The 268,662-nt window shown below is 41.5% G+C and overlaps 6 protein-coding genes and 3 pseudogenes across 38 annotated transcripts in view; 4 read left to right on the top strand and 5 right to left on the bottom strand.

Annotated features, from left to right (window-relative positions):
• The first annotated feature begins 47,853 nt into the window (after nucleotides 1–47,853).
• Nucleotides 47,854–48,627, top strand: LOC100423801 (tRNA (guanine-N(7)-)-methyltransferase non-catalytic subunit WDR4 pseudogene; annotated as a pseudogene).
• A 29,561-nt stretch (nucleotides 48,628–78,188) lies between these two features.
• On the bottom strand, nucleotides 78,189–83,981 carry LOC711470 (rootletin pseudogene; annotated as a pseudogene).
• A 4,749-nt stretch (nucleotides 83,982–88,730) lies between these two features.
• On the top strand, nucleotides 88,731–88,848 carry LOC114675159 (5S ribosomal RNA; annotated as a pseudogene).
• Nucleotides 88,849–91,252: 2,404 nt separating this feature from the next.
• SMIM10L2A (small integral membrane protein 10 like 2A) lies at nucleotides 91,253–94,978 on the bottom strand. Of its 2 annotated transcripts, none has more exons than XM_077989348.1 (2): nucleotides 94,277–94,978; nucleotides 91,253–93,512 (listed from the first exon to the last, which is right to left on the bottom strand). In XM_077989348.1, the coding sequence occupies exon 1, from the start codon at nucleotides 94,897–94,899 to the stop codon at nucleotides 94,663–94,665; it is 237 nt and encodes a 78-aa protein (XP_077845474.1). In that variant the 5' UTR covers nucleotides 94,900–94,978; the 3' UTR covers nucleotides 91,253–93,512; nucleotides 94,277–94,662. The 2 variants fall into 2 exon arrangements, with proteins under 2 accessions (XP_077845474.1, XP_014983716.1); XM_015128230.3 differs by having other exon boundaries at nucleotides 91,253–93,394; nucleotides 94,311–94,978.
• A 24,806-nt stretch (nucleotides 94,979–119,784) lies between these two features.
• On the bottom strand, nucleotides 119,785–121,320 carry LOC114674735 (uncharacterized). Its single transcript, XM_077989347.1, has 2 exons — nucleotides 121,065–121,320; nucleotides 119,785–120,140 (listed from the first exon to the last, which is right to left on the bottom strand). Exons 1-2 carry the CDS (start codon nucleotides 121,196–121,198, stop codon nucleotides 119,912–119,914), a joined length of 363 nt encoding a protein of 120 aa, XP_077845473.1. The 5' UTR covers nucleotides 121,199–121,320; the 3' UTR covers nucleotides 119,785–119,911.
• Nucleotides 121,321–143,854: 22,534 nt separating this feature from the next.
• ZNF449 (zinc finger protein 449) lies at nucleotides 143,855–162,861 on the bottom strand. Of its 3 annotated transcripts, XM_077989316.1 has the most exons (7): nucleotides 162,822–162,861; nucleotides 160,176–160,629; nucleotides 158,342–158,546; nucleotides 147,176–147,289; nucleotides 146,366–146,983; nucleotides 145,576–145,675; nucleotides 143,855–145,412 (listed from the first exon to the last, which is right to left on the bottom strand). In XM_077989316.1, the coding sequence occupies exons 2-6, from the start codon at nucleotides 160,527–160,529 to the stop codon at nucleotides 145,620–145,622; spliced, it is 1,347 nt and encodes a 448-aa protein (XP_077845442.1). In that variant the 5' UTR covers nucleotides 160,530–160,629; nucleotides 162,822–162,861; the 3' UTR covers nucleotides 143,855–145,412; nucleotides 145,576–145,619. The 3 variants fall into 3 exon arrangements, with proteins under 3 accessions (XP_077845442.1, XP_077845441.1, XP_001099897.1); XM_077989315.1 differs by having other exon boundaries at nucleotides 143,855–145,675; XM_001099897.5 differs by lacking the exon at nucleotides 143,855–145,412 and having other exon boundaries at nucleotides 145,601–146,983.
• Nucleotides 162,862–163,037: 176 nt separating this feature from the next.
• ZNF75D (zinc finger protein 75D) lies at nucleotides 163,038–207,018 on the top strand. Of its 30 annotated transcripts, XM_077989324.1 has the most exons (10): nucleotides 163,543–165,872; nucleotides 181,539–181,589; nucleotides 183,469–183,663; nucleotides 184,511–184,675; nucleotides 186,718–186,857; nucleotides 196,801–197,051; nucleotides 198,586–199,115; nucleotides 200,368–200,560; nucleotides 201,701–201,827; nucleotides 204,959–207,018. In XM_077989324.1, exons 7-10 carry the CDS (start codon nucleotides 199,051–199,053, stop codon nucleotides 205,666–205,668), a joined length of 1,095 nt encoding a protein of 364 aa, XP_077845450.1. In that variant the 5' UTR covers nucleotides 163,543–165,872; nucleotides 181,539–181,589; nucleotides 183,469–183,663; nucleotides 184,511–184,675; nucleotides 186,718–186,857; nucleotides 196,801–197,051; nucleotides 198,586–199,050; the 3' UTR covers nucleotides 205,669–207,018. The 30 variants fall into 30 exon arrangements, with proteins under 30 accessions (XP_077845468.1, XP_077845463.1, XP_077845467.1 ...); XM_077989320.1 differs by lacking the exons at nucleotides 183,469–183,663; nucleotides 184,511–184,675; nucleotides 200,368–200,560 and adding an exon at nucleotides 185,436–185,557 and having other exon boundaries at nucleotides 163,534–164,385; nucleotides 165,713–165,872; XM_077989329.1 differs by lacking the exons at nucleotides 183,469–183,663; nucleotides 184,511–184,675 and having other exon boundaries at nucleotides 163,541–164,385; nucleotides 165,713–165,872.
• Nucleotides 207,019–233,976: 26,958 nt separating this feature from the next.
• On the bottom strand, nucleotides 233,977–246,761 carry CXHXorf48 (chromosome X open reading frame 48). Its single transcript, NM_001194153.1, has 6 exons — nucleotides 246,555–246,761; nucleotides 245,091–245,275; nucleotides 237,738–237,882; nucleotides 235,539–235,651; nucleotides 234,334–234,521; nucleotides 233,977–234,046 (listed from the first exon to the last, which is right to left on the bottom strand). Exons 1-6 carry the CDS (start codon nucleotides 246,646–246,648, stop codon nucleotides 233,977–233,979), a joined length of 795 nt encoding a protein of 264 aa, NP_001181082.1. The 5' UTR covers nucleotides 246,649–246,761.
• Nucleotides 246,762–253,170: 6,409 nt separating this feature from the next.
• LOC100423608 (cancer/testis antigen 55-like) overlaps nucleotides 253,171–268,662 on the top strand; it is a 21,041-nt gene continuing 5,549 nt past the window's right edge. The window contains exons 1-2 of the mRNA XM_077988422.1: nucleotides 253,171–256,797; nucleotides 258,324–258,508. Coding sequence (XP_077844548.1) covers nucleotides 256,701–256,797; nucleotides 258,324–258,508 — 282 coding nt within the window. The 5' untranslated portion in view covers nucleotides 253,171–256,700. The remainder of the gene's footprint in view (nucleotides 256,798–258,323; nucleotides 258,509–268,662) is intronic.

Here is a 268,662-nt window from a genome sequence, read left to right as displayed (position 1 = left end):
TTATCTCAAGGCACCAATCTTGTGAGGTAGGGCCTACTATTTTTCCCAGGTGAACGTGAGGAAACTGGGGTTCCTCCGCTGGTCAGCTGCCTGACCTCCGAGCTCAAGCTCTTTTTCTCCTCTCTGCAGGAACAATACCAGAACGAGAAGGTATGTGCTGGGTGTCTAAGAGCCCAGACACACATTAGAAGAAGCCCAGCATGGAACCAGCTCACTGGCAGAGAAGCACAGGAAACCTGGGCACTGCCCTGCAGTGCAGCAGGATGCAGAGGGGCCAGAGAGAGTGAGTCATCCAGGCATGAAGACTGCCCTCCCTCAGCCCACAAAAGACTGGCCTTGGATAACCCATCTTGGAGGACTGTATGGGACCTGATTTTGCTGTGATCTGCCTATGGACAGTTGTTGTACCCATGCTCAGGAAATCCTCTTTCTGAAACCTGATGGGAGAAGGGCTGGTGAGGGGTGAGGAGTGGTGGCAGTGTTGGGGTTCCCAGAGAGCTGAGGTGAGATCCAGACATCTGTTGATCAAGGGCAGCCAAATGCGTAGCACAATCTTAGTGCTCCCTTCTGCCCAGGGCTTAGTGGCTCCGTTCTGCCCAGGGCTCAGGCACAGCAAGTTATATGGACATTTATAGACTTGGTTACTCTGAGAGGTGGTGTAGGCTAAAAATAAAAATAGCTGGTGATGAAAGTTGACCCAGGGCAGCCCGCACAAAGCTCCCCAGCGAGTCTTGCCACTTGGGTAACTTCCTCTCACAAGTCAGGGCGTTGGAGCCTCTGGGCTGAGGCCCTGGAATCTTGGTCTTTCCCCTTCACATTTTCTGTGGTGTTCTCCTCATACCTCACCACCCTGAAGCCACTGCCCATGCCCCCTGTGGAACTCACAGGCAAGAGGGTCATTATTCTGTGTATGGAACACCATGGATGTACGCAGTGCACAGAGAGTGAATTCTAAGCATTCAGGTGGGGAGGACCTTGCCACAGCCAGCCTCAGCCTCTCTTGCCTCCAGAAACCTAAATGCTTCTCTCTCTTCTCCTCCTCCACGTCCACCAGACCAGCAAGTACTATTGAATTTCTACCTTCTATATTACTTAAATTCATCCCCTCACTGCTTTTCTCCTGGCTGGGTTCTTTGCAACTTATTTAGTCCATAGTACTTACATGCCTTTAGTTTCCCTTTTAACTTCTGGGGAGGATTAGTATTGTGAAAAATCCTTAAACAGCTTCTATACCAAGACATTTCCACTAACAAAAAAGAAACATTTTGATTCTTGCTAAAGCATAAGTTTCATCATTCTTCCCTCTTCTCCTTAAGGCTATGTTTTCTAAATGACAACATTTAAACTATGTTTGAACATGTCCTTTATTTTATTTTAACTTTTATTTTAGGTTTGGGAGCACATGTGAAGATTTGTTATATAGCAAACTCATGTCACGGGAATTTGTTGAACTAAGCCTAGGATCCAATGGTTATTTTTTCTGCTCGTCTCCCTCCTCCCACCCTCCACCTTCAAGTAGGCCCCACTGTCTGTTGTTACCTTTTTTGTAAATATGTCCTTTAAAATGTAACAATAGTAGGATCATATTTTTACTTAGGTGTAGTAAGAACCCCTATACCTAGCTTATTTGTCATAAATGACTTAATTTTCCCAGTTTTGCCTGTTTCCCTTCTACCAAATGGAGAACGAAGAACTATTGATAGCAGAGCTGGCTGGCCTTGTACAGCCACAGAAATCATTTACTTAGTGTTCAGTTCATCAGATATTTACTTAGACCTGCTCTACTTGACACTTTGCTAAATGCCTAGGGTGAAAAGATAAACAGGACATGGCTTCTGCCTTGATGAGCTTCTATTCCACTGGGGAAGGCCAGAATAGAAACAAATATTTTCAATAGAGTGTGGGAAATGCTCTGAGAGAGAGAGAGAGAGAGAGAGAGAGGAGAGAGAGAGAGAAATGCACAAGGTTCTATGTGATCACAGAAGGGTAGGACTTAGCCAGTCATCAGGGAAAGACTCCTGGAGGAGGTGGTATCTGAACTTGTCCTGAAAGGAAGAATTCATGATGAAAAAGAGGCAGTTGAGGCCGAGTGTGGTGGCTCACGCCTGTAATCCCAACACTTGGAGAGGCCGAGGTGGGCAGATCACTTGAGGTCAGGAGTTCAAGACCAGCCTGGTCAACATGGCGAAACCTTGTCTGTACGAAAAATACAAAAATTAGCCGGGTGTGGAGGCAGGAGAATCACTTGAACCTGGGAGGCAGAGGCTGCAGTGAGTTGAGATCATGCCACTGGCCTCCAGCCTGGGTGACAGAGCGAGACTTGGTCTCAAAAAAAATGAAAAGAAAAATAGAAGCAGTTGTCTCCCAAAATAAAGGGATTAGTAGGAGCCAGGGTCTGAAGCCTTGAAACAGATTAATGTGTGTGTAGCCCCAGCTAGTGGTCTGCTCAGGTGCTCTTTATTGGCCACTGCACCCATCCCACAGCTGCTGTGAATGTCGGCTGCCCCCTCCCCTTCTTGAGGACAACTTTAAAAGTTGTCCTCAAGAATGGGAGCCTCTTTGGCACCAAGTCACATCCCCCCCGCCATCCCCCACAACCTGCACCCAATGACTGCCTAACAAAGATGGGATCATCTTTGTGGTGTCATTCGTGATTCCCAGATTTGGGGAAGCAGCCAAACCCTCTCTCCAAGTGAGTTCACATTCTTGCTTAGGTTCCTCCCCTGCCCTATCCTGCTTCCCTCACCCCCTTCTTCCGGAAACTCTCCTGTAGTAAATTACGAGGACCTGAACCCCTGCTTCTAGAGAACCTGACCTCAAATAGTATGTTCAAAGAACTTCTAGACATTTGGCATACCTTGTACTTAAGGCATGAGTTAAGGAATAGTTGGAAGATGAAATCCAAGAATTAGACAAAAAGCCAGATCATAGAGGACTTTGTATGCCATATTAAAGACTTTTTGAGTCTTTTTAATTTTTATATTGGGCCTTTTAAAGATTAAAGCACCCTTCCTCAAATCATGGTCCTTTAACAGTGTAGCTTCCCCACCTTTAGTGAGTTGTTCATTTAGGTTAAGGCATTGGGGGATCCTGGGTTCCTTAGCCAAATGCCCATCTTTCTCAAAGTGATAATTCATTAAGCCATGAATAGTCGAATTCACCTTAAAGTACAATGCAGTGCGACAGATTCATTTTTAAAAGATAGCCATACCTATACATTTATCCCACCCCGCATGCCCTTACAATGTAATGTGACTAACACTCTTCCCACTGGGAGGTGGGGTCTGTGTTTCCCACTCTTAAATATGGGGAAGGGGGCTTATAACCACACTGGTCAATGTTGTACAGCAGTGGCAATGCTGCGTGATGTCCAAGACAAGCTTCTAAAAGTAAATATGGCTTCCACCTGGATCTCTCTCTCTCTCTGTCAGGATATTCTCCTTTGGAACCCAACCACCATGTTGTGAGGGAGCCAGACCACCTGAAGAGGCTCCATGTTGATGTTCTGGCTGACAGTCCCAGCTAGGCCCCCAGCTGACACCAGTCACCAGCCTGACATCAATTGTGAGACAATGTGAGTGAAAGAACCATCAGATGATTTCCAGCTCTCAGCTTTTGGATCTTCCAGCTGAGGACACAGACATCGTGAGACAGAAACAACTTTTCCTTGCTGAGCCTAAGTCTGAATTCCTGATCTACAGAAGCCATATAAATAATAGATGATTATTAGTGTTTTAAGCCACTAAGTTTGAGGGTATTTTGTAACAGTAGGCAACTAATACATCTTTCTAGGCTCTGAAGTCATGATTTCCCCTTTAAAATCAGCTCCTCTGGCTTCCCTACTCAGGTTAATGCTATCTCCAAAGTTCTTTCAGTGACTGAGCTTTTTTTAACTCACCCTTATCTCTGCACTTACATAGAATTAGTTGTCAGGTCCTATGGTTTTTCCTTTCTATAGTGTCTCTGCCATCTATCCTTGTCCTTGGTACATGCCTTTCTCCAGATTAAACTAAGGCTCAGCTCTAATTGTTTACATACTCCTGCTCTAAAACTGTCAACTTTCACAAAAACACAACTTCCACATGGAATTTCATAAATCTATTCCAAATTTATATATTCTAAACATATATATTCTGAATATATATATATATAGCTACAGAAAACATACTTTGCTTGTTCATTGTAACAAATTCAGATTTGCGATAATATAGATGTGTACCCAAAAAAATAGATGTCTCATTCGTCAGAGGTAATTACTGTTAACATTTGATATGTTGCATTCCAGGCATTCTTCTAGGTGTGAGTATGTGTGTATTCTAGGTATGTAGGTATATGCCTATATACATACATGTCACAAACATTTTTACAATAATAGGACCATAGCTCACATACTGTTCTGCAATTTAGTTTAGGGTTTTCTTTTAACCTAATACTACTTCCTGGATGTCTTTTTATGGCAGCACATGCAGATCTACTTCATTCATCCAAGAAGTGGTATAGTATTGTACCATCATTTAAGTCTTTCAAAAGGATACTGGTTACATAAGTTTTAATATACAATTGGCTATCCATTTCCATGGATTCCACATCCACTGATTCAACCAACCACAAATGGAAAATATTTTTAAAATAAGAATACAATAATAAAAATAATTCAAATTTTAAAACAATACAGTATAGCAATTATTTATATAGCATTTACATTGTTTTCATTATTGTAAATAATCTAGACATCTCTAGATTATTTAAATCATCTTTAAAGTATATGGGAGGATGAGTGTAGATGATATGCAAATACTGCCATTTTATATAAGGGACTTGAGCATCCTCCAACTTTGTTACCTGAGGGGGTCCTGGAACCAGTCCCCTGTGGTGGGGAGACACCAAGGGACAGTTGTATACATACAACATAATACTATGCAATCATTAAGGTAGACAAGGTAAATATTTAAAGCATTGACACAAAAAGATGTCCAACATATTAACTAAAAAAGACAGAAGGTATAGTATGATTCCATTTTTGTATATATGCATAAAATATCTGGAAGTATATATACCACAGTGTTAACAGAAGTTATTTCTGGGAAGTGCACGAGTCTGTGAATAACTTTAATTTTTTTCTTTGTTGTTTGAATTTTTTAAAAAGCTGTCAGAAGGGAGATTTTCCATTTTGCAAAACATTGGATAAATGATGTAAATGTTAGAAATGTGCTACACATAGATAAAATGACGAAGGAACAACATGGGAGAAACGATGAGAAAGCAGTTAGAAATCTGCAGTTGACACAAATTCACATCTGTTAACTGTGGGAACTAATTACAGATACATAATTAGACTTAAAATCGAATGGACTTTACAAATAAACAGACCATTTCCCAATGTTTAACACAATAGAAATACACTTAATTGCTCCTTGACAAACATGTGTGGTAAATTAAAATTCTGGATAAATTAACTCTAGTCTAATAAACTACCAAAACAATGAGATATTTGAGAAAATAACAATTTTCAATTAAAAGAGAAAAAGCTTTCATTGGCTTCTCATCACTTAAGGCTGTTACCCAAATTTGCTTGAACATCAAAATCACTCCAGAAAATAGAATGGAGATTTCTCAAAGACTGAAAGTAGATCTACCATGCATTTAATCTGGCAATCCCACTACTGGGTATCTATCTAAAGGAAAAGAAGTCATTATATGAAAAAGATACCTGCACACATGTATTTATTGCAGCACAATTCACAATTGCAAACATGTGGAACCAACTTAAGTGCCCATCAACCAATGAGTGGATTAATGAAATACGGTATATATTGTGTATTTATGGAATACTACTCAGCCATAAAAATAATGAAATAATGTCTTTTGTAGCAACTTGGATGGAATTGGAGGCCATTATTCTAAGCGAAGTAACTCAGGAATGAAAAGCCAAAATACAAGTGGGAGCTAAGTTATGAGTACACAAAGGCATACAGAGTGGTATAATGGACATTGGTGACTCAGAAGCAGGGAGGGTAAAAGGGGGATGAGGGATAAAAACTACATATTGAGTACAGTGTACACTACTCGGGTGACAGGTGCGCTAAAATTTCAGACCTCACCACTGTACAAGTCATTCATGTAACCAAAAACCACATGTAGCCCTAAATCTATTGAAATTCACTCTAGGCATTTTTAAACACACACACACACACACACACACACACACACACACACACACACACACATATTACAGGTATCACTCTTAACCTAAATCTGATCACAATCCGAGATCTAAATCCTCACTGGAGGGGTCTGGAACGCTATATTTTTAGCAAGTTCTCAGGTGATTCTTCTGCTCAGAAAAGTTTAAAAAACATTAACTTAAAGAAATAATTACAAATCCTTTACCTGGACTTTAAAAAGTCTCAATCATTCCTGTCATCATTGCAACTTCTTGTGAGGCATAACGTTGTTTCAGTTTCTGGAATATATTGGATATCACCCGAGAGGGATTTTTTTTTAAATCACAACAAAATTCACATACCATAAAATTCATCTTGTTAAACAATACAATTCAATGGTGTCTAGTATGTTCACAAGGTCATATAACCATCACAACTCTAAGTCCAGGACATTTCTTCACCTCCAAAAGGAAACCACTCCATGGCCACTAGCAGTCACTTTCTATTTCCCTCGTCTTAGTCAGTTTTCTGTTGCTTATAACAGAATACCTGAAACTAGGCAATTTATTTTAAAAAGAAATTCATTTCTTGCAGTTACGGAGGCTGAGAAGTCCAAGGTTGAGGGACTGCATCTGGTGAGAGCCTTCTTGCTGGTGGGCACTTTCTAGAGTCCCAACATGGCAAGGTGACTGAGCATGCTAGCTCGAGTCTCTCTTCCTCTTCTTATAAAGTCTTGGCTGAGCATAGTGTCTCACACCTGTAATCCAAACACTTTGGGAGACTGAGGTGGGATGATCACTTGAGGCCAGGAGTTTGAGATCAGCCTGGGCAACATAGTGAGACCCCATCACTACAAAACATAAAAACTGATCCAGGCATGGTGACATGCACCTGTAGTCCTGGCTACTTGGAAGGCTGAAGTGGAAGGATTACTTGAGTCCAGGAATTGGTGGCTGCAGTGAGCTCTGATCCCATCACTGCATTCCAGCCTGGGTGACAGAGTGAGATCCTTCGTCTACAAGTAAATAAATAGATAGATGATAGATAGATAGATAGATAGATAGATAGATAGAGTAAGCCACTAGTCTCACTCCCATGATAACCCATTAATCCATTAACCATTTAATCCATTATTGTATTAATCTATGCATGTCAGGAGGGCCCTCATGATCCAATCGCCTTTGAAAGGCCCCATTTCTCAATACTGCCACTTTGAGGTTAAGTTTCAACATGAGTTTTAGAGAAGACATTCAAACCATAGCACCCCCCCCCAACACATACAACACTACCAACCCTGACAACCACAAGTCTAAGTTTGGGCTCTGTGGATTTGCCTATTCTAGACATTTCATGTAAATGGAATCACATACTATGTGACCTTTCATGATTGACTCCTTTCACTTTACATATGTTGTCAAGGTTCATCCATGTTGTAGCATGTATAATATTTCATTTCTTTTTATGGTTAAATATCCCATTGTATAAATATAACACATTTTTATTATCTATTCATTAATTGATGGATATTTAGGTTATTTCCACATTTTAGCTATTATAAATAACTCTGCTATGAACATTCATGTCTGGGAAACTTTTAAAACTACAGAATTCCCAGGTCTCACTCTGCACCAACAGAATCAAAATATCTGGGGGATAGGGAATAGGTAGTGCTTGGACATTCTTTTTTTTTAAAAAAAGTAAGCTCACTAAATGATTCTAATAAGTAGTCAAAGTTGAGAATCATTGAGCTAAATATCTTAAGGCAGTAGTCTTAAAATGTGATCCTTAAACAGCAGTATTGGATAGGATTTGTTAGAAATACAAATTCCCAACCCCCACCCACATTTACTCAATCAGAATATCTGGGACATGAGCCCAGAAATCTGTTTAAACAAGCCCTCCAGGAAATTCTGATGCACACTTATTTGAGAACCATTGTGCATCACATTAACATCTTAAAATCCCCCAAATTCTGAATTTCAAAATAAATTTGGAGACTTCCATTTACAGAAAGATAGAGTAGATATTCCTCCCCCCCCCCACCACTACTCTTCCCACTAAGTACAGCTAAAAACTTTGGACTTTAAAAAATAGAACAAGCCAGGCACGGTGGCTCACCCCTGTAATCCCAGCACTTTCGGAGGCCAAGGTGAGAGGATAACTTGAGTCCAGGAGTTTGAGACCAGCCTGGGCAACACAGTGAGATCCCATCTTTACAAAAAAAAAAAAAATAGCTGGTTGTGGTGGCACATGTCTGTAGTCCTAGGTATGTGGGAGACTGAGGTGGGAGGGTCGCTTGGGTCTCAGAGGTTGAGACTGCAGTGAGCCATGATCATGCCAATGCACTCCAGCCTGAGTGACAGAGTGAGACCCTGTCTCAAAAAATAAATAAATAAAACAAACATAAGACACTGAAAAGTGGAGAGAAGGTGGCAAATAAGGTAGGGACCTTGGTGGTAAGTTTCCTTTTTGCTTCATATATCCCAGACTGAGTACTAGGGAAACTGGCAACCCCAAGTGCCAAAAGATGTAGGCAAAAAAGCCCCAAGGAAAGCCTGGTCTCTTTAGCTAGATGATAAGGAAAGGGGCAATCTAGCAAGAGTGGAAACTTTTGGGTAATAATTGCTCTACTCCAACCAAACCCCATAGAAAATACTGTGGCATCAATGAACACAAGCAAATAAATTCCTAGTGGGGTGTCTAGACTTCTATCCTTAACAGGCTGTAACAAGGTGCTCCAGTGCACCTTCTAGGATGTTGGCAGAGGAGGCCTAGTGGAGAGTCAGGACTTCGTCACTACCCAGTGGAAAATAATCCACTGCACACTCCTATACCTGCCCTGTGTCAGTGACTCCAGATGAAGAGCTGTACTAAGGCATTCTAACCCCTCTCAGACAGTTGGGTATAAAGGAGACCATATGAGAACCCAGAAGTACCAACGTTTCACAGCAGTAATGACCCCACTGCCCCCCACAGGTATCAATGGAGGCCAACTGGTAAGCCTGGATTTCTTCCATCTTTCAGTAAGAAGGCAGTGTCTCCCCTTTCCCTGCTAAAACAGTGTCATAGGAAACCAGCTAAAACCAAAGGTTTAAGTAACAGCCAAAGTCTCTGACATAATATAAGAATGTCCAAGATTCAATAAAAACTCACTTGTTACACAAAGAACCAGGAAGGTCTCTAACAATGAAGAAAGACAATCAGTAGATGCCAACTACTATTGATGACAGAGATGTTAGAATTAGCCAAAAAACATTTTAAAGGGGTTATTATAAAAATACTTCTAGAAGGGCCAGGCATAGTGACTCATGCCTGTAATCCCAGCACTTTGGGAGGCTAAGGTGGGAGAATCGCTTGAGCCCAGGAGTTCAAGACCAGCCTGGGCAATATAGCAAGACTCTGTCTCTACAAAAATTTTTATTGAAAAATTAGCTGGTTGTGATGGTATAAGCCTGTTGTCCAAGATACTTGGGAGGCTGAAGCAGGAGGATTTCCTGAGCCCAGGAGTTCAAGGCTGCAGTGAGCCATGATCACATCGCTGCACTCCAGCCTGGGTAACAGAGCAAGATCCTGTCTCTAAAATACATACATACATACTTACAACATGGAATACTATGCAGCCATAAAAAAGAAGAAGACCATGTCCTTCATAGCAACAAGGATGGAGATAGAGGCTATTATCTTAAGCCAACTACCACAGGAACAGAAAACCAAATAAGGTATGTTCTTATTTATAAGTAAGTGGGGGCTAAACATTGAGAACATATGAACACAAAGAAGAAAACAACAGACACTGTGGCCTACATGAGAGTGGAGGGTGGTAGGAGGGAGAGGATCAAAAAACTACCTATTGGGTGCTATGCTTATTACCTGGGTGACAAAATAATCTGTACACCAAACTCCTGTGATATGCAATTTACCTATATAACAGGCCTGCACATGTACCCCTGAACCTAAACTAAAAATTAAAATAATAGAAAATATCAGAAAAAAAGATGTAAAGAGGAAACAAAATTGAAATTTTAGAGTTGAGAAATACAAAAATTAATCTAAAATATTTAATGGGTGGCCTAACAACAGAATGGACAAGACAGAGGAAATAAATCATTGAAGTTGAAAATAGAGCAATAAAACCTTCCCAATTTGTATAACAGAGAGCACATAGATAGGGAAAATTGAACACAACCTCAGAGACATGTGAGACTGTAACAAAAGATCTAGCATTCATGTCAACTCCCCCTGAGTCTCAAACGAAGAGCTGAAAAAAGTATTCAAAAAATAATGGGTAAAATTTCCAAAATTGGACAAAAGAAATAAACATACAAAATCAAGAATTTGAGCTAACCCAAATGGGATAAACCAAAAGATATCCAGGCCTAGACAAATCACCCTAGAAATTCTGAAAACTAAATAGAAAACGGAAAGTTTGAAATCATGAAGGGAGAAATGGCATTTTACAGATAGGGAAGACAATTCAAATAATTATGATTTTCTTATTAGAAACCATAGAGGACAGAAAAAAGTGACCTAAGTGCTGAAAGAAAAGAACTATCAATCCAAAGTTGTATATCAAGCAAAAATATCCTCCAAGAATGAAGGTGAATTCAAGACATGAATCTTCACATGAAGATTAAGGGAATATGATGCCAGTGAGGAAAAATGGTTCATGAACGTCTATAAACAGACAGGAAATAATAACTAAAAGAGTCTCAGATTATCAGGAAGAAAGAAAGATTAAAATAATGAATAAAAATAAAAGTGAATACTATAGATTTTTGGTCTCCTCTTGAACTTTCTGAATTATTGTTGATGGTTGAAACAAAAACAATAACACTACCCTGAACTCATTGTCAATATAGGCAAGGGGACTATTCAAGACAATTATATTATAAATGAGGGAAGGTAAAGGAATACAAAGAGAGATCAAGTTTCTATTATTTCCCCAGGCTGGTAAAATAATGACATTAGTAGACTGTGATAAGTTATGTATATATAATGTAATACCTAGAACAACCACTTAAAAGTTGTACAAAGAGATAAACTAAGAACTAATGTAGAAAAATCAAAATTGAATTCTAAAACAATGTTCAAATAATCTACAGAAAGGCAGGAACAGAGAGGACCATTATATAATGATAAAAGAGCCAATCCACTAAGAATCCTAAATGTGTATGTATTGAACTGCAGAGCTGAAAAATTTGTGAACCGAAAACTGATAGAACTGAAAGGAAAAACAGGTCCACAGTTGTAGTTGAGACTTCAACACCCCTGTCAACAAGCGATAGAATGACCATGCAGAACATCAGCAAAGACACAAAAGAGCCCAACAACACCGTCAACCAAAAGGATCTTATCAACATTTATAGAATACTCTATCCAACAACAGCAGAATGCACGTTCTTTTCAAGCACCCATGGAACATACTACCAAAATACACTATACTCTGGGCCATGAAACAAACCTCAACAAATTTAAAAGAATTAAAAGTGCTCAGAGTTTATTCCCTGGTACAATGAGATCTAACTAGAAATTAGTAAGAGAAAGATAACAGGAAAATGTCCAAACGTTTGGAAACTATAGAACACATTTCCAAATAATCCATGGATCAAAGCAGAAGTCTCAGGGAAATAAAAAATGCATTGAACTAAGTTAAAATGAAAATACAACATACTATAATTTATGGCACCCCACTGAAGTAGAGTTAAAGAGAAAATGTATTGTACTAAATGCTTACATTAGAAAAAAGGATCAAATCGATAATCTAAGCTTCCACCTTAAGGATCTAGAAAAAGAAGGGCAAAACAAAGCCAGCAAGGAGAAGGATAGAAAAAGCAAAGAGCAGAAATCAATGAAATTGAAAATAGAAAAAAAGTACAGAAGATCAATGAAAAAAAAACTTGCTTCTTTGAAAAGGCATATAAAATTAACAAATCTCTAGCAATACTGAAAAAGAAAAAAAAAAAAAAAAGAGGTGACACAAATTACTAAAACCAGGAATGAAACAAGGTATCACTACTGACTCTACAGCCATTAAAAGAACATAAAAGAATACTATAAACAACTGTACATGCATATATTTGAGAACTTAGATAAAATGTATCAATTCTTTGAAAAGCACAAACTGCCAAAACTTACTAAATGTAAGATAGAGAATTTGAATAGTACTATAATTATGAAGGAGATTGAATTTGTAATTTTAAATCTCCTTAAAAATACATCTCCTGGTCCAGTGGTCTCACTGGAGAATTTTACCAAGTGTTTAATGAACCATTCACACTAATTATCCACATATCTTCCAGAAAAGGGGAGGGGAATGCTTTTTCAACTCTGTTTATGAGAGCAATTTTACCCTGATACCAAAGCCAGACAAAGTGCAAAAACAAAAAAAATTCACGTAACTATAAACCAGTATCCCTTATAACTTAGATGCAAAAATATTTTTAAAATTAGCAAATAGAATTCAGCACTATGTAACAATTCTACACCATAACCAAACGGAGTGTATTCCAGAGATGCAAGGCTGGTTCGGTGTTTAAAAATCAATCAATGTAACCAACCATATTAACGGGCTAAAGGAGAAAAACAACATGATTCTATTAATCAATGCAAAAAAAAATTTTTTTACTAAATCCAACATCTTTTCATGATTTTTTTTTAAAAAAACCCTCAAAAATAGGAAGAGAGGGTAACTTCAGAAAATGAAAAAAAAAAAAAAACAACCTTTCACGTTAGCTGTATGTTGTTCAGCTAACATCATACTTAACGGGGAAAGAACTAATGATTTGTTTTACAAAGATGCAAAAACAATTCAATGGAGGAATGATAGTTTTTTCAACAAATGGCAATAGTGTAATTAGATATCCATAGGGAAAACATTAATGTTGATCTAAATCTTATAGCATATGCATAAATTAACTCATGACCCCAAAAACATGATTCATAAAAGAAAAAAATTGATAAATTGGACCTCGTCAAATTGAAAAACTTCTGCTTTGTGGAAGAACCTGTGAAAAAGATGAAAAAACTAGCTACAGACTGGAAGAAAATATTTGCAAATCACATGTTTAACACAGTACTAAGTGTCTAGAATATATAAAGCATTTTTAAAACTCAACAGTAGCAAAGCAAATAATTCAGTTAGAAAATGAGAAAACAAAATGAGCAGACATTTCACTGGAGGCAATATACAAATGGAAAATAAGCCAATAAAAAGATACTTGTCTTGGTCTGTTTTGTGCTGTTATAGCAGATTAGCTGAGATTGGGCGGTTTATAAAGAGCAGATATTTATTTCTTTTGATTTTATTTATTTTTAATTGATACATAATGATTTACAAATTTCTGGGGTACATTTCTGGAGTCTTGGAAGTCAAAGTTTGAGGACCCTGTGTCTTGTGAGGGCTTTGTTGCTGCATCATCCCATGGTGGAAGGTGGAAGGGCAAGAAAGCATATTTGTGAGAGAGAGGAGGGAAGGGGACCCAAACTCATCCTTTTATCATGAATCCACTCCCATAATAACTAATCTACTTTCATGATAACTGCATTAATCCATTCATGAGGGCAGAGCTAGCATGGGCCTCATCACTTCTTAAAGCTCCCACCTCTCAATACTGTTGCATTGAGGATGAGCTTTTCAACACATGAACTATAGAGGACACATGCAAGCCGTAGCATTATTCAACATCATTAGTCAGTAGGAAAATGAAATTAAAACAATAATGAAATATCATTACAGTACACTTTTCAGAATGGCTAAAATTAAAAGAAAGTAGTAAAACACCACCAAATGCTGGTGAAGATGTAGAGAAACTAGATCATTCATACATTGCTGGTGGGAATGTAAAATGGTATAGCCCCTGAAAAACAGTTTGGAAATTTATTTAAAATGAAACAGATACTAATTATATGACCCATGATAAGTGCCATCACTGGGCATTCATGCCAGAGAAATAAAAATGATCACACTAAAACCTGGCACTATCAGCCAGGCATGGTGACTCACGCCTGTAATCTCAGAACTTTGGGAGACCAAGGTGGGTGGATTACTGGAGGCCAGAAGTTTGAGACCAGCCTGGCCAACATGGTGAAACCTCGTTTCTACTAAAGAAGAAAAAAATACCAAAATTAGCCAGGCGTGGTGGCACATAATCCCATAATCCCGTGGTGGCCTGTAATCCCAACTACTCAGGAGGCCGAGGCAGCAGAATTGCTTGAACCTGGGAGGCAGAGGTTGCAGTGAGCCAAGATCATACCACTGCACTCCAGCCTGGGCAACAGATGAGACCCCATCTCAAAAACAAAACAAACAAGCAAATGAACAAACACATACAATAATAAAACATGGCAATATTAAGATGGAGTGCTCCAGACTAGGAAATGAGAATGGTGGTACAGGCCTGACCCTTTCTAACCCAATTTCCACCTATTAAAGTTTTACCAATCCTTAAAATAATGTTTAAATATCAGAAATTTCGTATTTTCTACCTAAATACCTCTGCCATGGCACCCTCTTTACTGTACCATGACTTTCAGTTATTCATGCACAGCTTTTCTCTCCCCTACTAGGCTGTGAGATCCTTGATTTACTTTTTCTTTACGTACCTCACCACATCATCTAGAACAGGGCTTTGTATCCCCAGTTAGTGGGAGTGGCCAATTTCTAGGACCCAAGGTTCTGCGGCTGTAGTGTGCCTCAGAGCCATGGAGGATGCTTGTTTCAATGCAGAATCATGGGCCTCATCCCAGATGTAAAGAATCAAAACTTCCATGTGTAGAATCCAGAAGTCTGCATTTAACAAGCTCCCCAGCAGATTCAGGCAATCAGAGGATCACACAGTGAGAGCCTCTGGCTAAGGTTGAAGCTTTCAGCTGAGAGTAAGGTCTTGTTAAAAGTTACACATGTCCAAGTCTTATTGTATCTTGCAGTATTCTTTCTTATACAGCATCTCAACCTTGGCTACACATAAGAATCACCTTGTGAACTTTAAAACATTTGCATGCCCAAACCACACCACATGCCAGAGCAACTAAATCAGAATCTCTGGGGGAGGGCAGCCCAGCGTATCAGTACTCTTTAAACCTCCTCAAACAATTCTATTGTACAGCTTTGGTTGGGAACTACGGTGAAGGTAGAAAGGGTAGTAACATGATCAGAATTCACTCTAAAATAGCAAGAAGGCAGAGAGAAGCAAAGTGATCAGGCTGGAATGATACATTTTGGTACTTGCTAGGCCTTTAAGTGTGGAGGTGGAGATGGAGTAGGTAGAGCTACTGCTACAGATTGAGCCCTAGATTATCACTACAGTCTGGACATTATATTATGTGGCACTTAGCTTATTTTGTTTATTTTCTGTTGCCCTCCACTAAAATATGAACTCCATGAAGGCAGGAATTACCTTGTTCCCCGCTGTCTCCCCAACACACAGTGCTAATCAAGTATGTGTGGCATGAATCAAAAAGAATGAGTTACATTTGGGAATCATCTGCCTCAAAATTGCCTGGGGCACTCATTAAAACAACAGATGCCCTTCACTGTTGCACTATTGCTCTTCTTTCTGCTCTTTCCAGTAGAAATAACATTCTCCACTAATGTTCCCTTTTCTTACTCATTAGGCCAGCCTTCATAATTATCCCAAATAAAACCTTTTCAAGCTAGTTAGTAGGATGAGTGCATTCATTCATTCATTCATCAAATATTTATTGGTGAATAAGTGCTAGACTCTGGAGAAACAGCATTCTAGTAGGGAACACCTACAATAAACAAATGAACACACTAATGCATATATAACTATAAATGAGGATATGTTCTGCGAAAGAGAAGAATACAGTGTACTATAAGAATGAATAACAGGAGAACCGAACAGACTGGAGAATCGGGGATGGCCTCTCTGAAAAAATAACATTTCAGCAGGTTTGCAGAATGTGGGACAGTTAATCAGTTGAAGAGGGTCAGGGAAGAGCTTTCTGGGCAGAAGAAACAGGATGGGTGAGTGTCTAGGGTCAGGAAAGAGCTTGGTGCTTTTGAACTGAAAGATGGGCAGAGTAGCTACAACACAGTAATAAGTGGCAGAGTAGCTGGTGAGAAAGGCAGGACCCGTTCATGTAGGACTTTGTAGGACAGGAAGGAGCTTGGATCTCTTCCTAAATGTGAAGGGACACCTTTGGAAGGTGTAAGTATGGGAATGATATGCTCTGATTGGTATTGCTGCTGTTTAGAGAGAAGACTGTAGCAGGGCAGGATTGTAAGCAAGGAGTCCATACGGGAGGCTCCTAGTGTGCTTGAGTGGAGTAGTGGAGTAGTGGAGGTGGGGAGTAGTGGACAGATTCAGTAGTGGATGGATTTTTGCTGGAGAAATGTGTCTTTTTCACCACAGCTGGTGACAGTCTCACTTCAATCATTTCAATTGAAAAGAAACAAGTATCTTAGGTTAAATCAGTGGCACACGGATTCTTTCAAAGCATGATCTATCTATACATTGGTTTGTTAACTTACTTTTTTGAGGTACAATTTAATTCATTTAAAGGCACAGATCTTAAGTGTACAGTTTTATGGTCTTTAAAAAATGTATACATCCATGTTACTATTATCCAAACAACTCCAGAAATTTCCCTTATGTCTTCTTCCTAACAATCCCTTAATAGACATCCCTGTTCTGAATAACCATTGGTTATTTTTGCCTGTTCTTGAACTTTACATAAATGGAATCATATTTTATACATTATTTTGTGTCTGGCCTTTTAAACTCACCATAATGTTGAGATTCATTCAAAACTGTATATAACAGGAGTGTATTTCTTTTTATTGCTAAACAACATTCCATTGTATGAATAATCATAATTTGTTTATCAGTCTTTCTGTTAATGGACATTTGAATGGTTTCCCATCGGTTAACTTCCAGTTTGAATTGTTTCATTAGTAGACTAGGATACAGTTTCAATTCACTTTTTTTCTTTTTCTTTTCTTTTTTTTTTTTTTTTTTGAGGCAGATTCTCACTCTGTCGCCTAAGCTGGAGTGCAGTGGCATGATCTCGGGTCACTGCAACCTCCACCTCTCGGGTTCATGTGATTCTCCTGCCTCAGCTTCCTGAGTAGTTGGGATTACAGGCAGGTGCCACCATGCCCAGCTAAGTTTTTTTATTTTTAGTAAAGACGGGTTTTTTCCATGTTGGCCAGGCTGGACTTGAACTCCTGATCTCAGGTGATTGACTCGCCTCGGCCTCCCAAAGTGGTGGAATTACAGGTGTGAGCCACCATGCCCAGGCTGAATTCACTTTTTAGCCATATCCTATCATTGTCTACTTCAAATTTCCACCCATTCTTACATATTTCCCCTTTTATTCATCAATTCCCTTCTTTAAAAAATTTTAACATTTTCTATGGGAATTCTCTTTTTATCCCAAACCAATTCTAGTTAACAACACATTTTCTGGAAGTCCTCATAGTCTTGCTCTATTTGTGTCCATCTCTAGAAAACAGATGATAAAAGTCAGTTAGATTATTACTAGAAAATGCATAATATGTTTTCTTTCGGAATGATGATTCTTAGATATGATGGTAATCCAGGTAAGTGATGAGGGCTGCGTCCCATTTGTAATTTTAATTTCATATTGAATTTAGGTATTTCTCAAAACTGGTAAAATAAGTGTTAAAACCCTACATTATGCAAAACAAAAAAGTTAATGAGAAAAGTGGCATTGTTTTACATTTTTTTGCAAATTTCTTCAATATCTAGAATAATAAAAAAACAGCTGGATTCTCATATCTGCTTCCGTGTTCAATTAATTGCCAAATGTTGTTTTGGTTGCAGTATGTGAAAGAGAATCAGGACTCACATAGATAGAGAGTTGGGACAAAGAGGAATACTTCATAACTTTTGAAGATAATTGTGGATATTCTTTGTTGATATGCACCAAAACTCAACAAATGGTAGTTTCTTTTCCTTGTTACAATTTTATTGAAGTATGATGGACATATAATAAACTACTAATACATATGTTTAAAGAGTATAATTTGATGTTTTGATATATATGCATATATATGCAATACATGCATGCATGCAAAAAAATATATATATATATATAGTGGCTGTGTAACAAAGTACTCCAAAGTTACTGACTTAAAACAATAAACATTTATTATATCACAGTTTCTGTGGGTCAGTAATCCAGCGATGGCTTAATTGTGTGAGTGGTTTGGGTTCATGGTCTCATGAAGTTTCAGTCACAACCACAGCTGGGGCTGCATCCAAAGGCATGACTGAGGATGGAGGATTTGCTTTAAAGATGGCTCTCTTGCACGGCTATGAGCAGAAAGCCTTAGTTTTTTTGCTGCCTATTGGGAGTAGGTCTCAGTTTTTTGTCACATGGGCTTCTCCATTGCACTGTTTGAGTGTTCTCATATGTGACAGCTGGATTCCAGAATAAGTGATCCAACACAGAATGCACTCAATATGCTGCAGTGCTCTTTAGAACTTAATCTTGGATGTGACATACTGTAAATTCTGTCATATTTTATTAATTAGAAGTGAGTCACTGATACCAGCCTGTACTCAGCAGGAGAAGTAGACTATGTCTCTTGAAAGGAGGTGTATCAAAAGAATTTGTGTGTTTTTTTTTTTTTTTTTTTTTTTTAACGGAGTCTCACTCTGTCGCCCAAGCTGGAGTGCAGTGGCATGATCTCGGCTCACTGCAACCTCTGCCACCCAGGTTCAAGCAATTCTCCTGCCTCAGCCTCCCGAGTAGCTGGAATTACAGGCGCCTGCCACCATGCCCGGCTAATTTCTGTATTTTTAGTAGAGACGGGGGTTTCACCATGTTGGCCAGGCTGGTCTCGAACTCCTGCCTTCAAATGATCCACCCACCTTGGCCTCCCAAAGTGCTGGAATTATAGGCATGAGCCACCGCGTGTGGCTGGTCTTGAACTCCTGACTTCCTGATCCACCCGCCTCGGCCTTCCATTGCCACAATCAAGATAATGAATATATCCAGCATTTGCCAAAGTTTCCTTATGACCCTTTATAACTTTACGACCCTTTATCCTTATGACCCTTTATGATCCTTTATAACCCTTATGACTCCGTTCTGACCCTCTCAGCTCCTCAACTCATCCAGGAAACCACTGATACACTTTCTGTAACTATAGATTCATTTGCACTTCCTTGAATTTTGTACAAAATGAATCAATAGATAAACTCTTTCTTGTTTGTCTTCTTTCACTCAGCATAATTATTTTGAGATTCATCTATGCTGTTGCCTGTATTAATAGTTAATTCTTTTCTATTGCCAAGTAGTATTCAATTTTAAGAACATACAACAACTTAATTATCCAATCACCTGTTGATGGACATTTGGGTGGTTTCCAGTTTGGAAATATTACAAAGAAAGTTGCAAATAAATAAAGACTTCATGGACAAGTCTTTATATGGACATATGTTTTCATTTCTCTTGAGTAAATACTTAGGAGTGAATGATTAGGTCATATGGTAGGTATACGTCTAAGTTTTTAAGAAACTGTAAAACTGTTTTCCAAAGTAGTTATGCCATTTAAATTCCCACCAACAGTGTATAAGAGTTCCAGTTGCCCTAAATCCTCACCAACATTTAGAATGATACATTTTTAAAATTTTAGCCATTCTAAGGAATGTGTTGTAGTATTCATTATTTTAATTTAAAGTTAATGATTATTTTAGTTAATGAGTAATGACATTGAGGAATTTTTATGTATTTATTTGTTATCCATATATATTCTTTGGTAAAGTGTCTGTTAAAATATTCTGCCCTTTAAGAAATTGAACTGGGGGCTTCAAGATAGCTGACTAGAGGCACCTGGCAATCGCCTCCTCCGCAAAGAAAAACTAAAACAGCAGTAGATAACCACGTGTTAAATAGAGCTTCTAAGAGAGAACACTGGAATTCCACAGGGAAGGGAAAGGGACCATCTGAGAAAGAGAGGGAGGCAAAGCAGCTGGCTCAACCAAGATAGGCTCAGAACCAGGAAAAATTCCCTATTGTGGGTAAAAGGTAAGGAAGATATCCTCAGGGGTACACATTACCACCATAAATTCCTGCAATCCTAGCCATGGGAGACCCCCTTGGCGTTCGTGGGCCTTGAGCTTAGCATAGGGAGCTGCCTAGAGTGGCAGGTGGTGCAGGTGTGCCCACAGGAATCTCAATCATGTATGCAAGTGCCAGCTGTGGTGAGTGGGGCCAGGTGATCCCCAGGCCCCAGATGACATGCAAAAGCACTGGTGGTGACAGAGGTGGGGCATGCCTGTCCTCAGGCTCCAGGATGATGTAGGGTCAGGCCGGTCTGTAGTGTAGTTCTTCCAGCTTTGTTTTTCTTTTCAAAATTTTTTGGTTACTTTGAGTCCTTTGCATTTCCATATAAATTTTAGAACAAGCTTGTTAATTTCTATAAAAATGCATGTTAAGATTTTGTCTAGAGTTGCATTGAATAAGCAGATCAATTTGGGGAAGACTGACATCTTAACAGTATTGATTATTCCAAGCAGTGAACACTCTTCCTCTCTTTAATTAAGTCTTTTAAAATTAATCTCAGCAATGTTTTGTAGTTTTTGGTGTACAGCTTTTGCGGTTTTTTTTTTTTTTTGACAAATTTATCCCTAAGTGCTTCATACTTTTGATGCTACTATAAATAGTATTTTAAATTTCAGATTGTTCATTCCTAGTATAGAAAAACATTGTATAATAATCTTATATCCTGCAACTAAGTTAAAGTCACTTCTTAGTTTTAGTAGCTTCTTTGTAGGTTACACTGGATTTTCTCCATCATTTCTTCTGAAAAGAAAGATAGTTTAATTTCTTCCTTTCTGATCTGGATGCTTTTTCTTTTCTTGCCTTAGTGCACTGGTTTGAATGTCCAGTACATTGTTGGATAGAAGTGGTAAGAGCACACATCCTTGCTTTGTTCTTGATCTTAAGAGGAAAAACTGTAATTTTTCCTAATTAAATATAATGGTATATGTAGGTTTTTGTGTAAGTGCCCTTTATGTTCGGAAAGTTCCTTTTTATTCCTAGTTTGCTGAGAGGTTTGTTTTTAATTGGGATTAAATGTAGTATTTCCTTAAGTCTATTGAGAAAATAATATGTTTTAAATTTTTTAATCCATTAATATGGTGAACTGAATTAATTTCCGAATGTTAAACCAACTTTGCCTCCCTGGCATAAACCACACTTGATAGCAATGTATTCACTTTTTAAATATATCTTGTTGAATTTGGTTTTCTGAGATTTTGAGAAGAATTTTTGCATCGAAGTTTATAAAGGATATTAGTTTGTAACCACAGACCTTTTCTTTTCTTGTAATTTCTTTTTATAGCTTTGGTGTCAGATAAATGTAGGCCTCAAAGAATGAGTTGAGAGGTATTGTCTCCAATTTTTTGGAAGAGTTTATGTAGTTTTACTATTATTTATATTTAAATGAGTAGTAGAATTCACCAGTAAACTAATTTGGCTTGGTAGTTCCTCTTAAAGTTTAGTTGTAACGTGGAATGTGAAGTCATATCAATGAATGTTTTACATTTATCTTTCAACTCAAACAACTGGACAAGTGAAACAACCACTATACTTCAGTGCAAAATGGAACTACTTTATGCATACTTCTCATTTCGTTACTTTGCAATATAAAAGATTTAATAAAAATGATAATTTTTCCTCTTTCTCCAAAGGCATTCTTAAATGAAACTGCTTTTTTTTTCTCTGAGTATGTGGTATTGAAGACTACAATAAAATGTGTTCTTGAAGACTACAAAAGCCACTACAAGTTAGTGGTTTAGTTCCACTGCCTTGATTCATTCTAAGAGGCTGGCAGTTTTACTCACCATTGCTTTTGCACTGTCTGTGCAAACTTCAACATAGTGAAAAAAACGAATAATATTTTGATATTATATTAGTTTTGACCTTGTGGACCCCCTAAGACTGTCTCAAGGAATTGTATGGGTCCACAGACCACACTTTGAGAAGCACTGCATTATAATATGGGGATAAGTATTCAAATGTTCAGCTTGGATTTAATATCCCAGTTACATTCCATGGTGCCTGTACTGATGGTTCCCCAGTGAATATATAAAAAATCAAAATAATGAGAAATTCAATAAGAAGAGTTTCTCTCTACTTAAAATAAGATCTTAAAGCAAGTAAATCACAAGTGAAGAAATACAGGCCTTTAAAAGTATAATAAGCCAGTTGAATCTGTTTCTCCCAATTGACTTACACCATACTGCAATTATTTATCTTTGGTTAACAAAAAAAAAACTCTCAAGTTTCAAGAAACTAACCTCAATTACTTGCGTGTCACCTTACCTCTTCCACCTCCAGTTTCCTTATCTGTAAAACTGTGTGGGAGGTGGTAGTGATCATAATAGAATCTACCTTATAATGCTATAAGAACCAAATGAGATCCTGAATGTAAAGCACGTAAATGCTGAATTAATATTAGTTATTATGCTAATGTTCTATCTCATTCCTTTTATGACTGCATTGTATTCTGTAGTATGAATGGATCAAAATTTGCCCTGGTCGTGCCATATAGTCTGATAGCTCTCGGAACTTTGGAAGATAGGAGTCATGGGGTTGGAGTAATATAATTTTGGAGGTGTTGAATTTTCTACCAGTTTCATTTCATGTAATCACTCAGTAATTTAAAGTAGGTTAAAAGGTAGATTAATAGAGATTCCTGTAGGATTTCCATTGTATGGATGGATAAAATTCATTTGTAATTTATTCCTGGAGTACTTAAAATTGCTTAATTCTTTCAAGGAAGTACTTCTCACCATCACCCCTCACCACTATACTAATATACACACATAGGCACACATACACACACACACATATCTTGTTTATTAATTATTTGCCTAAAAATTTCATGATGACAAATTTAGGCCAGGTCTGACTGAATTATCACAAAATCTGAAATCTAACTGTTCAAAATCAGAAAAAAAAAAAAAAAAAAGCAATTTTGGAGGTGGTGAAGGAGCTATGTACTTTCTAATAGATGCTGGTCCAGGCTTCAACCAAGGCAGAGTTTCTCAGCCTTGGCTCTTTTGACATTTTGGATTGTATAATTCTTTGTTGTGTGTGTATCTGGGGTAAGGGGTGCTGTGCACTGTAGGATGTTTGACAGCATCCCTGGTCTCTTCCCACTTGATGCTAGTGGAACCCTTCACCCCGTGTCATGACAACCAAAACATCTCTAGACGTTGTCAAATATCACCCAGTGGGCAAAGTCGCCTCCAGTTGAGAATCACTGAACCAGGCACTCAAGAAAGACCCTTCTGGCTGGGCAGAACAGTACAGAAACAGAATTGTATAAGGAAGGTGTTTTTTAGATAATTTTACTTAAATATCTCTGTTGGAAAAGACAACAGCAATAATGGCAGCTATTATTTACTAAGTGCTATTAGGCACTTTGCAACATTAATCCTTACAGCAACACTATAGATATGAATATTCCCATTTTACAGATGAGTAAAACAATACTCAGAAAGGTTAAGTTACATGCCCAAGAGAGGGACAGAGCTAGGATTAGTATCTGATCTAATTGACTTCTAAGCTCATGCTCTGAACCATTGCAGTATTAATTTTGTTAGAAATGCAGCTTCCTCTGTGGGATATTAATATTTAGCGCACCTTGTATAATCCTGTCTGGTGACCCTATTGGGATAACTGAGTTGCGCATAATTTTAGATAAGAAATTGAGTAGGGGGTGACTTCCTGACCCAGTACGTGGGATAGCTTTGGGATAAACTTAATTGAAGTATTACTTTGATGGGTTACAGAGATGTCTGAGGTAAGATCAAAGAGACATTTGTATAAGGCCTTGAGGGACCAAATTAGCCATCTCATTGGTTCTAGCAGCCATGACAATAATTAGTCAAGCAGCCTTTCGAAGGTGCTGGTAGGACTTTCCTGATACCTCTGATTATCTCCCTCAAGGGGAAATGAAATCACCTTTGATTGACCCCAGACCTGGCTGCTAAGCACTTTGGTTTAGTTGAAGAGAAAATATTTGGGGAAATGTTAACCATGCACTCTAACCTCTAGGGCAGGGTTCTGCCAACTGCCTGTCACAACCCATTAGGGGTCATGAAATCAATTGAGTGGATCATGAGCAACACTTTTTTTAACCCAGTTTACATGACTCCTTTTATTTCATACACTCATGGACTAGACCATTGTAAAGTAATATGGATTACTAAAGATAGCATTATTTTTATGACATCATTAATTATTATTTCTTGTGTTCTTCGCATATTTACATGTGTTATAGTTTTTTCATTTCTTTTTTTTTTTTTTTTTTTTTTTTGAGACAGGGTCTTGGTCTGTTGTCTAGTCTAGAGTTCAGTGGCATGATCACAGCTCACTGCAGCCTTGACTTCACAGGTTCAAGCAATCCTCCCACCTCAGCCTTCCAAGTAGCTGGGACCATAGGTGTGCTCCTGGTTAATTTTTGTATTTTTTGTAGAGATGGGATTTCACCATGTTGCCCAGGCTGGTCTGTAACTCCCAGGCTCAAGAGATCCACCTGCCTTGGCCTCCCAATGTGCTGGGACTACAGGCGTGAGCCACCACGCTTGGCCTTTTTCTTTTACTGATACACAATGTGTTACATATTTATAGGGTACATGTGAGTGTTTGCCACAGGCATAGAATGTGTAATGATCAAGCCAGGGTATTTGGGGTATCCATCACCATAAGTATTTATCATTTCTATGTGTTGGTATCCATGAGTAACATTTAAAAACAGAGAAGACCAGAATAGAAAGTATTATGGATCTCATACCTTATAGGCAGGACCAGCTAAATAATTTGTTGGGCCCACTACAAAATAGAAATATGGAGTTTCTCGATTAAAAGACAGAAAATACTGTTCCTAGAGGGACTCAAATATAAAGCTCTTTTCTTTTTTTTGCAGTCTCTGTCTTGACTGGCTGGCCATATTGGAGATTTTTTTTTTTTTTTTTTTTTTTTGAGACAAGGTCTCACTCTGTTGCCCAAGCTGGAATGCAGTGGGACAATCACGGCTCACTGCAGCCTCAAACTCCTGACCTTCAGCGATCCTGCCACCTCAGCCTCCTGAGTAGTTGGAACTACAGGTGCACACCATGCCCAGCTAATTTTTAAATTTTTGTAGAGACATGTTTCACCATGGTGCCCAGGCAGTTCTTGAACTTCAAAACTCAAGGAATCTGCCCACCTCGGTCTCCCCAAGTGCTGGGATTACAAGCGAGACCCACCGCGCCTGGCTGCCACAGTGTTTTTTTATTTGCTATTTATTCCAACCCTAAGTTTAAAAAATAATTTAAATTATTAACGTAAAATTTACCATTAATCTTTATTAGGCAAGGCCAGTTTAAAGACATAAATATAAAAGCACTTAACTTATATGCAGAATCACCAAAACTACACAATTTATATTTTGTAGCTTTTACCAGAACAGTGGAAACGCTGCACAAAATGAATTGAAGTGTTTTTATTTCACTTCCGATACATGCACATACTAAAAATAGTCTCTGCCTTTGGCTTACTGGTGAGTAAGGCATGATGAAAGAGAAAGGGTTGATGTATCTTTTCCCTTTTTTTCTATGTCATCATTTTCAGTATAACTGGTTGACTAATACAGGAAAATAACACCATACGATATAATAGGGTTCCTTGGTTTTCATATTTCTTTCTTTCTTTTCTTTTTCTTTTTTCTTTTCTCTTTTTTTTTTTTTTTTTTTTTTTTTTTGAGACAGAATCTTGCTCTGTCGCCCAGGCTGGAGTGCAGTGGCGCGATCACAGCTCACTGCAAGCTCCACCTCCTGGATTCACCCCATTCTCCTGCCTCAGCCTCCCAAGTAGCTGGGACTACAGGCCACCACGCCTGGCTAATTTTTTGTATTTTTAGTAGAGACGGGTTTCACCATGTTAGCCAGGATGGTCTTGATCTCCTGACCTCGTGATCCACCCACCTCGGCCTCCCAAAGTGTTGGAATTACAGGGGTGAGCCACCGCGCCCGGCCGGTTTTCATATTTCTTAGACTTCCATTGCATTGAATTCTTTCTGTCTGTGAAATAAGATCTCGTTCAAAAGGTAAGCAGACTTCTTTGGTCTGTCACTACCCTACTCCACACCGCTTTAGTTGTGAGGTAACACACCTTCTCCTTTTGAAACTTGCTGAACTCGCAAGCATTGCCAGTTCACTGCAGTTGTTTTCTCCGGGGGAATCACAAACACTATATGTAAATGAGGGAACAAGAAACACAAATTTTCCGCATCTACTTCCCTCACGTGCATGCTCCACTGTTGCATTTGACTTCCTTTACAACACACAAGTTCAAAAATAAAATTATTAAAGATTCCTAGACAGTGGTAGCAGAACATTAAACCAACTATGGGGCTCTTCTGAGCACGGGGCCCTGTGCTACTATAAAGGGTCACACGCTTAGGAAGCCAGCCCCGAGGATAACATACTGTTTGTGAAAGTTTTACGTCAAGTGTGTGTGTGGGAGTGTGTGGTATGTATGTACTGGGGTCATCGTCAAAGTCTGGGAATCCTGCTTTAGGAGAAGGCCAGGCTTCTCCCGTTTCCTCCCCTACTAGGGGTTAGAGCTTCCTCTGGGAAGAGTCAAGTGATTTTAGTTAGAACAGGACTAGGGCTAATCTCTTCAGTGCAGTGCATGTTCTCTCTGTTCTGTGTTCTCCCCTGCCCCTGCATCTCATGTGGCTGGTATGACAAGACAGGCCAGGATGGTCTCCTCTTTATAAGCAGGCTGCCTTGACCTTACTCAAAAAGGAAACCAGGGTGGGCCAAGGAGAAAAAAAGCAGAACTGTCTTGTACCTGCTTAGGCTTTACTTCTTGTCTAAGCTCATTTAAGCTCAAGAGGCAAAAAGAGTCCTTTCACCTCACACACAGCGGGCCAGTTTACCAGGGGTAAGTAACTATTAGGTTGGTGCAAAAGTGATTTTGCCATTACTTTTAATGGCAAAAACCATGATCACTTTTGCACCAGCCTAATACTTTAGCAATTCAGCAATAAGTAGGCTCTCTCCTGGGGCATCTTTGTGATTATATCCTACCCTTGGGAATCTGTTGGAGTATGGGTGGCAAGATGGGCTTCAAGGATCCAGAGAACCTTAGCCATACCTGCCTTTTTCACTATTAACATAATAGGTCTTGACATCAGTTTTACTTTTTACATTGTAAACATTCCATCAGTTCCACAGAGAATTCAAAAGATAAAGAAAATTATGTGGAAGAAAAGTAAAATTGCCTGTTATGTAAAATTCCATCATAAACACTGTGAACATATTTTGTATGTTTTTTTCCACTTATTTTTCTATGTGTATACGTTACAATTAAACACAATGGATCATATTGTCTATAGAAGTTTAATCTGGTTTATTTCACTTAGCATTATATTACGAGATTGTTTCTTTCCCCTAGACAGTGCTGCACATGCACAGAAAAATTTCTCTCTCTCATGCACACTTAAGATGCATTGATATCATTGGTTAAGGTAAAGTTAAGTCGGTTGTTTCTTGTAACTAGAAAACATTTTTATTTCCCTATTAGTTTCCCTCTCGGAGGAGACCTTATTCCAAATTTACTCTTTGTTCTAGTAATTTGCACTCTCTGCCCCGAGATAATAAGAAAAGAGTGAAGATATTTTCTTGTAGCTAGAATCAGACTTCTACACCAAGTTCAACTCTTTATCAAAATAATATTTACCTTTCTTACATCTTTCTAAGTAACAAAACTTTGAATGTGATATCCATTATATCTGTTAACCAAATATAAAACCTCAGTTATGTGCATCTTTTTTTTTTTTTTCTAAATAACGTGGCAGCCCTTTGTCCTTCTTGCCTTTAAAACCCGACCTACACAGGAAGACTTTCTCTCTCCTGATGCTTACCTGAAGTTACCCTGGGCTCTAAAATGTGTGCCATTTTGCTCCAGTGTCTGGCTTCCTGCTTCCTATCCTTTATAGGGAGCCTTCTTTCCTTTTCTATGTGTGTACGTTACAATTAAACACAATGGATCATATTGTCTATAGAAGTTTAATCTGGTTTATTTCACTTAGCATTATGTTACGAGAGCTGTCCACTCTCCAATAGTGTTTTAGGGACAGTATTTTATTGATGAAGATAGAACTGTGGTTTAAAAACATTAAATAGTTAAATTATCATAGTAATTATAAACAGTAATTATTCATTTTCCCCAGAATATAATTTTAAAAACACATTCATGCAGAATCAAAGCAGAGGTTTTGAAACAGATACAGTAGAGGTCCTTCTGGGAATCAAATCAGCGGATTCCCAGCCTTCCCACATTGGCTGATCCCATGGTTCTTGAACTGAACCTCCTCCCCTAATCCTCCTCTTCCTTCGCTTCTAAGAATCACTACCCGTTTTCTTCATAAGAGTTAACACTAGCCAGAGAGGGATGGTTAGACCCTGGTGATCTTCCATTACATCCAAACAAGGAAAGAGCATTTAGAGAGAATTTCTAAGGAAATACCTCTGTCCATGTCCTTATCTTAAGTACATCCTACAAGAGATAAAAAATGACAATGGCAACAAGCCAAGAATCTCATAGCTCTCGTTATCTTGAGTTTGCAGGGTATGAAAATCACAGAATGTCAAACTCTGGAAATCATCCCATCCTTCATTTTGCAGATGCAGAAAAAGATCCAGAAAGTAAAGGACTGATTTGGAAGTCACATATCTAGTCGGTGGCAGATCTGGGACTAAAAGCTCAAATTTCCAGATTCTGATTTCAGCACTTTCAGCTCTGCCAAACTATCTAAAACTGGGAATTGCATTACTTGTAGAATGATTTTAGGCTCTAATGAGCAGCAGCTTGCTGAATGCTAGAACGGCCAAAGGAGACTACTGCCACTTGCTGGTAGCATATGTAAATTGTTGAGAGTGTTGCTAAAAGGGAAATGCATTCATTCATTTATTCATTTAATTCCACAAATATTTACTATCAGCCTGGCATGTGCAAGCAATATGCTGGGTGCTATGGGGATGGCGGTGGAGTCCCATTCTCATGGGCCTGACATTTTAGTACGGAAGTCACAAAAAACAAACAACAAATTATTTAGTAAAAAAGTGCAAGTGCCTTGAGAGCAGTATAGACACAACCATGTGGGAGTTCAGGGAAAGGACAGTTTCATGCTTTCTCACAGGGATCTGGGAAGAAGAGGATATGGAGAAAAGATTGGTGAATTTGGCTTCAAAGGACAAATAGTTTAAGATTTGTTGAAATGGTGATAAGGCAGAGCACTCAATCCTAGATCTGGTTAAGCATTTAAAGCCTGAACTCTTAATTTAAAAAAAATAGGTGTGTATCCATGGCACATGTTTTCCTATGTAACAAGCCTGTGCATCCTGTACATGTATCCTGGAACATAAAATAAAATAAAATAAAATAAAACAAAACAAAATAAAATAATAATTTAAAGATAAGGCCAGGCACAGTGGCTCATGCCTGTAATCCCAGCACTTTGGGAGGCCGAGGCAGGTGGATCACCTGAGGTCAGGAGTTCAAGACCAGCTTGGTCAACATGGCAAAACTCCATCTCTACTAAAAATATGAAAATTAGCTGAGTATGGTGGTGCCTATAATCCCCGCTACTTGGGAGGTTGAGGCAGGAGAATCGCTTGAACCCAGGAGGTAGAGGTTGCAGTGAGCCGAGATTGCGCCATTGCATGCCAGCCTGGGCAACAAGAGTGAAACTCTGTCTCCAAAACAAACAAACAAACAAACAAACAACAAAAAAAGATAAAAAAAGAAGTAAAATCTTCTACTGAGAAAAAAAGTTGTGTATATTTATAGGATACATGTGATGTTTTGATACAGGCATACAGTGCGTACTAATCACATCAGAGTAATTGGGGCATCCATCACGTCAAGGATTTATCATTTCTTTGTGTTAGAAACATTCCAATTCCACTATTAGTTATTTAAAAATATACAGTAAATTATTGTTGACTGTAGTCACTCTGCTGTGCTATCAAATGCTAGATCTTATTCATTATATCTGTGTTTTTGGACCCATTAACCATCCCCACTCTAAAACCTGAACTCTTAAACGTTATGCTGTATAGGCCTTTTGATTGGGTTGAGATTTACAGTTGGAAAATAGCATAAGGCCCTGAATGCCACGCTAAATGATTTGAATTTATTCTGGAGGTAGCCAAGGATGGTTTTAAAGAGGGTCATCTGATCATAACTGTACTCTTGTCCCAAAAGCACTGAGCATTTGGATTAGGGCTTGAGAGCAGATCAAAGATGACAGTACAGAGGAGTAGGTTCCATCAGAAGCTCTGATGGCTGGTAATTATTCTGCAGCTTTTTTCTTCATGGGGTCTCACTATGTTGCCCAGGCTGGTCTCGAACTCCTGGGCTCAAGCAATACTCCTTCCTCGGCCTCCCAAAGTGCTGGGATTACAGGCATGAGCCACCGCCCCTGACCAATTATTCTGCAGCTTTAATTGCTCAGAGCCTTTTGCTAAGCTCCACTCTGCTACACTTGGCTGCTCACATTGAGAGCTGCCAAATCTATTCCCTGAGTTACAGAGTAGATCAGGACTTTGTCAGAAGTCAGCTTTATTCAAATAATTTTATTATATGTAAAAATATTTATACATATATAAAAATAGATATATAAAATATATATGTATTTTATATATGTATATATGTACAAATATAAAGTACATCTATAAAAATGCATATTTTTTGGAGGAAAGGTTTACTTTTTTTCTAGTTTAATATCATTTACTGATTCCAAAATTTTCTAACATTACAGAACTATTTTTTTAAACAAACGATTCATACTGTTTTTAGTTTGCTTTATTAAATGGCTTATACAGCACAAATTGTCTTTGCATATCAGTACATGTAGATCCACCTAATTTTTAAAAATGCACCTTTCTGTATTTTTCTGAGTTCCTCTATGGATAGACATTTGAGTTCTTTTCATTTTTTTTCTATTACAAGCAATGATGCAATAAATATATTTATACATAAATCTTTGCACATTTGTGGAGACGTTTCTACAGGAAAAATTTCTAGCACTATAAATGTTGCATCACTGGGTCTTATGAGTTTTCTTTTACCAGATACTACCAAATTGACAGATACTACCAAATTGCCCTTTGAAAATATCATACCAATTTATACTTTCAGCCAGGATGTGCTGGCTTGTTCATACCCTCTTTAATACTATCAAACTTTTACACTTTTCATACTGGGATAGACAAAAAAGGATATCTTATATTTCCAGTAATCAATATACATTAAGCATTCATATTTGGGGGGAATTAGGAAGCTAATGCTAACTGGCCTCTCTCATTCTTCCATATAACTTGCATATATTCTCAAAAGGTTGTTGGGGTCATTTTTCAGGGCCTGGCATGTTAGACACTCATTCTGGGAACACACACCATATGTATGTTTGGTATATAACTTTATAGAGTTTGTATATAGGAAATATAGATAGAGCTGGATAATGGAAGTGACTTAAGTTGCACGATAACCTAATTCAAGGAAATAGCTGAATCGCCCATCAAAGGACACAAATGAAGAAAATCTTCATCTGATAAGGAAGACCTACAGAGCATAGTAGCTCTGTCCTGGATCTGTCACTTGGCTGTTTGTCTTGTTTCATTCGCATCATATACAAACCACATTTTCCAAATGGTGACATCATTGATAATACAGTGGCTCAAAGTAATGTAATTGTTTCGCCAGATGACAGTATTGTTGGCTCAATACCCCAAACATGTAATGGCATAGTTTCCAGTTATGGAAAACAACTGTAACAAAAGCATCTAAGCCCAAATATTTGAGTAGTTGCCTCTCTCAACACAATAGCTAACAGACCGACTTAGCACAAATAATCATGAATTGTCTTAGTCTGTTTGGGCTGCTATAATAAAATATTAGGTTGGTGCAAATGTAATTGTGGTTTTTGCATTGTCAGAAATTGTGGTTTGATATTGGAATACATTCTTAAATAATGTGATTATGTTAGACATCATTTTAATGGGTCCTCGCTATTTATTTATTTATTTATTTTTGCTAACGACTTATTACTTGCTGTTTATTTTAGGCTATGGAAATGATGTTACACAAAAAGCAAATTTGATAAATTTTCTTATTCGAGTTCAAAATGGGTTGTAAAGCAACAGAGGCAACTCACAACATCAACAATACATTTGGCCCAGGAACTGTTAACGAACGTGCAGTGTAGTGGTGGTCCAAGGAGACGGAGAGCCTTGAAGATGAGGAGCTTAGTGGCCAGCCATCAGAAGTTGGCAACAACCAATTGAGAGCAATCATAGAAGCTGATCTGCTTACAACTACACGAGAAGTTGCTGAAGAACTCAGTGTCGACCATTCTATAGTCGTTTGGCATTTGAGGCAAATTGGAAAGGTGAAAAAGCTCGGTAAGTGGGTGCCTCATGAGCTGACCGAAAATTTAAAAATCATCGTTTTGAAGTATTGTCTTCTTTTATTTTACATAACAACAACAATAAACCATTCCTCAATTGGATTGTGACATGTGACGAAAAGTGGATTTTTTACGACAGCCAGCGATGACCAGCTCAGTGGTTGGTTGGAGAAGAAGCTCCACAGCACTTCACAAAGCCAAATTTGCACCATGAAAAGGTCCTGGTCACTGTTCGGTGGTCTGCTGCCTGTCTGATTCACTACAGCTTTCTGAATCCCAGCGAAACCATTACATCTGAGAAGTATGCTCAGCAAATTGATGAGATGCACCCAAAACTGCAACGATGGCAGCCAGCATTGGTCAACAGCAAGGGCCCAATTCTTCTCCATGACAATACCTGACTACAGGTCGCACAACCAACACTTCAAAAGTTGAACAAATTGGGCTACAAAGTTTTGTCTCATCCACCATATTCATCTGACCTCTTGCCAACTGACTACCACTTCTTTAAGCATCTTGACAACTTTTTGCAGGGAAAATGCTTCCACAACCAGCAGGATGCAGAAAATACTTTCCAAGAGTTCATCGAATCCCAAAGCATGGATTTTTATGCTACAGGAATAGACAAACTTATTTCTCGTTGGCAAAAATGTGTTGCTTGTGAAACAGCTCCATTGTCTGGGGTATATACCCCAGCTCTTGATCTCAGTTGAGAAGGAATTCAGGACACAGACACACAAGAGGAGTGGGTTTTGGAGCAGAAAGTTTAATGGAAAAAGAAGAAAAGAGAGAAAAAGCTTCCTCATGTTGAGAAAGCCCAAAAGAGGGTCTCCAAGAGGGGAAAAAAAAAGGACTGCTGGCGTGAATGCACCAAGTTTTATAGTCCAGGTTGAGGAGGCAGTGTCTGATTTACACAGGGCTCCTAGATTGGTTCGATCAGTCATGACGTCTACATAGTGCGTGGGAGAAGGGTCGTCCCACTCTAATCTTATTATACAAATGGGTATTCTAGTTGATCGGTGCCATCTTGTCTGCTTCTTACTGTACATATGTGGTTGACAAAGAGAAGGGGAGATGGAGCTGCCATCTTGAACATGATTGACACAACTGCTGGTATATATGTCTGCAGCTTAATTTTACAGGCTGCTGTTCATTAGAAAGGAAAATAATTTGGGGCTGCTTTTCATTAAAAAGAAAAGCCTTATTGGGGACTCCCATACCCTTACTATCTACCTAAGTAATTTCTTCTTAATTCTTATGTCAATTGTAATGGTTACTATTTTGATTAATAAAGATGTGTTTGAGCCTAGTTATAATGATTCAAAATTCATGGTCCAAAACTGCAATTACTTTTGCACCAACCTAAAGTATTTTGCACCAACCAAATAATTTTGTGTAATTTATAAAGAATAGAAATTTATTGCTCACAGTCCTGGGGGCTGGGAGGTTCAAGATCAAGGCACCAGCAAATTTGCTTTCTGGTAAGAGCCTGTTCCTCATAGATAGTGCCTTCTATACGTCTTCACACATGGTACAAGCAGCACGGCAGCTCTCTGGGGCCTCATTTATAAGGATTGTAATGCTAGTCAGGAGGCCAGATCCTTCATGACCTAATCAACCCCAAGGACCTTTTAATATAATCACCTTGGTGATTAGATTTCAATATATGAATTTTGGGAGTAACACAAACATTCAGTCCATAGTGTAAATAAATCTGTTTAGGTGAAATTTAGCATTCACTTAGCAAATGTTAGTCTAGTTGGTTCTCCTCCTTCTGAGCACACTGAAGGATTCCACTTTCCCATTCTCTTTTGCTACTGAGACAGACCATGTGACTTATTCTGGCCAATGAATTGTGAGATGAAGTGATACGTTTTATGATTATTTAATTGTCTGCGTGAGACCCTCCACTCTTTCTTCCCATGCCTGAAGTGATTATGGAAGCATGTATAGAGATTTCTGGTGCCACAAAATCAAAACAGCTGGTACCACTGAGTCACCACATGAGGGAAAGCTGCCTCAGAGTGTTACCTGGACTTGCAATGGATTTTGTGAGAGCCAGAAATTAAATTTTGTTGTAGTCAGACAGTGAGATTTTTGGTGTTGCTACCACAGCATAACTAATGCAACATTCCTTGGCCAAAATGAATCTGTTAAATGGCCTAGCTGATGAAGAGACAGAATGGTGAATTAACAATCAACTGCTGGGTGCTTTCCATGTGCCCAGGAGAGTGCTAGGTGCACGCACAATACAAAGATGTCTGCAACACAATCAAACTCTCACTGTCTCTATTTCCTTTGATTCTCTCCTTTCCAATAGGTAGGACTAAATGTTTCCTTTTCAGTGCTCTCCTAACACTTTTCCCTCCCCTCTCCCCATCAACACTTCAGCATGGTGACTACAGTCAATAATAATAAGTTGTAATCTGGATGTGGTGACACATGCCTGTAGTCCCAGCTACTTGGGAAGCTGAGATGGAAGGATCACTTGAGCCCAGGAATTCAAGTCCAGTTTGAGCAACATAGTAAGACTTCATTTCTACAACAAGAAATGTATTGTATACTTAAAATTTGCTAAGAGAATAAATCTTAAATGTTCTCACCACATACAAAAGAAGGGGTCAATATGTGAGGTGATAAGTATGTTAATGAGCTTGATTGTGGTCATCACTTCACAATGTATACATATATCAAATAATCCCATTGTACATCTAAATATATATAATTTTTATACAATTTTTATTTTTCAAAAAAGAAACATGGTCAAGATTGCCAATTCCATAGTAGTAAAGACTTGAGTTTGTTTAAATACTACAGAGAAGTATTAATTGTGGAAGGAGAGGTTGAGAATAGAGGGAAAGAGGGGAGAATGAAAGAAAGGGCTTAGGAAGTGATTCATTCAGTCATTCAACATATGCTTAAGGAAGGACCACCATATTCCTTACACTATACAGGTTCTGAAAATGTGGTGATATTAAAACCCAGAGTGCAGATGGGGAGACTGGGCTTATGAATTACTTCCTCTGTGCCAGGAAGAGAGGAGGCAAGGATCACGGCTGGGGTGGGTGGGTTTTTAATGGCATGAAGGCAGAAAGCTGAGGGACTTCCTGACTGAAAATGGCCATTTTCCCTAAAGAGTAGGAAGCAAAGGCCTTTTACTATGACTGAAGGTTAAGAAGAGTAGAGAAGTTTTCAAATAGTTCTTGTGGAGCATGAGGGCATATGATGATTAATTTTATGTATCAACTTGTCTCAACTCTTCTCTGGGTCTCCAGCCCATTGGCCTGTCCAACAGAATTTAGATTTTCCAACCTCCACAGATTTTTAGACAATTCTTTAAAAGAGCTCACACACACACACACACACACACACACACCCACCCACCCCTCCTAGTGGTTCTGTTTCTCTGGAGGACCCTGGACAGCATCCAAGGACTGAGTTGGAATTGGAGATCATGAATGTGTAGTTGCTGGCACCCATCCACATGGTGGCAGGATTTCCTCTTGCAGCACTCAGCAACTCTAACATAAGAAGGCGCAAAGAAGGCAGGTGCAGTTGAATTGACCCAGGGTTAGAGTTTTTCTGGAAAGTGAAATGGAAGTATAATGGGAATAGAGAGTCATTGAATAATGTACCACAGGTCTAGTCTATATCAGGAAAGAATTAAAGACAGAAAAGGGTTAATTGACTAGAACAACATGGAAGGGCCAGGGAACTGAAATCTGGTGAATTCTAAAAAACAAACCAAAACGACAACAAGCAGGTATTTTATGGGTTGAGTTGTGTTCTCCTCCACCTGCCCCCACATAAAAAGATATATTAAAGTCCTAATTCCCGGGCATGTTCTCAGAATGTGACCTTATTTGAAAATAGGGTTTTTACAGAGATAATCCATAAAGAGGTCATTAGTATGGGCCCTAATCCAATATGATTTTATAATATATGTCCTTATAAAAAGGGGCAATTTGGACACAGACAGACATGCAACAGAGAAAAGATGATGCGACTGACACACAGGGAGAATACTATGTGAAGACAAAGGATTGGAGTGATGCATCTACAAGCCATGGAATGCCAAAATTGCCAGCCAACCGCCAAAAGCTAAAAGAGAGGCAAGGAAGAATTTCCCTTAGGGGTTTCAGAGGAAACACAATCCTGCTGACACTTTCAGACTTCTAGCCTCCTGAATTGTGAGACAATACATTTCTGTTATTTGAAGCCACCTAGTTTGTGGTATTTTGTAACAGTAGCCCTAGAAAACTAATCCAAGGTATATGGAGAGTAAGGCTGTCAAAGAGCCTGAAGGATACGAGTTAATAAGAGAGTAGACTCTAATTGAGTCCAGACCCCTGAAGCCAGTTAGGAAATCTTGAAAGGGTATGCAGGATCATCAGTTCCCCCTGGAGTTTCTGAAAAACCCAGATTTGTAGAGAGTGATGCTAAGTAACTAAGCAGTTTTATTGGAGTCACTGGACCCTTTCTTATCTCAACCCAAATCTTTACAGTGGTCCTAGGGCACCCCAGAGCAAACCAGGGAATCAGAATATAGAATCATCCCAACGTAACCATTTTGGGATCAAATGAGCGCTGTGTTGCTTTTGCTAAACATTGTTACAAAGCCACTTTGTGTGAAACCAAAATGGCAAACAGACTTGTGGTTCACCATAGGGTGACTTCCTTTGGCCATCACTAGGCAACAAATCAGGATGGATCCAACTGTAGCCAATTACATGCTCTCCGGAAAAAAAGACTCTTTAGAAAGCAAGCTTAAAAGTCCCATACAATACCATAGCTACAGCAGAAATCCTTCACTTTGCTAAAATCACTTTCACCTTTTGGAATTTCTTCAAAATAAAGGCAAAAACTTTATGCTGCACATTGGATTATAAGTGTAGTTAAGACACCCATTATTGTATGAGAACTGTCTGGTTTTGCTTTATAAAGCTACAGTGGCAGATGACCCATTTCACTGACCTACTTTTAGTCTAAATAGAAAATGTCAACTAAAACCACCTTGTGTTAGTCTTTGAAAATCTATGTATTAAAGAAAAATATTACTTTAAGTTTCCTTATACTCAACAGCATATGTCCATGGACATTGACTCCAAAGATAAATAGGGCACAGTTCCTTCTGTCAATGGCATGTGCTACAATCTAGTTAGGAAAACAGTACGTGTACATAAAAACACAATAATACATGGTAGCAGAGGGATTATCTCATTTAATTCTCACAACAATCCTATGAGGGAAGTGCTATTTTTATGGTCATTTTACAGATGTGGAAACCAAGAAACAGAGGGGTTAAGTAAATCTCCTAAGACAACAAAACTATCAAGCAGTACAGCAAGTATTTGAGTCCAGGTAGTCTGGTTCTAGAGACAATGCTCTTAAGACTGCAATAGAGTAGAAAAGAATGACTCCTTGAATAGCAGCCTCCCAGGTGTCCAAAATCTTGAACTATGACCAGAAGAGGGACGTTTGAGAGAGAAAAGCCTTTTGAACATAATTTCACATTCAGTTCCATAGTAACTATATAATATGGATAGCTTTTTGAAAGTATACTATGTTATTATAAAAGACCAGCCAGTACCAATCAATTATTATAAAATTCTTCAGACATACATTAGCATGATGAAGACTCTATTTGACCTATACCTCAGTGGAGACTCTTCTCCTCTCTGGCTTCTTAATAATCTCCATCATCATCCTCTGATTCCACTGTGGTGGTCTTCCATCTAGCCAGTTGAGAAAACATTACTAATAAGGGACATAAACCCTTACATTTGCATTTAAAGGACAATAGCTATTATGTATTTAGCACTATCATGTATTAGCCTCTTGTATCTATTTTCTGAATCTTCACCAAAAACATGGAATTAGTATTATATGTACCTCCATTTGACATCTGAGGAAACCGAGTTGTAGACAGGCCAAAGTACCCAAGATCACATAACTAGCAAGTGGTGGCTAGGACTTGAGCCAAGTCTGACTGACTGCAGAACCAGCTCTCTTAAACATCTCACTCTAATGAGTTCCATATAATATCAAATGAAGAAATTAATTCTACATATCAGTTGACTATGCTGGTTTATATTCCTAATAACCTTTGTATGCCCATTCTGGATATATCTTCCTAGCTTATTTTGACTGGCATTGCTTTGGGACTCACTGGCATTAATCTATGCAGAGAAACTAGAGTTCTATTTCTATGCTGTATGGCAAATTCTTCTAATTTAGACTCTCTCATTCAATTCATTCATTTTTTCTATTTAGAATGTGTATGTGCATACATGTGTGCACATTCATGTGTGTGCACATGAATGTATGTGTGTGTATTAAGCAACTCTTCAGCTCAAGATATTCATCAAATAAAGGACCTTATCTATAATAGCTTTGTGTTTCTAGATGCTATTGCTCTGAAAGAACAGTTGAACACACACACACACACACACACATGCATGCACACACACACACACACACACAAACTTGTATCAAGTCAGCAGAATCAGCAGAATTACACATAAAAAAAAAACTTGTATCAAGTCAGCAGAATTATTCCTAACTTAAGGCCAGTTGGGGAGGTGATTTTAGGAGTCCTTCCATGTTGGAACTCATGGAATGGGAGTGCAGAGGCTTGGAAAGGGAATAAGTCCCTCACACCAAAAATAAAAATTACCTGTGGTTCATGAAGTGAGGCTGTAAAGTGGTGAGACCGGCTTCCCTAGCAGCCACATTCAATTACTCTGATCTGTGACTATTTTCTTTTTAAGACTTGATCTAAATTTTAACTTGATTTTATCTGGATTTGAAAAATAGACTGCAATAATCAGTTTACTATAAATGTATTCTGAGGTAATTTTCCAAGGCTTCTGTTGGTGATTATCTAACATTTACTATCACTGTCTAGTCTTTGCCAGCTCCACCACCTCCAACCTAGCCCAGGCCCGTATTCCTCCTGCCCAAATGATCACTAGCTGGCCTGGATAACCACAGTGATACCCACCTTCTATCCATCCTACATACTGATACCAGAATAATGATCCTTCAACATCACACACACTACTCACTCCCCTGTACTAAGCTTTTCAGTGACTCCATGGATTTCCAGTAGCAGAAAGTATAAACTCATCTGCTAGCCTATCAAGACCCTCCCTTCAGGCCTCATCCTGGCACCCACCCATCCTTAATTCCCACAACTCCTAGCATGCTTCTGCATCTTCTATTCTAGTAGGGGCTATTCAATCTCTGTCCCTTGAACACAGCATGCTCATTTATTTACGTATTATCGTATTATAACAAGGTGCTGTAATGATTTCATTTGAAAACATACTGTAGGTAAAAGATCCTACTCTATGCCGTGATCTTGGTGAGATGCTAGACCACAAAGGTGAAAAAGGCAGTCCATACCCGTCTGGTGAAGGTGACAGGAAGCTTAACAGGCAATCATTTTGCAGCATGATAAGTGGCATATGAGGGAGGTCCAGAGAGCTGTGGGAGCTCAGAGGAAAGGAACTTAACCCAGACTTTAGAGAGCAGGGAAGGACTTAAGAAGAAGTGATGTTGTAATTTTAATGCATAAAACATGAGTGAGAGTTGGTGAGACAAGGAGTTTGAGACGGGAAGTGACATTCCAAGCAGAAAAGAGCAGCATTGACAAAGGCCTGGAAGAGATCCTGATACGTTCATGGAACGGATCCCCAGATTCATGGCCCTGATTCCCCAGAACCTATTCATCTTGTAACTTGGTACTCTTTGAGCAACATCTCCCCATTTCTCCTACCTGGCAGTCCCTGATAATTACTGTTCTATTCTGTTTTTATGTTTTTGACTTTTTTAGATTCTGCACATAAGTAAGATCATGCAGTATTTGCCTTTCTGTGTTTGGCTTATTTAGCTTAGCATAATGTTCTCCAGATCTACCTATGTTGTTTCAAATCCAAGATTTCTCTCCTTTTTAAAGCTGAATAGTTTTCCATTGTATATGTGCACCACATTTTCTTTATCCATTCATCCACCGATGGGCACTTAAGTTGATTCCATATCTTGGCTATTGTGAATAGTGCTGCAATGAACATGAATGTGCAGATATCTCTTTGAGATAATGACTTAATTTTCTTTGGATATACACCTGGAAGTGGGATTGCTGGATCAAGGTCCAAAGTGGTGTTGCTAATTGCTAATCTCAAGAGAGGACTCCCATTATGTAAAGAATAGTAAAGATCATCACGATGTCAACCACCAGAAGCAAAAGTCCATATACTTATGCCTACTATGAGATTCTGCATTCAGAAATGAACAAGAAGAAGGCCAATCACTCAGAGGTATTGCACTTGAAGCTTGATGAAAAACAACGGTGAGACTTTGGGTTGTATCCTTCAGAAAGGGAGTAAGTGCCTTTAGCGTAATGCATGGAAGATAGTCATATTAGATCAGGGAACATGCAAGTAAGTAAATGGAAAGAAGGATGCACGTGGATGCTGGGCATTTGGTGAGGGCTAAGGAGGTGGGAAGCAGTTAGACTATGAACGTCAGTGGTTTTGCATACCTTGTGTTTCATTTTCCCATATTCAGGTAAGATAAATGGCACTGTGATGACAATCTGTGCACAACGAATTTTCAATCATTTGGATTTCATTAGGATAGAGTCCTCAAAATTAGAATTGCTAAGTCAGAGCACACAAACTATTTCATTTATTTTGTGGCTCTAAATAAATATATGAAAACTGCTTCTTAAAAGGGTTGGACCAATTGACATTCTTACCAGTGACATAGGCGACTGTTCCTATATATTTCATCAACTATTTCTGAAGTTCAATGCTTCAAAAACATATATTTCAGCTTAGAGCATGTGGGCCAGCCTGTATGGTGATCCCCTGCATAGATTAAGAATCTTTCCTGAAAGGTTTTCTTGATCCATGTGATATAGTTGCACCCCCAAACAGGATCCTTCCCAAATTTCCCTCTGATCAGTTCTGCCACCTCCATCAGAGGGATTAATGCATTTATTTCTCTTCTTATGACAGTAATTTTCCAGCTGCAGTTCTGAGCATAATTTCACTTCTAGAGCTTTCCTATCTAGCATTTCATTCAATTCTGAACACCCTGAGATAGCAATTAACACATCCAAATCTACTGCACTACAAATGTGAGGCATCTCTGGATCCCAGTTAATAACATTGTGTTGTATACCTGAAAATTGCTAAGAAGTACTTTTTAAGAATCTTGACCACAGAAAGTAATGTGAGGTAATACATACGCTAATTGGCTTGATTTAGCCATTCCACAGTGCATACATATTTTAAAACATCATGCTGCATATCATAAATATGTGCAGTTTTGTCAGTTTAAGTAAGTAAATCATGAATAAATCAATAACATCTTACTCGGCTCTAATTATCTCCTAAATTAGAATGTTTTGAGTTTTAGAAACATAAACAAAGGTTTTGCACCTGAAACACTCAATGATATATGCTTATGCATGTCATTAGTCTAAAGCTCACAATCTGCAGAGAAGGAAATGGTATCCCAAAAGCTTAAGGGTCTTGCTCAAGTGTACACAGCTAGCTAGCCTAGGAGCTGAGACTAAAACTGAGATTTCTGGACTTGCGATGCCACTTGGTTCTCCCTATATATTATGTTACTGCCTCGCTTTGGCCTGCTTTACTCTAGGCTAAGCAGATTAACTCCCTCAGACCTGGCTCTTGGTCTTATCTTGACTAGGCATCAGGGACAATTTCCTTGAATCCAACTAGAAACTGGATCTTTGGTGGCTCCTAACTCAGCAGTTGCTCATTATCTGGTCCTAACATCCAGAAACATCCAGCTTTCTGCTTCTTTCTTTAGGCATCACAGCCTGGTTAAAACTAGTTACTCTCAAAACACAGACAGATCTTTCTCCCTGAAGACCCTTCAGGTCAGGATCTTGGAAACACCCTTCTGTTTTGTTCTGTTTTCCTACCTCCAGCTTGCCCTTCGGTGCTTCCATCCTCTGCCTGAGTATAGTGTCAAAAAACTGCAGGTCCAGGGATGAATCCAGACTTAGAGCTGCCATTGAAGAATCTGGCAGGGAGGAGAGGGACATCTTTTACCAGTCTATTACTTCCTAGTCTGATACTGGAAACCCTAAGATCAGTGCCTCTTAGATTTCTTTTGGCCACAAGCAACCATGGGAAACTGATGAAAGTAATAGTCTCTCTCCCAAATTCACAGATGCACAAAAATTAGAGCTACAATTTCAGGACCTTCAAAGGCCATCTGAATCCTAGCCGTGATCTGTAGAAAATTGTCAAGAATTTGATTACAGTGGTTACTCCCTAGTCTTAAGCAGATATGCTTTCCAATAATTATGGGGAGAATTTGAATGTTGCAGGTTACTTCCTTGTTTCAGACAAAATGTGTAATTGTTGTGTCTGGAGTGGGAGGTGGGGGGACCTTTTTTCATAGCAGGTTTCTTCCTAGGCTCATTCACACTTCCTAGGCTTCCTGAATAATTGGGGAGATGTTATCACAGTAGGCAGCTACATATAGTATCTACTGTATCTACTGCTACTGTATCTCTCAGGCACAGGATGCATTGTTCTATGCTGTCAAAAATAGTTGCAGGCTCCAGGACAGACTATAACATTGTGAGCAAAAAGCTGCTTATAATGACTTCCAGTTAGCTTTTAATATTACAGCTGGAGTTAACTCACAGTTACGTTTGCCAAGGGTAGCAAAGCAAGCTTGCCAGCAAAGTCGTACACTGTAGCCTTTCCCCCTTGTTATGGCTAAATCCCTGAAAATCGCTGTGGTAAAATAATTTATATTTGAAGGACTTAGTGGGTAAAGTAGAATCAGAAACCAAAGGACAAGCTGTGAGCCTATAAAAGTTCTTAGAAACTGTTTTTGACTTTCACTAAAATGAAAGTTAAAGACAGAACGCTACATTTAAAAAGTCAATATTTTACATACTTTTAAAATTAGAAATAGTCATAAACAATTCTGTATAATTTCCATCTACCATCATTCACTCATTAGAGCATTTTCAGGAATGATTTCTTCCTGTTTTATCTTTATTGTGTTATCTTTATTTTTAAAATTACACTCATAATAATTTAATTGTATAGAAGTGTTATAAAGTAAAAAGCAAAAGTCTCAAATCTCACTCCACACTCAGAGATAACCATTATTAATGGAAGAACATTTGGACTTTTTACATTTTGGCTTTTTTGTGTGTGGAGGAGGAATCATTTTCCAGCTTGATGGTTTTCACAGCTATGATTTTGAGGCTGCTGGATTTTAAGGCTCCTGTGAAGCTGGGGAGAAGGGAATGGGGATAGTTCAAGTTAAAAAGTCATAAGCCTTGCTACTCTTACAGAGACTCAGCAGCTTTTGTTTAATAAAAACTTCTCAGATTCTTGCAAACCTTTGGTTAATTTCCAGACTTCTAAAATAGTTGATTGTGACAATTTTTGCCAGTATTTGCATTTTTTTTAAGGAGGAACAAGTTTATGAAGGGTTTCACCCTGCCGTTCCAGACTTTACACCACTATCCAAGTTTTTTGTATTTCTCTCTTTCAAAAAATATGTTTGCCTTCATCGTCTGCCAATTTCTGGCCCCTCTGCCATGAAAAGAAAGGGAAAGTTTGCAAAACTGAGATACAAGGAAGTTATAGCTTTGGAGTCAAATTGACCCAGATGTGGATCCTATCTCCACCACTCAGTCGGATTGTGATCATGGGCGGGTAGTTGATATTCCCAAGTCTCCAGCTCCTAACTGGTAGAGAGTAGTAATAATACTCACCACAACCTGTCTGTGAAAATCAAAGTAAAGCTTTTGGTACAAGTCCTAGCAGATAGCAAATGTCTAACATATGGTTTAAGTGTCTTAGTTGCATGTACCCAGAATCTTTTGGGATTGAATTGCAATATATGTATATATTATCTATGTGTTATATATACTATTATGTATATTATATATATATACACTTTACATGTCAGTGTCAGCTTTGAGCACCCAAACTTTTAATACTTCTTTCATGGGAATTTAAAGAATTACACATGACCTCTGCTTCTTAAACTAAGTACCCTGAAAATAATGTACCCTTTCCTTGATGACTGAAGATCATCTTTATAAATATTAATTATTCATACTAGTACTATTGCTAATTTATATGAATTCAATATGTAATATTGTTATCAATTATTACTTTTATGTTATTAATTTCAACTTACTATGTTTTTAGAGTAACGAATGTGATGGTCTCAGTTCATTCCTTCACTGTATGGTCCCAGCCTACGTTTTTGATAACTTTTCTGCTCCCTTATTTTATCTACAGTCATTCTGGGAAGGATTTCAGTTGTTCATATTATTTCCTTGCCTCACTGCCAGTGTCTGCCTGACACTAATGACTAGCTCATTTCCTGAGTTTGCTTAGTATGCCCTTCTTCATCTGCCTTTGTGACCATATCTACAACCCAGCCAAGTTGTAGGCATAGCAAACACTAACATTAGAGGGATAAAGGAGTTTGAACTTTGTCCTGAAGACAGGAGGTGAAATAAGGATATGTTTATGGTGGGAAGAAGGATTGAAAGAGGAAGGATAAGGTTAGACTGTGTGAGAGTACATCACTCTGTCAACAGTAGAGGATATATCAGGTTGTGAGATCCTCAGGTGGAAGAGAGGGAGAACAAGTGGTGTAAGGGCAGCAATTACCTTTTTTTTTTTTTTTTTTTTTTTTTTTTTTTTTTTTTTTTTGTGAAACGGAGTCTCGCTCTGTCGCCCAGGCTGGAGTGCAGTGGTGAGATCTCCCGGGTTCACGCCATTCTCCTGCCTCAGCCTCCTGAGTAGCTGGGACTACAGGCGCCCACCACCACGCCCGGCTAATTTTTTGTATTTTTAGTAGAGACGGGGTTTCACCGTGTTAACCAGGATGGTCTCGATCTCCTGACCTCGTGATCCACCCGCCTCAGCCTCCCAAAGTGCTCGGATTACAGGCGTGAGCCACCGCACCTGGCCAGCACTTAGCTTTTAATGGATCTTATAATTCAAACTTTATCATTAGTTGATATTCTTTGTTGAAATATATTGGAGAGGGGAGTGGCGTGGTCATATTTATGTTTTCTATGGAATACCTTAACTGGGATGAGGAGGATGAATTTAGCATTGGTGGGGACGGGGGTGAAAACCTGCCAACAGGGACAGTAACAAAAAACTTGCAGTGACATAGGGGAACATAACGTGTATCCAAACCAAGTTAAGGCTGATGAGGATGAAGTGTGGGATGGATTTTTGAAACTGTAAGAAGTGAAGTCTGTCTTAACTACTTTTCCTGGGAGAGTGGGATGCAGCTGACTCAGAGATGTCTTCTGACTTTCTAGGTAGATGGTGGTGACACCACTCAAGAGAGGGAACCAAGAAAGAAGAGAGGGAATTTTTTTTTTTTCTTTTTTTTGAGAAAAGACAAGTTCAACTTGGGACATTTTGATTTTTTATATTTGAGTGTGCCATAGGCAGTTTAGAGATATGATCAGAATCTGCTTGGTTACCATGTCTAAGGGCTGGTCTTCAGCTTTTCAGAGTCATGAACACATTTTGCAAGAGCCAAGAGTTAAGCCAAACTTACCAAGGATTGATTTTCAAAGTAGAATGCCAATCAACTTTCAATGAGAACTATAATGGTCAGGTTAAGTTAGCAACCTGGATTAGAAAGCAGAAAGTATTGTTAAAGGAAAGGGATCCAAGGACAGGTCTATTTTAATAGTAGTTGGGACATAAAGGCCTCAGGAGCCCCAACTGAGGCACAATTGATTTAATGTCTTTGTCTAGTAAGTAGCATATTCAGACTTCCTCAGGGACAGTATCTGTTCTTTTTCTTCCTGTGCTTGAGCCATAGTTTTTAATTTCTTTGCATGCATCACATATTTTTGGTGAAAATTGAACGTTTAAAACATTATAATGCGGTAACTCAGGGAATCAGATTCTCTCTTGCTCCGGGACTTGTTGTTACTGCTTATCGTGGGTTGTAGGTTTGTTTGTTCTTTTGTTTGGTGACTTTTAGAAACATTTTTAAAGACTCTATTCTTTGTTGTGTGTGTTCACTAAAGTCTTTGTTCTGTTAGCTTAGTGGTCCACTAATAATAGGACCGAGATTTCCTTGCACGCTAGGAGACAAAAATAAAAATAGCAGATTGTCTTGTGTTACAGTTCTGACCTAGCCTACACTATATGCTTGTGCAGAGCTTAAACGTCAGCCATAGGTGAAAGATCAAGGTCTTCTCGGGTCTTCTTTGAGTATCCATCCATTCCTGGGCCAGTGCATGGGCTTATAGAGTCCTTAATGTACTCAGAAGCTTTACAAAGCCTTCAGTCTCCTTTCTATCTTTTCCCCTAGCCTCTTATTTCCCAGGCTTTTTTGATTTGTCTACTGCTTGCCCCGTCTGTTATCCCTTACACTAGATAGCTAAGAGTAATACATTTGTTTTGAAATTAATTCATCAAACTCTTCTCAGAAGGCTGCTGCAGCCCTGAAAAGTTTCCAAGGCAGATAAAACAGAGGCATGCCTCTGCACTGATCCCTTAGGGGGCCATGCTGGGGTTTTCTTACCTATAGTTAAATGATGCATTTAGTCTATTCTGCAACTGGCTATGGCTTTAAACAAGTCTTTAACGTAGGCTGGTTGCCATTCCAGTATAATTCACTTGAAAAGCAGTAGCAGTCAGGAATTGGAGCATCCTGGATGGGAGACAAGGAATCCAGAGCCTGGATTGGTGTGAACTTTTTATGCTCTTCACTGAATCCCCCCAAGACATCTGTAGAAGCTTGTTTGACTGTTCACCGAATGAGAGTGGTTAGCTATGCCTAACAGGGCCATCAAGGAAGGGCTCTTGGAGGGAGGACCCTTAAGTTCAGCCTTTAAACATGATGGAGAATTTTCTAGTTGGGTCTGAAAAGGTTGAGGCCAGATGTGGGAATGTCTTTCTACCATATAGAAGGAACAACCAGAAAAGACATGGAAGCCTGAAATACCTTATGTGCTTTATGAAATGTAAGTAGTTGGCTGATTCTTTTCCATACAAAACCATGGCAATGTCTGAGTGTCAGGACCATGGTAAGGAGGTGTATGGCCCTGACCTTACAGCCTCTGAAGAGAAGGTCTTGGTGGCCGACAAATCTGGAGATGTGCACTCCTTTTTGGTTTCAGAGCCACACAGATGTGGCAGACTTGACCTGCCACACCTGTCAATGTTGTTAGAGGTGACTGTGAGTCCTGATAACTGATTCATCCTCACTGCCAACCGGGATGAGAAGATCCAGGTCAGCTAGGCCACAGCGCCTCACAGTATCGAGTCCTTCTGCCTCGGGCACACAGAGTTTGTGAGCCACATCTCTGTGGTGCCCACTTAGCCCGAACTGTTTCTTGTCCTCCTCCAGGGACTGCATTCTTAGGCTCTGGGAGTACAGAAGTGGTCCATCAACTGCACTGCTGTCACCTGGCCAGTCTGCAAGAGCTGATGGGCCCCTGGGGCCCCAGAGGTTTGTCACATCCTGGATCACGTTCTGGTGCTAGGAGAACTGCATGGCACTTCTGTGCAACTGTATTCCTGTAATCCACATCTTCCAGCTTGATGCTCTCAGACAGCTAACTTAGTGTACAGGCAGCATCTGTCATTCTAACACCAAGTGTGAGATGTGGCTTTTGAGGAGACCCAGGGGCTGTGGGTGCTGCCAGACTGCCATGAAATCCCCCTGGTGGTCTGCAGGCCTGTGGGTGGCCAGTGGCATTCTGTTCCTGAATGCACTGTGTTAAAAAAAAAAAAAAAAAGTCTCCAGTGTTATTCGTGGGAACTGGGCCATGCTGGAAGGCTCTAACTAGTCACAGATGCCAACTTCAGCAGTCTCTATAAGGCCATCTTCGATAACATGATCTTCTATCTGAAGAAGAAAGAGGAGAGACTGCAGTAGCAGCTAGAGAAGTCCCCCACCTGGGCCCCAAACCAAAAAGTTGAGGCCGAGTGAGGTGGCTTTGAGTTGCTGACCTTAGTGGTTGGTAGTACCTCTCACAACTCTGAAACAGCAAAAGCAGTTTTTATTTGTTCCCTCCTCATCCTGACATCTCCCTTTAAGAAGGAAAAGATGACATTAATTAGGTCTGACCAGCTCAGCTCAGTGGATGGAATGGTCTCCTGGGCTCTAGAATATTCTGTATCACTGATCATAGGCTCTTGCCTGGTGTCTGTGCCCCTTCTGGTTGAAGAGAAGCTGTCCAGGGCATTAGCTCAACTAAGAGACTATGGGGCAGAGTGGAAGTGCTGAAGGCATTTTATCTTCATGTTGAAGGCAATCTGCTAACCTGTAGCAGTGGCAGTTTTTGATTTTTCTACCACACTCGTGATGATGTTCATGCTGGACATATCTTCCTCTAAGATGTATAGGCAGACATTTTTGTAGTGGCATGGAGGATGTTTTCATGTTGTTCTTGCCATCTCAGGTGGTATGCTGCTCTCCAAGTAGCCACTTGCCACACGGGGCTATTGAAACTCAAATAGAACTAACTCTTCAGCCATCCCCAGCTCCAGTCACACTTCATGTGCTCAGGAGCCGCATATGGTGAGTGGCTTCTGCGTGGGAAGTACAGAAACATGATTCCCGTGTCACAGGGAGCTCTCTCTGGCAGCACTGGTGCAAAAGGTGAACTTGTTTCAGCAAGTGTGAAGACATGTGCCCTGGCTAGAAACCCAGTTTTAGAGGGAAATGATCAAGAATATCGTATTTATTACTTTGATTTGACCTTTGCACACACTACAGAGCAGCAGCGGTGTCACTGAATTCCAATCACCTATCAATAAGGATGAACTTTTGCGACTTTCTGGAAATCTTTAGCAGCAATATATGGAACTAGACTCAAAACATATTGAGCAAAACATTTGGGCGCATGCACTGTTTGTGACTGAAGTGTTCAGTTACAAACTGAACACTTTTGGGAGGTGATTTGGGAAGAAAGATTCTGTGATAGTTTGGCTTCTAGATACATCAGGTAATTTGTTCATTTGAGCTTCTACCCACTCTCCAGTGATGAAGTTTCAAACACAGGAATGACTGTACATGTTGGTGATAACTTGGGTGTGGGGTTTTGCTGGGGCCTTAGAAACAAAAGCTGTATCAAAAGCTGGAGTGCTTCAAGTTTTTCATAAGTGCCTTGTTTTCCTAAAAAAAAAAGTCATTGTTATTTTATTTTATTTTGATTTTTTCCATAAGTTATCGCGGTACAGGTGGTATTTGGTTACATGAGTAAGTTCTTTAGTGGTAATTTGTGAGATTTTGGTACACCCATCACTCGAGCAGTATATACTCTGACATGTCCAGCATGAACAGCATTACGAGTATGGTAGAAAAATCTATAGCTGCCATAGCTACTGTTAGTCTTTTATCCCTCGCCCCCCTCCCACCCTTCCCTCCAAGTCCCCAAAGTCCATTGCATCCTTCTTATGCCTTTGTGTCCTCATGGCTTAGCTCCCACATATCAGTGATAACATACAATGTTTGCTTTTCCATTCCTGAGTTACTTCACTTAGAATAATAGTCTCCAATCTCATCCATATCGCTACGAATGCCTTTAATTCATTCTTTTCTATGAATGGCTGAGTAGTATTCCATTGTATATATATACCACAGTTTCCTTATCCACTCGTTGATTGATGGGCATTTGGGTTGGTTCCACGAACTTGCAATTGCAAATTGTGCTGCTATAAACATACGTGTGCAAATATCTTTTTTATAAAATGACTTCTTTTCCTCTGGGTAGATACCCAGTAGTGGGATTGCTGGATCAAATGGTAGTTCTACTTTTAGTTCTTTAAGAAATATCCGCAGTGTTTTCCATAGAGGCTGTACTAGTTTACATTCCCACCAGCAGTGTAGAAGTGTTCCCTGATCACCACATCCATGCCAGCATCTACTGTTTTTCGATTTTTTTATTATGGCCTTTATTTCACGAGTAAGGTGGTATCACATTGTGGTTTTGATTTGCATTTCCCTGATCATTAGTCATGTTGAGCATGTTTTCATATGTTTGTTAGCCATTTGTATATCTTCTTTTGAGAATTGTCTATTCATGTCCTTAGCCCACTTTTTGATGGGATTGTTTTTTCCTTACTGACTTGTTTGAATTTGATGTAGATTCTTGATATTAGATTCCTTTGTCAGATGTATAGATTGTGAGGATTTTCTATAAAAATTCTAGAAGATAACACTGGAAAAATCCTTCTAGACATTGGCTTAGGCAAGAATTTCATGACCAAGGACCCCAAAGCAAATGCAATAAAAACAAAGATAAATAGTTGGGACTTAGTGAAACTAAAGAGCTTTTGCATCACAAAAGGAACAGTCAGTAGAGTAAATGGACAACCCACAGAGTGAGGAAAAAAGGCATTCATGATGGTGCCTCAAAGACCTTCACAGCCTGTGAGAAGTAAATCTGTTTCCCAAGGCACCTTTCTGGTAGTTTGGCAGCTGAGCAGATGTGGAAAGAAACATGACTTCCTTAAAATATTTCAATTCAATCAGGCTCCTAAAATGTAACCTGTGGATGTAGTTTGAATATATGTCCCCATCAAATCTCATGTTGAATTGTAATCCCCAATGTTGGAGGTAGAGCCTGGAGGGAGGTGTTTGGGTCATGGGGTAGATCCCTCATGGCTTGGTGCTGTCTTTGCAATAATGAATGAGTTCTCATGAAGTCTGGCTGTTTACAAGTGTGTGGCACCTACCCCTCCCCACAAATCTCTCTCTTGCTCCTGCCCTGACCTTGTGACATGCCTGCTCCCACTTTGCCTTCTACCGTGGAAAAGCTCTCTAAGGCCTTCCCAGAAGCAGATGCCAGCACCATGCTTCCTGTATAGCTTGCAGAACTGTGAGCCAATTAAACTGCTTTATAAATTACCCAGTCTCAGATATTTCTTTATAGCAATGCAAGAACCACCTAGTATACCTGTGTTCCTCAGGACACCAGCATAGAGATAAAAATAGGGTCATAGTAATGATGAACTCAAATCAGTACTTTTCTGACTGAACCTGCTTTGATGAAGCCCCAGATCCCCTCCCTAATGCCTTCTAAGTACTTTTTGGTGTATCTCACGGATTTCTCATGTGTGCTCTGAAGAACAGTTCTCTTCAGCTCCAGCTTCCCCTCACTGTGGTCATCCATATCTCTTGGTGCTGACAACAACTGCTGCTGTACCAAAGACTGTGTCAAGGGCACACTCTCCCATGACTACAGTGGTCATTAGCACCTTGCCCCATAACCGAAGAAACAAATAGAAATATGTCATTGATACCATACTTTTAAGTACAAACATAGAAGATGGGTATTTAGGATTGAAAGGTTTTGTTGCCTGTACTTTCTAAATGTGTTAGGAATTTGCTGGTCTAGGGCAGAAGTGGAGAAGACAGTTCTGGGCAGGCACAGCCAGCAAAGCCAAGGTGAACATTTTCAGGCAGTCACAGTATTCACAGATGAGTTATAGAGCTATAAAATCCTCCAAAGCCAATGGAATGACAACAGGAACAATTCTGAAGGCCAGGGAAGATCAAGAACTTAATGTTTAGGCCTGAGAAAGCGTGTGAATGTGAAATGGATTCAAGTTTATTATTTTAAGAAATTCAGTCATGAAAAAGTGGTAACACAGAATTCGGTAGTTTGGAAAGAAGTACTAATATGCTGGGACTCAAGAATTTAGTTCTGACTTTGCCTAAGTTCTGTGCCTGAAATTTTACATAGTGTCTGTTCCAAGACTCCCCAGTACCAGACTTGATAGCAATGCTTCTCCACAAACTACCCGTGGCTTTTCGATTTTCAATCCAGTATAAACAAATAGTTTTGTAAAGTACTTCAAAAATGAATTACGAGAGTAACAACCATTTAGATGACGACTTTTTTTTTTGGCAGAACCAGTGCCTCAGCCTCTTAAGAAGCTGGGATTACAGACATGCGCCACCATGCCATGGCTAATTTTTGTAATTTTAGTAGAGACGGGGTTTCAACATGTTGCCCTGGCTGATCTGATCTCCTGGCCTCTAGTGATCTGCCTGTCAGCCTCCCGGAGTGCTGGGATTACAGGCATGAGCCACCGTGCTTGGCCTAGATGGCTACTATTTTTTAAAACCCAGAAAATAACAGGTGTTGATAAAGAGAAATTTGAACGCTGTGCTCTGTTGGTGGGATTGAAAAATGGGAAAACTGCTGTAGAAAACAGTATGAAGTTTTCTCAAAAAATTAAAAATAGAATGACTGTGTCATCCAGCAATCCCAATTCTGGATATATAGCCAAAAGAATTGAAAGCAGGATGTCTTAGTCTATTTGCACTGCTGTAACAAAATGCCTCAGACTGGGTAATCTATAAATAACAGAACTTTATTTCTCACAGTTCTGGAGGCTAAGTTCAAGAGCTAGGTATCAGGATTTGATGTCTGGTACAAAGGGCCTACTCTCCACTTCTACCATGGCACCTTACTGGTGCATCCTCTGGAAGGACAAATGTGGTGTCCTCACATGGCAGAAGAAATGGTAGACAGTGAATCAACTCTCCAAGCTCTTTTACAAGGGCCCTAATCTCATTCATGAGGGTTCTACCCTTATGACTTAATCACCTCTTAAAGTCCCCACCTCTTAATACTATCACATTGGTGATTAAGTTTTAACATACAAATTGGGAGGAGGCTCATTCAGACCATAGCACAGGGTCTTCAAGAAATATTTACATGCCCATGTTCATAGCAGCACTAGTCACTGGAGCCAAGAGGTGTAAGCAACCCACATTTGTATGGACAGATGAATAGATAAACAAAATGCAGTGTATACATAACAATGTATTATTATGCAGCCTTAAAAAGGAAGAAACTCTTTTTGTATGATACATTATGGATAAACCTTAAGGATATTATGCTAAGTAAAATAAGCCAGTCACAAAAATACAAATACTGTATGATTCTACATATATGAAGTATCTAAAGTAGTTAAATTCATAGAAACAGAAAGTAGAATGGTGACTATCAGGGGCTTGAGAGGGGGGAAAAGGAGAGTTATTGTTTAATGGGTATGAAGTTTCAGATATTCAAAATGAAAAAGTTCTGGAGATCTGCTTCACAGTAATGTGAATATACTTAACATTACTGAATTACACACTTAAAATTATTAGATGGTAAATTTCGTTATGTTTCTTTTCTACAAAAATATTTAAATATAGCAGCTCTCTATTTAAAGATATGTTTAACCTGCTAGTACAAAATAAAAAATTGAAAGACAAAAAAGTGAATTATAAGATGATAGAAAGGAATTAACTCAAAATAATAAAGGACATTCATGAAAAACACAAAGCTAAAATAATATTCAATTGTGAAAATCTGAAAGCTTTCCCCCTAAGATCAGGAAGAAGACAAAAATGCCCACTTTCACCACTTCTATTCAACATAGTACTGAAAGTTTTACCCAGAGCAATTAGGCGACAAAAGGAAATAAAAGGCACACAAGTTGGAAAGGAGAACGGGAAACTATGTGCAGAGATAGGATCTTTTATATAGAAAATCCTAAGAAATTCTCAAAAAAAGTAGAACTAATAAAAAATTCAGCAGAGTTGCAGAATACAAGATCAATATGCAAAAATCAGTTGTATTTTTATACACTAACAATGCACAGTCTGAAATGGAAGTTTTAAAAAATTTCTATTTACAATGCTGTGAAGATAAATTAAATATATGGGAATAAATTTACACTTGATATGCAGCTTACACTTGTATACTGTGTAACCTTTTACTTATACAGTGAAAACTATAAAACATTGCTGAAAGAAATTAAAGATGACCTAAATAAATAGAAAGATATCCTGTTTGCACGGATTGGGAGACGATGTTAAGGCGGCAATACTGCCCAAAATGATCGACAGAATCAAAATGCCAATGGCCCTTTTTCTTGTAGAAATTGAAAAGCTGATCCTAAATTTTTAAAGGAATTGCAAGAGACTCTCCAAATAGCCAAAACAACCTTGACAAAGAACAAATTTTGGGTACTCACGCTTCCAGATTTCAGAACTTATTACAAAGTCATAATAATCAAAACAGTGTGGCATTCATGTAAGGATAGACACATAGACTAATAGAATAGAATAGAGAATCCAGAAGTAAATCCATACACCTATGGTCAGTTGCTTCTCAACAAGAATGCCAAGATAATTCAATAGGGTAAAGAGTAGTCTTTTCAAAACATGGTGCTGGGATAGCTGGATGTACACATGCAAAACAATAAAGTTGGAACTCTGCCTTAAAAACCATACAACACAAAAATCAAAATTCATCAAAGACCTAAGTACTAAAGCTAAAACCATAAAACTCTTAGAAGAAAACATAAGGGTAAATCTTCATGATCTTGGATTGGCAATGGTTTCTTAGATAGGATAAAAAAGCACAGGCAACAAAAGAAAAAAATAGATAAACTGGACTTCATCAAAATTTTAAGACTTTTGTGCATCAAAAGATATTGTCAAAAACTAAAAAGACAATCCACAGAATAGGAGAAAATATTTACAAAGTGTGTATCTGAGAAGGGTCTAGTATCCAGAATATATAAAATAGTCTTACCACTCAACAATACAAAAGACAAACAACGAATTAGAAAATGGGTGAAGGACTTGAATAGACATTTCTCCAAAGAAAATACACAAATGGCAAACAATATATGGAAAGATGCACAATGTCATTAGTTATTATGGAAACAAAAATAAAAACTCCGGGGGGATACCACTTCACATTTACTAGGATTGACAGAAAAGAAGGAAAACACTGTTGGAAAAGATGTGGAGAAATAAGAACATTCATATATTGCTGGGGAGAGGTAAAATGTTGTAGCTGTTAAGGAAAACTAGTGTTTCCTCAAGAAGTTAAACATAGAATTACCATATGACCCAGGAATTCCACTCTTAAGTATAGACTCTAAAGAACTGGAAATAGGTGTCAAACAAAAAATTGTACCTGAGTGTTCATAGCAGCACTATTCATTCACTACAGCCAAAAGGTGGAAACAAGACAAATGCTTATCAACAGATGAATGGATAAATACAATGTGGTATATCCATACAACAGAATATTATTCTGCCATAAAAGGTAATGGAGTACTGATAGATGTTACCACATGGGTGATCCTTGAAAACATTATCCTAAGCGAAAGAAGGCAGGCACAAAATATAACATATTGATGATTCTATTTTTATTAAATATACAGAATGAACAAATCCACAGAGATGGAAAGCAGATTAGTTTTTGCCAGGGACGGGTGGGAGAATGGGAAGTGACAGCTTAATGGATACAGGGTTTTTTTCAGGTTGATGAAAATATTGTGGAATTAGTGATGTTTGCACAACATTGTGAAGGTACTTCATGCCATCACATAGTATGCTTTAAAATGGTTAAAATGATAAATTTTATGTTATATGTATTTTGCCACAATAAAAAATAAGATTCCAGGGCTCTCCACTCCTGTAAAGAACAAAAGTCTTTCTGTACAGTTTCTTTAAAAGATCACTGAGGATGCCATGGCAACAGTGTAGAAGTGTGCAGTACCCATAGTTGTTCATGCTTGAATGTTTACGGAAGGACAGGATCCAGGCTTGTTTACTCTAGTTAATGTTAGGGTAGAGAAACTGCTGTGTGCCCTTTTTAATGGCGGAGCTGCTACCAGGCACCACAGGATAAGAATTTTCCTCATTTTGAGAGTTGTCCCTCCAGGTCCTTAGAGGTGACCCCTACTAGAAGCATTGGAATTATTATGCAAACGATAACCTTACCGACAGGTCATGAGCCATTTATATTCCCTGAGGTGGAAGGAACAATCAGTCCTTATCTAACTCTTAGAACTTTCCAAATTTGGGATGTATCAGTGGGGTTGTCAGAATTCTGAAACAATGCACAAGATTCCTGCCCTGCTCCTGGTATACATACCTTGTATAATGTCCTCCTTTTGGGTGTGGACAGAAACCTGTGAATGTATGAGATGTCATTCCAGTGATTAGGCCACTAATCAGTTGACTTTGAGTTAATTAAAAGGAGATTATCCTAGGTGGGCTTGACCTAACCAGAGTAGTCTTTAAAAGAAAATGAAGCTCAAAGAGACTTGTTCCTGATGACCTAGAAGGAAGAAGACAGTCCTGCTGTGAATGTCTATGGAGGTGATGTGGCAAGGAACTGTGGGTGACCTCTAGGAGCTGAAAGTGACCCCTGGCTGCCAGACAGCAAGAAAACAGGGACCTCAGTCCTAAACCACAAGGAAATGAATTTTGTCAACAATCAGTGAGTTTTGTAGAGGACACTGAGCCTCATATGAAAATTGCAGCCTTGACCAAAAACTTGGCTTCAGCCTAGGTTAGACCCAGAGCACAGGACCTGGCTAACCTGTTCTCAGACTCCTGACACTTGTCCTTCTTATCCTTGGTATACCCCTTTCCCTACCAAGGCCCTAGTTCAGAACTGATACTCCTAATCAAACACATTTATGGGGCTTTGCAATAATTCAGTCAATTTTCATAAATCTCTTCTAGGATCTATGGAAACCAGAAGAAGATTTTCACTCCTAGTAGTTGTTGCAAAATGGTCACGGGGTAAGGAAATAATTTCCCCTGCTGGAGTAGCACTTACTTCCCTACCCCACCCTTGGGATATTAGTGGTCCCACATAATTTACAGAAGCCTGGAGAAATTATTCTTGTTCAGAAATCATTGTTCTTCAGCTTCATCCAGGGGCTACAGAGATTTCAGCAGCCACTTCCATGTTATTCTAATAACTTCATACAGACATCAAAGGACACAAACAACTCTAAGCTGTTCATGTCCCAAATCACACTCTGCCTTGTATGTGGAAATCTAGCAGGAACACCCAAGAGCACCTTGGACCTATCTCAAATTCTTAAAACTTCACCAGAGAGATGAAGGCTTTTTCTTCTGCTGATCAGCAGCAATAGGTAGCTAGTGAAAACGTACTCTAGCTAATCTCACCACCCTAAGAACCACAGCCTTCTTTCCAGCAAAGTAATGCATCTTGTATTCGTAAATTCTGTATTGTTTGGGCCATTAGATGTATATATATTGAAGGCCCATAAACATTCAAATTTTGTCAGACTTCTTTTTTTACTTTCACAATTGAAGAAATGCATGAACTTGAGCTTTGGAAATGCCTCATAGCAGTTCCTTAACATAAATCACTGGTTTCCACCAAATCATGCCTATAAAAGCTTCAAGTTATTTTATGATGTAGGGTGCTCCTCTCCTGATACACACTCACATCCCATTTATGCTGGGAAAAATATCTGGTAGTAGCCAGAGGTTCCTCCCAGCCTCTCCTGCTCAGTGGATGCTGAGAGTCCTGAGGCAAGGTTATCATCACTTAGATGTTGAGATTTCACAGAATGACACCTAGGGGGACATAAGAAGTTCTGGGATTGTTTCCTTCCTTCCTTACCCCCATCTGCTGATAGATGCACTTCAGATCACTTCAGATGTGCATGGAGCCCAATTAAATATTTAGTACCAGTCTGCTGCTGGCCACAGGGTGCCAGGAATTTATAGAGGCATCCTCCTGCAGTCCTGTGGGCCACACCATACCTACCATGACCCTCTGCTTCTTTTCTCACCCAAGTCAGTGTGACCCAACACAACATTCCTGGCCTCAGCTGGGGGTCAGGAGTTAAGAAAATAAGGCTTTCTATTTTAAAGTATTCTATTTTCTATTATGTTTTAAAATGGTCTTTAGAAGGAACAAGTTTGAAATGTCTATTGTTGCTGGTAGCTGCTCTGCCTCACAGTTTTGGCAGAAGCAGAAGCTGGTGATTACATGTCCAAAGAGTACTCTAATCAAGAAGCAGGAAAAATGGACAGCAGTCTCTACATTGCTCATCCTAGTCCTTGCCAGATACTGGAATCCCAACCTTGAACTCCAACCAGTCTTGAGACTTCCTGATGCCAAGTGCCTATCCTCCTAGACCTTTTTCCTTTAGGATGTCAGGCTCATCAAAAATAGTTTCTAGCAAGGACAGGAGTGAGGAATGTGTTGAGGGTAGGGAAATAGGGAGTGGAGACAAGGTTTGACCACAGTTCTAGTGGAACTTGGTGTTAGGTAGGTTTTACAGTCTGAATATTTGTGTCCCTCCAAATTCATATGTTGAAATCCTAACCCCCAGCGTGATGGTATGAAGAGGTGGGCCCCTTGGGAGGTGATTGGGTTGGGTCATGAGAGTGGAGCCCCCATGAATGGTATTAGAGTCTGTATAAGAAGAGACATGAAAAAGCTTTCTTTTTTTTCTCTCTCTCTCAACCATGTGGAGAGAGAATACAGCAAGAAGGTGAAGGTAGCCATCTATGAACAAGGAGGAGGGCTCTCACCAGAGGACGACCATGCTGGTACTCTAATCTGGGACTTCCAGCCTCCAAAGCTGTGAGAAATGACTGTTTGTTGTTTAAACAAACAGTCTATAGTAATTTGTTATAGCAGCCTCAGCTGACTAAGACAATAAGGAAGTAAGTCATGGATTTACCTGCAGGAACATGAGAGAGGGGCCCTGTTGTGGGCACCAGGAATAAACCTGGGGCTTTGTCCTAGAAACAAATCATGATCCCAACCTCTGGAACTAGAAGACGATCTGCCACAGGGTGCAATCAGCAAGAATAGGGCAGAAATCCATGCAGTGAAAGCCAGGCAACTTGGCTATTAGCCTTGGCTCTCCCACTCAAAAGTTGTATGACTTTATGCACAACATTATGAATCTCACTTAGTTCTCTTGTAAAATAAAGAAATTCACTTATGTCAGTGGGTTTCAGCCTCTGGAGCCCCAACCTACTACAGGGCCATGCCTCTCAAACTTTAATATATACATAAATCAATGGGAGATCTTGTCAAAATCCAGGTCCCGGTTCAGCAGGTCTGTGGTGGGGACCTCAGAATCTGCATTTCTCACATGCTCCTAGATGACTATGTTCTGCTGGTCTCTGGACAACACTTTGAGTAGCAGGCAAGCATAGAGGACCACAGAAGTGTCTCAGTTACCTATCTGCTGGTAGGGATTGAAGATTAGAAGTCATCACCCCCTCCCCGGTTTTAGTAGGAGTAGCTTGTCTTTGGTTTGTTTTACATTTTAGGGCTTCACCTAAGATTCTATTTGAAAAATAAAAAGAGCTTAAAAGCAATGGATTATAGCCCTTTCTCAGGGGGAGGGGGGGGTAATATTTTAAATTTTATTATGGAAAATTTCAAATATACACCAAATTCAAAAGTCTAAGAAATTCCCATATAGGCACTACCCAACGTCAATAAGTACATGTACATTTCCCTTTATATCCATCTGATAAGAACTTAAATAACAGAAAGAGAAGCAAACAGATTATCTTTGGGCTGGGATTCAAAATTCTTCCCAGTACAAAGACAGCCTGGCTCCGGAGCCTCACTGGCAGGGCTGCACTTCCAAGTGGGGAGTAAATGGGCCTGGTTTAGGGAGTTATCAGGAAGCAGGGACAGGAAACAGCACAAAGCATTCCAAGGCCTTCTCTCTGGCAGGGGAAAAGGCAAAGTCACAGGAAGGAATGGAGCCGGGGCAGGAATGTGGCCAAGCTCTTCTCCTTAAGTTTTCCTCCTGGAGGAACTCGTGAGGAGAGACAGCAGCAAGACGCTTGCTTCAATGGCTGCAGGAAGCCAAGGGTTCAGGCACACACAGACAGAGCTGGGGACTAGCAGAGGAAGGCTGTGAGCTTCAGGAAGGCTCACTGTTGATTTCAGCTGGAGTACAACCATCAAAGTCAGAGAATGGCTATCTTTTCCAAAACCAGAAACAATGCTGATGGGTAGAATGCCCCCTATTTTCTGCCTTCTTTTTTCTCTTCTTTTTCTTAAGCCTTCTGTGTCCACTACCCCTTCTCTGCAACTGAGGGCTGGCAGGTAACAAATAGATGAACAAGGTGCAGACGAGGCTGGATAAATATCAGTTGTTTTCACGCGCAGGAGTGCTCACAGTGGTGCTTCTGTTTTGCATATGACTACAGCCAATTCCATGTATGCAGCCCTCCCTGCGTACCAGACACTTGTATAAGCACGGCTGTACTTGGTTTCCATGGCAGCCTGCAGGGTGGATGCCTATTTGATGTCCCCAAGACACAGCTACAAGTAAAGCTAAAAGCTAATAAAGACAAAAAAAGACTAGTACTTCCATGTGGCAAGCACTGCTCTGGGCTGAATACTGTGACCCCAAAGTCAATGTCCACCTGCAACCTCTGAATATGACCTTACTTGAAAACAGGGTCTTTAAAAATGTAATTAGTCATACTGGATTAGGGCGGGCCCTGAATCTAATGAGACTGCTGTTCTCATAAGAACAAAGACACGGAGACACACAGGAGAGAAAGCCATGTGATGATGGAAGCAGCAATTAGAGTGATGCCTATAAGCCAAGGATCATTAACGATTGCTGGCAGCCACCAGAAGCCAGGAAGAGAGAGTGTGAGTGACCTGCCCAATGTCACCCAGCTCATAACCTGAAAAGCCAGGATTTAAGCCCAGCTGGTTTCTCCCTCCAAAGCCTGCTTGAACCACAGGGTGCCTAGTTTAAAGCATGGAACTGACTGTCTCTCAGTGTTTACTGGTGTCCTGAGAAGGCCCTTGTGACTTATCTGGGTTTCTGGGTCTCCAGTCCTGTTTGCACATCTCTGCTGTAGTGTTTGTAGGAATCAAAAGCACGTAACAACCTCATGGGTGCTTATTTGCTTAAGATCAGGCACCTCGTATAACTTTTGAAAACCCATTTATCTCATTCTTATGGTTTGTTCAACTACAGAAGGCTAATTTTGTCAAAGCTGTTTGGTGAAATGCTCTTTTTCCCAGCTCATCTGGCTTGCACTAACAAGAATAGCGTCATCTCTTGGTCACTCCCTTGAACTACATCCGAAGGCCCTTGGGAGGGTATTGCTAAAGCTTTCAGCAAGAGACACAGCCACCACTGCACCTCAGGCTTTGATAAGCGAAAGAGAAGAAAGGCCATGAGGTCATGGGACACAGGAAGGGAGTAAGGGAAGCAGGTGTCAGTGTGAGGCTGCAGAGCCTCAGCTTTAACCATTTTGCTGTGATTCCCAGGATAATATGATCTGACAATTTACTACATTTGACAATGGACCTGCAGTGATTCCCAGGTGGCATGAATGTGGCTAGTTGCTGTCACCTGAAAATGTCATAGAAAGTGAGAAACTAGGAAGTGGAAGAGAGATGAGCCTGCCAGTTTCAAATGTTGACAGGCACTGTGAACGTTGTTTCCCCTTTATGTACTGCTGCGCCCATGGGGCAGAGAGGGAGGCAGGTGCAGAGGGATACAGTGACATGCCCATGTTCCCAGAGCTGGTGAACCAGGAGCTGAACCCCCATGCCAGCCTTTGAGCTCCCAGGCTGGCCTTTGCCTTCTGCACTCCCATAAGCAAAAGCCTATGGAAGAAGGAAGTGGGAAAAAGAGTATGAGAGACACAACAGAGGGTCTGGGGTGAGGCTTTGCATCACATCTGAGCAAAAACTGCTTTAACCAGCACTCAGATTTGCCATGGTGTTCACATGGAAAGCCCTTTAGAAAAGACATTCCAGGACAATTGCATTGAGTGCACTTCTAGAGTATAAGTGGAATCACTTTCCAGCCATGGTGTCTGGTATGTACATTGGGGTTCTTGCTGCATGTGCCCTGACATTTATTTTTAACGTTCGTAATTTGAAAAAAGAAATCTTTGGGTGCCCATCTCTGAGAACTGGGAAGGCCATCTTGTAGCTCCGCAGGACTGGGCGGTCTATTTTTTTTCTGAGTTAACTTTTGCCCTGGAGGTAATGACGACACCCATACCCCATACTATTTCTTTGGTAGGGGGAGTTGCAATCCTGTTGGCAGAGCCTGCATGCACACCTTGGCTCCTACTCAGCACTCACCTGTTCCTGTAAGCTCCTCCTCTAATTGCCCACAGGGAATCTGTGCCTGCGGCCCACCACAGTGTCAGATGTAGAAAGGGATCAGGGAACAGGCCAGGAGTCCCTTGTCAGGGTGTCCTGAAAGCCTTCCCTGGAGCACAGAGCGTGGCATGAATTGGTGTATATTTGTGTGGGTAGGGAAAGAAGAAAGATTTGGTTAATGAGAGGACCCCTGATATCTATGGGAAGGGGTGTTGTCAGTGGAAAAACAGCTGCAGTTGTTACAGATGGACTCTGGTGGCCAGGGAGAGGGAGTGTGCTGTCATGACAGCCACAGAGGGAACCTGCTGAGAAAGGGCCAGTGGCAGGGCTTGGGTCAATCCAGCCTCAGGGGACCTGGAGGACTGCTCTGCAGAACTGGGAGAGGGCTCGAGGTTCAGCCTGATCTCTAGGTGGCTGAGTGGAGCAGATGGCAATAGTGACTTGTGTGTGCCACCAGCAGCATGGCAATGGAAGGAAAGCTCATGGGGTACAGCCTGCATCAAGACTGTCTATCTCTGCAAGTCTGGTCACCCTGCTTGTAAGACTCAATGTCTGTTCTCCATGAGGTCATATTTGGAATGTTGTGGCAAGTGACCAAGCCCCCTTGGCTGCTGTCTGGGATCCTGTTTGCCCCTCTGATCCTCTTCCTGGGAGGAACTGAGAATGTGAGATGATGTAGGGTTAGGTCCGGGGGCAGGCAGTCATGTGTTTGTGGCATCCAATGTACCCACAAGGCCAGGACATCTGTGTCCAAGGAGAAGACCTCAGGGTCAGAGCCAAGAGCCCAGCCCAAACGCAATGCAGGTGAGCCTGCTGGGGTGGGAGAGGAATGCTCTGATCATTTTCTAAAGCATGAGGCCAGGTGAGTCTGGAGTGTTGGGCCATCAGGGTCTTTCTGGCACTACCTTCTACTGAGGGCAGACCCAGTGTTAAGGTCCAAGGCAAAGTCCAGTGCTCACTTTACTCTCCTTCCTCCAAGCAGAGAGTATCTCTCTCCATGCTGTGCTGTCTGAGGCTTGGGGAGGAGTGATGTGAGTAAAATGAAACTGTGCTTCCTACCCTCTTTTAATGAGGGCTTCTTGTTTTTGAGCTAAATTCAGGTGCCATAATCTCTCACCTAGTTTCCTTAGCTATTGTGAAGGCATTTTTGTGCATGGATAGTTGTTCAAATGGATGTTTCTGTGGGGAGATGAGTGCTGGAGAGCCCTATTCCACCATCTTCCTGAAGTCATCATTGGTTTTTATAAACAGCTTTGTTAATTATGTACAATTTTGTTTTTTATGTACAATAAACTACATGTATTTGAAGTCAGTTTTGACATCCATATACACAATGAGTCAAGATAACGGATATTCCTATTACCACCAAAAGTTTCCTCTTGCTCCTTTGTAATTCATCCCTTTTTCCATTTCCATCCCCAGGCAATGGTTACATTCTGTCATCACAGAATAGTTTGAGATTTTTTAGAATTTTATATAATGGAATCATACAGTATGTACTTCTTTTTCACCAGTGTTCTTCCACTCCCCCTAAAGATTTTGAGGTTCACTTGATTTGTTGTATTTATCAATAATTCTTTCTATATATATTACTGAAGAGTATTCTATTGTATGGGTATACGATAATTTGTCAATCCATTCACCTGTTCATAGACATTTTTGTGGTTTTCAATTTTTGACGATTACAAAGAAAGCTGCCTTGAACATTCATTCATGTACAAGCCTTTCTGTAGATTTTTTTCCTTTTCTTTTTCAGCAAATATCTAAGAGTGGAATGACTGGGTAGCATGGGAAGTGTATGTTTAGCTTTTTGAGTAACTGAAATACTGGTTTCCATGGTGATTGTATAATTTTTGTATTCCCCGCAGCAAGGTATGAGAGTTTCAATTGCTCTACATCTTACTCAATACTTGGTATAGTGGGTTTTTAAATTTTTAGACAATTTTATCCGTGTATAGTGAGTGGTATCTCCTCACGGTTCGAACTTTTATTTCCCTAATGACTAATGGTGGTTGAGCATGTTTTTATATTCTCATTTGTAATTCATGTTTTTTTTTTTTTTTTTTTTTTTTTTTTTTTTGAGACAGTCTCGCTCTGTCACCCAGGCTGGAGTACAGTGGCCGGATCTCAGCTCACTACAAGCTCTGTCTCCCAGGTTTATGCCATTCTCCTGCCTCAGCCTCCTGAGTAGCTGGGACTACAGGCGCCCGCCACCTCGCCCGGCTAGTTTTTTTGTATTTTTAGTAGAGACAGGGTTTCACCATGTTAGCCAGGATGGTCTCGATCTCCTGACCTCGTGATCCGCCCGTCTCGGCCTCCCAAAGTGCTGGGATTACAGGCTTGAGCCACCGCGCCCGGCCTGTAATTCATGTATTTTCTTCAGTGAAGTGCCTGCTCAAATCTGTTGCACATTTTTATTGGATTGTCTTCTTATTGCATTGTAACATATATATATGTATATTTATGTGTGTATGTATATATGTACCTTTAAAGAGCATACTCTGTTCTAACCATGTCTCCAAAGCTCAGAGCAGTGGAGCTTCACACTTTTATTCTGGGGGGCTGGGATGCAGGTGGGATTTCCATGTCTTTGAAAATCTGATGAAGGAGTGGACCCTCTCCTCAGAAGATGCCCACACCCACATGTCTGATGCAATCCACAGATCCCCAGAAGTGCAGTCATGATGCCCTAGTTAAGGATCCCATCACCTCCTTCTGTGAGGAGCTAATGCCTCCACCATGTCTTTGGATGGCCACGGTCACACACCTGACCTCATCCTGATCTGTTAACCACCCCCTCTCTCTGGGGTCTTTACCTCTCCCTGGAGAGTGTTTCTTGAATGAAGGGAGGAAGAAGGGAGTAGAATGATGGGTGTCTGCACTAAGCAGTTAACTCCACTCAGGCTGCTGAATATGACACTGTGCTTATGGGCTGTAGTGACACAGTCAGGCTACTCGCACCAAATCCCATTTCTCCCTCACTTGGGACCCTCGGGCAAGTTGTTCAACTTCCTTTGGCATCAGGTTCCTCATCTACACAAAGGCAATGATAATTATCCCTGCCTTGCAAAGCTTTAAGAATTAAATCAGTTGTCACACCTAATGGACTTAGAACAGTGCCCAGCAGAGAGTATACTCTATAAGTCTTAGCTATTACGAATGCCACAAGGAAGGACCCTGTCTTCATCCTTCTTCCCTTGTCTCATTTATTTCAGGCAGATGCTTGTTGAAAGGACAGACCACACTCTATGCTCTCTTCATGACCTATAGCTTCCCTAATCCATTCCCACGCGCCCCTCCCCACAATAATCCCTGAAGTCCAAGGAACACTTCCAGCCCACTTCTCGGGGCACTGTTGTCCCCCTCCTTGTAAGCCTCCCCTTATGCCCCAGCACTGCTCCGACCTGGTACTTGAGTCCTTCCTTACCCATCTCTTCCATCAGCTGATCATCTTTTGAAGCTGTCTTGCCTGTTTTCTCTGCAGAAGAGGAAGGACAATCAAGTTTCATCCATGGCAACCATGGATTACAGCTGGACCTGCTAACTGTTCTTCCTGCTTCCTGCTTTGGCCCCTTCCAGCGTGCTCATAAGCAAGCAGCTGGAGGTATCCCTGGAAGGCTCCAAACCCTTCAGAGACTTCACACATCATGGACAGTAAAAGACAAAGAACTTTCACTGCCCTACAAGACCCCACAAGTCTCTTACCTGAATGTCTATTACCTCTCTGATTACATTTCCTGTTCTAGCTTTCACTTCCTCTGCTCCAATCACTAAGTTTTCCCTTAAACACATCAGGCATACTCTTGCCACACAATCTTTACACAGGCCGCTCCCTTTGCCTGGATAACTCCTTCTGAAATAGCTGCCTCACTAACTCCAACATCTTCCTCAATATTTGCTCAACTATTGCTCTCCAATGAAGCCTACTCTGACCATCCTATTCTAAAATGCGAGCCAATCCCCCTCCCCAGCACTGTGGATCCCCCTCGCCTTGCTAAATTTTTCTGTAGCATTTGTTGCCTCCTAACGTATCATGTATTTTATTACTTTTTAGTTTTGTTTTCTCCCTTACTCTCCTTTTGTGAGAAAATTACCTCCACAGGGCCAAGATACTTGCATCTTTTATTCAGCGATTAATTCAAGTGCCAAGAACAGTATCTGGCTCATAGTCAGTGCTGAACAAATATTCATTAAATGAATGAATAAATGTAATATGTATAGCAGAATGATTGGCATCACTAGGTAAGCAATGAATAACTGGTAGCAATGATTTTCAAAAAACTCTATGATAAATTATAATATGAACCATCATTGTGAACATTTTAGGGATGGCAAGTCCTTCTCTTTTATATCATAATCTAATAATTTATAATATAATGTTTTATATCATAACATAAAAGAGAAGAACTTGTCATCCCTAAAATGTTACATACCTACATGAACACATGAACACACACACACACATACGTACGTATACACACGATCCCTGCTGAGGAGTAACTATTGACCACCTACTATGAGATTAGTCTTTATGCTAAGCACCATGAATACAAGGACAAGAGCTGGATTTTTTGGTTGCACACCCTGTGTTTCAGGCACGCGTCCTCCTCGGGAACGCCATAGAAGAGCCCCAGTACCCTCTGAGTACACACAGAATCCAAGCTCCCAAGCCTTTTTCCCCAGGCCATCCTAATGGCGCCCTCAGCCTTGATGGGAGAAGCCACGATGTTCCTGCTCACCACCTCTTAGTGGCCACAGGAACCTGCCCTCCCACCTACTGCATGCCCATCTGTTGGATAGTGGTCGAGGCGGGCCCTGAGGAGCACATGCTGAGAGAGAAGAGCTCTGGCTCTCATGAGGGCTGCTCACTAATAATTGGATCCCCTCCCATAGAGGCTGAGGAGGTGAGTCCCTGAGGAGACGCTGTGACCTAAGGGTTCTTGACCAAAAAGACCTCGTGCTTCATCTATCACAAGTGGTACCCAGGCCAGTGGTAACAACAGGACCATGCTCAGGCTTCTGAGACAGGCTTTAGCCTTCTTCTAGAGGAGGAAAGACCCTGCAGAGCAGCAGGGCCCACAGCAGCAGGGGCTCCCAAAAGGTATTCCTCTATGTGTCCTCTTGTCCTCCATCCCAGAAACCTCCCAATAGGGGCTCTCCTCACCCCTAGAATGGAGCTGTGGAGACTTAAGCAGGCACTGACCATGGAGGTGGCTCCATCTTATGTCTGTGTGCATGGGGCAGGGGGATGTGTCCCGAGTCCCCAACAAGCCCCTGAGAGCTAGGCTTGCATCAACCCAAGCCCCAAACTCTCTTGTCGGTCCAAAGCGGGAAGTTATTGACAGAGGGCTATGGGGGCTGTACCTCCCGCTCCACCCTCCCACTCACCTGCATCTCCCTAACCCTGAGTTTTCCCATGTGCTTCCTGCAGCAGATTTCTTCTGATATTTACAGTAGGCATGAAACCCCCTAATTTGAGGGTGAATTTGGCCATGTATCCAAAAGGGCATGTATTTGAAGCCAAATGGATTAGTCATATATCTGTTGCCCATAGGAAGTCATGAGTCACATTTAACTTATTCTCCTTTGCATCCTAAAATCCCAGCACTGAGTGGACACTCAGGGGAGAAGTGTGAAGGCATTTGCATTTGTCAGGTGTGAATCCATAACATGTGAGAAGGTTTGCTGGAGTGGATCGCATCCCTGCTCTGAATTATATTAATTCTACTTTTTGTTGAATGCTTGCATGTGCCAGGCCCCAAGTTAACGGCTTTACCGTCATTCATTTCATTTAATTCTCACAAAAATTCCAGTGAGGGAAGTCCTATTGTTGTGATGCCCATTTTATAGCGGAGTCAGGGAGACACATATAGGAAAGATGGACATTCAGGTCCAGCAGTCATTTGTTATCCTCTAAGCTCCTCACCTCCTTCCACAAGAGTAGAATCACGATGTCTTCAAGAGGGTGGCATATATCACCATCCTCTTTGGTCAGTAGTATTCTGTCAGCAGGGACCTGCCTTCCTGGTGCTGAAATCTCCCTGTAGCATCTCTGCTAGCTGAGTTTGAATCCCTGTTGAGGTGGCTAAGTCTTAGCAAAGTTTGTTCAGAGAACACTGTTTCTTAGCTTTTGAGTGAAATTTCTCATTGCAGCATTCATTCACTATTAGTTCTATTTGTGCCAACAGGGACACATGGAAGAGTCTTCCACAAGTCTTCGTGTGTCTGAGTGGTGGTTGCTTCCATTGCCCTCCCTCTTTCTTCTGTGATATGATGTAACAAACAAATTTGATCCACTAAAAAAATCGTTGGATTTTCTTGGTTTCTGTTTTTGTAATCTTGTATAATCACATTTCCCAGTCATTCTGTCAATTTACCCAAGTTGTGGGATAGACAGTTATGGCATTATAGTTCAGAGCTCAGATTCTGCAGGCAGACTGCCTGGGGTTAGATCCCCAAATATCACCTATTAGCTATGCTTGCTCCAGAAAAAAAACAAAAAAAAACAAAAAAAAACAAAAAAAATAAACACAGTTGTTGGTGATTCAGATGCACTTTGGGGCTAGGCTTAAATTCCTGATATCTTTTAGTGCTCTGGTGAGATGTTTAAGAATCTGCAGATGCTACTGCTCATTGTGTTGATGATAATGATGAAGTTACATAATAACAGTGGTCATTTAAGGACTCTTCATATGCAGATATGATGATAGCAACAACATTTACATTCTAACCTATGCAAGGCACTCACAGTTCTAAGCAGTTAATCTGTATGTGTCCATTAACTTTCACTGCAGAAATCATGCATAAATTGTTAACTGTCTTTGTTTGACAGAGGAAAACAAAGTCAGAGAGGTTAAGAGATGTATGCAGGTTTACACAGATGGTACACGTAGGAATTGAAACCCAAGCAATCTGGCTCCAGACTCAGCATTCTTAACCATGGCCCCCCGGTGCCTGGGATGAGGCCACTGTACCATACAGAGAAGTCGTGGTGCCAGGCAGGATGTGAACCTAGGCACTCTGCCTCCTGAATCCTGCGTGGGTGATCATTACGCTTTTTGTAATCTGTATCTCAAATCCAGGTCATTCTGTTTCTAGAAGTAGATGATTGTCTACCATATCTTCCTCCGGTAGGACTTATTTGTAATGGGTGTTTGCTTTCGAGATTAATGTAAACTGTCGTTTGCTAATCCCATAGGTGACACCACATTGAAAACTGTGCGGGGAGTTGTGACAAGTTTCTCTAGTGATTACGGCTTGATTAATCAATTGATCTACTTCAGTAGTGATGTTGTCACTGACAATGTGGCTCTGAAAGTTGGACAAAAATTACTGCAGTTGCGGAAGAATATAAAACATTTCATGGTTTGAAAGCTATCAAAGTAAGTTTTGCATGAGTTTGGGGATAGTCTCATCCTTGTGGGCTTTCAATTTTGCTTTCTTGTGTTAATCCAGCCTCTCTAATGTGATCTGTAGAGTAGATGTAGAGTGAAAATTGAAGTCCCACTCTCCTGACTGTGCAGGTTCTCTTGTTCTAATATCAATAGTGATTTATGTTGCTAAGAGTAAAAATTGTTGAGGTCAGGAGTTCGAGGCCAGCTTGGCCAACATGGCAAAACCCCATGTCTACTAAAAATACAAAAATTAGCCAGGCATGGTGGTGGGCACATGTAATCCCAGATGCTTGGGAGGCTGAGGCAGGAGAATTGCTTGAACCCAGGAGGCGGAGGTTGCAGTGAGCCAAGATGGCACCATGGCACTCCAGCCTGGGCGACAAGAGTGAAACTATGTCTCAAAAACAAAACAAAACAAAACAAAAAGAGTAAAAATTGGCCGGGCGCGGTGGCTCAAGCCTGTAATCCCAGCACTTTGGGAGGCCGAGACAGGCAGATCACGAGGTCAGGAGATCGAGACCATCCTGGCTAACATGGTGAAACCCCGTCTCTACTAAAAAATACAAAAAACTAGCCAGGCGAGGTGGCGGGCACCTGTAGTCCCAGCTACTCGGGAGGCTGAGGCAGGAGAATGGCGTGAACCCGGGAGGCGGAGCTTGCAGTGAGCTGAGATCCGGCCACTGCACTCCAGCCTGGGTGACAGAGCAAGACTCCGTCTCAAAAAAAAAAAAAAAAAAAAAGAGTAAAAATTATATATTTGTTCTTCTACTGTTTAAATAATATGGTTAACATTGATAATTACTGGACTCTATATAATTCTGTAACTTCCTTTTTCAGGTTAAAAAAACCCCACCGTTTTCCAGTATTATGCATTCATAGAAGTAGAATTGCTATCTCAAGTGATGTGCATTTTAAACTTAAAAAAAAAAAGCTTTATTGAGGTGTAATTTACATACTATAAATTTTCTCATTTTAAGGGTATAATTCATTGACTTTTTGGTAGATTTACGGAGTCATGTAACCATAATCACAGTCCAGATATCTACCATTTCCATGGATATTATCAAATTATCCTTTAGCTGTATTGTACTATTTGATACTCTTAGCAACAGACTGCAAGACTGCCTGTTTGCCAGCATTAGCAAGGATAGGAATATGATCAATCTGAAATCTTTGCCAATGTTAGAAATGAAAAGCAGTCTCATAATTTTATTTGGAATTTCTTTAAGTCTTAATGAGATCACTGCAACTTTTATTTTCTCAGAACTATTTATACGTTAGTGGCATTACAGCTACTTTTATGTTAGGAAAATTAAGACTTTATTAGGAAAATTAGTATATAAATATTTTGCAGTTATTTCCACAGGACAGTCTTTTAGCTTTGTTTCATGCTGTTCAATTTTTTGTATTAAATATGCCAATCTTGTCCATGTGGTTTTTGGGTTCAGTAAGAACTCATTCTAATTCATAATTCACATGAGTATTCACTTAGCTTTTCCTATGGACATTATTACTTATTTATATCTAAACTTCCAGTCTGCCTATAATTGATTGAGGTGCACAAACTGAGAGAGGGATCTATATCTAGTTTCAATAATGGCTACCTACTTGTTCCTTACCATTAATTGTATAATCCACTCTGCCCCTATTGTATCGAAATGCCTTCTGTCATACAATACAAGCATTTCAATCTGTCTGCACTGTTGTGTTGAATACTATTTGAAGGGGAAAATAAACAGAATTGGGAGAGTAGGAATTTGACATGGAATGTGGGGTAAGGTTTAGTAAGTGTGTGGTTGTACACTAGTTTGGAGTCAGGGTAGAGAGAGGTCAGAGGGCGCTATGGATCACTACTTGAATACTGACAGAAGTGATGTTGGATAGACAGATGGGAGCCTGGTGCTTCATTCCTCAATGAAAGTGAATGAGGGGGAAGTAACCATGAGAGTGGTACAGGTATTGACAGTTGGAAGATGCCAATTGAGAAATGAATACCAATGAAGTAGGTATTTTAAAAAAACATGAAAGCTGATTTATAGCTCGATGGCTTATTCCCATAAAAAATCTTTGAACAAGAAATTTCACTCCTACAAGTTTATCCTACAGAAATAAAATCAGGCAAATAGGCAATGTATTTGGATAAAAGCTAAATGCCCAACAATGTGGAATTAGGTCAATAAATTATGGCACATCCAATACTTTAGATGATGTATTTCCCTTTCAGTAGTCTTTTGCTCTATAAAAATGTTTGTGATCACCATGTGTTATTTGAATACTATATACAATGTTAAATTTTGCTTTTGGAACAAGGCGTATATACTTTTGCACAGAAAAAAAACACCTGGAGCAGGGTAAATATGAAAATGTGGTCAATGGTTGTCTTCAGATTATGCATTGTGCTTATTTTTTTTCTACTTTTTCTATAACGAGCATGTATTATTTTTGTAATTATAAATGATCAAATAAGGACTATTGCACTTCCAATAAGCAAAAATGTTTGTATGCCTCCCTATCATAGATAAATTAAAGTCCTAATTTGACTTGATATTTTTAGACCCTTTTCCCAGTTGAGGTTATTTTTACAACTTTATTTCATGCTTGTTCCCCAGGCCTGGAGATTGAATGTTATGGCTTTGCTTCTTCTTCCCCTCACTCGTGTTGTTTTTCCTTTCTCTCTGCTCTTGCCTAAACCCCACATTTGCCAGGTTAAATCTTTGTCTTCTTTCACAACCCAGCTCAAATCTGACTTCCTCCAAGAAATGCCCTTCTTTTCTCTAAGTCTGAAATTTTCTCCCTTCAGGGAATCCAATTTTTTAACTAAGCTTAGCTTAGTAAACCAAAACATTATTTTACATATGACTTTTCTGGTAAATTCAATTAAGATACTGGCTGGTTCACTTGGACCATGAGCCCACTTTAGTGAAGTGCCTTATCAATTAAAAAGCATGCTAAAGCTGGCAAATTACTGTAGGTAGGGAGTTCCTGGAAATGACACAACAATTCACCTTAAATTCCAGCATGGCACCTCCTCACTCTCTGTTCCTTTCCCTCACCATGTGACACACTGGCTCCCCTTCACCTTCTTCCATGATTGTAAGCTTTCTGAGGCCTTCACCAAAAGCAGATGTCAGCACCATGCTTCCTGTATAGCTGCAGAACTATGAGCCAAATAAAACCTCTTTTCTTTATAAATTACCTAGCTTCAATTATTTCTTCATAAATTAGAAATTATTAATTTATTATTCATAAATTATTTCTTCATAAATTATTTATTTACCCAGCTTCAATTATTTCTGTATAAATTACCCAGCTCAATTATTTCTTTATAACAATGTGAGAATGGACTGACACAGGATTACATGCAATGAAGAAAAGGAAATAAGACAATGATCTTGAGCAGGGGTGGAAAGCTAAGGCCGTTGTGTCAAATCTGTCCTGATGGCTGAAATGATTCTTAAAAATTGAAGTTCTATTAAAGTACCTGGAATTTAATTAGGACCTAGTATATTGTACTTACTATTGTCATCATGATTATGGATGTTATTAATTGACTTGCTTTGAAGTCTTCATCATAATTGTGGTTTCATCTATTACTACTTATATAGTGGTAATATACTACTTGGTCTGTTATTTCACTGCTGTTGTTATGAGATGCATAAAAGTTTGACTATATATCTGCCTTATGGATATGTTTTATGAGTATAAACAACCCTCTCTCATGTTTAGTGGGTGGTTTTAAAATTTATTTTGTCAGAATTTAAAAATGCCACTTTATCAGTGATTTCTCCAAGAATCCCTGGTACTTTTTTTTTCAATTGTTTTTACTGTGGTAAAACATGCATAACATAAAATTTATCACCTTAACCATTTTAAGTGTATAGTTCATTGGAATTAAATACAATCATAAATACATTCATCAATGGAGACTTGAATTGCTTCCACTGTTTAGATATTGTGAATAAAGCTATGACATGGGCGTACAAATATCTCTTTGAGACTGTGAGACAGTGTTTTTAATTCTTTTGGGTGCATATACTGGAAATGGAAATGCTGGATCATATGGTCATTTTCCTTTTAATTTTTTGATGAACTGCTACACTGTTTTCCACAGTAGCTATACCATTTTACATTCCCACCAATAGTGCACAAAAGTTTTAATTTCTCTACATCCTTGCCAACATTTGTGGTTTTCTGTTTGTTTGATAGTAGCCATCTTACTGGGTCTCCTTGTAATTTTAATTTGCATTTTCCTAATGATTTTGGGCATCTTTTCATGTGCTTATTGGCCATTTGTATATCTTCTTTGGAGAATTGGCTATTTTAGTCCTTTGTCCATTTTGGAATCAGGTTGTTTGTTGTTGTTGCTGAGTTGTATGTATTCTCTATATATTCTTCATATTAATCTCTTATCAGATATGTGATTTACAAATATTTTCTCCCATTCTGTACGTTGCATTTTTACTCTGCTCATAGTGTATTTTGATGCACACATTTTTTAATTTTTATGGGTACCTAGTAGGTATATATATTTATGGGGTATATGAGATATTTTGATAGAGGTATACAATGTGTAATAATCATGTCAGGATAAATGGGGTATCCATCACCTCAAGCATTTATTATTTATTAGTGTTATAAACATTCCAAGTGTACTATTTTAGTTATTTTAAAATGTACGATAAATTATTGTTGACTGTAGTCGCCCTGTTGTGGTACCAAATACTAGAACTTATGCATTCTATCTATCTATGTTTTTGTACCCATTAATCATCCCCACTTTTCCTCCCTGCTCCCCATTACCCTTCCCAGCCTCTGGTAACCATCCTTCTGTTCTTGATCTTCGTGAGTTCAGTTGTTTTTGTTTTTAACCCCCACAAATGAGTAAGAACACATGAAGTCTGTCCTTCTGTGCTTGGTTTATTTCACTTAACATAATTACCTCCAGTTCCATCCATGTTGTTGCAAATGGCAGGATCTCTGAAGCCCAGTTTGTCTATTTTTTCTTTTGTTGTCTGTGCCTTTGGTTTCATGTCCATCAAATAATTGGCAAATCCAATATCGTGATGCTTTTACCCTGTTTTCTTCTAAATGTCTTATGGTTTTAGGTCTTACATTTAAGTCTTTGATCCATTTTGAATTAATTTGTGTGTATGATGTTAGGTAAGGTTCCATCTTCAGTCTTTCACATAGGATATCCAGTTTTCCCAGCACCATTTGTTGAAAAGAATGTATTTTCCCCAAAGAATAGTCTTTTCTTTTATCTCTGAGTATTTTTATATTTTCCTTGTGATTTCTTCTTTGATCCATCGATTGTTTAAGAATATGTCAATTTTCACAGATTTGTGAATTTTCCAGTTTTACTACTGTTATTAATTTCTAACTTCATCCTGTTGTAATTGGAGAATACTTTGAATGATATCTATCCTTTAAAATCTATTAGGACTAAGTTTGTGGCTTAACGTATAATCTATCCTGGAATATGTCCTATGCGCACTTTAGCAGAATGTGTGTGTTGTTGTTATGTAGAGTGGCCTGTGTATGTCTGTTAGAATTAGTTGGTTTATTGTGTTAGGTCCTCTATTTCCTTATTTCTCTTCTTTCTGGTTGTTCTATCCATTACTGAGTGTGGGATATTGAAGTCTCCAACCATTATTGCAGAACTGTCTATTTCTCCCTTCAATTCTGTCAATATCTGCTTCATATATTTTGATGGTCTGTTATTATAATTGTGTATATAATTGTTATATCTTCTTGCTGTATTGAACCATCTATTTATGTATAATGGCTTTGTCTCTTGAATCCTTTTTTGATTTAAAGTCTATTTTGTATGATATTAGTATAATCACTCCTGCTCTCTTTTGTTTACTATTTGCATACCATGTAGTTTTCCATCCTTTCACTTTCAACCCATTTGTGTCTTTGGATCTAAAATGAGTCTCCTTTAGAAAGTAGACATGTATACACACACACACACACACACACACATATACGCACACACATATATATTTTATGCATATGCATATATACACATACATATAGTTTTCAACTTTTATTTTAGGTTCAAGGAGTACATGTTCAGGTATTTTGCATGGGTAAATTGTGTGTCACAGGGATTTGATGCACATATAGTTTTGTCACAGAGGTAATCAGCATAACTCGTGATAGGTAGATTTTCAATCATTACCCTGCTCCTACTACCTATCCTCAAATAACCCCAATGTCTATTGTTCCCTTCTTTGTGTCCACGTGTACTCAGTGTTTAGCACCCACATATAAATGACAACACGCAGTATTTGGTTTTCTGTTCCTGTGTTAATTCACTTAGGATAATGGCCTCCAGATCCATCCATGTTGCTGCAAAGGCCATGATCTCATTCTTTTTATAGCTGTGTAGTATTCCATGGTGTAAATGTACCACATTTTCTTTATCCAGTCTACCATTGATGGGCATTTAGGTTGATTCCATGTCTTTGCTATGGTGTATAGTGCTGGAATGAACATATCCATACATGTGTCTTTATGGCAGAACGATTTATATTCCTTTGGGTACATACCCTGTAATGGGATTGCTGCATCAAATGGCAGTTCTATTTTAAGTTCTTTGAGAAATCTTCAGACTGCTTTCCACAGTGGCTGAACTGATTTACATTCCCACCAGCAGCATATAAACATTCCCTTTACTCTGCATCCTCACCAGTATCTGTTATTTTTTGACTTTTTGACAATAGTCATTCTGACTGGTGCGAGATGGTATCTCATTATGGTTTTAATTTGCACTTCCCTAATGATTAGTAATATTGAACATTTTTTCATATGTTTGTTGGCTGCTCGTATGTCTTATTTTGAGAAATGTCTCTTTGTGTCCTTTGCCCATTTTTAACAAGGTTGTTTGGTTTTTGCTTGTTGATTTAAGTTCCTTATAGATTCTGGATATTGGATCTTTGTCAGATACACAGTTTGCAAATATTTTTTCCCACTATATACATTGTCTGTTTACTCTGTTGATAGTAAAAAGAATATATTTGGATCATGTGTTTTTATCCATTCTGCTAATCTCTGCCTTTTGATTGGACAGTATAATCAACTTACATTTCAAGTAATTAAGAATAAGGAGGGACTTCTGATATTTTGGCACTCGTTTTTAATATTCTTTATAGTTTTGGGGGGCTCATTGCTTGCGTTACTGTCTTCTTTTGTGTTGATTCTTTTGTAGTGAGCAGTTTATTCTTTTCTCATTTCCTTTTGTGCATATTGTAGTTATTTTCTTCATGCTTACCATGGGGATTACATTTAACATCCTAAAGTTATAACACTCTAATTTGAATTTATACCAGTTTAACCTCAATAACATATTAAAACTCTGTTTATTTACAACTTGGTTTTCACTCCTTTCAGTTGTTGACATCACAGGCTTACATCCTTACACAATGTATTCCCAAGAACATAAACGAATAATTCTTTTAAATTCATTCATCTCTTAAAGTTATGTAGGAAACAAAGTGTGGAGTTACAAATCAAAGTTACAATAATACAATCTTTTAGACTAATAATTTTTAAAATGTGTTAATCTCTTAAGCCATGCACAATTCAAAAAGTAGAGTTACAAATTGTTGTTATAATAATGCTGTCTTTTATAATTGCCCATGTATTTATTGAGACTTTTTTTTTTTAAGCAAAAGAGGTCTTCTTGTTACAGAAAACAGTTCTGAGCAGTTAACACTGTAAAAAGGTGTAAAAATACAGAGTAGGGGCTCTGAGTTCTCTGAGGAATTTCCTGACACACACTCTGAACTAAGGCTGAGAGATCTCTGGAAGCCTGGGCCTCTGACCCCTGCCCTGGGCCTGGTCCCCTTCCTCTTTCCCACGAACCCATGCTCCAGGGCTGACCAGAGACAAGGGCTCTCTCTCCAACCCTGGCTCAACCTCTCAAAGAAGACCTTGTACAATCTACAGTGGCTCATCCTGGAAGAGGGGGGCTGGACAGAGGTGGGGTCCGCAGGCGATGCCGGGAAGCCTCTCCAGGCCTGGAGCTGGAGTACCTCTCCTCAGCACTGCCAGTGGGGCTCCTCCTCATTCCACCTCAGCTCGAGGCCCCCAAGGGACCGGGCTCTGGGTGGGGTGTCCAAGAGGAGGGCCCTCCCCTGTCCTGGGCACAGGGCCGTTCTCCAGATGCCAGCAGGGGCTTATTTCTCTGGGGGGCCTGAGGATGGGGAGAAGGGTGCTGAGCTCCTTGGAAGCTCCTGCTGCAACTTTTGGTCCCTTCAGTGTGGATACCTGATCCTCCAGCTCGCGCACCCTCTGGTGGTGGGCCCGCTCCCATGCCTCTAGGGTGCCTTCAGCCTGGGCACTGCACAGGCGCTCCACCTCCTACTGCAGCTCCAGCTGCTAATGCTGCGCGTCCACCTCCAGCTGGGCTGGGCTGTGGCTCTGCTCCAGCGCCACCACCTGCGCCTCCAGCTGCTAGATCTGCCTCTGGCCCTCGGCCAGCTCCAGGTCAGCCTCCATGAGGGTCCGGTTAGGGCGACCCTTCTCTGCGCTCAGCGGCACTGTGTCCTTATGGCTGCGAAGCTTCTCTCGCTCCACCTTGTCCAGTACCCTTCTGAGGGCCAGGAGCTCCTTCTCCAGCCGCAGGGCTGAGCGCTCCACCTCCCGCTTCTCGGCTTCCAGCTGATCCAGGGCGCGCTGCAGGCTGCCCAGGCGTTCCTGCAGCAGCCTCTGATCGTCCTGCAGCAGCCTCTGATCGTCCTGCAGCTTCTGGACCGTATGCAGGGCTGCAGCCTGGCCCTCCTGCCGCTGCTGCAGCACCTCCCGAAGCTGTTGTAGCTGGCCCTCGGCCTCCGCCCGCTGCAGCTCCAGGTCAGCCACCTCACCTGGCAACGTCTGCACCTGCTCGCCAAGGGAGCTGCTCTGCTTCCCTGCCTCAGACAACGTCTGCCCGGCAGCGTCCAGCCATTCCAGGAGCACTTGGCGGTCAGGTTCACAGGCGGTCAGAGCCTTCTGTAGATGCAGGTTCTTGTCCTGGGTGCGGTTGAGGCTGGCACTGCTCTAGGCCAGGGCCTCTGCCAGGCCTCGCATCTTGACCCGCAGGAGCCCCTCCCTTTCCTCCACCTTGGCCAGGGCCCCATTCAACCACTCCACTTTCAGCTGCAGGATCCCTGCCTTCACCTCACTGTCTGCCACCTGTCTCTGCAGAGAGTCCATCTGATTCTGGAGGGCCTGGGCCCGGGCCTCGCGGTCGCTCAGGCCCAGGTGGCTGCGCTACGGCTCCCCTCAAGCGAGTGCCGCTGCAGTTCCAGCTTGATGGTGCGGCTCTCGGAGGCGTCCAGCATCTCCTCCAGGCACCGCTTGTCGCCCTTCAGCTTTCTCTCGTTGGCCTTCATCTTGCTAATCTTCTCCTGACTGGCCCAGAGCTCGCTCTCTGTGGCCTGCAGGCTTCTCTCCAGTGTGGCCATCTGGTCCAGCGTGGGCCGGCGCTCCGGCTCACTGAGCCGCACGCTCTCCTCCTGCAGCGCCAGCTCCGCCTGGACCCCGCTCAGCCGCCCATCCACACTGCGCAGGGCTTCCTCACTCTCAGCCACCGCCTTCTGCAGTTGCCTGGCCCTCGAGGTCGTGGTGTCCCTCTCGGCCTCCATCTCGGCCAGTTGGCGATTCAGGGCACTCTGGGTCCGAAGTTCGTCCTGTTCTCTCAGGGTGCTCCGCAGCTCCTGCAGGAATTCCCGGAAGGCCCCGCGCACTGCCTCTGGGTCCAGGTCTAGAGGAGCCGGGGAGGTGGCAGGTCCTGGAAATGGTGGCTGGGACCCAGGGCTGCATTCTAAGGTGCTGGGGCGGCTAAGCCTTTCCCCACTTCCTCCGGCGGGCGCATCCCGGGTAGGGGAGCCCGGCACCGGTGGCGGGGCTGGCCTGGGCTGGGCGCGCAACCGAGGGCGAGGCCGCGGCAAAGAGCGGAGCGCAGGCCACCTAGCTGGGCCTCCACTGCGCACCGCTGCACCCCCACGCGGGCCAGCTCGGCCTCCAGGTCTCGTGCCTGGCCCTCGGCCGCACTCAGCCGCAGGCCCAGCTCCGCAGCCTCGGCCTGCGCAGCCTCCAGCTTGAGCTCCAGGCCACGGGCGTGGTCCAGCTGCTGGTTTTCGGTGCCGCGCACCTCCTCCAGGGAGCCCAGCAGGCCTCGCTCGCGGACCCGGAGCTCACCTTCTTGTTCCGGCAGCTTCCGCTGGGCTACCTGGAGCTCCTGCCGCGTCGCCTCCAGGCTGGTCTCGCCCTTCAGCAGCATCTGCCGGAGGCCCAGGGTCTCCCGCCGGCTCTCCTTCTCTGCCCGCTAGCCCAGCGCCAGGCGGCCCTGCAGCTCTGCCAGCTCGCAGCCCACCCTGGTATTCTCACTGTCCAGCATCTTCATGTGACGCCAGAGTTCCTGTAGCTCCCTCCAAGCCTCCAGCCGTGAGCACTCCACCTCCTGCAGCCCAGTCTGAAGCTCACCGTCCTCCTTGCCCATGGCTGCCTGTGCCTCCTCTAGGAGTGCCAGCTTCTGCTCCTTGTCCTCATCGGTAAACTTCAGGTTGATGCACTCGCTCTCTACCTTCTTCCCAGCGGCCCGCAGTGCCTCACGCTCCTTGGCGCCCTCGCCCAGACTGCGCCACAGCTTGTCCGCCTCCTGGCGCTACACCTTAAGGCCCTCCTGGCCCTCACGCAGCTTGCGCTGGGCCTCCAGCAGCTCCCGCTGAAACTGGTGGCCAGGCTGTGCCTTGTACCCATCAACTTCTCTGACAACTTCTCTGACGGAGTCTTTTCAGACCCCTTCAGAGACAAGGCCTGCTGCTTCTTACCCTGGGCCAAGAGGAGGCCCTCATCGCGCTCCTGCTGCAGGGCAGCGATCTCCTTGCTCAGCCCTTCCTTCTCGATCTCCAGCTGGGCCAGCAGCTCCTCCTGCTCACGCTGCTGCTGACTCTGCAGCTGGGCCCTCTTGGCTTCCAGCTCCCGCCATGCTGCCTCCTTTTCGGGCTGGACTCCCTGCAAGTCCTCCTCCTGGGCTGCCCACTGCTCCCGCAGAGAGGCCTGGGCATCCCGCTCAGCCTGCACCAGCTTCTGAGCCATCAGCTCCTTGTCTAGGCTGGCTTTCTGCTGTGTAGCTATTATTTGCTGCCGCAGCCCCGCCAGCTCCCCAGTCAGGGTCTCCTTGGCCAACAGCAGGACCTGCCCACCGGCTTCCAGCCTGATCCCGACAGGCCTCGAGCTGAGCCAGGTGCTATTGCACTTCAAACAGGCTGCCCCCAGGGCTTCCTTCTCCAAGCGCAGGCGTGTGGCCTCCTCTGACAGGGTGATGCCTTCATGCTCTGCTGCAGCCAGCTGCATAGCCAGGCCAGTGCGCCCCTTGGCTAGCGCCTCCTTCTCCTGGGCCACTCGCTCCGGAGCCTTCACCTGCCACTGTGGCTCCCACCGGGCCTGCTCCAGCTCCTGCTCCTGCCCACTCAGCTGCTGGGAGAGCTGAGCTAGCTGCTCCTGCAGCCGGCTGAGCTCATGAAGCAGCCTGGGGAGCTGCTGCTCCAGCGCCTCCTGGAGGTCCTCTGCCACTCCAGCCCTCCAGGCCCTCCAGAGCCCTGCAGCGCCACCTCCTGCTCCAGCCGCAGCTCCTCCAGCCGCTCCTGCTGTTCCCGCGCCACAGTGGCTTCCTGCTCCGCTTGCCTCAGCCGGGCCTGCAGGGCTGCCTTTTCTTCTTCCAGCTGGGCGACAAGGAAGTTCAGATCCAGCCTGTCCTGAGACAGGCTCTGGTTGAGGGCACTCAGCTTGGACAGGGAGTCCTGCAGGGATGCCTCCTCTGCCTTCAGCTTGGTCATGGACAGCTCGAGTTCCACCCGGCCAGCCTCAACCTTGGTCAGCGCCTCCGCCACCTGAGCCTTCTGGGCCTGCAGCATGTCCCGCTGCAGTGTGGGGCAGCTCAGCGCCTCCCTCACCTCCACCAGCTCCTTCGCCAGGCCTGAGCGCTTGCCTTCCAGCTGCTCTAGCTGTTTATGGCTGCGCTCAAGCTCCTGAGGCACCTATGCACCATCCTGCACCGCATCCTCTTGCTCTTCCTCAGTCGGTCCCGATGGTGCTGCAGCTCCTCCTGGGCAGCCTGCAGCTTCTCCCGCTCCTTCAGAAGCTCCTTGGCCTGTTGCTGGGCCACCTGCAGACTGTGCGCCAGGTTGCTCTTCTCCCTGCTCAGCAGCTCATTGGCGTTCAGCAGCCGCTGTACCTCGCACTGGGCTTCCTCATGGGCCTGCATGGCGCCATCGGTCTTGTCCTGCTGGTGCTGGAGCTGTTCCTCTAGGGCCCGCCGCTCAACCTCGCTGTCACTAAGCTGCTTCCACAGGGTGCCCAGAAGGTCCTGGTTTGCCTCATAGTGCCCATGAGTGTCCTGGACCTGCAGCTGGCGCTTGTGTAGGGCAGAGTGGATCAGGGCGAGCCTGGAGGAGTTTGAGCTAGCCACGGACCTGCCTCGGTGGGGCGAAGGGCTGCTACCCGGCCAGGAGCGCTGTGGTGGGGACGGGATCCTCTGGCCTGAGAACCCCGCAGGCTGCCTTCGGATGCGTCGGTGGTGTGCTTGGAGCCGCTCAGCTGGACGCCATCTCAGTGTCCAACAGGAGGGCCAATGCGAGGTCCCTCAGGGTGTGCTGCAGCCCTTCTCCATCCTCTGTCTCCAGGGCCTACTGCTCCTGTAGCCACAGGGATTCCAGGGCCTCAGGCTTGCCGAGAGCCTTGTTGATCTAATCCTACTCCAGATTCTGCTTCTGAAGACGCTCCACTGCCAGGGCCAGCTTTGTCACTCTGGCACTGAGGTCGGCCTTGTCCAGGTCGCTTTGCATCTGCTGCTGGGCCAGGTCCTTCTTGTGGAGCACCTTGTCCTGCAGCTGCTCCTCTAGCTGGACCTGCAGCAGGACTTGCTTCTCCAGGGCCGCTTCAGCCCCGCTCTCCGCCAGCCGCAGGCCCGTGCTCTGTACCAACCCCCCTCCTGGACAGCGCATGATTTCCAGGCCAGCTCCCCTCCCAGCTACGGCAGGTCCCTCACGGTAGACATCTTCACCTCGCTGACCAGCCACCCGACCCCCACCTGCCTCCAGAGGAGTAGCAGACGACTGTACTCATTGCTGAAGTAGGCGTTGAAGGACTCCTCCTTGAGCCTCCATGCCACCTCCCGCTGCTCCAGCTCCTTGCGTCTGTGTGTCCAGTCGCTGGTCACCTTTTGTATGTCCTCACTCAGAGCCTGGCTGGCCGAGCCTGCCTGGTCCAGCTGCTCTCAGAGCATGCTATTCACCTGGACCAGGCTGGCACTCTTCTGCTGCTCCTCCTCCAGCCGGATGAGGGCGCTCTCCAGGTGTTGGCTGTGCTCTGTGTCCCTCAGTCGCTGCTGCTCAGGCTCTCCCGATCTCTCCAGCAGCTGCTGCTCCAGCTCCGAGCACCTCTTCTTGTACTGGAGAATCTTGGCCTGCAGCTGCTGCACAAGCTGGGCCTGCCGCTGTTGGCCCTCCTGGTAGGCCAGCAGCTTGCGGCCAGTAGGAGGCCTGCTCCTCCTGCAGCTGCCTCCACAGCTCCACACTCTGCTGTAGCAGCCCCCTGGGCTCCTGCATCTCCAGCTCTCCAGACTCCAGACGCACAGGCTGCTCCAGCGCATTGTACTTAATGGTGAGCTCATCACGCTTGGCGTGGCTCTGGGCCAGCAAGTCCTCCACGTGCGATAGCTCCTGCTGCTGCAGCTGGTTCTTCTCCTGCAGTGAGAGCAGCAGTGCCATCTCTGTGGTCCATAGTGGGACTAGGCGCTCAGGCCGGGAGAGGTTGCAGGTGACAATCTCCCTGATGCGGACAGGTAGGATGATGGTCTGAGGGTCCTGGGCCAGGTCCCGTGCGCCCAAGCCCTTCTCCTGGCCCAGGACGCTTCTCTCCAGTGTCTGGATAACCGTCTCCAGCGTCAGCTGGGCCTCTTGTGCCCTCTACAGCCCCAAACTCATGGTGGGGTGTCTGTGGGCATCCCTTCAGCTCCCTTCTTCAGGACCCCAAGACTAGCTCAGTCAGCACACCCCACAGTCAGGCTGCTGTGCTGAGCACCAGGCAGATTAAGCTTAAATCCCGCTGCGCCCCATGTGACCACAGCCGTGGGAGGAGCGGGATGGGGGTTGAGAGGGGAGGGGATGGGAAAGGACAGGAGAGGAGGGAAGCAGAGGCAGGGGGGATCTGAGAGAAGAGGAAGGATGAAGGAGAAGGGAGGAGAAGGGAGAGAAAGGGAAGGAAAAGAGAAGAGGGAATAGGGGAGGAAAGAAGGGGGGAATCTTTATTTCTTCATACAGCTTTGAGTTCCTATCTATTATCCTTTCATTTCACCTTGCAGTACTCTCTTGAGCAGTTCTTGCAGGACAGGTGTAGTGGTAACAAACTCCATTAGCTTTTGTTTATCTGGGAATATCTTAATTTCTCCCTCACATTTGAGGAACAGTTTTGCCAGATATAGCATTCTTAGTCAACATTTTTTTTTTTTTTTTTTTTTTTTGAGACGGAGTCTCGCTGTGTCTCCCAGGCTGGAGTGCAGTGGCGTGATCTCGGCTCACTGCAAGCTCCGCCTCCCGGGTTCACGCCATTCTCCCGCCTCAGCCTCCCAAGTAGCTGAGACTACAGGCGCCCACCACCACGCCCGGCTAGTTTTTTGTATTTTTAGTAGAGACGGGGATTCACCATGTTAGCCAGGATAGTCTCGATCTCCTGACCTCGTGATCCACCCGCCTCAGCCTCCCAAAGTGCTGGGATTACAGGCTTGAGCCACCGCGCCCGGCCAGTCAACATATTTTTAGCATGCTGAATATATCAGCCCACAGCCTTCTGTCATCTAATGTTTCTGAAGATAAAATTGCTAACAGTTTCATTGAGGATCACTTGTATATGATGAGTCATTTTTCTCTTGATGCTTTCAAGATTTTTCTCTTTGTCTTTGTCTATTGAAAGTTTCATTATAAGGTGCCTTGGTTTTGGGGCATCTTTCAGTTCATCTTACTTGGCATTCATTGAGATTCTTGGAGGTTTATATTCATGTCTTTCATAAAATTTGTTAAGTTTTTGGTCATTATTTTTTCAGACATTTCCTTTGCCCCTTTCTCTCTCTCTTTCCCTTTTGGGACTTCCCCAATGCATATGTTGATGGGCTTGGTGGTATCCACAAGTCCCTTAGGCTCTGTTCATCTTTTCTTCAATCTTTTATCTACCTGTTCCTCAGACTTGATAATTTCCATTGTCCTATTTTCGAGGTTGCTGATTCTTTCTTTTGCCATGCTCAAGTCTGCCTTTAAACCCCTCTTCTGATTTTTAAATTTCAGCTTTTGTACTTTTTGGCTCCACAGTTTATTTTTGGTTTCTTTCTTAGGCTTTCTATCTCTTTCTTGATATTTCCATTTTGTTCATGCATCACTTTCTTGATTTTCTCCACATCTTCCTTTAGTTCTTGAGCATTTTTAAGAGAGTTGTTTTACAGTCTTTGTCTAGTAGATCTGCTGTCATATATACTAGATCAGGGACTGTTTCTGTTGATTGATTTAATTTTTTTTCCTTTGAATGTGCCATAGTTTCGTGTTTCTTTGTATGCCTTGTGATTTTTTGTTGAAAATTAGACATTTGAATCTAATAATGTGAGAATTTTGGAAACCAGATTCTTCCCCTTCCTTGGTGTTTGCTGATTTTGTTATTGTTTTTATTTATTGTGTTTCTTTTTATTGCTGTAGGTTTTTTCTTTGCCAAAGATTAGCCTGGGGTGTAAACTTAAGATCTTCTCAGGTGTTTTCTGAGCCTGCAGCTTTCCCTGTGCATGTGCAGTCACTTTCTGATTTCCCCCATATGTGCAGTTGTTTTTGAACGTCCTAGTCTTTAATCTCTGGCTTCCAAAAGGAGAAAAGGGTAAAATGAAGGAAGGAAAAGGAAAAGTGGTGCTAACCCTTTAAATCTTGGGAAGTTGCTTCAGCCAGAGCGGGAGGGACTTGCAACAATGAAGAGAGGTGCAACAATAATGGTCACCCGCCTCTTTGTCTGCAAGTCTGTGATCACGAGCAGCAATCAGCTATCTGAGTACAGATGTGCAATATTGGGAGGGCAAGTTCCTTTTTGCCCACCCTTGCTCATGTAAGCTATGTGGAAACTGTTCCATTAACATGTGCACTGTGCTTGCCACAGGGCTGGGGCTGCTGGATGGATAGTTGCTAGTGGACCAAGAACACACTTTACCTCCAAACTTTCCCATGGAAATTGCAAGTCTTCAATATACTGAAGAGTTCCAAAATAGCTATATCGGGGTCTGTCAGTGCAATTTTTATCTCAGTGGGGAGACTGATTCCTACTCCACCACCTTCCCAGGATCTTCCTAACCTTAAATTTTAAACATGCACACTAAAAATTATATTTTTTCGAGTTATTCAGCAGCTCAATTCTTTTCCTGACAAAACAAAAGCCTTACCCATGTTATCTTCCCCCAGCACTCTATCTCCACAATTCTCATGTTATTGTTTTGAATTTTAGTATAAGCTTGTTATGAGTGCACAGAAAACTTTTCTCCTCCCCTTCTCCATACATTTCCTTCTACCCATCCCTCTTTTTATAAGTGTGAGTACACACTGAGAGTACAGACTCAGGAGAAAAACTATATGGGTACAAATCTTTTCTCCTCCAGGTGTGTGACCTTGGGCAAGTTTCTTCACTGCTCTGAGCCCAAGTTTCCTCATGTTTATAAAGAATGATAATGTAAGTTTCTGTTTTAGGGTCATGGCATTACATTATTTAGTACATGTAACGTGCTTAGAGCAGTACCTGACACAAAGTAAGTTCTCAATAAATATGTTATTTTTTTTCTCCTTCCTTGTTTGCTTAACCATCAATGTATGTTGATATTTTTAATCCCCTTTTAATTACCATTTACTTGCTATTATTTCTTGACTTCCATTCCTTCCTTGTGGGTTTCTCGTTCTTATTGCTAACATACATATTTTCAGTAATTGTTTCAGCAAGAGCTGATGGATAGTAAAATGTCCAAGTTCTTCTATGTGTCCGAAGGTGTTCATTTCACATTTTTTCATAAGTTCTAGGCTTATGGATTTCTTGTCATGCTTTGAAGACATTGTGACACATGGAAAATCGAGACTAAGTAACCATCCCAATCCCCTAATGTACCTTCCTGGACTTCACAGTCAGAAAAGTCCAAATCTGTATTTCTCAGATTACCCTGTAGTAGGAGGTTCTGAATATGAATGATATCCCACCAGTTAGGTACTCTTGGGTGAGACTGAAATGATGGATGGGAAACAGCAGCCACCTTCCTGCTTCTTTGGGTCTTTCTGCTTGTGAACACAGTCATGCAGACTTTATGTTTTCCTGCTTCAGTGTTCCTTTGTGTTGTAACTAGCTTCATGGTGTCAAAAGGTGGTTGTGATATGACAGCAGATTTCTGATCTCTGAATCACAGCTACAGGAATGTCTTCTTGAAGTTAATAGCTTCAGTGTTGGGCTCCCAATTTCCTACCATCTGAATTGAGTACAAGTGTTACCTACCTTAATGAGCCAGTTCTGCTGTGGTACCCTGAGAGTGTTTTTAGAGGCCCAACCTACCTTTCTCTCTTTCCGCCTTGAAATAATTTTGTAAGGACCTGGTCCATGGTTCAATTGAACTTCTGTTTAAAACAGCTACAGTGAGTTCTGTTTCCTGCAACTGAACCCTTACTGATGCATTGTCTTCTGGCACCCATTGTTGTGGATGATGCTTGCTTTTCTTTTTATGGATAATGTGTCTTTCCTCTCTAGTGACTTTTAGGATATTTCCTTTGTCTTCAGTGTTGTTTAATTTAACTGAAGGGGCCCAGCGGTATATTTTGTGTATATTGTTTTTGTTTGTTTGTTTTTTTGGCATATTGGTACAAATCCAGACCCTGCACTGAGCACAGTGCAGAATTAGGAATTGAGAGTCTAGATGTTTCACTTCATTTCAAACCATGGTTTAAGCAGGGGACTCATTTTCAGGAGAGACCTGAGGTGGATAGATCAAGATATTCTAGTTTTCATTCATGATGGAAACATTTTCCTACCACCTAGACCCATACAGAACACCTAGTTCTGGCTCCCTATCACATGCAGTACCTGCCCACAGTTTAGCTCTCTTTCCTAGCTTCTCAGACCTGTTTCCCTTGCTAGCTTCCAAGGGCTATGAAGCTTCAGGTCCCATTTACTGCTCTGCATTCCTTCTGCTTCTGGGTCTTAGAGGTTTCTTGTTACACTTTTGAGAATGGCTACTATTTTTAAAATATTTTTAAAATATGCTATCCATCATTATGGTGTGTTTGGAAAAGAAGGTGGGGAAGCAGTGGATTAGAGTGGTGTTCTTTCAAGTTAGTTCAAACTGACATCCTCACCTGAAGTTGCTACCCATCACTGAATGATAAAAGGCATATCTCGTTTCCTTTGTTTAAAAAAAAAAAAATTACTCTCTATAGTTGAAAACAGAAGGACAACTAAGCAATAGGCCTATGAAAATATTTAATCCTCATTATGTATTCAAAGGAATACAAAATAAAAGATCAAAATAAACTATTTTAACCTATCAAACTGAGAGACTGACAAACCCGTTGTGAGACTCAGGGATAGGTAAAGTAGAGTAGAAGGAAAGGATCAAGTTCTCTCTCCTAGGAAAAAGAGTTAGCTCTAGCCTTAAAATAGAGATGGTCAAGAAGGAAATATGCATTTATAGCCATACCACCCTGAATGTGCCCAATCTCGTCTGATCTTGGAAGCCAAGCAGGGTTGGGGCTGGTTAGTGCTTGAAGGGGAAACTGCCAGGAATACCAGGTGCTGTAGGTTTTTTTTTTTTTTTTAAGGGAAACATTTTAGAAAAGTGATGGGTTAAATATTATATTGATCTTGAAGGAAGGGAAATACACCCAGTTTGAGGTAATGAAAGGTAGTAATAAGTTTTTTAATCTATTGAATCAGAATCGCCACCATTGTCTCAAAAAACTCTCATCCTGACTGGAGTGAGTAGTGTAACTTGGTATCCCAACTCTGGAGAGTATCAAAAGCCCTAAGCCATGCATACCCTTTGGTGTACTTTCTAGGAATATGTATCAAGGAATTGATCATGACTGTGCCACAGCATTTATCCACAACGACATCTGTCACTGTATCACTTATAAAAACAAGGAAAAACAACAATAAAAAGCAAACCAACCCCCACCAAAATAAATGACAACAAAGAAAAACAACCAAAGGGCACTGGGGGATACATGATGAAACCTTCATACAAAAGAGATACTAGGTAGCTTTGGATGTAGGAAAATGCATAATAACATGGTAAGACAAACATAAAATAGTGGAATCAGATTTCAAAGTAGTATGTTTGTAGTTTTACATACATAAAAGATGCACACGAAGTGAAAATTCGTCCAAAACCCAGCAATTTCCCTTGGGAGTAGGGTGGGTAGGAGTAGGATGGGATTTTGCATGCTCTTCATATTTCCCATTTCTCAATGTATTTGCTCTGCTGCCCCTGGAACTTCCCGCTTACTTAGCTGCCCTCTTGCCCTCTCTTGACTCAGTCTCTTAGGTCCCAGTCAATCTCTAGAGGTGGAATGGAAGAAAGACAGGTGGACCCATCTCAGGGTGGCCCCAGCTGCTCCCACTGGGGAGCTCCATTTGGAGAAGGCTCCCAGGTCTACCCCTCATCCAAGCCCTGGATTTCTTCTGGACCCCACCCAGAAAGGACAGGGTCATCTTCCATCTTTGCTATTCCATTCCACCGTTCTTCCAGCCCAATTCCCTGCCTCTCCAGGGGGCATTGGTAGCTCAGGAAAAGAGCTTCTTCTTGGGGTTCTATTTCAGACTTGGTTACTGTCTTTGGTTCCTCTGTAAAATGGAGATAACGGTTAGGTAGTTGTGGGATTATGATGAGATTAGGAATGCAAAGCACCTAGAATGGTGCCTGGCACATGACAGGCTCTCATCAGAGGTCGGTTCCCTTCACTTGGTTCCTTTTCCCCACAGTAACAAGGCTGCTCCAGGTGAGACCTGATGACAATGAACAGACATTGTATTCACTGCTTACAAGCATCCCAACAGAGCCTTACTAAAAACTCCAGGTTGTGCTGTTTGCCTGGCACCACACAGTAGTAAGTGGAAGAGCTGGGCTCAGGGCTCAGGTCTCCTGGGGTCCCATCGGAGCAGAACTGGCCTTCCTGCCTTCTTTTCCTCTGTAGCAGGGATGGGAGGGGTGGTCCTCCCTCTTCAAGAGGCCTTGGAGTCAGGCTCTGGGGGGATCATTTCCCATCTTGGTTTGCCAAGTCATGTGATCCATGGAGTGGGGATGAAGAGGACCATCTAGACAAAGGGGAGGGAAGCTTAAGGACTGGGGTCCATTTCTCCTGTGGTGGCAGATGCCATAGGGCATTAGCACCAGTGCTTTTGGACGACTCCTCCTTGTCAGGGTGCTCTGACCCCTGGGTAGCCCTTGGCAACAGGAGTGCCCCCAGGGCCTCTAAACCCAGGCTACTCCTGAATCTGAGCATAGCCCTGTGTCCTCAGGATGCTTCCCCACCGGGGCCCTGTGGGGCTTCCTCTAATACTACCCTCCGCCCTCCCTCCCCCGCCTTCTGCCTGTTTGCCAACGCTTATAGCAGCCACTAGGAAGCGCTCTCCGGTGGGAGCCACTAGGAAAGGGGGCTCTGATGGGCCAGTTTGCCTCCAACATTGGGAAAGGGAAGCAGGCTTCCAGGGCCAGGTCCTTTATCTTCTCCAAGATTCTGAAGTAACCTTGCTGGTAGGGAGGCAGTGGGAGGTGGCCTCAGGCAAGGAGAGGAGTCTCAGTGCTACACAAAATGACCTGCGTCATTTCAGTTCACTTCACCTTAGTCCACCCTCAGGATTCTACTGACTTAGACACTTTTGATCACCAGACGCTAAAACGGAAGGGGACTTATGTTTTGGATCGTTTGAACAAAGGTTGTCAACAGGACAAGCAGCTACCTCTCGGGGCCAGGATAGGCTGCTGCCTGCTTCTCATGGGGCAGTGGCCCGGGTCAAGTCGGGTCTCAGCACAGCCTCTGAACAGGAAACATGGTCCCCGCCACAGCCTGCTACAGCCTCCCCCAGCCCTAGCCTCCAGAGGCTTCTCCCTGCCAGCTCCTGGCCATGGGAGCCGGTGACCTCACCATGGGGCCTCTCTCCACCCGGGGCCACTGCATCACCCCCACCAGACACGGGAGGCCTCCAGTTGGGATTTTAGTGTATTAAACCAAGGACTTTTTTTTTTTTTTCTTTTTTAACTTAGAGAAAACAAGAAGACATGACAACACCAGAAACAAGAACATGTCTCCGGCCAGCCTGTGCTGACCAGTACACAGTGAATCACGCACAGAAAAGTGTGTCATTCCGGTCGGTGTCTAGAAGCTCCACCGCCTGGCAAACAGACTGCAAATAAATAAAGTGCATGGAGACCCCATCACGCAGCAAGGGCCCCGTCGGGGAGAGAAGAGGTGGGGAGGGGAGGTGGAGAAGCAGCAGGTGGAGCTACCACTTCAAGCAGCAGGCGTGAAAAGGCAGGGACAGGAGCAGATGCTGAGGGGCTCAGCCCTGCTCCTCCCCAGCCAGCCCCTCTAGGCCAATACAGCCACGGCAGAAGCCACGGGGCGGCGGCGGGGGGAGGACATGGATTTCCATGCCCCTCTTATGGGGTGGGGCTCCCTGCAGTCGGGGGTCTCTGAGGGTAGGGACCCCTGCAGCTCTGATTCACATTTCTCCCAGTAGGGAAGCAGGTTCCAGGTTCCCAGGCCGAGCCCCTTGCATGGGGGGGGGCTCAGTCACCCCCCACACTCCCACACATGCAATCAGCAAAGAGCTTTCCTCCATCCTTCCTGGCTGGCCCAGGAAGAGGGTGGAGCTGGGGATCCAGTCACCCAGAGGGTGACACCAGGGTTTGAAAGGGCCACATCTGTGCATCAGACAAAAGGAAGCTCCTCACTCCTCTTCTCCTCCAGCCCTGTGTCACTCTTGTCCTATAGAGGCTGCCCCCAAAGATCTGTTGGGGGGACCAGCAGGCTGACAGGCCCCTGGAGGTGGTCCAGGGTGGACAGGGTTGGGGTAGATGAGAGGGGCCAGCAGGGTCAGGGGTTCCCATGAAACTTGGGACAAGGAGGCACGTCATCAGGCCTTGGATGTGGAAGACTGCAAGGGGCACAAGGCAGCCACTGTCCAGCCTCTTCTGGGGTGAGGCAGGAGGACAGCTTCATGCAGGACCTGAGTCCAGTGGGCAGCTGAGGAGGGTACATGGTAGGTGGCTGGGCCACTCTGTCCCTGGAGCTGGCCAGACTGCTGCAGTTTTCAGTCCCAGGAACTGAGAACGTGGCCCTCGGGGTACCAGTGCAAGAGATGGGGAAATGGGGAAAGAGGGTGAGGGCGAGGGTCTCTTCCTGGCTCCCCTCTGGGCTGCTCCTGACCATTGTACACCGGCTAGCAGCACACCCGGGGGCCCCCAGGACCAATCCAAGCCGTGAGATGAGATTCTCCTGTGTGGTCCTGGGGATGGGGGGTCGAACTTGAGGAGAGAGAATTGGGGTCATGCCATGGGTCTCAGCCCCAGCACACCCCAAGTTTATCCTTTCACCCTCCTGGTTATGTGTGTCTCCAGGAGCCACAACACCAAGATCACCCCCAGTTGCCCACCAAACTGGGAGGCTTGTGCCACTGCACTGCTGAGGAGCCCTTGGTGAAGCTCCAGGTGGGGTGGGGAGGTTAGGCTGTGGGGGAGAGCTTGGCTCCCCAGGGGTCCTGGGGCCCATCTCTTCTGTCTCCCATCTCAGCTGTCTGTCCTCCTGATCTTCCCTGTGACCTTCGGTACTGCTCCAAAGAAAGTGAGATCCCCAGATTCCATACCCCTAGGCCCCTTTCTCCCTTGGTGCCCCAGGAGCCCTATGCTTCCCTCTCCACTTCCCCTTCCCTCCTCCCACCATGCCAGGTCTTGGAGAAGACTGGGGAGGGGTATGGGGGCCTGCAGGCCCAGGGGCACATGCAGTTCCTCCTCCTCCTATCTGCGTGTCAAGGGTAAACCCCCCCCCCCCGAAGCCTCAGTTTCCTCTGTCATTAGAAGGGGGAAATACACCTCTCACAGTGCTGCCAGCAGATCTCAGTTCCCAGGGAACTCAGACCTTCCTTCCCAAGCCAGGACTCGATCCCTGGGCACCCCCACCCCGTGAGCCTTTGTCCATGCTGTGCCTCTACTAGGAAGGCCCTTCTCCTGTTCACGTCCTTCACGCTGCCTCTGCCCAGGCAAGTCCAGGGCCAGAGGTGCCCCCAGGCAGGGATGAGACTCTTGGCAAGGCCAAAGAAGGGGCAGGTCACCGCCAACAAACGCCAATGCCTGAAAGAGAAAAAAAGAGATGGGGACCTCAGTTGCCTGGCCACCAGACACGTCCTTGCTTCCCCCAGGAATGGCCTCCTCTGCAAGCCTCTTCTCCATCTGCTCTGCCCACCCCAGGCTGAGAGCTGCTGTGTGCTCAGGGAGGTCTCTTTTTCCCAGATCACTTCAGTACACAGTAGGCTTCTAGAGGCCGTCTGGGGCTGGAGGATGCGACTCTGGCCCTGGGAGGGCCTTGCTAGCTAGGGGCCTTAGGGAGCATGGGCTGACATGGCGGAAGAGCAAGACTGTGGGGGAGGGGACGGTAGGAATGCGTCTCTCCCACTCTTCCCTGTCTCCAAATGCAGAGCTTGGGGGGTGCCCTCAGGTAGGGGCAGGGGAACACGAGGGACAGCAGGAGCAGGCAGAGACCAGTCCCCTGGCCCCAAAGACAGGGCAGGAGGCAGTTTTGCCAAGGGCTGTGCAGGAGCTGCAGAGAGTCCCAGGGCTGAGGGCTGAGAACAGACCAGACACAGGGCTCAGCCTAGAAGAAAACGGTCCTCCCTATGCCCACAGACTGCTGGGGAAGAGAAGGGTGGGGGCATCGTTGCTCCTCTAGGGCCTGCCTGGGGCCGCCCCCAGCCCATTACCCTCCATTCCTCAGGGTTTAGGGGACACCCTGGGGGCCTCTGTGGAAAGGGAGGCAGGCACTGGGACGTGGGCGGGAGGGGTCCGCCCCTCACCCTATCCAGCAATCATGACTGGGGAGGAGGGGAGAGCCTGCGGCTGCTTTTCCTTTCCTCAGCTGCGCTCCACAGCTCTTTGGGCTGGTTTGCCCCGGTGCCTTCCATATTTATATTTCCCCCTGACCGCCAAGGCGCCCTGACATCTGGAGGGCAGAGCCACCGCCCCTCCCCCATTCCAACCTGTCGCCTCCTACCTTTCTGCTCGGGGCCTGGAAAGTCAAGTCGCCGCAGCAGAATTCCCTCCTTCTGGTTTCCCCCTCTTTGGCCAATGTGAGGCAACAGGTAGGCCGAGCCCAGGTAGTTTCTGGAGCCCGATGCCCGTTCAGTGCGTTTCTGCGCGATCCGGGCTCCCCAGGCTGAGACAGCGGCTGGGGCCAGGGCTGGGCGGTCCTGCCCGGACGGCGTAGGTCTAGAGTGCAGGGGCCCGAGCCGCCCCGCCTCCACCCCTCGCCGCGGCCCAGCTGTCCTTCATGCCGGCGACCCGGCCGGGGGCGGGCGGGGACACGGGCGCCCCTCCAGCCGGGCCTCTGCCACCGCCGCCGGTGCTCACTCGATCCGCACCTGCAGGCGGACGTTGAGCATCACCGAGGCCACGATGTAGAAGTAGGGGAAGTTCATGCGCAGCCGCCAGGCCAGGTCGAAGAAGGTGAGCAGCGTGCGCGTGAGCCCCTTGCAGAAGGCGCCGTAGGAGCCTCGGGCCGCCGCTGAGCGCGACAGCCGCACCGCCAGGCCAGACAGGGCGGCCGCCGCCGCTGCCGCAGACAGAGCCGCCGACGCCGCCATGGGCCCGGGCCCCGCGCAGGCCCCGCCGACCGACTGACCCGCACGAGCGCTAGCCTCAGGGCGCCGGGACCCAAGCACTAGCGCACCCCACGGGTCGCCCGGAGCCCCGTCCGCCCCGCCCCCGCGCCCGCTCCCGCGCCCCGCCCTCGTGTTCCCCAGGCGGAGCTGGTCTCAGGCTGCAGCTGCCTCGGCCCCTCCTCCACGATCCCGCACAGCTCCGCCCCCTCCACACCTCCTCACTGTGGGCCGCCCCCGCCCCCGCCCCCGCCCCCGCCCCCGCCCCCGCCATAGCTCTGCTGCGGGCGTAGCCACACCCGCAAGCGGGAGCCGCAGAGAGACCGTCAGCGTCGCGACCCCGCCTACTAGACAGGCCCCGCAGGCTCAGCTCCTCCCACTGCCCGGTCCCGCCCACACGGCCACGCTTCTTTCCGGGCACCTCCCGAGGCTGGAGTGGATTGAAGGGTGGAGCTGCCAGGGATCGCTTTGATACCATTTCCCAGGGTGGAGCGGGAGTGGAGGAGGACAATCTGGACCGCTACGCTGATTCTGTACAGAAAGCACATGTAGAAGCCTCTGCCTGTTCATATCACTTCCCTTCTCCCACGGTCTCCCCTGAAAACTGATCAGCCAAGCCATTGTACCTTTAATCAGCATGGTGCAGTAACTCTGCGCTACAGAGTGCCATCAAGCCCACACGCGTGCATTTTTCCCTTTCTGGTATATTTGCTGGTCACGTATATCTCTTTATTGGCGAATTTCCCCATTGTCCTTCCCTTTCCAAGCACTCTTAATCCATTGTTTGCCCCGGTGGTTGCACAAGGTCGTCTCGGGTTTTCATTTGCTCTTGTTTATGGCCTTTTTGTTTGTTTGTTGCCGGTGTGCTTAAAAGCCCTTTCGTGGTTTCATTCAATCCTTGTTAAAGGTAACCCAATCAAAACCCAGTAGCGTTTTTTCAGACTGTTTTAATGAAGTGGGGAAATGCTCGCACTTCGTTATGGTCATGACTTTTGAAAAACTGTCAGCAAGAAGTAGGTTCACCCGACCCCATCCCAGTTTTCACAACAAAGGTTGACGTGGGTATTTAAGAACTCTCAAAATACCTGTTCACCGTCACGCCTGATCATCTCTGTGGTATCCCACTAACTGTTTAAGGAACGCAGCGGATCCATATGCACTGATTGGGCAATTGTCCTACCTACATGGTCGAGTTAAAAAAAAAAAAAAAGCCAGTTCTAGAGTCACTAGGTTATTGTGTGGACATCACGATTTTATCAACAACACAACACATCCATGCATGGGTATACATGCATCAAAAAAATGCTGGGGCAGGAGGCCGGGCATGGTTTTTCTTTTCTTTCTTTTTCTGTTTTCTAGTCTTTCTTTTTTTTTTTTTTTTTTTGAGGCTAAGCCTCACTCTGTCTTCCAGGCTGATGATCTCAGCTCACTGCTATCTCTTCCTCCCAGGTTCAAGCGATTCTCTTGCCTCAGCCTCCTGAGTAGCTGGGACTATAGGCGCGGGACGCCACGCCTGGCTGATTTTTGTATTTTTAGTAGAGACAGGGTTTCACCATGTTGGCCAAGCTGGTCTGGAACTCCTGACCTCAGGTAATCCACTTGCCTCGGCCTCCCAAATTGCTGAGATTATAGACGTGAGCCACTGCGCCCCGGCCGGGTGCGGTATTTCATGCCTGCAATCTCGGCATTTTGGGAGGCCGAGATGGGAGGATCACTTAAGGCTGGGCCTAGACAACATAGCAAGGTCCTCGTCTCTACAAAAAATAAAATATATTAGTGGGGTGTGGTAGCATATGCCTCTAGTCCCAGCTACTCAGGAGGCTGAGGTGGGAGGATCGCTTGAGCCCAGGAGTTCGTTATTACTGTAAGCTATGATCCTGCCACTCTACGATGGGGTGAGATGGAATGAGACTGCCTCTACTACAAAAAGGAAAAAGCCAGGGCAGATATATCAAATTGCTTCATATTGTTCTGGTTAAGACAATGGGAGACTTAAACTTTTTACTCCGCTGTATATGTATGTATATCCAAATGTATGTCTATACATATTCCTTGTAAAATACAATGAAAAAAATTAGTAATATTTGAAAAAGAAAGGGCCACAGAAATATAGACTTAAGCCACATAGAAACCCATTCATTTGCAGACCCTATTGCTTCCAGCCATTTCTGAAACCTCTCCTTGGCCTCATCTCGTTTACTTTTTAACATTTTGTTTGTAAATAATTATAGACTCACAGGAAATTTCAAAAATAATACCAAAAAAGACCTTGTGCCTTTTATCCAGCTTGCCTCAACAGTAACATTTTTTGTTGATGTAATATAATATCAAAATCAGGAATTGAAATTGATACATTACTGTTCAGCAGACTACAGGCCTGATTTCGCTTGGAATATTTTTTTAAACCTTCATTAACGTGTGGGTGTGCACATGTATAGTCCTAACAATTTTACGCCATCTAAAGATTTGTGTAACCACAACTACAATGAAGATACAAAAATATTCCATTTCCCAAAAAAAAAAAACCTCCTTTGGCTTACCTCTTTGCACTCACTTTCAGCCACTCTGCACATATTATGTTAGATTTATTTCATCCTCTTTGGAGTGACTGCTAGTGGTATTGTGAATTTGATTACATGTCAAACATTTGGTTTCCATGTGTTCATTGTTAATTTATAGAACTGCAACTAATATTTTAATTACATTATTAATCTTGAGATAATTGTAGATTTACATGCAATTTTAGGAAAAAATACAGAGATCCCATGTTCCCTTTAACCAGTCCCACTGGTTAATATCTTTCAAAACTATAGTACAGTAACATAACCAGGATATTGATATTGACACAATCCATCTATCCTATTCAGAATTCCCTCAAGCTGCCCTTTTTTGACCAAATCTGCTTCCATCCCGCTCTCCCTCCTTAATGACTGGCAACCACTAATGTGTTGTCTATTTCTGTAATTTTATCATTTCAAGAATGTTAAACAAATGGAACCATATAGCATTGCAACCTTTGGGAATTGACTTTTTTCATCAATACCATTCTCTAGAGAGTCATCCAAGTTGTAGGGGGTGTGAAGTGTCAATAGTTCTTGATTTTTTTTGCTGCTGAGTAGTACTGCTTGGTATGGTTGTACCACCGTTTGTCTAAACATTCACTCAGGGTATTCCCAGTTTTGGCTATTAGAAATAAAGCTGCTATGAATACTAATTTACAGCTTATTGTGTGAAGATAAATGTCCATTTCTCTGGGATAAGTGTCTAAGTGTGATTTGCTAGGTCATAAAGTGCATGTTAGGTTTCGTAAGACTCTACCAAACTGTTTCCTGAGTGTCTCTAGCATTTTATATTCCCACCAGTAATTTATGAGTATGTTGATTTTCTGCATCCTTGCCAGCATTTGATGTTATCACTATTTTTTATTTTAAACATTTTGATAGGCATATAGTGATATCTGATTAGGCAAATACCAATAATGAGGGTGAAAAATCATTTTATGTGCTTATTTTCTATCTGTATATCCTTTTTGGTAAAGTGTTTTTTGCCGTTTTCTAGTTGGACTGTTTTCTACAGTTAAATCTCAAGACTTCTTTATATTTTCTAGATACGAGTCCTTTAACAGATATGTGGTCTGTAAATATTTTCCTCCCATTCTGTAGTTTGTCCTTTCATTCTGTTATTAAGGGCATTATCTGAGCAAAAGGTTTAAATTTTGATGAAATACAGTTTATTGGTCCTTCTTATTTATGGATCATGGTTTTGATGTCATGTGTAAGAACTCTTTACCAAGCCTTAGGTCCTAAAGATTTTCTCCTGTGTTTTCTTTTTGAAGTTTTATAGTTTTATATTTCACATTTAAATTTGTGCCCCCCTTTGAGTTAACTTTGGTATGATATTTGAGGTTTAGGTCCAGGTTCAATTTTTGTTTATGAATGTCTAATTGTTAGAGCGCAATTTGTTGAAAAGGGTATCCTTCCTCTACTGAACTTTTTTTTCATCTTTGTCAAAAATCAGACTTGGGTCTCTTTCTGTGTCCTCTATTCTGTTGTATTGGCCTACGTGTCTATTCTTTATACAGTACTACACTGTCTTTATTATTGTTTGGATATAGTACATGTTAATATGGGAGTATTAGTCCATTCACATAATGCTATAAAGAAATACCTGAGACTGGGTAATTTATAAAGAAAAGAGGTTTAATTGGCTCACGGTTCTGTAGGCTGTGCAAGAAGCATAGCAGCTTCTGTTTCTGGGGAGGCCTCAGGAAGCTTACAATCATGGCAGAAGGCAAAGGGGGAGCAGGCACATCACATGGGTGGAGCAGGAGAAAGAGAGAGAACAGGTTGGGGGGTGCCACACACTTTTAAACAAGCAGATCTTGTGTGAACTCACTCACTATGATGACAACAGCACCAAGGGGATGGTACTAAACCATTTATGAGAAACTGACCCCATGATCCAATCACCTCCCACCAGGCCCCACATCCAAGATTGGGGATTACAATTTTACATGAGTTTTGGGTGACGATACACATCCAGACCATATCAATGGGGTAGCATGACTTTTCTCTGTTTTTTGAACGTTTCTTTAGCTACTCTAGGGCTTGTGCCTGTCCATATACATTTTAGAATAAACTTGTCTATGGGTACAAAAAGTCTTGCTGAAAATTGTGTTAAATTTACAGACCAATTTAGGGGAAAATTGACATAATTTCTGTGTGAATTCTTCAAACCCATGAACACAGTATGTTTCTTCATTTATTTAGATACTCTTTATTTCATCAAAACTGTAGAATATTCAGCATTCAGATCCTATATATGTTTGTTAAATATACTTCTAAGAACTCACTTTCTTTGAAGCAATTATACATGATTTTATGTTTCTAATTTCAGTTTCCACATGCTTGTTCGTTGTTAGTATGTAGAAATATGATAATTTTTTTGTGTGTTCATCTTGTATCCTGCAACCTAGCTGAACTTTTTTTCTTATTTCTTGTGAGACAGGAATAATGCGGTGTGGTTGCAGAAGAATAGAAAATTCCAGACAGCAGTTTCAGATGACTAGCAAAAGAAACTGTTGAAATAGCAGCAGAAGCTAGGTGTTGGGAGCAGGCTCCCCAAAATCTGGCCATAAACTGGCCCCATAACTGGCCATAAACAAAATCTCTGCGGCACTGTAACATGTTCATAATGGCCCTAACGCCCAAGCTGGAAGGTTGTGGGTTTACGGGAATGAGGGCAAGGAACACCTGGCCCGCCCAGGGCGGAAAACCGCTTAAAGGCATTCTTAAGCCACAAACAATAGCATGAGTGATCTGTGCCTTAAGGACATGCTCCTGCTGCAGTTAACTAGCCCAACGTATTCCTTTAATTCGGCCCATCCCTTTATTTCCCATAGGGGATACTTTTAGTTAATTTAATATCTATAGAAACAATGCTAATGACTGGTTTGCTGTTAATAAATTTGTGGGTAAATCTCTGTTCAGGACTCTTAGCTCTGAAGGCTGTGAGACCCCTGATTTCCCACTTCACACCTCTATATTTCTGTGTGTGTGTCTTTAATTCCTCTAGCGCCGCTGGGTTAGGGTCTCCCCGACCGAGCTGGTCTCGGCAGCTAGGGGCTGATAAGAACCTAAAAACCAGGGTATGGACCAAGCTGGATAAGATCAACTGGACACAACATGGTGCTGGATTTGACCTAGGTGTTACCTAGGACGCCATTATACCCTCATTAACATAGTAAATCACACACCCACTAGCACCAGGACAGTTCCAGGAACACCCATATTTGGTGTAAAAATGGGTGGTGCCACAGGTCTAAGAAATCTCTAACCTTTTCTAGGAATCTTTGTGAATATTCCACCCCTTGATTAAAGAAACCTGCAAAGGTAGAAGCCCCAAATTCCATTGCATGACTCACTCTGAGTATGCCTGCACTCGCCTTTCTTGAGTGTGTACTTTTGCTTTGCAATAAATCACTGTACTTTCCACTCTTTTCTGACTTATCCTTGCATTCCTTCTCGCAATGGTGTCAAGAGCCTGGACACTAGCTGGGGTTGAAGTCTAACCAGTGTTTGGAGACCTCCCCCAGCCCACCAGTATCACTTGGAGTCTTTTTGTCAATTCCTTGGAATTTTCTAACTAGATAATCATGTCATCTGTAAATTGGGACACTTTTATTCCTTCTTTCCCAATCCTTATTTCCTTTCCTTGTGTTATTGCAGTGGATAGAATTTCCAGTACTACGTTGAAAAAGAGTGGTGAAAAGCTAACATCACTGCCTTGTTTGAGATCTTGGGGGAAAGCATTCAGTCTTTCACCACTAGATACAATGTTAACTGTAGGGAGTTTTGTTTGTTTTTTTGAAAAAAAAAGTTTCTCAGTTGTCTCATTTTTTGTTTCCTTTATTTAAAAAATTTAGAATTGTGGTAAAATACACATAACATAAAATTGATCACGTTAACTGTTTTTAAGTGTTCAGTAGTGTTAAGAACATTCACATTGTTCTGCACCCAATCAAAATAGCTCTTTTTATCTTGCAAAACTGAAACTCTATACCCATTAAATTACAACTCCCCATTTCCTCCTGCCCTTATCCTCTGAAAACCGCTATTCGACTATGTGTCTCAATGAATTTGACTACTCTAGACACCTCATATAAGTGGAATCATACAATATTTGTCTTTTTGTAGTTGGCTTATTCGTACAAAATAAAATTAAGTGTAGTCCTCGGAAAACATATTTTTTTATAAGAAGCATAAAACCATGCTTGAAAATGAATAAATCTTTGAAATGTCGTAAAAATTCGAAGTGAGGTTCTTATAGCATAGAGTTGGGTTATTTTTTTAATCCACTGTCAATTTCTGTCTTTTCATTGCTATTCTTATATTATTTACATTTAAAGTAAGTATATTGATATGCTGGGGCTTAAGTTTGCTATTTTATTATTTGCTTTCTGTTTGTTCACTTTGTTTCTTATCCCTCTGTTTCTCTTTTCTTGCCTTCCTGTAGGATATTTGAACATTTTGTAAAAACTCCATTTTGATTTATATGTAGTGTTTTTTTTCCTTTTTTGTACTATAATATTTATTTTTATTTTTTGTACTGGTATAAATATATATAAAGTTCAGTAAAGGTAACTTTTCATTGTCTCTATTTCTTCTGTGGTCATTGTAGTCATTTGTTTCATTTCTATTTATTTATTTACTTATTATACTTTAAGTTCTGGGATACATGTGCAGAATGTGCACATTTGTTACATAGGTATACATGTGCCATGGTGATTTGCTGCATCCATCAAACCATCACCTACATTAGATATTTCTCCTAATGTTATCCCTCCCCTAACCCCCTATCCCCTGACAAGCCCCAGTGTGTGATGTTCCCCTCCCTGTGTCCATGTGTTCTCATTGTTCAACTCCCACCTATGAGTGAGAATATGCAGTGTTTGCTTTTCTGTTCTTGTGTTACTTGGCTGAGAATGATGGTTCATTAATGTCCCTGCAAAGGACATGAACTCATCCTTTCTTATGGCTGCATAGGATTCCATAGTGTAAATGTGCCTCATTTTCTTTACCCAGTCTATCATTGATGGGCATTTGGGTTGGTTCCAAGTCTTTGCTATTGTGAACAGTGCTGCAATAAACATACATGTGCATGTGTCTCTATAGTAGAATGATTTACAGTTTTGGGGGTATATACCCAATAATGGGATTGCTGGGTTAAATGGTATTTCTGGTTCTGGATCCTTGAGGAATTGCCACACTGTCTTCCACAAGGAATGAACTAATTTACACTCCCACTAACAGTGTAAAAGTGTCCTTATTTCTCCATATCCTCTCCACTATCTGTTGTTTCCTGACTTTTTAATGATCGCCATTCTAACTGGTGTGAGATGGTATCTCATTGTGGTTTTGATTTGCATTTCTGTAATGATCAGTGATGATGAGCTTTTTTTTATATGTTTGTTGGCTGCATAAATGTCTTCTTTTGAGAAGTGTCTGTTCATATCCTTTGTCCACTTTTTGATGGAGTTGTTTGTTTGTTTGTTTTCTTGTAAATTTAAGTTCCTTGTAGATTCTGGATATTAGCCCTTTGTCAGATGGATAGATTGCAAAAATTTTCTCCCATTTTGTAGGTTTCCTGTTCACTCTGATCATAGCTTCTTTTGCTGTGCAGAAGCTCTTTAGTTTAATTAGATCCCATTTGTCAACTTTGGCTTTTGTTGCCATTGCTTTATATGTAGTGTTTTTTAATATAGCTCTTTATATTATTATCTTTTGTTGGCTACTCTATGTATTACAATATACGTTACACATCACAATCTCCTGGCATCAACATTTAAACCACTTTGAGTGAAGTGGAAAAATTTAACTTCCATTTAGCTTTCTTCACCCTCCTTCCATCTACATATAAATAGCTTAAGCATTTCCTCTATGTACATTGAACCTGCCTTAGCTAATGTTGTAAGTTTTGCTTTAACCATCAAACATGATCTTAAAAACTCATGAGGAGAAAGTTATCCTGTTATGTTTACCCCCGCTTTTACTCATTCCATTATTTTTTCTTCCTTCCTGAAGTTCCAACCTCCTGTGTTATCATTTTCTTTCTGTTTAGATAATTTCCTTTAACCATTATTTAAGGGCTGCTAATCACCAGTTCTCTTAGGTTTTATTAATCTGAGAATGTCTTTATTTCCTCTGTATTCCTGAAGGATATATTTGCTAGATATAGAATTAGTGGTTGACAATGGATGGGAAAGTGGAGGGCTGCCTAGTCTTGTCTGCAACTGAACCACCTCCTTCAATTTCCTTGGTGCCAGATGGGAGTGACACTTGGGTGAATGGAAAAGCTGAATGCCAACTAACTAGCTCTCCCTTGGACTTTCTCATCTCCCTCTTTGGTGATGATTTGTGGAAGAAGTCCTGCTCCCTCTAGACCTTGTTGACACAACTCCAGAAGAGTGCTGCTTGTTTCTATTGGGTAGGGGGTTGGAGTGGAAGATTGGATTCCTGGTGCAGTCATCAGAGACATCAGAGCACCACCACTTACTTCCACATGGGAGGTAGGGGACTGAATATTAGCTGCCCACTCAGCCCTACTGAAACTGCACAGAGGAGTGGGTCACTTTGACTGAAGTGAGGTGGGTTTGTCAAAAAGATGTTCTGCTCTGTTAAACCACCATTTCCTCTAAAACCTTTGGCTAGAGGAAATAAACTTTTCTTGGAGGTTTTCTTTGTTGGCAGTTCTTGGTTGCTGGCTTCTCCAGTGCCCAATCAAGGATATATGAGAGGCGAAAAGAACATTCAGAGGACCAGGAACAGTGGCTCATGCCTGTAATACCAGCACTTTGGGAGGCTGAGGCGTGTGGATCACTTGAGCCCAGCAGTTGGGCAAATTGCTTGAGCCTAGGAGTTGAAGACCAGCCTGGGCAACATGGCAAAATCCCATCGCTATGAAAAATACAAAAATTATCTGGGCACGGTGGCTGTATTAGTTCATTTTCACGCTGCTGATAAAGACATACCTGAGTCTGGGTAATTTATAAAGGAAAGAAGTTTAATGGACTCACATTTCCACGTGGCTGGGGAGGCCTCACAGTCATGGCAGAAGGCAAAAGTCATGTTTTATATGGTGGCAGGCGAGACAGAATGAGAGCAGGCTGGGTGCGGTGGCTCAGGCCTGTAAGCCCAGCACTTTGGGAGGCTGAGGTGGGTGGATCATGAGGTCAGGAGATCGAGACCATCCTGGCTAATATGGTGAAACCCTGTCTCTACTAAAAATACAAAAAAATTAGCTGGGCATGGTGGTGGGCACCTGTAGTCCCAGCAACTCGGGAGGCTGAGGCAGGAGAATGGCGTGAACCCGGGAGGCAGAGCTTGCAGTGAGCCGAGATAGCACCACTGGACTCCAGCAAGGGCAACAGAGTGAGACTCCGTCTCAAAAAAAAAAAAAGAGAGAGAGAGAATGAGAGTCAAGCAAAAGGGGAAACCCCATATAAAACCACCAGATCTCATGAGACTTACTCACTACCATGAGAACAGGATGGGGAAATGTAGGGAAAAGAAAGAAAATCAGACTGTTGCTGTGTCTGTGTATAAAGGGAAGACATAAGAAATTCCATTTTGACCTGTACTTTGAAAAATTGTTTTGCTGAGATGCTGTTAATTTGTAACTTTGCCCCAGTCACTTTGCCCCAGCCACTTTGCCCCAACCTTGTGTTCGCAGAAACATGTGTTGTATGGAATCAAGGTTTAAGGGATCTAGAGCTGTGCAGGATGTGCCTTGTTAACAAAATGTTTACAAGCAGCATGCTTGGTTAAAGTCATCGCCATTCTCTACTCTCAATAAACCAGGGGCACAATGCACTGCTAAAAGCTGCAGGGACTTCTGTCCTGGAAAGTCAGGTATTGTCCAAAGTTTCTCCCCATGCGATAGTCTGAAATATGGCCTTGTGAAATGAGAAAGACCTGATCGTCCCCCAGCCCGACACCCGTAAAGGGTCTGTACTGAGGTGGATTAGTAATAGAGGAAAGCCACTTGCAGTTGAGATAGAGGAAGGTCACTGTCTCCTGCCTGCCCCTGGGAACTAAATGTCTTGGTATAAAACCCAATTGTACATTTGTTCAGTTCTGAGATAGGAGAAAAACTGCCCTATGGCAGGAGGCGAGACATGTTGGCAGCAATGCTGCTTTGTTATTCTTTACTCCACTGAGATGTTTGGGTGGAGAGAAGCATAAATCTGGCCTACGTGCACATCCAGGCATAGTACCTCCCCTTGAACTTAATTATGACATAGATTCTTTTGCTCACATGTTTTCTTGCTGACCCTATTATCACCCTGCTCTCCTACCACATTCCTCTTGCTGAGATAATGAAAATAATAATCAATAAAAACTAAGGGAATTCAGAGACTGGTGCCGGTGCAGGTCCTTGGTATACTGAGTGCCAGTCTCCTGGGCCCACTGTTGTTTCTCTATACTTTGTCTCTGTGTCTTATTTCTTTTCTCAGTCTCTCATCCCACCTGATGAGATATACCCACAGGTGTGGAGGGGCAGGCTACCCCTTCAGGGGAAACTGCCCCCATGATTCAATTATCTTCCACTGGGTTCCTCCCACAACATATGGAAATTAGGGGAGCTACATTTCAAGATGAGATTTGGGTGAGGACACAGCCAAACCATATCAGTGGCATGTGCCTGTAGTCCCGGCTACTTGGGAGGCTGAGGTGGGAGGATCACTTGAGCCCAGGAGGGAAGGTTGCAGTGAGCCAACATTGTGCCACTGCACTCCAGCCTGGGTGACAGAGTGAGACCTTGTCTCAGAAAAGAACACCCAGGTAACTCACTGCTACCATGTCTTTCCTCAAGTCCCAAGGTCCATAGGCAATCCTTACTTCCAACTGTTATGAAAAACTTTAGACATATGACATTTAACAGAGTTTATTTGAGCAAAAAATGATTTATGAATTGAGCAGCACTTAGAACCAGAAAAGGTTCAAAGAGCTCTGCCCAGCAATGTGAGCAGCAGGTTTTTAAGAGCCTGATCACTGACTCAAAGTGGAGAAATCACCTGATTGGCTATACAGTTAGGTATTTGTCTTATTTGAGTATGGGCTGATGAGAAGTCTCTAATTACATAGCCAATCAGCTGGTTGGCTGTTTGTGATTGGCTGAGGCTTGTTTTTCTTTTAAGTCAGTTAGAAGAAATGTTTCTAAGTCCCAGTTTGCTTACATAAGAGCTCTGGTTACAGAGACAACTTCAGGCTAGTGGCATCCTGCTTATTTTGCTTTAACACATCTTTCAAAGTTTCCCTATGCTTGTGGTATAACAATACAGTTAAATGCAACCATATCAAGTAGATATTGTGATCAGTTCTGTCAGATTTGTACCTTTGTGTATCCACCACCACAATCAAGATATAGAACATTTTCATCACAACAGAAAGTTCTCTTGTGCTTCTCCTAATCAACACCTTTCCTCTGCACCCAGGCCAAGGACACCCCTATCTATTTTCTGTCACTAATGATTGGATTTGTTTTCCTAGGGGTTCACATACATTTGTTATCATTCACATGCAGGTTCATGCTGCCTGTGTGCAGTAAGTCAATCACTGTGGTGACAGATTTTGCAAAACAGAATTTATTCATGAGGCAGCCAAGTGAAGACGTGTGAGAATAGGTCTCAAATTCACTTCCCCAAAGATAAGGCTTAGGGATATTTATGGGTTAGAGAAGCGAGGTGGTCTAAGGCATGGGGAAAGGTGATTGGTAGTGGGGAAAAAATGAAGTAATCAATGATCTATGCAAGTGTATTTGGGGATTATGGAATTTCATAGGACGTATGTTCAGAAAATGTTACTGTTAGCATGATCTGTAGGTGGAGTTTTTGGCCTTCTGACAAAAAAGTCAAAAAGGCCACCTCTCAGGCATTTGCATAGGCCCAATTAAAGCATCAGTAGTTTCAACTGGTTTGAACCGGACAGGAGCTGCTCCAAGTTCCTGAAAAACAACTGAAGCAACCGTTACCATGGTGACTTCTAAATGTTATCTACAAGGTAGCCAGTGAAAGTTAAGTTTCAGCCTTCAGCAGTGTGGCCTTCAGCTACCATGACCTTCAGCTTTATGAAAAAATATCAAAAAGCAAGCAACCACAAGCAAGTAGGGCAGGCTGTTTGGCAGACCTAATCAGATTAACCCTTTGGTTTCCAGTGGAGTCATACAGAATGAACCCATTTATGCTTGGCCTCTTCGACTAAGAATAACATTTTTGAAATACAATCATGTTGTTGCAAATATGAATATTTAGTTCCTTTTTATTGTTAAGGAGTATTCTATTGTAGAAATACACCACAATTTGTTTACTCATGTATTTGTTGTGGTAGGGAACCTTTAAGGTTGCCCACAGTGATCCCTACCTCCTGGTATTACTCCCTTGAGCCATCTCCGGCATTGAAAGTGGGCCATAATTAATTACTTGTTTCCAACTATAAGACATTTAATAGCAACACTTGGCAGTGAGTCTTTTTAATTTTAGCCATCATAATGGGCGCATAGTGGTAACTTGTTATTTTCTTTTGCATTTCCCTTATGACTAATGATGCTGAGTATCTTTACATATTTTGCCATTCAACATGTATTTTCTTGTAAAATGTCCATTTAAATCTTTTATTCCCTTTAAGAATTAGGTTGTTTGTATATCGAGTTATAAGAGGTCTTTATATATTTCAGATACAAAGCCTTTGTTGGATGTACGTTTTGCAAATAGTTTTTTCAGTCTGTGGCTTGCCTTTAATTTTTGCAATGTTGTATTTCAAAGAGGAGAAGATTTTAACTTTGATGACGTTTATCAGTGTTTTCCTTATGGTTCATGTCTTTTGGTCCTGTGTAATAAAACTGTACCTGTTCCAAAGTTACCAAAACCTTATCCCATGTATTATTCTAGAAGTCTTATAGTTTTTGCTTAGCATTCTGGTCTGTTACCTATTTCAAATTAATGCTTGTGTATGGCATGAGATAGGAGATGGTGTTCACTTCATTGTTTAAATATATATTTTTAAAAATCTAGTTATCTCAGCAGCGTTTGTTGAAAAGACTTTCTTTTCCCTGTTGAACAACTTTGTGTAGTCTTAAAGCAATATTATGCTATCTTGATTGCTGCAACTTGAAATCAGGTAGTGTAATTATTTCAACTTTGTTCTTGCATTTCTGTTAAACTTATTCCTAAGTATATTCTTCTCTGTGATGTTATTATAAATGGAATTGCTTTCTTAATTTCATGTTCCAATGATGCATTGTTAGTTAATAGAAATAAAATTGCTTTTATACATTGATCTTCCTGATGGATTGACACTTCTATCATTATAAAACATCCCTTACAAATGTCACTAGAGAAAAAGCTTTTTGTACTAGGTGAACCTCAAGTCAGTTCAAAAACAAGGAGTCTCGTGAGTGAGATCTTCCAGGGAGCCAACAGATGGGTCCAATAATGACAATTCTTTGGGAATTAAGCTTTGTAAGAGCTCCAGCTCTGTTCTGCAACTCTGTCAGCTGTCAGGCTTCACCTTCAACATGACCCATTAGTTTCTTAAGTTATGCCAGAGCTAGAGAGTGGAGAATGGAACTAGGGCAAGTTAAAATGCCATAAAGCTTGCTATTTTTATTGATTCAGCCATGTTTTCTTGAATAAATATTTTCTGGCTAGCTATAAGCCTTTGGGTTATGTCTATAGTTCTGAAAATGTTGATTCTAACCATTATTGCCATTATCCTTGTTGATATTTTGGAGGAGAGAACTTTTGGTGGTTGTTACTCTGCCATTTTCACTGACATCACCCTCCTTGTTATGTTATGTTATGTTGAAAACTAGACATTTTAGATAATATATTGTAGTAACACTGAATATTGATCTCCTGTGGACTTACTGTTGGTGTTGCTTGCTTGATTGTTTAGTGACTTGGCTAGACTATTTTATTGAAGTTGTCCCCCACCCCCTAGCAGAAAGCCCATGAGGTTGTTCTTGAACTTGAGCATGTGCACATGAACTTGAGCTTGTGCACAGTCATCCTGAGATGACAGTGGTTTTAGTAGGGCTATCTTTGACTATCTTTTTCTATGATCACACCTGTTAGGTTCACTAATTGCCTGCTGATAGAGCTCTTGGTTTTCACAATGCCTTAGAGTATACATTGTTCTATAGCCTGATCCATTTAAATTTCAGTCCCTTTGGAAATGTAGTTTTTAGGGAAAGTCTTTGAGGTTTGTTCTAATCCCAGGAGAAATCTTCTTTACTATTTCTTTCCCTGGTTCTCTTTGGTAAACTCAGCCCTAGGTAACTATAAATCTTTTTTTATTTATAGATTTGCCTATTCTGGATTTTTTTGTGCAAGTGGAATCATGTTGTCCTTTGTGTCTGGCTTCTTTCACTTAGCATACTGTTTTCAAATTTCATCCATGTTGCAGCATGTATCATTATTTCATTTCTTTTTATTGCTGAATAATATTCCATTGTATGGATAGATCACATTTCTTTAGTCCATCCATAAGTTGATGTACTTATGGGTTGTTTCCACTTTTATATTATTGTGATTAATGACACTATGATTATTACACAAGTTTTTGTGTGTGCACATGTTTTACTGGTCATGGGTGTATACATATGAGTGGAATTTTGGGGTCATATGATAACTCTATGTTTAACTGTTTGGGGAACTATCAGACTGTTTTCCAAAGTGGTTGCTCCACCAGCAGTGTATGAGGATTCTAATTTCTCCACATCCTCCCTAAAATTTTTTAATGTCCCTTTGCTTTAACCATTTCACTGTGGTAAAGTGGTATTTCCTTGGTTTTAACTGGCATTTCCCTAAGCCTGATGTTATATGCGGGTTTTCTATAGATGCTTTTTATCAAGTTGGTAAAATTCCTTTTTATTTATGGTTTGCTGAAATTTTTTTTTATCATGAATGAATGCTGTAATTTGTCAAATGTGTTTCAAGTTCTATTGATATTGTTGGGGAGGACAAACTTTTCTTTTATCTTCTTAGGTTCTGTTTTGGGGCCTGTGAATTAAACTGACAAAAGACAGGCAAACAGGAGAAAAAGTTTGCAGTTTTTATTGATGTTAATACTTTAAGTTTTACTTGTGTGTGAGCTTCATAGAAAAGAAATTAAAACAATAAAAAAGGAAAACAAAAGAAATGAAAAGCAACAACAAAAAAGAAACGAATAAAACAGAAAGAGTTAACTGGGGATACAAAATCAAAATGTGTGTAATATTTAAATTTTACATGCATGGGGCTTCATAGAAAAGAAATGAAAAATTAAAAAAATGAAAAACAAAAAGAAATTTAAAAAAGAGAAACAGTTAATTGGGGACACAAAATGTAGACAAGAAAATTTTGGCGCAAAGGGGAAAAAGAATAGATGACTAAAGAGTCAGAGAAAAAAGAATTGGTGGAGTGATGCTCTTGAGAAGGTAAGATTTCGCATCTAGTGTGCAAGTTAGAGATTTGACCTTAGATAGGAGTAAAAGCATTCATCTATGTGAATTAGTGGCAAGTCTGCATATTCTTTTGTTAGTTCCCCTCCAAATTCATCTACCTAATACAGGTACAGAGAAAAGTAGTGTCTTATGTTTGGCCAGAGTTGTGTTTTTGTCAATGGTCTATAACCAAGAAAGACAAGGGTCAGTAATTGAGATGGTCAGCAACCCAGTGATTACAATGATTAACACGGAATTTCAGCCCTGTAAGGAGAGGAGAGAGGACATCATAGGTTTGAGTAAATGTGATAGAATCAATGAATGGGAATTTGCAGTGGGAATGAAAGAGTGTTAGAATCAGGATACTAAAATGAATAAACTTAAAGTTCAAAGTGCTCAGAGATTGGGGTGCATTAAATTTTTTAATACTGTTCCTGATATTTTATTTCTGGTTGTTCTCTCCATTTCCCAAGATATTTGTCTTATAATCTGTTGTATTTGTGGATTTGTATATTTCTACTTGTTATGCTCTCAACATCTGTTTTTTTTTTTTTTGAAGGAGTTTCACTCTGTTGCCCAGACTGGAGTGTGCAGTGGCATGATCTTGGATCACCGCAACCTCCATTCCCTGGGTTCAAGCAATTCTCCAGCCTCAGCCTCCCGAGTAGCTGGGATTACAGGCACCTGCCACCACCCCCAGCTAATTTTTGTACTTTTAGTAGAGACTGGGTTTCACCATCTTGGCCAGGCTGGTCCTGAACTCCTGACCTAGTGATCCACCCGCCTTGGCCTCCCAAAGTGCTGGGATTACAAGCGTGAGCCACTGTGCCAGGCCACATTTGTGTGTTTTAAGGATATAATATTATTAGGTTCAGACACATTTAAAAGTAATTACAATTTTCTTATTTATTTGGCAATACTTTTTTCCTCCCATGCCTCAGCTGTTGGGGGTCTTTGCCTGATGATGTGACACAGATCTTCATTTCTGAGAGGTCTGAGTCATCCATGGTACTGCCTGTTCATTTTAATTGCTGTAGCTTTTCATTACCTTTTAGTGCTGAACATAAAAGCACCAAGGGGAACCCAAGAAAATCCTGAGTTGATTCCAAATATAGCCCTCCCCCATTCCCTCTTTTATAATGTAGCTGCATCTGATTTCCCCTTAGTAATCAGACTAAATCACCTCAGCCAGTAACGTAATCCCCTACTTGACTGTTGTTTCTATGGCATGAGGTATTCAAAATGGCCAGGTGGCAGTCTTATCTTCCTATTCAGTGGAACCACTCATATGATCCCTGATGGAAGCATTCCTCCTTTGGGAAATGACACTTCCAAATCAGCAGAGCTAAAAGTGGCAAGAAGAAGAAACAAAAAGTCTATGAGTTGGCTGTTAAGAAGTCCTAGTAAGAGAAGTAACTCCCTCTTCCACCCCTTAATTCCTGGACACATGTATTCTATCTATGGGGGAAACAGCACCACATAATGGTCTCTGTTTTAAAGCATATATTGCAGCATTTTAGATAGAACTCCATCCTTTCAGGGTGTTGTCACGCAGGGGATTCCTGATTTTTCATTAAGTCTATCCACCTTTCAATTGTATCAAGCACTTTTGGGTGATGGATTATATAAGACCAGTACTGAACTGCCTTTGATGTGAAATTAATTGTATGATCAAAAACAATGCTATGTGGAATACCATAATGAAGTATGTGGCATTCTGTGAGTCCACCTATGGTGATGCTGGTATAAGCATTATGGATAGAGAAGGTAATCCATACCCTGAATATGTGTCTATTATGATGACAAATATCTGCCTCCTTGCCATAATCTGGATGTTTGTGTCCCATCCCTCTCACCAAAGTCATATGTTGAAATCTTAATCCCCAAGGTAATAATATTAAGAGGTGAAGTCTTTTGGGAGATGATTAAGTCATGAGGGTAGAGCCCTAATGAATGGGAATAGTGTCCATATAAAAGAAACCCAAGAAAGTCCCCTTGCTCACTTCACCATGTGAGGACTCAGTGAGAAAGTACCATGTTTGAACCAGACAGCATGCTCTCACCAGACACCGAATCTGCCAGCATCTTATTCTTGTACTTTCCAGCCTCCAGAACTATGATAAATATTTTTTGTTCTATATAAGCTACCTTGTTTATTGAATTTTTTTATAGCAGCCTGAATGGACTGTGACACACATCCACAGTGGAAGAGGTCCAATGTAACTGTCCTGCCACCAAGTTGCTTGCAGGTTTGCCCAGGGAACGTTGCCATATCTGGGGCATAGTGTTGTTCTTTGCTATTTGTCAGGTTAGGACCTCACCAGTAATGGTAGCCAGATCAGCCTTCACTACGGAAAGTCCATGTTTCTGTGCCCATAAGACCATTGTGCAAGAGGTGGGACAGATGGACAATTAGATTGATTGTCATGCACAGAAAATGTCCCCAGTGAAAAGTAGTAGTCTTACTTAGACCTCTGGGATTATGGGATAACATAGCACACTCCAATGTAGTATATGTTGCCTACAAAATCCAAAACTTACCCACCAATCACTGAGCTTCTTTTTTCCAATGATGTAACAGGTGCAGACAACACATACAGTGAAGCACAGATGGGTATATCCAACCTGCTACAGTACATTGACATACAAGAGAAAAACTGAAGTGTAGGATATAGAGCTATACACACCAACGTAGGTAAATTTCATGATTATAATAGTTGAGTGGGAAAAAAGTAGCATAAAAGTATGTACCAAATAGTAAGAAAAACTTGTCAAGCTGTGTGTGTGTGTGTGTGTGTGTGTGCATATATTGGATACACACACACGTGAATAGCAAAGGTATCCAAAAGGCAGCTGGATGTTGAAGTGGAGCTCTATTTAGTTTCAGACTTAGCTAATGCTTCCAAAATTGGTACCAAGTGCTTCACATCTTGCAAGGAGTTGCCTGACTATCAGTGGAGGACTGGTAAAGAAGGCAATCACAAACAATCATGTGAGCTCTGACCACTCACCCATGTGTGAGTGTGTACTCACATTAGAGGATCTGGGTGACTTGGAGAGCAGAGAGGCCCACTTAGCAGAAGTTGAACAGTGTCCTCAGCTTACAGGAAGAAAATACTCTTCACCTCAAACTTCCTGGAGTGATGGCACTTCACAGGGGCCACAAGAAGGCCTTGGATCATCTTCTCAAAAGATAGAATCACAAAGAAATTTAAACAGGAAGTAGGATAGCAGAAAGAGAGGAGAGGAGAGAAAGGGGAGAGAGGAAGAGAAAGGGAGAGAGAAAAATAGTATTTGGTTTGGTCTGGAGTATTCTAAAGGAAGTTTTCTCAAGAGATCTGTGTGGAGGCCTTATGTCAGGGAACTGTAGGGACTTGAGACCTAGCGACCTAGCGATTTAGTCCCTGAACAGCCATTAAAGCACTCACTGAAGAAAACAAAATCAGATTTAAACAGCTGCTAAACTCCATCCAGATAAGGGAGATGTTTACTGACCTGGAAATCTTGCCTTTCCCCCTATTCAACAGACCCTGGTGGACAAGTATTTGCTGAAGGGGAGGGGTGCAGATGTTGTCTGAGTACAAGTGGAAGGGTCACCACCCTTTCCTACTGCAGGCTGCAGCCCGGACCCAGCCTGAGCTGGGGGAAGCGAGAAGCTTTGATATTGGAAGATTAGAGTTGTGATGATTATCTTGGACAGGGTGTACAAATTACTGAACACTGACCAAGTGGAATACTAAGGTCACAAAAGACATATTCTTATCTAGCAGTGATCAAACAATGTGTAGGGCTAACTCTAGGATTGATAATAGGGAGCAGAGATGAAAGAACCCAGCAGAATGGACGTGGTTTGGACATTGGGAGGGGTTATGGGACAAAATAATTTGAATTTGGCCTCTACTTATTTTACACAACAGCCATACAGACATGAGAACGACAAGTCCAAAATTCAGAATTGAGCTTACGTGAGGAACAAATGAAGTCCTTTAGTTTTAAGTTGCATTTATTTTATTTGCTGGGAGGTGAGTAAACAGGCACTTCCTCTACTGTTACCTATACATTTCTGTATTGCTGATCTACTTCCCCAATACCGTGGTTTCTTCAAAAATATCACTTTTGTCCAATAACTCTTTTAATGGCAACTGAAGATGGTACATGAGCTCCGGCCCATGTAATCTACCAGTCTTACCATCACCCAGAAGCATCTGGCCTTATACAGTGCTGGAATGGCCTGTTGAAAAGTCAATTGTAGCATTATGTAGGAAGCAGAAATCTTCAAGGTTGGAGGGCTGTCCTATAGGATATGGCTCTAGTTCTGGACCTGTAAGCAACCTATAGTGCCATTCTCCATTGCCAGGATGGGATACAGAATGACTCTCCCCACTCTTATGCCCCCCAAAAAATGATTCACAGATTTTTCCCCTTCCTTCTCTCCAAAAATAGGACTTGGATAGTTTGGAGGCTAAAATATTTGAGCTAAGATGCCTCTTCTTTGGAAAATATCCACAGTTCCATTATCTTGGAAACTGACATTTACTTCTTGTCCCCTGTCCATTTTCAAGTCTTTGGGTAACAAAAATTGGGGTTGAGAAGGCGTCACTGTCCTGAATGGGTGAGTGATCCAGGTGACCAAGGGGAGTTTGGATTGCTGCTTCCTAATGTGAGAAAGATGATTCGTTCTGCACCTGAGGGGATTCACTGGGGAGCCACCTAGCACTTCCGTATCGAGCTGTAATGTTCCACAGAAAACTGATGCAATTCCATAATGGTACCACTTCCAAAAATTCATATATTTCAGCAACAAATTCCTAGGTTATTCCCACCAGGTACACATCCACCCACCAACATTTCCAGGTGCTGACAGAGTATAAGAAATTAGTTTCATAGGGAGATAAGATGACTTTTCCTTCACCCATTCCATGAGAATGTGTAGGAAACTTTCCAGTAACCACTAAAGTTACAATTTAGGACCCGTGTTTTATTATAATCAAATCGACCTCAAACTGTGTGTTATGCAAGAGTATTTTTTTCTCTGATCAAAGTAACAGTGGGTCCTGGCTATGGAAAAAAAGTGGTGAATTGGTTAGGTTATTCTCAGTTTGTTCAACCAGATATATGCTTCTCTACAAGGCTATGTTCCAGAATGCTGATACCATGGACCGCATCACTTTGGCTTCCTTGCTTTCTGGTTAGTAGGTGATTTGAGCAATGAGAGACAGCAACCAGAAATGAAAGAGTAGAAGAAGAGAGTGTCTCCTGACACCGTGTGCGCACTCTCCACTCAGCCTCTAATCCCTGGCAGTCAGCTGCGTCCAGATTTCCCCCTGAGGAGGCTACGTATGGCCTCCACTAAGATCTGAGAAAAATCTCTTTAGGAGAATCTGGCCAAATCTCATCGCTCTCCTGTAGTCACTCCCCTTCTAAAATTTATTTGTGAGTCTGACTTCTGGGGACACAAGTCAAGCCCATTAAGGGTATGCTGAGTAGCCACAACCTTCCAGTAAATTTGAAGTGTAGTGGATTTTCCTCTTGAGAACTCAGCACACCATGCAGTTCCTGTGAAGTGGGCTTCCTGATCTCCAACCCACCCAGACTTCCAGTGTGAGTAGACACCCGCAGGTGGGTGAGTGGTCAGAGGTCACATGACTGTTTATGATTGCCTTCTTTACCAGGGCTCCATTGTTAGGCAACTGCTTGCAAGATGGGAGTTAGTTGGTATCAATTGTTTTGGGGCACTAGCCAAGTCTGAGACTGGACAAAGTTTCACTTGAATGTGCTGCTGCTCTAGTTTGGATAACTTTACTGACTATGTATATATCCAAGTACTGCTTGGCACAGTTGAGTAACTATTTGGTACATAATTCTCTGCTACTTGTTTTCTCACTCAGTATAATAGTGAGATTTATCTGCATATAACTCTGTATCCTAAATTCTGTCTCTTCTGTTGTGTGGCCATGGAGTGTGGGAGGTTGACTGTTATCAGCCTCTGCTCCTGTGGCTTTGGCTCCTTCTTGCCTTACCTGCTGCTTTTTCAGCCTCCATTCCCCACCTCTTCTCCACCTCACAGCCACTGTTTGATGCTGGACTGCAGGTAAACAGTCACCAACGCAGGAGTGTCCAGGCAGCATTCCCCACAAAAGTGCACCCAGGAGGCCCCTCTACCTGGCAACCTCTAACTCATCCCCTCCATCCTACAGCCAGCTGCATCCTCTGAGGAGAGGTTGGTGGCTCCTTTTCGCCAATGCTGAATCAGAGCAGGGACAGAGAAGGCGACAGGGACAGAGAGGAGGGTGAAAAGGACATAGAGGGGTTAAATTTTCTACCCCATAAAAATCTGAGCCAGGTGCAATGGCTCACGCCTGTAATCCCAGCACTTTGGGAGGCTGAGGTGAGAAGATCACGAGGTCAGGAGTTTGAGACCAGCCTGGCCAACATATGAAACCCCATCTCTAATAACAATACAAAATAAATTAGCCGGGCGTGGTGACGGGTGCCTGTAATCCCAGCTACTCGAGAGGCTGAGGCAGGAGAATCACTTGAACCCAGGAATGGGAGGTTGCAGTGAGCCGAGATCATGCCACTGCACTCCAGTTTGGGCGACAGTGCAAGACTGTGTCTCAAAAAAAAAAAAAAAAAAAAAATCTGGAGGAGACCTGACTGAGGGGCAAGATAACAATAAGCCTAAGCCTTAGATGTAGGGGAGGGGACACAGGAAGGGCCTTGGGGAATGCTGAACAGGCTGTGGGAACACAGGGAATTGGAGAGGAGAGGAAGTGAGGACAGAAGGGCTGCTCACAGGCTTATTTTGCATCTTTAAAGGACATTAAAGGGCAAGAGAGATGCTTAGAATTTGTGATGGCTTTAGTAAAGTAAAAATAAAATCCTGGCTGGGCACGGTGGCTCAAGCCTGTAATCCCAGCACTTTGGGAGGCCGAGACGGGCGGATCACAAGGTCAGGAGATCGAGACCATCCTGGCTAACACGGTGAAACCCCGTCTCTACTAAAAAATAGAAAAAACTAGCCGGGCGAGGTGGTGGGCGCCTGTAGTCCCAGCTACTCGGGAGGCTGAGGCAGGAGAATGGTGGGAACCCGGGAGGCAGAGCTTGCAGTGAGCCGAGAGCGCGCCACTGCACTCCAGCCTGGGCGACAGAGCGAGACTCCGTCTCAGAAAAAATAAATAAATAAAAAATAAATAAATAAATAAATAAAATAAAATAAAATCCTAAGCCCTCACCAGCAAAATTGACCCTCCTTTGGCCAAGGGGATCCTAGAAGAACCTTAGAACTGAGTTCCTGGCCATGAGTAGATTGTAGTCAGACAAGCCTCATTATACTCCCTCTCTTTTATGGTTTAGACATAACTCATCAGCATTAATGTTCAAATAGACATCATAATAAGGACAGAACAGACTTTTTGAGGCAATAAGATACAAAGTTATAAACAGGATTGAAGGATGTCAGGCAAGGGTTAAGTCATGCACCCTTATGCTAAAAGAATAAAGTATGTTCCCACTGCCACAAGCTTTTCTTTTTCTCTAGCAGTTAAACAAGCACTGACCTAGAGATAAGCAATATTGAAACAATTGCAACTCACTTATTGCCAGATGCTGACTAACTGACCCTCAGTCTCCTGTACCATAGCCATAACTACAGCTTTCACTGGGCAATAGATTGATTGCAGTAACTCTCTCCTAATAAGAAACCACCGACCATGGACTGGCTCTGGCTGGATTATAGAGATTGAGCACTTATGTGCCTACGTGCCCTGAAAGATCTGTTGCTGTATAGGGCCTAAATGTGATACAGTTAAATGCACCCCAAGGTGAACACGAGTGGTATGTTACAGGGATGTTTCTTGAAAATGAATGTGTCAGATCCTCCTTGTGAATATTCATAGCTCCTCCTGTAACTTGTAGAATTTGTATGTTCAGCCAACCCATTCAGCATAAAGCTCCTGCCCCAACCCTTCCTCCTTCCAAGTGCCAGTCTGTGGTCTTGGCCAGAGGCACTCTTCCCAGCCTGTGGCACGGCTGCTGTGTAGGCTGCAACCCTGTCTAAGAAATAGAGTCTCCTTCTCTCCTTTTATAAATTTATACATTGTGATTTTACATAAGTTAACACTTTTGTGGTTCACCTTATGTAAGTTTCATCTTACTCCTAACTTGAGCTTGCCAATATCCACCATTGCTCTGACCTCTTTGCTCTCCCTGTCCCCACTTCACCTTTAGCTGTCACTTCTTAGTGACCAATTGCCCATATAATTCCCATTTCAGGTTTCTTGGAGTGAGTATCTGACTTGCTCAGCACATTCCTTGGGACAGAGCTTTTTGAATGGAAGCCATCTCGCATGTTTTGTTGAACTATTGGGTGGCTTCCCTTCATGAAAATTAACTCTCTTTGAATGGCTGTGGCCTGAAGGTTTGTTTGACATGCCAAAAAAAAAAAAAAAAAAAGCCACCAGGACATTCTACTTTCCTGGGGACAGTTAGCAGGGCAATTGCCTCTGGTAGGCTCTGTGGACATGATATCTGCAATGTTAAAGCATACCCCACACTCCCAGCCCTGGTGTTGGTCTGCTCTTAAACAATGTCTTTTCACTAGGACAAGCATTAGGTTTTAGAGGGGAACACCGGGGCTGTCTCTCCAAAATGGCTAGGGAGAAGAGTCTTTGCTCTTTGAATGCCAAGTACTACATCACTACGACTTCAGTGTTTTTCCGTTTGATGGTGGGGGACATCTTTTGTGCAACATGATCTCACCCTCTGCTCCGTGTCTGAGCACCCCTGCACTGTGTTATTAGGATGAACAGAAGCCCCTTCCAGTGTAACCCAACTAAGCCCTGTCAGCAAACATATATCCAACCCAAAAGAATGAAATGACAGACTCTGTTTTAATGGCTCAAACATGGGAGGAGTTTATTGTTCTAATTATATTTAATTTCTCAAAATTCTGGGCAGGCCTCAGCACATAAGCCACATGACTTTTGTCCAAAGCCATGTTCACCCTGGAGTTGCTTTATGACAGCATCCATAGCCACCTTGACAGGTCGATGTCACTTCTGTGCCTGCCCAGTTGTCTGTTGATTAAAAAGACCAGCACATTTTTGGTGGGCTTCTTGCATTTGAAGGACTTGTCAGGCTTCTTGATGTTCAGCGCAAGCTTGTTGGCACTGGCTTTTGGGAGTTCTTTATCCATGACACAGCGGCTCCAAACAACCTCAGGAAGACAGCTCAACAAAGAAAGCCTGAAAAAGATGGTGAATTCCAGGTAATCAAGTGGACCTGGGACCTCTTCTTCACTGCCACACACCGACACAGCCACATATTACACGCACGTGCACACACACACACACAAACACACTCAGCTACCAGCAGTAGTCACAGGCGATTGCTTTGGGCCATCTTCTGATTTGAAATGCCAACTATATCATTTATTCAATCTGTCTCACACATGGGGCTGTATAGGAGCCTGATGGGACCCGGAACATTAAGGACACACTGTTGCATCAACCCGATCTTCATCTGACACACACAGACTTGTTAGATTGCACTCGAAGCACTAGCTTAAACTCAAGCGTTCTTATATCCACACTAATTTTAACTCAATTTTATGTTGCTTTTTTGCAGAGCTGCCTTCTTCTCACCTCTGTCTCCTTTGAAAATCATTGGTGAAGCAGGTATGGCTCTTACTCCAACCCCCTGTGTAAGAAATAAACTGTACATTCTCAAGCAATACCTAGTTCTGTTTCTAAGGCCCATCCTGCTGAGTTTCCACGTAGGGAATGTAATCTCAGTGATTTAAAGATTGTACTCACCTCTGATACCTGACCCTATCTCACCCCCAAAAATGCTGTGTGGTATTTTATTTGAATCTGGCACAATGCCAAGGCCAGGGGTGGATGCCAACTGTGTTCTCAATTTTGGGCTCCCAAGAGAGATTAAAGGACTTGCCCAAGGTTACAGAGAGGTGAGACTGGAACTGAGAAAGCCTGTATTTGAAGCCTTGTGCTCCTACCCACTCCTCTATAGTGTCTCTGTATCAGTTTGAACAAATGACTCTCCCATACCCTCCCCCGATTACCAAACAGGGTTGGGGTTTATCAGATTAAGTTAGTTAGGTAATGGCACAACAGGATGCTTTATGATCTTGGTATATCAGGCTATTTTACCTGTCAGGCCACTCAGATTGCTTTTTAAGAACGATCTGGACCAGAGGGTAAACAGTAAGAGGAAACACGCTTTGGCACTGTTTCTCTTTCCCTGAGTCCCAGGGCCTTATTGGTTCGGTACCAAGTGAAGTCATGGTTACTATGGTGACTCACAATTGCCAACAGTCTGCAAGATTCAAACGCTGGCCACCATCACCTGGCTTCCTTCTGGTTCAGGACTCAATAGGGTGAGGAAATTTGCTGGGTGAGGAAGGAGGTATATCCTGTGGCTGGGCGCCATCTGCGTGTCTCTTTCCTGGATGAAACACTCAACTATCCTGACCTCAGAACTTCTTCCTGGCTTGTGCAGAATTCCTTCGTTAAAATTTCTTCTTTGTGTAGATTAACAGCACCCACTGCATCTTGCCAGGTTCCCTGGGTAGTGATCAGCAACTTTGTCTGCCATGCTCCAATCAGGGAATTAGTCTCAGGTCAAATTTCCCACTTACTTGTCAATCTCTGCATCCTGCCTTGGTCATGACTCTGCAATTACTCCCTTCTATAATACACAATTCATGTAAATGGAGTGTTTATTTAGTCGCAGAAATTAAACACTGCAATTTGACATTGCTGTGTCTCACACACCTAACCCCGTCCCAAAGCTCAGTGCAGTGGAGCGCCACACTTTCATTATGGGAAACTAGGATGTAGGTAGGCTTTTAATGCTTCAAAAAATCTATGCTAAAACTGGTCCAGTTCCTTGAGACACACTCATATGTCTCAAGCCATAGTCCCTTCCAAGTCTCTGATCTAGAATAACTATGTTGTTGCCATTAAAGTGTGACCCGTGTGGGTATTGTCTAGATGCAGGACATGATTTTCCAGGCTATCCAAGTGTATTAGTCAGGGTTCTCTTAGAGGGACAGAACTAATAGAATATATATATAGATAGATAGATAGATAGATAGATAGATAGATAGATAGATAGATAGTGTTCACTTACACGATCACAAGGTCCCACAATAGGCTGTCTGCAAGCTGAGGAGCAAGGAGAGTCAGTCTGAGTCCCAAAACTGAAGAACTTCGAGTCTGATGTTCGAGGGCAGGAAGCATCCAGCAGGGGAGAAAGATGTAGACTGGGAGGCCAGGCCCGTCTCAACCGTTCACGTTTCTCTGCCTGCTTTATATTTGCTGGCAGCTGATTAGATTGTGCCCACCAGATTAAGGGTGGGTCTGCATTCCCCAGCCCACTTACTCAAATGCTAATCTCCTTTGGCAACACCCTGTAGGCACACCTAGGATCAACACCCTGCATCCTTCAATCCAATCAAGTTGACACTCAGTATTAACCACCACAAGTCTGCCCCTTGTCAACTTGAACCCATATACATCTCCTGAGAGCACACATAATCTTCAAATAAAGACAATAATAAGGTCATAATTATGTCTAACATAATACAACTATCCTTCGTACAACCGGAAACGCACCAATCCCCAACCCAAATATTATTACATAAAGTTAACAATACTAAATGCTGATATAAAGTCAATAAATCTTATGTCACATGATAAAGGAAAAGGAAATAAAGATATTTTCTTAGTGCAAGTGTATACATGCACAAACATGTTTTTAACAAAAGAAGGAGAAAATAATCATGACAACTACAATTCTCATTTCTGTAGCTGGTCACATGGTCGTAGCTAGTATTGATGACTATCTTCTTCTACTACCCATTCTGTATTCCCTTTGCCTTCAGCAAGCACCTCCGCAGGTCATGGTTTTTTTCCTGGTGGAGTGACTGAAACCTTCATTCCTGAAGGGTCTGGGTCATTTGTAGTCCTGCCTGGATTGGGCTGTTGTAGTTTCCCATTGGCCTTAATCACAGGGCATGGTAATACTAAGAGACGCCCTAATGGATCTCCTGTATTCCATGCGTACACTTTTTTTTTTTTTTTTTTAAACAGAGTCTTGCTCAGTCACCCAGGCTAGAGTGCAGTGGCACAATCTCAGCTCACTGCAACCTCTGCCTCCCGGGTTCAAGCGATTCTCCTGCCTCAACCTCCTGAGTAGCTGGGATTACAGGCGCGTGCCACCACACCTGGCTAACTTTTGTATTTTTAGTAGAGATGGAGTTTCACCATGCTGGCCAGGCTGGTCTCGAACTCCCGACCTCAAGTAATCCACCCGCCTCAGACTCCCAAAGTGCTGGGATTACAGGCATGAGCCACTGTGCCCGGCCCATGTGTATTCTTTCTTACCTCTGTTGTGGAGTAGTAGGCTGATTTCATCTTGATAGTCCGGGTCAGTCACCCCAGTCAACACTATAACTTCCTTCTTAGCCTGTTGACTTAAAGGTAGGAGGAGCCCAAAGTGTCCAGGTTGTAAACTTAACTTCCAGTTTAATGGAATCACTGTTGTGTCTCCTAGCATTCCTGCCTCTGGAAGTAAGACCTATAGGCCAGCAGAATGTAATGTAGTGTCACGGGAACAGGAAGCAAAAATTTTGCTTTCATTATCACATTCTTTTTTTTTTTTTAGACAAAGTTTTGCTCTTGTTGCCCAGGCTGGAGTGCAATGGCACAATATCAGCTCACTGCAACCTCCACCTCCTGGGTTCAAGTGATTCTCCTGCCTCAGCCTCCCAAGTAGCTGGGATTACAGGTGCCCGCCACTGTGACCCGCTAATTTTTTGTGTTTTTAATAGAGACAGGGTTTCACCATTTTGGCCAGGCTGGTCTCGAACTCCTGATCTCAGGTGATCCACCCGCCTTGCCCTCCCAAAGTGCTGGGATTACAGGCATGAGTCACTGCGCCCAGCCTCATTATCACTTTCATCATCAGGAGGGCAGGAAGCATCCAGCACAGAAGAAAGATGTAGACTGAGAGGCTAGGTCTGTCTCTACCTTTCATTTTTCTCTGCCTGCTTTATATTCGCTGGCAGCTGATTAGATTGTGGCCACCAGATTAAGCATAGGTCTGCCCACTTACTCAAATGCTAATCTCCTTTGGTAACACCTCACAGACACACCCAAGATCAACGCCCTGCATCCTTCAATCCAATCAAGTTGACACTCAGTATTAACCATCACACAGAGGGATAACGGTAAGGATCGTGCTTTGTGTTTTTTGTAGTGGGGTTCTCATGAGGAACTAAAATGACTATTATGAGGAGACGTGGCTTGCCTACACACCGGCTGCCCACTCAATCTTATGTAAGAACTGAGGAAATTGAGGTTCCTGTAAAGGGACGCAGCACACTCCCTTTCTTGAGTAGCAGGGAAGGAAGGCTCAGTCTTCCGGGTTTTCTTCTACCCCACGTAGAACCATGTAAAGACCATGAGGCCACGTTCAGTGTCCTAAACAATTTGAAGAGGGAAGAGAACTTATAGGTATAGAATATTTTATTAACAAAGAAAGTGGAAAACTGTCTTTCTCTTAAGGAACTGACATCCTAGAAAAGCCAGGCAATCACCTAGGAAGTAGGCCAGGAGAGGCTGACTGACAGAAGTTAAAAGCATAAAAATTTGCATAGTAGGCCAGGCACAGTGGCTCACGCCTATAATCACAGCACTTTGGAAGGCTGAGTGGGGTGGATTACTTGAGCCCAGGAGTTCAAGAACAGCCTGGGCAACATAAGGCGATCCCATCTCTACAACAAAAATAAATAAATGAAAAAATTGCATATTCTTCCAATAAATAGGGAATATAATAGAAATAAAATATCTTACTTACATTGGTCACAATCGTTATGAAACACCTAGGAAAATGATAAAGACACATATAAGGAAAACAAACATGCAACTTTTTATGAGCTTCCAGTTTGAATATTCAAAAAGATTTTAAAATACCACATTTTTCTTAAGAGGAGGATCAATTTTTGCAATGGCATCAATTATCCTCTAAATAAATCGGTAAATCCAGTGCAATCCTAATCATAAGTCACAGCAGAATTTTGAGTGTTTGTGTAACTGGAAGACCAGATGAAATTATACTGCAAAAAAATGTGAAGGATTATGTTAAAGGGGGAGCTTGTCATTCTGGACTTGAAACTTACTTTGTAGGATTAGTAAATGAAACAGGAATTGATAGACATGTCCACGGACCAACATAGATTCTAGAAATATATTCATGCAAAGCCGACTCTTTTGGTCAAGTGTGTGTGTGTGTGTGTGTGTGTGTGTGTGTGTGTGTGTGTTAGGGAGGGGAAATGCAGAGGGGTTTCCAGGACTACTTGGTGCTTCTCCTTCAGGTAATTCTGAATTCCATCAACTTTCACAGGTCTCTCTTCTGAAGTGCTGTCTTCCTGAAGCCATCTGTGGAGTCAAGCAGTCATGACTCAGGGACACTCTGAAGTCGGTCCCAGCACATCTGCACGGGGCATAAGAAGGAAGGCAGATGATGAATACTTAAGACCCACCCTGGCCACTAAATCCGTGCTGAGCATTTTACTCAGTAGACAACTTGGGAATCACAGAAATGATATGGATCTGACAGTCACTGTGGATGCTGGCACAAGCCACACCAGGCTGGAGCTGGCCTTTGCCAACACACCATGCCATCAACTCACCTCTGCCCTCCGGAGAGGATGGAAAATCCAAGAAAATAGTGTGGATCAATAAATTCTTCCCCTGCAGCAACCATTACAAATGGAAACTGTGTTGCTTTTGGTTGGACGTGGCTTTTGTTCATGTAGTTTCTTGACTTCTGAGCCACCTCTGTGCTACCAGAGGTCACAAGCAGATGAACTCTATCTACTCCCCCTTGAAGGGTGTTTACTAATGTTGCAGAGTCTGGGGGTGCTGGAGTCAAGAAGGGCCCTGTTTAGAGAAGCTGGAAGGGAGGCCGAGTGGACACATGGAGAGGCCCTGCAGCCCTAAATTTCTATTGGGAGGGGGCTTTAAGGAGCCCACTTAGAGGTCTTGATTTGTCTCCCTTGATGTTTGGAGTAGACAGTGATTAAAAGTTGGAATCAAAAGTGAATTTAAAATGGGAGTGGTTGGTAAAGCAGGGAGGGAGTTCTCTCAAGATAAAGGGAACTAATGAAGCAACTATAAATGCCCCAGAAATAAAGAATTGTCTTTGAATTTTTGGTGCAAAGTAACTTTGAGCCTACATTACTTTTAGCCAGACATTCAAGTGTGAGGGTAAATTAGCATGCAAGGTGTTCAAGTGTGCTTTCCCTGGAAATAGACCCTGAGACACACTTGTGAGTAGAAAGTGCTTACTTGGGATGGAGTCCCAGATAGCGCTGGTAGGGGTGTGGGGACGTGAGACATACAAGCAAGGCAGCCAACCAAGGGTGGGGAGAACTATCTATCAGGTTACCACTGTGGGCAATTGGAGCTAATTCTCAGGGGGACCCTGTGGGAGACCGTGTGGAACGTATACCTCACATTCATCCCGAGTGTAGGGTGAAGAGGCTGGGGGTATTTAGCCACCAAATACCCAACCATACTTGTTAAAGCACTTCCCCCAGGGGTGATATAAATCTCTGTCACCTCCATCTTGCCTTGTTTGATGTCCAGCATGGTCCAAAGGTGAGAAAAAAAGCCCCTAAGGCAGAGAGTCATGTGTAGTAAGTAGCCCTATAGATCCAAAGGTGAGACTTAGCTCTGCAGAGCCAAGAGTCATAGGTGTTTTTAGTAACTAGTCTTGAGATTTAGAGGTGAGACCTGAGGGGATACAAGAAGACCACCACATGAGTCTGCTATACAAGGATTTAAAAAATATACTACCATATCTATTTGGGACCTAATAGCAAACAGAATTTGAATCAGATAGTTCAAGTAATCATACTCTAATAAAGGAACCACTTGCATATGTAGGCAGAGAGAAGATACCACATAGGCTGTTTGGATCAGCAAGAATGGGAAGTTTTTAGGAAACCTGGAATTTCAGTGGGAAGGGGAAGAAATAGTGTTACTGGCTAGCACTAAAAAAGAAGGACCACTAACCAACAGCTATAATTGTAGAGTGAGAACTCCACTGCCAGAGACACAGTGACAAATAATGCTTGTGGTGAGGTTGGCCTCTCTCCTCCCACTCTTGGATTTCTTGCAGTTGCCTACCACTGGCCGAATCCAACTACTAGATGAAAGCAAGGAAGCCCAGGTAATGTAGTCTACAAGCCTCAGTCTCCTAGGGCACATAGCATGCAGAAAAGGTTACAGGATATATCTAGGTGGACAAAACAAAAATATCCAACACACTTCATCCCTATTGTAAATTGCTAAAACTCATCTACTGTTGCCATTGACTCAGATGAAAAAACACTCTTCACAACATAAGGAAGATACAAAGGCTCATCAGTCTACATATCATCATGGGGTGATGTCAAATCAATCATAATCTCATCTGTGACCCAAATTATAACCTTAAATGATCACCAGTACTTTTTCAATAGTCATGAAAATCATAGGGAGAAAGCATTCTCACTTTTCTTCCTGTGACATCAATTCCATGTTCTCCTTAATCTATGCTGGCAACTCAAGTTCCTGGTGAATATTTACCTGGTAGGGTGACTCAAGCATTCATTGCCAAAGGATCTGAGTCCTTGCAGGTGATGTCATCCTGGAGTTGCATCAGTTTTCCACTGAACTTTAAAACTGGATTTGGGAGTGCTAAGCGATGGCCCAGTGAATCTCCTCAGTTCCAGAAGTAGTCTTCTTTTCCCCATTGTGATGCAGCAACCCAAATTCCCTTTGGTAGTCTGGATGAGTCACTCACTCTTTCAGCCTGGTAATTTCTTCTCAATTATCAGTTTTTTTGGGCCGCGGGGATGAAAATGGACAGAGGACAATAGCTCAGTGTCAGTTTCCAATTTAATGGAACTATGGATACATTTCCTTGGAGAGTCATTCTTGATTTGAGCTTTTAAAATTCCAAACCACTAAGCCTAATTTTAGGGGGAAGAAAAAGGAGAAAATACGTTAAGTAGGTTTTGGGTGTTTAAATTCTGCTCTTGGTTCTTTTTCATACATTTTCTTAAAAATGACAAGTGGGGAAATGAATCATCCGACTGAGTGCTTGTGGTTTTATGACAGTAGATGCTCTTCAGCCTCTCCAGTCAGTTGCCAAAGAATACAGTTTGGAATTTTGTTACACAAAACAATTGTTATGTAATGTCCTTTTATTATTTAACTAAAATTTGGGACTGGTCTTTTTCAAAAGCTTTATTTAACTTACTCTCTTCTTTTTAATTGACAAATAAGGAAAGTATTTGGCTAATCGCTTGTGGTTTTATGCCACTGAATATCCTCAAGCTGCCAGCAAGGATAGTTTTGTGTTTTATTTTATAACATAAATGTATTTTTTATAACATTCTGCTGTTTAAAAATTCTTACTATTTAATAGCTTTCTTTGTCTAATAATGTGATGGTTAATTTTATGTGTCAGCTTGACTGGGACAATGGGTGCCTAGATATTTGGTCAAACTTTATTCTGGGTGTGTCTGTGATAGTGTTTCTGGATGAGATTAACATTTGAATTAGTAGATGGAGTAAAGTAGATTGCCCTCCCTCAGGTGAGTGGGCCTCATTCAACCAGTTGAAGGCCTGACTAGAACAAAAAGGCTGACCTTTCCTCAAGAAGGAATTTTTCCTGCCTTTTGACTCAATCTGAAACATTGGTTTTTGTGGGGCCTGAAGTCTGCCAGCCTTTAGAATGGAACTACCTGTGAACCCCGAACATCTGAGACAGGTCTCAGTTAATTTAGAAAGTTTATTTTGCCATGAAGATGCGCGCCCGTGACACAGCCTCAGGAGATCCTGATAACATGTGCCCAAGGTGGTCAGAGCACAGTTTAGTTTTATGCATTTTAGGGAGACATGAGTCATCAATCAATATATGTAAGATGAACATTGGCTTGGTACGGAAAGGTGGGACAACTGGAAGCAAAGGTGGGACAACTCAAAGGGGGAGGGGAGTCCCAAGGCATAGGTAGATAAGAGTTTCTAATTAGCCTTTCCAAATGAGGCGATCAGATATGCATTTATCTCAGTAGCAGAGGGATGACCTTGAATAGAATGGGAGGTAGGTTTGCCCCAAGCATTTCTCAGCTTGACTTTTCCCTTTAGCTCAGTGATTTGGGGGTCCCAAGATTTATTTTCCTTTCACATACCCCATGAGCATTCCTGGGTCTCTAGCTTGCTGACTCACTCTGCAGATCTTGGGACTTGTCAGCCTGCATAATGTGTTAGGCAATTCCTTATAACATATATAAGCAATAGGATACATATATATATAAATACTATATATTATATATATTATGCATCATGTATTATATTAAATATATATAATAAATATCGTATATTGTGTGTATACAATATGCTCTAATATATATGTACGTGTGTGTATACACATATACACACATATACATATACACACACATACATATATATTAGGGCATATATATATACACACACACACACATACACACACACACCCTATACCCTATTGGTTTTGTTTCTCTGGAGAACCCTGAGTAATACAACTAGTATTTTTTAAAATATTTAAATTTTTTGTGGTATTTCCAGTGTAAAATTACACACATTGAGCATCAGACTGGTCAAGCCCCTGTTGTTTAATAACAGCAAATGCCTAGAAGTGCCACTGAAAGTAGTTTGGGATTTCATTCACCAAAACAATTGCATGTTGAATGTCATGTTATTCAATTGAATTTGACCATTTGTTCTTTTTTTGTAAATTTCCCTTTGAAAAGTGGAACATGTTCAATTTACAAATGAGGAAATTAATGGTCAAATTAAGTAGTCTTTGTTTTCAGGAAGCGAATGGCTATTGGAGGTCATGTTGTACACTTTTGAATTTCATTTGACAGCGTAATTGTGTATTTAATATAATGGTATTTCTTTTAATTTTGGACTCAACCCTTTTTCCCAGGTGTCTTGCATAAAAAAGATGTGTGTTGCGGTTTCTATTTACAAACAAGGAAGATGGGAGTTGTCATGGTTTCTATTTACAAACAAGGAGGATGGGAGTTGTCAGGAGTCAGGGAGTTGTCAGGAGTCAGGCTGGTCAGGACAAATAATGGTGAGAATAGGCTTCCCTATCCTAGGGTTCACTGGGCCCATCTCTTTGGCCACTCTGTGCTGACTGTGCCTTAATACTTCCAATGTGCACATATTGGCTGATGAAATAGTTCCTTGAGTGCCTATTTATATTTATGCCTCCATTTTGTGACAACTAATGTGTAGTCAAGGGGAGAACTGAAAGAAAGGAAAAACTCTTGTCTCTTTCAAAAACCTGAGAACCATAATTACTGACAGTAACTTGAATCTTGCTTTAAGATAAAACAAGAATTCTTCCCTTTTATATCATTCTATTTAAGTTTGCTTATTAGCATTTGTCTGGTTCATTCTTGATATTGACTTGCATTACATATGTTAGCTCATGTAGAAATAATTCAATGACTTCTTTAGTGAAGTAACACTGGTTTTCTCCAAATATCACTTTCCTGGATTACATTTAAAGTGAGAAGGATGGATTGCTGGTACTTGGATCATAACACACCTCTGCCCTTGGTACTCCATGTCACCCAAATTTCAGAAACTGGGACATGACCTAGCCTCATAAATCCTGGATTCGGTCAGAGCCCTAGACCTTGAACATCATCTAAGTGTGGAAATCAGGCCCAGGTATCAGGCCTGAAGGCACTTTAATTGCATCCCCATTTCCAGTATGATCCTAGGGGCATACTTTCCAATTAAGAACAAAGTTCCCAAATCCTATATTATATGGGCAAATGTTCAATTTCATCCATTTTTTTCTATTCCAAGAGCTTATGCTTGTTGTCAGTGGCAGCAACCCCATTTATAATATGGAATTCTTCACAAAATTGTTTTGAATGTTATTAGTTTGTTTCTAATGTAAGAAATTTTCCAAATTACTATGTTACCAATTAATGACACTAATATACCATAAAATGCAGTTGTATCATGTGCATTTCATGGCATCAAGTGTTGTAGTGCGTAACATAGGAAGGAGTGCACAAAACCCATTTCAAAAATTTATTAGCCATGATCTTGCATAGTATGTGAGTGTCTGTAACTGGTAACAAAGTAAGGAGAACTCAAACCCCATTTTAAGGGTTACCCATAATTCTGAATGAGTCATTAGCCTGGATACTGAAGAATAAACTGAACTCTTTTGTCCTCCCTTCTAACAAATAAGTGGCTTTGCCTCTCAATGTAATATTTTATAATTACTTTATAATGTTCCATTAAACCAGGATGAACTATGTTTCCTTTGTAAGGGGTGTTCAGGCCTCTGAGGCAGCAATCTTATCTGATACTGTGGCTTTTTTCATGCAGTCCCCACCTGTATTGGTTTCCTGTGTTTGCCGCAACAGGCTGTCATAAGCTGGGTAGCTAAAAACAACAGAAATGTATTCTTTTACAGTTCTGGAGGCCAGAAGTCTGAATTCAAGGTATTGGCAATGCCTGCTCCCCCTGAAGGTTCTAGGGAGGAATCTTTCCTTGTCTTTTCCCAGCTTCCGTGGGCTACTGACAATTCTTGGCATTCTTTAGATTGTAGATGCATCACTCCAATCTCTGCTCCATTTTCACATGCCTTCCTTTGTGTATCTCCTTTGTGTGTGTCTCTATGTCTTCTCCTCTTCTTAGAAGAACACCCATAATGGATTCATGGCCCACTCTAAACCCAGGATAATTCCACATGGAGATCCTTAATTATATTTGCGAAGACTCTATTTTCATATAGGGTCATATTCAGATGTTCCTGATGGACACGAATTTTGGGGGACATGATTCAGTCTACTACACCATTTGGCATTACCATTCCCTCTTTTGGATTACTTTGCACAGGCTGCATGACTGAGTACCCGGGGGTCAACAACCATTTTCAGAAGTTCCTCTGGATAAAGCAAAGAGGAAGTGTGTCCCAACTACCCAATGAGTTTCCAAGTTCCATAATTTTCCTGCAGTGGCACTGGGCTGTCCACCCACAGGCAAGTCTTTTGGCAGATTCATACAGTCACCATCTCCTACAGAACCTGTGATGGAAAAGTCCAGTACTGGTGAGCCTATGGGCCTGTAATGTGAAGAGGGTGGAACTGGAATCACTTGTCAAGATCACCTAGACAAGTTCAGGGTACCCTTATGGTGTGTAAGGTTACAGGTGTTTTGTGAAGGGCAGTTCCCTCTTCCTGTCCCCTGTGCATCATTAACGATGGTATGAAAAGCCCTTCCTGGAGATGCTAAAGAGAAGGACTACCAACAGTAGCAGTCACTCCTTAAGTACTGCTGACTTACTCCATGATAGAGACCCTGTTTCTATAACCTGTTCCTTTCATTAGACAGGAGGATCTTTTTCTAGTCCTTATTTGTGTTCCTCATGTACCCTGTGGGTGCCGCTGTTATAGAGACATTGACAAACTTAGACTGTTCTGATTTCAAATAAACCTGATTTTGACTTTTTTTAACACCAAAGTTTTGATCTTTATTTTCATCCCCCTTTTTTTTTTTTTTTTTTTGGAAAGCCTTGACATAGCAGGAAGCAGCAGGAGGGTAGACTGGATGAGATTTTAGAAAACAAACTTCAGGAGTCCAGGGAATGTGGGAGTGCTGCTCAGGTGCCTTTGTCTCAGGGGTGACAACATGGATTGGAATGTTATTTAAAGCTAGCTCTAACTATGAAAAAGGGGAAAATGGAACCTGTGGACCAAGTGGATGGTGGGGAGTGGTAGTCTGCCAGTGTCTCCTAGCTTTGATGGAGTGGAGTGGGCTTGTGCTAGGGGTCCTGGCGGCATAAGCCAGCAATTAACATAATATGTAGGCAAATACTTCTCAAAATTTTTACTTTCCATACATCATTGTCCATTTTCTTGCTTTGCAGATATTGCTGACACCACAAAGCATCCTTTATTCACAATAAGTCTCCAGTGTCTGAGTTTGAAAGACCTTTGGCTCATTCTCACTAACTTTCATCTTCAAGCCTGAGTATCTTCAGTCATAAAATAGGAATCATACCTTGCTACCAGGGATGTTGTAGGATTGAGTGTGATTATCTTTGTTAAGCGCCCAGCACATAGAAGGTAGTACCCCTGTTTCCTTAATCCATAATTAGTACCCCATTTTCTTAATCCAAATATTGGAGCAGAACATTATGGTGCCTAGTTTAGCATTTCTTCCCACACAACCTCCCATCCCCCATGCACACTCAAGCACATTAGACTTTTGTCATCATTTCCTTTGTTTGTTTCCTTTCCCAGGGTCAGCAAGTTTCCTCAGAGATTACATGGGCTTATCTTTGGAAACTACACCTCTGTAATGCTGCAGGAAAGCAAGTGGTGGCCCAGAACCCAGGGCTTTTTCCTTGCTCTGAGCCATGTTCTTTTCTGGCCAACTCAAGACATTTTACACGGATGCTGACTTAGCTCAGTGCCCAGCAGGACTTACTATGATCTGTCCAGCTGTGTGGGCTGGAGGGTGCCTGTTAACTAGCGTGCCAGAAAGGTCTCTGCTCTTTTCCAGCCTATGTGAAGTCACTTCTTTTCTGGACACACATGATTAATTCATTGATGATCAAAGAATCATCAAAGCCAAGACTTTTGATAATTTCAGGGGAGGAATTGCTAAATATAAGTATGAGCTATTATAAAATGTTCTCAAATATACACTGTAAGTGCTGCTGTTGATCTTTACTTTTATCCTTTTGACCTTTCTTCTCAGTAGATAACTCTGGTGATTCTATTCTTCTATAGGCATGGGTTTCTTTCACAGGGAGGTGTCATGCACCTGATGTCAGGAAAAGCTACATAATTTGCAGGACCCCAGAGCAAAATAAAATCAGGATTCTCTTTTGCAAAAATTATCCAGAATTTCAAGATGCCAACAGCAAAGCATTAAACCAAGCATAGGGCTTTGTTCAAATGTACAGGTTTGTACACCCATGAATCCAGGTATTCCCTACATGACGATCAAAACCCCTAAATTTCCATTTGCTTAGAAACTAAACACTCTACCTCACTTTTGTAGAGCATATTGATATTTCAAAGCCTTTTCACTTATTATCATAATTTATTAAATTATGTTAAAGCCTAGGAAGGTTAGGATCATTGTTATTTTCTACCTGTGAGAAACTGAGGCTTCACGTATTCAAAAAAAGCTTAAGACCACTTATTTGAGCCATGGCAGCCAAGGTCTTCCATCAGGTGACTTGACGGTGACTAAGGGCCAGCCACTCACCATCCAGACTTTAATTGGCTCTTGACCAAAACGTTGCTCATTTGGTAGATAAAGAAGGTCGTGAAATTGGAACTTATCTGTGAAACCTCTTCTACCTTAGAAATTCAGTCATCCTGAATATCTTTATTGCACTAGGCTGAGGAAGACCTCAATGCATTGTTTGGTTCAATGAGCAATTCTGATGAGGACTGGCATTCTGGGGTCACAAAGTGGAGGAGTCCAAGAAAGGTGACAGTAATTGGTGGCAATCTCCAGAACTAGGGGCCCTTCCCAGGGAAAGAAAAGGTGATTCGTCTTCAGATTTGTCACAGAACATGGATCCTTGGATCATTCCCAAGGAGATGACTCCTAGGCCACTTTTCGGCCTTCTACTCATCTTCCTTCTGTTCAGTGCATGGTTCCTTATTGGTGAGAATATTAATTACTAAGGTGATGTATTCCATATCAAACACATTATCAAATTAAGTGTGTTTTCCTTCCCCCTTGTTGTTATTATTGGAAAGAGAATTGATTATAACTGAAATTTTAACGCAAGGCTATTGACATTGACTCTATGAATTATCTATGTAGAAGACAATTTTCCTAGTATTTAATGAAAAATCACAACACACAAAAAGGCTGGACGTGTTCAAAACTTTTTGAATAATTTTTAAAATTATAGATGTAATATGTGCTTAGGTAGAAGGTCTAGAGACTTCAGAAACGTGTAATGAAATTTTAAATTGCCAAAAATCTGTCTACCTAGAATTATACCCACTGTTCCCATTTTCATGCATTTCTAGTTAGGCTTTCCTTTGATAATATCCACTTTTTAATTATGATCTTTGACATTGATTTTTAGCAAATACCTTTATGCTTTCTCACTCAGATATTTGACTTCATTCAGTGGTTTCTTTTTTTACATTCAAGTGTTTTCATACGCAAACATTATGCTCGCTGTTAGAAAAGGCATAATGACAGCTCCTTCAGTGAGAATTTGTTAGATATGCTAATTTTTTTTTTTTTTTTTGAGGCGGAGTCTCGCTCTGTTGCCCAGGCTGGAGTGCTGTGGCCGGATCTCAGCTCACTGCAAGCTCCGCCTCCCGGGTTCCCGCCATTCTCCTGCCTCAGCCTCCCGAGTAGCTGGGACTACAGGCGCCTGCCACCTCGCCCGGCTAGTTTTTTGTATTTTTTAGTAGAGACGGGGTTTCACCGTGTTAGCCAGGATGGTCTCGATCTCCTGACCTCGTGATCCGCCCGTCTCGGCCTCCCAAAGTGCTGGGATTACAGGCTTGAGCCACCGCGCCCGGCCTAATTTTTTTAAAATACAATTTTCTGGAAAGATTTGTATGGAGTGGCAATCCAAAAGGTGTAACTTCAATTTAGTACATATAGGAGTGATGAAAAGCCTATCATCCATACAGGAAGATTCGTTGTTTCTTTGTATGGCTTAATGCAGACTAATTGTCAGTCTGGCTTAGAAAGGTAAAGGAAGTAAACGAAGGGATTTTCTATTTCCTGTTGATATTTGTACTTATGGTGTTCTGAGTTGGTTCTAGGAATAAGGTGTCTCCTCGAAAAGGTTGTCAGAGTTAGATCAGGTTTCCCAAATGACAAGAGGCACTGACTAGCCACTTCAAACCTTGCATTGAAGAGGCCTAGTGTTTTTGTGTCTACATATAAAGACACAACTCAAGAAGCTGTGTCAAGGCTTGGAAAGAGCTGATTAGGTTGCAAATCCCAAGCTATACTGGATAGAATGTCTATGTGTCTCTACTTTTAGTAGTGCATAAAGTGGCACAGAATAGCCTAGTAACTGCTATATTCCCAAAGAGCAGACCTACAAGCTTTCACTAGAGCTTTCCTATCAGAGTCAGATCTTACTTGGGTCCTTCCCCTTCTGATGATGCACTGATTGATGTCTGGGCAAGGGCTTCACTAAAGGAGATTGAGTAGGAGATGCTGGATAGAGACATGGTGGGAAAGGAGTAGAGAGAGAAGTAGGACTATTTATGGTGCACAAAGGAACCTATGTAACCTCCTGCTCAGAGGGTGACTTCCTTTCTTCTCTAAATGTGATATCTACCCAACACATCCAACTTACTGTTTTACTGTTTCCCTTTCAGCTGTAAAGTGCCTCCCTCCCTCAGGATTCTTGTAGAAGTAAGGATATGTGGGAGTAACAGAAAAGTATCCCTATTTACTTTAAAAAGTTGTCGGCAGGGTATACTAGTTCTCCAAAGAGGCAGAACCAATAAGACAAATAGATATAGATACATGGGAGGGTATTTATTAGGAGTATTAGCTCATGCAATTATGGAAGCTGAGAATTCCCATGATAGGCCATCCACAAGGTGGAGACTAGGGAAGCTGGTGGTGTGGCTCAGTACAAGTCAGAAGGCCTCAGAAACAGGGAAGCCAGTAGTGTAACTCTCAGTCCTAGGCCCAAGGCCTGAGAATCTGGGTGGGCACTGGTGTACGTCTCAAAGTCCAAAGGCCAGAAAATCTGGAGCTTTGATATCCAAGGGCAGAAGAAGGGTGTCCCAGTTTCAGAAGAGACAGCAAATTCACCTTTCCTCTGCCTTCTTGTTCTATCTGGGCTCTCAGTGGAATGGATGGTGCTGACCCACATTGGGTAAGGAAAGATCTTCCTCACTCAATCTACTGATTCAAATGCCAGTCTCCTCTGGAAACATTCTCACAGATATATCCAGAAACAATACTTTACCAGCCATCTGAATATCCTTTAATACAGTAAAGTGGACACCTAAAATTTACCATTACATAGGGGAAAGGAACCTTCTCCACTGGAAACTATGTCTGCACCTCCCACTTTGAATGCTATCTTTCATCTTCCTAGTCGCTAAGTTTTTTATTTTTATTTATTTATTTATTTATTTTTAGCCTAGTTTCCAACCACAGATGGGAGACATTAACCACTGGAAAAAAAATGTAACTCTGTCTATTCTTTCCTGAAAGAAGATTTCCTGTTAAACCCAGCCAACAGAAGAACCCACACAGCACCAGCCAATTAAAAGGGGCTCTGATTTCCTGGAAATGACTATTATGACCATTGTGATGGTGTTGCTGTTGCTGGTAAAGATGATAATAAGAAAATAGCCACAGTTACCAATGATTTAAAGCTTACTAGAACCAAGAATTGTGCTCAGTTCTTTATGTCTGTCTCACTTAATCATCTCAAAAACCCTATAAATACCACTTTTATCTCCATTTTATAGGTGAGATTAATTATTCTAGCATTCATCATCATAGTTGTTTTCACACACTGAACCTTACCTTTATTTGGTAAGGTTAAATAAAGCTATTGTTTTGTCACAATAAAGTATACACATATTCCAGTATTATTCTTCAAGCTTGCTGTCTCAACTGAACCTTAACATTATTATAGCGGTCATCTTCATGCTACTCTCACACTAAACTGTTTCCTTATTCCAGTGTTCACATTCGTGTTCTTTGTCTCCCACTAAAAAAATAGACATATTCCAGCGTCATTCCACGGTGGTTTTCTCACACAGGATAATCTTATTCCAGTGGTCATCTGCATGCACGTTGTCAGAAATTGAACTTTTACCTAATCCTAGTGGTAATTTTCATGCTTATTTCCTCACTGTGAAACATAACCTTATTAATGTGGTCATTTTCATTCTTGCTCTCACAGAGAATTAGAAATGTATCCCAGTAGTCATTATCATGCTTGTCTCACACTGAACCTGAACATTATTCAAGCAATCATTTTCATGCTAATTTTCATACACTGAAACTTAACCTTATCCCATGATTCCACTTCATGGCTGAAGTCTCAAAGGGAAACTTAGCATTATTTCTGCAATCATCTTCATGTATTTTGTCTCACACTGAACCATAAACATATTCCAGCAGTCATCTTCATTTTTATTATAGTTTCATTGAACTATAGCCTTATTCTATCCATCATTTTTGTACTCCTTTTCTCATACTGAAACTTTGCCTTATTCCAGAGGTCATCTTCATGCCTCCTTTCTCCAAACAAATGCTATCCTTATTCCAGTGGTCACCTTCCTGCTTACTATCTCACACTGAATACTACCCTTATTTTAGTAGTAACCTTCATCCTTATTGTTTAGGTCTTACCTTTATCCTTATCCCAGCTGTCAACTTCTTGCTGGCAGTCTCACACTGAAGTGTAACATTATTCCAGTAGTGTCCTTCTAGCTCTCTGCTGCACATTGAACCTTAACATATTCCAGCTGTCATCCTCATGGTTTTCGTCTCACATAGGATCTTAACCTTTACCAGAATTCATCATAATGCTTGTTGAACGTTTACCTTGGCTTATTTCAGAATCATCCTTATACTTTTTGCCTCATACTTTGAACACTGACATTGTTTCAGCAGTCATCATTACACTTGAAGTCTCACATGTGATCTTAACTTTTCCAGTGGTCATCTTTATGTTTGTTGTGTTATACCTAACTTCACCTTTATTCTAATGTTCACTTTCATGCCTTTTATAGTAGTCATTTTCATTTTCATGCTTGTGGTCTCTTAATGACCTCAACGTTTGTATTACTCTGTCCTCATACTGCTATAAAGAAATATCTGAGACTGGGTACTTTATAAAGAAAAGAGGTTTAATTCACTCTTGCTATGCTTTAGCAAAGAGACTGGTGGCATTCTGTCCTTGCCCTAGACATCTGTGGAGCTTTGCATTTGAGAGAGATGACATAGGGTATCTGGCAGAAGAAATTTCTAAGCAGCAAAGCATTCAAGATATGACCTGGCTTTTCCTGAAAGCGTACAGTTATATGTGTTCACAGAGATGATTTAAAATAGGAACTTACATTTAAAAGGGAAGCAAAGCATAAATGTTTGAAAAATTTGCAGCCTGACCATTTGGTAGAAAAGAAAATCCCATTTTTTGGGGAGGAATTCAAGCTGGCTACAGAAATTTGCATAAGTAACAAGGAGCCAAATGTTAATAGCCAAGACAATGAAGAAAATGTCTCCAGGGCATATCAGAGATCTTGAAGGCTGCCTTTCCCATCACAGGCCCAGAGGCCTAGGAGGAAAACATGGCTTCATGGGCTGGGCCAAGGGCCCCATTGCTCTGTGCCACTTCAGGACTTGGTGCCCCGTGTCCCAGTCGCTCCAGCTCCAGCTGTGGCTAAAGGGGGCTAAGGTACAGCTAGGGCCATTGCTTCAGAGGGTGCAAGCCCAAAGCCTTGGTGGCTTCCACTTGGTGTTGGGCCTTCAGGTGCACAGAAGACAAGAGTTGAGCTTTGGGAACTTCTGCCTAGATTTCAGAAGATGTATGGAAATGCCTGGATGTCCAGGCAGAACTGTGCTGCAGGGGCAAAGCCCTCATAGAAAACCTCTACTAGGGCAGTGTGGAATGGAAATATGGGATTGGAACCCCCACACAGAGGCCCCACTGGGGCACTGCCTAGTGGGGCTGTGAGAAGAGGCCCACTATCTTCCAGACCTCAGAAAGGTAGATTCACTGATAGCTTGCACCATGCACCTGGAAAAGCCTCAGGCATTCAATACCAACTCATGAAGGCAGCCATGGAAGCTGTACCCTCTAGAGTCAGAGAAGCAGAGCTGCTCAAGGCTGTAGGAGCCCACCCCTTGCATCAGCATGCTTTTGATAATGAGACATGGAGTCAGAGGAGATCATTTTGGAGCCTTAACATATAATGACTGCCCTGCTGGGTTTCAGACTTGCATGGGGCCTGGGCCCCTTTTTTTGGCCAATTTTTCCTACTTGAAATGGGAACATTTATGTAACTGTAATACCCAAGATACCCCCATTATATTTTGGAAGTAAGTAATTTGCTTTTGATTTTACAGGCTCATAAGCATAAGAAGGGCCTTGCCTTGTCTCAGATGAGACTTTGGACTTGAACTCTGGAGTTAATGCTGGAATGAGTTAAGACTTTGGAAGACTGTTGGAAAGGCATGATTTGTTTTGAAATATGAAAAAGACATGAGATTTGGGAGGGGCCAGGGGTGAAATAATATGGTTTGGCTCTGTGTCCCCACACAAACCTCATCTTGAATTGTAATCCCCATGTGTTGAGGGAGGGGCCTTGTGGGAAGTGATTGGACAATGGGGGCAGTTTCCCCCATGCTGTTCTTGTGATAATGAGGGCATTCTCAGGAGATCTGGTTGTTTGATAAGTGTCTACCATTTGCCTTCTGCACTCTCTCTCCTGCTGCCTTCTGAAGAAGGGTACTTGCTTGCTTCTCCTACCTCTTCCACCATGATTGTAAGTTTCCTGAGGCCTCCTCAGCCATGTGGAACTGTGAGTCAATTGAACCTCTTTTGTTTACAAATTACCCAGTCTCAGGTAGTATCTTTATAGCAGGGTGAGAACAGACTAATACACACCCCCAATTACAGTACTAACATTAAAGATTATTGATCACAGATCACCATAACAGATATAGTAATAATGAAACAAATTGATACACTGTGAGTATTACCAAAACGTGACAAAGAGACACAAAGTGAGCACGTTTTTGCCACAAATCTGGGTTGCGACAAATCTGCAATTTGTCAAAAACACAGTATCTTTAAAACACAATAAAGTGAGGCACAATACAACAAAATCCCTGCATACATATCTCACATTTTCTTCATCCATTTATCAGTCTATATACACTAAGATTGATTTTATATCTTAGCTATTGTGAAAAGTGCTCAAATGAACATGGTAGTGTAAATATCTCTTTGGGATACTGATTTTAATTAAATATATATGCAGAAGTGGTATTGATGGATCAGATAGTAGTTCTATTTTTAATTTTTTGAGAAATCTCAATATTGTTTTCTATAATGGCTGTACCAATTCACATTCCCACCTAGAGTATAGAAGGGTTCTTTTTTCTCACATCTTCACCAACACTTGTTATCTTGTTTTGTTGTTGCTGTTGGATAACAGCCATTCTAACAGGTGTGACATGATATCTCATTGTCATTTTAGTTTGCATTTTCCTGATGATTAGTGATGTTGAGCATATACCCATTAGCTATTTGTAGGTCTGTTTTCTAAATGCTTTAGTGTCTGTTTCCCAGTTGTTCATCTTACCAGATGTTATATCTGCTTTAAAGATATTACCACTCTCTACTGCTGTGTAACAAACCACTCCAAAGTTCAACAGTGTAAAACAGTAGTTATATTATTATGCTTTCAAATTATGTGAGTTAGGAATGTGGACAGGGCACAGGGGGATGGCTCTTCTCTACCCAAGATATGTAGGGCCTCAGCTAGGATGACTCAAATGTTTTGGGGTTGCAACTGCTAGAGCTGAAGGATCCACTTCTAAGACAAAATGAGATGGCCGAGGTGGCTGAAGAACAAGCTCAGTTCAGAATAACCACCAGACAGCCTACAGGTACCTCTCCATATTGATCAGACTTCCTACATGGGATCCAAGAGCAAGTGCTTCTACTGAACAAGATGGAAGCTACAACATCTTTTATGACCCCACCTCAGAAGTAACAGAGTATCACTTATTCCTTTAGTAGCAGTCTCAAGCCTGCCCAGATTCAAGGGCAGGGGACAGAGACTCCATTTTTTATGGGAAAATAATTTGAGGGTATACTTTAAAATTCCCACAACAGGTAAAGAAATCAAGACTTGGAGACTTTGTCAAGGTCATTTGTTTGGTAAACATAGAACTTCTCAGTGTTAATTATACCATCTCTCTGCTTGAAAATGGAGGAATTGGGGTTAAGAATTGTACACTTCTGGTCGGGCACGGTGGCTCATGCCTGTAATCCCAGCACTTTGGGAGGCCGAGGCAGGCAGATCACTTGAGCCCAGGAGTTCGAGACCAGCCTGGCCAACATGGTGAAATCCTATCCTACTAAAAATATAAAAATTAGTCAGCCATGGTGGCAGGCACCTGTAATCCCAGTTACTTGGGAGGCTGAGGGAGGGATAATTGCTTGAACCCAGGAGACAGAGGTTGCAGTGAGCCAAGATCATGCCACTGCACTCCAGCCTGGGCGACAGAGCAAAACTTCGTCTAAAATATATACATACACACACACACACACACACACACACACACACACTTCTTTTTCTCTTCCCTATTCCCTATACCCATGTGTGTGTGGGGGGTGTGTGTGTGTGTTACAGCAGCATGTAAGTAACATCTTAGGAAAAGGGACTCTAGTCTTCCCAAGATGAATTGTACTTCTCGGGAGATAAGGCAGTACAAGTGTTTCCTTTCACTCCAGGTTAAGATGAAGGGCCTCTAGTTCTTCACTGCTCACCCTCTACTTTCATAGGAAAGGAATCTAGTTGAGAAGAGGTGGCTGAAGAATTACTGTAGAATACACTTCAAAGTAGAGGTAAACAGATCTCTTCTAGGGCCAACAGGTAAGGTCTGATTTTCAGGAAAGACCTCACATTTTAGAGTTTTGAAGTTATCTTCAGTAATTAATACATTTATATCTTGTATTAGGTGATAAAGATGTTCATTAAATGTAAATATTTAAAATATATCAATATTTTAGTATTTTTTACTATCTTAGAATTCTTAGGAAATGTAAACTTAGGTCTTGCTAGAACTCTGAGAAGTCCTTTCTGACAAGGCACAAAAAGCTGGATAGAGGCTAACCTATATATCACTCCAGGAGAAAGAGATTTACCACCACTTCCAATCCTAGTGGTTAAAGTCTCAGGGATTGGGAACTGAGTAAACTGATTATCAATGCTAAGGAGAGGCTAAGAGATGAGCTCTCTTACCAATCCATTTCACATCTGTTACAGAGGACTATTAAAGAAGCAGGGGGCTGGGCCCAGACTAATCACAATGTAGCAAAACCAAAAATTAAGAGGAAAATGGCAGCGTTGTACATCTCTTAAGTCAAAGAGGAATTATAATGAAAACAACAATTTTGAAATAATTAATAAGAACATTACATATAAAAGTTATGATGTCCAAAGCCATAAAGAGAAGAAATCTATAGCTTTAAATGCTTTTATCATTAAACTACAAAGAATGAGAATATAACATGGGGGATATTTATTGAAAGCTTACAGTGTGTAGGGCCAGAGCAAAATATATTTCATTTAATCTTCATAGTACTTTTGAGGTAGGTACTGTATTTTCCCCTTTATAATAGCTAGGAGGTAGGTACCATATTTTGCCCTTATCTTTTTGAAATGCTCAGAAGTACAATTAGGCATAGAAGTATAATTATCCATGTAATGTTCTAAATATGTTATCTGTTTCCAAGAACTATTTCACGTGTTTCTTGATTCAATGCCACAAATATGTATTAATTCTTATATATAGGGCACTGTAAAAAAGAATATTAGACATTCTCTAACTTGTAAAAATCTAGTCAAGTATACTTGATATAAATGAGAGGGAGGATACAACTCATATTATGATTGCAACTAACCCTACTAGCCAAAAATGGACTATATTAAATGCTAAAAATGATGCATAATCACAGTGCCATGGTTGCAGAGAGAAAAGCGATTCCAACTTGGGATGAGGACAGGAGTCAATTGCCATGCTCGTTGCCACTGTTCAGGGAAGAAGCTCTAAGTTGTTCAAAAAATTAATTAGTGCAAGTGAAGCAGGAAGAGCAATACATTTCTGCTTTATTAAAATATTGCATAAATACAGAGCAGTTGGGCACATCCATTCTAAGGCACTGTTCTGGTTTGAATGCAATTCCACAAGAGAGAAAAGAGAAGCCATCACATTCTGTATTTTTCATCTCTACATTCGGACTCCTCCCATATTATACGTTTATTGCTACTGGGATATCAGTTTGAGCCCCAGACTTACAGCAGCATCACACAAGGACCTGGATGACAAGAATTAAAGATACATCCTAGGTCTAGCAATTGGTATAATTGGCACTTAATTACAAACTCTCTTGCATTTTTCTCCACCTGTTTCCCAACTCTTGTTTAACTAAAAATATTATAAAATCTTTATGAGCCTGATCCATGAATTACATTTCTTTACTAGCTTCCACTAAGCCTAGAACAGGACTAGGACTAGTTAGGCACATAGTAGATACCCCCAAAGTACTTACATCACTTTTGAGAACTTCAAAGGAATAGAAGAGATATACTTTCCCTAATTGTAGTTTAAGGAAAGAATGACTGAGTATCTTCATAAAGGGAAAATGCTTGAATGTCCTATTTCTTGTATTTTATAACAAGGAACTAGGCTCAATGAATATTTTCATGTTTTAACAGGTTTAACTGACAATGAGAAGTCTTCCCTTGCTTTGGGAATTTGAGCTGTTACCATGATTACATGAGAACATTTATATAAGTAGCAACGTGTGTGCATGTGTGTGTGTGTGTGTGTGTGTGTATGTAATTATAAGTAAAATTCAAAGAGGTTGAGAATCACTGGGCAACTTATAAATTATCTGAATTAGTGATCCTCATCTTCTTAAAATGATATGTGTATATACATATGTGTGTGTGTGTAAATATAAGTAAAATTCAAAGAGATTGAGAATCACTAGGCAACTTAAAAATTATCTGAATTAGTGACCCTCACCCCCTTAAAGTAGTATGTATGTATATGTGTGTGTGTGTCTCTGTGTGTGTTATACAAATTCATATATATTTTAAGAATTTTTCATAACACCCTTAAAACAACTGGAGATAACTAGGCTTGGGAGCAACTTAACTATACTGATAGCTATAGAAATATCTGTTTAAGGCAGTGTGTTCCAAGAGACATTTGCAGATTATTAGTTCTGTAGCTTATTATTGGGTATATGAAAAAGGTTTTGGGGTCAAATAAGTTTGGAAAACATTGAGCCAAAAGAGGTGCTTTTTCTCTCCTTTCTAGAAGACCTCTCAGAGATTCTCACATGCTGATGTGCACTATGAATCTAAGAAGGCGAAACAGCAGGAAGCAATTCCCAAATATATTTGCAGAATATCTAGCAGAACTAAGTATTCTATGACACACACATATGGAGACACTAAATTAAAGAATGGGTAAAATTTTAAAAAGCACTGAAAGACACATGATTGAATACCAAAGGAGAGTGAAATACCAAAGGAGAGCAAAAGACCCTGGTTCTTCAGTCAATCACAATTAAATTAGATCCTGCTTGTATAATTTCAACTGCCAAATGGATTCTTCCAGACATAGAGCTTACTTATTCTGTGAACAAAATAAATTACCAGATTAATACTCTGCTTTTAGCAGCATTACCACAGACTGCTGACTAAGCAGACTAGCAAACTTTGCAAAATTCAAAAGTAAAGGTTAAAATCTTAATTTCTTTAAACATAAAAAATTTCAGTAGAAATAACCCAGTTCTTACCAGGCAAATGACATCCCCTTCATCCTTGTGTTCCTGACACATTTTTATTGTTTGACAAAATTCACTGTCTCCTTTCTTGCCACATGGGACACATCTAAAGCTTTGAATGAATATAATCATCTTTAATAATGACAGCAGATTAACTATAGTACTGCTATAATCAATACATCTGATAGACATGTTTATCCACTATATTGACCCTACCTCTAAAAGGATTGTCATAATTTATATGCTTTATGTTTACACCTATGATACAGTTGCCTTGGAACACAAAATTTTTCATTGTAATTAAAAAAAGAAGAGTTGTGCTGACAGAAGAAATCAAATCTAAGAAAATCACAAGAATAGATAAATACTCTAAAATTCATATAGCTTGGAAGATGGGTTTTAAAACTAGCAAAAAAAAAAAAAATAGCTGTCTATCTTATAAGCTTAAACAAAAGCTTCCAAGACAAACAGCCTGCTGCAAGTTAAGATTTTTTTTGAGTTAGTGTCAAGTTGTGTAGGACCTGTTTCAGCGATTCTTAAATAAGTCCTCTAAAGTGAGTGACCTGGTGCATAATAAGGCCAGCTCTCTGTCTGAAGCTTTTAGAACAATGAGTACACTTGTACGGCTTCTCCCCTGTGTGGATTCTTAAATGAATAACGAGGCTTGGTCTCTGTCTAAAACTTTTCCCACAATAATTACACTTAAAAGGTCTCTCTTCAGTATGCGTTCTCTGGTGCAAAGTAAGAGCTGTCAGTCGACTAAAACTTTTCCCACAATTATGACATCTATGAGGTTTTTCACCTGTATGAGTTTTCAGATGTCTTTTAAGACTTGATCCATGACAAAAACTTTTCCCACACTCAAGACATTTATATGTTTCTTCTTCAGAATGGGTTCTCTGATGCCCTATAAGATGTGACCGCCGAGTGAATCGCTTTTTACATACAGTGCATTCATAGGGTCTCTCCCCTGTATGAAGTCGTTGGTGTCTATAAAGATCTGAACTACGAAGGAATCTTTTCCCACATTCAGGGCATTTGTGAGGTTCTTCTCCTGAATGAATTCTCTGATGCCCAGTAAGTTGTGACTTTCGAGCAAAACATTTTCCACACTGAGGACATCGGTGAGGTTTCTCTCCTGGACTCTTTTTCTTATGGGGTTTGGGGTTGAGAGGTTCTTCCAAGTTGGAGTTCTCAGGTGTCTCTCCCAGAGTGGGGTTCTGCTGATCTACCAGTTTTGCTAAATCTGTCTGTAAATCCTCTGGGGGGGGTTCCCATTGATTTTCTAATTGTACATAGTCTTTTTGCAAAATGGGACCCTGGAGAGCATTCCCCTCTAAAGTTACAATAAATGGATACATAGTCTCCATTTTTTTCTGTTTTGAAGTATCTTCTTCATTTTCTATCCCAATCTCAAAACCTGAGAAAAGAAATAGAAACTGCAGATGATATTGTGTTCCATGGAGAAAAGAAAGTGAAGGAAAATGAAGAGTTATGTTAAACCAGTGGTAGGAACATAGAAATTCCTAAATAGAATTCCAAACTCTTTATCTTTATTTAGGTTAAATTTTTCTTTTTTTTTCCCCTAGTATATCAAAGAACAATTACTTACCTATCTTGGAATCAAGTAATTGTTTCATTTCTTTAGAATCCTGTAATTCCTTCACCCATGGCTCTTCTCTATTCTCCAATGAGAAGTTCATGTCAAGTTTCGGTAATGGATATCCTGGCCAGAAGAAAGATGGGAAGCATTACAGTTTGGTTCATCAAAGGTTTTTCCAAAATTTAGGCTGATTTCTTGGACACATAGCCTCTTAGTATCTACTTCCTACTCCATTACTATTACTTCACCTAAGTCTCTTACAACAGTCTTTTCTTTAAAAGATAAGAGCAAAATGAAAATGAGGTTGTGTTCAATTCAAAGCTATTCTCTAATCTATGGAAGGTGAGTGAATAAATTGTGCGCTGAAATCAATGCACTAAATCATTTCAGCATCTATTTTGATACTAGATTTGCTTAGGTTAGAGCTAAAATATGAAATAAATGTCATAAAGTGTTGCCATATTAATACTGGAAAACACTGCTATTGAGTGCTAAATGAAGAGAGAGAGGTGAAAGTAGTAGTTAAAGTGTTTACTGGAAAATTTTCAGTGGAGTCTTTTGAATTTAAATGAAAATTGAACTGGGTTGAACCTAGCAAAAGCAGTATTTATGTTGGTTTCAGCTAAAGTCTAAAAGTGGATTCTTTTAAAATTAGCCCAAATGACTCATACAGGTAAAAATGACTATTAGCCAAAATGACTACAAAATAGTATTTCAAAGTGTCAATCTAAGGACAGCCAGGTGAAGTTTCTAACCACTCACTCTCCCCTTGTCTGACCACCCCTCTCCTCATTGACAGCTGGTATTGCTTACATCCTCTTTTCTGAGCCCCTTCTTCTCCTCCTTTATCTCTGGTCAAGTTTACTGGTCTTCAGTGAAATGTAGGCTGTAAATTACTAATTTGATATCTAAATGTAGGCTGATGTTTAAATATTAGTATTATTAAAATGACATTAGGAATTTATTTTGACTAATGTTAATCTGAAGGAAAATTTAAATTCCAGAACATTATATTCAAGGCAGAGGAAGTGGACTAAAACATCTCATTTTAGTTTTTCATGAACAAAAATTTCCTTTTCAAGATTAAGAAACAAAAGCTGAATTTCAAATAAAAGTGCTATTTAAATTCACTATTTTGTTTTCATTTGGATTTCAAAGCTAAGAGTGAAATTACAGGGTAATATGAAACAGGCCAAATAAAATTGAAGGTAATAGATCAAAAGAAAGCTGCTGTGAAGTAAAAGATGGAGTTTCAATTGAAACTTGGAATAGGAGAGAATAGCAAAGGCTTAGATACAAAATACTGACTTATAATCTAAATGCATGGTAATCTGAATCCACATGACAAAGCAGCATAAGTAAAAATAAATATGTAATGAGAAAAGACAGTATAAATGAAAATTACCACTTCTTTCTTTTGTTAAAAGATGTAAAAGGCAACTGTATAAAAATATGTATATAGTGTATTGCTGGGCATACAACATAGAGAAATGTAATATATTTCCCAATAACAGCAGAAATGAGGTGAGTAAGAGCAAAGTGTATGGGACTAAAGAAATGACTCCAGTTGGTGATTCAAATCCACAGGAACAAATGAAGAAAACCAGAAATGATAAACAATGTTAATATAACAAAAGTTATAATATATATTTTCCTTTCTTTCAGCTTCTTAAGAGTCTTAAAATTATATAAAGCAATAATTATAACAATGTATTCTTGGGTTTAAAACATTTTTGATGTAATATATATGATAGTAATATCACAAAAAGGGGGAAAAGGGAACAGAGCTACATAGGAGAAACATTTCTATATCTCACTGGCATTAAGTTAGTATAACTCTGAAACCAATGATAAGATGTACATGGTAAATCCTAGAGCAACCACTAAAGAAACAAAAGTAGTAAAATTATTAAAGTAAAATATTACATGAGGAATATTTACTTAATGAAAAAGAAAGCAGTAAAAGAGGGATAGAGGAACAAAAAAGACTTGAGGCATATAGAAAACAGAAAGCAAAATGGCAGATATAAATCTAACCACATCAAAAATGAAATTAAATGTAAATAGATTAAATGATTTAATCAGAAAGCAGAGAAGGTCTGACTGGATTGAAAAGATCCAACCATATACTGTGTATAAGAGGTATCCTTTAGATTCAAAGATACAAATAGATTGAATGTAAAGGGATGGAAAAAGATATATCATACAAGTAGCAACCACAAGACAGCCAGTCAAAAGAGACATTAAAACAAACAAAAAAACTCATTACTAAGATATACAGGATCATTTTATAATGATAAAAATATTAATCCATCAGGAAGATATAACAATTATAATCATGTATGCACTTAATTTCTGAGTACTAAAATATGTAAAACAAAACCTGACAGAAATAGTACAAGAACCAGATAATTTAACAATAGTAGTTGGACACTTCAATAACTCCTTGCACTAACAGATAGAAAATCTAGGCAGAAGATCAATAATACAAGACAAAGAAAATACTATAAACCAACTAAACATAACAGAATAGAAATGAGAATCCAGCAATAAATCCATATATCTGTCCTGTGGTCAACTGATTTTGACAAGGGTTTCAAGCATATTCAATATAAAAAGAATAGCCTTTTCAACAAATCATGTTGAGACACCTGGACGTCTCCATGGGAAAAAAAAAATATTATTTGGACCTCTACTTTGCACCCTATTAAAAATTAATGAAAAATAGATCAAAGTCTTAGATGTAAGAGCTAAAATCATAAAACTGTTAGATGAAAACACAGGGGAAAATGTTCGTAACCTTGGATTAGGCAATGATTTCTTAAATCATCAAAAGGGCAAACAACAAAAGAAAAAACAATTACATTTGACTTCATCAAAATTTAAAAAATCTTTTGGGCTACAAAGAACACTATCAAGAAAGTGAAAAGACGGCCTACAGAATGGGAGAAAATATCGGCAAATCATATGTCTAATAAGGGACTTTTATCTAGAATACACAGTTGACCATTGAACAACATAGGTTTGAACTACACAAATGCACTTATAGGCAGATTTTCTTCCACCTCTGCCACCCCTGAGACTAAACTCTCCTCTATTTTGTTGATCTACATGTCTATTCTTATGGAAGTACCACACTGTCTTAGTTCATTTGTGTTGCTATAAAGACCTTTATAATGATCCACTTCCACATAATGGATAGTAAATATATTCTCTGCCTTATGATTTTCTTAATAACATTTTCTTTTCTCTAGCTTATTTATTGTAAGAATACAGTATATAACATATGAAATATGTGTTAATTGACCACTGATGTTATCAGTAAGGCTTCCAGTCAAACAGTAGGCTATTAGTAGTTAAATGTGGGGGAAACAAAAGTTATGTATATGGATTTCCAGCTGCACAGTAAGTCAGCACCGTTAACCCCCACATTGCTCAAGGGTCACCTGTATAAAGAACACAGACAGTTCAATAATAAAAAGACAAATAATTCAATTAAAAATGGGCAAGGGAACTAAATAGATCTATGAAAATATACAAATGACCAATAAGCACATGAACGCATGTTCAGCATTGTTACTCTTCAAAGAAAGAAGAGTATCAAATCCACAATCAAAACCACGATGAGTCACTATTTCATACCCATAGGATGGCTAGAATAAAAATGTCAAATAATAATAATAAATGTCGCCCAGGATGTGAAGAAATAAGAGTGCTTGTACCCTGCTGGTGGGAATGTAAAAGAGTACAGCCAGTTTGTAAAAGTTGAGAAGTTCCTGAGAAGTTTAAACATAGAGTTACCATATGACCTAGCAATTGTGCTCCCAGGTATATACCCAAGAAAAATGAAAACATATATAAATACAAAATGTCATACTCAAATTTTTATAGCAGCATAATTCATAATAGCCAAACTATAGAAACAATCTAAACGTTCATCAGCTGTTGAATGAATAAACAAAATGTGGTATAACATCACAATGGACTATTCAACCATAAATAGGAATAAAGTATTGATACATGTTACAACAAAGTTGATCCTTGAAAATATGCTCAGTGAAAGAAGTTAGTCATAAAAGACCACATATTGTATGATTTCATTGATATGAAATATCCAGAAGAGGCAAATCTACAGGGACAGAAAGTAAATTAGTGGTAGCTTCGGAGTGGGAGAGATGGGGGCCAAGAGGTGATAGCTAAAGGGTACAGGGTTTCTTGTTGAGGTGATGAAAATATTCTAAAATTGACTGCGGTGACAGTTGTACATATTGTGAATACACCAAAAAACATTAAATTGTACACTTCAAAGGGGTGACAATATATGGTATGTGAATTATATTTCAATAATGCTATTTAAAAAAAGATGTAAATGTAGAAAAAAACATTTAAATATTGACATCATTAAATGATATTAACAAATTAGTTTGGCTAACATTAATCTGAAGTAAAATTTAGATTTCAGTACATTATATCAAATCCTAGGAAGTAGTGTAAAATACTTTATTTCATATTTTCACAGGGAAAAAAACAATAGATTTTAGATTAAGAAATATAAAATACACTTCCAATAAAATGTTTCATAAACTCACTATTTTGTTAACAATGCTTGGATTTAAACCCAGGAGTGGGATAATTGAATGATGTGGTGGAACAGGCCCCCCCAAAAAAATAGAAATTATACATTTAAAAAATAAGAGTAGAATTGGATTGTTCATAACACAAAGGATAAATACTTGAGGAGACAGATATCCCATTTACCATGATGTGATTATTATGCAATGCATGCAATGTATTAAAACATCTCATGTACCTCATAAATATATACACCTAGTATGTACCCACACAAATTAAACAAAAAAAATTTTTAAGTTAGTGGAAAAAATAAACTGGAGTTCATTGATTAAAGCTGCCATCAAGTAGAAGGGAGAAGGAATTGAAACTGGGGAGAGCAGCAAGTAGCAAAGACTTAGGATGGTAGAAGCCTGGAGGCCCAGGAGATTTCAATATGAAAGCCAGAAAAACAGTTTTGGGAATGACAGGAATTGTTCGTATGGCTATTCTCATCTTACAGAGCACGAACTTGAAACTCTTAAGGTTATAGATTTCATCAAATATCACTTCAAAACCAGGCCCAGACACCTGCTCCTTAGGTAAAAGAAGCTCTATGACCTAGTTGAAGGACTAAATGTAGCCCTGGAAGCAGAATCTGGTACCCATGAGATCTAAGGGCAGCTGCGTCTCATGGGCCTCTCATGGGCCTCCCATATTGGCCCTCAAGTCTAGCTGCTACTTTCTGCACAGCACCAAATTACAGAGATTTGAGTACTTTTGCTTTGGTTCCTTGTCCCCAGCATCATATTCCTGGTGCCGGCTTTCAAAAAGCTTGGCCCCAAACTGGGTGCATCAGGAGTCTCCACACCTTGGATGTGAAAACATGGTGCTCAAACTTGAGCTTCTTCATGGATGTCAACCTAAAGCACTTCTTATATGTGTAGCACACCCCACCCCACCCCTGTTGTCTTGAGTAATATTCAGATACTTCTGGACACTATTATCAGTTTATTTGCATTTCTCAACCTTATTTTCACAGTCCAAGTCAGCTAAAACCAATTCCCATTCACTTTTGACCCATGTCTCACCTTTTAGGTATCAGTTCCCATCCTCTACTCTTACATATTGAATAAAATACCACCACGAATGCTGAATAAAACTGACGCTTACTGAAAGCGTTTCCACAGATATATTTGCCCTTGTCTGTTGGCCAACATAGCGAGAACAGCTATAGCTCTTACATAGCAAAGATAAATGAAGACGAGCAGAATTTGGCATTCCTATATATTGTGGTGGGAGGATAAACTGGTACAATAATTTCAGAAGGCAATTTGACAATATCTATTAAAGTTTTAAATGCCCATTAATCAATCAATCCCAATTCTAGAAATTTATCATATCAATACCTGCATATATTGTATTCTCCAAATGTTTTCTAGTTTGGCTCTATGGCTTCTGGGTCAAAGTTGAGTGGCAATAAAAAAGCAGGCATTAATGCCTACTTCTGTCAGGGGGCTCTTCTCTTTACCCTCAATGTAAGCTATCTGTAAAGTACTATTATTGGATGAGTGGTTTTACAGTAATAGAAGAAACATTAACTGCTGGTCAGTAAAAAGAGAAGGGCCCTACACTTCACTTCTATGAGCCCCCCTTTTTTTTAGCTCCCACAGGAATGAGAAACACAAAGAAATGATAAATGTTTAAGGTGATAGATATGCTAATTACCCTCATTTGATCATTACACATTGTACACACATATCAAAATATCACTCTGTATCCCATAAATAGGTACAATTATTACATATCAATTAAAAATAAAAGGAAAGGTTGGGTGCGGTGGCTCATGCCTGTAATCCCAGCACTTTGGGAGGCCATGGTCAGGAGATTGAGACCATCCTGGCTAACATGGTGAAACTCTACTAAATATATAAAAAATTAGCCTGGCATGGTGGCGGGCGCCTGTAGTCCCAGCTACTCGGGAGGCTGAGGTAGGAGAATTGAACCCGGGAGGCAGAGCTTGCAGTGAGCAGAGATGGCAACACTGCACTCCAGCCTGGGCGACAGAGCGAGAGTCCATCTCAAAAAATAAATAAATGGAAAAAAAGGAGGGCCCTACAGATAGAAACCAAAGCCTGTTACCTTAAATTTAATCATGTCTCCTGGTTTGGAGACCATAGTCTAGAACATTAGTTTTCCAATGACAATACTATATTGCCCAGGATGTTAAACTCATCCTCTGGCTATAACTAAGAGATCCATGATAAGATATATTATATTTGACCAAATTAAGTGAAGAAATTTTACTTAGGAAAAGTTAACTGAAGAAAAAAAAAATCAGTTTTTGATTTTTTTTTTTTTTTTTTTTTTTTTTTGAGACGGAGTCTCGCTGTGTCACCCAGGCTGGAGTGCAGTGGCGCGATCTCGGCTCACTGCAAGCTCCGCCTCCCGGGTTTACGCCATTCTCCTGCCTCAGCCTCCGAGTAGCTGGGACTACAGGCGCCGCCACCACGCCCGGCTAGTTTTTTGTATTTTTAGTAGAGACGGGGTTTCACCATGTTAGCCAGGATGGTCTCGATCTCCTGACTTTGTGATCCACCCGCCTCGGCCTCCCAAAGTACTGGGATTACAGGCTTGAGCCACCCCGCCCGGCCTGATTTTTTTTTTTTTTTTTTAAGTAAAAGGCTATTAAGTCCAGGCATGGTTGATTTAAAATCAAAGACATTGTGTCATCCTCCTTGCTTTCTCTTGGATCCTTTGCTCTGGAGGAAGCCTGCTGCCCCATCATAAGGATACTTAGGTAACCTATGGAGAAATTCCTTTGGCAAGGAATTGAGGCATCCTGCCAGTCCCTGCTGACATCTTCACAACTACAAGAGAGACTCTGAGCCATAAACATCTAGTAGACCACTCCTGAATTCCTCTCAAAAACAGTAACATGATAAATACTTTTTCCTTTAAGCTGCTAAGTTTTGGGGATAATTAATTACCCTTCAATAGCTATCCAATGCAAAGAGGGAAAAGCAATTGGAGATTAACAAAGAAGGTGCTTCACTGAATGTTCTCCTCATCCTATACTCAGGCAATGGCTTCATTAAGCCCCATTAGCAAAGACTGTCTCATAAGAGCTTCACTACACCAATAAATGTCATTACTATAGTTAGGGGTTAGATATTAGCTTATGGTAAATTTTTTGGTATAGTAGAATAATCTGAGGAAGTTTAAGTTATAAGAATCTTCTGATGCTTTCTAGACAGCATTTGTTTGTCCTATATTTTACTTTAAATTTTCATCTCTCATATCCTTCATCACCAAAAAGATGTGATCTTTCACATTTCACAGACATTCCAAATGAAACCTCATCAATTGAAATGAAAAACCCAAGGCTTTGACAACTCAAAATGCAATCCAGTTTTGGTATACAAATTTTGAACTCCATATTTTCAAAGATAAGCATGATATATTTTATGTTTTTAGGACCAGCATCTCCTTGCTGCTTTTCTTTCTGATTGCAGACATTCTAATATTATTGCTTATCTCTGGCATCAAAGTGTCCAGTATGAATTCAAATAAGGGATTTTGTTTTAAAGTTTATGTCTTCCTTAGATCACTTTATATTGTTCACTTAAGTTCTCTTTTAGTTTGCAATGAATGTGTATATGTGTTTTCAGTTATATTACATGAAAAAAATATATATGCACAATTCACATATACTCAACAACCTAATTTTTTGCTGATAGGAAATAGGTTCCAAACGTTAATATAAAATCAATTGACTTCTTCCATTACTTTTGAATTTCTTCTCCACTCAGCTGGCATCTTGTACTTTCCATTCAGTTTACAATAGAACGTATTTCATGTGATACATCAAATATACTTTCGTTTAAAGTAAAGGTTTAAGTAACCTTTAAATAATAGAATAAGCCTTGCAACATTTTCCAAAGCATAATATATCACTTTAAACGGTCATAAGAAAAGGATAATTTCCTGTCCTCCAAATTTGTAATTTTTATCTTTTAATTATATCTATCCTTTGTTAAATATACTAGATTTCCATGTGCTTTAGAGAGCAAAATATTGACACCAGATAAATATTGCTACTATGTGATATCTGTACCTGCAATGTTGACAAAAGGAGCGAATTAACATGCGGAAACAGAATGCAAATACAGAAAGAGTTATACTTCAAATATTACTAGCTAAGTTTTACTACTTGTTCCAGGCATATACACATAAACACAGACTTTTTTTAAAGAATTCCTCAATAGACTATGAAATGTAGATGATGTAAAGACTGGAACATAAATGGCAATATTACATAGTTCTGCTTTGACCACAATATGTATACTTGTAAAGTTTTCCTCTTTTGTCACTTTTATTTAAAAATATGCTGGAGACCCACAAGCACCTCATACTCTGTATGTTCAAATCTAAACTCAACTTGACCCGTCGAATCTGATCTTTCTCTTTTGTTTGTCATGTCAGCGAATAATATTACCATCTACCCAGTTGAATGGCCAGAAACCTGGATTCCATCCTTAATCCCTTCTTCTCCATCACCCTGACACCCAGTCAATCACTAAGCTCTGTTATTTCACACCTGTTAAATATCTTTTGAACTATATTTTCACTCCATCATCACTAACATGCCCTTGCTTTAGAACAACATCCTCTCACCTGAATGATGGCAACAACCTCCCAAATGGGGTCCCTGCTTTCAGTGGTATGTACCCATTCCTACTATAGCCAGAATAATCTCCTAAAATGCAAATTTGTGTGTATTGCTCTGGTATTGGAGAACCTCAAAATGGTTCCCCACTTCCCTGATAATCAAGTGTGACTTCTCCATGAGGCTACAAGTTCTTCATGACCTAGGACCTTGCTTCTCTCTCCAGCCTCTTCTATTGCCACTCCCATCCCACTGCTCTTCTATGTCCCTTGCACTGTAGCAGGAGGTCTTCTCTCTCCCTTCAGGACTTTGCACATGCTGTTGCTTTTGATCCCAGCCCTCTCTGCTTCCCATGTACACCACTCCACAGGCTCACTTTGATCCATCCTGTAGGTTTTAACCCAGATCCTCCTTCCTCCAGACTTCCCTCTCAGCCAAAAGTTGGCTAGGTGGCCCTTATCCATGCTCCCGGGCATTCTATTCCTCCCAACACACAATTTACTGTCCGATTTCTGTCACATACAGGACAAAAAGTCCTACCGACATATCTGAATTGTCCACTGAACTGTAATCTCCAGGATGACCAGAGCTGCTTTTCTGCCTTGTATGTTACTGAATCCCCAGGGTCTGGCATGGTGTCTGGCTCCTCAAAGGTGCTCGTAGATAGTGGTCAAATGACTAAATGATATTAATATGATGTGGAAAGGGACATGGTTACTAATCCTGGGTACTGAGCTAGTTATGGATGGATCAGACATTTACATTTTATAACTTGGACAGTTCTTATTTTCATTTCTTATGTGTCTTCTGTGATCTCAGTATTTAACAGTCTCTTGAACATGCCACCATGTTGAAACAGTGCCTGGAGGAGTCAGGGGAGAGGATTCTGGCCACACTTGGGTCAAAGCTTTAATGTGAGGGGTAGAAGAGGTACAGGGAACACTGGGTAAGAAAACCTCAAAGGAGAAGCCGGGTGCAGTGGCTCATGCCTGTAATCCCAGCACTTTGAGAGGCTGAGGCAGGTGGATCACCTGAGGTCAGGAGTTCAAGACCTGCCTGGCCAACATGGTGAAACCCTGTCTCTACTAAAAATACAAAATTAGCTGGGTGTGGTAGTGCATGCCTGTGATCCCAGCTACTTGAGAGGCTGAGGTAGGAAAATCGCTTGAACCTGGGAGGTGGAGGTTGTAGTAAGCCGAGATTGCGCCACTGCACTCTAGCCTGGGCAACAGAACAGGACTCCGTCTCAAAAAAAAAAAAAAAAAAAAAAAGAAAACCCCATGGGGAATAAAATATAGGAGCAACTGGACTATGTGATCCTGCTGCCTTTCTCCACTTGGACTTTCTCCCTCTAGAACTAACCCCTGTTGTGTCTGGGCCAGTGATTCTCAAACTTTAGTGTGTATAGCACTCACCTGCAGAGCCTGCTAAACATACACCCCTGGTGTTCATGCTGCGAATGGTCTGCTTACTACAGTTTGAAAAACACTGTAATAGGTACTGATTTAATGAGGTAGATATTTCCTTTAGACTGTGGTAAGTGGTTGATCTTATAGGATCTAATGAGACTATATTACTAAAGTATTAAGTTTGAATAAGGCTCTAATGCCATGAAAGCAACCGAGGCCCTACGGGCCCACGACATCACAGTTCCTGTTGATTAAAATTGGGCTGAGAAATGAGTCCTTATCCAGAATCCAAACTCCCATAGTTTTCCTGTGTAACATTCTTGATCAAAAGACTCCTTATCAGGGTCATTAGCTTAAAGGGTTCCTAATCCCAGGGTTCTATCCAAAGTACTCTGTTCCCTACTATTCCCAGAGAGATTTTTTTCCTCTTCTTTATCTGAGTGGTCCGTTTCCATTGGGTAATTGGTGTTTGTAGCCCAACCCCAACCCTTGAGAATTCCTGAACTCTCAAAACAGAAACAAAAGAAAGGAGAGAAACCCTTGTCTTACCAGGGTCCAGAAAGGGCTGACATTCTCCAGTAGCACCATAGTTCAGCTCTTGTGGCCCTGCCTGTGGGATCCATGCCTCTGCTACTGGGGCCTCCTGGGCAGGTCCCATTACCTGGAGTGCAGGTGCCTCTAGGTGCATGGTTGGTGGTATGTGTGCTGTTCCCACTGGTGCCAGTTCTTCCAAGAGCATGTCATGCATATCAACCTGGGGGAAATGCCAGAACCATCACTCTCAAGTCTAGACCAACAGTGCCCAGTAGAATTGTATGAGAATCATGCATGTAATTTTAAATTTTCTAGTGGCCATATGAATAAATTTTTTAAAAAGTTAAGGCCAATCTTAATAGTACGTATTACTTAATCCAATGCAAACAATCAGGATTTCAACATGTAATCAATATGAACAATTATTAGTGAGATATTTCACCTACTTTTTTCATACCAAGTCTTCTGCATGTGGTGTGTATTTCATACTTACAGCAGATCTCAATTTGCATTGGCCATATTTCAAGGGCTCAAGAGCTGTACATGACTAGTAGTGACTGTATTCAGCAGCAAATGTCTAGACCACATGAAGATAAAATCTTATATAGTAAACAAAACCAAGGAGACAGAGAAAGGAAGGGCAACCACCAACCCAAGTACCCTAGGGAGACAGAAAACTTCAGAAGACTCCTGTTCAGGAGCCCTGAAGCTAACAGCTCCTGCAGAGAACCCCATAGACAAGATCAGAGTATCCCTGATGCCCATCTGGAAGCTCCTGCTCCCTTTTCCCAAAGATACTGCACTCTCTCAGTCATGGCACTTCTGAAAAGAGGCTTTACATAGTCATTCTGAATGGCAGACAGTGCCATTGTCCCCATGGGGAGTTTTGGATATGCTGACAGGTGGTGGCTATCAGAATTTAATGGAACATAATTTACAATGCAGAATTGTTCCAGGTCCCTACCAAGTGTGGAATGTCCCACTCAAACATTCATGTGAGTAAAAAGAACCTGTCAAGAACCCCACCCTATTGGTCAAATAAGTACAATTGTTTTGTGTTTTTTTGCATAGTTTCAGCACAAATGAAATTTTCTAGGAATGCACTAATGTGAAAAGCAAAGACTACACTGCTTATTGTTCAGATTTACCAAGAGTCATATGCCACTTTGGAAAATCACATGATGAGCAGGAAAACTGTTCATAGTACTTGAGCTTTATCAGTCTGAATTTCTGGCTGTCCCATTCACAATGATTGTAAGCACAGATGCAAGCATCTGACAACTTCATGACGTTCGGTCAGGCCTCAGCATGTATATGTACAAATCCCTATCAATTTGTAACAAACTATGTTTCTTTTCCTTTCTATTCCTTCTAGACTTGATTCAGGGTTGGCAAACTTTATAAAGAGCCAAATAGTAAACATTTTAGGCACTGTGGGGCACATTCACTGTCAATTCTTCTCCTTCTTCCTCTCTTTTTCAATGACCTTTCAACAAGATAAAAACCATTACATACAGAGTACAGATAAACAGGCTAGAATTGGCCTTCAGGCCATTGAGCAATTTACTGATGCTTTGGGTTGACGTATGTGGGTAGATTATGCTATCTATCAATTTCATTTGTGCATAGGAAAGTGGACATTACAAACTATTTGTTATAGAAGGGAAAGAGTCTGATAGAGTTAAAAGCACTGACTCATTTGCTGAGTTCAGCAGAAGAGAAAAAGGAAAAGGACTCTGGAGAAATCTTGAGGCTGGGGAATGACACAGAGACAAATGTGTGGTCTAGTCCCAGCTGCCGCAGCTACTTCCTTTGGACCAATCACAAAGATCCCACATTCTTTTCTTACCTGCTGCTCTGGTATCTCAAGTTCTCTCTGCAAGTCTTCTATCAGTGACACAACTCTTTCTCTATTCTCTGGGCAGTGCTCCCTCACCCAGGTCTCTATCTCTGTGGGCAGAATAGTTAGGAATTGCTCCAACACTAGCAGCTCCAGGATTTGTTCCTTAGAGCGCATCTTTGGCTTCAGCCATTGACAGCAAAGCTCCCAGAGCTTGTTAAATGCTTCATGAGGCCCAGCTGCTTCTCTGTACTGGAACTGCCTGAAGCGCTGACGGAAAACTTCACAGTCAGTATCATACTCTTGAAACACAGAGCCTTGATTCAAGGATGCCTGGATTGCACAACCCAGGGCCACAGCCATCGCCCCCTTCCAGCAGTTTACAGTTTATCTGGAGCCTCACTTCTCAGATTCCAACTCGTTTCTCTCTGAAATCGTTGGGGTGGGAGGGAGCCACCTACAGCTAAGGACAGAAAAAAATGAGAAAGGAGAAACAGGAGTGGTCACAAGAGGGCTTACTTACCTCCGTTAACTTCTTTTTTTTTTTTTTTTTTTTTTTTTTTTTTACCAAAGAACTTCCGTTAACTTCTTTACCAAAGACCTAAAGTAGTTCATTATTTTTCTCTTGGTTTTGAGAATCTGATGAGAGCTTCAGACTCACTTCCTAGAAAAATACATATACACGTCCTATTCTGCATCTAGTTTCAAAAGTTTATAAAATCTCAAAGCCTCTAGAATTGTGCTTGCTGTCAAATATGGTAGCCAACAGCCCCATGTGACACTTTAAGTTTAGTCAAAAATTTAGCTTCTCAGTAATATTAGCTAAATTTCAAATGCTTAATAGACTTCATTGCAAAAAGGTCTATTGGACAGCTCTGCTCTAGAATTCCATGGTCTCAGGCTAAGGATCCTGAATTTATTAATAAACGAACCCTTATAGATCTCTTGGCATTTAACCTATTCCCAGTTCAATTCCAATTGTCATGTGTTTCTGAATATATGTAGATCTCAAAAGAAATGGAGAAGGAATACTAACAATACTTCCATAAAACTTTGAAAGTCCATCTAGCTTTAAGTACCCCCTAATGGCCTTCAATCAAAGTGAACTTAGGTAGAGCCATGGTTTGCAAAGGCAGCAAATTGTCCATCTCTCATTCTTGCCCTTACCGAGTCTGCGTAATTCCCCCATTAACCCCATGCCTTTCCTTCCCCACTCCTCTCCACCACAGCATTCCAAGAGGATTTCCTATGTGAAAAATACACTGCAATAGGGAGGCCATTAGGAATTTGCTATGCATTCTCAACGAGGGATATTGAGTTCATGCTATGTGCCAGATACTGTTCTAAGCATTCCACATATACTAGTCAATTAACCCTCACCCAAGGTTAGGAGCTGGGTACTAGTATTATCCCTTGGACACAGATGAGGGAATTGAGGTTTGAGGCTTAGGGGGATTGAACAACTTGTCTAAGGTCACATGGTAAATGCCAGAGGGAAATGGTGATTATGTCAAAATCTATATTCTCCAGCAATCAAAAGGTCTAAATGTTCTTGGTGTAGTCTTTGAGGTCACAGAGACAGTCACATACATGTTTCTACACGTCTCAAGACCTGTATCTGCCCATGTGCCATGGTTCCTCTCTCTCTGCATGTGCTGAGACAGCTGCTGTAGTTGTTCTCTTCTCTGGAGGGGATTCAAGGGGAAAAAACATACTCATGACTCTCTTCCTACCCAGTCAACCCAAATCAGCACTCTGTCCTTGTATCCCCCTTTACCATGATGGTAGCCTGACTTTAGGAGATCGATTTAGGTATGATAACCTGCTAGCTGTGTGACCCTGACACCCAGTGCCTCTGTTTGTAACAGAAGATAATCATAGCATCTACTTTATAAAATGTTCTGCGTGGATCCAATTGCATGGGAAGCGAATAGCAGCATGCCCAGCACAGAGGAAGCACTCAATTAAAGTTTATTGCTTGTCAGGAGTCATTCCTAGGGGGCCTCTATTTCCCAGAGTCTAGGCACCTAACCGTTGCTGGAGGGCATCCAGGAACTGTGCTGTTTTTGGCTCTGGACCCATCCGTTAATCTGCTCCAGCCTCACAGCTGGCCAGCCCTTCCCTGACTGACCCAAAACCATCCACCACGTCTACCAGGGAATTGACCCTTCGGGTTTCCTTTGATGGACCCTCCCCAGAGAAACGTTCATTTCACTATGGGACCAGTGATTTCTCTCCAAACCCTCTCGTAGAGAATCCACCCTCATGGGGCCTATAAGAAAAGCGATGTGTGTAGAGAGCACTCGAGGAACGGCAAGAGTGACACGTCCCTAAAAAGTCTAAAAGCTGGTTCAAAATCGGATGCTAGTGTCTCGGGCGCGGCCCCTGTTCACTCTTGGGTGACGAGGTCCCGCCACCTGAAGGGGAGCTCCCAGCCCAGAAGGACTCCCGGGAAGGCCCGGTCGGGTCGCAGGGAGTGGCGGCGGGGACCCTGGCCGGATAGGGGCCCGCCGCCCACCACTCCTTCCCGCGCCCGCCGTCCGGGGCACAGCTGGAATCACCCAGTTGGCATGGTCCCGGCCAGGGAAAGGAGCCCCGCTACCCGCGCCCGCGCCCCAGGGAACGGCCACGCCCTCTGGCCGCTCGGGGACTCACCGCCTCAGCGCCCACGGTTCTCCCAAGCTCACCGGCAACTGCCCAGGGCGCAGGCGCAGGGCTGCGCTGCGGACTACATCTCCCGACAGGCCACACGCCGCCCGCCGCGCTGTGCGCCCACAGGGATGCTGACGTGGGAGGGGCTGGGACTCTTCCTGGCTTCGACCAGCCTCAAGCTGTTTTGGAAGGGCTCCCGTTTCCTGTTTAAGCGCTTCTTAGTCCCAGGGTGTTGGGTGGGGTAAACCCCGGGTCGTGATCGAAATGAGCGCTTCTGCTCCTTGAGCCTTGGAGTAACTGGAGCGGGTGGGGGCCACCTTTAAATCTGTTATGACACGGTCAGTGATTCTTAAACCTGGCTGTGTGGGGAGAATTTGTAGGGAGAGCTTGTTAAAAAGTCGTGTTTCGGGGCTCCACCCGCTACCCGATGCATTGAATCTCACAGGAACCCGGGGATTCGCATTTTAATAAACTATTCTGGAGATTTTGACTCCGGTCGTCAGCCTGCAGTTCACAGTGGCTTTGGATTTGCTTTTTAGTATCCCCCATCTTCAAGACCTAAGCTTCGATCTCGCGACCCCGCCCATTACCCTCTGCCTTCGATAGCCACAGAAGTCTCTGGGGTCTTAAGGTTTGCCTGCTGGCCCCGCCTCTTGTCTTTCAATTGGTCCCTCGCTGGTCCCGTCCTGGAGCCAAATTTTCTTTTCTGATTGGTCAGCTGCGAGTTGTGGCGAGACCTGATCCAATGGCCGCCTGAAGCAATGGTGTCGTTCGTGAAACGCAGCCCTATCGTTGGTCCTAAGCTGACAAATTGGTCTGTGGACGCCAAACTTCAGTGCTAGGACTTTCTGCGTGTGGACAGGGGGCCTGGTCCTGCGTGGGTCCAAGACAGACAGGAGAAAGCTGCCTGCTTTTGTGCCTCCCGGAGGCCCTGGTGGAAGCGAAACGGGGGCAGGAGCTGCACTGTCCCAAGCCCAGTGAGGCGAAGCTACCGGAGACAGCTCCGCCGGATCCAAAGTTGGGCTTACCGGCTGGAACTTGAAACCCGGGCATGTCGGACTCCTGCTGAAGCCATCATTCCTCTCTCCTGGCCCTGGGCGCCTTCGCCGGCGGGGACAACTGGTTTCGGGGCCAAGGTGGTCTGGGAGCCTGACGGTGACTTCTGGCCTGGGTTCCCACGAGCGGAAAGGGTTCCCCTCCCGTGAGAGGGAAACTATGGAAGTTCCTACGCCTGGAGCCAGAACTCCTGCTGCTACCGCCCGACTCAAGGTTTAGTCTGGCGGCCTCCCACCTGTGCTTCTGAGAGTTCTGCTTCCAAGAGGCTGCTGGTGCCCGGGACACCCGCAGGCTGCTCTTAGAGTTTCGCCATGGGTGACTTCGGCCTGAGATGCGCTCCATGGAGCAGATTCTGGAGTTGCTGGTGCTGGAACAGTTCCTGACTATCCTGTCCCAGGACATCCACAGCAGGGTGCAGAAGCTGCAACAGGCGAGCTGTGAAGAAGCTGTAACTCTTTTAAAGTATATGTATGACTTTTAAAAGATAGAGCTTGTGAAAGTGAGGGAATAGGTGAGTGAGAAAGGTTTTATCTGCCATCTTCCTCAAGGAGGCCCAGCCTCCCCTTTATTCACAGGGTTCTGGGTCTGGTGGGTCCAGAGGACTGAGATATCTCGCTGTCTTAGTTCCCCATTCAGATTTTCTTGATTGCCCTCAGTAGACCTTACACGGGCCAGTGATTTTTTTTTTTTTTTTTTTTTTGATAGTCTTCTCTGGAGCATTCATCCTCCAGATTTCCCCCCAGTGCAGTGAAGAGTGACCTATTGCTTTTGGTTTCCACAGGGAGGCAGTGTCGCTGTCATAGTGTCAGCTCTGGAGGTAGATCAAAGGGGGCTTTCAGCTCCTGGCTCTGCTCCCTACTAGCTGTGCGACTTTGGGCAAGTGACTCTTGCTTGGCTGGGCTTCACTTTCTGCATTGGTCAAATGCAGAAAGGGTAATAGACCCTTCTGGGGTTGTTTGGAGGATTAAAGGGAGAGCAGTATGTCCGTGGTAATCGCACGGCTGGCACACAGCTAGTGCTTGAAACTGTGAGCTGCTGTTAGGTTAGGGGCAGCAGTCTGGTCTCTGCAGAGATGGGTCTCAGTTAATTGTGAACTTAGACAGTTTGGCACTGAGGCTTTGGGGTCACTGTCCCAGGGGCACCCAAGTAAGCTTGTCTAAATGAGAGGAACAGGAGCATCAGGAGAAGGTGGGGGAGGGACCAAAGACCTATGGGGAACATGTGTGTACTGAAATGGGCTTTCTCCCCACACCCTCCACACAAGCACATACACACATTAACTCAGGGTCATGGCATCATAAAAACCTTGAGTTTAAACCATCCCTTTCTCTTGTTGGGTCCAAAGGGACAGACTGTGGTTTTCTGTTGAAGGTTTACCCTCAGATTCCTGTCATAATTTTTCTTTTCTATTGAGCCCTGTCATGATGATAAGCGATGGCAGGTTGGTTCCTAGATCATACATCATAGACCTAGCACAGAAGTGTTTTCAGAAGAGCCTTTTCCTTACAAAACAGCATGAAAGTCATGGAGCCAGTGGATACTGAGATTTCAAACTGGAGCCAATGGATACTTAGAGGAGCCCTGTGGTGTAGAGTAGTTGCTACTTCTTGTTCACTAGGTCTAATTAGCATGTCATCAATGTAATAGACTAGTGTGTTGTCTTGTAGAAAAGGTGATCACGATTCCTGTGAGCTAAACTATGATGTAGGGCTGGAAAATTGATGTACAATATGCCTGAGGTAGGATGGTGAGGGTGTATTCCTGGTCTTGCCAGCTGAAAGCAAATTGCTTCTGGTGGTCTTTACTAACAGTTATTGAGAAAAAAAAGTATTTTCAAGGTCAAGAGGTGCATACTAGGTTCCAGGGAATGTGTTAATTTGCTTAAGAAATGAAACCACATCTGGAACAGCACTGCAATTGGAGTCATCACCTGGCTTAGTTTACAATGACCCACTACCGTCTTCCAAGATCCATCTGGCTTCTGCATAGGCCAAACAGGTGAGTTAAATGGGGATGTCTGCATATTCGAAGTCACTGATGGTATTACTGATCTCTTGCAATCTCTCCAGGAGTGTGATACGGCTCTTGGTTTGCTATTTTCCTAGGTAAAGACAGTTCTAGTGGCTTCCACTTGGGTTTTCCTACCACATGAGTCCTCACTCCACAGATCGGGGAAATAGTATGAGGATTCTGTCAGTTGCTGAGTATTTTTCTTCCAATTATACATTCTGGAACTGGGGAAATAACCATAGGATAAGTTTAGAGACCCAGAGGACCCATTGTGAGACAGATCTGAACTAAAACTCCATTAATCACCTGACCACCATAAACTATTAACTCTGACAGGTGAACTGCAGTGACATTTTGAGGCTTTTGGAATCACTGCTAGTTCAGAAGCAATATACAGTAATCCCTGAAAAGTTTGATTATTTCATTTTCCCTACTGCACATTGACCCCTAAAGCCATAGATCTCTTTGGGGAAAGCTCCAGAAAATTAGCGGTATATATTTTTGGCAGTGTACTGTGGTGGAGTCCTTCTTTATTCATAGTGTTCTGGGTCTGTAAATTGGCTCAAATCTGGGAATTGATCGAAGGGCTAGGACTATTTTGGTGATTCAGGTTAGACTTCTGTGCATTCAATCTAGAATTCATCCACTTATATAATTCAAGTAAGAATTTAGTAGACTGCCCATCTATTTCTCTTCACGGGACACCATGATCGACTAATCAATGCCATACGTCTCTGTAAGTAAGACTATTCTTATTGCTGCATTGGATCTGCTGCCCATTACAGTAACTATGCACACTTTGTCTTTGTCAATTAAGTGCCCCCACTTGGCCCCTGCCACCCCAAAATCCAGCTATCCTCATTGCATTTAATTATACTGGTTCAGTGGCAGTAGTTTCCACTAGAATTTCTGACCTATAAACAAGAGCGATTACAAAGCTTTTTGGGGTTGCAGGGGCTCCCCTCACAAATCTGTTTCTCACAGTCATGAGACGTATGTTTTTTGTATCCTCCAGCGTGGGTAAGCAGATCTTATATGATAAATCCACTTTAATGTCATGGGCTGGGCGCAGTGACTCATGCCTGTACTCCTGGGCAGAACAAGTAGAATCCAGTGACACACCTCCCCCATAAACACACACTCACAGAGTCCCAGGAGACTGTGCCTTCTCTAAGTTTTGTGTTCCTAGCGATATCAAGGTACTTGTTCTTCTGAATTCACTTATAATTTCTATTCTCTATTAATCTCTTTAGACCCTTCCTCAAAGATGAAAATTTCGGGGGCACTGGCATCAACATTCTAGCTTATCAGCTGTCACAGGCTTTAAAAATTCAGGAAGGAGGGTCTTTGTGCTCAGAGATTATCATTAAGCATTACTACTTATAATTTTGGGAATTTGGAGTCAAGGAATATATCCAAAATGGGGGGATTGTCTAAAAAAATTAAGATGCATTGATTTGATGAACTATTATATAGAGATTAAAAATGATGCCCATAAAATATGACCAAAAGCTAATCATTGCATTGTGGTGGAGGGTGTACAGGTGTTTACTGAACAATGTTTCCAACTTTTCCATACGTAGGAAAATCCTCATGGAAAAAAGCTTGGGAAAGTCTGGAAAACATAAAACAAGACCTAAATATGACATAATTTCTACATTGAAGCACACATGAGAAGAAAGAATAATGCTTAAGTTTGTTTTCATGTATCAAGTACATAAAGTGAATCACAACTGTAAAAGCATTTGCACTAATTCTGAATTTGTCTCCCTTCATTGGGACCATCTCCACATTCTTCCTATCACTGTTTAAGTACTGTGGTGCCCAAAGTTGTGCACAGCTCTTTCAGTGACTGCTATATATGGAGAGAAGTTCAGAGTACAATTTCTTAGAGCTAAACTTGTGTTTAAGTATACATTTGCTGAACTTCAGATCTTTCGGAGAGATATAGGTGCTGTTATCTGACCCCTAGGAGGGAGTAGGGGCTCTTCTAGAGCTGAGCAAGGTGGAGTGAGGGAGGGGACTGGCCACAGGGTTAATATGTACTGTCAGGCAGGCTGTACACTGCACAACTCCAGGATATATTGCATGTGAATGAATCTACTTTAATTGCAGAGTGCACAATATGTGTAAATGTATGCAGTGACCCTGGAGGGAGGCTTGGGAAAGAAGTGGAGAGTATTGAGACAGGAACCATGAAAGATTGGGAATCCTGGAGCATAATGGCATGCTGCCCCACATCCTACTGGTAGCTCTAGGAGTGAGACCTGCCCTCAGTGCCCCACACCAACAAGAAGCGGCAACAGGAGTTCAAAAATGACAGCCTGGCATTTAGGAAAGAGAGGTCTTGCCACAGTGCTGTCAGATTCCCTATGGGTCATTTGTAGCATGAATGAGTTCCAGCTGCAGGCCCAGAAAGAGACTCCATAGAGGCACTGAGAAGACTGGTCAGCAAGACAAGGACCAGGACTTGGAAGAGAATAGTTCAGAGTATGTAGCTGTCCTAACTGGAGGCCATGATGGAAACCATCAATACCAGCATCTGTGTGCCAAAGGCCAGGAAGAGTCAGTCTTATCTGTTGAAGATAGAGGGGAAAATGGCAAACACTCCAAGACCAAGGGAGACGAGAGAGCAAAAGGGACAGGCCCATCCTCCTTGCTGCAATCATCTGTAGCCAGATAATTTCTTGGGGAGGAAGACAAAGGGAAGAAGAGTGAGAGGCAGAAGAGGAGTTGAAGGAGAAGGAAGTGAGGACTGGGTAGGGAGAGAGGGAGAGAAGGAGGAGGAGGACAAGAAGGAGAAAAGGAGGAGAAGTAGAGGAGGAAGAATAGCAGGAGGGAGGTGAAGAGAAGGGGGCATGAGGAGGGGATGAAGGAAGAGGAAAAGGGGGAAGGATAAGGAGGGAGAGTAGGGAAGGGCACATGAGAGGATAGGGCAGCCTTCATAAGGATATTGAACTTTAAATCTACACAACTGAAGTCAAGAACAAAATAAGCAATTAATTGCCCAAAAGTGGTTATATTTTAAATCAGAAGGAATTGAGTCACCTTAAGTGGCAAGGTTTGGTTGAGAGTTTATGAGCACGTTGAGATGAGTTATAAAGAGAGTCACATTTCTGATCAGCTCAGTTGTTACTTCAAATTACAGATCTACTAGGAAGTGTCAACATCTGCAGAGTTTCCAAGTGTTGCCAAAATGCTTACATGTACATTAGGAAATTTCTCTAGACAAACTTCATGAAACAGCAGTTTTACAACACCTTATCAGCTATTATATGGACGAAAGTTCTCCATGCTAAAACAAAATTAAGAAAACCTGAGTTAAAGAAAAGAAATATGTACTTGTAATTGCATGCTTTCTTGGAATCTTTGGTACTGATGGGTACCATCTGCTTCCATCCTCTGACACCCCCTCAGGTGGACAGTGCCCTCAGGCTGCCCCAGCTGTCTAGAGTCCTTTCTACCCCAGATTGCGGTGACAATTCTGAGCCTACCTGTCTTGTGCAGAAACCAGGAGACAGAAGAGAATGTAGAACAGGAAGGGGAAGGAATGTTCTCTGAGAGAGAAACAGGTCTGTTGAGCACACCTTTCCACAGATGCACCCAACCCCCAACTGGAATAACTGTTGCTTCCTCCTCTGTTCATTGTGTCTCTGATCCCTCCCCATCCTGCGAGCTCTGGCTCCTGCTGCATCAGTGACCTTCCTCCTCCTTGCATCTCATCCCTCTCTCACATGTCAGTAGATCCTCTACCTTTCAGAGCTTCTCAACCCCCAAAGTCCTTAAATTGCATCATCTTTCCTCTCTGCTTACCTCGCACACCAAATTGACATGAGACACACCCTGTCCTTGCTCCCTCTCCTTCCTGACCCCTCCCTGCCTCCTTTGCCCTGAGTCTAGAACTGACGCTCTAGACTCCTACTGGCCTGCTTTCCAATGATATAAGGGAACATCTCGGTAGTGAACGCCACTTCCTCTTAGCAGTTCTCCTTTACATCTCACCCCTCAGAAGCATTTGATGAGTGCTTGGAATTCTCTTTGCATTTAGGATTCCAATATTTACCTCCTCTGACACCATTTCACTAATGCACTCCTCCATTCCTGCCACCTACATGTGGGTGTCTTCAAGACTCTGTCCTGAGCAAAATGAAGGTACAATTGAAAGTTTTCACGTGACTCCAGTTTTATAACAGGAAAAATGGGTAGGTATGTAGAGAACTGAGTAGAAGGAAATATATAAAAATGTTTACAAATATTTTAAAAAGTAAAAAATGAATAAAAGTAAAACTTTGAGTTGTTCCCTCTGGATGATTGACATTATGGCAGTATAGTTCACCTTTTATTCTCTGCTTTGTGTCATTATGAAATTATGAATCTAAAAGTCTCTGCAGTAAGAAACCAGCTTTGTAATCAGAAAGAATGCACTTATTTTCAAATAAAATTAAAAACACAGGTTACAAAAACAGAGTAATAACATTAGTGGAATGACTGTAAATTGAGAGAGAAAAATTATATACATTGTGTGTATGTGTGTGTATACAAAGTAAGGACAAGATGAAAATAAAAAAAATATGAAAAGCATTTTGTTTAGATGGCAAGAAAAAAGTTAGTTTTCCTTATCTTCATTTTCAACATAGCTTTAATGAATATCTGTTCACCTGCCCCCACATGCAGATAAGTTCCATGTCATTCTAGGTGCCGTAGGGTTAAGGGCACACAGGCTACAGATAACACACACCTAATTCCAATCATGCCTCTGCAACTTACTAGCTGTGTGTCCTTGGGAAAGAACTTAAAGGACTTCTTTGCAGGTATCTGAGTAGTGGAAATCCCTAAAAACTTAATGACATTGGCCAATGATTGAATGTAAAGCACAGAAATCACACCATTTTCGTAGATTATGAGTTCAACTCAGAGGACTGAATTTAATTATGAACTATCAGTGTGGAATGCCTGCAGGGAGATATTTTAAGTAATTTCTGTGCATCTGTGTGTTTATGCCTGTGTGTGTGTGTGCGTGCATGCACGCACATGCGCTTGCTTTGTCCATGCCCTGATTGAGTACCATCCCCATCATTTAATTTTTTTATTTATTGTTTATTTATTTATTTTTAGATGGGTTCTTGCTATGTTGCCCAGACTGGACTAGAACTCCTGTGCTCAAACAGTCCTCCTACTTCAACCTCCCGAGTAGTTGGGATTACCTTGCTTGGCTAATTTTTAAATTTTTTGTAGACATGGGATCTCACTATGTTGCCCAAGGTGGTCTAGAACTCCTGGCCTCAAGTGATCCTCTGACCTCGGCCTCCCAAAGCTCTGGGATTATAGAAGTGAGCCACCATGCCTGACCTTGTTGAAGCCTTTTAATAAACCCAAGGGTGAGCACACTGACCAAAGTGAGAATTCACTAGTGGGAGAGCTACTAATGAAAGAGACATCCAGTGTGCATCAGGCTGTTAGCAGGATTGGAAGAACACATTTTTCTCTAAGTTCTCCTGTCCAGACTGTTGATTACTTTTCTTATATTACATGCAGCATCTAAAAGACCTCAAAACTTTATCAGCAATTCCATGATTAGGTATATACCCAACAGAAATACATATTTACCAGAACACACATACAGGGACATTCATACCTGCCTTATTTATAAAATCTAAAACTGGAAACACCCAAATGAGCATCAACATTAGAATGATTAAGTCCACTGTGCTCTATTTGTATAATAAAATCCTATATAGCAACAAAATTGAATGAACTAAACTTCATGCAAGAATGTGAATGACTCTCACAAACCTGATTTTGAATAAAGAGTTCAGACCAAAAGAAATACCTCTGTATGAGTCCATTTAAATAAACATTAGAAACTAGTGAAACCAGATTATAATGTTCAAAGTTACAATAGTAGTTCACTACCACTGGGAAGGAAGGAGGGAAAAATAAATGAGGAAAAAGAATGAGGAGTTTCTGGGGGTGATGGTAATGTTTTTTTTCTTGGCATTGTCAAAGGCTGAGGTGAGCTGCTAGGTGTCAGAGTACCTGTCAGGACAACAAGTCAAGATGAAAGTAACAGTCAAGCCTTTAATCACTCACTGTGATAGTATAAGCAAGAGGCTAAACCGGAGAAAGTGCCAACTCCATCCTGTTCCTTTTTCCCCCATGGAATAGCACTGACTCAAGGGTCAGGTGGATCAGCACAGGCATGAAGAATAGTCTCACTGTCAAGGGATCCCTGAACAAAGGTTCCTGTGGTTTTATGGACCTGGGAATAAGGAGAGGGGAAGGCCTGGAGTGAAAAAGTTCTGAGTACTGAGTCCACATAGAGAAAGGTGTCTTGAAGATTTCTTTCCCTCTCCCCATAAGGAAGTTCAGGCAGAGGCGCCAAGGCTAAAGGCCCCAGATAAGTGGGCTAGGAATAGGGCTAGGGCTAGGAATGCAGATATAGGTAAGAGGATGTCTTCTCTGGCCACATGCTCCCTCACAACTGTGGTCTTGGGGGTAAATGTGAGGTTAAAAATAAAGTATTTCAGGCACTGGATTCCCTGGCACTAAGAAGAAATAGTATTAGCGAGCATGCACATGTATAAATACACATGACACACTGGGCGATGATCAGAGACCCTGCACCGTAATCATGGAGCTGTGTGTTATGATCATCTCCCAGAGCACAGGCCCCTCCATACACAGCAGGGAGCCCCTTCATCTTTTTTCCTTCAAGGTGGCACTAGCTCGAAGTAGAGTGAGAGAGAGTAGGGCAACCCATAGAAAAGATGGAGGGAGAGGGGGTCCACCCCTTCTTGGTTTCATTCCCACTTCTTGTTCCTGTTCCTTTCCCTACCCCTAGAAGGCCAAGCAGGGGTGGGCATTGTGCTGCTTTCTTTGAGAGCCTTTGGGAATGATCAAGGATCTCCCTGGATATTTGGCATTGGTTCTCCAGGTACTGGACAACAGATGTTGGTCAGGCTCTACAGGTGAACTTATCAGACTAGGACTGTGAGCCCCTAGACAAACCAAAGGAAACCAGAGGCCAGGAGGCATCCTAAGGCTGATGAGCGTGGACATGATTGGTCCTGTGGAGCAGGCCCAGGGAAGGGTCACTCTCTCCCCCAACCTGGCCTGGGGGAATGGCATCATAGGTTGCTTGGGGTAGAAAGTGACCCCTCCCACTATTATACCAAAAAATCATTTACAGATTTTCTCTTTTCCTTACCGTCAAAATAGCAATCGGGTGGTTTTCACATTAAAGTCTTCAAGACAATATGCCTCTCCCATGGAACATATCCGTGGTTCCAATAAATTGGAAACTGACATTGACCAATTGTTTCCTGTCCATTTTAAGCTGTTGAGGTTGCAAAACTGATAGCTGAGAAGGGGTGCTGAATAAGTAAGTGAACTGAATTATTAAGGAGGAATTTCAGTTTGCTGCTTCATAGAGATGAAAAGATGATTATTTCTGGAACTGAGGGAATTCACGGGGGTACCTCCTAGCACTCCTGTGTCCAGTTCTGATGTTCGTTGTAAAAATGCTACAATTCCATAATTATATCACCTCTAAGGACTGAGATTTTTTAGACTGACATTTTTTTGGGGGGAATTAAAACTTTGGTTGCCCCACCAGGTAAAGATCCACCAATATTTTGAGATTTTGGCAGAAGTTGTTTTGCAGGAAGGTAGGTTCCGGGGAAGATCTGTTCTTCGTCCATCCCATGATATTGTATAGGAAAATGTCTCATCAGCCTTAAGGTTACAATTTACAATTTAGATTTCAAGTGGGATTATGATAAAAAGTGACCTCACTTTATGATAATATAAGGGCTAATGGGACTTTGTGTGGTACCCTGTGCTAGGCAAAGGGTTCCTTCATCTGCTCAAAGCAATAGTGGGTGCTGGTTTTGGGAAAAGTGGTGGATTATTTTTTGTTATTCTCAGTTTGTTTAATCAGATATATCCTACTTCCTTCTCTATACTGCTCTGTTCCCCAGATACTTGACACATAAAGGCTATATCACCTGGCCTTTCTTGCCCTCTGACTAGTGGGCCAATGAGAGGCAGCAGGCATATGGATTTGGCCAATAAAAGGCAGCAGGCAGAAATTGAGGTGTGAAAGGTGAGAGTATTTCCATGACACAGAATAAAACACTCCAATCAGCCTCCAGTCCTGAGGTTCACCTGCACAAGAATTTCTCTGTTAGGGTTACACATAACCTCCTCTAAGATCTCCTAAGAATATTCTTCTTAGGAGAATCGCAGCCAAATTTTCTCTTTCTCTCTCTCTCTCTGCCTCTCTCTCTCTGCTTCTCTCTCTCTCTCTACCTCTCTCTGCCTCTCTCTTTCTCTGCCAGTCACTCCTCTTTTGGATTTTTTACTTGTGATTCTGACTTCTGGAGCAACAAATCGAGCCCTCCCAGTGAACACTTAGAGACTTAATTTCCCCAGTAAGTTTGAGGTGAAGGGTACTTTCCTTCTGTGAACTTAGCATACTATACAACCTCCGTGAAGTGGGGCTTCTCTGGTCTCCAGCCTACCTAGATTCTCCCATGTGCGTACATACCCTCACGTGGATGAGTAGTCAGAGTTCATTCCACTGTTCGTGATTACCTTATTTACCAATTCTCTGTGGATGGACAGGTAACTGCCTGTGAGATGATGAGTAGTTGATCAATTTTTCTAGGAAGTCAGCCAAGTCTGAGACTAGATAGAGTACCAATTGAATATCCTGCTACACTAGTTTGCATCTTTACTATCTTTGTGTGTAACAAACTTGTCTTACTTAGTCCAATTGGGCTGCTATAACAAAACACCATAAACTGGGTAACATAATAAAAAGAAAGTCTATTGCTCCCAGTTCTGGAGGCTGGGAAGTCCAAGATCAAGATGCCAGCAGAATCAATACCTGGAGAGGGCTCACATCCTGGTTTATACAACAGCGTCTCCTCACATGGCAGAAGGGGTGAATGAGCTCCTTTGGGCCCATTTTATTAAGGCACTAATCCTATTCATGAGGGCTCCACCCTTAAGATCCAATCATCTCCAAAAGACCCCACCTCCTAATGCTATCACCTTAGGATTTCAACATATGAAGTGGAGGGGTGGGGAACAAGCCTTCAGAGCATAGCATAAGCACTACTGGACACTTCTATACTACTTGTTTTCTCACTCAATATGATGGTGAGATTTATCCATGTGTAACTATGCATCCTAATTTCTGTCTCTTCAGTTGTGTGGCCATGGGGTATAGGAGGTTGGCTATTATAGGCCCCTGCTCCTGTGGGTTTGACTCCTTCTTGGCCTACCTGCTGCTCTTTCAGTCTCCATTCCCCACCTTTTCTCCACATCGCAGCCACTGTTTGATGCTGGACTGCAGGTAAATAGTCACCAATGTAGGAGTGTCCAGGCAGTGTTCCTACCAATAGTGCACCCAGGAGGCCCTTGTACCTGGTAGTCTCTAACCCCTCCCCGTTTTATCCCACAGCCAGGGGCATCCTCTGAAGAGAGGTTGGTGGCTATTTTTTTGCAATATTGAATCAAAGCAGGGACAGAGAAGGTGACAGGGACAGAGAGGAGGGTGAAAAGGACATAGAGGGGTTAAATTTTCTACCTAACATAAATCTGGAAGAAACCTGGCTAAGGGGAGAGACAGTAACAGCCCCTTAGATGTAGGTGGAGATGGAGAGACAGGAAGAAGCCTTGAGGAATGCTGGACAGGTTGTGAGGACCCAGAGAATTTGGGAGGAGAGGAAGAGGGGACAGAAGGACTGCTTGCAGGCTTATTTTGCAGCTCACATGAAACGACAAGAGAAATGCTTGGAATCTGTGATGGCTTTAATAGTTGACCTTATGTTAATTTCATCTTACTCCTAACTTAAGCTTGACCATATCCACCATGACTCTGACCTCTTTGCAATCCCTGTTCCCTCTTTAGCTTGAGCTCTCACTTCTCAGTGACCAACTGCCTACATAATTCTCATTTCCCTTGTCTCAGAGTGAATACCTGTATTTCCCACTCCTTTAGCTTTTTTTTTTTTTCCTGGAAGCCATGTCACAGTCTTTTTATCCTCTGGGCTAGTTCCACTTCAGTCAAATGAATTCTCTTCAATTGGCTGTGGCCTAAACAGATTTATTTCACATGGCACAAATAAATGCACCTGGGGATTCTACTTCTTTGGGGACAATGAGAAGAACAATTCCTTTTAGAAGGATCTGAAAGTATGCTGTTCTCAATATTAAAATGCCTTGTGCTCTAATTTTTTAATATTAAATAGAACCAAAAATCCACAATGCTGTAGTTTCTAAATGGTACTCTCATGAGCATCAGAATAAAAAGATATTCTAAACCTCCCACCCAACTCATGGTTCATTATTCTCAAATATCTTTTCATCTGGATAAGCAGATTTTAGAGGAGAACTGGATGGATGTCTCTTCGAAATGGTTATGGAAAAGAGTCTTGGGTCCTTGCATGGCCTGGTACTAGCCTAACTAGTCCCTTGCTTTGAAAAAAAAAAAGATTTATGGTGGAAGAAATGTGATCTGCAGCATGACCTGTATCTCCCCTGTGTCTGAGTGCTCCTGCATAGAATATTTAGAATGAATAGAATCCCCTGTCCAGTGTAACTCAAGAAAGCCATATCAGCATAAAAACATATCAAACCAAAATAAATGAAAACACAGCTTCTATTTCAATAGCTGAAGCTAGGGAGGAATTTTATTCTAATACTTTTTTTAAAAAATTATTTTCCAAGATTCTGTGTAGGCATGTGCTTGTAAGTCATGCGAATTTTTTTGGCAAAGGCCAACTCCACCCTGGCGTTGCTCGTGTCAGCATCCACAATCACTTTGTCAGATCCAGATCATTTCTGTGCCTCCCCAGTTGTCTACTGAGTAAAAAACTCAGCACATTGTTGGGGGACATGTTGGACTTTAAGTATTCATCTGCCTTCCCCCTGATATTTGGTGCAGGTGTGCTGGGACTGACTTCAGAGAGTCCTTTGTCCATGACTGGTAGACTTCATGTTGCCTCAGAAAGACAGCACAACCAAGAAAGCCTGGTAAAAATTATGAAATCCAGATAACCAAGTGGACCCAGGGACCTCTTCCTCACTGTCCACTATCACATCCCTATCACATCACCCCCACACACCCACACCCACACAGACACACACTAACACACTGTGCTCCCAGCAGCAGTCACAAGAGATTGCTTTGGGCCATGATCTGATTTAAAATGCCAATGATATTATTTCTTTCATTCTGTCATACACATGGGTCTGTATCTAGAATCTGCTCTGTTTTATTGAGGCAATTTTCATTCCTGTTTTAATTTCTAAATCTATCATGTAGGTTTTCATATCTTGTAGGTCAAGCTCCCTATCAAGGTTATTCCCATATGTGTTCTTGTCCTTTTAATTGAATAATTAACTCATTTTGTTTCATGTCAAAATCATATGGAGGTTCATGACTGTGCTTGCACTGAATTCATGGATTAAAATGGTGGCAGAAATGATATAGTAATTAATTTTTCAAACTAGAAATAATGGTATAATAGTGTCAAACAGGAAACATATAAAAATGTTTCATGAATAATTCCCAGTATTTAAAAAAATCATATTCAGATATATCTGATGGCCAGTGTGAACTGGATATATTATTCCTATTATTTCATAATTTATTCTTAGAGGAGCGTACAATATCTTCTTTTATGTGTTTGCCTTTCTTTTGTCAACCAAGGAAATCACCCAATTTGACAAAAATGTAAGGTAGTCACAAGTTAATTTTTCTGAATTCCTATTGTTAATAGATTGTTATATCAATAATATGAAATAAAAAGCAGCCATTGAAAAAGATGATGGGGTTCTCTATTTAAAGGCATGAAAGCACTTTGGGAGGCCGAGACAGGTGGATAGCCTGGGCTCAGGCATTTGAGAACACCCTGGGAAAAATGGTGAAATCCCGTCTCTACTAAAATACAAGAAATTAGCTGGGCATGGTGACATGTGCCTGTAGTCCCAGCTACTCCGGAGGCTGAGGCATCACTTGAGCCTAAGAGGCGGCAATTGCAGTAAGCCAAGATCATACCACTGCACTCCAGCTTGGGCTACAGAGTGAGACTCCATCTCAATAAATAATTTTTAAAAAGGCATGAAAAATATCTCTAAGAAATGGTAATTGAAGAAAGAAACTTGCAAAACATTATGCATTTTATCATCTTATTTTTGTTTCTTCATGGAGCCATATATAAAAGTAAATGCAGAAAACAAGGTCTAGAAGAATTTACAGTGTAGTGATGATGGAAGTTCTGGTATAGGAATGTAAGTTGGAGGAGTGTAACAAAGGAGTTGCGACTATCAGTTGTGTAAGTGTCATTTTTGAGTGTATTTCCACAAAAAAAGCGTGAGAATATGTGTGCAAGCCAATTCTGTCAGTGATGTTTAAATGAAATAAGATTCTTCAGAGGTATAGATTTGAGACATGGACAGGCAACACTAAGGCAAGTTGACCTGCAGTCATTGTCTCACCTATATCTTCCAAAGGAATTATTACTAGCACTGGAACACAAGGAGCCTGGTCAGAGGGAAGTCATCCAAAACCAAAAACCCACACAAACATAGACAGTGAACCTGTCAATGGAGTTCAAGGAAAGAGAACAGATGTAGCCAGGGAAAAATTGTCAACCCTGTCTGTGACTTTAAGAGGTTCTCCTTGCAGAGGGAAAGTGAAGAGGTGAAGACATCTATTGTCTAGTCCCTTAGGCTCCCTTGCGCCCCCTGTTTTACCAGTAATACCGTAATGAGAAGAATAACAACGCCAGCAATATGAACATTACTCACCCTCCTCAGCTGAGCACTGTCTGCTTCCCAGGCACTTCTCTGAGGGCTTGACATGCAGAAACTCATCTAGCCTCATAACAGCTTGAGGTGGGTGCAACTGTCATTCCTATTTATCTAGGGCAGGAGACTGGCACAGGAAAATCATGGAATTGGCACAAGGTCACATAGCTAGTATGTGGCAGTACCAGGATGTGAACCCAATTAGTTTGGGTTCAGAGCCACAGCTTTCCACTTATTTCGGATGCCTCGTCTTGATCCCTGTGAAAGGCAAGCAAATGATTCTTGTCCCTCTCCAACTTGTTTGGAACACTAAACACGGCCTCAGGGTCTTTACATGGTTCTACCTGGGGTAGAAGAAAACCTGGAGGACTGAGCCTTTCCTGCCACTCAAACAACAGAGTTTGTGACTTGGGTCACAAATGTCCCACTTTCAGGCACTTGTACCTCAGTTTCCTCCCTTCTTATGTGAGACTGAGTGGGGAGCCAATGTTAACACAAACCACATCTACTCATAATAGTCATTTTAGTTCCTCAGGGAAACAGCACTATAAAAAACGCAAAGCTCTGCCCTCACCATTATCCCTCTGTCAGCCTGGAAAATTCATGTCCTGCCTCTGGACAATATCCATATGGGTCACACTTTAATGGTAACAATATAGTTATTCTAGATCCGAGACTTGGAAGGGAATATGGCTTGAAACACATGAGTACTCTCAGTTAAATTTCTGCAATTAAACACCCCATTTACATGAGTTGTGTATTATAAAAGTGATAATTACAGTCATGACCAAAGCTGGATGTAGAGATTGAGGGAGAATAGGGAATACTACCTTGTACTGAGTTCTCTTGTAGCTTTTACTGGGTGATTGGCTCTTAAAGTCAGAATTGCTGATCTTTGCCCAGTGGACCTGTGGAAATGCAATGAATACTGTTAACAGATTGTGGTAACTCCTCCCACAGAAGTTACCAAAATATTTTAACAGTGTTCTTGGCCTGTTAACAGATTTTGCATGAGCCAGGGAATAGCTCTGAGGCCAAGATAACTTAGTGTCTAGGGAACAGATGTTACAAAGTAATATCTACCCCCTCTGCCAGCACCTCCCACTTACTCACTGTATTCAGCCCTGAACAAGGAGTAACCCTGGTGCTAGTGGCTAGTGTTTAGTTCTTGTCATTGCAAATGGTAACAAGGTTCTCAGCTGCATTGTGAGTCATCATGACTCTTGTTGGCACTCAACCAATCATGTCCTGGGACTCAGAGAAACAATGTAGGAGAAAGAGAAAGTTAATTTTTCCCTCTCCCTTCTTACCCTCTCTCCAAGACCAATTGTTACTCCTTCAGGAACTGTGGCTGCTCAGTGATCTGGGAGATAAAACATCTAGATACATCCAGATAATGTAGCATCTTTACTTGCCATCAACAAACTAATTGAACTCATGAACTTCAACCCTGCTGTATAATGGGAGGGTGGGGACTGTCATTTGTCCAAATTAGTAAAACATCATTACATACAGACATGGCTAAGAATGCAGGCTCAAGAGACAAGTGGTCTGATTTTTAATTCAAGCTCTGTGGGATTTTGGGCAAGTCTCTAAACCTCTGTGATCTTCAAGTTCCCCTTTTGTATGGTAAAGATAACAATACTACCTTCATTCTTGGGAATTTCTGAGGATTATATGAGATGATATTACTAAAGCACTCAGAACAGTGGCTGGCGTGCACTGGCTCTGAGCACTCTCTGCATGCCAGCCACTGTTGAGTGCTTTAGTAATATCATCTCATTTAATCCTCCTCCCTTAGCATTTATCATGTGGTCATCTCAGCCAACCTCTCTGATTTAAGCAGTCACCATTGGATATACATTTCCTTGAAAGTGTGTCTCATCAGTAGGGTTTTTTCCCCTGCCTTCTTCCCATTTCCAAATAAGAAATCTTAGAGTAAGGCAAAGCTCATGGTTCTCACAGTAGCAGAAGGGGCAGGGCTCCTTAGTCTTAAGCTGGTCTCTACACCATGGCCGATGGTCCTTGGCTATGGAATTGCTTGTTTTCACTCAGGAGAGGACATTCCATTTTTGTCCCTGAGATTTCTGCTAGCCTCTGCTGTTGAGAACCTCAGCTGGGCTAACACAGCATGTACTGTATTCTCAGAGACCTAAGACAACTACCCTTGCAGCCATGCATGACCTCAATTCTGGTTCTCCCAATGTTCCAGTGTAGGCATCTGGGCCTGAAGCCCTGCCGCTGGTGATGTTAATGGTGCTCAGGTGAGTCATGACCTTAAGTCACTTGCAACACTGTGAGATCCAATAGCCTACTGACACACTGACCTTCAGCCTCTGACTACAGTGTTACTGGTGTCACAGAGGTGTGTGTGTCCTGAGGTAAGAAACTATATTTTTATTAGTGCACTAAGAGACACTGATGGAAAGTAATGTCCAATTCGAACAAGAGTTAGTATACTAACAGCAGCATCCTCTGTTTTAAAGTGTAATTGTATACTGCACATAATCGGTACAACGTTTATTATTAGCAGGAATCCACACATAATAAGACAATGTCTCTCTATTGCTTTGGAAATCAACTTTTTACTAGTTCAAATGTTTTCCACTTTATCTGGCCTGGATTGAGAACATAGTCACTAACATAAGGTAAATGTGTATCCAAGTCCCATTGCTGACACTTATAAACTATTTTTAGATCAATTAGGTTCACTTCTCTAAGCTTCATTTTCTCATCTGTAAACTGGGGTCATAATCATTCCTACTTCAAAGTTTGTCAAGAAAACGTGTCATCAAGTATCTTACCTCTGTTTTTCATCTTTTACTGCGACAGATTTTAATCAGTGCCTTGGGATGCCTGCCCTCCTCTCCCCAGAAAGCCTTGGTATGTGAGTAATAAACCTGTTAAAAACCTTCTTTGGGTGTGCATTTGTGTGTGTGTGCGCACTACAACAAGTATTGGCACAGTGAGCACGCTTTCTGAACAATGTCCACTATCACTGAGTATCTTTCATCTCTTGGTTTGGCTTCCTCACTGGCTCAGCTGCAGACTGAAAGGATGCACTTTGAGCTGCTTTCTACTAGAAATCTTGCTCTTTGAGCTATGTTTCTTTGCTCTGCATTTATTGAATCCTACCAAGCTTCAGTTTAACTAACCTAATATGGAAATTTCAACAGTTAGCTTTGGGGATAGAATTATGGGATCGGGGTCATCCTTAAAATGACCCTGGGTATTGTGTCTGGTTCCAGATGTATCTGTGTGTCTCAGATTACATTGTCTGAATTCCAGAATAAGCCATGACTGTCACTGGGCTCAGGGGAATGAATCTTACCCTGTGACTACTGTCTATGTGTCTCAACCAGGCATTGGCCCCATTCTATAGAACTCAATGGAAAGAATAATGCCCTGTGCAATTTATGTGCCCATGAGGTGGTCACTCATATGGAGGAAGAGCAGTTACCATGTGACAGGCTGACTTCATGCTCCTAAGAGCAAAAGACTCACTAGGACCCTACAAAATGCTTTTGTTGTCACTGCAGCCTATGACTTTGTAACAACAGAACCCCTGATTATGTTACTGGAAAATGCTCGTGATATTTTCATGTGCCCTGTTGCACAATCAAGGGGCCCATTCAAACCTGATTTAAGCCCAGGATCCTTAAACCCAGTAAAGCAACCATTGCCACAAGGAAGGCTGCTAACTCTGATAATAATGACTTGAGACTATCTGGAAGAAGAAACCAATAAATATGAGCAGGGTAGGGAGGACCCCCCAAAGTGTATTTAGCACTTCCTTAAAAAACCTGAATACAAGGGTGAAGAAACAAAATTGACCCAATTGGAAGGCAAACATTTACTAAAATACTATATACAACGGAAAAACAAAAGGGTGCTGATTTGTTTTTATGCCTCTGGATTCAGAATTAATTGTAACACCTGCTAAAATACACCAATTGGTAAACCTTCATGTCCTTAATCAGTACTGGGGTCCAAAGTACAGCTGTATCTGGGGATCCCACTGCATTTAAACAAAGTACGCCCTATATTCTTAAGGTAGTTATCAAACATAAAATAGAAGATACGCAAGTATGCCTTACCTTAAACAACAGAACTGTTACCTTGCCTAATTTTCCATGGCTATAGTACCCATGTCCTATTTCATAGTGGGCATGGATACTCAGACTCAATGAGTAAAAAGTTAAAATTAAGTGTTTGACACTTACAATCAGCTTTATTTTTAAAAGGACCCCATAAACCCTGTGCACACTACCTCATCTCCACCAGTTGAAATAATGCAGGCAAATATAAATTAAAACAGGGCTTTTAAGTATTGAAACCCATTATCTATATCTATATGTCTGTATCTATATCTATCTATCCTGTCTGTCTGTCTGTCTGTCTGTCTATCTATCTATCTATCTATCTATCTATCTATCTACCTATCGACCTATCTCTTGCTCTATAAATACATTTGGAGAGAAAGAGAGACAGAGAAAGTGGTAATTATCCCCATTGCATCTCCATTTAACAGCTCAATTTGACCTGTTCTTAAACTTGGAAAAACTAAATGGCACTTTATGGCATATTTCCTGATCTTTGATGTCAAGGTTGAAAGGCCTTGATTAAGGCCTTTGTATTAGTTTTCTGTTGCTGCTCTAACAGATAACCATGAACTTCAGTAGCTTAAAATGACACAAGTATATTAACATTATGAAAGTCAGAATTCTAAAATGGGTTGACAGAATTATGTTCTTTTTGGCAGCTGCGGGGGTCCGTCCCACAGACCCTGACTCAACGATGGATGAATAAAGTACACTGACACACAGATATTCTGCTTTACCAGTTCAGCTGAGTGTCCGGGCCACTTAATAGCAGCCGCGGTCCCCACCAGCTAGTGAGACTCGCATTTATTCAGTAAAGATTAATTGACAAAGGCTTGAGTCAACACCACTAGAAGGTAATTGACATTGTGGACTTCCCGAGTAGAAAGCAATTAAGCAGCCACAGTAAATCAAAGGTTAGTCTTAGGACCACGTGAGTAAACAAGTTAGTTAGATAAACTACTCTACATTCCTTTGTATTTGTGCCCTGAGCTCTCTGGCTCCTGCATAGAGACTATGGCTGCCTTCAGCCAGATCTATTACCGAAGTTATGCAAACTCTCAGGCCTTTCAGGAGCATTTGTGGCTATTATAACTAAAATTTTCCCCACCAGCCTGACTGAACCCCCACAGGCAACTCTAGGGAAGAACATATTCCCTTGCCTTTTCCAGCTTCTACATACTGCTCACATTCACTGGTTGCTGGTTCCCATCACGTCAACCTCTGCTTCTGCAGTCACATCTCATTCCCCGAATCTGACACAAAAGCCATTAGACATGAGCTCCTTTATCAACATCCTGACATCCATTCCAGCTTTCTCTGCCTACTCTCCTGTAACAATGGAGAGATGTTTAAGCCCTTTCCCAAATCCCTCCACTGTGCACATGGCCTTCATGAAGATTTTACCTTTATGGGGACTTCACTCCTACATAAACATCCAACACTAATTGCTTCTCTTCCTACATCAACAATGTTTCATCTTTCTAATTAATAAAAATAGAAACAATTCTGAAGTCTATTTAAAAATATAAAATTATATAAATAAATCTTGCTATAATTTGAATGTGTCCCCTCCAAAATTCATGGGTTGGAAACTTAATCCCCAATACAGCAGTGCTCGGTGGTGTGGCCTTTGGGAGGTGATTAGGTCAAGAGAGTTCCATATTCATGGATGCATGGATGGATTAATGCTGTTATTAAAAGGGCTTGCAGGAATGGAGTCACCCACTTTCACTTTTCTGCCATATGAGGACACAGCATTCATCCTCTCTTCCTCTTCTACCTTATACCATGTGAGGATGCAGCAAGAAGGCCCTCACCAGACCAGGTGTCAGTGCTGTGATCTTGGACTTGCCAGCCTCCAGAACTGTGAGAAAATAAATTTCTGTTCTTTATAAATTACCGAGTCTTTGGTAATCTGTTATAGCAGCACAAAATGGACTAAGATAACTGCACCTCAACCTTGATTCCCCTTAAGTCTCATTTGTTTCCTCTGTAGCGACTTCAAAACCTGACAAGGCAAGCATAAAGAGAGATAACCATAAGATCATTTCCATCTATGGAGATGAAAAATCCTGAAGAAAAATAACCAAACAAATCCCATAATGCATTAGAAGAATTGTACATCATAACAAATGGAGATTATTCCCATAAAGTAAGAATAGCATAATATTAGGAAAATGACCCATATTTTTCTCCATATTAAGAGCTCACAGGGAAAAAAGTGAAGATCTTGAGGATGCTAAAACACAATTGGAAACCATCATTCATCATTTTGAAAAATCACCTAATGTGTATAAACATTTATTTGCCAAAACCATCAAAAATATTTCAAAGCAATTGTTAGTATCATGTATATCCAATAAAACAGTAACCAGACAACCAGATAAGGGCTATAAGCAGTTTTTCTTGTATTTCGGCATGCTTACTTTTTTACATTTTAACATTTCTGAGATCAAGAAGACAGTGATAAGATATATATATATATATATATATATACTTTAAATTTATTTAATTAATGATATGGCTTAAGAATTAAGGATATTCTGCTCTAAAGGCCAATTAGTATGGATTGGGAACATATATTTTATTTTCTAGATTCTAAGATTTTTTTTTTTTTTTTTTTGAGATGAAGTCTTGCTCTGTCACCCAGGCTGGAGTGAAGTGGTGCAATCTCTGCTCACTGCAACTTCTGCCTCCCAGGTTCAAGTGACTCTCCTGCCTCTGATTTCCAAGTAGCTGGGATTACAGGTGCGTGCCACCACACCTGGCTAATTTTTGTACTTGTAGTAGAGACAGGGTTTCACTATGTTGGCCAGGCGGGTCTCGAACTCCTGACCTCGTGACCCGCCCGCCTTGGCCTCCCAAAGTGCTGGGATTACAGGCATGGGCCACCGTGCCCAGCCAAGATCCTCTTTTAAGGTTCTGAAATTATACCATTTTTATTATATACGTCAAAAATCTGACAGATGTCTGTTTGGAAGTTGCAAAGATAATTTTTAAGACTAAAAAACAGTAGGTAGAATATTAAAATATTTAGAGAATGCCAAAAAGATTCTCACACTGGCTTATCTATTTTGACTCTCATCCTTCAAAGCTAAACACTGTGGTATAATGAGAAACACCACTGACTAAGAGACAAAAGTTCTACTTCAGGCTTGACCAAGAATTAACTGTGTGCCCATTACTTCCATTTCAGGTCCTCATGATTTCTGAACTGATCTTTTGCAGAACCATATTGGTCCCCCCAACTTTGCCTTATCCTTAGACATTTCAGTAAATTTCCCTAATCACCTCCACAATCATTCAAAATGTATTTGTGGCCTCATGTAATGGCCAAAAAGACCACTCCTCATAGGAAGATATTAGATTACCTACTACATTTCTTACCTTTATTACAAAGGACAGAGTTTCTACCCTGGCCTGGAAACTTCTATGCCCCTGCCACGAATATTTTGTCCTCAGTGCACCAGAGTACATACTTCAGAGCTCTGCTCTGGTACACTTGATAAAGCACAGTGCAGAACCACACACTTCTTTGATAATGCTTACATTTGTTGCATGTAATACAAAATGGGAACTTCTACAACAAAATAATTAATTAGAAGAACATAAGTACTTTACAGAATCCAAGATATCAAAGCAGCAAACATGCTTCACAAGGACAGAAACAAGGGTAGCTCAAGAGAACTCAATAGTAGGTATAAATAATGTTCTCTATACAGAAATGGCAGTAATGAAACTTAGAGGAAAATCACTGAGTTTTGGGGTCTAGTTCCAAACTCCAAATTATCAGGAAAAATTCCTGATTGGCTCATCTAGGGTGAGGTGACAAGTATCAAACCAAGTAGCAGTGAGAGGAAACATGACCTCTTTCCTTAGCACACTCTCTCTTTTTCCCTGAGTCCTAGGGCCTGATTGGTTGAGAACCAAGTGAAGTCATGGTTACTATGATTACTCATAACCTCTCTCAGAACCTAATGCCAACAGTCTGCAAGATTCAAATGCTGGCAACCATCACCTGGCTTCCTCTGGCTCAGGGCAGAATAGGGTAAGTGGAAGTTGCTGGGAGAGGAAGTAGGTATATCCCGTGGCTGTGTGCCATCTACATGTATCCTTCCTGGATGAAACATTCAGCTATCCTGGCCTCAGAGCTTGTCCCTGGCTTGTGCAAAATCCCTTCATTAAAATTTCTCCTTTGTGTAGATTAACAGCACCCACTGCATCTTGCCAGGTTCCCTGGGTAGTGATCAGTAACTTTGTCCGCCATATTCCAATCAGGGAATTAGTCTTAGGTCGAATTTCCCACTTGCTTGTCAATCTCTGCATCCAGTCTTTGTCATGACTCTGCAATTACTCCCTCTATAATACACAGTTCATGTAAATGGAGGGTTTAGTTGCAGAAATTAAACACTGCAGTTAAACACTGCTGTGTCTCGCACAACTGTGTAACCCCCTCCTAAAGCTCAGAGCAGTGGAACTCCACACTTTTATTCTGTGGACCTGGGATGCAGGTGGGCTTTTAATGCCTTGGAAAATCTTATACTAAAACTGGACCTGTTTGTTGAGACATATGCATATGTCTCAAGCCATATTCCCTTCCAAGTATCTGATCTAGAATAACTATATTGTTACCATTAAAGTGTGACCCAGGTGGGTATTGTCTAGGTGCAGGACATGGATTTTCCAGGCTCTCAGAGGGATAATGGTGAGGACAGGGCTTTGTGATTTTTATAGTGGGGTTCTCATGAGGAACTAAAATGACTATTATGAGGAGACGTGGCTTGCCTGCACACTGGCAATAAATCCTTCCCCTAATGCAACTATTACAAATGGAAGCTGTTTTCTCACTGGTTTTGGTTGGATGTGCCTTTTGTTCACACGATTTCTTAACTTCTCACCTGTCTCTGTGCTACCCGAGACCACAGCAGATGAACTCTAGCTACTTCCCTTTGAGAGGGTGTTTACTAACATTGCAGAGTCTGGGGGTGTTGGATTCAAGAGAGGCCCTGTTTAGAGAAGGTGGAAGGACAACTGAGTGGACACGTGGAGAAGCCCTGCAGCCCTAAATTTCTGGAGGGAGGTGACTTTAAGGAGTCCACTTAGAGGTCTCGATTCGTCTCCCTTGAAGTTTGGGGGAGGGTGTGGGTAGACGTTATAATCAAATAAATTTAAAATGAGAGTGGCTTGCAGAGTGGGGAGGGAATTCTCTCAAGAGATGTACTTTTTCAGTTGAGAAAAAGAGAGAGGTAGCTAATGAGGTAACCAGAAATGCCTAGGAAAGAGAATCATCTTTCAGCTGTTGGTGCAAAATAACTTTGAGCCTGCAATTCTACTTCTCGCCAGACATTCAAGTGTGAGGGTAAATTAGCATACAAGGTGTTCAAATGTGCATTCTCTAAAAATAGATCCTGAGGCACACTTATGAGTAGAAAGTGCCTATGTAGGAGGGATTCCCAGGCAGCGCTGGTAGGGGTGTTGTGAGATGTAGAAGGAATGCAGCTCATTAAGTGGCAAGAATAATCTAACAGGTTGCCAGTGTGGGTAATTGGAGCTAATTCTCAGGGGGATCCTATGGGCGACTGTGTCGAACACACACCTGACATTCATCCCAAGGGTAGGATGAGAAGTCTTGAGGGTATTTAGCCACCAAATACCCAACTATACTTCTTAAAGGACTTCCCCCAGGGGTGACATAAATCTCTGTCACCTCCAGTTGGCCTTGGGTCAAGTCCAGCATGCTCTAAGGGTGAGACAAAAAGCCCCCAAGGCAGAGAGTCATGGCAGTTGCCATAAGCAGCCCTGTAGATGCAAAGATGAGACTTAGTTCTGCAGGGCCGGAGTCTAAATATGTAAGTCAGTGTCAGAATCTTTTTGGCACTGTCTGTTCCTTAAATAGGTCAATATTCACCATTTGTGAAAATCTTGATTGTACTGGAGCTACATTTCCTCACTATAGGTAGCATGTTTTAAATGTTTTTATCAATTATCAATTTTAATTGTAAACTGGTTGTAGGAACTCTGTCCCAGAGAGTTGTGAGATGCAAGGTTAGCCATCGAGGGAACATTTGCATTGTAGACATCAAAATCTTCCCACTGGGGAAAAGAAAGCAGAATTTTTGTAGTGTGTCCTGCTTGCAGATGTGCCATGCTGGGTGTCGGGCACAGGTCTCTCCCTGGGGTTTCGTGGAGATCTTGGGCTGCATTTGTCAGAAACTCTATTCTTACCATTCAGGCTGCAGGGGCCCAAGTTGCAGTGTCTCACCTCTTGTTGAGAGGTTGCTCAGCATGTGGAATACAAACCTCCTCCTCTCCAGATCTCCCACAGCAGCTGGAACTTTATTCATGTTCCTATCATTATATTCTCTATGGAATGGGATGAGTTGCTGATTAGATTGCTCCCACCCACCTATGCTCATCCAGGTCCACGCTCAGTACACTGTCCCCATAGTGGGTGCCCCTGTCCCCAGGGGTTCTTGGAAATGCTGTTCTGGATGGTGACTCCATTTCAGCACTAACATAGCCACTGGCAGCCACAGATGGCCTTCTCAAGCTTGTATTGGGAGTCTAGTAATGAGTCCTTTTTGTCGCAGTTCAGATGGGACTTGCAATGCCCAGCTCCACTGGTGTTGCTTTTTGTTTTTCTTCTATCTCCAGTCTTACAAATCAGTGATTATTGATGAAGTGCCGAGAAGCTACAGCAACTTCCGGCTGCTCTCTTTGAGCATTATGTTAGGTGACTGGGGCCTCCTGTTCTGTTTAAGGAGCCCAACTACTTGTCTTCTCGATTAGCTTTGAAAGAGTTGAATTAGACCAGGGATAGTCCCTGTTTACAGCAATGCGGGCTATAGGGGCTTAGAAAGAGGCTATACTTAAGTATATTCCTGGGAAACTTCTATACTTGTGTATCCCTGAGTCTAGGCACCTGACCATTGCTGGTGGGCATCTGGGGACCATTAATCTGCTCCAGCTTGACAGTTGACTAGCCCATCCCTGACCTATGCAAAACTTTGCACCATGCTACCACATTATACTCCCTTCCTTTTGTGATTTAGATCACAACTGACCACAGTTACTGTTCAAATAGAGATCACAAGACTAATTAAATGCACTCTTTCTGGCAATAAGATACCAAATTATAAACAAAGCCTAAGGCCATGCCAGTCAAGGGTTAATTCCCACTCTGCTACACCCAAAGAATAAAGTATGTTCTAATTGCCACAAAACTTTTCTTTCTCTCTAGCAGCTAAACAAGCACTGCCCTAGAGATAAGCAATATTGAAACAATTGCAGTTCACTCACTTGTTGGCTTACTGACCTCCACTCACCTGTTCCACAAGCCATAACTATAGCTTTTATTGGACAAGAGACAGATTTCAATACCTCTCTCCTGATAAGAGACCACTGAACATGAACTGATTCTGGCCAGATTAAGGCTGCACACTGAATGCCTTCATATCCTTGCTTCACCTTTGGTGTATAGGGCCTAAATATAATGTATTTAAATGTTAAGTCTCTGCCCTAAAGTGAACATGAGATGCGTGTAATATATGTGTTTGCTTATCCCACATGCACATATCCCTCCTTCATGAATATTCATAGCTCCCAGCCACTCCAGCCAGGGGTAAAAGGGGCCAAGTTACAGCTTGAGCCATTGCTTCAGAGGGTACAAGCCCCAAGCCTTGGCAGCTTGCACGTGGTGTTGGACCTGTGGGTGTACAGAAGTCAAGAACTGAGGTTTGGGAACCTCCACCTAAATTTCAGAGGATGTATGGAAATACCTGGATATCCAGGCAGAAGTCTAATTCAGGATCAGAGCCATCATGGAGAACCTCTGCTAGGGCAGTGCGGAAGGGAAATGTGGGGTTGGAGCCCCCACACAAAGTCCCCACTGGGGTACTGCCTAGTGGAGCTGTGAGAAGAGGGCCACCATCCTCCAGATTCCAGAATGGTAGATCCACCAACAGCTTGTACCGTGTGCCTGGAAAAGCTGCAGGCACTCAAGGCCAGCCTGTGAAGGGGCTGCCCAAGGCCATGGGAGACTACCCCTTTCATTAGCATGCCCTGGATGTGAGACATGGTGTTAAAGGAGATTATTTCAGAGCTTTGAGATTTAATGTCTACTCCACTGTGTTTGGGTCTTGCATGGGGCCTGTAGACCCTTTGTTTTGGCCAATTTCTTCCATTGGGAATGGAAGCATTTATCCAGTGCCTATATCCCCATGGTATCTTGGAAGTAATGCATTTTCTTTTGATTTTGTCTTGTCTCAGATGAGACTTTGGACTTGGACTTTTGAGTTAATGCTGGAATGAATGAAGACTTTGAGGGACTATTGGGAAGGCATGATTGTGTTTTGAAATGTGAGGACATGAGATTTGGGAGGGGCCAGGAGTGGAATGATATGGTTTGGCTCTGTGTTCCCACCCAAATCTCATCCTGAATTGTATTCCCCACATGTCAAGGGAGGGACCTGTAATCCCCATATGTTGAGGGAGGGAAGTGATTGGATCATGGGGATGGTTTCCTCCACGCTGTTCTCATGATAGTGAGTGAGTTCTTATCTGACAGTTTTATAAATGGCAGTTTTTCCTGCATTCTCACTTCTCTCTTGCCACCTTGTGAATAAGGTGCCTGCTTCCCCTTCACATTCTGTCATGATGGTAAGTTTCCTGAGGCTTCCCCAGCCATGTGGAACTGTGAGTCAATTAAACCTCTTTCCTTTATAAATTACCCAGTCTCAGGTATTTCTTTATTGCAGTGTGAAAACAGACTAATACACTTGTTGAATATTTATGCTTGGCCAACCAAGCATGCATATAGTTCAGCATAAAGCCCTGCCTCATCTTTCCCTCCCTCAAAGTGTTTGCTTTTTGTTTTCAGTCAGAGGCTGCACTTCTCTCCTGCAGGTTGTCATCCCCTACTTAAGAAATAAAGTCCTCCTTTCTAAATGGATAAATTGTGTGTGTGTGTGTGTGTGTGTGTGTGTGTGTGTGTGTGTGTGTGTGTATGAGATGGAGTCTCACTCTGTCGCCCAGGCTGGAGTGCAGTGCTGCAATCTTGGCTCACTGCAACCTCTGCCTCCTGGATTCAAGTGATTCTCCTGCCTCAGCCTCCCGAGTAGCTGGGACTACAGGCACGTGCCACCACACCCAGCTAATTTTCTGTATTTTTAGCAGAGATGGGGTTTCACCATGTTAGCCAGGATGGTCTTGATCTCCTGACCTCATGATCCGCCAGCCTTGGCCTCCCAAAGTGCTAGGATTACAGGCGTGAGCCACCGTGCCTGGCCAAATTGTGTGATTTTTAAGTTGACACAATGAAGGTCCACTTCTGACTTTCCCCTTTTGTATAGGGTCCATTTGGCCCTGAGCTGTCGATTTCCAAGTATGAATGCTTCCTGCTTTGTCCCATCACTTTATGCCTGGAAAAAAGTGCAGGGGCAAGGGGAAGCTTTATAACATTCAGTTTATTTCCTTCTTCTGCTTCTTTGTCTGAGAAAGAGCCAACTTTTGATCATTTTTTGTTCAGCTGTGATATTCTGCTGCATAAAGAAGATTGAACACTGAATACCACATTAATATGGTATTCCCAGATGACTTATTTGCAGAAACTGACCTGTTTATCCTAAAATTCATATGTAAATTCAAGGGACCCAGAGTCTAAAGCAATCTTGAAAAAGAAGAACAAAGATGTAAGATTCATATTTTGTAATTTCAAAACTTACTACAAAGCAACAGTAATCCAGACAGTGTGGTATTTGCATAAGGCTAGACATTTAGAACAATAGAATAGAATTGAGAGTTCAGAAACAAAGCCATACACCTTGAGTTAACTGATTTTCACCAAGGGTGCCAAAACAATTTAATAGGGAAAAAATAGTCTTTCAACAAATTATGCTAGGTCAAGTGAATATCCATATGCAAAAGAAAGAAATTGTACCTCTATCTTATATCATACACAAAAATTAACTCAAAATGGATGAAAGATCTAAATAAATTAGGGGCTAACACTATAAAATGATCTAAAAGAAAACACAGGTGTAAATGTTTGTGCCCTTGGATCAGGTGGCTGTTTTTTCAGATGTGACGTAAGAAACCAAAGAAAAAATAGATCAACTGGCCATTACAAAATTCAAATATTTTGTGCAGCAAAGGACACCATCAAGAATGTTGAAAGTTAACCCACAGAATGGAAGAAAAATGTGCAAATTATATGTCTGGCTTGTGTCTAGAATATATAAACAATGATTACAACTCAATAATAGAAGATAAATAACAATTAAAAATGAGCAAAGGATCTGAAAAAAGTTTCTCCAAAGAAAATATACAAATGGCTAATAAGCACATGAAAATATGCTCAATATCATTAATTATAAGGTAAATGCAAATCAAAGCACAATGAGATGTCACGATACACTCACTAAGATGGATATAATTTTAAAAGGCATATAATAACAAGTGTTAGTAAGAATGTAGAGAAATTAGAACCCTCACACAGTACTGGGGGGAATGTAAAATGGTGTGGTCCCTTTGGAAAATAGTCTGGCACCTCCTCAAATGTTTAAACATTAAGTTGACATATGGTCTAGCAATTACACCACTACAAATATATGTAAAATAAATAAAAATATATGTCCACAAAATTTGTACACAAATGTTCATAGCAGCTTTATACAGAATAGTCAAAAATTGAAAAAATTCTAATACCAATTAACCAATGAATGGATAAACAAAATGTCATATATCCACACAATGGCATATTATTCAGCAGTAAAAAAGAATGAAGTAATGACACATGCTACAATATGGATGAAGTTTGGAACCATTATGCTTAAGGAAAGAATGGAGACACAAAAGATCACATATAATATGATTCCATTTATATGAAATATCCAGGATAGGGAAATGTATAGAGAAAAAATGTAGATCAGTGGTTGCCTAGGGTTGGTGCTGATTGGGAGGTGGGGGATGACAGGAAATGAGAAGTTAAAGCTGCATGGTTCAATATTTTTGGGGGGGTGAGGTAAATATTCTATAATTGATTGCCATGTTGGTTACTCAACTCTTTGAGTATATTTTAAAAACACTGTTATTTAGAATACTTTAAATGATGTAATTCATGAATTATATCATAATTTAGCAGTTAAAAAAATTCTAATTTCTAGAATCAGAAATCAAAGTCATGTTTAACAACTCACTATTATGAAGCCTTGATTTTGAAAGCTACCAATTTTAGAATTGAACCTACTCTGAAACTGTTCTTTATTACTTGTTGCATCTCCTTCAGCATGAAATGAAACCTTTAAAATTCAGTTGTAGAATAAAAAAAAATCAGTGAGGTTGTACAACCTCTGTCTCACAGCACATCATTTAAATTTAGCCATCTGTTGTTGTTCTTCATCAGTCTCTCCTCTTTTTTTTAACAACTTCCTTTGTAATCACAAAGTTGAGGGTGGGCCGGGCGCGGTGGCTCAAGCCTGTAATCCCAGCACTTTGGGAGGCCGAGACGGGCGGATCACGAGGTCAGGAGATCGAAACCATCCTGGCTAACACGGTGAAACCCCGTCTCTATTAAGAAATACAAAAAACTAGCCGGGCGAGGTGGCGGGCGCCTGTAGTCCCAGCTACTCGGGAGGCTGAGGCCGGAGAATGGCGTGAACCCGGGAGGCGGAGCTTGCAGTGAGCTGAGATCCGGCCACTGCACTCCAGCCTGGGCGACAGAGCGAGACTCCATCTCAAAAAAAAAAAAAAAAAAAAAAGTTGAGGGTGGGGGGCAGGTAACCCTTTTCTTCATTCTCATTTATATCCCATCTTCTTCTAAGTTGGTTTCCAGTTTTCCATATTTCTCAAAAATTGATCTATATTTTTCCTCCTGTATGCTGCTATTGGCTGAATGTGTACACCCAAAACTCCTAGGTGGAATCTGTAATCCCCAATGTGATGGTATTTGGAGGTGGGGCCTTTGGCAGGTAATCAGGTTTAGATGGGGTCATTAGTATGGAGCCTCCATGATGGGATTAATGTCCTTATGGAAAACATAAGAAAAGACATCAGATCTCAGTCTGTCTCTTTGCATATATGCACCATGAAAAGGCCTTGTGAAGACATGACTAGGAAGAAGACCCTTACCATAAATCCAACAACCATGCTGGCACCCTGATGTCAGTCTTCCAGTTTCCAGACCACGAAAAACGTTTACTGGTTAAGCCTTCATCATTTTCAGATTCCTTTCTGTAAAGACATCTTAGGTATTTGCTATAGTTGTTTGTTTTACTCCATCTCAACTTTGCTCACTTAAAAATCACGCGTTCTTGGGTTGTAGGTTTAATTTCGGAAACTCTTTTTCCTTCTTTATCTTGCTCATCATGACCTTATCCAAAATTACAATATTCTCTTTAAGTTGCTTCCACCTATAAAGTTGTTTGCAGCTCAAGATCACACCTTGATTTATTGGGTGAATCAAGGTTGAAGTGTTTAGGGGAAAGAAAATGACTTTTATCTGACCATCCTCACTGGTTAGTGATTCATTGAAATGTAAGTCTGGGAATTATACAGAAGTCACAGTGCCCTGACTTCCTCTTCATTGAGTTATAAAATATTATGTTGAAAATGCCTGACTTGTGGAATATAGTTTTGAAAGAACCATTCTGAAGACAATGCTCTGGTGAACCAAACATTTTTACTAAGTTTATATATCATAGATAATGCACTGTGTCCTTTTACATACCTTTGGGGAGCTTCGATTTTGAATGATGATTGACTTTAACTTAGTGTCATCTGCATTTATATATAAAAAGTCAGACAGGTGCTTTTTATTTTCCTCCTGGACATGCAGACATCTCTTTGGCTTGTCTGAGTTGGTTTTCACACTGGCTTCCAAAATATGTCAGTTTCATCCCCATTGTAAAACTAAGCTACACCCAGTTTCTCCTGTTAGATTCACATTGGCAATTTTTGTCCAAATGGCTCAACTCTTGGTAAATACTGAAAACTTGGAGAATACGGACAACCCAAGATATTCGGCTTTTTAGAAAGATGATTCTGTAAATATGAAATACTTACTTTACCCAGAGAACTATGTTAAGCACTGCAGGAGATAAAGATGGAAGCAAGATTTCTGTCCTCCAGGGAAAGCATAATGTAGTAGAAAAATGACAGGATATGACAACAGGATACCTAAAGTCCTGGCTAAAATCTGCCACCGGTAATCTATGTGACCCTGAACATGAAGTAGTAGGTGAAGTCATGTGATACCATTTCAGATTATTTATATGTCAAAGAGAAGTATAAATGGGACCTATCTCAAAAGGTTAAAATCTACCTAACAAGAGTAAAACGAGATAACCGTTGGGGAGCATGTGTCTGATAACTAGAATATGGTTTTGAAAATATAGGGGGCTGTTGTTTCTGATCTAACAAGAGGCTTGACCAGGACCAAATTGCCTTTTATTCAAGGAGGCTTTTGATAAGTCTAGTGACTACAGCTGGAGCTCTCTCTGGCTGAGACTCAGGAAGGCCCAGTACACAGCTCTGCCCACAAGAGTGCTGAAGTGGTTCTGACTTTGTGAGCCACTCTTCTGTGGCCCCTAGACCTTTGCGGTGGCAACCCTTACTGGGTGAGGCTCCTAGTAGAATGGGCTGCCAGCCTCCGGGAAGCCAGCAGGAACAATCTGGATGCACAATACCTGGCAAATCAGGGATAGGAGACCTTGGCACCAGGAGTCTCTAAGCTACATGGCTCCCAGGGAAGAGCCATTTGAGGGGCTTCTCTAGGCTTCCAGCAGGGCTAGAGACCCGGTAGCATTAACTCTTTCTTGCACCCAGGACCTAACTGGAGCAGGAGGTTGGTTCTTCTAGGATGGAAAGCACCCCCGGGACAGTTCCTAACTTGGCTAGGCTGAGACTCCGCAGGTAGAGGGAGGGGGATGGCTGGGCGTAGCTGTCACAAAGCCACCGGAAATGCATCTTTCATTTTCTGGTTGATTCCGGTTCAGGTCCACAGACCTCGACCCTGGAAGAGTGAGTCGGAGTCAGGTCTTCGAGAGGTGGAGGGATCGAATGAGGGAACTGATATTCCAAGACTCCCCAAATCTTGGAGCTTCACTCGCCAGGCATCCCGCGCTTTCCTGACATTCGCGCAGCAGCGGAGAGCTTTGCTACCCAGAGCAGGGAGGCGTGGCCACAGAGGCGCAGTCGAGCGGAGGAAGAGGAAAGTGGCCTCCGGGGAAGCCAGAGCTGACTGAAGGTAACCGAGAAGCTGATTTTCTCTTTAGATTTGACTGGCGATCCCCTGAGAAATACCGGCCGCTCCTGCCAGTTGCAGCCTTTGGGGCTGCTGTGTAGCGAGGAATGGGGGTGGGGGACGTGATACAGTATTTTTCAGTAGGCAGTGGCGCCACTGACAGGCGGCAGATCGGCTGGAGAGCTGGTGGGACTTGTCCACAGCGAGGCCGCCTGACCGCGGGCTCCTACAGCCACTTCTTACCTACGGAAGCAACTTCTTTCTACCGGATGTACAAATATAACCCAGGGATGCTAGTGAATCACACTCAAAGGCTGCCCACGTTCAGAGTTCTTGTGGGCAACCCTGTGGTTGATCTAGAAGTTGTAGTGAATCAGGGATGGGGATTTGGGGCAGTAATGTCTACCACCACACCCAGCGAAACTTCCTGATTTTTGATGGCTTATGAACATAACACTAAAGAAAGAGTCATTTCAACATTAAAGACGATGGCTTCTGCTGACATACACACACACACACACACACACACACACACGAAGTGTTCCTGTACCTCCTGAGCCTGAATGGTCAGCAAGGAGCCAACCATTATTTTGAATACCTGTGGCATCCTTGAAAGAATTTTGTTGCTATTTCTTCTGGATCACCTCGGGAAAATCAGTTTTGAGGACATGTTAAGTCAGGAGAAAGGTTGCCATTACTAGGACCCTTCCCGTCTATGAAGAACCTTAATCATCACCATCTCTCTTTCGTTTTTGTTTTTAACCACCTGACATTTGTATATGTGTAAAGGAAGGCCATCTGTAAAGTTTTCCAGTTAAAGTAAACAAAAGATTTAATACACAAGTACAAACCTGTGCAGTGCCCTTTATAAGTCTTTCAAAGAAGTACTACACCTTGCCACATCAAATGTTGATGATCTGCTTGCTTAGCGGGGGGACATTTGCTTACTTTTTCTCTAGTTACTTCTACTCTGATCTTGCTGTCTCAGTTCTCCTACCAGCATTGATACAGTATAAAAGGAAATATTAAGAGTTCCATTTAGTAAAGTCTTCAGTCTAAGTGAGATGAAGGGGTATAGAAACTATTTTTCCTCTGACTAAAGAAAAATGATTGGGATGATCTGTTAAAGTTTCGAGAAACTCAAATAGGCCCTATTTGCCAATATAGGACAGGAAACCCACAGATTAAGTATTGGATAATCTCAAAGTTCATTTTGGCCAATTGGTGCCAGTTTTCTCACCCACCAATCTTTCCTCAACTGTTAAAAAAAAAAAAAAAAAACAGGAAATACATTGATTGATTGGCATTTGTCTTCTCTTAGCTATGCTTTGTTTCAAAGTTGAAAAACAAAGAAAAGGAGAGAAACTTACCTTCTGAGTAATCTAACATCATGAATGTTCCAATTCTTGACAGTTGATTTTAGAGGAGAAGCCAGACAGGAACTTCTCTCTTCATTTTCCTCTTACAATAAATAGCAAGTAAATATGTGTCATGTGGTTTTCTTCTTGACATGTACTTTTCTTCTGCTCTCCCTCAGTGCTCTTGGGAAGAACAATTCATTGATTTGGTACCAAACCTGATGCACCCTCATTTGTCAAAGGTGGTACCAGGTGGGTGTCAGTGTCACACACAAGAGTAAAACTGTTCCTAGAGCAAATGACGATGAGAGAGCTGAAGGCGGATTCATGCTCAAACCCCCAGATGGGGGCTATGTGGGAGACTAGTGGGTCTGTGAATGAGAACTTCAGTCAGAGTAAGAAATACAGCGCAAACATAGAGAGTCTTGGTCCTGAGAGCGCTTGCAGGCACTTCTGGAGCTTCCGTTATCATGAAGCAACTGGACCGCTTGAGACCATCAGCCAACTTCAGAAATTATGCCATCAGTGGCTGAGGCCAGAGATCCACTCAAAAGAGCAGATCTTGGAAATGCTGGTGTTAGAGCAGTTCCTGAGCATTCTGCCCAAGGAGACCCAGAACTGGGTGCAGAAGCATCATCCACAGAATGTCAAACAGGCTCTGGTCCTGGTGGAATTCTTGCAGAGGGAGCCTGATGGAACAAAGAATGAGGTAAGAAGAAAGATTCCCTACATGTACAATGAAGTAGGATAAAAGTGAATTTATCAGAATGGAAGAGTTATCAGAGAACTAGATTAAGTTCCTCTTCTGTTGCTCATTTAGGACAGCTAGCAAGGATCTAAAATGACATACATGCAGCAATAGTCAGTCCACAGGTTTCAAAATTCCTAGCACAACCTTTCCTGGTCTTAGAGGAAATAAATGCATTTTGTCTTCTCTAGGGCCAGGGTGAGTTGATGGTGGTGGGCCTAGTCTGGCATGGGCAAGGAGAAAAGAGTTGAGTTCTTAGAAACAGAGAAATAAAGGGCAAGAAAGAGTTGGGAAAGGGGAGAAGATCCACAAGATAGGCAGCACTTACAGAGACCAAAGGAGAGAGAGGTTACCAAACAGAAGTATGAATCAAGCGGCTCTGGGGAGACTGCAAAGAAAGAGAACAAAATGGAAAGAAAAAAAGGAAACAAGGATATGGAAAGAAGACAATTGCCAAGAGAGAAGTGGAGGGAATCAGGATGCTGAGGGGTAGTATCTTCTGTAGCAGGAACACACATCTCTGGGCTGGGAGGAAAGAACCTGCATTGCCCTCACTTAGTGGCTTGTCATTGGCCCTGCTGGTGAGTGGGAAACCAAGGTTTGTCCTTGGAAGATGGCAGCACACTTCCTTTTTTCAGGAGCCTACCTTGAAAAATCCAGGGCAGGGCATATTTTTGGTGTCTTATTACTACCAAGTCATGTGAAGAGAGATTGGAGCCCAACTCTTCCCCCCATTTATTCTTCCATCCATCTTCATTCCCTGTGAAATTCTTTCCTGGATGATTGGAAACTGGCTAACAGGAAAGCTTTTTTTACTCAATTCCTTTTCTTTTACAGAAAACCAAAAGATAAAAATTCACTAAAACAAGGATCCAAGTCAAGAAAGCAAACCAGTGAAAGTTACCCAGCAGGGGAACAGGCTGCCCACCCAACTTTGCTAGTGGCTGGAGCCAGGGCTCTGTGCATCGGGGTGGGGGCCACTGGGTTGAGGGGTGGGGATCTGCAGTAGTCACAGCTTTTTCTATTTTATCCTAATTATCCCAGATTTTGAGTATAGTTCTTTATGAGAACATAGTGGCACTCTTCATTCTTTTTATTACTTCTCTAATGTCATGCACTCCCCAAATCTGGGCTCTGCTCTTGTTCCTCCCTCCACTACCACCCCAAAACCAAAAGTAAGTTCTGTGCTAATGAGGATGGGGATTATTTCTAGGTCACAGCCCATGAGCTGGGAAAGGAGGCAGTGCTCTTGGGAGGAACAGCAGTGGCCCCAGGCTTCAAGTGGAAGCCAGCAGAGCCCCAACCAATGGGTGTGTTCCAGAAAGAATATTGGAATACATACCGGGTACTACAAGAACAGCTGGGCTGGAACACTCACAAAGAAACCCAGCCTGTATATGAAAGAGGTGAGGAGCTTCATCATAATTGTCTTCTCCTGGGAGCTGTGATGGTAATTAGTTCACCTAGAATGCCATGGGAATTTTCCAGGCGGCCAGCCATGCTAGCAGCTATAATATCTCCCACGTGGGAGTATAGTGGGTCGATGGTGGTTGAAGGTGGGGGTCAGCCTGGGGGACAGAAATATCCAAACCACAGAACCCTGCTATTCACACTGTAGACTCTACTCCTTTGAAACTTGAGAGGAGAAGACGGAACAGGGACAGGTGGGGCCACCTCCCCCTCACAAGTTGTAGGAAAAATTGGGGTCAGACATGGGCTATCAGTGGCAGAATGTGATGAAAATTGTGCACTAGGAAAAAATAATAAAAAACAAAAGTCTCCCACATTATCTACTGTACGCTGGAGGACCTGAGCCCTTCATTTTCAAACCTTCAATTCTTGCCCAGCTTATGTTATGAGAGGAAAAATGAATAGATTTCCTTTGATTAATTTCTTTTGTGAAATCTAAAGAATTCATGAACTGGGGAACAGGTTGTATGAGTGGTAGATATTTGGTTCTTATTTACAATGAGATGGCCACTTCTTGGCACCACACACACACTTGTCAATGTGACCCATCTTTACTGAGGGCATCCTGATGTTCTGTATTTTAGAAATCAGCTCGGGATGTTTGTAAATAGGAAAGAGAAATTTTCCCTGACTATTTTCTACACACAGCTGTGCATGATCAACAGATGTTAGCCCTTTCTGAGCAGAAAAGAACCAAAGACTGAAAGATGGCATCTAAACTCATCCTGCCTGAGTCCCCGGTGAGCTGTTATTTCTGGCTTTTTTCAGGTGACTTGACCGTGGCCTTGTCTCTGCTTGTCCCTACTGCCTAGGACTCATAGTGTCCAGCAGGTGCTTTGAGACATTTTAGCCCCAGTTATTCTCTAGGCAACTAGGCTTGGCACAGTGGGAATTGGGCACCTCCCAGGTGATTTACTGATCCTCTTTGCTCCTTCCTTTCTGCCTTCTCACTCTTTTACTCTAAATCTTGTACTGTTAACATCTTCAGCACCTGGCCTACCATGTGATTCAGAAATGGGTGGTAGGACAGCTTCTGAAGTGGCAAGTACTAAACTATAGCCCATTCTCTTCTTTAGAGTTTGTTGACATTTGAAGATGTGGCTGTGTATTTTTCTGAGGAAGAATGGCAATTATTGGATCCTCCTGAGAAGACTCTCTACAATGATGTAATGCAGGATATCTATGAGACTGTCATCTCTCTAGGTAACGATTCTTCCTTCCCTTTGTGTAGAAGTTAAGTAATATGTTATGTCCTCTGTTTATGGAAAATGCACCCCTGTGAGAGAGTCCCAGTGTTCCAACAGCTGATTGATTTTCAACTTGATGATGTGTGGGAAATAAATGGATTATTAGGATCCCCTCGAGAGCTTTTTATAAATACATGTCACACTTCCGCATTCTAAGTAGAATTATTTTGTTTTGACTGTGGAAGATTTTAGCTTTTTTTTTTTTTAACTTTCATCCAAACACACCCTTTTGTAAAAAACATAAAAGCATGCACATCAATGGCATTATTCTATAAAAAACTAATAACTAATCTGTAAATCAACAACAATAACAATACAAACAAAAATTTAAATGATATGTGGAAAGATTTACAGGTAGGCATATGGCTCTTAGTTTAGAAAATAATAATTCAAGTCAATATCAATAAAAGTTAAGGAAAAGTTTCTAATTTCCAAACATTTTGATATAATTATTTTTCCAACTACAATATTTTATAGACCTTTTGTGAGAAGAATATTAGTGTAATCCTAAAAAAGATAACATTCAAGTGATCCTGTTCAGGTCAGGTTGCCTTGTTAAAATGAGTTAGAATTCACATAATTCCAATAGTATTATTGCCTCTTGAAATTCAAATGTAGAGCATATCCATCATATTCAAAATGAGTTCCACAACTTACATTTATTTTGATCTAGTTAGAAATAAACCCTAAATTTAGGACTGGTAAAAAATATATTTAACAAAGACATGGGATTGATCTAAATTTTACTTTACAGGTAAGAGAAAATTACAATTCAGTATGAGGACACTTCGTAAGTTTTACCAATGCCCCCATTTATAATTAGGCCAACTGTATCTTGAGTGTATATGAATGTGTGAATAAATACATACCAACATATACAAACCAATTCACACCATACGATTCTTCAAAGATGTTGCTTGAAATGGCTTATTCTCTAGTTTGGGATAAGTGGTGTTACATAATCACTTAATTTTCTCTTAATCATTTTTCCCTTTTGTTTATAATGATTCACTTAGTATGTTTCATGTGGGTCATTAATATATTTTTGCAACAAAAATCCAGTAGCAGTAGACAGAAATGTTAACTTAAAGGACTACTGGGCAATCAAAGTTTAAATTATTGCATGAAAGTAGAGCAGATCACACGTAAAGTCTTCTGCCATGGGATATATTGTTCCATGACTGAAAATTGTGATTTGGTTCCTAGAACATAGCTCTTGCTCTAAGGTGATACATATCAATGTGTAGCTCCAGTCCTTATGAATTAAGTCTGTATTTTACTGGTTTGAGAAGGTGAATTTCTCTGTGTGTGTGTGTGTGTGTGTGTGTGTCAGAGTCTCACTCTGTCACCCAGGCTGGAGTGCAGTGATGCAATCTTGGCTCACTCCTACCTCCACCTCTTAGGCTCAAGCAATTTTCCTGCCTCAGCATCCTGAGTAGCTGGGACTACAGGTGTGTGCCACCACGTCTGGCTAATTTTTGTATTTTTATTAGAGACATGGTTTCACCATGTTGGCTTGGCTGGTCTCGAACTCCTGACCTCAAGTGATCGCCTGCCTTAGCCTCCCAAAGTGCTGGGATTACAGGCATGAGCCACCGCGCCTGGCCTGAGAAGGTGAATTTCTTGCTACAGACAAATGCAAAATGCCTCTGCAATAGTGGGTGAAGCCCACTCTCAAGGGCTTAAAGAGTTCAACTTTGAAACAGGGCAGCATGGGCTGCCTCTGCATTTCTTCATAGCAAGTCTATATGCAAGCCACTGAGCAGCACCACTGATGGGAATCCAAAGGAAAACGGCTACAGCACAGTGGAAATCCACCATGGTAACATAAAGTGATTTCTCAATTAAATATTTTGCTATATCAAAGAGAAGTAGGCAAAGGCACATGGTAGTAAATCTAGTCAGAATGTCTACAGGTCCCCATTACCTCAAATGAACTCAGTGAACTCAGGGACCAACCAAGGTTTACACTGATTATTTTGATATAAAAGATAAAACCAGAAAACTTTAATGTTTTCAAGCATTTATGGCACAGACATAGGGAAGTACAAATATTATAGCTTGTATCTTCAAAAAGCTGGGCAATTCACGCTGCTAAAGTGAATCAGTCACAATTTTAACTTCATTCTTATATTTGATACATTTTTGTGTGTAGAGTACAGGGTGTGCAAATTAAGCAATTTCAATAAATATTAGAAATGTCAATTATTTTGCAAATATAAAGTGAGTGAAATCAGCTAATAATGCAATCCAATAAAACATGTGTTAAACAGAGCTTTTTCCCCATGAATACTTTTTACTCTTTCCTTTGAACATCTCGATACTTAAATACATTTTCTTTTATTGGCTTGCAGAAATTAAGCAAAAAGTGAACTATTACCTAGCTACAAGATAATAAATAGTAATAAGAGTTTGGAGCTGTCCAGTTGTAATAAATAGAAAATTACAAATATAGTGAAATATGCTGCAAGTTAATGCTCAAAAATGTAGCCATCTGAACTACAAAGTACACAATCCTACTAGTCTTCTGAAGTTGTCATTAGTTCATGGAAAACGTAAAGAAGAGCAGAAACTCCATTTAGCTTTTACCTTTCCAGCAGCTCCAGTGCTAAAGTTATATAATCATGTATGTTTGCCCAAGACGAACTGCACATTGGTGTTAGTCACATATTCTGTTTTATCCAGAGTTCAATCAACAAGGCTTTATTTGCACTTCTTTTTACATTCAGGAAACAATAAGCCTACCCAGGCAGGCTTCTGTTGATAATTGCCTTCTTCTGTTGGGTGTGGGGATATAAGCCACCCTGCTATGTTATTTTTCTTGTTGTGGGGTCCCAAACTGGTTTGTCTTTTTCTTAACATTTTAAGAATTTTCTTTTAGTTATCTCATATTACTTAATGGGTTTATTGTTGTGCCTATCAGGGAGGATCAAGGAGAAATGGGTCTATGCCATTTTGTCCAGACTGGACCAGAAATCACTTGTTCCTGTATTTCTTTTAAAGCAATCATCATTGACTTTTCCCTCCATTTATGTAGCTTTCTTGCACTGGGACACAGATGGCTGATTATTCTGTTTATTCTGACAGGGTTAAAGCTAAAAAATGACACTGGAAATGATCATCCTATATCTGTTTCTACATCAGAAATACAAACATCAGGATGCAAAGTATCAAAAAAGACCAGAATGAAAATTGCCCAGAAAACAATGGGCAGGGAAAATCCTGGTGATACACACAGTGTACAGAAATGGCATCGAGCTTTTCCAAGGAAGAAAAGAAAGAAACTTGCAACTTGTAAACAAGAGGTTCCAAAACTTATGGATCTTCATGGGAAAGGCCCCACAGGGGAGAAACCTTTTAAATGTCAGGAATGTGGGAAAAGCTTCAGAGTTAGCTCTGATCTTATTAAACACCAGAGAATTCACACTGGAGAGAAACCCTATAAATGTCAACAATGTGACAAGAGGTTTAGATGGAGTTCAGATCTTAATAAGCACTTCATGACCCATCAAGGAATAAAACCATATAGATGCTCATGGTGTGGGAAAAGCTTTAGTCATAACACAAATCTACACACACACCAAAGAATTCACACAGGAGAGAAGCCCTTTAAATGTGATGAATGTGGAAAAAGATTCATTCAGAACTCCCACCTTATTAAACACCAGAGAACTCACACAGGTGAGCAGCCTTATACATGTAGCATATGCAAGAGAAACTTTAGTAGGCGATCAAGCCTTCTTAGACACCAGAAACTCCACAGAAGAAGGGAAGCATGTCTACTGTCTTCAGACTGAGGAAAATTACCATGTAGACCTTGACTTTAGAAGTGATGGAATAATACAAAATTATGAGGCACCCAATGATAGGAATCTGTCATTAATAGAACATTTGGGAAGGGTACATGTTACACTTCACAAAAAGGAATCTAAGCTGATTGTCTTATTCAGCATTGCATCTTCTGTGCCTAGCACAAGAGTGATACATAAGGAGTATTTTATAAATAAAAAAATGAAAATGTAGTGATGAAATACCTTTAGCTATCTATCTATATGTATATATCTGGTTATTCAAAACTTCCACACCCCCAGTCATCTAAATTTTTCAAGTATCAAGTGCTCAACAGACATATGATGGTCAAGGCTCTTAGTCTCATTCTTTATTCTTTGTCAAGAGAAATGGAAAGAGTACTTGGGCCCTCTTAAGGGAGCTCAGAGAGAATTACTAAACTAGGGACAATTTCAATAGCTACCATTCTATCTACATGAACAATCGAGGCCAGGACTCAGGGAACTTTACTCTGTAATAGAAAGAGAGGAGTCAATGTTTGCCCTGAGAGAATTGTCCCATTCTCATTGCTTCTCTCCTGAGTACCCACTACCACAGTGTCTCTGTCAAGGAATTACAAGTAGCAAGGAAAGGTCTGAATGTAAGGACAGACCTAGGGACCTTGCAAGCACTTGATATCTCTCCTCTTGCTGACTGTTTCAACATAGACATACAATGAAATGATGAGGGAGGCAGTCTCGGCCCTCATCCAGGTATCTGTTTTGTTTTGTTTTGTTTTTGTAGAAAGCACAGATAAGTGGTGAATGGTCTTTTTCTGACTTTCATTATTATGTGGACTGTGTGGAGGCTTTCAAACTGTTGCCATACTGCTGCAGGACCTAAAGGGAGCCCCATCTTTATGGCTGATCAAGTACAACCCTATATGCCTGAATACTCTGCAAGAAGGCCTGGAGATTTTGCAAAACTGATTTATTGAGAATGGCAAGGAGAACCTTGTGAACTTTTAGCTTTGGTGCACAGCTGATACCAGAAGGGAACATCCTGAAGTGTCAGAGCAAAGTAAGGCATATGGCTTAGAGTGATGACCCCAGTCAGAACCAGGCCAGATGGAAATTGCTTTCTGATGTTATTGGTCTTCTTTTCCCTATTAGCCAAAGTGACTATCTCTTAAGAGAAGATAATGTGACGTCAAGGGAAGTTGGAAGTCATGGATTTATATCTATGTCAGATCCTGGTTTATAATGTTGGCCAAGGCTTATTTATATATGTTTATTTAGTATTCCATAAAATTGTACTTTGCAATGAAAATGACATGTTTTATGTTAAATTTAGACAATAAAGAAAACTTTGTCACCAAATCACTCAGAAATGGCCAATGTTTGCTTTTTTGAAATGGACGTCTTCAGATATTTTTTCCACCAGGAGACCGTTCTAAGCCTGTTTCCAAATGTATAAAATGAGGATTATAATTCCTACCTCTTAGGGCTACTGTGAGGATTAAATGCGCACATGTGAGCATGCCTGACACAATGATTGGCCACAGTCGGTGTTTCCTAAACATTTGGAACTTTCTTCATTCTTCCTTCAGCTAGTTATTTAGAAAAGAAAATAAACTTTGTCTACTTGCCCAGCTTTTAAGCGTTCTTCATTAATGAGTTTTCCATCATTTCTAGCTGGTTTTTTTAGGCCCACTAATGATGGTCAGAATGGTAGCCTTCTGACATGACATTCATTCTGTTCTAGAGATGCTCCTCTCTAGTCAGCCTGAAACAATACACTGATGTCCCAGTTCAGGTAGGTATACTGTTCATGAGTAACAAAACCAAAATATACTACAAACCCTCAACTTGAGATTCCTGAAAATGGAGGGGAGGTGATGGCTAGGGGTGGAATTTTTGTGGACAGTATTTATGCTATTAGGTGCATCCTCAAGCCAATAAAGTGGAAATGAAAGAGGAAAGGGGTGACCTCATATAATGGCCTCTATAAAGAATGAAAGTGCTAAGCCAAAAGGAGGAAGTGACCTGGGAGGAAAGGATCTCATTATATTCCTAAAGGCTTGGAGACTATGACTGCCTCACCACTCCCCCAACCCAGAATGATCTGAGATTGTGCGTTGAAACTAAAAGGGGAAATTCAACTTCTTGCAGGGGACTCCATTCTCTTTGTGTGAATTCATGTTTGCTAGCATCCTGGATAGCTGCTATCATACCACCATTCAAATAAATTTATTCATGTGGCTTTTATAAAGAAGTTTATAAAGAATTTTTATAAACTCAAAAATTCAAGGATGTACTAGATCAATGGACCCAGCAGTTATACTCACGAGAATCAGCAAAGTCCCCCAGAACAAGTCAGCAAAAGAGCACTCCACTTTCCCAAAGCTGCTTACCCCTGTTATAATGCCTGTTACCTTCAAAGCTTATCGTGCAGGTCCTCATCTACACTGGTATCATTATCAGCAGGGTTTGAGAGAAGGGAACATGGGTTCTATTTGAGAGATCAATTATTTAAGGCAAGTGGCAGGAAGTGACTGCCTTTAGATGGGTCTGAGCAGAAACAGAGAATTGAGATTTGTTATTCCAAGTTCAGATACTCCACCATCATTTGAATACAAGGGCTCCAGGAAAAAGCACATTCTTATCCCTGAGGCTGTGGAACAGGACCTAGAAATCAGGGCTCCTGGCTGACTCATTAGTGCCCAGTCTGCCTTTTCAGCCCTCTGACAGTCTCCTAGGGCCACATTCCCCATGCATCCTGACTACTCATGTCATCCCTTGCCAACTCAGAAAAAGAGGAGAAACGTATGTCCATGGAGACATGGGAAGTAAGGAAATAAATGGCAGAATGAGATAAAGGGAAGAGATGTCGTTCTATTGCATAACTGCCCACCATCTTCTCAGCACATGGCTAATAGACAGGAGCTCCATTGCCTTTCTGAGGACACAAGAGAAAGACAGCATACAAAAGCTCAGGAACTGGAGAAATGGACAGATTATTCATTCATGGGATAGAGTGAAGAGGCAGAATGCTCCAACTCTTGATCCCACAGGCAGAGATGGAACTGAAGACCTGAGCCAAGTGTGAGGGGGTGTGAACTCGTTTTCCAGTCTCTGTGCTCCCAGAGAAGATGAGCTGAGCAGAAAAAGATAAGAAAGGGTCTGGGAGAGCAGAGGACAGCAGGCTTTTTCCACTTGTATGCATTTGTGAGGACTGAGATTGGAAGTCAGGGACTCAGGGAGCAGAATGCCATTGCTTGCTGTGGATGAGACACAAGAGCTTGTGAGTGGGGCAAGCTTACCCTATGACAGACTCAGGTCTCCACTTTTTCCCTCCCAGCAAACAATGACATGGCTTCTACCCATGGGCCTTTTTGGGTTCCTTCTAGCTCCTTCTCCACTCCCAAGAAACCTCTTCCTCCTTCATTGCCTTGTTCCGTCTGCCACAGGCCAATCCTGCTCCTGCCACTTTGCCACTTTCATTCTTTCAGGGAAGGAGAGGAGGGGCCCAAAGACAGGGTGTAGTGAGTGTTATTGTGTTCCACTGTTCCCAGAGGAATGGGCACAATAACTGAGAGTGGAAAGGCAGAGTTAGGGAGAGAAGAATAAACAAAACGGAATCATGGCCTAGTCTTTTGTCAAGTAATTTAAAGGCTCTCCTTGCTACCTCCCCTTTAATCCTTGAAAAAAACTAAATGGCAGGTAGGTGGGCATGGTGATGACCATGTTGGGGAGGAAGCTGTTCCTCATTTAAAGGAGGGGGTCACCTACAAACTTCTGTTCTTGGCTCAACAGCGAAGCCCTCCCATTCTCATTCTTGTTTTCTTTGCCTTCCTCTTCTCCCTCCATGCTGCCTGATCCTTCCTACCATTGTGGGTTCATACATGGGACACTGGTGGGGAAGAAGGGACAGGGAGCCAGGGAAACTCTCAAGGACCAGCAATCATGAGATATAAAGGGAGAGGTCAGGAGCCATGTTTGAGGGCAGCAGAGGGACAATATCACTCTTAGATCTGGACAACCAGGGAAAGAAGGGAGGGAAGGAGGCCAGGTCAGCTTTGAGAAGCAGTTCTGCTCCAGGGCTGGGAGTTAGGGAGGAAGTAGGGAGGAGGACCTGTGCAATGCCAAGAAAGATTTTCCTTGTCCCTCTTTAGGCTCTGTGTATCTCAGTGTGAGACTTGGGATGATTAGTTGACCATAAATGTATGATTTTGGTGACTGGCAAGATGGCCGAATAGGAACAGCTCTGGTCTGCAGCTTCCAGTGAGATCAATGCAGAAGATGGGTGATTTCTGCATTTCCAACTGAGGTACCCAGCTTATCTCATTGGGACTGGTTAGACAGTGGGTGCAGCTCACAGAGGGTGAGCAGAAGCAAGATGAGGTGTCACCTTACCTGGGAAGTGCAAGGGGTTGGGAGAACTCCCTCCCCTAGCCACGGGAAGCCCTGAGGGACTGTGCCCTGAGGGATGGTGCATTCTGGCCCAGATACTACACTTTTCCCACAGTCTTCATAACCCACAGACCAGGAGATTCCCTAGGGTGCCTACGTGACCAGGGCCCTAGGTTTCAACCACAAAACTGGGCAGTTGTTTGGGCAGACACCGAGCTAGCTGCAGGAGTTTTTGTTATAACCCAGTGGTCCCTAGAAAGCCAGTAAGACAGAACTTTTCACTCCCTGGAAAGGGGCTGAAGCCAGGGAGCCAAGTGGACTAGCTCAGTGGATCCAACCCCCATGGAACCCAGCAAGCTAAGATCCACAGGTTTGAAATTCTCGCTGCCAGCACAGCAGTCTGAAGTCGACCTGGTATGCTTGAGCTTGGTGGGGGGAGGGGCATCCACCATTATTAAGGCTTGAGTAGGCGGTTTTCCCCTCACAGTGTAAACAAAGCCACCAGGAAGTTAAAACTCCGTGGAGCCCACCACAGATCAACAAAGCCACTGTAGCCAGACTGCCTCTCTAGATTCCTCCTCTCTGGGCAGGACATCTCTGTAAGAAAGGCAGCAGCCCCAGTCAGGGGCTTATAGATGAAACTCCCAACTGCCTGGGACAGAGCACCTGGGGGAAGGGGCAGCTGTGGGCGCAGCTTCAGCAGACTTAAACATTCCTGCCTACCATCTCTGAAGGAGTAACAAATCTCACAGCACAGCGCTCGAGCTCTGCTAAGGGACAGACTGCTTCTCAAGTGGGTCCCTGATCCCCGTGCCTCATGACTGGGAGACACCTCCCAGCAGGGGTGGACAGACACCTCATAAAGGAAAGCTCCAGCTGGCATCTGGCAGGTGCCCCTCTGGGACAAAGCTTCCAGAGGAAGGAACAGGCAGCAGTCTTTGCTGTTCTGCAGCCTCTGCTGGTGATACACAGGCAGACGAGGTCTGGAGTGGACCACCAGCAAACTCCAGCAGACCTGCAGCAGAGAGGCCTGACTGTTAGAAGGAAAACTAACAAACAGATAGGAATAGTATCAACATCAACAAAAAGGACGTCTACACAAAAACCCCATCTGAAGATCACCAACATCAAAGACCAAAGGAAGATAAATCCACGAAGATGAGGAAAAAACAGCACAAAAAGGCTGAAAATTCCAAAAACCATAATGCCTCTTTTCCTCCAAAGGATCACGACTCCTCGGCAGCAAGAGAACAAAACTGGACAGAGAATGAATTTGACAAATTGACAGAAGTAGACTTCAGAAGGTGGGTAATAACAAACACCTCTGAGCTAAAGGAGCATGTTCTAACCCAATGCAAGGAAGCTAAGAACATTGCAAAAAAGTGCGAGAAATTGCAAACTAGAATGACCAGTTTAGAGAAGAACACAAATGACCCGAAGGAGCTGAAAAACACAGCACAAGAACTTCATGAAGTATACACAAGTATCAATAGCTAAATCGATCAAGTGGAAGAAAGGATATCAGAGATTGAAGATCAATTTAATGAAATAAAGCATGAAGACAAGATTAGAGAAAAGATAATGAAAAGGAACAAAGCCTCCAAGAAATATGGGACTATATGAAAAGACCAAACCTACATTTCACTGGTGTACCTGAAAGTGACCAGGAGAATGGAAGCAAGTTGGTAAACACTCTTCAGGATATTATCCAGGAGAACTTCCCCAACCTTGCAAGACAGGCCAACATTCAAATTCAGGAAATACAGAGAACACCACAAAGATACTCCTTGAGAAGAGCAACCCCAAGACACATAATCGTCAGATTCACCAAGGCTGAAATGAAGGAAAAAATGTTAAGGGCAGCCAGAGAGAAAGGTCAGATTACCTACAAAGGGAAGCTCATCAGACTAACAGTGGATCTCTTAAAAGAATTTTCAACCCAGAATTTCATATCCAAACAAACCAAGCTTAATAAGCGAAGGAGAAATAAAATCCTTTACAGACAAGCAAATGCTGAGAGATTTTGTCACCACCAGGCCTACCTTAGAAGAGCTCCTGAAGGAAGCACTAAATATGGAAAGGAAAAACTGGTACCAGCCACTGCAAAAACATACAAAATTGTAAAGACCATTGACGCTATGAAGAAACTGCATCAAGGAATGGGCAAAATAACAAGCTGGCATCATAATGACAGGATCAAATTCACACATAACAATATTAACCTTAAATGTAAGTGGGCTAAATGCCCCAATTAAAACACAGAGATTGGCAAATTGGACAAAGAGTCAAGACTGATCACTGTACTGTATTCAGGAGACCCATCTCACATGCAAAGACACACATAGGCTCAAGATAAAGGGATGGAGAAATATTTACCAAGCAAATGGAAACAAACAAATGAAAAAAAGAAGGGGTTTTCTGATTAAAAAAAAAAAAACTAGTCTCTGATAAAACAGACTTTAAACCAACAAAGATCAAAAAACACAAAGAAGGGCATTACATAATGGTAAAGGGATCAATGCAACAAGAAGAGATAACTATCCTAAACATATATGCACCCAATACAGGAGCACTCAGATTCATAAAGCAAGTTCTTGAGACTTACAAAGAGACGTAGACTCCCACACAATAATATTGGGAGACTTTAACACCCCACTGTCAATATTAGACAGATCAACAAGACAGAAAATAAACAAGGATATTCAGGACTTGAACTCAGCTCTGGACCAAGCAGACCTAATAGACATCTGCAGAACTCTACACCTCAAATCAACAGAATATACATTCTTCTCAGTACCACATCACACTTATCTAAAACTGATGCCACAATTGGAAGTAAAACACACCTCAGCAAATGCAAAATAATGGAAATCATAACCAACAGTCTCTCAGACCACAGTGCAATCAAATTAGAACTCAGGATTAAGAAACTCACTCAAAGCCTCACAACTACATGGAAGCTGAACAACCTGCTCCTGAATGACTACTGAGTAAATAACAAAATTAAGGTAGAAATAAGTTCTTTGAAACCAACGAGAACAAAGACACAACGTACTAGAATCTCTGGGACACAGCTAAAGCAATGTTTAGAAGGAAATTTATAGCACTAAATACCCACAGGAGAAAGCAAGAAAGATCTAAAATCGACACCCTAACATCACAATTAAAAGAACTCGAGAAGCAAGAGCAAACAAATTCAAAAGCTAGCAGAAGACAAGAAATAACTAAGATCAGAGCAGAACTGAAGGAGATAGAGACACGAAAAACCTTTCAAAAAATCAATGAATCCAGGAGCTGTTTTGTTTTTTTTTTTTTTTTTTTTTTAAAGATTAACAAAATAGATAGACTGCTAGCCAGGCTAATAAAGAAGAAGAGAGAAAAATCAAATAGACACAATAAAAAATGATAAAGGGGAACTGATCCCACAGAAATACAAACTACCATCAGAGAATACTATAAATACCTCTATGCAAATAAAATACAAAATCTAGAAGAAATGGATAAATTCCTGGACACATACACCCTCCCAAGACTACACAAGGCAGAAGTCAAATCCCTGAATAGACCAATAGTAAGTTCTGAAATTTAGGCAGTAATTAATAACCTACCAACCAAAAAAGCCCAGGACCAGACAGATTCACAGCCGAGTTCTATCAGAGGTACAAAGAGGAGCTGGTACCATTCCTTCTGCAACTATTCCAAACAATAGAAAAAGAGGGTCTCCTCCCTAACTCATTTTATGAGGCCAACATCATCCTGACACCAAAACCTGGCAGAGACACACACACACACAAAAGATTTTAGGCCAATATTCCTGATAAACATCAATGAAAAAATCCTCAATAAAATACTGGCAAACCAAATCCAGCAGCACATCAGAAAACTTATCCACCACGTTCAAGTCAGCTTCATCCCTGGGATGCAAGTATGGTTCAACATATGCAAATCAATAAACATAATCCATCACTTAAACAGTACTGATGACAAAAACCACATGATTATCTCAATAGATGCAGAAAAGGCCTTCGATAAAATTCAACACTCCTACATGCTAAAAACTCTCAATAAACTAGGTATTGATGGAACGTATCTCAAAATAATAAGGGCTATTTATGACAAACCCACAGTCAATATCATACTGAATGTGCAAAAGCTGGGAGCATTCCCTTTGGAAACCACCAAAAGACAAGGATGCCCTCTCTCACCACTCCTATTCAACATAGTATTGGAAGTTCTGGCCAGGGCAATCAGGCAAGAGAAAGAAATAAACGGTATTCAAATGGAAAGAGAGGAAGTCAAATTGTCTCTGTTTGCAGATGACATGATTGTATATTTTGAAAACCCCATCATCTCAGCCCCAAATCTCCTTAAGCTGATAAGCAACTTCAGCAAAGTCTCAGGATACAAAATCAATGTGCAAAAATCACAAACATTCCTATACACCAATAATAGACAGAGAACCAAATCATGAGTGAACTCCCATTCACGATTGCTACAAAGAGAATAAAATACCTAGGAATCCAACTTATAAGGGATTTGAAGGACCTCTTCAAGGAGAACTACAAACCACTGCTCAAGGAAATAAAAGAAGACACAAACAAATGGAGAATCATTCCATGATCATGGATAGGAAGAATCAATATTGTGAAAATGGCCATACTGCCCAAAGTAATTTATAGATTCAATGCTATCCTCATCAAGCTACCACTGACTTTCTTCACAGAATTACACACACACACACAAAAAACTACTTTAAATTTTATATGGAACCAAAAAAAAAGAGCCCATATAACCAAACAATCCTAAGCAAAAAGAACAAAGCTGGAGACATCACACTACATGACTTCAAGCTATACTACAAGGCAACAGTAACCAAAACAGCATGGTACTGGTACCAAAACAGATATATAGACCAATGGAACAGAACAGAGCCCTCAGAAATAACACCACCCATCTACAACCATCTGATCTTTGAGAAACCTGACAAAAACAAGCAGTGGGGAAAGGATTCCCTATTTAATAAATGATGTTGGGAAAACTGGCTAGCCATATGCAGAAAACCATAACTGGACCCCTTCCTTACACCTTATACAAAAATTAACTCAAGATGGATTAAAGACTTAAATGTAAGACCTAAAACCATAAAAACCCTAGAAGAAAACCTAGGCAATATGATTCAGGACATAGGCATGGGAAAAGACTTCATGGCTAAAATGCCAAAAGCAATGGCAACAAAAGCCAAAATTGACAAATGGGATCTAATTAAACAAAAGAGCTTCTGCACAGCTAAAGAAACTATCATCAGAGTGAACCAGCATCCTATAGAATGGGAGATAATTTTTGCAATCTATCCATCTGATAAGGGGCTAATATACAGAATCTACAATGTACTTAAACAAATTTACAAGAAAAAAACAACCCCATCAAAAAGTGGGTGAAGGATATGAACAGATACTTCTCAAAAGAGGACATTTATGCGGCCAACAAACTATTAAAAAAAAAGCTCATCATCACTGGTCATTAAAGAAATGCAAATCAAAACCACCAAGAGATATCATCTCACACAAGTTAGAATGGTGGTCATTAAAAAGACAGGAAACAACAGATGCTAGAGAGGATTGGAGAAATAGGAACCCTTTTACACTGTTGGTGGGAGTGCAAATTAGTTCAACCACTGTGGAAGACAGTGTGGCGATTCCTCAAGGATCTAGAACCAGAAATACCATTTGACCCAGCAATTCCATTACTGGGTATATACCTGAAGGATTATAAATCATTCTACTATAAAGACACATGCACATGTGTGTTTATTGCAGCACTGTTCACAATAGCAAAGACTTGAACCAACCCAAATGTCCATCAATAATAGGGATAAAGAAAAAGTGGCACATATACACCATGGAATACTATGCAGTCATAAAAAAGGATGAGTTCATGTCCTTTGCAGAGACATGGATGAAGCTGGAAACCATCATTCTCAGCAAACACACACAGGAACAGAAAACCAAACACTGCATGTTCTCACTCATAAGTGGAAGTTGGACAATGAGAACAAATGGACACGGGAGTGGGGGGAACATCACACACTGGGGCCTGTCTGGGGGTGGGGGTTTAGGGGAGGGATAGCATTAGGAGAAATACGTAATGTAGATGATGGGTTGATGGGTGCAGCAAACCACCATGGCACGTGTATACCTATGTAACAAACCTGCACATGTATCCCATTTAAAAAAGAAAGAAATATAACTAATCATATGATCCAGCAGTCCCACTACTGGGTATTTGTTCAAAGGAAATGAAATCAATATGTCAAAGGTGTAGCTGTACTCTTATATTTCCTGCTGCACTATTCTCAATAGGCATGATATGAAATCAACCTAAGTGTTCATGAGTAGATGAATAAAGAAAATGTGGTATATAAAAAAGTATGATTTTATTTATGGGGTCTCAATTTTGTTCTATTTGTCTATATGCCTACCCTTATGCCAGTACAACACTGTTTTTAATTATTATAGGTTTTACAGTAATTTCAAAATAAGGAAGTGAGAGTCCTCCAGTATTGTTCCTCTTTTTCAAGATTGTTTTGGCTATTGGATGTGTCTTGCAATTCCATGTGAACTTTAGTGTTGGCTTTTCCATTTCTGCAAAAAAAATTTTTGGAATTTTGATAGAGATTGTATTGAATTTGTAGATTGTTTTGTGCAGTATTGCCATTTCAGGACTACTAAGTCTTTTAGTCCATGGACACAGAATGTCTTTCCATTTTTAGATGTTTTTAAAATTTCTTTCAGCACTATTGTATAGTACATATTGTCCAAGTCTTGCACCTCCTTGGTTGAAGTTATTTCACTGTATTTTATGTTTTGATAATGTAGATGGAATTAATTTATTTTCAGATTGGTCATTGCTTGTATGTAGGTATATGACTGAATTTTGTGTGTTGATCTTATATTCTACAACTTTGCTGAATTTATATATTAGCTCTGATTTTTTTTTTTTTTTTTTTTGGATTCTTTAGGATTTTCTATGATAAGATCGTATCATCTGGGAATAGAGATAGTTTTATTTATTCCAATTTGAATGGATTTTTTTCCTGATTGCTTTGGCCAGAACTTCCAGTACAATGTTGAATAGAAGTGGTTAAAGGGGGTGTATTTGTCTTATTCTCGAATTCAAGAGGAAAGCTTTCTGTCTTATACCATTAAATTTTATATTAGCTGTAGGTTTTTCATAGATACCCTTTATCAGATTGAGGAAGTTCCTTTCTAGGCATGCATTTTATCCTAAGGTACTCCTCTTTATGACAGAGCAATACAGAAAGACACACAAAACACACCAGATTCACTACAGCTTAAGACCAGCCTCAGAATTCTCTTTTGTATTAATCAAAACTTTACAGAGGAGATAAATGGTGACTTTTACCATTCATTTAACCAATTTGCACACACACAGAGAGAGAGAGGCCAGAGTCTGAATGGTAAGAAATGTTTACCCTTTTGCTGTCTTGCCAGATTTTTGGGTTCTGTCTCCCTGAGCGGCCCTAGTGACCCTGCTTGACTGTATGCAAACCATTGCCATGAATTAAGAATATTTTCAAATAGCTTACAAATTTTTGAGAAATCAGGCAGAAAGAGAAATATGACTCAAATTCTGTTTACAAAAGTATACTCAACATATATAAAGTATCAGGAAGCCTAAAATCCCAAAAGCTAGTGTAAGGTTAAAAAGCTGGTGTGCTCTATCAACTCCTGTGGTCCCAACAAAGTTAGCCTAGGAATTTCAGATAAATGGAACAAACGATGACTTGCCAGAAATGCATAGGAAACAAAATATCAATTCACAGAAACAAATAAAAGCCTTCCACTAGAAACTTATATATATAATATGGTTTGATATGTGCATATACAAGCAAAGCCAGAGGAAAATAAACAGCAAATGAATAAAAATTAGAAACAAAAACAAACAGGAAACCAAACCTACATTTTTTCTACTCAATTTACCTTGGAGGCGTGTTACGCACAGCCCCAAAAAACCCACACAATGAATGCTTTATTCCTGATACACAATATAATAACCTTAAGTTCACCAATATCTTCATACATCCTGTGTAATCAAGAGATTTACTCTGGGCAAACAACCAATAAGTACTCCAGTGCCAGCACTATATATGCAAAACATTAAACATAGCGTGAAGCATGCATGTGATAAATTTGGCTCCACACTAAATCCAACTTCATGCTTAACTATATTTTAAAAATTTGCCAAACTGCTGATGGCTTTCTTTACAATACTTATTTTGCATTAATCAAGACTAAGAGCTTTAACTATGAAAATGTTAATTAGCCAATTCTCTATCATATTTTAAAGAAAATTTTATTATCTAAACTTTTTCTACATCTTTTCCCCATATTTACTGGTTCCTTACTACATTGTTTCATAGATAACCTTTTCAAATCTGTAATTTGAACTAACTTTTAGGAACTTATGAATTAGACAAAATTACTTTTTTCTCACTATTAGCACAACATTTTCTGGCACATTTTGTATGCAGAATTATGTGTTAACTAGAATTCTTATCTTTAGTAACCTAAAACTGTAGTGAAACCCTAAAGAGCAAGAAACCCTGAACTATCAGATATGGGCATTTATAGATAAGAACAATACATGATTTTAGAAACATATTTCACCATATCACAACCCTTTCTTTATTGGAAATGATGCAGATATTAAGTGTGCATCAAAAATAATTTTAAGATTTTAATTTACACACAAGTTTGCCTAAAACATTTATCCCATTCATTGTACACAATTCTTTCACTTTTTTTTTTTTTTTTTTTTTTGAGACAGAGTCTCGCTGTGTCTCCCAGGCTGGAGTGCAGTGGCGTGATCTCGGCTCACTGCAAGCTCCGCCTCCCGGGTTCACGCCATTCTCCCGCCTCAGCCTCCCAAGTAGCTGAGACTACAGGCGCCCGCCACCACGCCCGGCTAGTTTTTTGTATTTTTAGTAGAGACGGGGTTTCACCATGTTAGCCAGGATAGTCTCGATCTCCTGACCTCGTGATCCACCCGCCTCGGCCTCCCAAAGTGCTGGGATTACAGGCTTGAGCCACCGCGCCCGGCCTAATTCTTTCACTTTTAACAGTTTATCTAGATTATTTCTGTATACTGAGATATTAGACACTATCATTTAAAGTTAGCTATTTCCTTGTTAACCATATTTTTAATAAACAGTGAGCATCATTTAGGTGCTCATGTAAACCTAAGTAAGAGTCTCAAAGTTAAATACATGGGTATTTTTGCCAATAACTCAGAAGATTTAGCTAACATTAAATTACTCTTATTTTTCACAAAAATAGGCATGCAAACTAAGAACATTTTGCTTTGACTGGGTTTATAGTTTTATTACCTTCTATGCCAAATCCTGACACTTCAAAATATCTAGCAGAGACAAATATAAAATCCAGACAAAAATCTATGCTGACAATTCTGAAGGCATTTCGATTTTTATTTTACCAATAATTTAAAAACCAGCATGTTTAGTAAAGTTACACTTATGTGAACTTGAAAATTGCTTAGACTTAATTACTTAATTTATGAATGCTCTTTTACTTACAAGCCAATTTGGTGAACACAACATATAGCTATAAGTGTACATACAAATAAACATATCTAGACATGCATATACATACACAAACAAAGATTCAATAGCTTTTACCTTGGAACCCTAGCCACGAGATAGCAATACAAGCTCACCGGTTTTATTTTGTTTGCCTCAATAAGTAATCCAATGAAGGCTGTGAATCAAAATTTTGGATAAAGCAATTACCGTGGCAGTTTGATTTTTAAAGGCCAACCTTCTTCAGACTCTAAAGAACACTGGGGCCAAACAGCACCAAAGGAGAACATCACATACTAATTAGGCCTGACCCTGCTTAGAACAGCAACACCAAAGCCTGGATACATGCAATTCTATTCCATTTTCCCATTCAACAGCAAGCTCCAGATTCCAAACAATATGGGGGCCAACAGTATTGCAACGGCAAGATAAAATTCTAAGGAGGGCTTAGTATTAGGCCTCAGAGCCTTTGCCGAGGGGATTCCCCTTGGAGAGGTTGAGGTCCAGAAGATCCCCTGGGGTAACCCTTTTTGGGGTCCACTCTTAAGAGTGTCAGACGTCTTTGACCTTAGGTGGGCACTGGTGCTGCTTTGCATGTCTTTCCTCCAGAGGCAATTGCCTACTATTAGCTTTCCTTTGGTTCCTGTTTGTAATCCCCGACTTTTAGCATCCTTATAATTTGATAAGGCCATGCTTTCCCATGCTTTCTGTTCCACTAGAGTGATAACCATGAACTATAATAATAGGAATGGAGGCTGGGTGGGCTTCTTTTGTCCTAAGTCAGTTGAGTACGATTAGGGAAGAATTTAACATAAGAAAAGAAGGTTTAGGTTACCTGAAACATGTGTGAGTTCGCCCTGAGCTGTGAGTTTGCCCTGAGCTGTTGCACAATTAGGGATCAAAGACCACAACCAAAAAAGACAGGAAAGAGTCCTTCAGAGTGGCCCCAGCCAGAAACCGGCAGTTGCCTCCATGTTTAGGCGCTGCTCATCAAGGGTACCGAGTTGGAAAGGAAAAGAGAGAGAGAGGGAGATATTCCCCTGTATGGAGCAGAAAGGAAAAGGTGAAAAATAAATCCCAAACTTTGGGCTTACCTCCTGGCTGGCTCACCAGAATATGTCATAATGGAGGGTGTCCAGATTCTTGGCATCTTGAACGAAGAATTGGACAGAACACACAAGCAAAGCAAGGAAAGAGTGAAGCATCAAAAGCAGAGATGTATTGAAAATGAAAGTACACTCCACAGGGTGGGAGTGGGCCTGAGGATAGGGGGCTTAAGAGCCTGATTACAACATTTTCTGGGGTTTAAATACCTTCTAGAGGTTTCCATTGGTTACTTGGTATACACCCTACATAAATGAAGAGAATAAAGTAAAGTTACAAAGTCATTTACTAGGTGTACGACCTGTGTAAATGGAGAGGATATTTCCTGTCATAGCTGAAGTGTTTCCATTTGATTTAGTTCTAGGAAGTCAGCATGAGTTGGCCTTGTGTTCTCTTCCTCCAGACCCTATTCTCTTGCCTCACTTCTCTAGTGCTTTTACTACCTTTACCTGGAGTTCTTTCCCCAAATTTATTGTGTTCCGCACTTTGAATTTTTAAAGAAATCTAATTTACACTTGAGACATTTTCATCCCACAACTGAGATAAGCCTAAAATGTTGTTCTGGGTTACTGTTCAGTCTCTGCTTTGTATATTTGAAAGTAATGAAAACACAACTAATAAAACTCAAATGACTTCAACACACGGTGTTTTCCCCCACCAAAAACACGGTTGCATACAGTTCAAATTATGATATCTACATGTTCTTGTCCTTGAAACTCCTCTACTGATTCTGTTAGAGTAGGCAGATAGCTGGACATGAGTAGGAGGGGGAAACCCTGAGATAAAAAGGAAATCTGGAAAATCTCACACCTTAGAGACCACCAGAAACCAACATGCTAGATATGAGCAGAGAAGAGGGGAAATACCTATGCAGGAAGTAATGCCCCTTAAGACACCCAGTAATCACTCACTCTGAAGTTAGCAGGTGAAAATGTAGCTAGTTACATGCCGGTAAGAAGAGAAAGGGAAAAGGAGAAATTCTTAAGAGATATGCAGGTGCAGTAAATACAGATTTAGTTTTATACAACATTCTGGATGTGGTGGTAATAATCAATGCAGCCACTAGGTAGAATTCATATAGTACACAGGCCTGCTCATGTACATCAACTGACAGTTAGGAAGAATCCCACAACCCTGGGGAGTGAACTAGATGAGAGACTTAAGGTTGGGGCAGAAAAACTAGCCAAAAAGGCAGAAACTTAAGACAGAGGCAGGAAGGTCAAGAAAAAAACCTGGCCTAATAAAGCCCGCAATACAGAACTCTCACTGCTGTTGGCTCATTCTCTTTCGGCAGCTCACACTGCCTCCTCTTTCAGGGTGTTCTGTCTCTCTAAATAAACTCTCTGTTATTTTCCTTCAATAAATTCTCTTTTTTTTGGCTCAAATGTCTTTTGCCCAAATTCATTCTCCCAAGAAAGACAAAGGACTGAGGACTCTGCACTTCCCAGTAACAATTCAACTTTTATATCATCAGATCAATACTTTGCAAATGAATCCTGATTTTCTCTGCATTTAAAACAGACACTACCAAAAGAGATTACAGGTAGCATGTTACAAATCTGGCCATTTATTTTTATTTTTAATTGTGTGAACCAGATATTAAGAAATGCATAATATCATTGTACAATTCTCTATCAGATATCATCAAATCTAAAAGGTCATTGAATATAGTATACATCCTGATTTTAGATATGCCACACTAGGGAGAAACATTCAATGGATAGCAGAATAGTAACCTTTCATGGGGAAAAAATCCTCCGTCTTCTCCAAGTCCACAACAATGATAGAGGAACTATGTTTTGTAAAGAGGCCAAAAAATATATCCCTGAGTAAAAGTGAGATAATCATCTCCATGGACCAATATGGGATGCAAAGAACAGAGGAAAAATGGAGCTGAAGTTACAGCCTGTTTGGCTTCATGAGCAAAAGTAAATTGCTATGGCCATAAATTCATATCCAAAGGGTCTTGGTGGGGGTGGGGTGGGGACAGGAGTCAGGTTTACCCACAGGATGGCGAGGGGTAATGAGAGGCAGAGGCAGTGGCTGTGTGTCTGTTGTTTCTGCTGCTGAGAACCATCATGTAGGCAGTCGTTTTCCTGTGGCACCATTACCCCAGGTTCAACACTCAACATTGGCCTATCATTTATGGCTAACTTTTTGTGGAATAGAAGTAAGTGATTATGACCTGAAAGGACATCATGACAATGGTTGCTTCTAGGGAGGAAAGGAGGTCAATGGGACTGAGGAGGGGCATGACACAAGGAGGAGGAGGAGCCCTTGAAAAAAATGAGGTCTGGAAAATCTGACACCCCGGAGACCACCCAAAACGCATATGGTAGATATGAGCAGAGAAGACGGGAAATACCTATGCACAAAGAAATGGCCCTTAAGATGCCCAGTAATCGCTCACTCTGCAGTTAATCTGTCAGAATGTAGCTAGCTACAAAATATAGCTCCAGATAGAGGAGCTATATTTTGTAAAGAAGTAAAAAAGAAAGACGGCAAAGGAGAAATTCCTAAGAGATATGCTGGTGCAATACACACTGATTTAACCACTCTACAACATTCCTGGGGTGGTGATAATGAGCAATGCACCCATTAGGTAGAATTCATATCCAACATTGGGCCAACACATGTGCATCAACTGACAGTAAGGGAGAATACCACAACCCTGGGGTGGGAACTAGGCAAGAAAAAGGCAGGGACTTGGGAAAACTAGACAAAGAAAAAGACAGAGGCTTAAGATAGAGGCGGGGACTTACGAGAAAACAGCGCATAATTAAAATGGCAACACAGAACTCTCACTGCTGTTGGCTTGTTCTCTTACAGCAGCCTGCTCTGCCTCATCATTGAGAATGTGTTGTCTCTCTAAATAAACTCTCTGCTATTTTCCTTCAATAATTTCTCTTTTGTGGCTCAATTGTCTCTTGGCCAAATTCATTCTCCCAGAAACATAAAAGACAGAGGAGTCTGCACTTCTCAGTAACAATTCAACATTTATATCATCAGATCAATACTTCTCAAAAGTATCCTGATTCTCTCTGCATTTAAAACAGGCACCACCAAAAGTGATTACAGATAGCATGTTACAAATCTGGCCATTTATTTTTATATATAATAGTGTGAACCAGATATTGAGAAATGTGCAATATCATTGTATAATTCTCTATCACATTTCATCAAATCTAAAAGGTCATAGAATATAATACACATCTTGATTTCAGATATGCTACAGTAGGGAGAAATGTTCAATGGAGAGCAAAATAGTAACCTTTCATAGGGAAAAAAAATCCTCCATCTTCTCCAAGTCCACAACAATGATAGAGGAGGTATATTTTGTAAAGAGGTAAAAAAGATATATTCCTGCATAAAAGTGAGATAACCATCTCCATGGACCAAAAGGGGATGCAAAGAACAGAGGAAAAATGGAGCTGAAGCTACACACAACCACACTCCATGGCCAAAAGTAAATTGCTGTGACCAGAAATGCATATCCAAAGGGACTGGGGTGGAAACAGGAGTTAGGTTCACCCACAGGAGGGCGAGGGGTAGTGAGAGGCAGAGGCAGAGGCAGTGGCTGTGTGTCTGTTGTTTCTGCTGCTGAGGACCATCATGGAGGCAGTCGTATTCCTGTGGCACCGTTACCCCAGATTCAACACTCAACATTGGCCTGTCATTTATGGCTAACATTTCGTGAAATAAGAAATTATGACTGGCAATGACATCATGACAATGATTGCTTCTAGGGAAAGAAGGAGGTCAATGGGACTGAGGAGGGGCATGAAAGGAACGTAAAATTTATCAAAAGTATTCTGATTATATTAAACATTATGCTGAAATCCAAGTCAATTCAACAAAAGTTTACAATTAACCTTCTACATAAAAAGCACAATTCCCTAATTACTAACACTTCTTGATCTTCCACACATCTCCAAGTATATTCTCATTCAACCACTTAATCCAATATATAGTTTCTACACCTGCACTGTGTGCCCGGGTCTGTGCTGCATGCTGGGCTATAATGGATAAATGAGACAGATGTGGGGTCCTTACTGTCTAGTGGGCCACACACATGAGCAAATAGCTACAAGGGAGTAGAATTAATGTTAGGGCAGAAGTAGTACTGATTGTTGTAGGAGCACAGAGAAATTGAGGCCAAACTGAGAGCAGGAACTGGGTCAGGGGAATTGCAGTCTATGCCGAGATTCTAAGGACCCATCCTTCCAATAAATGCCACCCATATGCCAGACCGTGCTGCTGGGGGCTAGGGTCAGACCCGTGACCAAGACAAAAGCCCCCTTGCCACAGCTTCACAGCTTACATTCTGGGTGGGGGACACTGTCAATAACCAACCAAACCTGTAAGAATATGAAATTTCAATAGGAATAAGTACTTTGAGAAACCATGAACAAGGTAAGGGTGTGCAGTGTGCCCGGCAAGGGAGTCAATACTAGGGTTGTCAAGGAAGGCATCTCTTGGGGGTTATTGGAGTAGAGACCAGAACCAAGGGACAAGCCAGGGATGGGCAGTGCACAGCCAAGGCTTTGTAATTCACTGGCTGTGTGACAGTGGGCCAGGCTTTGACCATCTCTAAGTCTCATCTTTAGGTCCATCTTTGTCACTGTATCCCCATCACAATAGAACTCACGCATAGAGGGTGCTTACTAAATGTCATATCAATAATTTGTAAATGTGAACAGGAATAGCACGACATTCATAGGATTGTTAATGTGCACGACACATTCCGACCTAGCCACATGTTGAGAGAACTATATTGCAAATTTGCAAACAGAAAACATAGCAAAACGAAAAGCTAAAACAATAACAACCACCCCTCTTGATTCCTCTCATACGGCTCTTCAATCCTGTTCATAAGGCGATTTCTTCCTTGCACTACTGGATGAAATCCGGGAAAGTCCCAGAATGTACTCGGCTGCTCTTTGATGAAGCGTGTTGTGGTCACTTTAGGCCACAGCTGGAGTTTTGGTTGGGTAACCAAACTCCAACTTCCTTAAAAAGGCCTCCCACACGTGAACTGGCTGGTGCCGATAATCGTTGGACCTACGGGGGAATGAATCCTTTCCCGCATTCAGGGCACTTGTGAGGCAGCTCTCTTGAATGAATGTTGAGGTGCCTAGAAAGTAGCTTCTCTCAAGCAAAACATTGTCTGCACTGAGAACTGCAGGATTCAAAGAGCGTGATTCAGTTACCTGATCCCAAGGGAGGTGGGCAAGTGTTCACTGAACACCCGGGAAGAAAGAAAAGAAAAATGCAGCCTTAATCACGGTAAAGAGGTTTAGGATGTCGCTTGGGAGCTTCTACCTTTCCACTAGGCATCGAGGATGGCTCTTCTTCTTCCCCATCTCTCTGTTCTCCTTGGAGCAGGGTGATATCTACAATTCCTATCTCTTCTCTCGGGTTTGATATTGGCAGAGAAAATGAAGAAAATATGTCAGAGCAGAAAACAAAAACTGGCGAGCATGTATTCATTTTCTTTCCTTTAGACAGGAATGCACTTCATGGTCGCAATTTACAAAAAGACTGTGAACAGCCTGAGCATCACCGCCCCCCCTCCGCCCTCCGGCCCCTCCCCGCCCCCCAAGAGCAGCTACTGGGTGACACAACGTCTGTGGACTGTCAGAATCCCTGTCTAGCAGAGACACTGGAGAGCTCAAACCCAGAGGTGCCTCTCAAGCCCAGAACCCACAAGCAAGAGTCGGGCAGAGAAACCTCCTCTTTGTTCTCAGAGTTCAATTGTTTTAATTTTTAGCTCTCACAAATGAGTGAGAAGAGGCAAAATGTGTCAAAATGTGTCTTCCTGTGCCAAGCTTATTTCCCTTAACATAATGTCCTCCAGTTTCTATTTATTCTTGATTCTCTGTTGGTAGCTTATATGTATCTAGGAATTTTCCCATTGTTTCTAGGTCTTCCAATTCGTTGGCATATAATTTTTGATAGTAATCTCTTATGATCCTTTGTATTTCTGTGGTACCAATTGTAATGTCCCCTCTTTTATTTCTGGTTTTCTTTATGTTGTCTTCTTTCTGTTTTTCTTAGTCTAGCTAAGACGAATTTGTTTATCTTTTCAAAAATCCAACTCTTGATTTAATTGCATTTTCTATTCCTTTTATAGTCTCTTTTTCATTTATTTTTGCTCTGATTTTTGTTGTGTTCTTCCTTGTGCTAATTTGTTCTTAATGTGCTTGTCTTTCTCTAGTTCCTTGAGGTTTAATGTTAGCTTTTTTATTTAAGATATTTTTGCTTTCTTGATACAGGCATTTGCTGCTATGAATTTCTCACTTGGAAAGGCTTTTACTTCATCCCATACATTTTGGTATGTTATATTTCCATTTTTGTTTGTGTCAAGGTATTTTTTATCTCACTTTTGCGTTCCTCCTTGGCCCGTTTCTTGTTCGGTGGCTTGTGCATCAATTTCCACATGTTTATGAATTTCCTGATTGCCCCAATTATTGGTTTCTAGATTCATACCATTGTGATCAGAAAACATACTTGATATGATTTCAGTCCTCACAATCAATTGTTTTGACTTGTCTTGTGGCCAAACATAGGACTAATCTATCCTGGAGAACGTTCTGTGTGCACTGGAGAAAAATGTGTATTTCTGTTACTCTCCGATGGAATGTTCTGTAGAAGTCTGTTAGGTCCATTTGGTCTAAAGTGTAGTTTAAGTTCAGTGTTCCTTTTGTCTGGATGATCTTTCTATTATTGAAAGTGGGTATTTAAACTCCCCTACTATTATTGTATTGTGATTCATCTTTCCCTTCAGATCTACTAATATTTCCTTTATGCATGCTGGTGGTCTCATATTGAGTGTACTTATAATTGTTAAATTATCTTGAGTAATGGATGTCTTTATTATTATAGAATGACTTTCTTTGTCTCCTTTTCTCTCTTTTGATTTAGTTATTTCATCTGATATGGGTAAAGATACTGTCTTTTTGGTTTCTGTTTTTATAGAATATATTTTTCAATCCCTTCACTTTCAGTCTACGTGCTTCTTTAATATGAGGTGAGTCTCTTGTAGGAGCATAGAGTTTGGTAAGACTGAAAGCTTTTTCCCTGACATCAGGAACAAGATCAGGATGCCAACTTTACTATGTCTATTCAGTATTGCACTAGACGTTCGAGCCAAGTCAATACAGAAAAAAAAAGAAAAGAAAGGAGTTTTTGAAGTGGAAGGTTAAAAGCCATCTCTATTAAAAAAAATGACATGATATTAAATTTGCAAAATATAGAGAGAAATGTCATGAGAGGTAATAAAGTTTTGGTCTCTGCGGGGTCTTGTAGGGCACTGAAAGTGTTTTGGACGTTACTGTACATGATATTTGAAATCCCTGAAAGGTTTAGAGCTTTCCAGTGATCCCTCAGGCTGTGTAGTTGTGAACAGGCTGGAAGGAGCCAAAACATGAAGCAGGGTGACCAGTTAGGATGGGTCTTCTGTAATTCCTTGGCACTGTGAATGTAATCTGTCTTTCATCTCCTGTAGAGAAAACAGGCATGATCACTGCAAAAGATGATCACACTGAGGGAGGGGGGAAAGTGAGGGTCTTAAGAACCAAGTGGAAGCAGTGCTGGGGCATCAAGAGAGGTCTACAGGGTGGAGGACAGGAGTCCCCAGTGCAGCGGGCTGGAAGGGTTCACTGAACGTAAAGGATTGCTGAGAGTCATGAGAATGAATTGGGGTGGTAAAGGAGCATAGAGTGCGTGGCCTGTCCTTTCATCAAGCCTCAGCATGAAAAACATAAGAGAGGGGAAGAAAGGTGAATGCAGACTCCTTCTTTATGATACTTGTGATTGCAAAGACTCATAGAGTGTGTAATCTATGCTGGACACAGTTTTGTGTCCATTATGTGTGACAACTAATTTAGTCCTCAAAGCTCTGCAAGGCAGGGGTTATTATCACTGCTTTTTTTGTAGATGAGGAACCGAATGCCTAAGGAAGTTGAACAACTTGCCTAAAGGCCCCAAGCCTGGGAGAATTGGGATTTGGGTCCAAGCAGCCTGGCTCTGTCATCAGTGCCCATAAGCACAGTGTTTGACTCAGCAGCCTGAGGCCAGTTACCTGCTGAGTGCAGACACCCATTCTTCTGCTTCTTTCTTCCTCCCTTCATTCAAGAACCTCCCCAGGGAGTGGTAAAGACCCTGGAGAGAGGGGGTGTTTGACAGATCAGGACAAGGCTTGGCATGTATCTGTGGCCATTTAGAAACACGGGGGAGGGATTTGCTTCACACAGAAGGAGGTGATAGGGATCCCTCACTGGGGCTCCATGACTGCACTTCTGGGGGTCTCTGAATTGTACCAGACAGGTTGTGGTTCAGGAGATTTTAGGAAGGAACAGGTCCACTTTCAGCCTCAGCTTTTCCAAGGCATAGAAAGCCCACCTGTATCCCATGTCACCAAAATAAAAATGTGAGGCTCTACTGCTCTGAGTTAAAGAATGCAGTCAGACCAGTGTGTGGGAAGCAGCAGGGACACCACAGCATCTACCGAGTAAGAGCATGATGGGACCCAGGACGTTATGGACACATTGTTAGACAAATCCATTCATCACCTGACACACATAGACTTGTTAGATTGTAATAGCAGTGCTAGATTATTTCTCAATTGTTCACTTAATCTACATACTCAAGATTTTTAGGCTAATACACTATTTTTGTTTTAAAGAAAAATCGAGTGGAAAGTACTGACAGTTCACATATGCCCACCACCACCGTCTCCCCTATGATTCACATCTTGCACTAGTGTGGGACATTTGTTTCCACCAAAGAGCCAGTATTGATACATTATTATTAACTAAAGCTGGTAATTTATGTGGGGCTCACTCATTGTGTTGCATAGTCTATGGGCTTTGACAAATGTAATCAATCACACTTGGTCATGGCGTATATTTCTTTATATACATTATTGGATTCAATTTGATAATGTATTATTAGGAATATTTACATTGGTGTTCATGAGAGATATTAGCCTATAGTTTTCCTTCCTTATAACATCTTTGTCTGATTTTGGTATTAAGGTAATACTGGCCTCAAGGAGTGAGTTAGGAAGAATTCTCTTTGATTCAAACTTTCGAAGAGATTGTAGACAATTCGTATAATTAAAACTTAAGTGTTTGGTAGAATTTCCCAGTAAACCCAGCCGGGTTTCCTGATTTCTCTTTTAGAAGGTATTGATTATTGATTCAATTTTCTTGATAGACATAGGCTTATTGAAAGTATCTGCCTCTTCTTCTGTGTGTTTTGATAGATTGTGCCTCTTCAGAATTGTTTTATTTCATCTAGGTTATGGAATCTGTGGGAGTTATTTATTATTCATTTAATGCACATGGGATCATTGGTGGTGGCCCCTGTTTCACTTCTAATGTCAGTATTTGTGTTCTCTCTCTCTGTCTCTTTTTAACTTAGCCTAGCTAGAGGTTCAAAATTGTATTGATCTTGTCAAAGAGCCACCTTTTAAAAATTTTTTCCAACTTTTATTTCAGGTTCAGGGGGTACATGCACAAGTTTGTTATATGGAAAATGGCATGTCATGGGGGCTTCATATACAAATTAGTTCATCACACAGAAAATAAACATAGTACCCATCACGTAGTTTTTCTACCCTCACCCTCCTCCTACCCCCCACCATCACATAGGCCCAGGTGTCTATTTGTCTATTGTTTGTGTCCATGTATACTCAAGGTTTGGCTCACACTTGTAAGTGAGAAAACATAGTACTAAGTTTTCTGTTCCCACATTTATTCATTTAGGATAATGGCCTCCAGCCCCATCACATTGCTGCAAAGGACACAATCTCATTCTTTTTGCTGACTGTATAGTATTCCATGATATAGATACCCCAGATACTCTTTATTCAGCCTACCATTGACGGCCATTTATGTGGATTCCATGTATTTGCTATTGTGAATAGTGCTGCAGTGAACATATGTGTGCATGAGTCTGTATGGCACAAGGATTTATATAATTAGTTAGGTACATGGGATCCAGTAATGGGATTGGTGGGTTGATTGGTAGTTCTGTGTAAGTTCTTTGAGAAATCTCCAAACTGCTTTCCACGGTGGCTGAACTAGTTTACATTCCCACCAGCAGTGTATGAGCATTCCCTCTTCTCCACAGTCATGCCAGCTTCTATTTTCTGACTTTTTAATGATAGCCATTCTGACTGACTGGTGTGACATGGTCTCACATTGAGGTTTTAATTTGCATTTATGGCCGGGCGCGGTGGCTCACGCCTGTAATCCCAGCACTTTGGGAGGCCGAGATGGGCGGATCACGAGGTCAGGAGATTGAGACCATCCTGACTAACACGGTGAAACCCCGTCTCTACAAAAAAAAAATACAAAATTAGCCGGGCGCGGTGGCGGGCGCCTGTAGTCCCAGCCACACGGGAGGCTGAGGCAGGAGAATGGCGTGAACCCGGGAGGCGGAGCTTGCAGTGAGTGGAGATCGCGCCACTGCACTCCAGCCTGGGAGACAGAGCGAGACTCCGTCTCAAAAAAAAAAAAAAAAAAAAAAAAAAATTAATTTGCATTTATGTGATGATTAGTGATGTAGAGCATTTTTTTCATATGCTTCTTGGGGCCCTTCCCTGTAGAGGAGGGCACCCAAGGATTTGAAGGCAGGCAGGGAGCCTGCCAAAAAGTGGTTCCAAGGAGGCCTCCTGCAAGCCAGGGTCCATGAGAACAGGGAGTTAGAGTACAGATGGAAGGCTGCCCAGAGTAGGAGAGCATATATGGCAGGATTGTGCAAAGAAGTAAATACACAGAGGATAATGGAAGTTAGGGTTCTCCAAAGCTGAGAAGGAAGCAATATAGGTGGAAAGGTGGAAAGAGAGGAAAACATAGTATAAACTCCATATTCCTGGGCTGGTATTGGAGGTCTACGTGCAACCTCAAGTTTGCCAATAGAAATAAGAGCTTCGATTCAAAACACCATATTCTCCAACACCAAGGGAACAGGGATCCTTGTAAATATGGCTGATTAAGTAGAATTTGAAATTTTGACAAAACAGAGAACTATACACTAAGCATAACAAAGAAGAGTTGTTTACATTCACAGAGCATATCCCTTTGGCAGATGTACAGTTAAAGATTTATGCATCCCACAAGAGGAGTGAAATGATGAACCAGAACCTCTGAAAGCTACAGGTAGTTAGAGGATGAAACCATGATCACGATGAGAAATTTCAAGGTGCCCCTTTGATTAACAGTGTGCATAATCATGATGGCAAGAACACTAGGTTCAATCTATTGGGCCAAGATTAGGCTCTGGGTACCTAAACAGAACTTTATGTTTTGAGAATCATTGCAGGCATCAGGCCAGAATTGGCATAAGGGCCATAGTTTGCCAAACCAGGCTAAAGATCATTATCTTATTTCATTTTCTTCATTGCATGTATCCCTAAATGAGCGGAGAAGCATCTGATATCAGCACATCTGCAACACCTTCATGGTGTGCCAGTTGGAAGCTCCGTGGCAGAATACTGGAGCCCCAGAAACTCGTGGTGACAGGTCCCTGTGTTTTCAATCCAATTCTTTTGTACCTGGGGAAAACACATTTCTGACAGAGTCCGCTATTTCCTACTCCCTGGGTCCATCTGTCCTTGTGCCATGAGGTCATCCATTTAGGGACACAGATGTGATGAGGGTGAGATGATCAAACACAATTCATTCTCAGTTGTGGGAAAGAACCTTGGAGTTAGCTCATCTCTGAGGGAAAATATTCAAAATGCACCACCGCTTGGTCGGCCTTATGAAAGCAAAGCAGTTCTGGGCTTTGCTATTTGAAAGTAGAGGAAATGTGTCCAATCCCCACCACCTGCCCAGCTGAACTGCTGCCTCCCAGGTGATCCTCAGTCCGGTGAGGAAGTTTGTGAAACAGCAGCTGTGACTGAATCACCAGCTGATTGGGCTTATCATAATGCATTATAACTCCCAGAGACCATTCTTCCACATCAACCAAACTGCAGAATTAAGTGGGAGGTAGTGGAAGTCATGGCCCTTGCATCTCTCAAGTCTAACGTGGACTGCTCTGTAATTCCACAGGGTGTGGGGCTGCTTTTGAATGACGACATTCACAGGCACCTGGTGTTGCCACATCTCCCGCTTGCCCCTTTCAATCATAGGAGCTACTGCTGCATGGGTCAGGAAGCCAAGGACGGTTAGGGGGTGGGGGCATTGAAAGAACACAAGTTCCATTAGGGCCTGGAATTTTGTCCTTTTGGTTAAGGGTATAACTCTAGAGCCTCAACAGTGCCTGGCACATCAAAGAGAGTCAGTAGGATTTTGTAGAGTGAACCAATGAGTGAAAATGGGAATTTTACAAGACCTTCACCGTCCCTATCAAGTGGGAAACAAATCCCTGGATGATTGGGAGGTCTCACTGGATCTGTAGTGTAGAGTAAAAACACAACTCTGTTTATTCAAGGACCAGTGGTAGTGGTGAAATTATGAATCACAGGACTCAGGGTAAGTTCACAACGACACTCAAGCTATGCTCAAAGGTCTGAATACATCCATTCCCCTAGGTCACAGCTACCTAGTTAAATGTTCTATTAGACGAAAGCATGAAGTTTCATGGGGTTTACTTGTGGAATTTTAGTATAACCTTTCCCAGTGGGTAAGTAGCTTATCCTTCCTTCGACGGGCTCTGTGTTTGTACGTTTCTTCGTGACTTCACATGAGCTGCACCCCTGCAGCAAAGTGGCTCACGGAGGCTCACGTACAGCAGAGTCGGCTTTCTATGGTTATTGGTGTTATTTAAAAATCGACAGAGGTCTTAATGCGTTGCTCAACAATTTTATTCCTAAGGAACCAGTGATGAATGAACCGCAGCTAAACATCATAGATGGCCCAATCATTCAGTCATAGAGCTTAATAACATTTTATGTTAGGCACTCTTCTAAGTGCTTGGAGATGCTTTAATGACAACAGAAAAAAAAAAGAACAACAACAACAACAACAAAAAGATCAAAACACATCCTGCCATTGTGGAGTTTACATTCTAGCATGGGGAATAAGGAACATATTGAAACAATAAACAGTGCGAGTTATGTGGGTGAAAGAAGATGAAAGAGACTATGGAACAATACAGATTGTACAGACAGCATAAAGGGGGCTCAAAACTGAAGTCAAATTGTAACTTTAAATCATGCCTTTAACATGCTGTCCCTGATGCCTTTTCAGTTAAATGCTTTGGCTCCGACGTTCCTTTTTGGGCCGTCCCAGGCCTCCATCATCCTGGAATCCGCTGCTGCTAATGGGAAATATGGAATTCAAATTTAATGGCAGTGTTCATTTTAATTAAGAACTCCTTTCCTCCAGTGACTAGCGAGCTATTTTCGCGTGGTTTTTAATTGATAAGGCACTTCCCTAAGCTGGGTTCATGGTCCAATTGAACTAGCCAGTATCTCAATTAGATTTACCAGAAAAGCCATATGTAAAATACTATTTAGGCTTATTAAGCTAACCTTTTCAGTTAAACCAGTCCCTTTACTGCTCATAAAAGGAAAGATAAACAGAATAAAAATGCTTTGTCATTACGATTTTTGAGCTGGGGTGACAGAAACCGCTCTCCAAATATAGCAGAACTGAATGCTCTCCACCATGACCACATTGACGATATCGTATACTTGAGGTATGTATCCATCAGGAAGTTTCACAGAATCCAAGGTGAAAAAGATAGTATAATCTATCACCCCATTTCTTCCATGTACGCTAGTAATGCAGACCTGTGAGTATAAATAATGGAAATGATTATGAGAAAGCCCAATAATCACTGTAACCAGCTTTGTACCTCCTCACTCTGGGTCCTGCGTGAGTGCAGGTCACTTCGATGCAAATCATTGATTTCCAAACTGGTTGGCCCGTTGCTAACACGAGGGGTGCTTTGTAAGAATACCCATGTCCACGCTCCACCTCAGAACAATTAAATCAGACTCTCTGGGAATGAGGCCTGGGTCTCAAATGAGAAATCCAGCTCTAAATATTACCAAAATATGTCCATTACCCTCTGTTGCCTTGAATTGCCTGCGCATATTCAGGCTTTAATACCCAAATCATCCTCAGCATTTACTGGTAAGCTCAAGTCCCACAACACATTCCGCTCATTCTTTCCCTAAAATTTTCTGGCACAAAGATTGTTTTTCTTCCTCCTGTCATTGGAAGATTCTAATAACACTTGGATATTGAGTAAAATGCACAATTTAGAACTTAATCAGGCCGGGCGCGGTGGCTCAAGCCTGTAATCCCAGCACTTTGGGAGGCCGAGACGGGTGGATCACGAGGTCAGGAGATCGAGACCATCCTGGCTAACACGGTGAAACCCCGTCTCTACTAAAAAATACAAAAAACTAGCCGGGCGAGGTGGCGGGCGCCTGTAGTCCCAGCTACTCGGGAGGCTGAGGCAGGAGAATGGCGTAAACCCGGGAGGTGGAGCTTGCAGTGAGCTGAGATCCGGCCACTGCACCCCAGCCTGGGCGACAGAGCAAGACTCCGTCTCAAAAAAAAAAAAAAAAAAAAAAAAAAAAAGAACTTAATCATGTGCTCGTTCTACGTAATTTTCTAATTATTTCCTTTGGAAGATCCTGCCTTTTCAATAAGAAAAGTGGCTCCTTTGTTGGCAAAGAATGTATTTCTTCATATTTTCTGTTATTCCCATTACACCCAACAGAATCCTGGTCACGTAAATTCTCACCAAAGGAAGGGTTATCAGAAACTGCTGACAGGAGCAACAGGAAAGAAATTACCTCTTCCGCATGAATACAACGGGTGGGCTTCACAGAAGTTGCCTTGATGTTTGAGATGCCTGGCTCAGTGGAATATTCAACTTCTAACAAGTCACCCTTATAAGGCACAAAATCTAAAACAGCCATGGAGAAATGTGAGTGTCATGATCTCTTAACTAGGTCACGTTTAATTTCACACGTTATTTGATAGTGTACTACTTTAAAGTCAGTTCTGCTAGAACTAAAGTCCATTTTGTGCATATTTAAACAGACACTGCAAATCTCTAAGTCCAAAAAGAAATTTATAATCCTTAGGCATTGATTCTCCTCTACTGATTTAACAAATTTAAATGGAGGAAAGTGTCAACTGTGCATCACAGCCAATCTGAGGGAGCGGCACAGGATTTACTAAACAACTGTTCGTGTTCACAATTGCTTAGTGAGAGGCAGTCAAACATGTAGGTAAGAGCACAAGTTTGACCCTGGCTACGTGGCTTCGAATCTTGACACTGCCACTCACTCAGTTTGCAACCTTAAGAAAGGTGGTTAAACTGTCTGTGCCTTGTTTTCTTCATCTATAAAATGAGAAGCACAGTAAGTAGCCTTCATGATACACAGCTGCTGTGAGAATTAGTTGATATGTGCGATACACACAGAATCATTCCTGGTGCATAGTAACCACCAAATAACAGTTGATTGGTAGTAGTGGTAGCAGTACCACAAGAAAATGTTGTTACTTTCAGAATGAAGGAATTTCCCCTGGTGTTGTGTTCGGCTGATGAACTCTTAAGTATCTGCCTCACAGGTTACAGTTAAGACCACTGAGTTTCAAACAGAAGTTTGCAGTAAGTTAAAAGTGAGTCACAGGATAACAAAGTTGCATGAAAGAATGTGGAGCAAATGGAAATCCCAACTGCAAGTGAGACAGTAAATTGCCACAATGACTCCAGAAAACTAGCAATATCAACAAAGTGAAACATTTCTTCACCTTAGGACCTAACACTGTAGAATGACACTAGACACAGTGTTAGACCTCTTCTGTCTCTCTCTCTCTCTTTCTCTGATAATTTACATACATTTATTTTGTGTGGGTTTAACATATATCTATATGCTTATAACTCCAAAATGTATATGCCTCCAGCTCTAACCAACCTCAGGATCAATTATCCTTATGCTTACACCAATCTAACATGTGTAAAGCTGAGTTGCTGGTATTCTCCGTACTCACCAACTTTTGTTTACTTCAGTCATCTACATCACAAACTGGCAACTCCACTCTCACCACTGCTCAAACCAAAAACTTTGGAGGTACCTTAGACTCATTTCTCCTCCACATCAAAGATCTAATCCATTACCTCCTGGGTTCTTCTCTAACTTCAAAATATATCCAGAGTCAACTCAATCCTCAGGTCCTCCACTTCTCCATTTTTCATTCACATCTCCATCATCTCTCACCAGGAATATTACAACATTTTCCTAACTGATTTCCTGACTCCACCCTTTCCCTCATAGTCTCTTCTCAACAAAGCAGACAGTGTCAACATCTTAAAACAAAATTCAGGTCAGAGTCCTGCTTTTGCACCTAAGAAAACAAACCAGTAAGCTGCCTGGGGAAGCAGAGCTAATCTCCCCATTTATACCCAAGCTATATGACAGCAGCAGTAGACAAAACAGACAAAAAAAATATCATTGGGTAGAAGCTAAATATTAGAATATATCTGCTGATTACAAAGAGAATTCAACAACAACAACACACACACACACACTCACAAGGCGCTATCTCCAATCCTAAATTTTTTTTGAAGCATTTGAAGTGTATTCTTTTAAAATTTGGTAATCTACCCTGTCACTGAAACTTCTCTAGTAACCAACTACAGAAATGATCCCTTCAAGTATAGTCCTTGAAGGGTATTAAAAATAGTGTCTCTATGTACTTGTAGGATTGTTTCCATGATTAGAAATTAAATTCTTATGTGAATGAAAAATATATCCAGGCATTGCTGAGAGCATTGAACAAATGAACACACAATAGCCGACAGCACACAATTTATAATACTGTCTATTTGCCCCTATATTGTACCTAATTTTGATTGGAACGGTCTACTTCTAACATTGAAGAGCCATTGACTGAAGCCAAGTACACTGTAAAAGTTGTTCCAGGACTAAAATCCTTTCAAAAATTTAAGAATTAGATCGTATATCTCAAAATGTAAATCATACCTTCAGAAAAAATGTCTATGGAAAAATAAATGCTGTTACTAATATAAATAGTATCTTCACTTATAGAAGTAACACATCCAATTAAAACTCTGGTTCCTGAGTCTGAGGGTACAGCACCATAAAGGCGGTGAGGCACAACATCCACCTGTAAGATTTAGGAAAGAGTTACTTCAAAAATAATACAAATTTAAACATGGAAATTACATGATTAAAACACTTGTATTCAAAAATATTTTCAACAGCCATCCTAAACACTGGTGAATATAGTTCACTTGGCAAATGGACCATTGACTTGAGATGATGGTAAAAGTCATGTGTGTGCTTCAAGAATTGTGAAATGTATCCCAAAACATTAATTGCCTACCTGAGTTTAATGCTCCTGTACCATTAGATTCCAAGATTTAAAAAATACCGTCCTTAGCCTGCAGAAATTCACAATGAAATGACGGTAAAGTGGAAAGGTATGTAGTCATAAGCAGGTTGCGATGAAGGATATAAAACTAGTTCAAAATGGTTTCTGTGAATTATCTAGAGGGAGAACATTTCAGACAGGGAGAAAATAGGGGCATTGCTTGGGGGAAGTCAGATTTGTGCTGGGTTGTGAAAGAAGACAGAGGTGTAACCTTGTAAACAGGGGTAGAGGAGCAGGGAGGCGGAGAGAAAAAAACAACAGAAGTTAGGAGCCTAGGGAGCAAAATCCTAACATTCGAGATCCAGGCCTAGGAGAGAGAAGCACAAGATAAAGTTGGAGCAATAACCTCAACTGGGGAAGGTTCAAAAAACCAAGCCAAATTAGGGCTTTACTTTATCTACAATAAAGAGGCATACAAACCTTTTTCCTTATTGGAAGTGTAATAGTCCTTATTTTATAATCCTTAAAACTTACAGAAATAATGCAAGTTCATTGCACTAAAAATAGGAAAAACAAAAACCAGATATGCAGACAGCAAAACGCGGTTACCCCATAATCCATATTCCATTACCAAGAGACCACCAGGGACTACATTTTGGCAGTAACACTCATCCTGATGTTTTTGTCTGTGCACAAATATATATACATATGTAAATGCCTGTTTTAAAAGCAAATTAGCATGGTATTCAGTATTAAAGTATCACATTAAATTAACACAAAGGTTTTTAAATAACAAGAAAGGACAGAAAGAGTCATAGGGAATCCCAATTAATGGATGTGCCATAATTTACTAACCCAATTCCACGTAATTAGACATTTCACTTGTATCCTAGCATTTGGGCTACTTGCCTGACTGAACTATAGGATAAACTCCTAGGGTTGGAATTTGCTGATCAAAGACTTCTGATGGAAACTTGAGCCACTGAGTTGTCAGTAATTTTTCATGGTTTTAAAAATAGCCTAGTTTGCTGCTATTCCCATTTCTTAACTGGTGCCTTTCCAACTGTCAATACCAATCTGATGTTTATTTTCCCCTCACCTACTATCATGAAGGAATGAGGCACCAGTCTCCTGCCCATGTATCTATCCCCACTTTTGACAGTATCCAAGTGGGTGATCCATAGGACCCTTGGACCTCTCTGAGCCTTGACTCCATGCCAACTCACAGACATATTGCAGACTAAAACTTTGCCCACGTCTCATGGCTCCCAACTCTCTTTCTTATGCCTTGCAAATGCCACCAACACAACAGCAGGTACAAACAGATAATGTTGAGGGACAACTGAGTAGCCAGTAGTGAAACAAGATGTGGATCCTTCTCTCAGTCCTGCACATGAAAAGCAAACCCAGACTGGCTGTATGTTTAGATATAAATAAATGAATGACTTTCAGAAGAAAAGCTAAGTGAATACTCCTGTAAATTATGTCTTAGAATTAGCCTAAGGATACTTCCTGAACACAGAAGCCACGTGGACAAGATGGACATATTTATAGCATGTAAAAATTAAATAGATGGAGGAGGAGGGGAGCAAGAGGGAAAAATGGGACTCTCCAGTGATCGTCCTCCTGCAGAAACATCAATGTGAAAAACTATCCTTGTATGAAAATACCCTCATTTGACATAAGGAAACCAGATGAGAGACCATGGTACCCAGTTATAGCATGAAAATAAGAAAAGATGCATTGAAGAGGGTAGTAAGAACAGTTTTACATTACCCATATCACCCCTTCCCCGACCTTCAACAGCACAGCATAGAGAGAGATACCATCCACCCAGAGGAGAGAGATAGTAGCAAGCATAGGACATTGCCTGGGAACCCAATATCAGGTCACCACTTGACAGACGCCCATGGCCCCTGACTCTCAGATGGTACTTGTGGACAGAGTCTCTAGACCCACCCTGGCACCAGACAGAAAGCCACAACCACAGCAAAACAAACTCAATACCTGGTCTACATCTCTGTCGAGTGATTCCAGTGGCCTTATGCTCAGAATATTCTACAGCCACAGGGAGTTCTCAGTGAATGGAGGTTTGGATTCCAGTCTCACTAGGGACCAGCCTCCATAACCAAGGGAATCTCAGCCATTGTAGCATCTGTCGTTGTGTCCCTGGGAATAGGCAGCCCCCTAGGACTTCAATAGCTGCAGTGTTCACAAGCATAAGGACCAAAAGAGACCTATGTAGAGTTTCCGGACAGGCTTACTGCTAAAGGATGTCCCCTAAAAGCTAGACTGCAAAGACTGAAATGAATACCTACTTCTTCAATACACAGATACAAACACATGACCACAAAGATTAAGAACAATAAGGAAAACATGACATCACCAAACTGACAAAACAAGGCGCCAGTGATTGACCCTAGAGTGATAGGAATGTATGAGTTGTTTAACAAATAATTCAAAATATTTATTTTCCACATGCTATGTGAACCTTGAAAACAATTACACAGAAATGATTCGGAATTTATCAGAGTAATTTGAAAGAAAGATTGAAAGAATGTTTAAAAAACCAAGCAAATCCAGAAGTTGAAAAATACAATGAAGGAAGTACACAATAGAGAACATCCAAAGAACAACTGATCGAGCAAAATAAAGAATCTGGAAACTTGGAGATAGCTTCATTGAAAATATACAGTCAGAGGAGACAAAATTAAAAGGAATGGCACGGAAAGAAAAAAAAACTTACTGGATTTCTGGGACAATATCAGAAGAGCAATAGTATGAGTCATTCACATTCAAGCGGGAGGAGTAAAAAGATCATTTAAAAAATAATAATGGAGAGCCATCCAATCTCAAATAATAATGGAGAGCCATCCAAACTCAGAGAAAGTTACAAACATCTAGGTACTGGATGACCAAAGTTCTGCATGCAGATACAATCCAAATAAGATTACCCCCTGACATGTTAAAATCAAACTGTCAAAGATGAAAAATAAAGAATCCCAAGAGCAGCAAGAAGAACGAAGCAAATCATATATAAGGCACTTCCAATATGCCTACCAGAAGACTTCTCAGCAGAAGCATAAAAGGCCAAGAAAGAGTGGGATAGTCTATTTTAGGAACGCAAGGAAAAAAATCTCTAACCAAGAATAATGTACCCAGAAGTGAAGGGGAGATAAAGACTTTTACAGAGAAATCACAGCTGAGAAACTTCCTCACCGCCACAACTGTCTTACAAGAAATGCTAAGGAGAGTTCTTCCAACTGGCATAAGGGACGCTAATGAGTAATGCAAAAACATTATATGAAGGTATAAAACTCACCAGTAAACGTAACTACACAAATTCAGAATATTCTAATAAGGTAATGGTGGTTTCCAGATCACTTATATCTTTCATGTAAAGGTTAAAGAACTGAACTAGTAAAAATAAAATAAGTACAATAATTAATTAAGGGATATAAAATATAAAAAATTGTAGTAAAGTGTGAAACAGAAAACCCAAAATCCATGGGTGGAGTTAAACGGTAGAGTGTTTGCATTTTGTGATCAAAGTTATGTTATCAGTAAAATAAACTGCTGTGATTATGTTTCTGTAAGCCTCATGCTATCCACAAAGAAAAAAATCCTGTAATAGACACACTAAAACAAATAAAAAAGCAAAACATACTAATAGAGAAAAATCTCTTATCCATCAAGGAAAACAGTAAAAGAGGAAGAAAGGAAGAAATTACCTACAAAATAGGTAGAAAAAATTCTCTAAGTGACAACAGTAAATCCTTACCTATCAATAATTACCTTGATAGTAATGGATGACATCCTCCAACTAAAATGCACAGAGTAGCTGAATAAATTTAAAAAGCAACAACAGCAACAACCAAACCTATGAGAGACCCACTTCTCCTTAAAAGACATTTGTAAACTGAAAATGAAGGCATGAAAAAAGATATTCTTCCATGTAAAGGGAAACCAAAAGAGCGCAGGAGGTGCTAAACTGATTTCAAATAAAATAAGATTCATATCACAAACTGTAAAAAGAGATCAAGACCATTATATAATGATGAAGGAGTCAATTCATCAAGAGGATATAATGATTTCCAAAAATATGGACCCAACATAGCAGCACCTAAATATACAAAGCAGATATTAAGGTCTAAATGGTGAGGTAGAGTGCAATGCAATAATAGTAGGGGACTTCAACACCCAACTTGCAGCAATGAACAGATTGCCCCAACAGAACACTGACTCCACAAAAAGTGGAATTTATCTGCACTCTGGACCAAATGGACCTGACAGTCATTTACAGAACATTCCATCCAAATACTCCAAAACACATATTCTTTCCAACTGCATGTGGAACATTCTCGAGGATAGATTATGGGGCAGGCCATAAAACAGATACTAGCAAATTAAAGGAGTTTGAAATAAGATCAAATCAGTTCTCTAACCACAATGGTGAAGTATTAGAAATCAATAAAAGTAGGAACTGTGGAAACTTTAGAAGTGGATGGAAATTAAAAAACATGCTCCTAAATAACCAATGGATCAATGAAGAAATTAGAAGCAAAGTGTAAACATTTCTTGAGTTGAAGCAAAATGAAGGCACAACATATGAAAACCCATGAAATACAACAAAAGCAATTCTAAAAGTGAAATTTACATCAATTAAGCCTACCTCAAAAGAAAATATGCATCTTCAATAAACAACCTCACACTGCACCTTGAGGAACTAGACAAACAAGAAAAAATTGCAATGCAAAATTAGGGCCTAAATCATAAAGATCAGAGCAGAAATAAATGAAATAGAAATGAGAAGAACAATACAAATATCAATGAAACAATGACTTGGTTTCTTGAAGAGGTAAAGCAAATCAACAAAACTTTAGCTAGACTAAGGAAAAAAGAGAGAAGATTCAAATAACTAAAATCAAAGATGAAAAAGGAGACAGCACAACTGACATCACCAAAACAAAACGTATCATAAGGAAGATTATGAACAATCATCTGGCTACAAATAGGAGAAGTTAGAAGAAATGAATACATTCCTGGACACATACAACCTGCCGAGATGTAATGGTGAATAAATAGAAAATCTGAACAGATCATTAATGAGTAAGGAAAGTGATTCAGTAATAAAAAATCCCCCATCAGTGAAGAGTCTAAGATGGAATGACTTCCCTTCCTAATACTACCAAATTTATATATAAAGAAGAATAATTAATAGCTATACTTTTAAACCTATTCCAAAAAAAAAAAAAAAAAAAAAAAACGGGCAAGAGAGGAACACTTCCAAACTCATTCTGTCACAACGCATTACCCTGGTGGAAAACCCAGACAAGGAAACACAAAGAAGAGAAAACCGAAGAAAACTACATGCCAAAATTCCTGATCAACACAGTTGCAAAATCTTTAACAAAGTATTAGTAAAGCAAATTCCATAGCACATTAAAAAAATCATTCACCATGTTCTAGAGGGATTCAGCCCTGGGAAGCAAGGAATTTTCTACATACACAAATCAATAAATGTGCTGTATCACATGAACAGAATAAAGGACAAAAGTCATAGGATCATTCCAATTTAAGCAGGATAAGAATTTGATCAAATTCCACACTCCTTCGTGATTAAAAACTCCACAAATTAGATATAGGAGGAGTGCACCTCAACACAATAAAGGTCATACATGATAAACCCACAGGTAACAACATACTGAATGGGGAAATGTTCCAGGCTTTTCCTCTAAGACGGGGAACAGGACAGAAATGCCCACTTTTGCCCATTCTATCACACATACTTCTGGAAGTGCTAGCCAGAAAAATTAGGCAAGAAGAAACAAAAGGCATCTAAATTCAAAAGGAAGAATTTAGATTGACCCTGTTTGCAGACGGGAAGCTCTTATATATAAATAACCCTGAAAACATCACCAAAAAGCTACTAGGTCTAATAAACAAATTCAGGAAAGTGGCACGACACACAAACAACATACAAGGGCTGGGTGCGGTGGCTCAAGCCTGTAATCCCAGCACTTTGGGAGGCCGAGACGGGCGGATCACGAGGTCAGGAGATCGAGACCATCCTGGCTGACACGGTGAAACCCCGTCTCTACTAAAAAATACAAAAAAACTAGCCGGGCGAGGTGGCGGGCGCCTGTAATCCCAGCTACTCGGGAGGCTGAGGCAGGAGAATGGCGTGAACCCGGGAGGCGGAGCTTGCAGTGAGCTGAGATCCGGCCACTGCACTCCAGCCTGGGCGGCAGAGCGAGACTCCGTCTCAAAAAAAAAAAAAAAAAAAAAAAAAAAAAAAAAAACAACATACAAGAATCAGTAGCATTTCTATATAACAATAGGGAACTATCTGAGAAAGATATCAAGAAACAATCCCATTTACAACACCTTCAAAAAAATTAAAATAGGAATAAATTTAACCAAGGAGGTGAAGGATTGCAACACTGAAAACTATAAACCATTGACAAAGGAAATTGAAGGAGGCAGGAATGAATGAAAATACATCATATGTTCATGGACAGGAAGAATAAATATTGTTAAATGTCCGTAACCTAAAGCAATCTACAGATTCAATGCAACTCCTATGAAAATACAAATGACATTCTTCATGGAATTATAATTCCATGAAGCTCTTTTTAAAATATTTACAACGCACATGGTTTGACATAGAAATTCCACTGCTATGAATGCACACTACAGAAAATGTTTTTTTACCTGATAAGGGAAGTTGCAGGATTATAAAGAGTTCAATAATTATTATTGTTACTCATATTGTTCAAAGATTAGAATAATAGATAAGTAACTTTTATGTTTTACAGCACAAATTACTACAACTATTAGAACAGAAGAACCCACAGATTCAGAGGGGTGGGGCTTCAAATTGCGGTCTACATCCCCTCTACGGATCACAGCAGAGATGTTGGATTAATACAAGAAAAGAAAGATGCAGAAAGAAAGCCCACTGGGATAAGACACAATTTCCAAACTCATGCACATCTCACCTTGATTGCTCTGAATCCATAAAGTGGTTTATCATCTTCCACAACCACATTTACTTTTTGTCCAACTTTTAGAGGCACGTTGCCACTCACAACATCACTACTGAAGAAGATCGACTCATCAATCATGCCATAATCACCACAGAAACTTGTGACAACTCCCTGCACAGTTTTCAACTGGGTGTCACCTACAAGATAAAGAAACTAGGTCATATTATTGGCCTCAAATGCAAACACCTACTACAAATAAGTCTTACACTCACCATCTGCATAACCCTGGACAGAGAAGTTTTATAACATCTCTGACCTCGTTTTCATCTGTCAATCCACAACAATCACAATTTCGACTAATAGGGTTGTTGTAGGTTTTTAAAATATTTTTTAAAATTTATCAAAATTTAAATGTTAAAATTTTAAATTATTTTTTAATTTTTTGAGCAGAGTCTGGCTTTGTCACCAAGGCTGCAGTGCAGTGGCGCAATCTGGGCTAGCAGCAACCTCCGCCTCCCAGGTTCAAGCAGTTCTCATGTCTCAGCCTCCCAAGCAACTGGGACTACAGGTGTGTGCCGCCACACCCAGCTAATTTTTGAATTGTTAGTAGAGATGGGGTTTAGCCATGTTGCCCAGGCTGGTCTCCACCTCCTGGCCTCAAGTGATCCACCTACCTGGAACTCCCAAAGAGCTGGGATTACAGGTGTGAGCCACCGAGCCCAGCTTGTGAATATTAATATTAACATGCACACCAACTGTCGAGAGCTGTGAGTGCCTTGCACAAGAGTGTGTAAATGTTACCTGTTAGCACCATGTCTACATATGAGTCAAGCTTCTGCTCCTATTATGTTCCTTCATCATTATCACCAATTATGATGAGTAGCACTTTCTATAGATACTTAACTGTCTCAGCAGACTAAAAGATATCTGGAGATTGAAGGCTAGCCCAAAACGGCATCTGAATGGTTTTCTTTATTTTTTTTTCCTTCTTCTTTTCTTTCTTTTTTTGTTCTGCACAAGCCTAGCTGATCAGCAATACTTAGGGATCAAACCTCAGCAGTTGCCCCACAGGAGTTCTGTGCCTTCGGGATCGGATAAGTATAAGGTATCAACTTGGCTTCAAATTACATTCCCATTTGGGATACAAGCCTAAATTCACTCGCAAATTAGGGAGTTTCTCGCCTACTGGAAATATAAATAGGCATGTGCTGCACAACCACGTGGGGAAGCACAGGAGGTACAGCCCCCAAGGTCTTCTCTGTCAACACCTTTCCCGCTTTAGATGGACAGGAGAGTTTGGGAGTTGGTTCTCAGGGACTTGTTGAGGACTAGGGTTGCCTCCCCATGCACACACAAGATGGAGCCGCCGTCACATGCTGTACCCGCCCGAGTTACCACAGCCTCATTCCAGGGGTGAGGAGAACCCCTACTGGGAGGCTTCTGGGGTGGGGGAAAAGTGGACACACAGAGGAATACCTTGTGGGAGCCCCTGCTGCTGTGGGCCCTGTTGCTCTGCAGGGTCGGCCGTTCTCCCGTAGAAGGCCAAAGCAAGTCTCAGAAGCCTGAGCATCGTCCCAGTTGTCACCACCAGCCTGGGCACCGCTTGTGACAGAGGAAGCACGAAGTCTCCTCAGTAAGGGAAGCCCTCAGGTCACGGCGTCTCCTCAGGGACTCACCTCCTGCTTCTCCTCCTCAGCCTCTGTGGCATGGGACCCAGCCGATAGTGAGCCCCCCTTGGGAGAGTCAGGGACATCGCAGCCTCCAAAGGAGCTCCCAGGTTCCCCTCTGACTTCTCCCTCTGAGCATGCGCTCATCAGGGCTCGCCTCTACCACTGTCCAGCCAATGGGCGTGCAGTGGGTGGGCGGGCAGGTTCCTGTGGCTATTAAAAGGTGATGGGTGGGAACATCGTCGCTTCTCCCACCAAGGCTGAGGGTGCCATTAGGATGGCCTGGGGGAAATGGCTTGGGAGCTTGGGTTCTCCATATACTAAGGAGGTACAGGGCTCTTCTCTTGGGTTCCCTGGGAGGATGGGTGCCTAAAACACCGTCTGTGCAGCCAAACATCCTTCTCTTGCCCCTGTATTCGTGGTGCTTAGTATAAGGAGTCACCACTCAGTGGGCAGTCAATAGTTAGTCCTCACCAGGGATCAATTTTGTGGAGAAAAGGCATCATTTGGGTAGGCAATGTTTTAGTGATGGCAAGTACGTGTCTTTTGTGCTAGGACTCCCATTTTGAGTCCAGTGATAGTTTATAATAGAATCCTTTTATGATCATTGCTACCATGAACTCATCGCTTACCTGGTTATACTTACATTACTCTGCTATACACATTACCCTTATTCATTCATTCAGCAAAACTCGTAGGGCACTAACTGTGAGCCAGACACTGTTCTGTGTTCTTAAAATTTGTTAGTGAATGAAAGAGTCAAGAATCTTCACCCCGTGAGGGTAGTTTTTTCACAGGATGACAAAAGGGCGACACTAAGCATCACATAATAAAATATATGATATGTCGGAAGGCAATAAATGCCGAGGAAAAATATAGCAGGACAAGGGAGATCCACAGTGCTGGGCATGGGGGGTTGGATTGCACTTTACAATAGCATGGTCAGAGTAGCCCTCATTGGAAAGCAATAGTTGAGAAAGATGTTGGAGTTAGCCAGGCAGCTATTTTGGTGGGAGCCGTTCAGATGGAGGGCGCAGTTTGTGCAAAGACCATACAGCAAGACTGTGCCTGATGTACTCAAGGAAAAGCCAAGTGATTAGAGCAGAGGCAGTGAATAGCTAGAAGAGTAGGAAGTATGGTAAAAGAGGTAATAGAGGTTCAGGCTGCATGTGGGATAGTGGGACACTGGAAGTCCTTTCACTTTTATTGTCCATGATGTGTAAAGTCCCTGAAGGATTTGGAGCCTTCCAGGGATCACAGGTGCTTGGTTGTGAACAGGCTGGAAGAGGTCAGAGCAGGAAGCAAGGAGAACAGTTTGGATGATTCTGCTGCAACCCATGGGCACTGTGCATGAAAGCTGTTTGTCTTTCCTCTCCTACTATGAGAACAAGTAAGAGCCTTGCCAAAGTTTAGCATCTGGTTAACAGGATCGGTTGAGGGTTATCTATGTCTCAAGATGCAACACAGCTGTGTTAATTTCCTAGGGAGGCCACAGCACATTACTACAACTGCGTGGCTTTAAACAACAGAAATTTATTCTCTGGCAGTTCTGCAGGCTATGAGTCTGAAATCAAGGTTTCAGTGAGGTTGGTTCTTTCTGGCAAGCTCTGAGGGAGAGTTTATTCCAAGATTCTGTAGGTTGCCAGTAGTAATTGGTTGGCTTTCCTTCGGTTGTAGATGCATCACTCCAGTCTCTTCCTCCTTCATCCCATGGTGTTCTTCCCCATCTGTCTGTGTGTCCGATGTACCTCTTCTTATAAGGACACCACTCATTGGATTAGGGATGTATGACTAATCCCAATGCTGTAGGACCTCATCTTAACTTGATTTTTTTTTTTTTTTTTTTTTTTGCAAAGACCCTATTTCCAAATAGTCACATTCATAGGTACTGGGGCTCAGAACTTGAGCATATCTCTTTCAGGGCAAAATTCAACCCACAGCAACTGCTCTTGTACATTTTGATTACTCCAATATTCTACGATTATCAATGAAAAATTAAGACACACAGGTACGCAGACATTTCCTCTTATTTCTCTAAGAAAACACAGGCCGCGAAACAGGAGCCCCTCTGTGAACCTCCTGACACCCATCCTGGCTCTCTCTTCCTTCTCTCTTGTAACAGTGGAAGGACATCGCAGCCCCTGGCCAGGGCTGACACTCCACTGAGCACATAGAACCATTCTCTTGACACATTTTCTCTGAGAATGTTGTTTCTATTGCTATTGCCTCTCTTCATTCTGCATCAACAATCTTTTTTTTTAATCTTTGCCTATAAAAGAATAACATACAAACATACACAAGAATCACCCATCTTAAAAACTTCACAAATAACTCCCATCTTCAAAGTGTACATAGATAAATAAGCTTCTTTGACCTCATTTCCCCTTCAGTCCCATTCTTCTGTATCCTGTCCCCCACAGCAAATGCTATTTCAAGAATCACCTCTACTCACTTCCTGAGCTCTCATTCCCTCCTTATTCCTCTGGCATTAGGCTTTTATCCCCATCATGCCCCTAATTTGCTCTTAAGATGACAGGAAACCTCCACGTCACCAAATCCAGTGGTCAATATGCTAAGCTCTCATCACTCAACCTCTTAGTGTTTGACACAGTTGAGGACTCCCCATTTCTTGTAACAAGTTCTTCAGTCTTCTGTGTGACCGCCCTCTCCTAGAAAGACTCCTTCTCAGCCTCTTTTGGGAGATGTTCCTCCTATCAGGATCCCACAAGACTGCTCCAGAACTCAGGCCCTGAATGGCTTCTCTCTCCACATGCCAGCCCCATGGCATCTACATTCAGGTACTCCCAATCCCGTGTATATACTGAGTTATACACATCGTTATCCCATAGATATCTCAAGGGTAAGGTGTCCAAAATTCCACATGTCCTGAGCTTCCTTCAACCCTTGCGCTTCCTTAAATCTTCCCCATCTCAGATGATGCCAGCTCAGTTCAAACAGTGGGTTAACATCATATCCCTGCCAAAACCCTTAGTTTTCTCCATTTTCTTTACACACTCCATGCCATCCATCAGCAAAAACTATCAATCCTTTGAAAACATACCTGTAGTCTCACCACCTTTAAAGAATGATTGAAAAATATCAATGGCTTAAATTTGTTAGTTTCAATCATGGCACAGAAGAAAGTAGAAAGAACCAAAGAGACAGCAGCCATTCAGACATGAAAACATGCCCAAAACCCTTCCATGTATACCTGCTGGCACAAATAGAGCTAATAATGGATGCTGCAGCAAGAGATTGGTGCTAAGAAATAGCCTTAGAAAGAGGTAAGAAATAGCCTTCTCTGGCAAACTTCACTAAGTAAGACTCAGCCTCCTCTGCAGGGATCAAACTCTGCTGGCAGAGAAGCTACAGGTAGATTCTAGCACCAGGAAGACAGGTCCCTGCTGAGAGAATACTGCAGAAAAAAGAAGGGGCTCTTCTCTACCACCCTGCTGAAAACATTGTGAATGATCTCTTGTGGTGGGAGGTGCCTCCAGAGGCCGGGAACACATCAGATAAGAAATGGCTGCTGGGCCTGAATGTCAGGGGATGAATTCCACTGGGCCACAGAGCAGCTGTGTGCCCCATCTTGCCTGTTTGTGTCCCTGACTTGGCTATAGAATGGACACGACGCTACTGGGACTTCCTTCATAGGATTCTTTGTGAGGATTAAATGACGTGTGTGCCCCAAGGCCTTAGCCCAGTGCATGCCATATACAGATGCTCGACACAAAGTAATTTAACAGCAATTCTGAACAGGGATGCCATGCACCCCATTAAACCTTTGCACATTTTAACTGTCTCCTATGAACAAAATGCACACCTTCACAAGTATCCATGAAGCAACCATTCAGTGCCAGATTCCAGCAGAGATATAATCATGTGATTTGCCTTCTTGGCTTCTAATGACCTGCATGTTTCACCCTCAAATCAGGGAAACTGACTCCGACTGAAAATATTGAAAACAATCTGTCCGTGGTTATGGCCTTCAAAAACCTCTTATCACAAACACCTGCTTACTTTTCTTTATGTCACTAACTGCTAGACAGAAATTCTTACTTATTCATATGCTTATCCGAGTGTTGTCTGTCTCTTCCCACTTGTATGTCAGCTTCATGACTGCAGAGCTTTTGTTCGTTGTTGCTTTTTCCATCTGCTGGGCGTTAAGCATCTAGAACAGTGCTGGGCCCATGGTAGGTTTTCAATAAATACCACAGCAATTAATTGAATCACAAAAGGGTAACATCCTGAACCATTCCAGGCAACCTGAGAAAGAATCTGGCTTTAAGGCAATTCACACCAAATCTGAATACTTTGCTTTCCTACATGCATCTATCTAAACAGTATTTGGCCTCATTCAGGGTAATGTTACAGCTGGCTGTAAAGGTAAGAGCTGTAGTTCGGAAGACATTAGATCCCGGCTCAACTCAGCTTTTTCCTGGCTTTGCAACCTGTCCTCAGGGTCTGACCACAGCAGCACCTTGTAAGTAAAATCGGCCAACAAATTGGGTTTTCTTGCATATCAGTGATTCAGCCTCCCTTGTGTACATGAGTTGCACCATGGAGTAAAATGTTACTCCTTCCATTACAAAAGCTACACTGGCAATAAGTATTGGACTAGTGTTTAGACAAATATTTCTGTAAGAATAGAGTGACAAGACTTTAGAAGACATGTATCAATAAGTATATTATTCATTATGATTTAATGGATGGGGACAATTCCCATCCATGGGAAATTTGGAATTCTCATGTGATGGGAGTTTTTCCAATTCATATCTTTGGTTTTCAAAACACAATGAGTGTTTAGATTGCTTTTATTTGTTACAGAATGTCAATGTCAGCTCTCTGTTGTCTTAGCTTTGTCGGCTATAACACAATACCACAGACATTTATATTGCACAGTTCCGGAGGCTGGCAGGTCCAAGAATAAGATGCTGACTGATTTGATTTAGGGCAAGGGCCCTCTTTCTGGCTAGAAGATTGTCAACTTCTGGCTGTTTCCTCCCATGGAGGAGCGGGAGCAAACGCTGGCTTCTCCTCTTCTTCTAAGGATACTACTCCCATTATGGGACTCTACTCTCATAACCCATCTAAGTCTAATAGCGTCCCAAAGTCCCCATCTCCATATAGATCACATTGGGGATTACGGTTTCAACAAAGGAGTTTTAGGAGAACACAGATGATCAGTCCCCCTAACCACTGTGAGGCAAGTTCTTTATGCTGTCAAAATAAATTGTACCTTTTGTTTCCTTTCTTTTTTTTTTTTTTTTTTTTGAGATGGAGTCTCCCTCCGTCATCCAGGCTGGACTGCATTGGCATGATCTTGGCTCACTGCAACCTCGGCCTCCTGGGTTCAAAGGAATCTCCCGCCTCAGCAAGCCCAAGTAGCTGGGACTACAGGCACCCAACACCAGGCCCAGCTAAATTTTTTTGGATTTTTAGTAGAGATTAGGTTTCATCATGTTGACCAGGCTGGTCTCAAATGCCTGAGCTCAGTCCGCCTCGGCATCCCAAAATGCTGAGATTACAGGCGTGAGCCACCATACCCAACCACCTTTTGTTTCCTTTCAAAGGAACTTCAACAACAAGGTTTTGCTTTTCATCTTTGGTATATACAATAGGCCTTCAACTATCCATAGGATTTGGGGAATGAAGTTTCTAATCCACATCATTTAGGGTTAACTGGGGCAATGCTCTTAGGAAGTGAAACCACTGTAGGATGAAGTTGCCCCAGAAGGGTGAACTCACTTCCTCCCCCTTATGAGACCAACAAGAGTGCTAACTAATCTGAGTCCTCAGTTGTGGATGTTTAGACCGATAGCCCTTAACCAACCCCAAGACTTCGCTCCTCTGGCCAGGCCATCAGCTCTGGAAACAAACTCATGAAACACTTAACCCAGGCGGTCCTAGGTGACTATTACAATGACGTGGTGACTAAAAGCCAGTTCTGTGAGGAGTTCCAAAGGCAACGGAGAGCCTTTTTCTCTAGCCCTCCCATCTCTGTAGAGCAGGGCACCCAAGTTTAGGAAGGCAGGCAGGGAGTCTGCCAAAAAATGTTTCCAAGGAGGCCTTGTGCAAGCCAGGGTCCATGAGAACAGGGAGTTAGAGTACAGATGGAAGGCTGCCCAGAGTAGGAGAGTATATATGGCAGGATTGCACAAAGAAGTAAATACACAAAGGATAATGGAAGGTAGGGTTCTCCAAAGCTGAGAAGGAAACAATACACGTGGAAAGATGGAAAGAAAGGAAAACATAGAATAAACTCTGTATTCCTGGGATGGTACTGGAGGTGTACGTGCAACCTCAATTTGCCAATAGAAATAAGAACGTCAATTTGAAACACCATATTCTCCAACACGAAAGGAACAGGGATCCTTGTAAATATGGCTGATTAAGCAGAATTTGAAATTTTGACAAAACAGAGAACTACACACTAAGCATAACAAAGAGGAGTTGTTTACGTTCACAGAGCGTATCTCTTCTGCAGATGTACAGTTAAAGATTTATGCATCTCACAAGAGGAGTGAAATGATGAACCAGAACCTCTAGAAAACTACAAGTGGTTAGAGGATGAAACCACGATCATGATGAGAGACTTCAAGGTGCCCCTTTGATTAACAGTGTGCATAATCATGACGGCAAGAACACTAGGTTCAATCTATTGGGCCATGATTAGGCTCCAGGTACCTAAATAGAACTTTATGTTTTGAGAATCATTGCAGGCATCAGGCCAGAATTGGCATAAGGACCATAGTTTGCCAAACCAGGCTAAAGATCATTATCTTATTTCATTTTCTTTATTGCATGTATCCCTAAATGAGCTGAGAAGCATCGGATATCAGCACATCTGCAACGCTTTCACGGTGTGCCAATTGGATGCTCCATGGCAGAACACTGGAGCCCCAGAAACTCGTGGTGACAGGTCCCTGTATTTTCAAACCAATTCTTTCACACGCGGGGAAAGCACATTTCTGACAGAGTCCACTATTTCCTACTCCCTGGGTCCTTCTGTCCTTGTGCTGTGAGGTCATCCATTTAGGGACACAGCTGTGATGAGGGTGAGATGATCAAGGACCATTCATTCTCAATTGTGGTAAACAGCCTTGGCGTTTACACATCCCTGAGGCAACATATTCAAAATGTACTGCCCCTTGGTCTGCCTTATGAAAGCAAAGTGGTTCTGGGCTTTGCTATTTGCTATTTGAAAGAAGATAGAGGAAATGTATCCAATCCCTATCGGGAGAACCCGCTCCCGATGTTTATCGTGTGTTCTTTTCTATTTCCTAGGTGTCTCAGCTGGTTTGAGAAATGAACGGAAAGAGCACAAGAGAGAGAAATGTAAAGCTGGGTGTCCGGGGGAGACATCACATGTCGGTAGCATCCGTGATGTTCCCCGAGCCGTAAAACCAGCAAGTTTTTATTAGCGATTTTCAAAAGGGGAGGGAGTGCACGAATAGGGTGTGGGCCACAGAGATCACACACTTCACCAGGTAATAAAATATCACAAAGCAAATGGAGGCAGGGCGAGATCACAGGACCACCAGATGAGGCGAAATTAAAATTGCTAATGAAGTTTCGGGCATGCATTGTCCTTGATAAGATCTTATCAGGAAACAGGGTTTGAGAGCAGACAACCTGTCTGACCAAAATTTATTGGGCAGGAATTTCCTCCTCCTAATATGCCTGGGAGCAGTACAGGAGACCGGGCTCATTTCATCCCTTCGGCTTCGACCATAAAAGACGGCATGCCTTAAAGGGGTCGTCTATAGGCCTATCTTCAGGGCACATTCTCTTTCTCAGGGGTGTTTCTTGCTTAGAAAAAGAATTCAGCAATATTTCTCCTATTTGCTTTTGAAAGAGGAGAAATATAGCTCTGTTCCGTCAGGCTTACTGGTGGCCAGTTCAAAGTTACCTCTCTTGTTCCCTGAACATCGCTGTTATCCTGTTCTTTTTTCAAGATGCCCAGATTTCATATTGTTCAAACACACATGCTCTACAAACAATTTGTGCAGTTAATGCAATCACAGGGTCCTGAGGCGACATTCATCCTCCTCAGCTTACGAAGAAAATGACCGGATTAAGAGATTAAAGTAAAGACAGGCATAGGAAATTAAAAAAGTATTAATTTGGGGAACTAATAAATGTCCATGAAATCTTCACAATTTATGTTCTTCTGCTGCGGCTTCAGCCGGTCCCTCCGGTCCCTCTGTTCGGGGTCCCTGACTTCCCGCTACAAATCCCCGCCTCACCGCCCAGCTGAACTGCTGCCTCCCAGGTGATCCTCAGTCCGGTGAGGAAGTTTGTGAAACACCGGCTGTGACTGAATCACCAGCTGATTGGGCTTATCATAATGCATTATAACTCCCAGAGACCATTCTTCCACATCAACCAAACTGCAGAATTAAATGGGAGGTAGTGGAAGTCATGGCCCTTGCATCTCTTAAGTCTAACGTGGACTGCTCTGTAATTCCACAGGGTGTGGGGCTGCTTTTGAATGATGACATTCACAGGGACCTAGTGCTGCCACAGCTCCTGCTTGCCCCTGTTTGCCTTGCTTCATGCTGTGACCTCTTCCAGCCTGTTCACAACCAAGCACTTGGAGTGATCCCTGGAAGGCTCCAAACCCTTCAGGGACTTTACACATCATGGACAATAAACGCCAGAGATACTCCAGTGCCCCACAAGGCCATGCGCAGCCTGAAACACTATTACCTGTCCGACCATACTTCCTACTCTTCTAGCTCTCACTGCCTCTGCTCCAACCACTTGGCTTTTCCTTGAACACATCAGGCACAGTCTTGCTGTATGGTCTTTGCACAAACTAAGCCCTCTGTCTGAATGACTCTCCCCAAAATAGCTGCCTGACTAACTCCAACATCTTTCTCAACTATTGCTTTCCAATGAGGGCTACTCTGACCATGCTATTGTAAAGTGCAATCCAACCCCCCATGCCCAGCACTGTGGATCCCTCTTGTCTTGCGTATTTTTCCACGGCATTTATTGTCTTCCAACATATCATACATTTTATTATGTGATGCTTAGCGTCGCCCTTTTGTCATCCTGTGAAAAAACTACCCTCACAGGGCCAAGATTCTTGACTCATTCATTCACTAACAAATTTTAAGAACACAGAACAATGTCTGGCTCACAGTTAGTGCTCTATAAATTTTTGCTGAATGAATGAATAAGGGTAATGTATATAGCAGGATAATGTAGGTATAATTAGGTAAACAATGAGTACATGGTAGCAGTGATTGTAAAAGGATTCTACTATAAATTATCACTGTACTCAAAATGGGAGTCCTAGTACAAAAGACACATACTTGCTATCACTAAAACATTGCCTACCCACATGATGCCTTCTCTCCACAAAATTGATCCCTACTGAGCAGTAACGATTGACCACCCACTGAGTGGTCAGTCCTTATGCTAAGCACCATGAATACAAGGGCAGGAGCAGGATTTTTGGTTGCACAGTCAGTGTTTCAGGCACCCATCCTCCCAGGGAACCCAAGAGAAGAGCCCCATATGCCCTGAGTACACGCAGAACCCAAGCCCCCAAGCCATTTCCCCCAGGCCATCCTAATGGCGCCCTCAGCCTTGATGGGAGGAGCCATGATGTTCATGCCCATCACCTCTTAGTGGCGACAGGAACCTGCCCGCCCACCCACTGCATGCCCATTGGCTGGACAGTGGTAGAAGCAGACCCTGAGGGGCGCATGCTCAGAGGGAGGAGCCAGAGGGGCACCTGCCAGCTCCTCAGGTGGCTGTGGTTTCTCTGGCTTTCCTGAGGGGGGCTCACTAACGGCTGGGTCCCATCCCACGGAGGCTGAGGAGGAGAAGCAGGAGGCGAGTCCCTGAGGAGACGCCGTGACCTGAGGGATTCCCTTACGGAGGAGACCTCGTGCTTCATCTGTCACAAGTGGTGCCCAGGCCGGTGGTGACAACGGGGACGATGCTCAGGCTTCTGAGAAGTGCTTTGGCCTTTTTCCGGACTACGGCTGACCCCACAGAGCAGCAGCGACCACAGCAGCAGGGCCCACAGCAGCAGGGTCCACAGCAGCAGGACCCACAGGAGCAGGGTCCACAGCAGCAGGGCCCACAGCAGCAGGGGCTCCTAGAAGGTATTCCTCTGTGTGTTCCCTTGTCCCCCACCCCAGAAGCCTCCCAATAGGGTCTCTCCTCACCCCCGATATGAGGATCCGGCGGCTCTGGCGAGTACAGCACGGGACGGCGGCTCCATCTTCTGTGTGTGCATGGGTAGGCGTCCTGCGTCCCCAACAAGTCCCTGAGAACCAACTCCCAAAGTCTCCTGTCCATCTAAAGTGGGAAGGCGCTGTCAGAGACCACCTTGGAGACTGTACCGCCTGTGGCTTCCCCCAACGTGGTTGTGCAGCACATGCCTGTTTATATTTCCAGTAGGCGAGAAAATCCCTAATTGCGAGTGAATTTAGGCTTGTATCCCAAGCGGAAATTTAATTTGAAGCCAAGTGGATGCCTCATACATATCTGATCCTGTAGGAGAGCAGAGAACCCATCGTGCGGGTGGGCTGCTGAGGTCAGATCCCTAAATATTGCTGGTCAGCTAGGCTTGTGTAGAATAAAAAAAGAAAGAGAGAGAGAGAGAAGAAAGAAAGAGAGAGAGAGAGAAGAAAGAAAGAGAGAGAGAGAGAGAAAGAAAGAAAGAAAGAAAGAAAGAAAGAAAGAAAGAAAGAAAGAAAGAAAGAAAGAGAGAAAGAAAAGGGAGGAGCAGGAGGAGGAGGAGGAGGAGGAGAAGGAGAAAGAGAAGGAGACCTAGACCTTTTGGATGCCGTTTTGGGCTGGCCATCAATCTCCAGATACCTTTTAGTGCTTTGTCTGCTGAGATGGTTAAGTATCTATACAAGATGCTACTCATTATGTTGGTGATAATGAGGAAGGGATATAACAGGAACAGAAGCTTAAAGACTCTCATATGTATATATGGTGATAACAGGTAACATTTACACTCTTTTGTGCAAGGCACTCCACAGCTCTCAACAGTTCATGTGCATGTGCCAGTTAATACAAGGTGGGCAGGTGGCTCATGCCTCTATTCCCAGCTCCTTGCGAGTTCCAGGCTGGTGAATCACTTGAGTCCAGGAGTTTGAGACCAGCCTGAGATAACATGGCAAAATCCCGTCTCTACTAAAACACAAAAATTAGCCGGGTGTGGTGGCACGCACCTGTAGTCCCAGCTACATGGGAGGCTGAGACATGAGAACCACTTGAACCTGGGAGGCGGAGGTTGCTGAGAGCTGAGATCGCGCCACTGCACTCCAGCCTGGGTGACAGAGCCAGACTCTGCTCAAAAAATTAAAAATTAATTGAAAATTTAAAAATTAAAAATATTAGAAATTTTTTAAAATTAAAAAAAGAAAACTACAACAACCCTATTAGGCGAAATTTTGATTGTTGTGGATTGACAGATGAAAATAAGATCAGAGATGTTAAAAAACTTCTCTGCCCAGGTTTATGCAGATGGTGAGTGTAAGACATATTTGTAGTAGATGTTTGTATTTGAGGCTAATAATGTGACTTTTGTTTCTTTATCTTGTAGGTGACACTGAGTTGACAACTGTGCAGGGAGTTGTCACAAGTTTCTGTGATGATTATGGCATGATTGATGAGTCGATCTACTTCAGTAGTGATGTTGTGACTGGCGACGTGCCTCTAAAAATTGGACAGAAAGTTAATGTGGTTGTGGAAGAAGATAAACCACTTTACGGATTGAGAGCAATCAAGGTGAGATGTGCATGAGTTTGGGAATTGTGTCTTATCCCAATGGGTTTTCTTTCTCCATCTTTCTATTGCATTAATCCAGCATCTCTGCTGTGATCCATAGAGTGGATGTCAACTGCAATTTGAAGCCCCACCCCTCTGAAGTTGTAGGTTCTTCTGTTCTAATATTTGTAGTGATTTCTGCTTTAAAACATAAAAATTACTTATCTAGTCTTCTAATCTTTAAACAATATGGGTAACAATAATAATTATTGAACTCTATAAAATCCTGCAACTTCCCTTATCAGGTAAAAAAACATTTTCTGTGCTGTGCATCCATAGCAGTGGAATTACTATGTGAAACCATGTGCCTTGTAAACATTTTAAAAAGAGCTTCATGGAGGTATAGTTCACAAATCACAGAACTCTCTTAAGGGTACAATTCAATAATATTTGGCAGATTTACGGAGTCCTGAGAATAGCACCTGAGTCCAGATATTTACCCATTCAGTGGCTATTATGAAATTATTCTTCAGCTCTACTGTACTAATTGATTCTCTCAGCAATAGGTGGTGAGACTGCCCATCTGCCCATATAGGCAAGGACAACAATACTATCAATCTGAAATCTTTGCAAATATGAGAAGGGAAAAGCAGTCACATTGCTCATTTGGAATTATTAAGGATTTTAATGAGATTACAGCAAGTTTCCTTTCTTGGACCTACTTATACAATAGGGACATTTACAGCTGTCTCTATGGTAGAAAAATTAGATTTTTAATAGGAAAGTCTGTATATGAAGCCCTTGTAGTATTTCCTCCGATACCATCTTTTGTCTTTACTTTATGTCTTTCATTCTTTTACAGCTTTATTGAGATATAAGTCACGTGATTCACCATGCAATTCACCCATCTACAGGGTACAATTCAGTGGTTTTTAGTTTGTTCACAGGGTTAGGCAACCATCACCACAAACAATTTTAGAACATTTTCATCACTCAAAAAGGTAGCTCCATAACCATTCATAGTCTTTTCCCATTTCTGCCTGCTCCCCCAACTGTCCTCTCCCCCCGCAACATCCAGCCCCAGGAAATCACTTATCCATTTTCTGTTTGTATATATTCACCCATTCTGGACAGTAAAAAAGATTCCTTCTATATAACGGTAATGATATGTCCTTTCACCAACATCTCCTTATTCCTCCATCAACCCTAACAACCCAAGCATCTAGCAACCACCATTCTACTCTACACTGCTATTAGGTCAAATTTTTATATTCTGCATATGAATGAGCCCATGCAGTTATTTGTGTTTGTGTGACGGGCTTATTTCACTTACATTCTCCAGGTTCATCCATGTTGTCCCAAATGGCAAGATTTTGTTCTGTTTTATGGCTGAATAGTATTCCATTGTGTATTTATACCACATTTCCTTTATCCACTCATCCGTAGATGGACACTTAGATTGCTTTCATTTCTTGGCTATTGTGAATAGGGCTGCAATAGGCATGGAAGTGATGATATCTCTTTGACACATTGATGACACTCTCTTTGGATACATGCTCAGTAGTTCATGGATTCATGTGATTCATGGGTTCATTTGATAGTTCCACTGTTAACATTTTGGAGAACTTCCATACTGTTTTCCATAATGACTGTAACAACTTACATCCCACCAACCGTGCATAAAGGTTCCAATTTCTCCACATCCTTGCCAATACTTGTTATCACTTTTCTTTTTAATGTTAGCCATTCTAATATGTGTCAGGCGGTATCTCTGTGGTTTTGATTTGCATTGTCCTGGTAATTAGAAAACGTGAGCGTTTTTTTTGTTTTGTTTTGTTTTTTCATATGCCTGTTGGCCATTTGTATGTCTCCTTTTGAGATATGGCTATTCAGGAATTTGCTCATTTTTAATAGGATTATTTGTTTTCTTGCTATGAGTCGTTGGAGTTACTCATACATTTTGGAAACTGACCCCTTACTAGATGTATAGATTGCCAACGTGAGGGAAGAGAGAGACCCTCTCATATTGTTTTATGTTGTTTTATGCTCAGAAAAGGAAAGAGAAGTGAAACTAAAGGCAGGTAGTCTGGCCCCTAGAAACCAGACTCGAAACCAAGGAATCAGACCTGTGCCTGCCTGACCTAAGCCTGGTAGTTAAAATTCGACTCCTGACCTAGCAACTGATGTTATCTACAGATTCCAGACATTGTATTAAAGGACACCGTGAAACCTCCCGTTCTGTTCTGTTTCACTCTGACCACCGATGCTTGCAGCCACTGTCACGTACCCCCTGGCTTGCTCAATCAATCACGACCCTCTCACATGGACCCCCCTTAGAGTTGTGAGCCCTTAAAAGGGACAGAAGTTGAGCACCTGATAAGCTTGGATTTTAAGATGCTAGCGGGCCGATGCTCCCAGCTGATTAAAGCCACTCCCTTCACTATCTCAGTGTCAGAGGGGTTTTGTCCGCGGCTCATCCTACTACATTTCTTGGTTCCCTGACCGGGAAGCGAGGTGATTAATGGACAGTCGAGGCAGCTCCTGAGGCGGCTTTAGCCTGCACAGTGGAACATCCCTGAGGGGGACTCCAACCAGCTGGAGCAACGCGGATCCTGAGAGCGCTCCGGGTAGGCATTTGCCCCAGTGGGATGCCTCGCCAGAGCAGTGTGTGGCAGGCCCCCGTGGAGGATCAACGCAGTGGCTGAACACTGGGAAGGAACTGGCACTTGGAGTCCAGACATCTAAAACTTGGTAAGACTAATCTTTGGAACTTGCCCACTCCATTTGAGTGGAAGCGTGGCCTGATCACCCACGCCATGCCTTTATTGGCACTTTGGTTTTGGTTTTGACTTGTTTTGAATTGCTTGACAGGACTGGTCTTGGGAACTTGCCTACTCCATTTGAGTGGAAGCTGGCCTGATCACCCACGACGTGCCTGTACCAGCACTTTGGTTTTTGTTTTTGACTTGACTTGGATTGCTTGATACTTTGGTTTTGGTTTTGACCTGGCTTGGATTTCTTGATACTCTGATTTTGGTTTTGATTCTGGTTTGGCGTAAACGATAAAAGTGTGTGTGTGCCCTTTTACCCGTTCTTTGTTTTGTAGTGTGCATGTGGTGTGAGTGTGGTGTTTTGTTTCGAGGAGACATGGGTCAGGCACAAAGTAAGCCCACCCCACTAGGAACTATGTTGAAAAATTTCAAGAAAGGATTTAAGGGAGATTACGGTGTTACTCTGACACCAGGAAAACTTAGAACTTTGTGTGAAATAGACAGGCCAGCATTAGAGGTAGGTTGGCCATCAGAAGGAAGCCTGGACAGGTCCCTTGTTTCAAACGTATGGCACAAGGTAACCTGTAAGCCAGGGCAGGCAGACCAGTTTCAGTACATAGAGAGTTACAGCTGGTTTTAGACCCCATTCCCCCACGGTAGTTAAGAGAACAGCAGCATAAGCGGCTGGCAGAGGAAAGGAAAGACCAGCAGAAAAAAAAGAGAGGAAAGAGACAGAAAAAGAGCCAAAGAGAGAGAGGAAAAGACAGAGAGGAAGAGACAGAGAGACAAAGAAGGAGTCAAGAAAAAGAGAAAGAGAGAAATATACAAGCAGTTAAGAAAAAAACAGTATACCCTATTCCTTTAAAAGCCAAGGTAAATTTAAAACCGCTACAATTGATAATTAAAGATAGCCTCCGTAACCCTGTAACACTCTATTACCACTTTGTTGTCAGTGTAAACAAGGGCGTATCCCGAAAGTACTGAGGCCTTTCTGTCAAAAATTCTTAACCCAGTAACCCGCGGATGGCCCAGATGCATTCAATCTGTAACGGCAGCTGCTTTGCTAACAGAAAAAAAAATTAAAAAGTAACTTAAAAGAAACCTCATTGTAAGCACACCTCACCAGTTCAGAAGTATCTGAAAAACAAAGGCGGGGGTGTGGGCCATCTATACCAATTCTAAGTTAATTTAGACTAAACAAGGTCTTATTAACAGCAAAGGATAATTGAAATCCCAAACTTACAAGGTTTTCAACAAAAGTAAAGTTTGCTAAAAGTTAACAGTGTAACATGTATTATAGTAACTTCTAATCTTGTGACCTTAGACAGTCTAGTCCACAGACATAAAAAAAGTTCACTTAAAAAAAAAAAAAGAATGGTTATCTTCAAAAAAAAAAAAAAAAGGAAAAAAGGGGGGAGGCGAAATTTATGTAAAAAGAGTGTTATATGGTAAATTCTTGTCCTGAAATAAATTAACTGGTTGTTTAAAGAAAAAAAGTTTGTAATAAGTCAGAAAGTTGAGACATGTCAAAGAATTGTCTGCGAAAACTGTGAAAGCAAAAATGTTATAAAAAAATTTATGCAAAAAATGTTGTATAATTTAAAAGTAATAAAGCCTCCTGAGTACTATTGAAGAAAGAGTTTATGTGCAAGGTGTATAAGAAAAGTAAAATATGCCTTTGGTAAAGGGATTATAAAGAGGCATAAGAATGTGGATTTTTACCTACATTAAAAGGTTAAAAAATTATTGTTTTGAAAGTTTAAACAAGTTTTAAAACATTAATTGTAAAGAAAATTCTGTGTGTAAACATATTAGCTAAAGTTAAAAAGGTATTGTCCAGTTTCCTGTGAACTGGACATTAAAGTAAGAATGCAACAGTTTTTTCTTAAAGCACTAACCTGCTCTTCAACAAAGATTATAAAAGGTTAAAAATAGTCTATAAAATCTTACCTTATGGTCAAACATGAAAAATTAGATGAATATGTCTACAAGGTTTTATTAAAATTAAGTTTAACATTAATAACACTAATATAAAGGTAAAATTTAGCTTATCTGGTATAAAAATCATACAAGAAGCATTATTAAATATAAAATGGTGTTTAGCTTTCTTTGGTGTAAAAACTAATAAGTGCTAAAGGAAACATTCATTTTACTAGGGGATCATAGAAGTTGAAGACTTAAAACAAACTTTGGCAATTAAAACAACATACCAAGATGCAAATGGCTGGTTGGAATGGATCAAATATTCCATCCACATGTTAAACAAAAGCAATTATTATACTTGTGCACATGGCAGGCCAGAGGCCAAGATTGTCCCCTTTCCACTAAGGTGGCCCCTCCAGTCGACCAGGCATGGGCTGCATGGTAGCTCTTTTCCAGGATTCTACAGCCTGGAGTAACAAGTCATGCCAAGCTCTCTCTGCTATATCCCAAAGTCCAGCACCCTGTGGGTCAGCCCCCAAGGGTCTTCCAGCCTCCGTCTCCCCACACTAAGTTCACTTCGTGTCTCTCACAACAGGGAGGAAACTTAGCATTCCTTGGAGACCTGAAGGTATGCGATGAGCTTAAGAATTTTCAAGAGCTTATCAGTCAGCCCTTGTTCATCCCCAAGTGGATGTGTGGTGGTATTGTGGTGGACCTTTACTGGGCACTCTGCTGAATAATTAGAGTGGCACTTGTGCTTTAGTCCATTTGGCTATCCCTTTTACCCTGGCATTTCATCAACCAGAGGAAAAAAAAAAAAAGACATCGTAAAGTGAGAGAAGCCCCTTATAGGTCTTTCAATTCTCACATCTATTTAGACGCAACTGGAGCCCCGCAAGGAATACCAGATCAGTTTAAAGCTTGAAATCAAAGAGTTACAGGATTTAAGTCAATATTTTGATAGATGACAGTTAATAAAAATATAAATTAGATAAACTACATCTATTACAACCAACAGCAACAAGCTTTTCATGAGTTAGAAGAAAAACTCAGGTTGGCCCCAGCCCTGGGGCTACCTGACCTGACAAAACTTTTTACACTCTGTGTGTCAAAAAAAAAAAAAAGAAAAAAAAGGCAGTTGGAGTTTTAACCTAGACTGTAGGGCCCTGGCCAAGGCCAGTGGCCTATCTCTCAAAACAACTAGACGGGGTTTCCAAAGGCTGGCCCCCATGTCTAAGGTCCCTGGCAGCAACGGCCCTGTTAGCACAAGAAGCAGATAAGCTGACTCTTAGGCAAAACCTAAGGCTTCGTCAATGGTTTATAGTTTTCGACATTGCAATCCTTCACCTCCTTTGTGAAATTTATTCCTGTTTTATTTTTTTGAAGGTGTTTTAAATGGGATTGTTTCTTGATGTCTTTTTCTGATAGTTCTCTATTGGTGTATAGAAATGCTACTGATTCTTATATGTTGGTTGTGTATCGTGCCACTTTCCTGAATATGTTTATTAGACCTTGGAGGTTTTTGGTGGTGTCTTCAGGGTTATTTATATGTAAGAGCTTCCCATCTGCAAACAGGGCCAATCTAAATTCTTCCTTTTAAATTTAGATGCCTTTTGTTTCTTCTTGCCTAATTTCTCTGATTAGTACTTCCAGAACTATGTGCGATAGAAAGGGCAAAAGTGGGCATTTCTGTCTGTTTTAGGTCTTAGAGGAAAAGCCTGCAACATTTCCCCATTCAGAAAATGATGTTACACGTGGTTTTATCATATATGACCTTTACTGTATTGAGGTGCACTCCTCCTATATCTAATTTGTGGAGTTTTTATCATGAAGGGATGTGGAATTCGGTTAAATGCTTTTCCTGCTTAAATTGGAATGATCCTATGGCTTTTGTGCTTCATTCTGTTCATGTGATATAGCACATTTATTGATTTGTGTATGTTGAAACTTTCTTGTATCCCAGGGATGAATCCCTCTAAAACATGATGAATGGTGTTTTTAATGAGCTGTGTAATTTGGTTTACTAACACCTTCTTAACGATTTTTGCAACTGTGTTCGTCAGGAATTTTGGCATGTGGTTTTCTTTGCTTTTCTCTTCTTTGTGTTTCCTTGTCTGGGTTTTCTACCAGGGTAATGCGGGTGTGATAAAATGCATTTGGAAGTGTTCCTTTCTTGTCAGTTTTTTTTTTTTTGGAATAGTATTAAAAGTATAGCTATTACTTCTTCTTTATATATAAATTTTGGTAGTATTAGGAAGGGAAACCATTCTGTCTTAGACTCTTCATTGATGGGGGATTTTTTATTACGGAATCACTTTCCTTACTTGTTAATGGTCTGTTCAGAATTTCCATTTCTTCACCATTACTTCTCGGTAGGTTGCATGTGTCCAGGAATATATCCATTTCTTCTGGCTTGTCCTACTGTAGACAGATGATTGTTCATAATAGTCCTTATGATGCGTTTTATTTTGGTGATGTCAGTTTTGCTGTCTCCTTTTTCATCTTTGCTTTTATTTATTTGAATCTTCTTACTTTTTTCCTTAGTCTGTCTAAAGTTATGTTGATTTGGTTTACCTCTTCAAGAAACCAAGTCATTGTTTCATTGATATTTGTATTGTTCTTCTCATATCTATTTGATTTATTTCTGCTCTGTCCTTTATGATTTCTGTCCTCCTACTTTCGGATTGCATTTTTTTTCTAGTTCCTCAAGGTGCAGTGTGAGGTTGTTTATTGAAGATATATCTTTTCTTTTGAGGTAGGCATTATTGATGTAAACTTCACTTTTAGAATTGCTTTTGCTGTATTTCATGGGTTTTCATATGTTGTGCCTTCATTTTGCTTTATCCCAAGAAAGGTTTACACTTTGCTTTTAATTTCTTCATTGACCCGTTCGTTATTTAGGACATGTTATTTAATTTCCATCCACTTCTAAAGTTTCCAAAGTTCCTACTTTTATTCATTTCTGGTATTTTACTATTGCGGTTAGAGAAGTGATTTGATATTGTTTCAAACTCCTTTAATTTGCTAAGACCTGTTTTATGGCCTGACTCATAATCTATCCTCCAGAATGTTCCACATGCAGTTGGAAGAATATGTGTTTTGGAGTATTTGGATGGAATGTTCTGTAAATGACTGTTAGGTCCATTTGGTCTGGAGTGCAGATAAATCCGACTTTTTTGGGGTCAATGTTCTATCGGTACAATCTGTTCATTGCTGCAAGCTGGGTGTTGAAGTCCCCTACTATTATTGCATTGCACTCTATCTCACCATTTGGACCTTAATATTTGCTTCATATATTTAGGTGCTGCTATGTTGGGTGCATATTTTTGGAAATCATTATATCCTCTTGATGAATTGACCCCTTCACCATTATATAATGATCTTCTTGGTCTCTTTTTACAGTTTGTGATTTAAAGCCTATTTTATTTGAAATTAGGTTAGCTGGTCCTGCTCTATTTTGGTTTCCCTTTACGTGGAAGAATGTCTTTTTTCATGTCTTCACTTTCAGTTTACGAATGTCCTTTAAGGAGAAGTGGGTCTCTCCTAGGTTGGTTGTTGTTGTTGTTTAAATCCATTCAGCTACTCTGTGTATTTTAGTTGAAGAATGTCATCCATTTCTATCAAGTTAATTATTGATAGGTAAAGATTTACTGTTGTCATTTAGATTTTTTTCTACTTATTTTGTTGGTAATTTCTTCCTTTCTTTCTCTTTTACTGTCTTTCTTGATGGATAAGAGATTTTTCTCCATTAGTATGTTTTGTTTCCTAGATATTTTAAAATGTGTCTATTACTTGATTTTTTTCTTTGTGGTTAGCATGGGGCATACAAAAACATAATCACAACAGTTTATTTATTGATAATATAACTTTGATCACAAAATACCAACACTCTACCATTTAACTCCATGCCCAGATTTTGAGTTCTCTATTTTACACTTTACAAATTTTTATATTTTATATCCCTTAATGGATTATTGTACATATTTTATTTTTACTAGTTCCATTTTTAACCATTACATGGAAGATATACGTGATCTGGACACCACCGTTACCTTAATAGAATATTGTGAATGTGTGTGGTTACTTTTAATAGTGAGTTTTATACCTTCAGATATTTTTGCATTACTCATTAGCATCCCTTACGTCAGTTGGAAGAACTCTCCGTAGGATTTCTTGTAAGACAGTTGTGGTGGTGAGGAAGTTCCTCAGCTATGATTTCTCTGTAAAAGTCTTTATCTCCGCTTTACTCCTTGGTACATTATTCTTGGTTAGATATTTTTTCCTTGATCTCCTTGAATATATCATCACACTCTCTCCTAGCCTGTTATGCTTCTGCTGAGAAGTCTTCTGGTAGGCATATTGGAATATGTGATTGGCTTCTTTCCTCTTGCTGCTCTCAGGATTTTTTCTTTATTTTTCATCTTTGAGAGTTTGATTTTAATATGTCATGAGGTAATCTTATTTGGATTGTATCTGAATGCAGAACTTTGGTCATCCAGTACCTAGATGTTTGTAACTTTCTCTGGGTTTGGATGGCTCCCCATTATTATTTTTTAAATAACCTTTCTACCTCTTTTTCATTCCTCCCTCTAGAATATGAATGACTCATACTATTGCTCTGCTGATAATTGTCCCAGAAATTCAGTAAGTTTTTTTCATTCCGTGTCCTTCCTTTTAATTTTGTCTCCTGTGACTGTATATTTTTAATGAAGCTGTCTCCAAGTTTACAGATTCTTTATTCTGCTCGATCAATTTTCCTGTGGATGTTCTCTATTGTGTACTTCTTTCATTGTATTTTTCGACTTTTTGATTTGTTTATTTTTTAAAAATTCTTTCAATCTTTCTTTCAAATTACTCTGATAAATTCTGAATCATTTCTCTGTAATTATTTTCAGGGTTCACATAGCATGTGGAAAATAGATATTTTGAATTATTTGTTAAACAGCTCATGCATTCCTATCTCTCTAGGGTCAATCACTGGCACCTTGTTTTGTCAGTTTGGTGATGCCATGTTTTCCTTATTGTTCTTGATCTTTGTGGTCATGTGTTTATATCTGTGTGTTGAAGAAGTAGGTATTCATTTCAGTCTTCGCAGTCTAGCTTTTAGGGGACATCCTTTAGCAGTAAGCCTGTCCGGAAACTCTATATAGGTCTCTTTTGGTCCTTATGTTTGTGAACACTGCAGCTATTGAAGCACTTGGGGGCTTCCTAATCCCCGGGACACAGCGACAGATGCTACAATGGCATGCATTCCCTTAGCTATTGAGGCTGGTGCCTTGAGAGTCTGGAATCCAAGGCTCCATTCAGAGGACTCCCTGTTGCTGTAGAATATTCTGAGCATAAGGCCAGTAGAATCACTGGCAGAGATGTGGGCCAGGTATTGAGTTTGTTTTGATGTGGCTGTGGCTTCCTGTCTGGTGCCAGGGTGGGTTTAGAGACTTGGTCCACAAGTACCATCTCAGCATCTGGGGCCACGTGCCA

The sequence above is a fragment of the Macaca mulatta genome, chromosome X (genome assembly GCF_049350105.2).
Source record: "Macaca mulatta isolate MMU2019108-1 chromosome X, T2T-MMU8v2.0, whole genome shotgun sequence".
Lineage (NCBI taxonomy): Eukaryota > Metazoa > Chordata > Mammalia > Primates > Cercopithecidae > Macaca > Macaca mulatta.
This window is presented reverse-complemented; position numbering and strand designations above follow the sequence as displayed.

Bases quoted from the DNA above. Each gene is read 5' to 3' on its own strand.
- SMIM10L2A (XM_077989348.1), bottom strand. From the start codon at position 94,899: ATGGCGGCGTCGGCGGCTCTGTCTGCGGCAGCGGCGGCGGCCGCCCTG.
- LOC114674735 (XM_077989347.1), bottom strand. From the start codon at position 121,198: ATGACTTCACTTGGTACCGAACCAATAAGGCCCTGGGACTCAGGGAAA. The intron at 120,141-121,064 runs GTAAAATAGCCT...CATCTTTTTCAG, and splicing joins CAATCTGAGTGGCCTGACAG to GCTTTCTTTGTTGAGCTGTC.
- ZNF449 (XM_001099897.5), bottom strand. From the start codon at position 160,529: ATGGCTGTGGCCCTGGGTTGTGCAATCCAGGCATCCTTGAATCAAGGC. The intron at 158,547-160,175 runs GTAAGAAAAGAA...CATTTCCCCCAG, and splicing joins TTGAGATACCAGAGCAGCAG to GTTGATATGCATGACATGCT. The intron at 147,290-158,341 runs GTAAGACAAGGG...TCTTCTGGCCAG, and splicing joins TCAGCCCTTTCTGGACCCTG to GATATCCATTACCGAAACTT.
- ZNF75D (XM_077989321.1), top strand. From the start codon at position 198,705: ATGACGATGAGAGAGCTGAAGGCGGATTCATGCTCAAACCCCCAGATG. The intron at 199,116-201,700 runs GTAAGAAGAAAG...TCTCTTCTTTAG, and splicing joins CTGATGGAACAAAGAATGAG to AGTTTGTTGACATTTGAAGA. The intron at 201,828-204,958 runs GTAACGATTCTT...TTATTCTGACAG, and splicing joins TGAGACTGTCATCTCTCTAG to GGTTAAAGCTAAAAAATGAC.
- CXHXorf48 (NM_001194153.1), bottom strand. From the start codon at position 246,648: ATGCTCAGGCTTCTGAGACTTGCTTTGGCCTTCTACGGGAGAACGGCC. The intron at 235,652-237,737 runs GTATGATTTACA...TGGCTGTTTTAG, and splicing joins CATAGACATTTTTTCTGAAG to ATTTTGTGCCTTATAAGGGT. The intron at 234,047-234,333 runs GTAATGACAAAG...ATTTCCCATTAG, and splicing joins GTCACCCCAGCTCAAAAATC to CAGCAGCGGATTCCAGGATG.